The sequence below is a fragment of the Caloenas nicobarica genome, chromosome 16, assembly GCF_036013445.1.
Source record: "Caloenas nicobarica isolate bCalNic1 chromosome 16, bCalNic1.hap1, whole genome shotgun sequence".
NCBI lineage: Eukaryota > Metazoa > Chordata > Aves > Columbiformes > Columbidae > Caloenas > Caloenas nicobarica.
In genome coordinates this window covers 9247434-9471908 of record NC_088260.1, presented here as the reverse complement: position 1 = coordinate 9471908, position 224475 = coordinate 9247434, and the positions used below count along the sequence as shown (strand labels likewise).

General features: G+C 42.9%; 10 protein-coding genes across 16 annotated transcripts in view; 1 reads left to right on the top strand and 9 right to left on the bottom strand.

Annotated features, from left to right (window-relative positions):
* The first annotated feature begins 5204 nt into the window (after nt 1-5204).
* Nucleotides 5205-22372, top strand: CRKL (CRK like proto-oncogene, adaptor protein). Its single transcript, XM_065646465.1, has 3 exons — nt 5205-6048; nt 8495-8957; nt 18408-22372. The coding sequence occupies exons 1-3, from the start codon at nt 5735-5737 to the stop codon at nt 18540-18542; spliced, it is 912 nt and encodes a 303-aa protein (XP_065502537.1). The 5' UTR covers nt 5205-5734; the 3' UTR covers nt 18543-22372.
* Nucleotides 22373-37088: 14716 nt separating this feature from the next.
* Nucleotides 37089-47610, bottom strand: LOC135995376 (T-box-containing protein TBX6L). The gene is made up of 9 exons (XM_065646650.1): nt 47595-47610; nt 43137-43281; nt 42037-42139; nt 41421-41585; nt 40933-41079; nt 40347-40417; nt 39216-39307; nt 38189-38381; nt 37089-37589 (listed from the first exon to the last, which is right to left on the bottom strand). The coding sequence occupies exons 1-9, from the start codon at nt 47608-47610 to the stop codon at nt 37163-37165; spliced, it is 1359 nt and encodes a 452-aa protein (XP_065502722.1). The 3' UTR covers nt 37089-37162.
* Nucleotides 47611-66638: 19028 nt separating this feature from the next.
* On the bottom strand, nt 66639-172061 carry CABIN1 (calcineurin binding protein 1). Of its 6 annotated transcripts, none has more exons than XM_065646143.1 (38): nt 171956-172061; nt 170849-170984; nt 169582-169646; nt 169080-169172; nt 168629-168742; nt 168324-168458; nt 167915-168095; nt 166846-166975; nt 165636-165785; nt 164267-164559; nt 163120-163288; nt 162531-162667; nt 161919-162136; nt 160641-160719; nt 160210-160397; nt 158803-158952; nt 157874-158068; nt 156528-156764; nt 154873-155026; nt 154534-154649; nt 152104-152265; nt 150364-150570; nt 149846-149991; nt 147931-148192; nt 146225-146485; nt 145137-145288; nt 144391-144569; nt 133841-134023; nt 131580-131917; nt 125565-125678; nt 96670-96833; nt 94570-94666; nt 93090-93731; nt 92578-92652; nt 81779-82067; nt 70294-70458; nt 68936-69162; nt 66639-68422 (listed from the first exon to the last, which is right to left on the bottom strand). In XM_065646143.1, exons 3-38 carry the CDS (start codon nt 169582-169584, stop codon nt 68279-68281), a joined length of 6549 nt encoding a protein of 2182 aa, XP_065502215.1. In that variant the 5' UTR covers nt 169585-169646; nt 170849-170984; nt 171956-172061; the 3' UTR covers nt 66639-68278. The 6 variants fall into 6 exon arrangements, with proteins under 6 accessions (XP_065502215.1, XP_065502219.1, XP_065502217.1 ...); XM_065646147.1 differs by having other exon boundaries at nt 144478-144569; XM_065646145.1 differs by having other exon boundaries at nt 164276-164559.
* A 1912-nt stretch (nt 172062-173973) lies between these two features.
* On the bottom strand, nt 173974-176559 carry DDT (D-dopachrome tautomerase). The gene is made up of 3 exons (XM_065646354.1): nt 176335-176559; nt 176086-176261; nt 173974-175328 (listed from the first exon to the last, which is right to left on the bottom strand). Exons 1-3 carry the CDS (start codon nt 176440-176442, stop codon nt 175256-175258), a joined length of 357 nt encoding a protein of 118 aa, XP_065502426.1. The 5' UTR covers nt 176443-176559; the 3' UTR covers nt 173974-175255.
* Nucleotides 176560-177616: 1057 nt separating this feature from the next.
* On the bottom strand, nt 177617-188327 carry LOC135995370 (glutathione S-transferase theta-1). Its single transcript, XM_065646644.1, has 6 exons — nt 188133-188327; nt 187949-188005; nt 184975-185062; nt 183750-183900; nt 181595-181771; nt 177617-180788 (listed from the first exon to the last, which is right to left on the bottom strand). The coding sequence occupies exons 1-6, from the start codon at nt 188308-188310 to the stop codon at nt 180588-180590; spliced, it is 852 nt and encodes a 283-aa protein (XP_065502716.1). The 5' UTR covers nt 188311-188327; the 3' UTR covers nt 177617-180587.
* A 3737-nt stretch (nt 188328-192064) lies between these two features.
* On the bottom strand, nt 192065-197958 carry LOC135995234 (glutathione S-transferase theta-1-like). Of its 2 annotated transcripts, XM_065646377.1 has the most exons (5): nt 197761-197958; nt 195290-195377; nt 194472-194622; nt 193729-193905; nt 192065-193220 (listed from the first exon to the last, which is right to left on the bottom strand). In XM_065646377.1, the coding sequence occupies exons 1-5, from the start codon at nt 197870-197872 to the stop codon at nt 193020-193022; spliced, it is 729 nt and encodes a 242-aa protein (XP_065502449.1). In that variant the 5' UTR covers nt 197873-197958; the 3' UTR covers nt 192065-193019. The 2 variants fall into 2 exon arrangements, with proteins under 2 accessions (XP_065502449.1, XP_065502450.1); XM_065646378.1 differs by lacking the exons at nt 193729-193905; nt 194472-194622 and having other exon boundaries at nt 193012-193220.
* Nucleotides 197959-198839: 881 nt separating this feature from the next.
* DDX51 (DEAD-box helicase 51) lies at nt 198840-208287 on the bottom strand. The gene is made up of 16 exons (XM_065646376.1): nt 208253-208287; nt 207689-208056; nt 207044-207282; nt 206768-206918; nt 205886-206031; nt 205485-205556; nt 205201-205307; nt 204658-204766; nt 203951-204096; nt 203054-203246; nt 202300-202415; nt 202092-202208; nt 201091-201192; nt 200559-200622; nt 200225-200359; nt 198840-199384 (listed from the first exon to the last, which is right to left on the bottom strand). The coding sequence occupies exons 1-16, from the start codon at nt 208273-208275 to the stop codon at nt 199358-199360; spliced, it is 2115 nt and encodes a 704-aa protein (XP_065502448.1). The 5' UTR covers nt 208276-208287; the 3' UTR covers nt 198840-199357.
* Nucleotides 208288-208953: 666 nt separating this feature from the next.
* LOC135995326 (macrophage migration inhibitory factor) lies at nt 208954-211334 on the bottom strand. Its single transcript, XM_065646569.1, has 3 exons — nt 211042-211334; nt 210039-210211; nt 208954-209217 (listed from the first exon to the last, which is right to left on the bottom strand). Exons 1-3 carry the CDS (start codon nt 211147-211149, stop codon nt 209151-209153), a joined length of 348 nt encoding a protein of 115 aa, XP_065502641.1. The 5' UTR covers nt 211150-211334; the 3' UTR covers nt 208954-209150.
* A 3078-nt stretch (nt 211335-214412) lies between these two features.
* Nucleotides 214413-218100, bottom strand: LOC135995430 (macrophage migration inhibitory factor-like). Its single transcript, XM_065646727.1, has 3 exons — nt 217993-218100; nt 214987-215159; nt 214413-214479 (listed from the first exon to the last, which is right to left on the bottom strand). Exons 1-3 carry the CDS (start codon nt 218098-218100, stop codon nt 214413-214415), a joined length of 348 nt encoding a protein of 115 aa, XP_065502799.1.
* Nucleotides 218101-220642: 2542 nt separating this feature from the next.
* Nucleotides 220643-224475, bottom strand: part of LOC135995146 (solute carrier family 2, facilitated glucose transporter member 11-like) — a 7630-nt gene continuing 3797 nt past the window's right edge. The window contains exons 6-12 of the mRNA XM_065646232.1: nt 223782-223930; nt 223053-223240; nt 222795-222905; nt 222214-222315; nt 221982-222057; nt 221186-221313; nt 220643-220849 (exon numbers count right to left, since the gene is read on the bottom strand). Of these exons, the coding sequence (XP_065502304.1) occupies nt 220643-220849; nt 221186-221313; nt 221982-222057; nt 222214-222315; nt 222795-222905; nt 223053-223240; nt 223782-223930 (961 nt within the window). The remainder of the gene's footprint in view (nt 220850-221185; nt 221314-221981; nt 222058-222213; nt 222316-222794; nt 222906-223052; nt 223241-223781; nt 223931-224475) is intronic.

Below are 224475 nucleotides of genomic sequence, written 5' to 3'. Positions count from 1 at the left end.
TGTAGCTGTAACGGGATTGCAGGAAAAGGACAAAACCAGAGTGACAATCAGAATGATATGATACTAGTCAAGTATCATCACATCACGACATACACTGCACATTGACATGCTACTTTAGAGAAATGGAAGAAGTTGGTGGATATCACCATTACATAGGGATATTTTGTTTATGAAAAGGATGATTTCAAAATGGAGCTAGATGACTCTGCATTAGTAAACTGGGCTTCTGGAAAAGATTCAAGAGTATTTGCACGCTTCTTTTAATAAGCCCGACAGATTTTTCTTGGTAAGAGTGGTGTTTGTTAGATTTCTTCCCAGCACTGCCAGCTTTCACCTCAATCCCTGAACCTTTGCCAACTGGCAAATAAGAGACATGGTAACTGCAGGAAACCCCAATTATGAGCTTCTTCAGAAAATCTTTTTTTGATAATAAACTCTGAACTGCATGTGAAGTCTGGAAATACAGACTTTATTACACTGCAATATTGGAGACTGGTGAATATTCCTGTTTTGCATACAGAGTTCCTTTTAATGTGTAGGAATGCAATGTAGCCCTCAGATGTAAGGACAGGTCTCTCTGACCTGGACATCACTAGAACCACTCGGACTGTGAGTGTTGCAGTGGCAATTTGTTTTGTCTGCAAACAACAAGTGATTCAAGACTTCTAGTGGTCCAGGTCACACTCTAGATGCAATTGTTCTAACTAAACCCAGACATCTAACTAAAGCCTAATGCTTGCAGCACATTTTCCATTTCCACTCCTCAACAGACTGGAGATACCCTATGTTTATACAAGAGAAAATGTTATTTGGCCTCTTTCACAATTGAAAAAAAAAAAAAAAGAAAAAAAAGTAGTCATTCATTGTCTGGCTTCTTTTCCTATGTATACCACTAGAGGGTATTACTATTGCAAATAACGAAGCTGATAGGCTAATTCTTAGATTACATAGGAGAATATAAGATATTCACGAGTAATTATTAAGCTAAAGAAACTCTTTGAGAACACTCGTGCGTTTGTTTTTTTTTTCCCCGCTTCTACCCTATCGCTCTTTCTTTGTTTGAATACTGATTTTTAGATAGTCAGGTGATTCGTATTTCCATTTATCAGTATAAGAATTTTGTGATTGCATTATTTATTAAATGTTGCAGCTGTATGCTGTGCACAGCAAATCAATATAAGGCTTAGAATGCAGTTACAAGGAAACTACTTTTCCTTAAAGCAGATCACCTACCTTTTTGGGAGGTTGTTTGTTTGGTTTGTTATTTCTTCTGGTTTGTTGGGGGGTTTTTTGTTACAGTTATAATACCCATAAGTAACATAAACTAAACCTAAGGACAGGTATTATATATTTGGATTTGATAAAAACTTCTGTTGCTTTCACCCCCAAAATTTCATCTGAGCATAATTTGACTGTTGAAAGTTATGGTATGCACTATCTTAGTTGCATGTATTTTGTTCAGGTGAAAAAATACAGTTTATTTTAGCTCAAACCATCCTAATCATTTATCAGTAGCTCATTTTAGTCCAGCACATACCTTTTCAAACTAACCCATAGGCTACACAAAAAAAAAATTGCTTTGCTTTAAAATTGGCAATTTTATCTAACTCAGCAGATATAAAGCACTTTGTTCTTCTTGTTTACCAGTTACCTATATAAAGGAATAGCAGGAGATATTACAGATTGATACACAGAGCTATGATTATCAATCAGTTTTCCTATCAAGAATGATGCTTCAGGAACTTAGCCTTCAAAAGCCCACTTAAACTTCGTGTTATCTCCAGAAAAATATGTACTTATATGGATGATATCATATTTTTAGGCTAATTTTTTTTTATTTATAAATTCTCTAATCTCCTAAATATGTCAGTCTTGTATCTTACAGTAGAAAGCATTAATTTTTTACAGCGAGTCCTCAGAGACAGTATAGCACAAGACATTGTGGACAATGGACAATGAACTAAGAAAGCTTTAAGTTATTTCTGGTCTGCCAGAGAACAGCCAAACAACTCTTCCAGAACTGAGTGATCAAAATACCAACACTTAAACCGCCAATACATTAGGAAGTCCGGAAGAATAATAATTAGGTTTCTTGATGATCTATTTTCCTATTTCCTGCCAGCACAGAGGTAAAGCTGTACAGCCATATTTGCTAGATTTTTAATTAGTGGACTTGTATCCTGAAGTATTTCAGGCTTCCACATTTGGAGAAGTGATTATGATCGCTTCAGGTTTTGTTTCATAACTGCTTTCACTAACGTATTTCTTCTCCAGCTGTCCACCTCCAAATCCAACATATCCTTTCCCATTTCCTCATGGTTTAAATTAGGGTTGTTAATTTTGCATTGGAATTATACCCAGTGCTTGATTTGAAACAAATAAGGATTCTCATTCTATACCCTTGACAGAAATCTACTTCTCCTCACTTAGAGACCAGCCACATGTACAATTTCTTTGGCATTCAGCCCAACTGATGGGGTCAGAAGCTTCTGGCAAAATGAAGAAGGAGCAGCTGGGAATGGGGAAAGAGGGATGGGACCTTCTCAGGGGAATATTCTGCAAACCAAGTTTTTATTTCATCAGCAGCTGATGCACTTTCAGAGCTCCCCACCTCCTCGGTTGTGCTACAACTATCTGGCCATGCTCTGAGGGTGGAAGCTGCCAACAGGTAAGACAAAGAGCATAAATGTATTTATATGTAATAAAAAGACACCATAAATTTATCCATCTTCCTAAACCAAATGCAGTTGTAGGGATGTAGTACACCTGATTTTCTGTAGTCTAGGAAGCTGAAGCCCAGTCTTACCGGATAACATTCATGATCTTGAACAAATCACCTTTTTGTGATATTAAGTAGAACGTTTACCTAGAAGATCTGGTCTAGTTCAACCACAGTTCTTGAAACTGAGGGAGGAATTACTTGAAGGATGCACACAGCCTGTATGAATACAAGTTCTGAACAGCTAATTTTGGCAGCTCCTTCCAAACTGAAAACCTCCCTGTGCCTTAGATGGGAAGGTGGGTGTTCTAGTTCTCCAGCATCAGTCCAGCCCCATGCAATACTGCACAAAAAATAGTTTATAATTAAATACTATTTATTCCTGACATGTTTCAGCTCTTTGGAGATTTTAGTATTATCCATATGAAAGGGAGGCAAAATCACTATGTATTTGGCATACTACATTTGATTTTTATTATAACAAAAATTATAATTCAATAAAATGCAGCAATAGGATTTTTTATTTCCTTTTTGTATACTACGTGTTACTTATTCTGCTGCTAACTTGTGGCTTTCGTAATTATTTTTAAACATTACTTAGCATGTTCTTGCAAGTCCAAGTACTATATTTTAATCTATATTTTGGCCATGGCCAAATAGAAAATGATCCAAACCTGTTCAGATGACAGAAGAAAAGGTAACAACCTTCATGATCTGTTGTAGCCCACGTGTGCTTCAAACTGATTTTCACTGGCAGATACAAGCACTTAAACCAGTAGAAACTGATCAAAGCTATAGCTACTAAGTAGGCTTCCCTAGCAATGGATGAAATATTTTTGCATAGATGTGAATTTTCAGATGGTATTATTCATTTCTGGGTCTACTGTTTTGCTAGTATTGCTGTACATGACTAAACAGCTGTTGTTTTCCACCCAGGAGACGGCTGTATTTCAGCAGCTGGTGAAGTGATACCTCTACTCAGAGCCTACTTTAAGATCATCTTGTGTTAGTGATGTTGAGACTTTCCAGGATGATACTGTCTAAAACATAAGAATGACACTGGATGAGTCTTCCATTTTAGATTATTTGAACTCTGCTAAATGTCTGTGGAGACACAGCCCCTATGTCCCAATCCAAACACCAAGTTGACACCAGTTGCCAATATAGGAAGAAGAACAAAGAGAAAAAAAATGACCATGTTGTGACTGAGCTTTCAGAAAAGGCAGAGCATGAAAGAAGGAAAAGCTGGAATAAGACTCCACAACAGTCCAGTTAGGCACTTCAAGACAGTCATCTTAAATCTATTTCTCCATTTTAAGTGGGTGGGTTTTTTGCTTTCAAGTGCCGCTTCATTTCACATTGCCAGCCCCAAAGCAAAACAAAAACAAAACCAAAAAGCACAAATTAAACAAAGTCATGGGACTGCACTAAAATCACACTATTTGCAAAGGCTTCTAGCACATCTGGGGAATTAGCACGGTTACTTTTTCATGCCCTTGCCCGTTGCAGCCGGACAGACTGACAGCCACCGCCAGCCCTCCTGAACGTGCGTGGGACGGCGCCAAGGCCCGGGCTGAGGTCACTGCGCCAACCTCCCCCTAAAATTCAAACAGCTCACGCTGCACCACGTACCAGGCGCTCGCCCAGGCGCTGCCCGGGAGGCTGCTGAGTCCTTTCCGGGGTTTCCTTCCTCTTCAGCGGCTGCAACACCATCTTTCCTCACGCCTGCACCCTGAGGCAGATGGGGCTTTGACCCCGATATCTGAGAACAAGGCCATAAAAATACAGGAAACTGTCTCGTTAGGTGCCTAGGCAGTTCTGTCGAGATCAGAGGTGATTGCAGCGGTCCATTTTGTTCCTTAAAAATATATATAATCAAACAATAAAACCTCAGGGAAGGTGCCCTCAGCCTCCAAAGTGCCCGCGCTCAGGCTGCCTGTGAGGTGCGGAGCGCGGAGGGAGGCCCGAGGCCGGGCCGGCGGGACCCCGGGGGCAGCGGGGTGTGCCTGGGGAGCCGGGACAACGCGGCAGCGAGGAGACAGGACGGGCTGAGAGACGGATGGGGAGAAGATGGAGGGGGTACATTGGCGGCTCCCCCTCAAGCACCTTCAGCCCAAAGACCAGGCAGGGGTTTTTGGCGGCGACCTGTGGTAAATCTGGCGTCCCTGCAGGACGCCGGGTAGACGGTGTGCGGGGAGGCGGCCCCGCAATCTGAGGGCCTACGGAAGGCGCGGGGGTCTCGCACCCCTACAAACTCAACACGTTCATCCGCGCCACAACCGGGGCCAACCCGCGCGCTGGAGCAGGTCTGGGTGGCTCCAGCCCGGAGGGGCCGGGGAAGGACGCGAGGATGGAGCACCGAGCCACGGAGCCCGCCCCAGGCCGCCGCCTCCCTCAGCGCGGCCGCCCGGTGGCTGAGGCGCGCGCGGCCCGGGCTCACCCCCTCCCGCCGGCGGGAGCCCAGCGCGCGTGCGCGGGGCGGTGTCTCGGGAGAACTCCCACCGCCGGGCGCCGCCGCCATTTTGGTGCTCGGCTCTGAGAGGGGAGGGAACCGATAGGAGAAAGCGGGAGCCCGGCGCTTCTGACTCCCCCGCGTACCCCACGTCTGGCTCCGGCGCTGGGGCACTGTAGCAGGCTACCCTCGCCGCTTTCCCGGGCCGCCTGTCCTTGTCAGCCGCCGCCGCTCTTCGCCACCCGCAGGCCCGAGAGAGAGGCGGGAAGGATGCCCTGCACACCCCGCCGCTGAGGGAGACTCGGGGGCTCTGACCGCCGCGTCTGGCCAGCCCCACCCCAGCCGCCCCTCGGTCCTCCGCCTCCAGAGGCACGGAGCTTCTTTCTCAGCATCTCCCTTTCCCGGAGCTTCCTCCCCGCGGGGCCGGGCGCTCGCCGCTTTCTCCTCTCCCCCAGCCCGCTCCGCCTCCCAGGCCTTCCCTTCCCCGGGTCTCTTCCTCCGCCTGGGCCTTCGGGCTCTTCACCTTCCTTCCCCCTCTCCCTTCCCCTTCCCCGCCCGGAGCCATGTCCTCCGCCGCTCGTTTCGATTCGTCGGACCGCTCCAGCTGGTACGTGGGCCCGGTGTCGCGGGCGGAGGCGCAGACGCGGCTGCAGGGGCAGCGGCACGGCATGTTCCTGGTGCGGGACTCGTCCACCTGCCCGGGGGACTACGTGCTCTCGGTGTCCGAGAACTCCCGGGTTTCCCACTACATCATCAACTCCTTGCCCAACCGCCGCTTTAAGATCGGCGACCAGGAGTTCGAGCATCTGCCCGCCCTGCTGGAGTTCTACAAGATCCACTACCTGGACACCACCACCCTCATCGAGCCCGCGCCCAGGTGAGTGCCACCCCCTCCGCCCCACCCCCTGCCAGCTTTGCAAGGCGGGGGTGCCTAAGTCCAGCCTAGCAGCTCCAGGATCCTCACACTGTTGTAAGGCCATGCTGTGTCCATTTGTTGATGGCCCTTGTTTGAAGCTGTTTCTAACAGCGGGCTGTCTTAGCACTCTGGATCTCAGTGACCATTACAGGTTGCTCTTTGAGTCAAATCATCCATATAACCCATGCAGCCTGGCCTTACAGTGCCTGTAGGCACGTGTAAAGGTACCCTCTGCATCTCTACTACTGGCTATAATTGCCTTTTGAGAGGGTGTGGTCGTGCTTTGTGTCAACCTATTCTTCTGGTATTGTCCTTCTGTTCCTGTGATGGTTGAGAAGCTGGTTCACTGGTCTTCTCAGTGATTGAAGTACAACCTCTGAGCTTAAGTTGCTGTCTGGCCCTGCATCCACACCGATTACAACAGAGCAGGCCTTTGTGTGGTTAGACTGCTTCACACTGTTAAGTCAGCTTTAATACATTCTAGGACAGCATTTCCCAAACTTCTAGAGTGGTGTTTCCACCTCCAAAAAATGTAAAAGTATTTATTTATCACAGTTTGGTTATGTCACCGTTCATCTATATCTGCATACATGACACTGAGAAATGCTATTCTAGGAGGATGGGAAAATGTGAATTGGCTATGAGCTCATTCTTTGTCCTGTTCCCAACATGGGACATACCTGCAACTTGCATCAGTAAGCTGCTTATCAAGAATTCTAGAACATACTCCTTATTAATTTTAAAAATTGCCCAGTATCTTATTTCAAAATATCTGGGCTTCCTGGATAGAATGAAATGAAATAAAAGCTAGAAAAATAGGGACACATTAGAGAAAGAAATTCAAATTGGTTCACTTCTAATTTCTGCAGTTTAAAATCTTATGACGTTTTGCAGATTAGCAAGTTCTTAGGGGGGAAAAAAATTTGAGGTTTATAGTCACAATTTAACCTTGGCATAGGCCGGTTCTTAGTGACAATCAGTAACTTGTCAAAGGTTGACAATAGCTTGTCAAGTTGGAAAACTTAAGTGGTCAAAAAAAGTCTTCCTGTAAAGCTGCCAACTGATGGGAGGGATGTGACAGAAGGCACTAGCTTCGGGAACTCAAAGCTGTTGAGAAGTCTTCTGGGTAGTGATGGTGCTCTGGTTAGAGAGATGGGTAGATGCAAAAAAAACCCCCAAACAAACAAAAAAACCCAAACAACTTTCACCATTGCAGGAACGTTTACATGGAGCTGCACAGTGTTATGTGCATGCTTAAACTTGTGGACAGGTGGGAGGAAAAAAGTCCACGCTGAAGCAATCCTTATGCTCTGTTCTCCTTAGCCTGGATACTGTTGTGCCTTCCTGGCTGTAAAAAACTTAATCATTTATGACAATGACTGACTTGGCTTTCTTGAAACACTTGAAAATGTAGCTCATTCCATTTGCTCACTTGGTATTTGTTAGGAGTCTTGTGTGAAATGTTTTATTAACATTTTAATACTGCCTTATTTTAAAGGTTTTGATTGCATATTGTTCTCTCAGCATACAGAGACAGATGTGATCTAGCCTACTGTGAATTGACAAGCTTTTTTATAAAGCAACAAATGAAATTGACTTGGTGGTTTTCCTTAGCATGATTTTTGCTCTGAACTCTTTTAGAAAAATCAATGGCACAGTTGATAGTTTGAAATTATGTTTGAAAGACTTCCTGTTGCAAGAGGGAGGATGAGGTAGCATTTCCAGATTTGTTTTTAAATTTCTTTTTAGTTAATAGACTAGATTTAGGATAGGGGTGGAAGGTATGTGCTTTAGAACTGTAATTGCTAATTCTTATTTCTCTGGCATTTTCAGGGGAACATCACACTCAGGTGCTTGTGCTTTTCAAGGCTGTTGATTCTTTAAATTTCATGAAGTACAGTATGAAGAGGTGGTTTTTGTGATAGGATTAAGTAGTTTGTTGTACATAGCCATACAACACTTTTACCTCTTGGAGATGATATTTTAAACTTGTAAAACAGTTCATTTTGTGTCTATAATGAGCTCTGACCATCATTGCAGATGTTCCTGAGCTCTTGCTTATGCAGTGACTGCTCTCTAAAGGGTTATTTCCCCCAGCTTTGGCTGCAGCAGGGTGTCTTAAAAAAGCGTATGTCTTTCTGTTTAGGGATTCTGGCATATCTTGCAAAAATCGTAGGGATTTGACTTCTGTCTTATTTTGCAAGCAGTAAAAGAGAATCGAAGTAGGCTAATGACATGCATTCTTGCTATCATAGCTTAGATAATAAGTATCTGCTATGGCCTGTATACGTTAAGATTTCTGACAGCTGCTTTGAATAAAATTCTACAATTTATGATGAAAATAGATTGCTGTGAAAATAGTCTTATTCGATGAAAAATCCAAACATCAAATCTGTGTTAAACTCAGGTATCCAAGTCCACCAATGGGATCTGGATCTGCCCCTGCTTTGTCCACTGCAGAAGAAAATGTGGAGTATGTTCGGACTCTCTATGACTTTCCTGGCAACGATGCTGAGGATCTTCCATTTAAAAAGGGCGAGATACTGGTAATTATAGAGAAGCCAGAAGAACAGTGGTGGAGCGCCAGAAACAAGGATGGTCGGATTGGGATGATTCCCGTTCCTTATGTAGAAAAGCTAGTCAGATCTTCTCATGGGAAGCACGGAAACAGGAATTCCAACAGTTACGGTATTCCGGAACCTGCCCATGCTTATGCTCAGCCTCAAACCGCAAGTCCCCTTCCCACAGTATCCAGTACACCTGGAGCAGTGATCAATCCTCTACCATCAACACAGAATGGACCAGTCTATGCCAAAGCTATCCAAAAGAGAGTACCCTGTGCTTATGACAAGACTGCACTGGCATTAGAGGTAAGTTTTTCCTGTAAAGTGTTATGGTTTTCAATTGTTTTGTAAAATGAGAAACTAAAAATCGTTAGTGGCAAAGACGGTGTGGTTGACTTCATATGGAGTCTGCTTATCTATGTCAGGGGACTGAGAAGAAGTTAGGTTACATTCTGAAGAAAGAACTACAAAAATTGCTTCATCTGAACCACTTCCTTAGAGAAAAGTGACCAAGTTACTTCAGGACCTGTATTTACCCTCTCTTTCTGCCTACTCAACAGTGTAAATATGCTACAAGGGTAGTGGAGTGTATACATCGTGCTGTGGAAGTGCTAGTGAGAGGATGACTTTGCTTCTCCACCTAATCTGGGGGAAGGAAAAAGATGTTTCATTAACCATTGCAGTATTGCAGGTTGAGAGCTGGCAGTAGCATCCTTCAGAGAAAGGTAAGGATTGCTGATTAACATAGTCTTTCTGATCCTCAACTGCAGTATGAGATGCACTTGAGTATCTGGTCCAGAAGTACTCTAGTCTCTTATATTTTGGCTTTCAAAAGTGGAATTTGAGAAACCTTAAGACCTAAATTGGAGGTGAGGGGGTTCAATGAAAGGCTGTAGTGTAGCCTCTAAACTTATGTTGAACTTTTAATAAGTTCCTATGCTTGCCAAAGCATTTTTTATTAGGTATGTCTTTAAGACTTCAGAGCTTTATTCTTGAGATGGTAAAAAATTCCTGTTACAATTCTAGTTTAACCTGCATAAATGATGGATTGGAAGAAGTTTGTAAAGCTACATCCAGAACAATAAGACTTACTTTTACACTTAGATTATACTGAAGGCTGGTTAACCCATAGTCTGAATATGTCTCACCTGGAAAAAGTGCTAGTCTCAAAGATGAAATTTGAACATGCTATAATACTTCAAGGAGCAAATGCAAGGCAACAAGCAAAGGAAGAAACAGCATTTTAGCAAGTAAAATAATAATGGTTTTAAAAATAGCTCTGAACTTTTCCTGTTGCCTTTTCTCAATTACTTTGCAAGTTAAAGCTATTACCTATAGCTGATGCTTTTGACTGAAATTTGAAAGGTTATATTTGTGACTTCCAGTTATTCATAATAGTTTCCCGAAATGTTTTTCCTCCTGTATTTTTAAAACATCTACAGGTTATTACTCTTACAGGGTTAAAAGTTAAATATGTATCACTGGATTTTCTTTGAGCCTTATGAAAACTAGCAGCTTGTTATTTGTGAACAGTGTGTGAAAGTTATTACAGAGCAAAGTGTAAATTCACTGCCAACTGCACTGTACAGAAGATTCCTGCCAAAACTACTCATGCTTCTGAAAACAAAGCAAGGCACGCAATTGATTTTGTTGTGTTATCAATGTGTCATGGAATTACTTCAGGGAACTTGCTTTGCTGCAGGGTAGCAGAACCGCTTGGAAGGATGGCCCTCACAGATAGATTTTTCTGACTTGCTCTTTAGCGACCTAGTTAATGCCATCATTTTAGCTACTGTGGTATACCAGTAGGATTCATTCTCTGACCAACATGTAGGTTTGAATTGTTTTGAACCTTCAAATTTTGTTTGAGAGATGCTTCTCTTCCACTGAATTCTAATCACTTATTGTCTAATGTCTTTGTGTCTTCCACCGTTGGCATATTTTGTCTTCCTGTGTAGTCTGTTTTCTTTGCAAGCGCACCTTAGCCATGCTGTGCCTTTTGAAGAGGCTTCAGAAGGAGAATTCTGGGATCTGATCTACATTTTCATGAAAATCAGTGATTACAGCTTCTCCATATCCATGCATAGGGAACTTTAGCAACCTCATTATAGCAATTTTTTTTTGTCACATATACTACTCTGAAGGAAAAAAATCCAGCTGCTTTTAATGACCTTCCTTCAGATTGCCTAACACCTGCTGGGCCCTGGTGATGTATTTAATCCCAACCTTATCAGGGCTCTACATGTCACTAAATAATCTGGACCATTTCAAGCTTCTGTTTTGTAAGAGCACTGAACTAGCTAGTGGTAGAGAAAGAACACGTTATGGGAATGTTTTGGGGAAGAAAGTTAATGGTGGTCTTTGAAAATAATAGTATTTGACAGCACTCCCCCTTAGTATAGGTGTACTCTAAATGACAGTTCAGCTTGGACAGGTAGGACACTTGTTAGTGTAATTATACAGTGCCTCATTGTGTGATCTCATTTAAACTGATAAAACAATATGAGAACAAAATATCTGTTTGCTGGTTCTAGCTTTGTGTGGTCAGCACACAGACAGTACTTAAAAGGAAGAGAACATCATCTGGAGTAAATAAAGCTATTGCGTAGTAATCTGCTCAACTTCCTTTTAAGTGGAGGGATGTCGTTCTCCTGGGTTCAGCTTGAAAATGGGACAGGCTGTCTGCTTGCAAGTCCAGTTTTTCTGTTGCACACTATTTTTTACAAAAGCTGTCAGTTTTGTTTGAGAAAAGAAAGATTCATAGGCTATACAGAGAAGTTTGGTCTGTAAGGAAGGTATACTTTTTTTTTAAATTTCTCATATGAAAAATGTAACTTGTAAAACAAGTGAATATTCTACTGGAAATCTGAAACAAAATCTGTTTGGTTGAAAAATGATTGTTTAACTTTTAAATAGTATTTAGAGTGTGACAGCTTAAGGGCAACTCCAATGTTGTTCCTTTAAGGATACTAGTTAATGTAGCATTTATTACAATTTGGACTTTGCTTGCCTAAAATTATGTAGCATTCATATTGGTATTATTGAAGTGACCAACATCTAAACATTGGCTTGGTCCGCCTGCATTATATGCTCTACTTTATTCTCTGAAATAAAAAAATAGCAATCTGTAGCCTAAAATAACAGTTTTTTAAGTATAGCTACTATTTCAAAGCATACAGTTGGTATACCTATAACTTTGGGCATCTCCCTGTACCAGTGAACAATTAGTAAAGCCTGTGATAATTAAATGTATTTCTAAGATTTACATATACTGTTGTCAGTTGAGTTAGTTACGTTGGCAGTGCAGATTTAGTGTTGTCTGCAGTTTCTCATCACAACTATCTTTCTACTAATGTATGTAATATTTTCATGGATACTGCATTAAAACAAACAAAAAAACCTCAACAACGAACACCCCAACAACAACTACCGAACCACACACACACACACAAAAAGCAAACCAGAAAAGCCAAACAAAACAAGAACAAAAACCCCAGCCACCCAGATCTGTTTCTTTACTTGTGTGCTTCTAGCCAAGAAGCAATTTCCTTCCTTTCTGGTGCTCTAGAGGAAGGAATATGAAGGACAGGCATACAGTGTCCCGTATTTATTTGGACTAGAACCGTACATTACAGTTTCGTACTGCTGTTCTTCAGTCCTGCTTTTCTTTGGGAAAACTAGGAGAGCAGTCCTGTGTTCAAAGGTTATACAGGATAGCACTTTAAGAAGGTGATTAATTTTGTAAGAGCAGAGATTCTTTGGCACTGTTACTGTGATACAAAGCAGCAAAGTCTAGCCAGCCTGTTAACAATAATATGCTGCTGAAACCTTGTTTTAAACTGGTGTGCTCTAACTATCTTTTGATAATTGGTACTTCTTGTTTCTGTCCAGAGTAGTTGATTGATTGCTAACTTTTACACAACAAAGTTCATTATGTCCAGCATAGTCAGTAGATGAACTAATGGTGGATAATTCCCTTAAAAATTAGCCAACTCTTTGAAGGCTGATTTAGGACATGAACAACAAATTCCAAATTCACTTATAAAATTGAATGAAAGTGTAAGGAACCATAAAATGGGAGACCAGCAGCAGCTACTAGACTTATGGCCGCCATGCGTTTGAAAAATGGTATTTAAATATATTGCAAACACTGTACTAAGTGTCATAGATCATTTTGAAGGCAGTAACAGTAGTCTCAGAGTTCATCTCCAGACTTGACATGACAGTGTTATGGAATCTGAAGATCTTTTTTTAAACAAGAATCATAGAATTGTTTAGGTTGGAAAAGACGTTTAAGACCATCAAGTCCAACCATTAACCTGGTATTGCCAAGCCCACCACTAAACCATGTCCCTGAGCACTGCATCTACACATCTTCTAAACCGTTCCAGGGATGCTGACTCAACCATTGCCCTGGGCAGCCTGTTCCAATGCCTGGCAACCCTTTTGGTGAAGAAATTTCTCCTAATATCCAATCTAAACCTCCCGTGGCACAACTTGAGGACATTTCCTCTTGTCCTGTTGCTTGGTACTTGGGAGAAGAGACTGACCCCCACTCACTCCAACCTCCTTTCAGGCAGTTCAGAGAGCAAGGAGGTCTCCCCTCAGACTCCTGTTCTCCAGGCTGAACCCCCCAGGTCTCTCAGCTGCTCCCATCACACTTGTGCTCCAGCCCCCTCACCAGCTCCGTTCCCTTCTCTGAACTCACTCCAGCACCTCAAGGGCTTTCTTGTCGTGAGGGCCCCAAACTGACCCCAGGTTTGAGGTGTGGCCTCCTCAGTGCCCAATACAGGGGGACGTTCACTGCCCTGGTCCTGCTGGCCACACTATTCCTGATGCAAGAGCTTCACTATATTTTTATAGCAAAGTTTTTATACCAATTATGGCTTTTTCTAGACCTGTGCCAGCATTGTAAGTATTAAGTAGTTTATCTGTTCTTGGTATATCAAACATGTACGTGTATGTTTACTTGTGCAGAGTAAACCTGTCACTGACATGTTTTGGTGAAATAAATATCCATTCACCATAGTTATAACTGACTTACAATATTTCTCTTGGGCTTGTTACAATGAGGTTACAGTTAACTTTTCCTCTTCAAAGGAAAGTTGAGACAAGTAGGCCAAAATGTGCTAGTAGTTGAACTTTCTTAATTAGGAAATTAGGCTACTTCCTTCACTAGACAACAAGCATTGTGCTTTTCTTAAGCCAAGCTGTGTTAAACATTAAAATGCATCTGACCCACAAGCTATAGATTTTAAGCAAAATATTGAGCCTATAATTGTGTGCAGTGTGGATCAGGCAGCTTTAGCTCAGAACTGTTGAATTGAAAGTGACACTGGCAGCAGGATTCCTGTGTCTGTGCTGACGTGCACCAACTTTTCAGTACGCGACCTTTGAAAATACAATGGACAATTACTCTGGATGTTTTGTGTGCAGTCTGAATTTTTATAACTTCCTCCTTTTCCAGTCAAAGTTATTTATGGTTCTCATCATGACAGTGCTCAGTCTCTCACAGTTTAATACACATTCACCCTCAGAACTGTTTGCAGATGAAACTGAAAGCAACATGGATAACCTAGACAAGATCCTGTGCTACACTAAGATTCAGTGTGGCTGAAGAATGATGGTCTGTGGGAGCTTAGAGCTCTCTGAGTTCTGTACAATCATGACAGTGAGCTTCATCAGATGGAGACAGGCTACCATCGTTTAATGAACAGCAGCACTTTGGCTGCAGTGCTGCAACCCCAGCTCTGGCAATTGTCCTAGCTATACTTGACATGCAAACTTGTATTGTTTTGCTCTGTTCCTAGATGAGGCTAGATTAACGGCATCTAGGACTTCAATGTTTCTGTGCTGCCTTTTGACCTGCTTTCCTGTCTCAAGAATGGTTGAAAGTCCTCTGAACTGATTGATTCTCAGGTTTGGGCATCAGCTGTTATTGTTCTGGCACACAGCATCAGAAGTGAAGGACAATTAAGCTGTGCTTTCAGCCTGTTGGTTTCTTGAATCTTCCAATACATAAAGCACCAGCTACTTCAGTGTCACATTGTCCCGTTTGCAGTGTCACTAAACTCTGCCTCTTTTGTGTAGCTCAGCTTTACACCTTTTGGGGACAATGGGATATCAGGTAATTTCTTAGTGTTGAGCCTTGTTTGTTCTCTGGAACAGGCAGCTGCTCTGAACAACTGTTTAGTTTTTGGTACTAATATTAGTGTTACCAAGGAAGGTGAGTTGTGACACTAATTAGGGTAATGACCAAGATTCAACACCCCATAAATTCCAGAAAGCAGTGGGCTAAAATGACGATTTAAAGTTTTAATGCTTTTTTTCTCCTTAAACTTATATTACAGAACTCTATCAGCTATAGAAGTGTTAACATACCATTGTCGGAATATCTGTAAAACATGTTGAATTGGTTGACTGTGTGACTAAAATGGCATGCAGGAAACCTCTTGCAGTGTGTGAATCAGCTTCAAATGGAAGACAGGTATGGAAGAGTCTAGAGTGAGTGAAGTAACCTTTCTGACTGGCATGTTCCATGGCTTCTGTTTCCCCAGGGCTTTGAATTCATGCTGTAACAGGGACATAATGAAAGGATGCCATCTAAAATACATTTTGATTTTTATCATTTGGGTGGAACCAAATGGCTGCATTTCAGGAGTATTACTCATTTCAGCAGTTGATACTTCATCCAGCGATGCTGGCGTGCTTTACAAGGGAATTAACGTATCTGAGAGATGCTGAGACTAAGGAAGCATTATCCTAATTTACAGATAAGGGCCATGAGCTGTCTAGAGTCACACAGGAAGTTTGTGGCAGAGATGAGAATAGAACCAGGTCTCCTGACTCTGTCCTGTGCCTAATCATAAGGCAATCCTTCTGACTGGCTTAAAAAGCTCTCTGAAAAAAATAGTGTATTAAATCATTTTAGTGGGAAATCACAGCTCAGCTGGCCATATTATATATGCTTTTAAAAGCATTTACCAGATATTGCTTTTAGTTAGTACTTTGGGAAAAAAGAATATATGGAGGAACTACTTGACCAGATTCTTCTAGACATTGTCAAAATGGAGGTCTTTAACATAACATCCATTAATTATTTTATCATGACATAAAGGTTCCTTCTCCCAAAACCTTTTTTTCAACATGCTGTTTCATTTAATCTTTTCAGGGGAACTGCATTTAAAAAAAAAATAATATAGCACAAGAGAATATTGAAAAGCTTTCATTTAAGAAAACACTCTTAAAAAATAATATGAAGTTATTGCAAATCAGTTTACTATTCCAGTAGTTCTTGGCATAAGGGTGTATTTTTTGAGTAGGTGTTGTCAGCTAGCGGTCTTTAATAGCAGGAACTGATTTGTAGCAACTTTGCCCACCCAGCTATCTGAAGAACATTTTACATTGTTAATCTATATGGTAGTTTGTTGCAAGGCAATAGACTTGTGTTGTAATTTTTTTTTTTTTTTTTTTTAGTTAGCTGAAGCAAGACTCCCAAACCTATTTATGTGCTAGAAATCATTCAGAGACACATTGAAGGATATCTTTTTCTAGAGCTTCAAAATAACGAATGGATTAATCTCTATGGCACATGAGCAGAATTAAATTGTCAGACTCTCAGAAAATGCAAGACTGTGTCTTTGATCCAGTGTACTAAAGATGGGTTTTTTTCTTCTTCCATGAATGAGATTAAAGTGTTTGGGAGTGGATTGGTTTTAGAGTGCAGTGCAAATGCAGTTTCTTATTACTTTTAACTGTTGTTATGTTGGCTGCATCTTTCTGAATTTGGGTCTAAAACTTGGTACTTGAATCTGTCCTCAAGGGTTATTTAAATCTAGTAATGTAACACTGAGTATTTATAGATGTTATCAGCCTTTTCCTAAAGAGACATTTGTTAGGTTCCTGTTTAGGTCATCTTGTTACTATTTAAAGCTTTCTGTGGGCTTTCTATTCAGTGAAAAATCTGACAAATTGTGCTTGTTAGCAAATACACAATTTTTGAAGCATGCTGCAATAGTCCGTGAAGAGATGAAAACCAGTCAAATTAATGCTATATGTATGTGCCAACCATCATGGGCAGTGTATAACTACTGAATAATATATACTGGCTTCATGTTTGAGTTTAGGAATGGCATAAGAAAATATGTATATTTAAGAAAGTAACATGGTCTCAATTATATCCCAAGAACTTATGGGAATTCAGAGGGTTTTCTCCTCTCTTAAAACCCACCAAATTACAGTTATTCCAAGTGTGACAGTCTCAAATGGGAGGGGGAAGAGGGGCAGGCAGGACACAGACAGTCCTACAAGTAGTGGAGAAAAAAGTGAGGGAGCAGCAACAGATTTTGCTTAAATGCCTAATTTCATTCTAACATGCAACATAAAGCTTAAATCCCTACAAAGAGTTTCAAAGTTTGAAAATTGTTAAGAGATATAACACTGAGTGACTGCCAGGGAGTTTATTATAGTATCTTCGTCTTCACCTAAGGGTTCTTGCTTCTGAGTGATCTTAAAAAAAAATATCTATTAGAGTAATGGTAACTGGTTTAAACAGGCTTACGATCATCTAGTGACACACATGCTATTTTGCAAACTCAAGGTTTCGTTCTTTAATGGAAAATACACAGGTCTTACATGAAAAGTTTTAATCTGAGGCCCTTGACCAGGGTCCTTAAACTATCTACATCAGCTCTAAATTTTAATACTCTTTAGATAACCTAGACAAATTGTTATACACACTGTATCAGGACTAACACCTGTTTTTTCCTTAAATAAGAAGACCAAAGCTTTGGAATTCACAGAAGTGGTTTGGTAAGCTGAGACTCAACTACTAAGAGCTTGGGCCTAGTTTAGGGAGGAAACTTACGAACTGTTGGCCATTAGTCATAGGCTGGTTCTACTTTTTGTGAAGTTCGTTATTTGCTGCTAGTGTCACTTTTCTAATATTTACTATAGTTGCCACAGAGTAAATGAAGTAAACAGGAAGGGAGGTGTAAAGTCAGAGAGCTGGTGCAACAGACCACACGTTCAGCTATTCTGAAGCGTTGAAGGGAGAAATTACTATTTAGCTGATCTTAAACGCTGCTTGTCACATTGGCTATTTTGCTTTGTAAATTATCCAAATTAAGTACAGGCATTGAACAACGGTAAGAATATAACTTAGTATTATTTGGGCTGATGTTTCTTCTTGATCACAGTTTAGCTCTTCTCATCTTTCACTGCCAAATAGGAAGAGACACAATTATGGTAGGAAAGGTCTGACATGTCGTGGTTCCTGTGTCAAATTCATTGGCAAGAAGTAGAGGTGAAAACAACTAATAATGCTAGAATCTGTACATCTAATACTTTAAATAAAATTGAGATTGCTTTTGCCTGTTCCAGAAGTGTACCGTTATTTTAGGAACTACATAAGCTTCTTGCACTGCGGTAATTGGAACTAGAACTTCAAGTAATGGTTTGTGTGCAGTCAATGGCCAAAGGAATCTCTCTTTGAAAAACTAAATTTCCTCTGAAATAAGTCATCTGATGCTAAAACCAGTACGAGCACTGTCCTCTTTCGAATGGATATTGCCACTCTTGCCTTTGTGATGTTCATTTGTATGTAAGCTAAATATATTATGGCATGAAGTTGTAAGCTTTCCTGTAGGAAAAAGTGTAGTTCAGCAATTTGCCTGAATATGTAAATGTACATTTAGTTAAGAGTATCGGAGGTGAGATTTCCGTGTTTGATAACTTTTTTTTTTTTAAATTATGCAGGTTGGAGATATTGTGAAGGTTACAAGGATGAATATAAACGGTCAGTGGGAAGGAGAAGTCAACGGTCGAAAAGGGCTCTTCCCATTCACGCATGTCAAAATATTTGACCCTCAAAACCCCGATGAGAATGAATGATTCCCTCTGCCCGATTTACACTGCTGCTTCATTTTCCTGGCTACAGTTAGCATTGTTTGAGGTGGGATGATGACTTAATGGCACATTGCTAGCATTGCCCGTTTTCCAGCTTGCTGCAGTTTGACGGTTCTTTTAATATACATTTGGAATACATACAACTGAAGTCACTGCCTGACCTTCATACCAGAGTTACATCATCCAGAATTTAATTTCACTTTTAAAACTCTGTTGGGCCTTAAGCTGGAGAAGACTGAACTGGTATATAGCAGAGAAGTATGGGAAGAAAACCTTTTGTGTTGAGACTTCCGTGGACCTTTTCTGGCTTGCTCAGTAGGAAGAGCCCTAATCTTAGATCAAACATGCAACTTGTGCATTACTGTCCAACAAAAAGCAACAACGAAAATGCAATTTTAGGACTGAAGAAGACTTAGTTTTAAGAGAACCTGTCCTAAGGTAGTACATTTAAAATTATGGTCTCTTGAAAGGACAATAATTGGAGCTTATGTATTCTAAGCAGTTGTATTAGAAGCTGCTCTTTTCTGTTAACTCTTAAGCTTGTCGTTGACCTTCCTGAAACAGTGTGTGTTAAATGCAAATAACCATTGATTGAGCTTCATTGAAGCTGAGGCATTTATTTATAAGGAAACTTAGTAAGGGTTGATACTTGTAACCTGTTTTTGACATACTTAACGCATTTCTGTTGATTTTTTTGCAAGCACTAACTGTAGAAAGTTAGCTTTAAAGGGAAACACTTTGGCCTGGTCTACATACAGCTCTTCTGCAGTGTTAAAAGTGTAGTTTTACTAGTATAGACATGCTTGTCATGGAGTTGTTACTTGGTAGACAGATGGATCAGATTGCCACAGTGTGGAAAGGTAGGAGAGGAGTGGGACAGAAGAACTTAGTAAATACTGATAAAATCCTCTTGTTTAAACATAAACCTTTTATACCCATTTCTCTACAGGCTCCCTTATCTCTCCAAAGTTTCCTAGCTATGCCAGCCCCAGCTCGTTGAAAGCTTGTTTTCAAACACAGTTCCTTTTTTCTAGGGTGTCTCCACATTGCTGTACTTATTTTCCAGAGCTGCTTTCATCTTCTTTTTCTTCTCCCCTTGCTTGCATCCCAAGTCCTCTGCATGCTATCTTTATTTTACCCTTCTAACTGAGTTGGCTCTGCTTTATATATGCCCCAGATCCCTCCCCCTCCCAGCATCCTCTAGAAAATGGTTAATTGGAATCAGCTGCCTGGGTTCCCCATGGGAGAAATTAATGCTCAGGCTGGAGGAGGCCACAAAGGTGTCTATTATCAGTATAGCTTCTTTCCCTTTTTCTGTACATAAGCTATACTGCTGTAATTGTACTTAGAGTAGGGAACTATATGGCTGCAGGTAAATGAGTACAATTCATGCCCCACAGGTTAAGTCCTTAGCCTGTATGCAGGATATGAGAACTTAGGTACAGTGATATCCTGTGCCACCTTCTTTAAATGTGTTTTGTAGGTGAACTGGAATGCTCTTTTAAAAATAATTGAACACTGAATTCACGGAACATATGCCCGCAAAGGCTACGACTACAAAACCTCCCTTTTCAGCTAGCCGGGTTAAAGAAAAATGTCTGTTGTGGAAGCTGACTGGAAAACAGCAGCCCCCATTTTTCAACTTTTGAAGGCTGTCAGTTGTAGCAAAATGAGAAACTCCAGATACCTGCACAATCTCACCAGTTCTTATAAATGTCAAACTATATAAAAGTTGTTGTCTGAAGTCCCAGCATGTTTCCTTGTTGATTTGTGTCACTTGATCCTAATAAAAGCACGTTGTTTTTAGCTCATGTGAAAGTGCTACGAGATCCTTAATTGGAAGGCACTGATGAGATGCAAAAATGGTGTTTGCAACAAGACATTCAAAATGCCGGGTTTTTTTTAAAAGAAGTCTCTCTCTGTTCATCTATTAGCTGTTTTCTGTAGTATTGATCAAGTGGCTGACAGTCTAGAAGTTCTTGTAGAGCATTTTACTACCAAATTAACTGTGAAGTAGAGTAGCATTGACTGAAGTGTTTGGTGCTGTAAGAGTAATTCTTGACAATAGGCATTGACATTTTGTCTTGCAAAGAAAAGCTATGCAGCTCTCTCAACTAAAGTAGGTCATGCTTTTTCTGTGCCCCAACTAGATACCCGTAAGTTTACTACATAGATTGTACTACTGAAAGTCATCTTTTGAATACAGAAACTGCACTAAACTCAGTCTGCTGCAGAGAAATCTTATTTCAGACCTGACCTAGTTACAGGCAGCTCTTCAGAAGACTGATTGTGGAATTCTTCCTTTGCATGGTAAATAAATACTGTGAGGTTTGACATCTTGAACATGGCTTTTAACCTGGACTTTTTTTTTTCACTGAAATAAACGTCTTGACTCATGCCCTCATTGAATAAGGTATACACTCTGAACACAAGTGTTGATTTAGGTCTAATTATGTTCTGATACTGCAGGAAAGCAAAATATTTTACCTTCAAAACTATGCAAAATTTGTGTGTAGTGGCATCTGATGCAAAGACAAGAATTCTTAAATTTCTGTGAACCTGGTTTCAGGCCACAGATGAGCAGTGTTTCTCTGAGTCGCAGCGGTGCGGGTCAGGTATGTTAAATGGTTTAAATGTAGCATACGGCCCTGCCGAAGGTGATCGTGACCTTGCTTCAAAGTCTGTCTTTGCTGTTTTACTACGAGACAAGTATTTTCCTACAAAGACTGCATTTGATCAGTTTGCGTTTCTCTCTGAAGGACTCCGGATCCTCAATCGCCTGTTGCTTGCTTACGTGTGTGCTGTCTGTTGCTTTATGGAGCCTCTTAAATTTGAGTGTAAATGTTCCTTGGGCGTGTAAGGTAATACTTAATATGAAGCATGAGAGCCTACAAGTGATGGCTTCAATCTATGCACCATTAAAGTTGTTCTTGCTTTTGAACTAGGAGCTGGTTTAATTACCTGGTACCACAGTAGTTAACTATCCTGAAAGGCTGTTCAACTTCCTTCTGTTGTGTACACATGTATATAGACATCGAAGCCTCTGACCAGTCTGAAAGGTTAAATGAAACCTGTTTTAATCAGTGTCCATCACTGGATAAGCGCTAATTTAATTCATGATTGTTTACAAATTGGGAAAGAATAAACAAAAGGGAATAGTCCTGTTTGGGTTGGGGCTCTGAAGAGCCTGAGCATTATTTTTGTAAAGGGAAAAACAGCATTCTTTGTGCCATTTCATGTGCCTGTAAAGTAACTTTTTATATTGTATTAACATCTGGGGAATGAGTGGGCTGCCTTTGTTTTCTAGTCAAGTTTTCAAGCATTTTCCTCAAAACCTGCATTTGAAAGTGAGACCTGCCTAAAAGACTGCCTTTTGGGACCAGTGAAAGCATTCTTGTATAGTTGTCATTTTCTGTTTACTTGTGTTAAATGAAAGTGTGTTTTGGGACAAGGATACAATTATTGCAGTGGGAAAGGTGGCCTTGTATTTGAGACAGTCTTCACTGTGTAAACTTTAAAACACGATATGTAATTTAAAGACCATGATCTTCAGGCAATAATATTAAGTGTAAGCTTTTAAAGTTTATTTTGGGGGGATTATAGCTTGTTTTATTTTTTGTGCTATAAGATTAACAGTATTAAATGAATTATATTCTTAGAATACATGGAGTGTCTTTTCTTAAGATTAGTGCCTTTTTAATTTCTTACTCCACTTATTTCATAGAACTGGTCCCAACATCAAGCCACTGTTTTGTTTTGGTTTTTTTCCCAGTGCCCTGTTTGTACAGTCTAAATAAAACTTGCCTCAACTTGCAGTATTATTTGTTGTCTTTAGTCTTAAAACCCTGACAATATCAGCAGAGCATTTAAGTCCTTACTCTGTCATGATGCTGCCCTGTTTTGTGGGTGAACGACAGTGCAAATCCAAGTTTTCCAGAATCAAGGGAAAGATTAAGCAAGAGAAAACACCGTTTCCAGGCTGAACCGATACTCTCCTATTCCATCCTCGTGCCTCTTCTCAGACTCTGCTGCTGCGCTCTGGAGTGTCACCTGAAAAAGATGCATCTCTGGTTATACAGATTGTTATCCCTGTCACTTCAGTGTTCTTCCTGTCACCATATTAACACTGCTCCTCTGCCCAGGCTTCTACAGGTCTCTGTAGGAACCACAACCTTTGTTTACTGGGATACCCTTGATGGTGCTTGTGTGAGTGACCAGTTTATGCACATGGTTTGAGTTTAGCTTATCGTTTAAATAAATATGGCACAACCTGTGCAGGTACTGCAGAGCAGGGTGGTTGGCATTCCAGCCACTGCTGGAAGGTGTCAGCATAATGTTTATATCTGCTTTTGCAAGTCAAAAATAGGAGGTTGTCTTTTGCCTTTTTACAGTAAATCCAGATCAGGAATAGCACAAACTAGAACTTCAGTTTCTTCAATATTTAGGATTATTCAGTTAAATCATTAACAATGTGTTGAAAGTTGAGATGATCTTACGTAGGAGAAAAACTGAAAAGAAACGTTGGACACTTGACTGCTGCAAAGGCAAAGTCTAAACAGCTTGTGTTGCTTCTGTGGACTCCTTGTGGGTTTGTTCACAGCCTGTGTTTGTCTTCTTTGGAGTACGGATTTCCCTGCTATGTTAATAAACATTGATAGCCAACTCTGCATAGTGTCTTATCATCAAATAGTCACATTTAGCACATTACATTTCAGAGAAAAGCCGTAGTGTTTCAAATACACAAGCAAGCACTGGGAAGGCACATGCAGCAGGCCTGATAACCCCATTTCAAACTGCTGTGGACGCCGTTAGCTGGAAGTAGGAGCAGGTTACTGCAGCTCCTTCTCCTGACATCTTCAGTAGCTCTTGCTTTACTATTTACGTAGCAAAACCGAGCATCCCCTGCTATACCAGCCGTCTGCTTCCTACATGCTGCACTACAGCCACGGGTGCTGCAGCGGCAGCGCTGTTCCTGCCTGTGCCGAGATGTGTACAATTCAAATGGTGCTGCAGGGGTGGAGCAGGAACAGCAACTGCATCAGACAGGGGCCTGGGCTGGGTTTTGTGCTGGCAACACTCAGAATTCTCTGACACTGAACTGCAGCATCTACAGCCACTTTTATGTAGCAGGAGACAAAGTGCTTTCATAGCCGGGGGGCTTGGGCAAGTTTGAAATGCCTGCGTTCTGCACAGGAAAAACTATCTGTACCTCAAAATGCACCAGGTGTCTTCAAGTATAAATCTGCACCACTTCATATTGAAGTGAGGCCACAACAATCTACATTTCCTTATTTCACGATGTGTTTAGAAATGACTCCTTTACCACTTGCACCAGGAGTGGGTTGCTTTACCACAGCACGTTTCATTTACCAGTAGTGACAAGTACACAGTCCGAGGGGGCTGCAAGGGACTGGGATTTGTCTCTGCATTTTAAAATGCAGCTGCTTTCTGCCTGCCCTCGTGTGATTCCCAGGCAGTGCAGCCCTCCACCACCCACAACTGATTCATCCTCCCTCTCTCCAGCTTCTTACCCCCAACACTGACCTCCCGGGTGATGTTCCAGCTGGGGACAGCAGCTCCCAACGCTCAGCTTCTCCCAGGGCTGGCACAGCCCTCTCGCTGCAGTCAGGACTCGGGTTTTGTACCTAAAGCTCCAGCAACAGCCAAGTTTGCTCAGCAAAAAGTCAAAGGTAACAAGAAACAAGCAGTAACTCAAGCTGGGTTTATTTCTGGCTTACCTGCATGCAGGCTTTCACTAATTTAAATTTGAACTAGTTTAGTTAGGTCAAGTCCAACAACAGGCAGCATAAGCCTTAATTTTTAGGTGCAAGCCAGCTGGGATGGGTGCAAGCTAACTGGGTTTACCAGTTTCTCACTCTCATTTAATTAAAAGGTTTTATTTCTAAACCAGTACAATAACAAACACCCCTTTAGAGTCAACAACATGTATCCCTGCTTGACCTTACACCAGTAGGAAATGTGCCTAAATATGCTCAAATAAAATGGTGTCACAGCAAATGAACATGTTTCCTTGTAATTTTTTATGACAATAGCGTGATTGTGCACGTAGGAAAGCTCCTCAGGTTTGTATCCGCCAGGGATGGCTCACCTTGGAGCAGCTGTAGCACTTTCTGTCCCTTGCTGTCCCCGCTGCTTTTTTCTAGGGGGCAGATCAGCTGCTCTCGTAGCAGCTGTTGAAGCACAAGTCACAGCTCAGCAGGGTAAGGTACAGCAGTTCCAATTTCAGGTTACCTTAATACCCTGAGATGCAAACTCTGGCAGTCACTGAGCAAACAGCTGAGCCCTCCTGCAGCAGGACTGCGAGTCCAAGAGGGACAGGCTGGCAGCAGGGCCAGAAACTATCACAGCTGTCCCAAAGTGAGCCTCCTGCTCCGAAATGTGAGCCCGGAGAGCTCGCCTACAGCCTGAGTTGCACCAATTACTGTAGCTCACTAACACCACTTGTGTGCCCACCTTGGGTCAGGTTATCAGTGCGCTGCTCCAGCAGGACCCCCCACAGCAGCAGCCTGGGAACCCAGCACCCACCCCTGGGACTCAGACCTGTCTCTTCTTCGTGCCAGCCCAAGCTTTGGTAGCTAAAAGCTGAGCTACTGCCCTTGCTCAGCCGTGTGACAGCTGCTCAGGGGGGAACCCGGCAGCCCCTCGTGTGGCACAAGCAGCCTCACCTGTGGGAGATGTCACCCGCGCCGCTTCTGAGGCAGGTGAGGGAGTGAGGGAGGACAGGGAATTAACACAGCCGTCTCCTCAGATAACCTCCCCAGCACCTGCTCGCTTCGTTCCAGGCATTTTGTAACTAGAACCCTCCCTGCACGAGTTATTAGTCTAACCTGCCACTGGCGCATCAGACAATCGGGATCAGAGCTAAATCGGGGGTGTCCGCAGGGAACAGGCTCCTGCTTTGTGCGTCCTGGCTGGTCCAACAAGGGCAGCTGAAAGTCAGCACTGAAAAATCCTCCACTTGTAATCTTGCGTTTGGTCTAGAAATTAAGCAGTACAGCACAAGAGAAGGCGTGGATCCTGTTAATGCCTCTCCGCTGTACTGTGTTTCCCAATCTGCACTAACCAGTGAATTCTCACAGACCCCGGGGCAAGAGCCGCTCTCGCTTGCATGTCACACGGCGCTGGATGAGCTGCTTTGCCATCCCCCGGCTGCCCCAGCACCCCAGATTCAGCCAACTTGGCAGGACCATCAAGTCAGAGGAGAGGACGCTATTTTGAAAAGACAGAAGGGACTGACATAAGTGAACAACAGGAGCCGGTTTGAAACTCTTGGCACCCGGCTCCTGCTCAGCCCACCACCGCTCTGCAGCCAAGCCAGGCAGCGAGACCCCCGGGGATGGTCCTGACAGAACTGACAAAGCCAGCCAGGCCTCAGAGCACACCGTCACTATCCTTGTCATTAAAAGCATAAAAATCAAACTTGTCCATTTTTCATCACGGTGTAGTAAAGGGCTCATGTATTTCCAGACTCTAATCCCATGGTTTTTCAAGCTATTTTATGTTACTTTACTAATTTTATCTGGATTATGAGGTAGTACAGGAACTCTCACTGGGACTTCTACATGCTGAATCCATTTCTGTAATGTTTGACTGTCTCTTTTTTGCCCTCATCTTGTGACCAGTGATATCATTAATCCACTGACCTCAAAGAGAAACAGCTTTTCTCTTTCCAGGTGTCGCAGCTGGTGATCTGGCTCCGAGTCTGCGGTGACAACTGACACACACAGCGCTGGGCTGGCTTCCCGCTGAGCATCCAGCCGAATGCACTGCATGGCACAAAGAACACGTGATTCATCAGATTCAATCTTCTTAACGTAAGAAAGAGCCGTGTCCCTCAAGGACCAAATGCCTCCCACTGCCCCTGATTACCTGGAATAGCTGTGGCTACTCAGCACTTTAGAGACTGGATCTAAAATGAACAAAGATAATTTCCCTGCAACAGCACCTTGGCCTGGATGTGGGACACACTGCGGGGAGTCTGAAACAGAAAGGCTAAAATTGGCTCCAGTTGGGGATTCTGCTAACACAGGTCTGACCAACACATGCAGGATATTGGCACTATTGGAAACCTTAGACTGAAATCACCCCAAACTGCGGGACGTACCCCAGCAGCAACATTAAGGTTACTTCCAGTGGTCAGTAGTGGCTCCTGCCTGTATGGGGCTGAGTGACCCACGTTCGGCATCACTAGTGACCACCTGGCCGAGGCAGAGGCAGGCGATGGGATGGGAACAGCTCTCCAACGGTGCAACGAGGCACTGGGTTTGTGCGGCACAGCAGCGGTCGCCCACAGACCTCCGCAGTGGTGTTTGTGGTATCAACGTTGGCCTAAATTTAAATAGATAAAAATAAAGACGTTGGAGCGCAGCCTAGGAACAGAAAGCGTGCGCAGTCCCTGACAGGGCAGGAAAGGTGCTGGACTTCATTTGTCAAACACGCAGGGCTCACGCCTCCCTCGCCGCAGTGCCCTGATTTCAGCCGCATGTCGCAGTCCCGCGGTCCAGCGGCACCGAAACAGCGACAGAAAACGGGAGCAGAGGGAAGAGCCGATGTACCTGGGGAAGGACAGGCTGGTTTAACACCCCTCCCCACTGCCAAATGCTCCATGGGCTCTGTAGTCATCACCCAAAATAGAGCCATATTCTGTGCCTCCTCCAACACACAGTCCCTGCTGCAGACATGTCCGGGCATTGCTGGGGCAGCAATTTACAGCAAAGGGAGTCACCTCGGGAGCTGCTGACACCGCACCCTGCTGTCCCTGGCTCCTTTCCCTTTCCCCCACCATTCAAGCTGCCTGTTGGCACTTGCTGCAGCCTGGGAACGTGACACAGGGCTCGACCCAGTGGGGAATGCGGGCAGGGTTTGGGCGGAAAGGAGGGAAGGTCCTGCGTTAACCTTGGGGTGCAAGTCAGAAATCCACCACGCGTGGCTGCCATCTAATGCCCAAGACACTCGGACACTCCAGTCCAGCCCCAGCGTGGCCGAGCGGCTCCGAGCCTGGTCTATGTGGGACGGGCCACGCTGCCCCGGAGCCCTCTTGTGCTTCCCCACACAGACACATCCTCCCTGCCGAGAGCAGCCGAGAGCAGCTCCTCCCGGGCACCCACCTCCTCCTCCCCTTGTCTTGCTGCCAGGATCCCTCCTGAAACGGGAGCTGCTCCAGCCCCAACTTGCCGCAGACTCGGCCTCCGTCAGCACCTCGACAAGACCGGTCACGCGAAACCCTCGCTCCAGACGCCACGGGAGCTTCGCCCCTTGTGAGCTACAGTCACGAAGCAGCAACGCGGACAAATTCTTGGGTTCCTCCGTATTCTCTGATACCTCGCTGGGGCTTTCCAGGCCTCAAAACCTTTGCAGCAAACCCAGTGCGGGCTGCCCCAGCTGTCCCCTCGCAGGTCACACGCTGTCACTGGGTGGCACTGTGCCCCTGCCTCTGCAGCCGTCCGGCTCCATCCTCATCCTCCTGCTTCTCGGGGTGTTGGGGAGGAACCCCTGGCTGGGGCCAGGCTCTCCTCACCGAAGCCACCCACGCACGGCAGCCACCCGGCTCGGCCACCGTGGACGCAGCAAAATGCCCGGGGACCCTGGGAGCCCGCAGGGTGGTGACCCCCGTGCCCAAACACGGGCTCCCGCTGCCGCCCTGCCTTTCCCCGCTACGGTTACAGTTTCATTACCGTGGCAAAAGGAGATCAACTGCATCTTTGCAATATTCCCCTCCATAAAACTAATAGGCCAGGCAATTGGGACAGCACCGTGAAGTACTTTATAGTCTGGACGCGAGGAGTTCGTGCCGCAGCTCACAGGCCGTCCCAACCCCAAATCCCAGTGTCATTCTCCCCGCCGTCCCCCATTGTGGGCTGGGAGCAGCGTGAGGATGAGTGTGGTGCCCCGCTGCCCGTCTGCCTTCGCTTCTCTCCCGCCACCCCGAGCCCCACTCGGCTCCAGCTGCACGAGGCCCCTGGGAGCACCCGCAGGGATGAGGATTTCTTCTTTGCAGGGCACTGTGCCACAGCTCTGCCCCGATTCCCAGAGCTTTCACACCGTCAGGGTGAGCTGGGCCGAGAGGCCAGACCCAGCTCTGGGCCAGGGGGTTTCTTTGTAAACACTTTGCCTTTTGCTTCATTTGCAATTGAAAGCCCGAGGCCAGGCTCAGCCTGCGGTGGAGCAGACTGCCCGTCTTGACACCATGATGGCAAAACCCGCTCAGCTCTGTAAAAGTCCCTTTCCTCCACACTGACGTCCCTGTTTGTTTGGGAAGCTGGAGGTGACACATTTGGTGTAACCCAGAGCCCCGTTTCGGAGGGTACCTGGGGGTCTGAGGGATCAGTTTTGCTTTGAACATTGGGGGACCCGACAGACCTCAGCGCTCCAAATGTACCTGAGCCCGAAACCTGCACCAGGGAGCAGCAATGGCTGGATGTACAACCTTGGGGAAAGCCGCAACCAAACGGAGCAGCAGCTGTCCACCTTCCCTCTTCCCAAGGCACAAAAGCAGCCTGAGAAAAGTTTCCTTTAATCGCTCCCCTGACATTAGACCTTCCAGGGAAAACGAGCACACATGCAACATCAGTGGCACCAAGGGAATGGACCCTGAATGACTTGGAAGGGGGTTAATTAGTTGTTGAAATCCTTCTCTCTTTAGTTGCCACCTATAGCTCCAAGACCTGACAAACATTTGGGAAAAAGGATCTCTGCTGAAGATCAATGCTCTTTAGAGGTATGAACTAAAGATCCTCTATGGAGTATAACTGTTGGGAAATAAAGTGGAGGAGACTGTTCCTCTGCCATTAGGGTAGAAGGCAAATGGGAGATGGGAAAGCAAAAGGTTTCCAGGTCTCCATTAAAATCAGAAGGGAGAAAAAGCCCATTTCTCCCCTCTATGGTTTACTGTCCTTAATCTCTCTTTGCCTTAGTGTCCCCACCTACCCCACGGGACAGAGTCACGTTTAGAAGTGCTGAAAAGCTTAACTAGCATCTGAAAAAATGATTCAAGATCCCCAAGCACCAAGTGCCAGAGACATGCAAAGCATTACCGCTCATCCTTTTTGAGCAGATCTGCTCCCCAGCACCGGAGCTACTGGCAGAGGGGCTCTCTGCCCCCCAGACAAGCCGGGCAGGTAACACGTGCGTGCTGGGCTGACGGAGCGATGGCAGAAATCCCAGCAGCCCCTTACAAACAGTTTCATCCTTAATTTCATATTAGATGTGTACGGTCCAGAGAATTTTCTACGACAACTGCCGGTCTCGCTGTAGCTGCCTTAAGTGCCCCATCGCCGGCAAGACTTGGCACTGCCAGCACTTCTGGTCTCTCCACCACCACTGTATCCTTGTAATGGGACAGAAGGGTTAAAACACGACCCTGCAGACGGGTGAGCACCATGGGCAGCACTTTGGGACTAAAATTTCCTCAAGTACCTCATTTTGAAGTTGGGACTAACTTCATTTGGACTCGACATCAGAGCTCTGCACCACCCTGCGGGGCACAGAACGGAGCACAGCTCCAGCTACACAACCAAAAGTCTCCTCCTTTAATCCAAACGAAGATTTCTTTGCTAGGCACATGATGAGCTGCCCACCCTGCCTTCTATACTGCCCGTTGACATTTGTATTTCAAACTAATTGCCACTACATCACCTGATCCTGCCCAGATATCTAAAAGAAACAACATCCTGCATACCACTGGGACCTCTTTCTCGGAGGCTGTGAACTCATCTCCATCCAGCACCACCATGGATGGAACAAACTGAAGTAGTATTTTATTGCTGAAGCATAAAACATGGGAATAAACAAGCACCGAAGTGCTACTGATCATTAAAACCAGATGGGAGCCCATTTACTGCCTCCAGCAGCGAGGTGCCACTGCTGCTCCCCTGAGGCCCCATTGAAATTGGAAACCCCACGCACCATCTGGGAGGTGCTGGGCGGCAGCGGCTGCAGGCAGCCCCTGGAATCCAGGCCTGGATTTATCAGTACTGGCCTCCCACCACCAAACCAGCAATAACCGAAGAGCGCCAGAGCTTTTAGTCCTGGCTCCAGAAGCACAGTCACTCCTGGAAGGTTGTGTCTCCATGGAAATGCCCCGGTGGGGATGAGCAGCCTGTCCAGGGCCAGTCCCACCACCCAGGGGAGGTGGGATGAGGAGATCACAGGCCAAATTGTCCACATGCAGAGCAGGGGCTCAGCTGCATTTCAGCAGTGTTTGTTCAGATGCTTGTTCAGAAAATCACCACAGCTGCTGGTCACCCCTGTCCAGTTCAGCTCCTGGATGGTGGATTATCCAAAGCAATCCAGGTCTGATTTTATTTCCTTGCTGACCAGAGCTGCCCGGCAAAAGAAGCTACATACCACGGTGGGAAGAAGCCAGGGGCTCTTTCCTCCGCTTCCTAATCAACAAACCCACTGCAGATGCAGCGAGAGCATTCCCAAAGCCTGGAGCGCTGCAAACTGGCCCTCAGAAACAGCTCGATCCTGAGCAGCCCGAGCTGCAAGCTGAGCTCAGCCCCTGGCCTAGACTGAAGCTTTGCAATTTGTCTTGGAGTCCCATCTTCCCGTGGCAGGGAGCCCTCTCAGCAGCCCAAACCCCGAGCGCTGCATGGGGCCGGGGAGGATTCCCTGGGCTGCCCCTGCAAGCTGGAGAGGAGATGCAAATGGAGCAAGAGGCTGCTGGAGAAGCAGAGACAGACAGATGCTTTTACACTTCAAAGGAAAAAGGGCCTTGTGAGGTTTTCAGGAATAAGCACAGATCGATAGACGCCTTTTAAACACCGAGCACATTTGCTCAAGTGTGAGGCAATTAGTCCCTGAGGACGGAGGCAGGACAGGGCCATCAACAGACATACGGGCAGGATGAGGCGAGGGATGCGAAACATGCAGCACGGCCCCACGCAACACTGACACTGCCAGCCCAGTCAGATGAGCTGGAAGCCTCATTGTCCCGGCCTAGCGCTCTTATCCGCAATTTTCAAAATGTTCTTGTGTCCCTGGGGGCTCTACAGGGAGCGCATTAGTGTCATCCAGCCCATGTCAGTGCGATGCTCAGCATATCCCTTTGGTGAAGAGGGAGGTTTTGATCATATCCCTTGGCCGCTCAGTTGTTCGCTGCTCTTATTCCTGGAGAATGATGAACGGGGATGCCCAGAAGGACACGGGAAGGCTGACTTACACTCACTGCATCTGCAGTGATTCTCGTTTCCCCCTCACCTGAATACTGGTGGGTGTTGCCTGAGCTGCTCTGGATGGCTCTGTCTCCACAGAGCCCCTTCTAGGCAGTGAAACAGGGTCAAAATCAGCGAGCAGAGGGCTGGCTGCTCAGCGCAAACAGAGCCAGCACAGGACAGACCCCACTGTGTGACAGAAATCGGGCCTGACCCATCCCCTTGTGCTCTGACCAGCATTTCCACAAACCTGCCCTTAACCCAGACTCCCAGGTGCTGGCGCTTCGCGACCCCACAGATGGGAGCTGGAGAGCGACGGTGCCAGCACACAGGAGGTCCCTCCTGTGAACAGCTGCTCTGTTTACATGTACAGTCTTATTTTTCAATGAGAAGCACAGATACCAAAACAGAGTGATGTTTTATACCTGGCTGTGTGACTGATTGTATGTGACAGCTACCTACCCCCATTCTCCTTTACAGAGGCACAAAATTTTCCCTCCTCAGTAAAAATAGGAGAGGAAGAAATAAAAATCTCAGCATGTCCCCAAAGAACTGTAGGAGATGGAAATTAAATCCATCCATTGCACTCACCGAGCAGGGCGTTGTTTGGGCAGGAACACCGTAGTCATACACCTGCACATCCAAAGAAAAAGTGGAGTATTAGAGAAGCGTCAGAGGCAGTTCAGCACCCGACAGCAAAGTACTTCATGCCATAAAACAGACTCACATAACCTGGAAAAACAAAGAAGGAACACCACTAAATCAAGGTGAGCAGCAACATCAGGGCTACAGTACCTCTCCTCACACCTGCATTGAAGAATTGCTTCATTCTTGGTTAAAATTTTGCCTGATGTTGCTGCTCAGGCCCAGGTATCCAGAACACTTCAGTGTTTGTTCTGGGCAGTGCACACCATGGGCTGTGGAGGAGAAACACTTTCCAAACTTGCTTCGCTTTGTCCTGGGAGCCTCCAAGCAAGATTCACTGTAACGTCTAAAAGCCACATTTAAACCTCACTATATTCCTGCAAAGCACAACAGCAAAATCAGCTTACCTGGAGCTGCTGGGAGCCAAGCCAGGAGCCTGCCTGCTCCTCACGGCTGGGGGAACCAAACACCCAGCCCTACAGAAACACGCAGAACCAGGCACCCCCCACGGCACCAAATCCGCAGCAGGGCTGTGCGGCTGAGCCTGCTCTGGGGGGGCTGTGGGGCAGGGATCACCAGGGCAGAGGGGAAAGTGCCACAGACCACCCCCTCCCCATGCTTTGGGGAAAACCTTTTGTCCTCCCTCCACAGCTGACCCTGGACAGTTTTACCCACCCCGCCTCTTTGCTCTTGGCCATTTTCAAAGTAAATGAGGCAGAGGGTGGGGCAGCAGGTAAGCGGAGACACCTGCAGCCCACACATTTGGCAAGTGATGGGGGGGGCTGGCAGCTGCCTGCAGCTCCCGGGCAGGGGGTGTTTGGCTTCATGCTGGTCCAGCCCCACAGGGCGGGCGACAGTGACAGCTGCTGTTTGTTGTTGTCAGCCAAATGCTCCATGCTTCGTATGGCATCTCAAGCTTGGGCTCGTGAATTAAGTGGCTTTTAAGCTCTGCGATAAAAACCACACATTTAACTTGAAGAATGTTGTTATTCCTGGAAGGGAGTTTGCGCTTGGATTCGCTTAAGGTGATCCAGTGTCTATGCTGACCACGGCAATGCGCTGCAGGAGCCTCCTGGGAGGCTCACCAAGGACTGAACGACAGACACCCCCACACTGGGCACTCAGGTCAACCCAGAAGGAAGCAGCGAGTGGCTCAACCCAGCTGTCCAGCTACGAAGCGATTCAAGTGCCCCAGCCTACCTGGGCACAGAAACGCTGCTCCGCAGAGCGTCCCTGTGCCTCTCTGCAGGCAAAGAGCCTCCCCGGGGGGACGCGGACCCTGCCCCACACCAGGACTCGCTGCAAAAGGTGACAGTGAGCAGTGATGCCGCTGGGCTGAGCCGGGCCAGGGCTGCCCATCTGACGGCACCAGACAGCAAATTGGGTTTTCACCAGCTGAGCACATCTCTCTCCCTCCAGCACTTGGAAATCAGAAAAGCTCTTACTGAAACCAGCTGGTCGGTTCCTCTGCAGTGTCAGAAGGTGACCAAGCGGGGACAAGCACAGAGGCCACATCCTGGGCCAGGCGAGAAGGGACCTGCACCCCTAGGAGAACTCACCCCATGTTTTGGGAGGCACAGGGAGGGGTGGGCGCTTCGCTGTACTGCAGGGCAGCAGCGTCACAGGTGCCTCTCCCGAGCCTGCGGCTGCTGGCAGGGCCACGTCTGTCTGTGCAAAAACTGCAGCGTTGGCAAGAAAGCATTTTCTGCCGCTCCCATCTGCATTGAGGCAGAGTCAGGCAGGGCTTAAGGCTGCAAAAGCCAGGAGAAACCAAAATAAATCAGGATCTTTATTTCCCACAGGAAATTTACCTAGATCCCATTTATAGGCCATTTGCCCTCATCCTTATGTAACTCATCTGCAGGAGAGGAGCAGAAAACACAGAGAAAATAAAACAATTTGCTGCAAATAGTACAAGAGCCTGAGTCACATCTAGCGATGCAAGCAGATAACCTGGGGCTCACTGAGCGTGCTGCACAGAACCACAAACGCTGAGATCAGCAGCATGTCGTGCATGTACAAACTGGCCCCAGGTAACACGACTAAAGTGGAGCCACTGGTGTGCTTGAAAGAGATGCACAAAACCCACACTTTAAAGTTTATTTTATTGCTCTTAATGGCCTGCCTTCCGCATGTCTCATTTCCTTTTATTGAAGCTGTCAGAGAGGCATTACATTATCTCATATGCGTGCAAAAACAGCGTTTCAGTCGAGCTCATACAGACTTTTAGATGCCACAGCTGAAGAAAACAAGACGCTGGGAACTGCAAAGGGAGGAGGCGGCAGCAGAGTCCAGAGCACAAACCTACAGGCAAAATCTCCAAAGGCTTCACAAACCAGCCAAGCCGCAGACTCTAACCAGAGACAGGCAGGCAAGGAAAGTAAAGGTACTTTTCTAATAAGCCGGATGATTCACTGAAGAAGGGCGAGGAGTCCTGTTGCAACAGAAGGCTGATGAGTAATTGATGGCTCGTCCCAGGCACAAGGCTGAGCCTTTGACCCTGGTGCAGAGCCGCCTGCCAAACCAGCTCTAGTGACGGGCTCACGGGGCAGCAGCACTCGCAAGGCTATTCCCAAGGTTTGGAAAGAAGAACATTACAATCATATTTGCACAGGGGTTTCCCTGTGCTGCCCAGATCTCCTCAGTTCCTCATACTCACCACAGCGTGGTTGTCATCCTCATTAGCACCCTGTGGCAGAGGGAAATACAACCCAACTTCAAAAATAAAGAAATAGATCTAACCTGTAGCTGTGGGGGTGCACGACATTCTCTTTTGTCATTAGCATGGTGCTGGCAGTGACTGGCGGGGTGGACTGCAAAGACCTGGCACAACACAGCACCCCCAGGGTCCTCGCACACAGGGCTCAAGGCACCAAACGCCCTATCCAGCCTTCTCATCCCATTTCCATGATGTGGAACATCAAATACTAACCATCAGGGACAGAATATTTTTCTCATCCACAGAGGACAGCCTTTCACAACTGATCTGCCGTCATGCAGCTGGCATTTGGACAGCAGGAAATCACAATATTCTGGGGTTAAAAACAATCTCCTCCACATTTTTTTCCCTAACTAGATTTCTTTTTAGTGAGTCACTCGCATCCACATGTGTGTCATGCACAGCAGGTAAAAATGACTACTGGTCAGGGTGCTGCCAGAGAAGAGGCTAACGGTGCTGAGCACATACGCTGTGGGGGAGCCTGACCTTGATTTAAACACTGCACATCTCACACCCGCCCTGCGAAGCCGAGGGGAACTGCTCTGTCCAGATCGTAATTGTGGTACAAAAGCAGTTAGCAGAAACTATTTAAAAAAGGAAGTCGTCCTTGTAGTTGAGTTTCACAAATCTGTAGGGCTCCTTTCCAAAGTCATTTTAACAATAACAAACACGGCTCGACAGCTCTACGCTGTGCACACACAGTGCTGCCCCAGCAGACCCGCGCACAGCCCTTCCCGGTGCCCCTGCACGCCCGACCTGATGCTCCAGTGGTCACAAACCCACCCAGCTCTGCTCATAGACAGCATCTTGCTACACACACAGAGAAAACCATCTGGCACACGCGCTAAATGACACACCTCACTGCCTGCTGATGGCCACAGGCCACACAGCAGTTTATTTGAAGTGTTACAAGAAAACATTCCCTAAATAACACCTAGCAGCCCATCTGTTCTCCCTGAGAAGCAAAGAGCCTGTCTCAAACAAGACCCCATCACCAGGGCCATTCCGCCACTTGGGCAAACGGGGATGCTTCCCCCTTCTAATGTGAAGACAAAAAGAAATCCTCTGTGCAGGGCAGTGCCCGGGCTGCTCCCGGGCCGTACAGCTCCTCCCCTCGATGGACCAGAGGTACAGGAGGTGAAACTGCTCTGGTAACTAACCATGGAAGAAGTTCACAGTGAGAGATTTCCTTTCCCTCAAAAGGAAGAGATCAGAGTGACGCAGCCACTGTTGCTGTTCCTGGCCCTGTTTCTGACACCCACAGGCCTTTGGAAACCCCCAGAGCAGCCCCCACATTCTGTGAACAACCTCCCATCACCACCGGCAGAAAGAAGAGTGTTTCACTAACCTCGAATCTAGGGGTGACAGGAGAGGGATGGGCACAGGGGACATGCAGACCCAACACACAGCCTTGCTGCCGCTTCTCCTGCACGGGACAAACTCTCCCCTGCCTGTGGGACTCACCACTGCACTCCTGGCATGCGGGTGTTGCTGTGTATTTTACTCTCATATGCTCCTGGAAGAAAAGCAAGACTAGCTTTTGTTTGACTAAACTAAGTGAGGTAACTGTCAAGGGGACACTGGGATTGGTGGCTTTACTTGTCTTTGCAGTAATTCTCTACAGCTTCTTGGCCACTTGGACAGCTTACTGAAACTCCTCAGCCTCTGTCTCCTTGCACACAAGCCCCGGAGGAAAGAATTTTGGAAACTGCCAAACGTGAGACGCAAACAGCCTGGGACTGAGAGTTTAGCAGCTGTTTAAATACTGCTCTTGCAGCTCCTGTGGTTTCCTGCTCCTGTTGGAAGAAATACACCCTGCAGAACACATCGGTTCAGCCAGACCCACGCTGAGATGGCTGGAGCAGCCACCAGTTTAGCCATTGCCTGTGAAATACGGCGAAGTTTGCTGTGCAAGGAGACAAGGGAGCGGAGGTGTCCCACACTACCGCTTGCAGCAATGCATCTTTGCCTAGTGTAGACAAGGCTTCAAGATCAACGCTCCCGAGCAAATATCATCTCATTTACAAGTTTCTTTCAGTCTTTTCATTGGGAAGGGTCTTCCCCATTCACCAGCAGGCGTATGGGAACAGTGGGTACTGGCTCCACTCCGCCATGGTCCCGTGGGCATGTCCTGGAGCCCCCTGTGCGTTGTACTCCGTGGAGAAGGCTGAGTAGCTCATTGCCCTGTACTGGCTGTGGGAAGGCACCATCCACTGCCCGAGGCCCTGCTCGCTGCCGTACGGACTGTACACGGGCGCTCGGGCGCCAGCTTTCCCGACAGAGTCTAGAGCCATGTTCACCATCCCCGTGTAGTCCTGGGGAGGAGGCAGGGGCGGGGGGAGCGGAGGCAGGTTGGTGAAGCCCTCTGGGAGCTGTTTGGAGTCGTGCTCAGGCACCGTGGCAAGATCCAAGGGGTGGCACCTTGCCCGGAATTCATTCAAGGTGGCGGCGTCGCGGGTGGGAAGCTGCTGGCTGTCCCCAGCTTCGTGGAACCTGATCCCCGAGGGCAGAGAGAAGAGCGAGTCAGACCTACCACAGCAGAAAACCACTGAAAACCCACACAGATCCCCTGGGGAGAGGCAGGGCAAGCTCTTAGCATGCCCTCTTCCCCTTGCCTACTGCTTCATCTTACGGCTAGTGTGGATTTCAGTTCAAGCCTCACTGTCACTCACACAGAAACAAATAAATGTCAGAGAGGGTAAGCCCAGACTACTCTAGTTCTGGCTCAGTTCTTGTCTGGGCTCATTACAACTCATACCTGAATTTGAAATGATAAGGAGGGGAAAAAAAAAAAAAGTCACTGGAGTTCTGCCATTCCTCCAACACGCTTCCTTCAAAGGACAGGCAATCTCAGCGGTACACAGAGCCAGCTGGGAGAGCATTTCAGGACAGGTAAATAAAGAGCAGAAGGCTTTGTTGTGGAGATATCTCCACGCTAATCTAGCACCTATCACCCAGGCATGCTGATCAATAGCAACACATCCTTCCGCACTCCCACTGGCTGTTCTTCTTCGGAAATACCCAGTAGAGGAGGAGGAATCCCATCAATTAACCAGTGGCTTTGGACATAAGGACCAGGAGGTGGGGCTCACCGGTATGTCTGGTAGGACGGTGTAGGCACTTGCTGCTCTCTGGCCAGAGCCTCCCTCTGGTCAGCTGGCACGGGCGATGCTGCAGGAAAGGCATGGCTGCCGGTCTGCTCCGAGACCCAGAAGGGGAATCCGCTGCTGACCACAACGGGGCTGCTCTCTTCCTTCACATCTACATTCCCATCTTTCTCAAAATCTGACTCACAGCGGGGAAAAGAAAGAAAGAAAACAAATGAGAAGGGGGAAGAGAGAGCCAGAGCTCACAATGGTTGAGTCACCATCCCTGGAGGTGTTTAAAAGGTGTTTAGACGAGGTTCTTAGGGACATGGTTTAGTGCTAGAGTTAGATTAGGGTTGGACTCAATGATCCTGAGGATCTCTTCCAACCAGAATGATTCTATGGTCTATCAGCAGCTGCACTAACGGCAGGATGGTGGAAGGCAACACACCAGCACCCCTCCTGCAGTCACACTGCCTGAAGGGACCAGCCCTTCCCAGCTTTTTTCTGCCCTTACACTGTGGTGTTTGGTCTTGCCCTGTCCTCTCTCCCTAGCTGTGCTGCTGCAAGCAGCACCATGAGCTGGAACAAGGAGTGATCCAGCTTAAAAAATAACCTAACAGAAAGATTTTTTTTTTTTATATTATCAGTTCCAACATCTGCATCACAACCCTGCTGCACAAAGAGCACTGCTGGCACAGCCGCATCGATGAGAACCAAGAAGAAAGCAATGGGTGATACCGCAAGCTCATGTTGCTATTGAAAAGTTATGAAAGCACAGCCTACGATCATACGTGGCCAGCCGGGAGGCTGGTGAGAGGCTGACGAGTAGTCAGTAATGACAAGTGACTCGTGAGCCATCTCCTGTGGAACACTCCCAGAGTCAGAGACTCAAGGCCATGCACAGCACTCTTTAGGACCTCCACCCAGGACACCCTCCCCACAGAGGGGACTATGTTGCTGTTTCTTTTCCTCCCTGTGGCCCAGGCACTGCTTGGAAATGGTTCTCTGGGTTTGTTGTGAGCAACATTACCACGTTCCTCAGCACCAGACTCCTTTTCCTCAGGCAGCTTCCTCTTCTGGCCCTTGGCTGGACTGGGCTTCTGGCATTTGGTTCGTCCTTCCCTGGAAAAGAAACAAGACATGGGGGTAGCTTGTATGTAAGGTTTTTGCCTAGGTAAATATGCAACGGATGCTGGACAAGCCCTGGAAGACAAAAAGATGAGGTGTGCACTTCCAGCGAGAGCCCTCACCCTGCAGGACACTGGGGATACATCGGTAAAGGGGTTTCCTGCCTCGTGTTTGTACAAAGGCACAATCAACGGGGAAACCCAGCACCGGAGGATTCGGCACTGAGTATACATACTATGCACATGGGTACATGTATAGTAGGAAGGGTCTTTAACTTGAAAGTAGCTTTTTCCTAAATGGAAAATGAGTCTAAGCTTAGTCAGAAATGATCCTAGGAGGAGAAGAAAATCCATGACATTTTCAAAGTTTAAGTAAAAAAAGAGTCACTTTTGGCCCTTTTCATCAGGAAATTAGATTTTTTTTCAGGCATAAAATAACACAAACCAGAATCTCAGATATTTTCATAACATTTTCTGCTCGGAAAAAAACATTTTTTCCTTCTCTGTTGCCAATCTATGGTTGCATTTAAGCTTTTCGTTTTCATGTCATGCACTGGCTGCCCTCAGACCAGACAGAAGATCTTGCTGTTATTGGGATCCACCTTCTCTCTTGCAGACAGAAATCTCCTGTTGGAAGAGATGTTTTTCCACACACAGGGAAAAGAGATGAGGGAGCCTCCAAATGTCAGAATCAAGCTGATCTCAAAGAGACACAATGATCTACTGTGGATTCCTGTTATCACTGCTATTCACATGTCAGACTCCAGTCTAGCTCCAACTTGCAAGGGAATGCAGGTCTCCAATTTGTCACAACTCCCACATTTCTGTAGGAAATCCTGTATCTCCTCCCACTCCCCAGGTCCCTTGGGAGGAGGCTGCACCGGGGGACGTCATTCCCAGACACAGGTGAACGCAGTTCGCACAGCGCAGCAGGCTCTGCAGAGCCAGCTGATATCGTTTTGCTGAAAGGCCTTGGGTAAAATTCACAAGTGAACACCAGTTATAATTAAATTAAGATGAAAAAAACAGTTTACCTTCGAGTGTTCTTCCCATGCTCACGGAAACCTTTAGCAAATGGATTGTTATCAATCTTGAGCTTTGTAATCTTAAAATAAAAAGAACAAGATTCAGTATCATGATGACTGGTTGCGTTCTTTACTGTTTCAAGATGTTCACCTGACTATTTATCACAACGGCTTCTCTGAGGGTTTTGGGCATGCCCTTGCCACAGCATCTGAGCTCTCCCAGCAGCTCCTGCTATTGATTAGGAACTGACCTATGGAGAGAAGTGACTCTGTCAGGGTCAGTGGGAATTTGGGTGAGATTCATCTGACTAGAGAAATATACAGGGTCAGTATTTACATCTGGACTTCTGCCCATACTTTTTACTGCATTTGGGGTTCTGTTAATCACTGACAGCGCATTTTATCCAATTAAGGTGCATGATTCATCTCATCCCAGAGCAGATGTTTTTCCATAGGAACCATAATGTGCCTATTTCTGCTCACTCTACAACACAGGCACCCAGGATGAGTAGCTTGGAAGGAAACACCTTCCTCTACAAGTTTTCTAAAGACAGTGTTTAGCAACGTGCCCAAGAGCAGAACTTGCACACTGTACCTGCTCGTTCTGGTAGGCAGTAACAGAAGTGAAGACGGTCTCAGGGAAGCTGAAGACTTGGAAGATGCTCCAGCGGACACTGAAGAGGTCATCTGCCTGCACAATGTGGAAGCGAGGCTTGTAACGGTGCATGGAGTGGAGGATGATCTGGCACAGAGACAGACAAAGGAGAAAGTTTCCATGTGCAACCACTGCCAACACACTGTGCGAAGTCTCCGATGGAGACTCCCAGGACATCCATTTCAAACCAGGGCTGCCTGCCTGGGACTGGTGTCTTCACAACATCTCTATAGGGACAGTACAGACCAAAGCCCTCCCTAGCGGGTGGTTCAGGGGGCACAAAGGCTGGCCTGAGGGAGGAAGAAAGGGCACTAGGGTATGTTTGAATTTCCACACAATCCAATTTCTCACAGATCTCACGTATTTCCCATAACATCCCTCTGCAAGGAATTCCAAGAAGCACAGCACAAAGGGCAGCTACAACCTACATGCCCATGCTGATCCAGTGTGTTGTTGGTGAGCTTCAGCTTCTGGAAAGAGACGGGTTCTTTCATCCAGTGGCTGCCGGGAGCTGGGGAATCGGGGTGGACGTAGGTACGACAGGGCAGCTGGGGCTCTGCTTTTCCAGCAACTTCCCACTGATCTTTATTCCACTGTGAATGGAAAGACAGAAATCTAGAGCTTAAAAAAAACCCCAACCACCCTACTTTCATTATAGGAAAGCCTCAGCAACTTTGCTTCACTGTCAATTTAGTGGGCTCCTCTGAAGCACAAGCAGCAGATTCTCTCTGATGAGCCATGATCATATTACCAAAATAGCTCCAAGTTTAGGCCTCATTTCTCCTCCCTGTCTCACAATGGCTGTCAGAGAAGTCTGACGTTAATCATGATTAAAACTGTACCACTTAAAATGAAAATTAGTTACCTTTCCAGATGCTCCCCAAGCAAAACTGACAACTCCAGAGAGGCATGAAATCCACCAATTATTTCTGAACTTTATCCAAAGACAGTTTATTTATCAGCCTGGCCACTGAAGCATTAAGATCAATCTACTTCAAACAAAGATGGAAGGAGAGCATAGCTTCTATTATTTAAAATACTTACCTTGTACCTGAAGTTGTCCATTGGCACAAAATCTACCAGCATGAGGTACTTGGCATATGGGATTAAGCCAGAGACTTTGATTTTGCATTGTGGAAACATTCGTCTGAAGGAGAAATTAAATAGACAGTGTAAGGATCTCTCTGTAAAGTGGATATTGTCTACGGATGAAGCAGCAGGTCATGTTTACTCACTATTGTACCAAGTTTGGCAGCAGTATTTCTACAGGCCAGCTGTTGAACATTTTTACCATTTTACTGATGTATTGTCTAACCCTGTGGGCTTAGGTGGAATAGGCACCAACAGAGCAGCAGTTGCTGGTGGCCTGACACTGTTACTGCTTTTGTTCCTCTGATTCCTGTAATACAACAGTGGGAAACTTAGAAGAAAATATTTGGAACCTGCACGCAGCTCCTTGCCTTCTGCAGCTATCACAGCCCTGGAGGGTAGATTAGAGCATTTTCTAGCATGGGTAGAAAACGTGCTCTCATCTAAAAGCACATCTAGTTTTTCCATTTCAGTACTCCCTGACACCACTTTCATCTTCTGACTCTGCAAAAAAGCTTTGACACCTACCTCCCTACACAAAGGGATTATTTCAGCTCACAGCAGCTTTGACATAATACATTACAATTTCACAATTTCATATTCTTTCACTGCTAGCTCCACAACACATGACTCATTTAAACTTTAGAGTAGTCTGCACACACAGATCATTACTATTCTACGCAATGTTCTTGCCTGCAAATGCAGACTCAAAACCAGGTATTTACTGCTCAGCTGCTGCCGCCTGTGACCGAGACAAAGGAAGCCCAGGGCACTTTCCAGAGCAACCTCCCAGGGACAGGAAGAACATCAGCGTTAAGTGCTGAGATAAGAGTACAGAAGTTTTCTCAGCACATCAGCACCACAGTGACCTTTTGCACTTCACAGTTTGGATTTCTGCGACATCCTGAAAGTGCAATTCTTCTGCCAGAGGCAGGGAGATGCGCATAATTGGCTAAAAAACTTAGTTTAAGGGCAACCATTCAAAAACGAGCACTGGGAGATTTTGTTAGCAGTTTGGAGGGGTATGGCGTGGGCAGCTGTCCTGCTCCCCTCACCTGCCGGATTTGGTGATGATCATCTCAGTTCCTATCTGATGAAACTTCATCCAGAGATCCATGTCCTCAAGGGTGACCACGATGGAGCTCTGCGGGTAGGGCTCCAGGCTGGGGGAAGGAAGAGCCTCACACGGCGCTTTCACGTCTGCCAGGAGAGAGAGAGAAAATGGTAAGTTCGGACAGGCAGGGGATGGGCCCAAGATGCAGCACCCACAACAGTGCCTCCAGCACCCTCCAGTACAGGGAGCTACCGAATTTCACACGCTGTTGTAATGGACAGCATCTGTACGTCTGCCCACCGCTCCTCCTTTCTGGCCACGCTACATCTCAGCTCCACTCCTCCGCGCAGGGCACAGCGCTGGATCAGCTCAGGGAGCTCAGTGCTGAGATTTCAGCCATGAAGGTCCTGGGTGCTGCCGAGAACTGGGGAGTCTGTGCCACAGCACATCTCTTAAAGAAAATTATTTTCCTTCAAAGGCTTTTTGTTACTCAGTCGGCTCAGAAGGCATAAAGACTTTTCCAACAGGTTTCTTTTCAGCTCTTAAGTTCTTTAGTAGAGATTTATGTGTTGTACGAACTCAACCCAACCTCCTTTGTTCCAAAACTCACAGTGGCTGGTAGCCACGATCCACTTTCATTCCTGTTCCGCTATGATCAGGGTTACGCAAAACACTTTACCAAGAGAATGAAATGAAAGCTGAAAGGATTGGAAAGATTTTGAGTGTACCACTGGGTAGTGGGAGAAAACGACAGGTAGGTGGTAGCAGAGGTGAAAAATCTCTCCAGAGGACACAGAAAGGATAGGCACGAGACCCAAATGTAAGTGGGAAAGGGAAGCGATGGAGCCAAGCCACAGAGTATTCTGAAAACAGGACAGCTGGTCTGAACTGTGCTGGGAGATGGAGACCACCGAGGAGCCTGTGATGGCGGTGGAAGGTGCCTCCTCAGTAACACAGCACGGCACACCGGCTGCCTGCACCTTCCCCTGCACGCAGAGGACTGACTGCGGTCCTGGGGCAGAGGAAAGGGGAACTACTGGAGAAACTGTCTTTGGCGATGGTACCAACCTCCTCTGCAAAGCTGTTTGGATTAAAAACCTCCTATAGGAGCTCCTTCCTATATTGTAACTCACACAAGATTGCTGCTGCCATACTGAAAAGCCCAGGTGAAAAAACCCAGTTCCGTTTTAGGTCAAAATTGCGACCTGGTATAGCTACTGATGGACAGATTCCATACCCAGGACGGCTTTACTAACACCGCCCTGCAGTCTGAAGGGGGTGTTGATAACCCTGCTCGGCTCGGGGACACCCTGAGGACACGGGATGCTGCTGCTGGGGGACGCGCCATCAGCCGTGCACGGCTGTTGGCTTAAATGTGAGATTTTTCTGCCTCTTAATCTGCATCAGATCTTATTCAGAGCATATCAGGAACAGAGGAATTTCCATCTTATTACAGCTTTCCTGAGTAATGTCTTCAAAAGAATAAGCAAGAGAAGTAGACAGCTATTTCCAGAGAAATCAGCTTTTTTCAGAAAGCAACATCTTTCCACAAAAACAACCCCATGTGAATTCAAGGGGTTCTTCCCACAGCATTAGGAAGTGAAAAACTTTTAAATATAATTTTGTCAGTTTATAAAGGTCTTTAGGCATTTTAAAAAAATATATATCCTCTACCCTTTTCTGCTTTGATCCAACATTAATGAACTGGCTAAGAAGTGACACCTAGTTTGCTCACTAAGATTAGCCTGTTAACATCTTCTTACTAAAGCTTCCCCCATATCCTCTTGCAAAGACATGAAAGCTGCCATGAGAGGATGCATTCGGTAGCTCAGTGCAGCACATGTATCAAAAGGAGTTACAATAAAATTGGGCTGATTTCCCACAGGACTCATCCAGTCACAAATACATGCAAACAGATTTTTATTAGCTACACAGATGCTCACTCCTTCCCCACATGAATTTTGCAATTAACATTTTTGTAAGCAAATTCCAATGCCATTAAATGGGACCACAACAAAGCAGATCTCAGGAGTCCTTACTGAGGGGAGACTTCCAACAAAGTCAAGAGGAACTTAAGTGAAAGAAGATCGATGCTGAATTAAAAATAAAAGGCAGGTTTTACAACCTGGTTTTCACCAAAAAGAGTCCACAATGCACCTGTGTAAGGTTGGAAACCAAGACAGGAACAGTTTGCACAGGGATATGGACCCCAGCGACGACGCGATCTTGTGAACGGATCCGCGCAGCGCAGCCTGTGCCTGCGGCGGGTCCATCTGCAGGATCCACTGGAGATGTGCTGTGCGGAGCCCAGGGCTGGCTGCAGGGCGCTTCGGATCCACCCCGAGTTGGTGCCTTTGTGACTAACGACGAGACTCAGACACAATATCCCCCGCACGGACACCTGCGTGTTGGAACTGCGGCACGGAGGGGTTTGTGGCTGGGCGCCCGAGCACGGAGCTAAGCTGGTTAAAGCCGTGTATCTGTTGTGCCTTCTGTGTACTTACACCTCTGTGTAACTTAGTTTTAATTTTAAGTATTATTTGAAAGAGATTTAAATATTTTCCAAGAATTTTATTTCTAATCTATTTTTAAAATAGTAGTATTATCATTGTGGTATAACACCGCACGTGGCACATTTTAAAACACATTCTTTATGCCAAGATGAGGCTGAACAGGAGGATAGCTGCTATGCTAAAGGCACTGAAAATTAAGACATCTTCAATCTATTCCATGCTTGAAAATCAAGTCCTTATACAAATACCAGCAGTTCGTCCTTCAGTTTCTGTATCTAGAATAGGCTATACATATCTTTTTCTTGTCTTGGAAATGGAAAGGAGGGAAAGAGAAATGAGAGTCAACTCAGTAATGCTTGCATTACTGCGCAATTAGATCTCTGGACAGAAGATGCTGGAGTATAATCCACTCACCTAAACGAGTCCCTGAATTATCAGCTACTGAGACAATGTTATGATGCCAGAAGATTTGCTGCAGCCTTCCCAAAATGTATGGGATAGGTTTTGCGATACTGGGAAAACTCCAAGAAGGCAAACAGTATGCTTCTTAGCTTCACTAATATCAGTTATTATTACATTTGTTGCTGTTACCTTCTGAGGGAAGAAGTCCAACACTAACAGCTACCAGTGTCCACAGGGAAGAAATGCATGTCAATATATAAAGCTACCCAATAAATTAATCTCGCCAATAACCAAAAAAACCCCGTGTTCTCTGACCTTATAAATGTCAGTAGAAACATCTCATTTCTCAGAACCACAAAGCTTTCTGGCAGTAACAAAGTACCGTATTTCTATAAGTGCAATGTCTTCACCTCTCAAAAGCACCCAGTCATCACCCAGAATATTTCTGCTGTGTGAGGTCACACACCAGAAACAACCCAATAAGAAAATTAGGTGACTTCTACAATAGTTGTAATCTTTAACACGATAAAATACCTAACACAGCCTGTGATTTTTTTCTCCTGAAGTAGCAGAAATCAGTATGAATCAGATCAACACAGTATGGACTGCTTTACCAAATCCCAAAACAACGGTGAAGGTAGAAATTATCTGAGCCATCGCGCATGTATTTTGCTTATGAATGAAGCAACACATTGCAGAGATAGAGAAAGGAAGCTGAGAATACGCAGGCACCTCTAGCGCTCACGAGAATTGCATACCTGAACTAGGGGAACAGTTGTTTCCTTCCGATTCAGAGTAAAACCCAGGACTAAGTCTGGGTTTCAGTTATCCTCACAAATGCAGGACCTCTGGGCTGGCCCTTACCTGTCATTGTGCCCAATCTGACCATGCCCCATACAGAAGAGGTTAACCACATGTTATAGGAAGGACTGATAAAGAAAAATATAAACAAAACTCTCCAGAAATCAGAAAAAATAGCATGTTTGGGCATGAAAGTTGGTAGAGGTGGGGTCCATCTGCTTGGGCTTCATACTTTTAAAGGGCAGAAAAAAGACGAGGAAAGACAAAACAAGACAGTTTTTATCAGAACTGTTCTTAGCAATATAAAAAAAAATATTTCCAAACCTTCCCCGGCCTTCAACCCAAAGGAACATTGCAGACAATATACGAGTAGCACCTCTATCCTTCCGTGAATGATTGCATTGCACGAGGTGATACATATAAGGGAGTTATGGGCACAATTGTGAGTAAACCTTCGCTACCTTACAAAAGATCTTCCGAGGCTCACAAAGAACAGCCAAACCACAGTTCCTCATCTATTCCTATTAAAAAAACCCCAAACGCACAAAACAAACAAAAAATCCCACAAAACAAAAAAAAACCCCACCAATGTTTTGGAAATCCTCTCCAGCGATATATACACTACAATAAATGCTGGTAACCCTTCAGGAGCACTTCTTCCCTTTCTAAAATGATTGTACGCTCTTGGGGTAAGTCTCGGATCCTTCTGTGCAATAAGGAAAAGGAGGGAGACCTTCACCTACCTGGCAAAGCTTGCATTTTTCCATGTACTGGGGAGTCTGGGAGCTTGCACAGCTGAGAGAGTCACCAGAGTTCTTGTAAGGGGAGCCAAAATAGTCCAGTTCAAAAGCAGGTCTGGTTTCCTGAAGCGAGTAAAAGCTCTTCCTTCTGAGATCCAGTGTCAAGAGTGAGCGGGATGGGGACGGGGCTCCAAGCGCAGCCAGCCAAGGTGAGTCCCTGTTTTATGGAGGCTAATGAGCAGGGAGGAGCTTCTTGCCAGGGCTGTCCCCTTGCAGTCTTTTGATGTCCAAAGGGACAAAGAGAGGAAGGATCTGCAGCAATGGCTGGGGCTAAGGGAAGAAAATCAAAGAGAATTAACATGGCTTTGACATACAGGAAACCCTACAGGGGAAATGCACCTTGATTTACTGCTAACGCACTTTTAAACAACTAGAGGCAAGACCAAAAACATCAGTTGAAGACTTACCTACAAAATAATAATTTAAAAATCCCTTTAACAGCAAGCAGGAAAAATTTCCTTCTGCCTGTTCCAAGATTTTAAAATAATTTTCATCTCCAGAGCACAGAATCATTTTACTCTTGGTTTCTGGTACCAGAATCAGGGCTGACTTGAGCTTGTTCCTTCCCAAGTGGGTGATTAACAGTCTGTGGTAAAGTTTGCTCTCACAACTGGGATGCTTCCCCAACGCATCCATTCACCAGACGTCTTCTCCACCAACAGATACACCTTTGACTATACCCGACCTGTGCACTCGCAGCCTTTGACTCCACAGTTCATTTTCCCACTGCGCTGTTTTTCTGCAGGAGGGTCCTCACTGCTCATCACATCTGTTCTGACGCCCAGAACCAACGCTGCTCCGTGTGCACTATCCTTCAGCTGAGCTGCATGAGCGAAAGCAGCAATTGTTTAATGACACGGCCGTGCTGGCACATCATTTTACCAAACTCCTTCGTCTGACACCTTTCAGGGCTAATGCAAGCCATCCAGGAGTCTCACGGTGGGTCAGGCACTGTTTTTAGGCCTTGTTCAAGGCACCACTCTCACTGAGCGGAAGGCTGAGCAGAAACTGAAGGACTTCAGCATTTTCCCTTAATTAGTTTATTCTGCAAGTGTGACCATTAGCTTTTGTGCTTACAAGTGCTAAGAGGCAGCAATCAAGTCTCATGCTTCAGGGCACAGAACAGCCGCTACACCTTGGTGAAGAAAGGAGTTCTATGCGTTCATGTACAGAAATTGCTATACTAACATTTAAAGGTCAAAGATGTCCAAAAAGGGGAGGTCAAAAGCAGGATATCAGTCTCAACGGGCCACGGTTGGATCCTGCACAGCAAATTTAGGAGCTCTGTTCATTTTACAGAGCATTGCTGTATGGGTGCAGCCAATTCATGGTCTAGTTTTGCTCCTAGTAAAACAAACATCTTTTAAAAAATTTTGTCAGTGATGTTATTGGGACATCTGATTTTCAGTCTGACATGCAAAACATCTTCTGAATTTATTTAGTCAGTTTCTGTAACCAAACAACATCCCTTTAGTTCTGCTTTTCTTGCCTTTTGGAGCAGGCAATATAAGGACATGCAAAGACGACAGAGGAGTTTAAGCAGAGGATGGACAGGCTCTTTTTCAATAGTATATTGAATTTTAGGCATCCCAGTACTAAGCAGAGGGAGGAAGGCCAATGCTTAGTGTGCCAACCAAGAACATTTAAAAGAAAGGGGCTAGAGAGAGTTCAAGAAGTCCTGAGGAGGATTTTTTAGCAGGAGATGGTCCATTGGCTCCCAGCACCATTGAAGAACCACAACCAGCCTTCCCGACATCCCTTTAAAACCACTGGATAATGAGACCACAGGCCCTTCCCCTTCACTATTTGGGGACATCCAGAACTGGGGAGTGTCAGTACCACTGAGGAAAACAGAATGTGCTGGAGCAACTTGTAGCTCAACTGGAGATTATTTATTAGATAAGTGGACTAATGAATCGGAAGGGAAGAGATTGGCTGAAAATGGTATCAAGGTCAAATCTGCCCCCTCATGTCCTGCTTTTCTAATGCTAGTATTTGAATAATAGAAAGGGCAAAAGACAACCATAATCAGAAGACTGAAAAGGAAAAATAGAACAAAAATTGGGTCAGATTCAAGCTAGCAGTGAGGTGGATCAACATCCCACACGGTTAGAAACTGCACAACAGCAGCGGCAGCACTGGGAGTTTCAGACTCTTCACCTGACGGGAGCGTGGGGTGTGGATCGGGACTCGCTGCTCTCCCAGGACAGGGTATGAGATGGTCTCCTGCTGCCACTTCATTTGCACGCTGCGTATCAGCATGTCTGAGAACACACATTTGCTACAAGTACTAAAATCCTTTTGGCTTTTCCCAGCTGATTGATAGGGAAGGTGGAGCCATTAATTACCCATGACTAGTTAACAACTAGCTTTCTCCCAGCCATTCTAGTTGCACTGGAACGGTTTTAAAAGTGGAAAAAAAAAAAAGTGAATTTGCTACTATTGCTGGAAAGTGTGGCTAACAGGAGCAATCCCCATGCAATTCATCACTAGCAAAGGGGGAATTTAGCACATCACCCTCTTGTCTGTCTGTCCGTGGAGTGCCCTCAGGCAGGTTGCTGGGAAGTCAGAGGTGAATGTGCTGGTGTCTAACAATTCACTGGTAAATTGGAGGCTGGCGGGGTGGAAAGGGATGGGAGAGATAGTAGATCTGACATGTGTAAGTCAGTGAGGTACAGAGCTCTGCTCCAAGCTCATTTACAGCAGCAGGTAAAAATCCCGCTGTGCCCAGCTCTAACAGTAGGCTCTCCCTCTGGGCTGAAGTGATGGGAGCTGTGATGACAAAAGCAGAGGCCAAGAGCTTTTGCTTTGCATCTCTTTGAGGAGGTGATTAGAAAGAAACATTCCCCTCTGGATCTCGTAGTAAAGCAAACGTTTTCTGGCACTTCTCCCACCTTAAGTGAAGCTTTAACCCTTAGCACTCAGCAGGACCCTGTAGGGAACTGCTCTGCACACAAACCCTCCTCCATTCCCACCTTCCGAACTGGGAGCTCTCCGAGACGGGGTGATCATCTTGCCATCTCTGGATGGTGTCCAGGGCTCTCAGACTGCAGAAGAACAGATAATGCATGTCAGCTTGCAGGAGGCTTCAGCTATCAGGACCTGAGTCTGGAAGTGGGTGCGCAGGACACAGCACCTCTGTCCAGATAGAACTCCCAGGACAGACAGCATTCTGCCCCTGGAACAAGCTGAAGTACAAGGCATAAAGTTACTACCCAGGAGACTGCTGAAATGCAACAGAATCATCTTTGGAAAGAAACAGACTTGGATTATTGCTCGTGTATCAGCGCTTGGGTGCAGCAGCCAGCCGTCCAACCCCTGCAGGCTTCCCCCTGTGCACACAGTCGTGAGAAAGGGTTGTCGTACCAGCTTTAACAAAACTGGGCTTAAGTGAAGCAGTGCTGTCTGCCTGAGTTTGCACAAGCGAGAAAAAGTACCATTGTGAAATGCAAACCGCATTTAAGAGATATTCCCTTCTGAAACACCAGGACAGCCTTACTGCCATTTAAATGCGACTCATTTAGCAGATTCCCACCTGGCATATGTAGGCGACAGTCCCATAGCATCTAGGGAGCTCTTTCTGAAGGATACTCTGCCATCTGCATGGGATGAACACTGAAAATGTGGAAAGACAGCGTGTCATTAACAGAACCTCAAATAAAATAAATAGGTAGCCCTACACTGATAGCTATGCATTTTCATGCTTAATTAAAAACATGAAGTGGCCTCAGACTTCCCAGACAGCTTCAGAATCCACAAACCTGCCCCTCGAATAGAGGCTCAGCTTGCTGCGGAGCAAACGGGGCCTGATTATGCACACAGGGCCGGGGGAAATGCTGCATTTTTTCAGAGAAAAAGCCTGATGAAACTATTACGGCTGTGCCTGCCTCAAAGCATGCAACTCCTTGCCCTTCTTAGTAACCAATATCTCATACAGAAAAAAAAGGAAATAAGTGCAACTGCTCAGACAGCTCTGAGCTGGGTGCCCGGAGCAGGGAGGGTCAGGACAGAGCAGCCAAGCCCTGACAGTGTGGGCACAGCCTGAATTTGGGCAGCTCTAGGAGCAAGTCTCTGTGGGCAGCCTCAGCAACGGTAGAAGCCTGCAAAGTGTTTTGAGATCCTCTGAAGAAGTAGCACATATAATTTCCTACCATGTGGTAGCATAAGGAACAGTTCCTACCCAGTTCCTATGGCAGCTCATATAATGCAGCATTTTATTCTGATGGTGGGAAGTGGCATCTTCCCCCCCTCAACTTTTTACAATTGAGTTTGACTGTTTTTTCCTGGGAAAAGCTGTCCGGCGTCTCTTCAGGCACGTTACATGTGCATTGCCATGCGAGGCAACCCTACCCTGGGACCCCTGCGAGGGGCCCTGCAGAAGGCAGATCTCTGTGGGGCTGAAAACCCCATGCTGAGCCCCAAAATGTATGACCCCCAATCCTTCCCTGCGCTCTCAGAAAGCAAAAATCACATTTGGCAAAACCAAAACAGTTGGTTGGAGAGGGCCTGTTGGTAACAGCTTCATGCTAATTCACAACAGGCTCTCTGGACCCAGGTGCAGGGGGTGTGGGGACCGGCCCCACGCCTGCATCCAACCTGAAGAAGGCTGGATTTCAGCAGTGACAGCATCTGTTTTGGAAGGGAATGTGCAAAAGAGGCTCACGTAAGTGAAAAGTTGTACATCATAAGTTTAACACAAGGCTTTTTCCTCTTGCGGGTTTGTGGATTGAGGTATGTGGCCACAAAGCTGTGCTCCTGAACTAAAGAAACAGAGGATGCTCCTCTGTCTCCCCTTTATCATATCCGCCCTCTTGGAACAAGCCCCCCCGCACCGTGTCCCAGCAGTTAGTTAGCATTGAGACAAGAAGGGAAATACTTAGCAGCCACTTAACACTGAAGGCTGAGTTTGGCCTCAAAGGCTACAGTCCAGAGTCAAATGCAAAATATTTCTGTCTAGAGCTTTTTCAAGTCTTCACAGACTCCTGATGCTAGGTGCAGGGTTTTCCTGTCAACCCATTGTGTTTCCCAGACACAGCTCAGCACTGTGTCCCACTCAAATCCACAAAAAAGTACATCCTGGAAGGACCTTCCAGCAGCAAGAACGGCTTTGCAAGACAGCACAGGGAAGGGCCACCGAGCAGCAGCAAACACCTCTCCTGCATGGGGAAGGCTCCTCTGCCAGCCCGCAGCCGGGACAGCCCTGCCAGAACCCACCCATCTCCATCAGGAGTCCTAAAGGATCAGCCTTAGGAAACGGGCAAACAGCTCTGGATTAACATTCACACATAAATACTTTTATACAAGTGCACGCACTTAAAAATTGCTGGCAGTTTATTTAACCGTGAATTGAGCCCGGAAAAAAAATCCCGAGCAGAATGGATTTTGCTGAACAGCCCAGCTGACAATGCTGCAGCAATCTTGGTTAAAAAGCTGATCTTTACAGGAAAAAGCAGCAGCCCAAACCCAGAAGCTTGTATCTAAATTTTTGGACTTTTGAGATTGCATATACACTGTCATGCTACTTTGGTTTCTGCAAAAGATTATTTTTGTTGGTGTGCAAGCATTTATAAAGCCATGAAACCAAGAGGTCAAAAGCCAGACTTCCATCATGCAAGTCAGTTTGCAAGTTACTCGGTTTTGCCAAGACAGATTTGTTCTATCAGTTCCATAAGGAAGTTTCCATATTCCATCCATCACAGTCAGGCCCTAGTCAAAACAGGAAATCAAATAAACAGTTTAATTCCTGATCAAAAGAAAATAAACTGTTTAATTCCCGATCAAAACAACTGTTTTCAAAGAGCAAATGAAAACTGTTAAGATTAAAATGTTTTGGAATTTAAAAGTAAAAACTGTTGCGAGCTCTACAGAGCTCAGCAGAGCTCAGTTCCTCCAACATCATTAACAACTCCGGAGAGATTTTTGAGAAAGATAATGAACATTACCAGAAAGCATGAGAGAACAATTAAATCATACACAGTAGATTATGATTCAGAGCATTTTACAGTAAATCATGTTTCATCTTACTAAGATCTTATCACTGGAATTTTTTTCCTTTTACAGTATTATTTGTAATTTTAAAAAACTGTAAAAATTTATATAACCATAGGGTACATACAACTAAACAGACATGTCATGGGAAGAAGAAAACAGAACCCCCAGCATGTCTAACTAACCTGTAGAGTCTGAGCTGAGCTATTTATAGGATTTCTCGTTTAAACAACAAAAAAGCCAAGATAGATTCGTGTCCTGCAAGACAGTTTCTGAAAGCTGACATAGAACATTATGATGGGACATCCATAATCTTTGGAAAGTTCGAAGCCAGTAACCGAGAGCTGGAAATATGTATCCATTTTAAGCAGAAAGACCTTGGATAAACTCTGAGCTGCACTTTTTCTCACCCAACTCATTCATCACCTGGTAACAAATATTCAGGTAAGAATCCTTCAGCATCCCCAATAATGGAAGAAAGCACCCATCAGGTTTCACAGATTCCTCAAATCAGCTGTCATAAACGTACATGAAGTGACATAATCAATCACAGCTACCCCTAATTTGTCTAGATTTTTTCCTCCATTCTTTTCATATTGGCAAATTCCTCCTACTCATTCTTTGTTGCAGTCACGGGCCAGGGTACAAACCGCAGGCAGGATCACAGACCCAGCGCTCCCTCCCCCTACCCAGCAGATTGTGAAATGTTTATGACCTGGCTCTTATGGCTCTGGAGGTGCTGAATGGCCTTTCCCCCTCCCTCCAAGTCTCAGCTCCTGATGAGCAGCTACAGACCAACTTTTAGCCAGTTTGGTCCGTAGTTGTAGCTTTTATTGCCCAGTTTGTCTCTTCAGCTCACATTTGTAAGCTCCAGAGTGGATTTTTCCCTGGGTAACACTCTGCAGCTCAAAGAACTCTTCTTGTTTTTATTACATCCTTAGTGATTAAAGGGATATTTAAACCACACCACACCACGCACCCTGCTGTGAATATAAAAGCCTAACATCATTTTGGATAGATGTGTTTAGAAAAATAAATAAAAAAATAGCCCTACTATAGTGGACAAATGCTTCTAAGTTGTTAAGAATATTGGGCACTCGAATGTTTTAAATACATTGGTTGCAATTCCTTGGGAAACCAAGGGACAATGCATGGCTTTGAGCTATCTGAACAGTTATACAGGCAAGCTCCACTGGGACTGAGGACAACAGAGGTGTGCAGTGACTGCGTTATACTGAAAATACTGGATTTCAGCTACTTAGGCACAAATGACTTCAATTTCTTCTCCTCTCTAACCTCGTGATCACTAACGCACACATAATAGGTACCATTCTTAGAAACACAATCTTTGCTGTTGTGACGGCAAAACTGTTTTTAAATGACCAGCGCTTTACAACCTAAGCTGCACCTGCTGACCAAATGGAGATACAAACAACAATATAATGCAAATTCAATGGAAATATTTTAATTCTGCTAAGAAGAGTGCTGGGGAGTGTGCAGGAGGAAAATGAAGTCATATTTGAGAGCAAGCACTCTTTCTGAGCGCAGATTAGATGGTTATCAACAATGAGGTCACTGGTTTTGCCACCCCTTAATGCTGCAGTTACTGGTTTAAGCTTCCGCAGGGAGCTACTGCCAGGTCAGATTCAGTGGAGTTAAGTCTGCCTGAAACACAGGTTTGGACTCACCACCGAGGAGCCGATGGTACTCCTCTTCCTCCTCGCTGCTGGCTTGCTTTGCTGCTTGGTGCTGCTCAGTTTCTTCCTCCTAATACAAAGTAAAAAACCAAAACAGATTATGACAGGGTGCAAGGAATATTCACACTGTGCATTACTACAGCATGTACCTGGTGGCCCATTGAGCTTTGACTGATGCTCCTTCTCATGACTGAGGCATTTAAAAAGGAGCTTTCTTGTTTGGATTCCCCGTGGTCTACTGTTATGTTTACTCACATTGCAGCCATTGCCTCAGAGCATTCTCAAAAACCCCACACGACCCAACTCATCCGTGCGACTTCTGCACTTCTGCCAAGTTGGGCTGAAACCAGGAAACTGGGTTAAAAAAATTGTTAGAGAGGAAACACCAGCAGCAAGATCATGCAAGTCTTTAGATCTGTTTCACACACACTTGTTAAGTACTGGTTATGACAGGACCACACATGTGACACAGATTCAAGCATGGGGAAATGTCCAGGCTTCTCTTACAAGATGCTGCTGCTTCAGAGCTTTACTGGTGATCTTAATTCTCTGGCAGGAAACTGATTCTTTCTTCCAGTGACTCCTAAGAGCTGGAAATTCTGGATGGAGCATCTGGGGAAAGGGGATCAGCCTTCTCAACAGCTTCTCACTTGTAGTGTGCACTGTCCAAAGGTGCAACGTTCAGGGTTTTCTGCTAGATGTTTAGGTCTCACAGTAAATACATACAACTACTTTATTATAGTCTGAGGTGATAAAATCACGAGCATATTAGGTGACTCAGATGCTGGACCCCCTTCTCCCACCTGGCATTGTCACTGGTGTTATTTGCTGTTGGCCAAAGCTGCAGCTGTCACAAAGCAGGTGCCCATTTTGGCACTTGGTGTTGTGAGCCACCTGCAGACAGGTTTCCTGAAGAACGCTAGAGCAGAAGTGCAGAAAGGCTCCATAACTCCTGTTCTTCAGAAGACGCTGTCTCTTACTTGTTCAGGAGATCCTGCGTACCTGCCAAAAAAAAAAAAAAAAAAGACGATAAAAACTGGGTAGGTGGAGGAAAAAATATACGGAAAAGTGAGGCTAGAAAGAAAGAAAGAAGGGAAAAAAAATGGAAGGTAAGACATAGTGAAGGAAAATAAAAATGTACCAGGCTGTATCTGCTTCTGCCATTGGTATTCTCCTGCTGGGCTCAGGGGTCCTGCCATCAGCTTTTGTACCCAGCTAAGGATTTACAAAAATAAAATCCTAGATTTCCACACATCATAATTCCTCCCACGGGAGGCACGACTGCAATCTAAATGTTGCTGAGTCTGGCAGAGCACTCCTCTTCCCCACTCCTAAGCCCAGGCCAGAGTGATGGCGAAGGTGTCAAGTTATTGAGCCACTGGGTTTCATCTCCCAAGAAGTGCCTTTGGGTGACAGCAGACACACTAAAGCCATCAGCCACTGTGTTAGGGCTGACAAAAGATTGATCCGTACATGAAATAAGCTGTTTCTCTGCAATTCTGAAGCACAAAGTTTACTGGCTGTTCTCTCTGCTTTCAGAGTGCTCCAAACAGCCCTCACAGGAGAAAATAGGACACAAACCAAGTCCACCTGGTTTATTTAACTCATGCACAGTGTTCATGATTCACCAAGCCATTTTCCATGTCCTGACAAACTCCTGCCATGGGCAGCTCCTCCTTCCTTCCATCACAACTTTCTTTTCTATCCCTTGTTATCCAAGAGCAGTTCAGAAACAGAACATTCCCCGCGCTGAAGTCTTCTCCTTCGAGGAATCCAGGCCAGAGCTGTTCTTGCAGCAAACTAGGATGGTCAGTTCCTCCCTGTCTTGTTTCAGCCCTAATGTTCATGAAAGTGCCAGATTCAGCTTTGCAAACCAAAGTCCTTTTCCCCAGAGTGGATTCAGCTCTGGCAGAGGCAGTGGGTACGTCTCATGGATCCCGGAGAGGGATGTTTGTCTTTGCCTGGTGAGGTCAGCCTTGAGATTGACTTCCCACCTTTCGGTACCTGCGTTACGGTCTCTGAGCAGTAGAAATGCAGCAAAACCATTGACTGATTGTTCAAAGGTGACTGCAGAGAAGTAAAACTCACATAACAAGGGGTGTTTAGGAACAGAACTTGTCAGGTTCTGGTTTAACACTTGCTGCCTGAATTCTTTCTTGCCTGAAGACAAATGAAAGGATACTTGCAGAAATACAGTTTCTTTTTCCATTTGCACCCAGGATCAGGAAACTCATAATAAAGGAAATCATCACTGTTACCTGCATGTCCTAACTGACCAGCTCTGGCTTCTGCAGTGCAGCCACTGTCGATGGTTTTGTGGCACAAGGAACTACAAACAGTTTCTGTGCAACATCCACATCAGTTATTTCTCTCTTGCCTTAGGTGAGACAGTGACAATGAGCCCATAGTGGGACTATCACAGTTAAAAAGTTACCTGATTAGCCTGGCCTCACGATTTGTTTGCTATCCTCAAAATTAAAACCAAAACTTGTATCTTACCAATATTTTACTCAGCAACATACCAAAGGTATTTAAAAGCCTCAGTCTATTTCAGAGATAAAAGCCTCAGAGATAGAAGTTGTGTTGATGGCTGAAGCCAGGGCAGGAGACAACTATTCTCAAGCAACCTCTCCCCAGGCTGAGGAATCCTGGGTTTCCTGAAGGCAGTTCTGCCCCAGCTTTTCCAGAAGATCTTCTTCAGAGATGGAATTAGGCCCTTAAGAGAGCTGTCATTTAAATGTACTTACCAATAAGAGGTCATCGTGCTCTCATCCCACGTTTAGCCTAGCAACGTAATACATTTTCTTCAGCAAATAAACCAGAATTCAGCAAAACTAAAAGCAACAAAATCAACCTTTTTTTTTTTTAAACATCATCCTCCTCCACCAGGCAAAATACTAAATATACATCAGTATTTTGGCAGTAGGGAAATATTCTCAAAACAACAGTATCACAGCAGTATTGCCTTCTGCTTTGGAAACGTGTTACCTTGATGTTTATATAGCCACAGGAGACCATTCAACAATGGCAATGTGTTAATTCCATTGACATTATCGCTCAAATTCAGTCACAGGAGTTGGTGAATTCTTTTTTTACGTGGCTCTTTCATCTGAAAGAGAGTAAGGCAGGACATAATGGATGGTTAGTAACATACTGTTAAATGGTTACAAGACAAAGGAAATTTCAACCGAGGAGTGGGAAAAACTGAAAAATCCAAGTCAGTCTTGATTAGAAAAAAATACTTGGTTTTGCTGCACAGAATTATCCCAATTCCTCAGCAATCAGAGCTAAGGACTCTCTAAAAAACTGAGCATGTTCTATACTTGCATGAGCTTGCATACTTATTAGTCTTCTCCAGAATTCTGCTCATGCGAAGCTCTGTTATTCACCATGACAAAAACTCAGGTGAATTTCTGTATCACTCTTGTGTAACTCAACCGTGGGAGCAGTTCCTAGTAGATATTAGTATTCACTCATTCACAATAGAAAAAAAAAAAACCAACATTGCTTAGCCATAGTTTTAACTAAAATGGTGCCGAATATAAAATGATAAGCAATCGAAGATCTACAAAAATGTCCTAGCTTCAAATTCAGTGGACACTTGGTGTTTTTTTTGTTTTCGTGGTTTGGTTTGTTTGGTTCTTTTTTTCCTCTTCCCTTTTTAATATTATTTATTTTCACAAGTAATTTCCATTTATTTGAGACAGAAAATGGAAGATAAATGGTTAATTGCAAAAGTCACCAGCTAGTGGAAAAGCTCTGATGCACAACTCAGTTCTTTTGACCCTTATGACTGAACCAATAAATCAATGGTGTTACTATGAAATAGGTGTGGAAAGGGAATATTGACAAAGCCCAGACAGAGAAGACACTAAGGAGGAGGCAGCTCCTAGTCCATCATATTCAGTAAATTCCACCAGCTCTGCTGCTACTGTTCTGAAAGCCACCAGGATTTCCTTGCTGGAACAATATCAACCACGGAGGACAGGAGAGAAAAGCTGCTAAAGAACATGGTATTCCTAATAAACACCCTGGTCCAGGTGTCACACAAAACCAGGTATCACTAAGCAGAACTTCATTTCATAATCTTCCTTCCTGCAACTTACACAGATAATGTCAGTTGCTCTCCAAAGTTCGTCTATATGCCACAGCCATCGTAATTTTATGGAGAACTACTGGGGGAATTTTGACTTCCTTAGTACTGCTCTCAAATGAATCTAGCACAATTCTAAAACTACAGTTTGTTCCCGTTTACTCCGATTGATTTGTTATCAAAAAGCTCACATTATATCGTCATTTTATGAGCACACCCTACCATACCCAAGTCTGTTCTTCATAGTCACTTTCCTACATATTTCATTTGGGCTGAAATTTTTACTCAGCAGAGATAATTTCACCTTTCTTGGGCCTTTTACATTTTCCATTGGTTAACTGTGAACTTTCGAGTTTGCAAGTGCTAAGGAAGTTGAGTCTATTTATTTTAAAGCACCTGTTTTCGATGGAAATTTCAGTTGTAGAAATACTTTAGGTCACTAAATAAATTGTATACAATTTAAGCCCAAGGTGAAATATAAGCTGCTGATACACTTTGCTATCTTCATTGAAATCAACAGTAGTCATTTATATTTAGGTACTTAGTCGAATCAGGCACATATTTTAGATGAAATATTGTCCTTTTCCTCTCTCCCTCTTCCCCAGCAGACTCTCTGCACTTGGAAATAGCATTTACATATTTTCATATTCTTTGCATTTACTTTTCCATTTGTCCTCGCAGTACTAAACAAGACGACAGTTGCTGCACTTTAGATCTGCGTCGCCATTACTGAAATGTGACCACGCACACAAACTGGGCATTATAATGGTAATGTAAATATTTGAGTTTTGCTGAAATTGCAGGGAGTTAATCTCATTAAAAAAGCAAATGCAGCAGGAGTGCATATAAGCACATGCTATTGACTCACTCTCACATTTAAATTGAATTATCAATTGTCTAAAAGTGGACTCATCAATTCAGACGGTAAGATCCCCAGAGCCGTGATGTGCATCACGTGCAGTTGTCGCAGGACTTGGTGTCTGCCCCTTCCCAGCTGCCAACACCCCTGTCCCACATCCCTCAGACCAGGCCGGGCACCTGCCACCCCCGCTGAACTGGGACAGACTGGTAACCAGCGGGCGGCACTGGAAGACACAGAGGGATTAAAATGCCTCTGAGGCTGCTGGATTTCTAGGAATCCTGCACTGCTTTCTCATTTTTCTTCTTACAGTGAGAAAACCTGCTATAATATAGTAACAACTTCCGAAGTACAGGCCTGGTAAAACTTGCCATTGCGGGAGAATCCTTGCTCAGTTCATGGGAAGATGGATTTTAGAGACGATGAAAAGCATCACGGTGTGTCCAAGAGTGTACCAGTAAATGCACTCGGCTTGTTTGGCTGCTATGGAAAGACCCACATCTGTCTTCTCACAACTAAAATGTGAGCTGGCCGCAGTGCCGAGATACCAATGGCTGGTTCTAACCGCACTGGCAGAATTTAAATGCTTCTTTCTGCAGCAAAGCAAAGGGATCAACAGATCCCAATCATCAACAAGAAACTCCCACGCTTCATTTTGCAGCAGAACTTTACGATGTGCAAACCCAAGCTATTATTATGTTCAAGAAAGCCAAACTAAAAATCATCTTGTACCACTGCTACTTGCTGCGAGACAACACATCAGGCTCTTTGTTTTGCTCCCAAGAAAGCCCATTTACTTATTAAGTATAGGAAGCATTTCCAGCCGTGCCGTCTATTGGGAAAGTGGTAGCAGCACTGTGTTTTATTTGAGCTTGCACTGATTACTTGAGAGCACAGCGTTGCAAATTGATGTTGTAAGCTCAGTAACTTCCACTATGAATTTCTAAACCCTTTTTTTTTTTTTTTCCTAACCCACTCTAACTTAATGGAAATCTAATATACAGTCTAGACATTCCTAAGTGACACATTTCCATATTCAAACTACTGCTTTCTGACATTCATATGGCATGGTGGTTTTATATGTCAGCTCAATTAACAAGTTAAGCTATTCTTTGAGAATACATCTAGTGCCATCTCTTAAGAGGAAAAGAAAATGATCATTGCAATCTTCTTGAAGGAGTTATATTTATATATACCCATGCACTTAAGAAGAGAAAATGTGACTCTTCACACATTTTAGTGTGTAACTTCAGGAAATTATCTCTCTGGTGTGATTTATATTATAAGGAATCAAAGAACACTTCTAACAACATCCTTTACTAATTACTACTGAACAGTAACATGTTCAGTGCTATATTAGATAATAGTTCATGCAATGTGTATTTGCAAATAAAACTCAGTTGCGTATTATTTCTAGCGAACAGCCCTCCGTATCTGTCATATCTCCTCAGAACAATAAAAAGAAAAGAATGTGAATAAGTAAGACAGGTTCTTAAGCTAACTGTAGTTATACATGACAATTAAGAATTCACACAGGAAGAACTGTGTCTAAAATGCCTTTGGCCTGCCAATGGCCTTTCACTTGTAGTTAGAATAATATCCCTCTAATTAAAATTAAATTAATACCAATACATTGTGGTTCTCATATGCTTACACCATATATGAACTTTGTTTTCAACACATTCCATTTATACTGGAATTCACTGTTGTTTGCAGGATCTCTGAAACAGAAGGGAGAGAAAATATAAGCTGAGAAATAAAAACTGAGAGGGGGATATTGTTGTCTAATCTGAAAGCAAATCTACTTTTTACCATATACGATAACTTGGTTTTAGATAGGCAGTTTCCTTCAATAAGACAATGTACTTAGAAAGACATCGCAAAGTGCTCATCCCACTGGGATTTTATAATTGAATGCTTCTGTACCAAGCCATATACACAATCATTTAATTGTGCAGATAAATCTTAAATGCAGGCAGAAGCGGGATTTTACTTTTCCCTTTGGTAGAAGTGACTTTGTTTTTCTGGTTTTGCCACCAGTTCACGGCCTCAGCTCCATCTCACTATCCTGGTCCATGTGCGTTTCCGCAGGACGACACCAGGACTCGATCTTACCTCCCGGCTACTTCAGATAACAGAGGCTGTTATACAAGATTTTTTCCAAGCGTGAAAGCTACATATTTCTCCCATGATTTTCATAAACATTTTTGTCCCCAACTAGAATTTTACTTTAATGAAGCTATCTCAAAACACTTTATAGATCCATGAGTTTTACACTGGTACAAACCTCATGCCACTGCTATGAGCTAGACTGAATTAATCAGGATTTACGCTGACAAACCTGAAAGTGTTATTTGCGTCTCTCTATGTAAGATTAACCGTCAAAAGATACTCTTTCCCTCCCCCATTATAATGTGCTGCACATTAAGAAAACTGAAAACATCCAGTAGGCTTTTTATAGGGGAAAGAAAAAGAAGAAAAAACGTAATTATGAGGCAAACATTTTCATGTAAAAGGCAAGTATACAATGGATGTGTTTTCCTGCTAAGTTGAGATTTCACACCCCCCCGCCCTGCTATGGCCAGGAACATGAGACAGAATCCTGTAAGGAGTGGATAAGGATTCTCATTCCCTCTGCTTGGAATCAAACTATGTAAGTATGAAAAGGACATACGCTACAGTACAACTGCAGAGGGCCCTTAGGTGTAAACGAACTAGAAAGCACCAATGTAATTCAGTCTTCCAGAAGTTTAAAGATAGATCCTGCCCATCCATTTCAGGGGTTGGGGGTTCTGGGTTTTTTTCCTTTTTCTTCTTCTCTGTCCTAGGGCCCCCTCTAGCGCTACCAGAGTAGACAGTGTCACTCTCAAATGACACGGGATGCCCTTTGGGCACAGGGCTACACAGGGATGCACTCAGAGCCTTGACATGGCACCCTGGCCACACCTGCCACATGCCTTGTTCTTATTCATACATGACATTTTACTAGGGATAAACCCATCCATAAGATAGAAAATATTTTGGAGCTAACATACAGAAAAGCCCCCTTGACAACCCCAGCCACTGTGCTGTGAGGTTGCATCTGAGCCTCCTGTGCAAGCACTGAACTCCTTCAAGACATGGTACACAGCTCATGCTTGGCGTAGACGTGTCCAAACGTGCACGTTTCATACACATTCTCTAAGGCCCTCACTCATTTTGAGGGTCAGCTGTGGCCAAAACAAATCCACAGGCAGCAAGATCCCCACGTTACATGAACAAAGCTGCAGAGAGGTCAGGGAGCTCTATGACAGCTTTGAAGACTGCAGAACAGGGGCTCTGGAGTTGCCTAACCAGTGCTTGCTGACAGGGTGTCATCCTCATACACGCACTAGATAAGCAGCAGGAACAAGAGATGCGTGATGAGATTTGCCTGGAGTCTCTAGGTACTAATGCCAAAGAGCCATTCGAGTGAAGCCAAGTTGTGCCCCAGAAGCCAAAACCACCTCAGATGCCCACCTGTTCCCCTTCCCAATGTCACCTGTTGCACTGTGCCCTGCAACAACAGCCCAGAGTCCCACAGGGAAGTTCTCACCGAGGCGGAACGGGGGCTCCTGCAGCCTGTGGTATGGCACCTCAAGGTTGCTCCCAAAATCCTGACACAAGCTTCAAAGCTCAGACGGCAATTAGCACTCAACACCTACGCTGAAGTTCGTACCACCATCTTCAACTGCAAGAACAAAGCTTCTTTATGCCAGCTTTACATGACTAAGAAAGAGATCACAAGATTTGTGCCTGCTGCTTTTTCTTCTGAGCATCCCAACTCATTCACCCTGCCACCTTTTTCCTTAAAAAACACGACAAGCATCTGCGAGAAATGAGTGAGGCTCAGTGTGTGACACTGCACGCACAAGCTACCTACACAGATTTTTTTAGCTTCACTGAAACATCATCATCAGCGCTAAAACCAGACAATTGAATTTAACGGCGCGATCCCACCCTGGAAGGTAAGAGTCAGTCTGTTCTCACCTGGCCCCTGTTTCCAGTAAGTTCATTTTGCCTCCTAGTCAGCTTCAGCTGCCACACCATCTTCATCTTTCCTGGTCCCTTTCTCCCTGAACATACGGTGTTTATTTTGGTTGCAGAAGACATTAATTTCATTTTTCATGAAGAAATCTCATTCTAATTAAAAACAAGACAAAAAACAAGCAAGAGACAACAACTGACAAGCCCTAGTATGATAAAATTAAGGAAGATACTTGGTATCTTCCTTGATTCAATATTTTGGTTGTGGAATGAAATATGATTAGCTTTTGAAGAATGGTATTTCTGAGACAGTGGGCAGAAGCCACCAGTGACAGCTGTGCCCCAAAAAATTAGTTCTTAGTAAGCCTTAGAGAAACAAATTCTTGATGGGCTTAACTATACATAGATTATATAATCCTTGTGCTAGGAAATGAAACTGCATTAAACACAACCAAATCCCACTACTATATACCTTAACAATGCTTATCAGCAAAAGAGATATCCTACCACGTTTTAAAATAATGCCCAATAACAGCACAGAAAGCATTTTAACTATCTACAGTTACTCTCAACATCCAATTAAAATAATTTTTCCGTTTGCTTTGGAACAAAAATGTTTTTGTTATTTGCCTTGAAGTCTTTAACAGTTTGGCTTTGTAATCAATTACTGGCAGGGAAAAACAAACAAGTCAAAGGCTCCACCTCTCCTTAGGCACCAGACATTCCTGTCCCTAGAACTTCACAGCGAAAAACCAAACCAAATACAAAAGCAAAATACTTCAGTAGCTGCCATTTATTTGTCTGGCACGTTAGAAAAACATCTGGGAACATCAAGATTTCAGAAACAACAGTTAGCTGGTAAATCCTGAAGACAGATGATGTGTTGACATTTGTTTACATTACTCACCTGGTAAGCTGGAACTTACCTATACTTGGATTTCAAGTTATAACAACTAGGATCAGACTGAAATCAAAGAAACTACTTCAAATAAACTCATAACTAACTGTAGTTTTACCATGTGTTTGTGTGTGTTTGGTTTGGGTTTTGGGTTGTTTGTTTGGGTTTTTTAAAAATTTATTTCACAAAATTACATTGCCAGGCTTCAGAAGATGCCATATAAAGTGAATACTTCTGTTTGTAAGGATTCGAAGTTCTTGCTCCAAGTACCTTCAGGGATGGTGCTTCAGACAAACATTGTCTGTAAGTGCATCCAGTGACCCTGGCATCTTCACTAGAATTCCACAATTTGGTTCCTTGAACAGAAGAACCATGCGAGCTGTACTTACAGGGATGGTGTCACGTCTGGATAAGCAGAACGGCTCCTTCAGTGCGCAGGAGCAGCAGCACCTGTTGGGGAAGACGGCCCAGAGCTGAGCAAGACACCGTTTAGTGATGAGCAGAAGGGCAGGATTTGAAGGAGGTGGCCTCTGTAGTTCAGTCTCAGGAACTTCTTGACAAAGAATCCTTGAGCTACTCGACAGCACAATGTGAATGAAAGATCATAGACAAAAAAAACCCCCAAAACCACAACAAACGACAGGTAAGAGTTTTGAATACAGGCTAAAAGAACTTGTACAGCTTGAAGATTAAAATGACTTCAGAGCAGATCAGCAAAGTTCAGTTCTCTTTGCTGACAGGAACCGTTTCAACTGACTATTCTAACTTTCCTTAACCAGCAAGAAATTAAATATTTCTCAAAAAGCAGGACTAGAAGTCAGAAGAAAGCTCAAGATCAGGCATTTTAGCAAGCTCTGGAGGGAAAAAAAAAAAGGGGGGGGAGGGGGCAGAAAGTGTAATGTCAAGGAATCCTAAAGAAAAATAAATGAAAACGACCATTTTCAGTGACCAAACTCAATGCTCTCTGTCTTCATACACCAAATGCATGCTAGAGCGTGCACCGAAGGATTTAAATGTTAGATATTCATTTAAGAATATACGTAATACACATCAGCCAAAAGCCCAGGTAGTCTACTTTATTTGGGTGAAAGAGCCCTATTAAGAACAACTCCCAAGCCATGTCCCATTTCTCACTTTTTTCCTGTGCTATCTGCTAAAAAATAAAGATCATGCCTGACTATGTAAGCTACCCGAGCCTATTACCTGTGATATACACTACATTCATAACCTGCACCAAAGGAAATACCCATTTGCTTTTACCAGTTACCTGATCTTTTCCACGTCAGTTGCATCCAGCTTGCCTATCACTTGTAAATTAACAAGTTACACAAACAGTTGTTAATAAGCCCAAGATGGATATGCTCACTTGCTTACAAATTACATTTTGTTCAAAACAAATAACTCAAAATATGAGAATAAGCTTGTAATACAAAGTTTGATGCTACTTCTTTTTATTCAGGGTCCATTCACCATTCGTATGGTGAATGAGAGCGATCACCATAAGAGTGCATTAAATGCTAATTTGTACAGCCAAATATTCTATGTGATCCTGTTTACTACATATTGTCTTACCCCTTACGTTGTTCGTGAGCACACAGACACACTCAGACAGGTGAGAAAGAGTTCAGAGCACATCTCCGTGGGGAAGTGAACCCCTTGCAGGCCATCCTGGCAACACTGGGGTTCTGGGTCACACAAAACCAAATCCATTTGAAGAGCTCTGGCAGCCTTCAGAAAAGGAAGAGGCTTCGCCACCCGCTTCCTCCACCACCTTCTTATCCAAGAAATAAAAGGAAGGGAGGAGCAGTATTTTTTCCAGAACCTTGCCCTCTCAGATGAACAGAGACAACAGTACATTTCAACTTTATTAGAAAAAACCAGAAGTTTATACAAAGCTCTGCATTTTACAGAAAACCACCTCTCCCAAACAAAAAAATCTGACATTGCAAGCTGTATGCATTTTTTTCATATACAAACATATATATATGTACATATACATATATATATGTGTGGGCACACGCGTGTGTATATATAGTGTGTGACATGTATTTTTTTGCATGATTTGCATTCATTATTTTACGAAGTTAACATTCAGTAGAAAAAAAAAGGATCTTTGTCACCATTATTTTCTCATATAAATAACTGTGAGCAGTCCCTCTACGGATAGATAAAAAACACCTTTTCGTGTCATTCTGTAAAAAACAGACATTACTGGAATGGTATTGAAATCTTTCAAGCTTTTTCAATACCACCATAAAAATATCATCTAGCCCCCAATTCAAAATGCTTGTCCAAGGCATTAGAAGAGAAAGGACTGTAAGACAATTCTGGAAAGATCAGTTCTTTAAGCCAACATTCAGGTAGATAATTTTTGCTGGACCTCGTACGTTGGTGTGAAATGAGCAGAAACAGGAGGCCAACCTCTCTGTCTGCCTGGAAACGCTGGTTCTTTGCCTGTTGTCACCCAGTCACATTCCAGCAAAGCACCCAGCAGTGCCAAGGAGCCGACTCACACAGCTCACCCTTCCCACCCCACAACAAAGCCACAGACTTTCTGGATGCAATTAAGACCTCTAACAGCTCAGCGAAATTTTCCTACTCCATTCACCTTAATAGGAGCTGTTCGACTAATTGTGGCATGGCTGGGCAGACATTAGGTTGCTGAATTATTGGGAGAAAAACTTAAACAGTGCAGAAAATACACAAGGACAACTAAAAGAAAGAAAATGTTGTAGAAAAAGAGCTACTCCCAAGGCTCCGGTTTGAAGAAGCAGGAACAGTAGAGAGATGTGAGTCACAGCTCGAAACATCCTTGCATCTACTGGAGTCGAAGGTGGCGGCATGGTCCAAATTAATTAACTGCCTGGTAAACGATCATTCTTTCCGTCAAGCACCATGATGGGGAGAATGGCGTAGACTTTGAAGGCAATACGAGTGGTAGTGGTGATAACAAAGGTAATGAAAGTGCAGAATAGGATGATGCCGATTAAATGGAGAGTAATGTCAACAAAGGTGTTTTGACCGCCAGAGATGCTGGCAACAAGAAGAATGGTTAAATGATTGGTGTTGGTGATGGCCAGAATTCATTCATATGTCCATGTAGTCATCATCTTCATCAGTATCACTTTCCAGTGAGGACTCCTGGCTTGAGGTCTCTAAGATTTCCAAAGCTGGCTGACAAAGGGTCTCCTTCTTTACATTCGCTGCAGACTGAGCAGACAAAATAGCAGACTGATCCCCAAAAGAGAGAGAGAGAATATACTGCTAAGTAGTCAGGATAAACCCATGATAACAGGTATAAAAGCCAATTGGTTGCTATTCTTTCACATTCAGTAGCTCTCCTACCTCTATAAAATATACAGCATCCTAATGTGAATAAACATTTACCAGTAGGCTTCTCCACAGCTAGTATTCTTGTAGTTTCCACTAACCTAAGAAATGCAATGGCTGCACCAGCTTCCTCACCCATTTTTGTAATTCTTTCGAATTCCCTAAGAAAAGGGGTAAGGACCAGAATAGCTATGATATCTCCTGTGGCAAATATTTCACCAGTCCTTTAAATCCGGCTTCTGCTGGTAACACAGAATAACACAGATAACAGCCATCATCTTCTTCCACTACTTATTCTACCTCTAGTTATGAACTGAGATAGCAACTACTGCTCCTTTCATACAAGTATTTTATTGAGGGGACAATTAAGACAAAAACAATAATCTAAAAAAATTACTGTTTCCCTTTTATTACCTTTAATTTTTGCTTGGTCTCTTCTGAAATGCTGCCCTTTGGAGAAAGGAGGGTGGGAGTGGGTGGAGTGACAGTGATCTCAGGTGGAAATTTGGTGACAGATGAAGGTATGAAAAGCTTTGGCATGTTGGGCAGAATGCGAGTTTTTACTCGGGTGCCATCTGTCTTGTTCTGCTGACTTCCCAAAGTCTGTGAACTGGAGCTGAGTTCAGGCTTAGAACTGGAGGCTAAACAGAAAATAATACGAAAAAAACATGTTAGGAAGCTAATCAAGGATTTCAGATGTCAAAGAAGAGGGAACAGTTCGTTGTTAGACATATGACTGGCTTCAAAGTGCCTCAAGATTACATAATGGCAATTGGAAATAAGTAATAATTAAAAAAAAAAAATCTTACTGGGCAGCAGAAACTCAGTCTGACCAAGTATGAGAAGTGGCAGTGTAGCACTGACCCATCTCTATCTAGTTAGAAAGCTACTACAAACACCATTTTCCCACTTGTTGTTTCAGGTGCAATCATCTTATCTTCGCATTCTCTGCCTCTCCATTCTGTAAGGCAACAAGTAAAGCTGCTTAGCTTTACTTTTGAGTCTTAATTTCCTCCACCATAGCATTGCCTCTTTAATTACTGACATAGCAACTCCTCAACAATTTAAAGAAAAATACCTGGCAACACCAATCAAAATTTCCTCATTACTCTCTTCAAATCCTGCCATAAAAACCTCATTTCCACATACTTCCAAGTGTCTCAGCCTGTGGTCTTTACAGTGTGTACGTGCTCAGACAGGGCTCATCTCTCAAAGTAAAGATGGATCCAGCCCTTCCTATACCAAGTTTAACATTTTTTCAATTAAAACACCAACTCCTACTTCTCTTGGGAAGGAGGCAGAGGAGGGATAGAAAGCATTAACTGCTGTAATGATGTTTTTTATGTTTACTGAGACTGAGTCAGGTTTTGTGAAAAATTGTTTCCTTCTGCTAAATATTCCAGTGGTGCAATCCAAGGTGTTGTCATATTGCCCTGTATAAGATTTCAATTAAAAGAAAAATTCTGCTTTAAAGGATGCACAAACTACATGGCTCGATAGCCTGGTACTGGGAGGGTTTTTATTTGGCTTTGCTGCCGTGGTATTTAGCATGGAAGTCATGCAGCAAAAAGAATAACCATTAAGGGAAGACCAGGCACTTTCCTGGGGAGCTGGGACATTGCCAGAAATGCTGCTGAACTCTAGAATACTCGACTGGAAGGCAGAGAAACTGAGGAATACACATCACAACTATTCAACTGATCGATCCCTGCAGACTGATCTGCAGCTAACCACCCACTCCCAGAAATCTTTCAAGCACAGAAAGCTCCTACCTTGGGTACAAACATGTCCTGAATTTGCACTGGTCACCGATTCCACTTGCCAGCAAACAGGCTCTGGCGTTGGTGCAACAGTGGCCATTTTCATCTGCTGACAAAGCCGGGACTCCTGTTGCTGAAATCCAAGCCCCTCCAAAGGCACTTCAAGCTCTTCTTCCTCTTTATTAATGAAATATAATTCACAGATTAAGAGACATCCTGGTCTCTCTCCTAAGCCTCGGTCCTTTTGCCGTCTAACCAACTGGTAGAAATTTGTCTTTAACCCTTGCTCTATTTCTAAACTGTAACATGGCTGAGTGAAATTAAATACTGGCAAGCTAAGATGGCAATACCAACTTTTTCATGCTCAGTGCCATCAATTCAAACTCTTAACAAAAAATAAGCATCATTTAAAAAGTGAAAGAAAAAATTATTGATTATGACATTTTATTAGTTCTGCACATCTGCAAGAGAAACACATGCAACTGACCATTCTCCTTCGGAGATGTGGGGGTTGAAACACCTGCCAGACCTGCAGAGCAAAATCCATCACCCGTAACCATGCGCCAGCTGTGACCGACGGGCCTGCTCTGATCTGCAGCCACAGGTACCTGCTGCTCTGCAGGGCAGGTGACACTAATTACTGTGAACATCCTATGACAGGGCCAAGTCTGGGGTTTATGAAACCAATACCAAGCTATACTAAATGCCCAGTTTTCACTGATGTGTCTACTGTACCTACATTAGTCTGAAATTCTGAACTTCTCCTGTTCCAGAACTTGGGGTGTTTAAAACTCAGAATCCTTATATGTGTGTGTGCAATCTCCTTATTATGTACCAGCTCTATCTGCTTTTAAATTAATGCAGTATTAAACAAGTTTTCTTACACACTGAGCTGCATATTGTACATAACAAGAGCAATTTTCACTGAACTACTGAGAGCTAGAGATGCCCTTTCTGGGAAGAGCAGATTGAAACAGCAGCCAGGCTTTCAAGGCTACGGACACACAAGCTCTTATTCTCTGGTAAAAATGAAGATATCCTTCAAAAACAAAGGGCTGCCTAGTCTAATTTGAATCACCTTATATTTACAGAGGCTAAGGTGTGCACAGGCATCTCCCACAGACCAGCAGATGCAATGCCTATTCACAGTCTAACTTGCTCTAAAATTCTTCATATGTTCATGCACTAATTTAGGATTTTGACAGTATGACGTCTTAAAAAAGAATATATATATCTATATCTATATATCAACCTTTCCTCATTGGAAAAATACTCCCACCCCCTCAAGTGTTGAAAACACTTCCCCATCTTCATCAACGTAGATAAGAACTTGGAATTTACCATGGTAATATACTCCTGTGCAAGAGCTCCCCTTGCAGAAAATGCTTGAGACAACACTATAGCTTAACAGCTTGGTCAAAGCCAGATCAATGCAGTCTAAAAGACACAACTTTTAAAACAGATTTTCTAGTGTTCTTGAATAATTTGTACCCAAAAAGGCTTACGAAAGCAGGCTGTAAATTCCTGCATCCACCAATTTTCATTGGTAAAGAAAAGAACCCACTGTCTGAACTCATAGCTCATAGCATAGCCAATATAAGCCTCAGGGTAAATGAGTTTGCTGGTAGGGAATTCTCCAACAGCTCCCAAAAAGGAAAGGTCACACAGCACAAATCACAGGCAGATTCTGTTCTGTGATCCACTCGCTATCAAGCACAAAATGGAAAGGTCTAATGCAGAAGAATGTAGTTCTCATTCTCAGCACTCTCTTGCACATTTCTCTATGGATACTTCAAAGTACAGCACTGCAAGTAGGAAAATCATAGTTGCATCTATACATATGTTGTATTAATAGGCCAAATCAGCTTAAAAACACCACAGAAGGAAGTATTTAACTACAGGAATCTTGACCAGGAAAATCACAATTCATCATTTCCTGGTTTAAGCAGCAGAGGACGGCTGAAGGATCACATTGTGTATTTGCCTGCCCTTTACACCAGATCCACATAAGATTTAACCTCCTGCTGACAAAGTACAAGAGGCCACACGAAGAAGGATCAGCCCTGACATGGCCCAAAGCCAACACACACATATCCCATTACACTGCCAGCGCCTGGCGATGAGCTGCAGTCTAAACCCAGCAGACTCCCACACTGAAATGGCTACAAGACACTCCATCAAAAGATAGAAAGAAACATTACATCAGCATTTGAAGAAAAGCAGGACGAAAAGGATGATTTTGGAAGATTACCCTATGAGCGAGCTAAGAAGTCAACTCCTTTTTAATTTACTCTTAAGACCCCAAATTCAGTCTTAAGCATCTAGGGTAAGTACCTACATCATCTTTCTTATCCACTTATTAATTACTGGTTAATACAGCAAATACAATACTGTATACAAACAAACTCCAAATTCAACAGCCTCAACTATACTGCTAACCACAAACAGTTTTGTATGTACTCAACTGCTAAATTACATTAGGGACTTATTGGTTCACCATTCAGAATAAGAGCCCTGATTTGCATTATTGTTTAATGACAAAACTCTAACTCTTATGCTGATTATAATATTTGTTTAATTATAAGATATATCATTGCTTAAGCTGATTTGCTGTGCTTTAACTGAACTATGCCCCACTGACAAAGGCTCTTTTGAGCAGCCTGTTCCTAGGAAGATGCTACAAGACTCTGTGAGCGTACTCATGAGCATCTCCATCTTCCATGTCAGGTTTGGTTTTATAGTGTAGTAAAAAGAGATTTAATTTGAATAAAAATACATGCCAGCCCTTTCTTATGTAGAAATAAGTGGAAATGAAAGGGCAGAAGTCTGGCACACTAAGTGTGTATCTCTATCCCTGCACTTCTGGAAACAACACTTGTTAATATTCTATTAGGCTGCATCTTTCAGTACATGAGAAATCAAGAACCACTGTCTGTTAATCAATCCCTTGCTGTTAGAAGTGTTAAATACACACTGACTGAATTCTGTCCCCTGATTGGGTCATATACTTTATTGTTTTAGAACTGTGCCATTTTAATTTTTTTGGTAATAGTCACTTGATCAGTATTATTTCTAAGTTAATGAACAAAATACTCCTTTTAAAATCCTGAAAAGGACAAGAATTGGTTGTTTCAGGTGTATATATCATAATTTATACTATTGATACTTTAACATAGTGCACAGATATTTACTACATCTTTTTTCATTACAGACAAAAAGAGCAAAAGGATAATGAAGAAGAAACACAGAGCTGGATTTCTTGTTATTTGTCTAAAGCAGATTTCTGAAGAGAATACCTTGATATTTGTCTTGTGGAAGAGTGTGTTATAGCCCTGAACATAATGTCCTAGTTTTTCTAATAAAAACTTTCCCCAGGGAGGTAAAGACTCCACTAACTCATGAGCCACAATATTCTGCACAAGTCCAAGAGCACAAGAATATAAGCACATTCTGAAGGTTTTCAGAAGCTCAGATTTAGTATCAGTTAACAAATCTTCGGGTAATACCCCGTGCTTGTACTGCCCTGGCAGGTTTTCAAACATTAGCTCTACAAACCCAGTTTAAAATAAAATCAGTTTCTGAAGACGTAATATGCAACAGCCACTTGTCTCCATGCTGAAGATGGGACAGGTCCTGTTCTCTGGAGATCGATTTAGCACTCTCACCTTACAGCACAACACACAAAAATTAAGCACACAGAAAAAACGCACAGATTTGCAATGCATATGATTATTTCTATTGAAAAGTTCGTCTCCAATCGAGCTGAATTACAAGTATTTTATTTCAGCCTTCCCTTTCCCAAAAACTGTCTGAATACATACAAAAGAGTACACACATAGAAAGAGGGACATCATACCTTTCAACATCTCCCTGCTTTACTGAGGAAGAAACAAGCTGAAAACAATTCAATGCAACAACCTACTCCAGCTTTCCTCTCCAACCTCTTTCCACTTGTTGCCAGGGTAACCAGTGTTTGCAGATGCCTATAGCGGGCGCCTGGGTTCATGACTTCATCACAGTTAATATTCTGTCTCTCTCTCTTTATACAGAGAATACACTATATACATTTACCCACAGACTATAAACATAGATTACACAACTGCTGCAACCGTTTTTATAGTGAGACAATTTACTTCGCTATTCTGGTGTATATAAATTGGGGGAAAAAAAAAAAGGCAAAAACATTCACTTGGCAATTTGCAGATGTGGAGAAAGTTTAAAAGCGACTATAGACCTGTAACCAGTAAACATCTGCTCTGGTCTCTCTGCACTGCCCTGTACACTTAATCACTTGGTTTAATCATGCTGTCAGGTATGAGAGACATTAACATCACAGCCTTATAAAACATTTTATGTGGAATTTTAAAAAAATCCTTTAGTCATGCACTAAACCTATTACATGACAACTGAAAGACAAGCCCAGAAAATGTGACTAGCACCTGGAAAAAATGTTTTACAGTTTCTGAACGAAGCAGTTTGAAGTATTATAGCACAGCTATGTTAAAGAATACAAGCAACTCACAGTGCATGCACAAAACCATTTCTTTATAGGAAAAAGGTAGGAGCTGAGCCTTGAACTCCAGGACAGAATACTAATGTGATTTCAAAGGCAAATGTTTGGAGAAACAAACAGATAACAGCTTCAACTGCTTAACTAAAGCACTTGCACCACTTGTATTCACCCCTCTACAGAACACCTTCCCCAGCAGTTCTGTGTGTCAAGACAAAAAACTTGAAAATACATTACTATGATTTAGCAAATCTGTACTGCCTTGCCTTCCAACCACTTCAAAAGAGTAAGGACTGAATTCCACGTGCCTGCAGACACTAGGAAATACCTTACTAGTCCCAGTAACAGCTGATTTACTTTCTATTTTAATGGCCACTCACAGTACATGCAATTGTTCACAGAACCGGCTGTTACTTATTCACCATACAAGGTAGATATTATCTGCCAGCACCATGGAAAAAAGTGGGATATGGGCCTGATCCTTTGCTCCCAGACACAGTGGAGTCAACATCTTACCACATTTCCAAAGAACAGTACTAATGTGAAAAAAATTAATTTTCTGTATTCCATCTGCCTCACTCTCCAGAGTGCTGGGAATTAATACAGCTTTTTTCCTCATACAGCAGTTGCAAAGTCCACGGAAAGCTTGAACTGAAGGAGCTCAGAGTTTCCTCATACGCTGTGCCACTAAGTCAATGGAAAGACTGCACTGGACACAAGTCGGTTCAGCTGAACAGAGAGTGGTTAAGGATGCTGACGTACAGAAATAATGGGGGCATCAGCCCTCAACCTGTATCTGCCATGAGGTACCACAGCAGGCAGGGAGAACACTTGGTTCAGATGCTGCAGGTATACTTGGTAGCCTTTCCTTACACATTTCCCTTCTCCAAGCTCATTCCAAATATCCTGCCATGAAATTTATTTCTAAAAAACAACTACTAAGTCATAGCTGTACAAATAAGTATTTCACTTGAAATGCTAAATTCAGGAAATTACATTCAAAGCTGACACACACAACCATGTGTTAAAGACTGGGCATCAGAGTAATTTTGGACGCGAAAAGTTGCAGAATGCAAGTTCGATTGCCCCCTGAAATGGAAGAAATTCAAGCAGTTTGGTGAACAGAAGTTGGCACTGTAATAATATGGCATTCGGCTGTATTTATTGCTAGGGTCCTGAACAGAGAGTCTACTGTACAATTATATGAGACATACCCCAAACTGCTTCCTAATGCTGAGGTCAGCTGTCACAGAACAACATTAATGCAAAGAAAACCTAAAGCAGGTGAAAGTCCTTCCTGGAAATAGTCCCTGGCGCATACAAATTCTCAAGTTACCAGGTCCCTGTAACAGCCACGCTGGGACCAGCCTAACAGCAAAGAAAATGAAGTTCCTGAGTCCAAAAACATCTCCTGCCACTACCAAGTTTCCCAGAGGTGCAGAAAGCTGCTATACATGGTGGTAAAGAAAAGCCCTGAAGTTCAATACTAACCTTCTCTCTCTTTTTAGAACAAAATAAAATTTCAGTCTAAAAAAAAAAAAAAAAGTATGGGACTGGATCAAAAAGACAAGAGTTTGATATTCAACTACATGAACTTTCATATGGCACTTATAAAAATACGGTAACTGCTATCTGTGTTTTAATATCTGGATCAGCAAGCACACTTGGAGAGCACCACAGAGTAACACCTGTGGATAGTAAGCATCACTCACTGGTGGTCTACTGCTTCTGAATTTTATGTACTAGTTATCTAATGAAAGCCCTAAGACCTTTCCTTCTCTGTCGGTATTTCATCCTTCTTTGGCCAGACAGCCAGCGAAACACAGCAAAACCAGCTGTTCGAAAAATCTCAGAAGATTGTGAGGTGTCACTATGTTATTTTTAAATAAATTTGTAAGTAACGTAACACCTGTGCAGTAGGCTTACAACTACATCTCTCTTCAGCCTTCACTTGTGCAGGAATATATGTAAATTTTATGCGGCTGGCAGTAATCTAAAACTAGTGAAACTAAAACATGTTGTAACGATATAGCATCATTAGCACGTTCTTTTACAAAAGGTCTCCAGAAAACATGTTCCATTAGTGTAAGATACTCACAGGCCAGTGACTCCCCTGGATTTTCAGGGGGCTTAAAGGGTGCACGGGGCAACAGGGCCTCCGGGACCATGAACCTGCCCAGCCTGCAAAGCCCTGGCTCTGTACCATCACCTCAGGCCACAGCTGGGAAACTGCCATTCCTGTCCTATTTTTCTTACTGATCTAACATGTATATTTAAGAATGAGTTTTAATTCCAAAGGATTTTCTGCACAGTGCTGGGTTGAATACATAAAACTTCAGAAATCTGAAGGGTAAAGATCAGAAATAGCCATTAAGTGTACTGAAAACCTCTTCTGGAATGAATTGCGATAGCAAGGCAAATCAGCGTACTTCCAAAGGGAGGAGAGGACACGGCTGACTGGTGCTGTCTGAGCACCAGGCAAAAAGGAATTAAGAAGTCATTCACAACAGGAAACCCCCCGCTGACATTCAGCAGGGAAATTGTTTTCAGAATGCATCCATTGTGAAAAATAAAGAGCTTCATGAAAAGCAGGGATCAGACAAGGGGAGGCGAGAACACCAGTGCCAAGGAGACTGGAGCAGCAAAGATCAGAGAGAGCAACGTCTGTGAGTGAGCTGCAGTCACCCCAGGGTGGTACCAATGGCCTGGGGTTCCAAGGGTTTATGGAAGAGTTTTGAAAGCCTTGGAGGAATTCAGCCTTTGGGAACGGAGGAAAACAGCTGCCGAAAACCAGGATAAGTCAACATGGGAAATGAAGGAGAAAGTAATGAAAGTAAGTTGCATACAAGTGACACAAGAAAACAGAGTAGAGGAACATGCGCATTTAAGGGAGAACCTTCATGCCAGGTAACTGTGATATGAAGAAAGCTCATATGAGGTCTTATGTCCTTGGCCAGCCTCACCTTTTACATGTTTCAGGGTTTTTTTGAGCCATCCATTGAGAATAACTCTGTGCTCTAAAGCGGGATTTTGCATTCAGCAGAAAAAATAAGGTAAGACAATGACTGCAATTAAAGAGTGTTGAACGTTTCCACATCCAGTTATTTTAAAAGTATCTGAAAGTTCGAATTGAAATCCATAGCTAAAATAAGGCATGACCAATAGGATGAAATACTTTGGGCACTTTGTGTAAAAAGAAAGCTTTCAGTAAACTGAATTACAGGCTCTTAAAATCCATGTTTTGCCTTTAGAAATTGATGACAAGCAAACTCAGAAGACACCGAGATCAGCGTGTGGCCGAACTCAACTAAAGACGAGAACCTACAATCTGCATTATTTCACTCGGACAGAAACAGGAACTGTGCATGTCCACTGATGTCTGGATATCTAGAAACCGTGAGGAATCAAGGTGAACCCTTGTGCCATGTGCTGTTTTAATACAATGACAGATGCTGTCAATGCAAAATCAGAGTCGATACTTTCTGCGGTATTTCCCTCTCCCTTACACAAATAGCCTCAGTCTCCTGAGAACTTAGTATCAACCTAAGGTCATGTATCAGTTGTTAAAATAAACTAAGCCACAGACTTCTGTGAAAAGATGCTCTTTACACATAAAAGTACTGTTATGACTCTGATGCCCAGTTAAAAGCCTACAGGATGAACTGCCATATTGTAACATCATTACTGAATTCTTAGGACTTATCACTTCAAATCCCTCTTTATTTTGGACCTGTGTCTTTCAGGGAGTCTGCTGCTGCCTACATACACTTAAACAATTTAGCTTCATTGCTCACTATTACAACTGTGCTACATACCTGTCCACACCACTGTCCTCACTTGCATTTATTTCTTGTGCTTCTGTCTAAAAGTTCTACAGGTTGAAACACATTTACATCTCTGCTTGCCCTGTTGTACCTAGATAACAAACATTTGAAATTATAGCAGGATATTCACATGGCTTATAGAGTGCGACTTCCCTGCACAATACAGAAAGAATTGTCTTCCTTAGCTGAGAATTGCCAAGTTTGGACAGCTATATCATGACCTTGTTTTTATATTGAAATGCTTAGGCCTTAAATGGAAAAAAAATTAACCGGGGGGAAATGTATTAACTCTTCTCCTCTGATTTTATATTCCAATTTGGTAAATAGCTGGCTATAAGCAAAACACATAACTTTAAATGATTCTAAGTATAAAAACCTTCTCTTGGTAACAAAACTCAGATGTGAATGTTTTCCTGTTCATTCCTTATAAGAATCATTATTAAAGTAAGGACAGTGAAGCAGAAGAAAATGTCGAGATTTTTCAGCAATTTAGAAGAGCAAAATACTGGAGCAGCGTGACAGGCCAGAGAGGGTTTATCTTAATTATCCTATTCTAGATTCCCCAGAGGAAATTTTAGGCTGAACCACAAAGGCTAATAGTCTCATGTACGTTAGTGCCTAACCGCAGGAAGCTCCCATGCTGAACCTGCCACTGTCATCGCTTCACTGCTGGACTTCACCATGTTGCATGTTCTGTACCACTTAGTCATGTACTAGACACAATCTCACTAAAATATTTACATAAGAAATGAGTGGCACAGCATCAACATTGCTTGGAAAGCCACTCCTTTTTCTGGGTGAAGTCACAGAAAATGATAGCAGCTCAGGTTCTCTGATGTGGAATACTTTCACATGAACAAATAGATACAGGAGGAGGTGACAAAAAGCAAAAAAGATGAAAACAGATTACTCTCGAAGTAGGAGGAGTTTTTACAGAAACAGAGCTAATGGAAGGCAGATGAAAAAGGGCTGTAACAGAATTATAAATAATTCTTTTTGGAGGAGATGGATGCAGAGGCAGGAGAATTAAAAAGAAAAGACATAGCAGTAATTGGTGTCTCTCTCAGCTAGAGAAATGACCTGTCAGGCAGGTCTGAGAGACAGAAAGCCAGATACAACACAGGCTTTCAGCACTGGAATGAGAGCTCTGCAGAGAGCACCTCTTCATCTTCAGACACAGTTTCAGGGGCGTAATTCTAGCAGCTAACACTTCCACCCCCCTCAACCAAGATGATGTATAGAAAGCATGAAAGAAGAAAGAACAATATGTAACTTTACAACCCTAACAAAGCCTGGGAAGTCAAAAGATTAAAATAAACATTCCAATCACTGCAATGTGGCCTGGGAAATTGCAGAGAGGATGCTCGTAAGTTTTGTTTGAAAACCTAAAGAATGCCCAAGCTCTTATCTGCATTGTCATTCCTACCAGTCTCCTTAGCAAGGGTACATCAACTTCAGAGGATTCATTTTTTCTCTCCCCTGTTGTCTAGGCACAACCCAAATTACTCCCTGGTGAACAAGACTGCCAAGATATCTTATGACACCGTGCAACTCCATTCTTCAGCTTCATAAGGACAATAACAAACGTGGTTTACGCATTGACTAATCCATTCCTTCCTTATCGTTCCCTTTTCCTTTCTTCCTGTCCCAAGACAATCTCTCCCTGGATTTGTGAAAAAGGAAAATTAGACGATTACAATGCAACTTCTAGTATTGGATGTTAAATTTCAATTTTGTCCTGTACTCAGAAATAAGCAAATTGGGAAAACTGATTTCTCCCTAATTTTCTCTTTGTTGCTGACAAATTCAGAAGATTATGTGCATTCAGATGCCAAGGCTGATGACATATGGAAAGAGTTGAAATACCAGAAGTATACAGATCAAAATTTCAGAAAGTAACAATACCAGATTAACAAAATATCTAGACTAGATCAGAATCTCTTCATTAGTAATTAATATTATGAACTGTTAAGTAAAAAATCTGTGCACTATTTCCACTGTATCCCCATTTGCCACTTTTCACAATACCTGTATGTTTATCATTCATTCATAGCTTTATCTCGGCTCCTACAAATTTGCCTACGGCACTTTGTGAGCAGCGTTAGGGCCCAAGCTCATGAACAGATGGTGGGATCAAAAGCAGCAGCAGATGCTTTTCCACACAGTGCTGCTGATGAGGCTGCAAGAAAGTCCAGGCTACAGCAGGTGCTCTGCCACCTTAGCACATGCAGTGTCCCACAAAGCAGCACATCCACCTCTTTTGGGCACCCAAGACAAGGCTGAAATTGGGTCTCACCTTACTTTATTCCCTAAAGTTGATCAGTACAGCCTTGCACAGGGATTTTGTGTACTGCTAACACGCCAGCCTGCCATGACAGCAGTAAAGACAGCATTCTCATTTAATTCTTTCCTCGTCTAGACAAACTGTACACAATCAAGTACATAACGCAGTCCTAAACAAATCACATGATCCTGCTACAGAATAAGTAACGTTTGTTCTGTTTTTTCAATCCTTTTCTGCACTCTAACCTTGCATATAACCATACTAGGGCTATAAATAATATATTCCTAACATTCCAGTCCCACCAGATGCTTCTTTTCTCATATGTGAAAAGTAACAGTGATGATGCATGAACTTTATGAACCATGTAGAAGCTTGGAATTTTCAGAGTGTTCTGTATCTCCACACGCATATACATGGCAGTGATAGCTATGCATCTAATTATGTTAATCAGGCACCTATAAGTCAGATGTAGGCTGTCCACCAGTTTATTTCAACTGCAATAACTTTTAACTTTTTTTAAAGATTTAAGGTATTTTAAAGAACCAGATCCTTACCTCTTTGAAGAAAATACAACAAATGCCTTTATGCTACTAGTAGACGTAAATTCTCTATTTAAAACATATGACTATTTTTAGGCTGCTATTCCATGATTTCACATGCAAGAAACATATACAGAGGTCACTCTATCATAGTAATTAAAATATATATTAATCATTTAGATGTGCCCAATTCAGGACCAAGACAAAACCTCTGTTTGTGTAGCCTTTTGAGTGTGGTCTAGTGATCAGAAAACGGGTCAGAATCAGAGCACTGACTCACCACGTGGCCTTGGCAAACTGATCAGACAGGGCCAAAACATCCTGTGTCCCCAAGACTCACCCCGTGCGAGGTCACTCGTGCTGGGAGCAGTCTCTGCATTTTGAGTCCGGAGATGCTCAGCGTCCCTGTGTGACTCCTGGGATGGAGGTACTGAAGATGCGGAGGACGAGGACGAAGAGGAAGAGGCTGGTTTGGATTTGGAATGCAGATCATTCAGTCTCAGGAGATTTTCAGGAGTCACAACGTCTGGATTCACTGGGGTAGGATGCAGCGTGGCTGGTGCTACTGGGAAGAAGGTCTCTCTGTTGTCCTTGGTGTGCTTTGGGGTTGTGGGTGCCTCTCCAGTGGACTACATGACACAAGAAAGGACAGGCAGAGAGAGTGAGAAAATACATGCCAGTAATTCTGCATATACTACCTGCTTCAGTGACAACTGCAGGCCGTACAACTTTTTGCAGACAGAAATCACTCCTCTGAAGTAAATATAAAACCCAATTGCTATTATAAAGAAATCTTTCCCCTTTACAGATTATTTTTCTGTTCTTTATCATCTGTTTATCAAATTAGCGCTTGAACATTTATTCATATTCACATTTACAAGGCTTTATTTATTACAAATCCCTACAACATTTTCCTGAACTCCAGTATTAATCATGAATTACAAACTCTCGTGAACAGACACATTTCTCTCATTCAAAATTACGTTGACAAACCCTTGACCTGAACAAACAGATCTGTCGTGCTTTAAGAGAATTTGCAAATTATTGAAAGAAATTTTTCTAAGTGAATGATATGAGAAGGGAGAAGGCAGAAAAATGCAGTTGCTTGCAAAATAAGTGATCAGCCTAACCCCAAATTGTAAGTTTCCAATAACTGCAGAACTGAGCAACATCAGAGTCCAACTCAGAACAATGCCCTGGAAGACCTGTCGCCTTTGCAGAAGTAACAGTGGCACCGAGAGCACCACTCTTCTCCAAAGCCAGAGCTGAGAATTTAACACAGTGTCATTAATTACGTAGACAGACTAGAAGGGTGACATAAATTCACCAAACGAGGGAACAAAAGTACCTATAAAACAAGTTTATTGTCTATAATTTTTACCAGCAATCACGTAAAGTATGTGAGGCCACAGGATGCATTTATTTCATGCTCTTTACAGTCTTGATTTAATGGAGACTTATTGGACCATATAAGATGTGGATGAATGGAATCCTCAACTGTTTAACTGTCTCATACCTTGACCTCTCATACCTCTACCATGAAGAAAAGCTCATTTTAGCCATGGTGATAGAGTACGAGTGTTTGAAATAGAAATAAGAGTTCTGCTGTCAAATGTAAAATCGAATTGGACCCAAATGTCCTAGATAACCAAAGATTTATTACGCCAGAAAAGTCAGCAGAATTTCACTCAGAGGACAGAGTAAGTTTCAGATGGAGAAATCACATATTTAAAATTCATAGGTGGAAAGCATACAAGTACATTTTAAAAAAATAATTGGTGGAATGTATTTTTAAAGTTCCTGAACTTGATTAATCCATCTCTAAAAAGCAAACAATTAAAACCTGCCAGATTTTATGTGCACACAAAAAATAAAGTATGGCAGCTATATTCACAATTACCATACCGGATCAGAAAAGGTCTATCCTGCTTCTGAAAGCAGCAAGTTTCTGATGTTTAAGGCATCAGCTGCAAAACTAAAGGTCTCAAGATGCACAAATGGGATCACACAATCCTGAAGGAAATTAAACTGCAGAAAAGCGCCTTAAGCCAGAAGTGAGATCACCAGAGGAAACGTTTTCAGCTGTGATTTAGACAGAAAACCCTTCACACCCATGCACTTCATTAACTAATATAATACACTATATGTAGAACTTGAAATTTCTGTGCTTGTATTGTATTCAAATCTTTTTCAGCAGAAATATATGAAGGTCCCACTAGTTAGGTACATGTTTGTTAAAAATATATCTGCACATCAAACTGTATTGCTATAAAAATGCACAACTATTTCCATAAACAGAAAGAGGACATTTGAAAAGTAACTCAGCAATATTTGGATGGTACTCAGAAGAAAAATGATAAGTGAGAGAAGGACCACAACACTGCGGAGTAATTCCTGTTGGAAGGGACCTCGGGAGATCTCTGGTCCAAGTTTCTGCTCAAAGCAGAGCTGACTTCAAAGTTAGGTCAGCTTATTGTGGGCTGTGTCCAGCCCAGTTCCAAGTATTGCCAAGGACGGAGATTCCACAGCCTCTCTGGGCCCCTGTTCTAGTGCTTTATCACCTTCACAGTGAATATTTTTTTCCTGTCGCTTCATCCAAATTTCTCTTGCTGCAACTTTAAATGGTATCTCTCATCTGGCTCCTTCCTCTTCGGTGAAGAGAGCAATTCCAGACCCTCACCCTCTGTTAGCCGTAAGAAAAGGAACTGCATATGTTTTACTGGACCCAGAAACAGAAGAAAGCCCAAAAGCCATAAGCAGAAAGCTAAGAGGAGCACTACAGTAAGGCATCTGTTCTTTCCTCCAAAACATTCAGTTTTTAGAGTAAGAATCGCAGCACCTCTGACTAGTAAGTGATGCTATTCACAAAACCCAGGTCAGGGCAACGCTCAAGACTTACAGGGTCACATTTCGCCATCCTGCAGGCAACTGCCTCCAGGAAACCACGACTTTGTAACACTGCATTTGAGAGAGAAACTCAGAAAAAACACATTACAGGAAGTCTTGAATTTGCCAGAAGCACTTTGTGTTCATCTTTTTCTACTGCTACACCAGCACTGAGGCACAATAAAGACTGTCATCTACAAACGTGTAGTAGGAAACTGAGAAGCAGTGACAATCCTTTGCCAATGTTTTATGTGGTTTCTCATTAGGAGATTCTTTTTAGTTTTCACTTTGTTGTGGCGCAAAGTCAAAACTACAGAAACCGTCCTTCCTCCCTCTCCAATCCACCCCAGCATGCTGAGCATCTCTATTAGCACCACTACATATTACAAAGCAGCTTTAGTCACCAAGAGGAAATGAATCTTTTCTTACACTGGTGAGGATGCTACTCATAGCACAAGTGCATGTAACTGAAGTAAGATGGAGACTCATTTATCTGCCTTCTTCATGTCTTTCTTTGTAATCGCATGTTCATCTAGTCAAGACTGGACTTCCTTCTGGACTTTTAAAAACAAAATGAAGCACTGAAGAGCGCGCAGTACTACTTTCATCTTGACTACCATGCTGTCAAAGTGGATGGAAGAAACATTTAAGACTTATTAATATCCAAACAACATGCCACAGACTGTGAGAAAAATAGTCCATTAGTTCCATAAATATCCACTACCTTATGTGCTCTTCTTTAAAATACTTATTAAATGTGTTTTTTATGAACTCTGTATAAAGCCAAAATTTAAAGGAATAATTAGCACGCATGTTTGTCTGAAATGTGACTATTTCTGACCTATACAGAGGTCCAAATCAGCCTCCCTATCTGCTAAAACCCTGAATATTTTCAGCATTCCCCTCAAAGAGATCATTCAGCTTCACAGAGGCTATAAACGAACCCTTCCTATGTTGAAATCTGATTAAAAGAAAAAAAAAAAAAAAAATGCAGGAAAGCCAGCAGTGGGACAGCCTTCCACCAAGAAAAGTAGGGGCAAAAGCACAGGAGTTTTTCACAGATGTTAGTGGAAAATATAGCTCCCTATAATTTCCCAGTGAGGCATTTCAAGTAGCAAAACAGCAGCAGCAAAAAGAAACTGAACATTAAGACAAAATGAGAGAATTTTACTTCTGCGATTTACTATCTGCGAAGTCATAAGCCAGACAACCTGACCAAGTTTATTTCTACCTTATTTATTGTTGTTTTCAAAACACATTTGAAAAACAAAGAAATCCTACAGGAACCTTACTGATGCTACTTCTGGAACAGGTCACTGCTCTGGGGCAGAGGGAAAAAGCAACAATCAACTGTTCCATTGAAAGGGCAAGTGATGGTCTTCCCAGCAGAAGTTTCCGAGTGGAAGATGCTGGCGCTGCAGCCATTACATAACATTTTCTTGTTGATTTTTTAAATTATTGCCGTGTCTGAGTTTAGCACCCTGGTGCTCTGAACCCACCCAGAACAAGAGAAGTGCATTTCTAAGAGAACACCAGCGCATCAGCACAGACCTGGAACCTGCCACACAAACTGGCTGAACGACACGCCAGCCACGTTCCACAATGTTAACGCTCCAACTTCTGTTCAATATTGGTTTTAATTAAACTATGCTTATTCATATTTTTGTCTTTCCATCTCTCTGCAGCAATACTTGAAAAAAAATCTCCTCTGAAAGCCTTCTTCAAGGTACATTAGAACTAGCAAAAATATCCATGATCCAGATTCTAAAGAACCTTGTATTTGTCAGGATTACAATTTTACATACAGAAAATAATGAAGGTTTATATACATATGATTGAACTGCACTCTAGCCTAACAAAATCCTCCATTTACAAAATACATAGAGGGGCCTAATGTCCTGCTCTACACAAGCAGATGTTAACCAGCAATGCTTCAATGTACAAAACCAATATAGTTGGGCCAAGAGAGAGAAGGAGGTAGGATGAAAAACACTGATGGACAAAGTAAAAGATAAAAACTGACTTTTTCTTTCCTTCATGTTCACTTAATGATTGCTTTCTGCAGGAGACAGAGGGAGGAGAGCTGTTAATTATATCAAGAATACACCTCCAGTATAGAGCGAGAGGGGGATGCCATGGCAACTGGCAAATGCAACTGGGAACAAAACGGTCACCCTTTGGTAGGAGTGAGACCAGGAGAGAGCTCGTCCTTTTGTCCCCTCCATCCCCATTCCTCCTTCCTTGGCATCTTTGCTACATTAATAAAGCATACAGACAACTCAGGAAAAACAACTTTCCCTGTAAGCAGCCTCTGACGTCTTGATATGCAGGAAAAGACGAAAATTAGTAGCATGTGGGTGGAACAAAAAGGGGGAAAACACATGAGGTAGAACTAGAGGATTATCTTCTAATTATTTAATATTTTACTTATCCTTTCTTGCAGAAGGCTTTTAGCTGTTTTTTTGGTTAGTTTTTTTTTTTTTTAAGAGAACAGTTTGGTAGTTTATTTTGTTGTTGTTTGTTTGTTTAAAGTGAGAATTCAAGAAGAAAATGTTCTAGACATCCAAGGCAGTCCAAACAAGTCAGTCTCAAGTTTTCTCCTTGAGGAAAAAAGCCTAAAAGACCATGTCACCACAGTGCTCACTGCATTCCCCAGCAGAAGGGGAAAAAGAATTCACTGAAATGCCCTCTAGCTTCACTCACAGAAGACAATTTTCCCTGTTCCAAATAAAACATCATATTCAACATAAGGTCCAGCATAGAGATTATAACATCACTAGAATGATGCTCCAGAGTCAATCTGAGCAGTGCTGAGGTTGTGCGGCTCCAGCTGCAGACCCCGCGCAGCAAACCCATCACTTATGAGACCCTAAAATTCTTCAGCACGAGGCTGCGGTTTAAGACTACTCATCATCAGCACCAGGAAGAGTTAAACACTGGTGGACAGAGAAAACAAGACCTCAGTTACCTGTTCTCGAACGAGAGAAGAGCAGGAACAGCAGCATAAAACACTGCTTTTCCTCAACAAAACCTGCTTTTCTATTACCAAAGCAAGAAAACTTTAAAAAATCAGGGCTGACGCTGGCAGCCCACCAGGAGCCTGAACGGCTGATTTGCATAACCTGATTGTGCCTTTGTGTTCGTAATAAAATTTACTTGTTTTGATTCTGGTGGCAGCTTCTTCATGAAACATCGTGTTTAATTAGATCTGACACCGAAAGCTGGTGAAGGGTTTTGACGGCAGGTTTAGAAAAGGAAAGGAGAGCACCTGGAGTTTGGCATCGCCAGCAGAAGGTGGTCAGGGATGTGCTGCTTTGGAGGAGGCGAGCGAAGCTGCGGGTGAAAGGGAGGATTTGATCAGTCTCAACGGCGCAGGGAGAGCTCAAGGTCTGGCAGCCGGAGCAGGAAAGGGCAGCTGAAATTTTCTTTTCTCTCCCTCACTCTTCAGGGATGGAGTTGGTCCCAGAGCACGGATATTTTTTTTTTTGGCTAAGGCAGCAGTGAATCTTAAATAACTCAGCAATGTTGAAATAGTCCCTTCTCACGACATTTAGATGATATACTATAGTGTGAGGAGCCAACAGACATTTCAGCTGCTACCAACACTACCCATTACTAGGACTTTCTACATACAGTTCTGTACTCTCAAGGGTCACAACACTGGACTTAGAGACATTTTGGAAATGTGCCTTTAAACACTGTTGTATTTTTAGAGATGTTAAATCCAGTCCTGTGTGCAATTTCCATGTCTGCAATGTTTTAAACTATCTATTACATATAAATCCAGTTCTCAGGATCGGCAATACACAGTATACACTAACGCACGACCACAAAGTTTTACCTGTCCTCTTTAGGCTACCTGTCGTGACAGTTTCAACACTGCTGAAAGCTGTGATTTTAGTACTAAGGTATTCAATATTAAGCCCATAGTAATAAAAATACCTTTTCAAATTGCAAGAAAAAGACAGGCGTGTTCTTAGACTGAAGTATCGCCACATGCATTAATAGATACTCTGTGCACTACAAAGCTTCATCCTAGCTTGTGCTGCAATATCCCTCCCATGCTGACATGTCCTTAACAGTATCCCAGACATTATCATTATATATAAAATGAAGAATTTAATATGACCAATTTTAGGCAGTCAGTGGAAAGGCTTATTAGAAATTCTCTAATTATCTAGAAGCCTCACAACTGCTTTCTGTCAGCACGTCCCCTCCCTGGTCCTTAGGATCGCAGACTTAAGCATAATGCTACGGCAAGGTCAAACTAGTCTGCCTCCTAATCTTTCATTCTCCCTCAACAAGGCCTCCGTGGTATTCCATTTCCAGGGACCATTAATTTCATACGAAAATCATAGTTGGCAAGACTAAAAATATATCTTCTAACACAGAGCAATAGCTGACTGCTTTCAAGATCTCTGCAAATCTTTTGGATAACATTCTCAGACTGAGGAAAAAAAAAAAGAACAAGCATCCTTCAAAATGCTGCTTGACCACAAAGTGAATTAATCTCTAGTGTAACTTAACTACTAATGAGACAGAGTGAACACTACTGGATGGCAATTTCAGCCCATTTGTTAAGTGTACATCAAAAATCTTGCTCACAACTAAGAACTTAAAAGGACAAAAAGAGGAGGAATGACTTCCAGCTGCACAGCCACACAAACACTTGTGCCAGCACAGAGGAACATGCACCACAGCCCAGGAAGGAGCAGCCATCAAGGAAGGAGCAGCCATCAAGGAAGGAGGTTTACTACTTCTAGCAGCAGTTCTCACTTGAAAGTGCTGGTTAACTATGCTCTGTTCTGCTAAGACTCACTGCCATGTTTTCTAGAGGATGTTACTTTAAAGAAAAATCAAAAAAACAAAAAAAACCCAAAAAACCCCAGACAACTCCAACACTATCACAATTTGTATGTTGAAGCAGAACTACTTACTTTCTTCCCTCTGTTACAAAAAGCCCACCAGATGAGACGGGCTACCGCTCTCCTACCTAACCCAGTTGCAGGACGACTCACTTCATGACTTTAGATACTGGCGTAAGCAGTTAAATCTCTCTGGAATCACGATCCCACTCCTGATGGGTCATTACCGGTGGTCATACACACTTTGGAAGCCGCCATAGTCTGAACTAAACTGAAGTCGTCTCTGGAACTTCAGTCTCTCATTTTAAAAAATAGTGCAATAGGCTAAAGGGTCAATAGGCAATACCAGAAAATGGGAATATTTGAGACCATACTTTGTTAAATCCTCAACATACATTAGTTTAGTCATATGATCAGCTCAGCAACTTGTACGAGAGCAGTTAAACATGCAACAAGCAGCAAAACAAAATTCTCTGAAGAGCTGATGATTATACTGTTCTAAAAGATAAAATGGTATTTATTTTCAAAGCGTTTGCTGGGCAATCTTCTGGAACATTGAAAACTGATCACTGTTGCTTTTGTCCTCTTAACTCTGACAATAAACGACAGCATTAATATCAGTGTTTAAGGATGTTGCATCACCACTCTTTAGATTTTGAACCAAAGTGTGCTGAAGTTGACGAATACATCACTTTTAAAAGTTATTATCATAATCTCGAAATACTGAAATCTCCCAGCAACTAACATCGAATACATTTTTATATCAATTACTGGAATCTCATCTGTTTATGTTACTCTGTTCCCACACACCATAAAGGGTTTCCCGTTTTGTTAAAAATAAATCACCGTGCATTTTAGTCTTCCCCCTCCCATTTCACTTTCACATTAGATGTTACAAGCTCAGATTTTACTTCACCATTACAGTGTAACAGTGAATACTTATTACAGTAACACTGAACCCAGCCTAATACAAACACAGCACAAATTATTCATAGAGTTAAAATCTCCTCTGCCCAGAATATGATAATATACATAGATTAACTTATGCTGTATTTACTAGCAGCTTTTTCAAATTCACGAGTCTCTTTCATGGCCTCTTTGAATGACTGTTTCAGGTCTTCAGCTGCTGCTGCATTAGACAGTAAAAACTCAAAGCCCCCATTAGCAGGATTTGGTAAAGCAAAATTGTGTTTGCTACAGGAAAACATCAGTTACTCCTAAAAGTAAGAGTTGGATCCAATTACATTTGAGAAGATGTTTAATTGATAAGATGATGCTCAACTGATTTTGCTTAACCAGTAAGGCTCCTCGCCACACTAGGGCTCTGATACTACAGCATTTTATCCAGGTCTGGACGGAATACAAACAGGTACCCATTTCTGTTAAAGATATTACAGTCCAAGGACCAGCACACTGCTGGGCATCCTGTGAAGACATTAAAGCTTTATGAACTATGAACAGCAGCCACACGTATAAAGGATCCCTTTCTGAAACACAATCTCCCGTCCCTGGCACCAGCACGGTTTGTCGCCATCCTATGCAAGATCTCATGACAGCATATCAACATTAATTTCTTCAGTAAGTCGCATATTTCAATAAAGAATAATTCAATTTCAACAGCTCTCCAGGAGCGCGGGAGCGTATTGTGGTGAGGTTTTGTACTACCATCCTTTTCTGCTTCCTTCAAAGCTGGGAGCCGACCTTTCTAAGCCACTTTCCCGTGTGTTTAGCTGACTTTGTAGAGGAAGATGATAGAGTCTCATTGGCTCAATACACATTAACATTGCATCAGTCATGAGGATTACAGCGGATTTCTGAAATCAACTGAAAGGGTCACAGTATCGCCAAGCTATTAAAGAGATTAGATCTCATCACAAAAGTGTAACAACCCGCTTTGTCAAATTCAGTTTACTGATTGTCGTATTGTTTCCTGCTTATGCCCAAAGAGGCATGTAAAAAGATTTCAATGGAGTTGTTAAATATTTAGGTTAAAAACTCTGGCTGGTCTGGAAGAAAGCTGAAAAGCCGTAATTCAAATAACTCCTAATTTTAGTAGCAAGTGAGAACTTCCATAAAGAAACCATATATTGCCTGGAACTGTAAAATACAAGAGCCAGCAGAGAAAGACATACATCAAGGTGAGGTTTGTGTTCACTTTTTTTTTTGGACTGTCAATTTTGTGGGATAAGTGACTGAAGAACCCCAGGCCCTGTAAACCTACTCAAACTATCCAGTAACAAAGCGCTCCCCTGGGCTGCAGCAGCTCTATACATGACATCATTTGTTTACAGAAGGCAAATACTTGCCAATTTTAAATAAAACAGGATTGAGTCTGTTGAAAGCAGACAGATGTCTACAAGAGCATCTATTCCTGTGTCTCCACAGTAATTCAGAGTGTTATACTAGCAGTAGGGCAGCTTCACATGGCATACAGGATCCTGCCAGAAATGGAGGAAAATGAAACTGTGGAATGTGATAATCTCGGTAGCTGGGACCACTTCATAAAAGCGAACGTTACAAGCTTCAAAGTGCCTCACGTTAAGAGGTATGTTGTATTTCAAGTGATTTAACAGGAAACCTCATCACTTCCAGTGCAGTTACGCACTAGCTCACCTATTTTATCTACTTTCCAGATCAGATTGTGTGAAGGTTTTTCACCATTCTGATGTTTTGCCACATGCCTGAGTAACTGTTGACTTTGCTGGAAGAGCTGGCACAGCAACCACATACCCAGAAACTTCAGGAAAGCCCAGCAAGGAACTTAGCTGATGCATGCCAGTTTGTTGAGTAGCTTTTGAAGCAGTGAATACGTCCAAAAAGCAAACTGTAAGGTTACCTCTTAAAGATTTCACATTAACAACTGACAGAAAACCACCCCTTAAAGGTCTAAAATTGTTTGCTAAATAAACCAGAAACTACAAGCTAAAAACAAACTGAGTATTGAAATCAGATTCTCAGCCATGCAAGTTGAGAGAAAAGATATTTAGTACTTGTAGAGCAGAGTGCAATGTTAGCAAGGGAAGAGCTGCTGAGGCTATTAGTCCTTAGCGGTCAGAGAGAAGTCAATATCATCCATGAAATGCTCAGGAATGATGTAGATGTTAAGAAAATTGTAGTGTGCCATAAATATTTCAGTTTGAAGACTGTATGGGGTTTCCCCAAAAGCTTTTGGGCATGCAAACTGTCCTTCAAGCCTGACATAAACAGTAACAATGACTCTAACAAAAGGGATGAGCTCCCTGCACTAATGCGACTTCACTTATCTTAGATGACAACACCACAAGGAAAGCAGATACTTCTAATTGCTGCAAACACTCGGTGACAGACTTGATTCTACAGACTCAATAACAAAAGCATGTTACAAGCAGCCAGGGACTTCAGAGCTTACCTGTTTCTGTGCTGATGCTCCCATATGCACCTGGCAAAACTTGACTGCCTGTTCAAGTGCTACTTCTTCATCCACCTGAACACAAAATCACAACTAATGAAGTCATAATTACTTAGCTCATCTATAAATGAAATTCAGTTCAGATGAAACAGGGATGTAGAGCATATGAGTAAGGAGGAGAAGCAGCACTTCTACAGCAGAACAGTGATCCTAAGTTATTCAGGAGTGTATATTCCAACTGACATGTAGCATGAACAAACCCCACATAATTGGTATTACAGCTCTTAACTGACTTAAGAAATTTAGTTCCAAAACATGGAGGGTCCTACTTCCCCATCCACTCCCAAGCAGCGGTCCCGTCGAGAGAGTGGTTCTTCAGGAGATACTTATCTCCCCGACTTTTGAACAGGTATAGGGCAAATATTATACTGTTTGGTTTGCAAATTATTGTTATTCTATAATCATGTCTAAGGTCACATAGAGAAATTACAATTAACGATAAAACACTTTACCTGTTTAATCAGCATGTATGTTTCAGACATGATCTTCTCAATTTTACCCAGGTCATAGGCCATAACTTTCTGACCTTGCTGCCACACTCGATAAGCATCGAGCAGAAGTGTTTTCCCAGACTCGACGTCCTCCAGTAATTTCCTCTTCCTGCTTGATCTCTGGACAGGTTCTTCCATAGGTACTGTGTGAACTATTCCTTTAGCTGCCTGCTGCTGATGTTTTGAGCTGATACTTAGCTCTTCCAAAGAAAGTTCTGTAGTCCGGCTTTCTGGAGCTCTCTCCTTTGAGGTCCTGCCAGACTGAAGACGCTCTGATTCACTGCGTTTACATGAAGAATCAATTTTTTCAGGGTCATTAGAATAACCATCGAGATCCATAGGCTCAACTGAACCAGGCCTAGGGAGCTCTTTACTTTCCTTGTCATTCTTGTCCTCTTGTTCCAATATGTCCATAGGATTGGGAATTTGTCCCTGGGTCACATCCTTTACTCCATTTTCAGTACTATGTACTACTCCATCTGATAAAACTGGCTTTTTGGGAAGGACATCTTTCCCCTCTTCAGCACTAGTTTTATTAGAGACGTCTGTTGTCATCCTTCCTGAAGCAAGGCTACAAGACTTGGAACTCTGATCTTCTGAGACCTTAATAAAAGAAGTAATTCTTCTCTGTTACTGAAATCGGAAAGCATTTCAGCACAGCTATGGCTACCATGAATATTGACAATTAGTACCTTAACATTACTGCTGAAGAAAATGCATTTACTCCATGTTCATTCTTCTTTATTCCTGAGTATTAATTAATCCAAGCAACAAGTCTTACAATTAAAGTATTTCAATAAGTGAATACACAGAGTACATACACAGAGTTCCAGTGTTCTTCAGGATGTTTTCATTTACTTTGTTATGCCTATACTCGGTAAACTTGGAAAACCCTTAGAACAAGTACTCCTTGAATGTGTTTACCAATTAAACTTCCAATTTCCTCTTATCTTAACCTGAAAACCGATTAGTTTCTAAGTGACTTTTTAAAACTAAATCTAAGTTACAATTAAATGTAATAGCAGGTGTGGTGCTGTCCGGGACCAGCACTAAAAACTGGTGAGGCATGCAACATCTAGCTGTCTGGTTTTGTTTTGCAAGAGGAAACTCAGTTCATTCCAAAAGGAAGCTCCCAATAAACTCCACCTGAAAATGTAGTTGTTCTTATACTCCATGTAATGACCATCATTTGAAATTTAAGGGACAGTCAACCCAAACTTACTGCAATCCATCCTCAACAACTGTATTTGTCACTGGATTTCAAAAATGGAAAATAATGCTGGAAGAATGTTTTCTATGCAGTTGCATATAAACAAAAGGTATTAGAAATAAGTGATAACAACCTAGCCCTTCAGCCTCAGGAGATCTAAGAAATGAGTAAACTGAACCTAGAAAAATCTAATTGCTAAATCAATGACCATTAAACACACTGCTGCCTTACCTGCGTCAGGTCGTTGAGTGTGTCCTCCAAGACTTTCACTGTGAGCACAAAGGCTTGTTGGGCCAGAACCTGGCGATCTGCATCACGCAAGTACTTCCTGTGCCGTAGTGAGATAACATAAATTAAGCTAACTGCTGGAAGCTTATGGGCCTTTAAAAGCAAGAACCAGGACATTTAAAAAAACCCAAACCAAACAAAACACAACACCACAACAAATTTTAAACAAGTTAGAAGAAAGCAAACAAAACATACACAGTTACATACTGATATATATACCAGTAGCTCTGTTTCCCTGTAACTCTGCCCTCCCCACAATCATCAAAAGACGAAATGCATGAAGCAAAAGGTAGCACTACCTACAAACAGATGGAATGGGAAAAATTAAGACCCCCCTCCCCCCCAACAAACAAACCCAGCATCACAAAAAAAACCAACCACCAAACCCAGAGCAAACTAGACAACCAGAATTACAGTTCTCTTAGGCCAAGCCTCCTGTGCCCCCCAAATAATAGCTTTATCAAACCGTTTCTTGAAGAAGAGTATTAGTCACACAAAGCTATCTTGAACTGTAGGTGATTTTCATGTTCTGGATAAACCATGTGTGTGAGATTAAGGACATCAGCAAATCCTTTCTCGTTGGTCATATCAGTTGCCTTTGAATCTAGGGGTTTTAGAGCTAAAACACTCATGTGCTAATACCTTATTTCCTATTTAGTATTATGAAAAAATAATATTGCATGTGTAAAACTTATTCACTCTATAGCTTAATTTAATTTACTAGAGGATTGTAACTTCAGTGTATTGTGACACAATGCTTTAGTCCACTTTCAAGGAAAAATATTTCCAGCCATCAATCCCACCTGAGTTCAATGGAAAACTGAATTTCTAATTCAGAACTGGCTAAAAATCAAGCAAATAATTTTGAAAGGTACTATTTTAGTCAAAAAGCCAACATTTTTAATAAACATATTTTCTCTCTACGGTATTACATTAATTTGGTAATTTAATAGTTTTTTTCAGACAAAAGATACAGAAACTTGACTCCTCATGAGTTCAGTAATAACTGAAGTTCAGCTAAACCCCCCGTTTTTAAAAATAGGGTTGTTACAGGCATATACCAGACGTGCCCAGAACATTTGCATTTATAAATTCCTGCAACAATTGCAGTTCACCATGGCGGGCACTGGCTGATCCAACATGTCAAATTACTTGTTTGTTAAATTCAGTCTAGACTTATAAATAACATAATATTTTTAGTACAACTGTGGGCTTGCTTAGGACAGAATTTAAACCTTCTGTGGTCCAGTACTTCTGATATGCTAAAAGTCAAAGCATTTTTGTCTTTGACTTTGCTGAACATGTGGTGACATATTTCCAGACATACAAGCTATGCAAATTCACATGCGCTCACACTGAAACACACGTGAAGAAACCTTCAATGTCTCCAACTTACTGCCCTTAATCTTTCAGTTCAACTTCTTAAGCATTTGCCAGAGACTAATTTCAACATTTCCCACTCAGTAAGCTACTAGAATTTTACCTCAATGTTTTCCTTAGATGTTTATTTTGGTCTTCCCATTGATATGAATCTGTATATAGCTCACGTTAAATGGCTTTTTTCTTAAATAAGGTTAATGCAATTAAAATTAGATCACCCCTGAACAGGATAAGCTTTTTAAATAGCATCAGCTGCCGAGAGGCACATAACCATTGTTCAGCCCGTGGGGGATTACAGCAGGATGCCTGGGCCACGACCTCCCTTACTGGACAACGCTCTTACGCAAGACGCTGACCGAGGGGTGCAGGTCACGATGCTCTGTTCCACCGGCGAATCTCTTCACGTGACAGAAAACCTCTGCAAGTCTGTCAAGGCAGCTGTGTGCCTGCTCCGAGTATCAAGAGAAACGCAGAGGAATTCTAGACTCTATTACGGTATCGCAATCCCGAGAAAACTTAACCATCATTCGACTACTTTCCCAAGGAAATCTGCCTGAAGACTTCTTTCCTAAACTAATAACATCTTTAAATAAAATAGTCACACAGTGAACAAACTATATTCAATGCTTTATGAAGTAATGGATTAAAAGAAACATCTCATACTTTCCCTGATCAGGGGTCCTCTGCAGCATAGATGAGACTTTCAGCAAGGTGTTGTAATCCTTCAGCTGTGACAGCACATTGAGCAGCAGGACAATAGAGCGGTTCATATGAGATGCAAAACTGCCCGGGCGGTCGATCTCATCCACGGGGATGCGCCAGATTCCCTGCAGAGACAGCAAAAGAGGAAACTCCTAAAGAGGGACCCAACTGAAAAGAGCAGAGATCTTATAATACAAGTTGGATTCCGCAGCAGACTGAATTTCACTGAGGGTCAGGGGAACAATGGACAGAAAAATGCTGTGGTCCTTCAGACAGGGAGAGCTGGATTTAAAGTCAACAGATTCCTGCCAGTAGCAAACAAGGGAGGATTGCAGAAGCCACAGCACACCTTCTAAATGTGCTTGTGAACTATGGCCAGAAAAAAGTAGAGCAAAGCCTCAACTATATTGTGTGTTTTTCTTAAACATCTGTGAACCCGCCTTTCTAAGCCAAAGCTCAACTACCATAAAAAACAAGGAGTAACTTGTTTGTAAGTTTTCCTGGCCTGAAAGCTGCCGCTCTTATGCAGCCACAGCAAGATTCTATCTTCGAATAATCTGTAACTAAATGTCTTAGGGACTCGGTTACTGCCTTGATATCACCAGTGTTCACCATTGCACTGACCAGATAGAATCAGATTCCTCAGCAGCATCTATTTTCCAGTGGCAGATTCAAATACCTGTGCACACATCCTGAGCCTTCCATTAATAATTAAATTTCTGGGACAAAGGAATCTTTGAGGAGCAATGCTGGAGACTGACAGAAAATATAATTATTATTAGTCAGCTCAGATTTTGCAAAGTCTCATACGGAAATTTTTTTAGGTGTTTAACGTGGATGCTGTCAGCACGCTAGTCAACAATATTTTAAAAATGCAATGCAAACACTACTACACTTGCATGTTAGTATTTCCATTCACAAAAGCTGTTGTTACACCAGTGCAAACCCTTCCCTTGTGCTTTATTCAGTTCTGAAACTTCTCCTGTAGCAGCTCTTTACGATGGAAATCCTCTGGTCATTGATACCATTTTGTGACAATGCAGGAAAGAACAGTCTCACTGATAGGAGTACCTGACTAAAAATGAATTTTGCTTTCCAAACCTGTTCAGAGAGCAGGATATACAAATATTTACTCTTTTATCCTTGTTTAAAGGTCTTGCTTTGATATTTTTAGCGTTATTTTCAGTGTGAGCAAAATTCCTCGTAACTTAATGCAAGGCGGAAGCAAAGAAAATGACTACCGCAACCACAAATGACACCTGACCTACAGCGGACCCTCGCCCTGCACATCATCAGGGAATCTGCAGCTCTACTCCATAGGATGTGTAGCAAGTTGGGAAAAAACAACACACAATATCAGAGTTTTTAAATAGGAAAGAATGATTTCAGCTACACATAATGCACAGATTATTCTGCCAAATTTTCTTACTCTTGCTCTCTACTCTTACTCTCTAGTGATTACAGCAAAAGCCATTTTTCCTCTTTGCTCCCTGAAGCTTTCTTTCAAACCCTTTTTTTGCAGCTTCCCTTTCCCAGAAAGTACCTAAAACCATCCCATGGGTGACGCCCCAGGCACAACCGCTGCTTCCTCCTGTCCCCAGCTACCAATTTCCACAAGTACCTTCTGCGGCTCGGTGGTAAAGGTCTCGCCTGCTCAGGAGCTCTCAAGCATGTACAGATCTTGCAGATAACAGTTCCTTAGAACAGCACAAACTTTATTCAAATAGAGAAGCTTTTTCTTCCCCCAAACTATACAATGACTTTCAGGCTACAGATGAAACGCACATTATGGAGCTGATATTTTTTCCTTCTCTGCACGTATGTAAACTGGGTTTCTGCCAAATCCCAAATCAAACACATGTCTCATGGTAGCACCACATTGCAACAACCTACTTCCCAATTTAACTATACAAAACAATTTATGGTCAAGGGAGATGCAGGCTGTAGGAATGGAAGACAGCCAACGAGGAGGTTCCTGGTCTTTTTCAGCATTATCTCATCCTTCATTTGAATGAGGCATATCACTTGGAGGGAGCTTTCGGATACCGTATCTGAAATCAGCTGAAAATAATTTTATGGCTCCTTCTCACACATCCCATGTATACATTTTAATGCTACCCCGGAAATGGCAATAATGCAGTAAAACCATTTGCAATGACAGAATATGGTAACTGCAGCGAGAAAGCCACAAGTGACAAAGTCCATCTGACAGCTGCACAGCTGTGTGTTTTGGGGAATGCTGCTCTTCTGCCTTTCTACCTTGGAAGAGTTTAAACTAAAACTCACATTAGAGGTGTTTAAGTTTACTTTATCATTGCAATTACAAAAGAAAGCTGACTTAAAAGGAAAGTCACTAACTTTTCAAGTGCTAACTTGCAGTTTTACAAATGTAAACCAGCAACAAACAAGATTACTGGCCCATGTTACATACCTGCCTGTTTCACATGCAGCCTCAAGCCAAAAGCAGAAACCAACCTGCCATCAGGAGTCAGAACAATCTTCATTCCACCCACTGTGATTTTCTTAAGCAATATGCAAACCACTGATGTTAAAGTGAGGTTATCAGAATTTATTTCACAAGCAATGTTGAATTCTTTCTAAGGCTGGAGACAGAGAATAAAGAAACTGTCTCATTCAAACCTCTTCCAAAAAGATTAACTAAGCCCATCAGGCATGAATTTTTCCTTTCTAAGCATCCATAACCTTGAGGAAGAATATTTCTGAGTTCAGATCACATACTGCAACTTTTTTTAAAAAACAGTTTTTTTAAACAAAACTTAAGAACTATATAGATGTAAGGCTTATAATGAAATAACTGCAGAGGAGACTGAAAAAAAGTTATTTACTTTGACTAAAATTGAAGTTTTCCTACCATCATTTGAAAATTCAGATTTGTTAGTAAAGTACCTCCCTTGAAAGTACAAACGCAGATGGGTGCAGATCCTTGTGACAACCATTTGCAGTTCTTTGAAGCATTTTGTTACTGATCATCACCACTCGGGCCACTTGACAAAATGTCTCCGGCTCTGGCCACCAAAAGGATTTTGCATCCAAGGCCCCACTCCTGTTTGCAGCTCAAAGGTTCCCTCTTCCCTTCTGCAACAGCCAGCGATGCTGTTTACACGAAACCAGAGGAAGGAGTGAGACGCTTCCAACAACTCCAAAATGCCTCTCAAGATCCAAAACATCAAGCTGCCTTCCTGGCTACACAAACACTGAGAGCTGGGGGCAGGGGAATCGAGCCTGAGATGCGCTGCTAGGAAAAAATAAACCTACGAGTGTGAGAAAATTCTGTGGGTAACTGAATACTGAGCTTTACGATAAATATGAAACTGAATAATGAAGTCAGTATACCACATTCCTGGTGACACTTCTCAAGTATTTTTCAGCATGAAACTCACTGCACAGCCTCCCGCTGCAGAACCGAAGGCTCGGGGAGGGTGAGGAGGACGGTGCTGCGCGGGGCTCTGTGAGCACAGCCACAGACCTGGTGACTTCCGAGCTCAGTCACTGAAAATAGAAAGGAAGGAAGCGCTTATTATTCCTCCACGTTGCTCACTCCAGAACGTTACGGGAGAGGATTCCCTGGGGTTTAGGAATGCCTCTCCGAGGAGGAAGGGCTGGTGGTTCTCAGCAAAACCAAAACTTCTCAGGGGCTGGTGCTGCTGACGCTGCAGAGCTCCCCGTAAGCCATTTTCTAAGCAGAGATCAAACTTTACTCTCTCAGTGCTCCATGGTTTCTCTTCAGAACGAAATGGAGAAATGCTACTCATGCTTCTTCAGATGATCCGATTCACATATAACAAGCAAACACATAAAACAACTACTGCTACAAATAAAGACCTACAATTAATTATTCAATTCCTCTTTTCTTTTTTTTTTTTTTTTCCCCCAAGGGGTCCCAGAAGTGCAAATTGCACCACATAAAACAAACAATTCCACTGCTGCCTTCAAGTGATCAAAGCAAAAACAAACACTTTGTCATTTGGCAGTCTCAGTAACATCCTACTAAAAGCCTTTAGTAAAAACAAATCTAATTTCAATATTATTTTAAGATTGTCAGAAAATATGACAAACTAACAAACCAACTAACAAAGTGGAGCAGGGAAGCCACCAATTAATAATGCAACAACCTACACAACATTTTAAAACCAGAAGTTGCACTAAGCACAATTGCATAATCCTTGGAAAGCTCACACTTTCCTAATGGTTGTTAAGTCTCTGCCTTAATACGGAGTTAAGCACAACATACTGAAGTACTCCTGGCTTTACTCGGGTCCTTTCTCCACACTACTTAGGCCAACGTGGCCTCTTGCCAGTTCCAGTGTCAGCAGTAAAACCGCTGCCCCCTTCCCCACGCAGTCAATTACCAAACCACCTTTCCACATCCAACGTTAACATGCTCCCGTATCTCTTGCTATTTTACTCCGTCACCTGATTTCGGCTTTTCTTCTTTTCTACAGACTATTCTATTCTTTTTCTTCCTCAATTCCTCATTTTATCCATGCTGCTATTCAGTATGCAGGGGAACAATTCCACCTCTGTGAACAGGAATGTGAGCGGGGACAAAAGTATTAAGAAATGAAAGCAGTTGTATCCAAAATATTAAAATTATTAGCTGCAGGGACTTGCGTCACCAAGGAAAAAAAAAGCAGCCCCTGTTTTCTGTAACTTGGCCGATTTCAGAAAAATCTTACCACCTTTCAGAGTATTTAAGCAGCATCCCTTACCTACTGTTAGTCTTGTTTGCACAGTACAGTAGCAAAATATAATAAATTAGCATGATAACAAATAAATGACATTTCATCAGCCTGGAAAAGGAAACCAAAACAAGGCAAAACTGCAGCAGCTTCCTTTTGATAAGTCAGAACCAAGCAGGATTACAATTCCCAGTCTACGAGGTAAACATTGTCCATTTCTTTTTTTCTTCTTTTTAAATACACACCCACTTGGAAGTGAACAAACAGCATGTGTGCGTCCTGGAAGAACTGTGGAATTCTGCAGCATTATTCTACCAAGAGAGCAGCAGGAAAAATATTGACAAATTAAAATGCTCCACATGCTCCATTTTTCATATGCTGATAAAGAAACATAATGAACAATTTTCACTCCTTATTTCTCTCTTCAAAATACAACATATTTTCAGAGATTTAAATTTAAAATATTTAAATTTCTAGAACAATAATTTTACAGTTGACGTGACATTAAATTGGTTTTAACCCTACGAAAAGAACACCCAAGCCATACGCACTTGGAGAGACTATTATGTGTGAGCGTGAGTCAGGGACACACACAAGAGGAAGGGAAAGGGAGTCACGTCCTTGCCGCATAAGCAATTACATAAAGCCAGAAATGCCTCGTTAAGATGATGAGTTACAAGTTCAGGTGGAATTAGTGAAACAGAAACCAAGGTCTACAGATAGCCCTTGCAAAACACTGGGTTTGGCCCTTTGCCAGGCACAATCTGGAGGGTTTTGTTGACTCGTCAGGAGGCTTGAGGAGTTTTCACTCAGATGGTTCCCATGTACCATGTGATTCCACAACGATGTGAACAAAAAGTCACATAATCTCTTTTTAAAGGGAAATGGCTACCTAATATATATATATATATATAAAAAGAATCCACTCTACTCCATATCTACAATGGAAAGACAGAAGAAAGCGAGGAGTGACGAGCTGTTCTCTTCAAACCAGTTTTGAAGGTGCAGTCCTGCTCAGGCGATGCCAGCACCGCGTCCCCTCCGCAGCTCCATGCTGGGTGCCTCAGGCAGACACCCCGCTCGAAACACAGGGCGCAGGGGCAAGCACCGCGCACCATCCTGGGCTGAAGACGACAATTGCTCCCACGCTGCCTTTTCCAGGTTAACATCAACAGCACTGGTGGAACATCCTTCCCCAGAGCACTCCAAAAAACAGTCCTTAGATTCCCTCTTCTCTAGTCCCCCATTTCTCTACTCTGCAAATCCAGGGTGCTAAAACAAAGGTGCATTTGAAGATACAGCTGTGGAACACTGATTTTTTAATTTCCCCCCCTGTTGCCAACAAGAAAAAAAGTTCGTTTTTGGATAGCTGGACAACAACTCAAGATGGAAGGTCAGATATTGATAAAAAGACTTTTGGACTAATTACTTAAATACATTTATTGCCTTTCCTCCAGAAGTTGTTCCCTTTTACCAGCTGCATTTTAGGAAAGAAGAAGGGACTGGTTAGAAAGGGAATTAAATTATCAGCAGTACGTTTCATTCACCGTGTCTTGCAGCCAACACAAGGTTTAAAAAGGAGAGAAAGAGGCTTGCCAAAGGGATGCAGAACAGGAATCATCTAGTGATTTAGTCAGGTACTTCTATCTACTCAAATGAAAACACCAAGAAAGGTATCTGCCCACCCATGCTGGAATTTCTGATTGTGCATTTGTTACTTCAGTGTCTTTTTTTGGGGTACATTTTGGGTTATGTCCTGTCCCTGTCTGAAAGAGCCTGGAATTCTTTCTTTGGAAGGCTATAAAGCACAGAAGTCTAAAGAATACAAAATGCTTCTAGATCTTCTAATGAGCAAATAACATGAGGCAGAAACCTAATGAAAGAACGTGAAACCCTCATCAGGAAAACTCTACCAGGATTTTGCATTTCTTTAGGCATTCTCAGGGGCCAGACGCAGGAAGATTTCTTTGGCACCAAAATAAATGATTAGCAGGGCACATCTAGAGCCTGACAGGGGTTCTGGTTTTGCCTAACAGACAGTCTTCTGTTGTTTCAAGGGGATTCTTCTACTTAGATCTTTTCTGTGTATCTGCTACAACCAGACTGCGTGGCATCAGATGCAAATGGTACCCAAAGCTCATGAAATAAGCTTGGCACAGTCCATCCCTTTGCCTGGAATTGGGCAGGCTCCTGCATCAGCCCCCTGCAGACATCAGCAAACTCTCTTTTTTTTGACAACACGTGGGATTCATTTAATTTAACGCCACATGTCTATGACACGGACACACACGTTTAATGGTATCACCTCAAAACCTTTTACAGAGAGACAAAGGCGTTTAGGGGATGTGGCTCACCTGAGCTATCATAGGTTCTACTTTAGGCCTTCAAAATGTACGTACATAGGGGTTTTTGCAGCTTATTTAGGAACAAATCGAGATTACAGAGAAAGATGGTACATTTCACTGAACAGGCTGTGAAGTTATTTACAAAAATTAAGAGAGCTGCACACTGGAAAGTAATGAAGAACTGTCAATATTTTTAATGGCACAACTATAAAGAAGTACTACAGACCAGGAAAAAATATAAAGTGACATACATACCAGAAACGGTACTAAACAAGTTATACTCAACTGTGAGCTATTAGCCATCAAATTCTAAAAGCCTTTTGGAAAGCAGCAAGAATGGCATGTTCCATCACTGGCTGGTATTTCAGTATGTGCAGGCAATCTGGAAGCACAGAGAAATACTTGCATCTTTTTTCAATGCTGAGAAAAACAAAAGCAATGGAGAGCTGAACTGGACAAAAATTTAAAGTCCTCTAGTGTTCCGACAGAGGTAAAATGACAGCAGGAGCCAGTGAAAAAGCTTTTTAATCTCAGATCGGAAATTCCGTAAGATCTAACTAGGGTTCCTTATTCCTTTTTTTATAATGCCAGCTTTATAAAGATATGTGTTGGCAAATACATGACTTGGTTCATATTTGAAGGTCACAGTTCTGTCTGAGGTTTCATGCTGGCTTAGGAATGACAGAAGTACACATCCTGGATGTCAAACTGTTTGTCAGCCAAAGTTGAGGGCAGGAAGCAGCTTATTTAAAACAGGTAGTAAGAAACAAATATCCCATTTAAGTGCTTATGAACCAGAAAAAAAACATGCAGTAGTAAAAAGGAGTCAAGCCTCGGAGAAGACATACTCCTCTCAAACAACTAAAGCTCTACATGAGTTTGCACATTTCATCCTCGCCAATTAAGATCTCTGAATTAAGTTACTAGGAGCTGATCTCTTCTCCCCCTGCTACAGCAGCGTCCATAGAACACTTCCCTTCTCTGTCCAACAAGTGGAGGCCCTGGATGAGTCCTGACTGCTATAAAAGGCAAAAAAATCTCTTACCGTTATGCACCCCTTAGCTAACCTCAGCACATCTTTTCTCCTCTGATACAGAAAATTCATGCAACAAAAAAGAATTTCATTAACTCTGTTATTAAAGTATTTTACCCTCTTTTTTTTGGGAGGGAGGGGGATGTGTATTAAAGCTAATGCTGTCTTGCTTTAGAGATTCCCAAGGCTTCCTCAGCAATACAGGGTTTAAAACCAAACAAAAGCAGTTCTTTATCAAATTATAAGTTAGTGATAATGTCTAATTCAAGTAAATATTTAGGCAGCAGTGTGCCCAGCACCCCAACTAAAGTTGACTGATCGTTGATAACACCAGAGGAACAAGACATTGCAGAGAAGCTATAATTCAATTACCCTATTTACAGTAATGTAAATCACAGTATACACAGGAGATCTTCAATATTCAACCAGCAGCAATACTACAACAGCTTAATCTAGCACAAGGCACAGCAGTGACTCAGTGAGCTCGTCAGAAGACAGGGTACAGTCTGATGGTGTTTGATTTCAGGGATATTGAGAGAGAGGAATTGTTTGAGAACAACCAGAGTCATTACTGAGGGGGAGGAGGAGTGAGGAAGGCCTCAACATTTACAGTATTTCATACTCCAATAAAGATGCTAAAAACACACAAAAGTCCTATTACTGAAAACAATCAGAACAATATCTGGGTATTCAAGATGTCAACCTGAATAGGCTCCAATTAAAAAAAAAGACAATTCTTGCAGCTCCCTGGGTAATAAAACCCCCCACAACATATGCTTTAATTCCTAGAGCTTCTAGATTTGCTTCATGCAAAATACCCACAGCACACACAGAAATCTGCCGTTGCACAAATAAACACATGCTGCAGTAAATTGAAAAAATAGAAACATGAAGCTGCCACAGCCAATGCCGCAAACAGCACGTGGCACTTGCTTTATGCACAACACCAGAATTTACTGCAATTAAGACATACGTTCTAAAATTATAAACATGTGACCAGACAAAGCTGACTGTTTTTAACAAACTGCTAATTAAATTGGAATCCTCTTATCCTCCCTCTCTCTCTTTAGCTCAATGAACCAGCAACTGCTACAGCATAGTAGCTCATGCAAAACAGATACTGAACAACAGGCTCTTCTGTTAGGTCACTGTTAAGAAGGGGAATCTCCAGCATGAGCCTGGCTGTCGTAGGCAGAACAGCAGAGTGCACACCAGAGATCACAGCTGGGCTGCTCTGTGCCAGACATGATTTTTACAGACCTACCGTCTCTTTTTTTCTTCTAGACATGAAAGCCTGCCCTTGCAAGCTTTAGGGCTGAATTGAAAACGAGGGTGCTAAATAATTCATCCCAGTGAGGAGGTGGAGGAAGGAGACCAAGAAATCCCAAACAATGCAGACAGAAGAAAACAAAAATCCCTCACCCTTTCGTGCCCCCTTCCAAACTTCTCTCGGCTCCTCCGTCTCCCATTGCTCTCAGGATTTTCCTCTGTGCAGCAAAGCACATCTGTCACAGCCTCTAACCAAAGGCGAACCGAACTAATTAAATAAGTATTTCCCAACCACGACAGCGAATGTCATCAGAGCCCATCTCCCGCCTGCGCTGCCTGCCCGGCGCTGCGGGTGAGCCCTGGGGGCGCCCGGAGCCGCCCAGCGCCGCCGGGGGAAGAGACGGGATTCCCCTCGGTACCGACCAGCTGCGCGGGGAAGGGTTTGAACACCCGCGGCCAAGCTGGGAAGGGGCAAAGGCACGCCGCGCCGAGAAACGCCCTGCAATTTGGGGAAGCCGGCAGCTATTTGTGGCAGAGAGAAAGCAAACTTACTACAACAGCGCGTCTGGCCCCGCCGGAGCTCCAGGGAGGGCCCCGCGCCGCGCCCCCGCCAGCAGCCGGTTCTCCCCGGGGCATCCCCCCGCAGCCCCGGCACGTTTGCTCTGCCCAGCAAGAGGCGCGTTTCGCTCCGGCCCACCGGCCCGGGCCTCCCCGCGGGGCGCTGGTGGCGGGGGGCGAAGTTCCCCTCGAGCCTCCCCCGCCCGCCCCGCGCGGGGCGGCCGCTTCCCCGGGCCGCGGGGCCGCCCCCCGCACTCACCATTCCCGAGCGGCGGGCTGGCTCAGCCCCAGTTCCCCGGCGGCCCGCGGAGCCGGAGCGCGCCCGCCCCCGCCCGGGCCCCCGCCCCGCGCCGCCCCCGCGCCCCCACCTGACCGCGCACCGAGCCCGCTGCTGCCTGCGCCCCCGCCCCGCCTCACACTTCCTCTCGCACCGGAGTTCGCCCGACCTCTGGGAACCGCATACCTTAGATTTCCTGCCGCCGCTCTTTTTTTTTCTCTCTCTCCCCTTTTTCTTTGCAACTGGGGGCGGCGTGCAGGGCTGGAGCTGTTTGCTCGGCTCTTGTTTGACATAGGATGTTGGTCCCAGTTACCGCCGAGCCTGGCTCGGAGCCATCCCACTTAGGGCAAGTGAGTAAACAGCTGCTCCTGTCGGTTTGCGAGCATTAATAAAAAAAACAGTTATCTGCTCCCACCTGTCCGCCGAACCTGCCCAAAATACTCCGTGACCCAGTTTAACCCTGCTGCTGCCGCTTCAGTGCCCTTCACCGGAGGCCCATTCGTGACCTATTTTTCCCAAGCCTGGCCGGTTCCCCGCTCTCCCCGCGGGGCCCGCCTGGATGCTCGGAGCGCAGGAGGGAGGCGGCGGCCTCCGGGCGGCGGCAGCAGCTGCAGCCATGGCTGCGCGGGGGCTGGGGGGGCTGCGCTGAGCCCGCGGGGGCTGCGCGGAGCCTGCGCGGCCGCCGCCGCACGCAGCCGGCACAGGCGGGTGTTTGGCCCCCGCAAGGCGCTACACTACAGTTCCCCTTCGTGCCACCGAACAACCTTTCACTCGACAGCAGGGCAATCCTCCACCACCGTTTCCTTGTATTTGTGCTGTCAGATCGTCTCCTCCCCCCTCCCCAGGGTTTTTTAACTGAGCTCCAGCTTCTGCAATACCGGGAGGGGCTGGTGGCACATTTATTTCACCAGTCTTTTGCCTCCTCCTTCATTACATCCTTCTCCCTTTCTCAGACTGTTGGAAGGGGAAAACAAAGGTCTACCCTCGTCCTTTACCCCCATACTTCCCTCTATTCAATCAGTCCCATACTAAGAGACCCAAACCACATGCCAGTCCACTGCCAACCTCAGAGCAGCCAATCCTGCCTCACAACTGGCTGAATATTGTTCTCAACCTGAGCTAAACTTACCTTCTTTGCCCAGCCACTCATTCAGGCTCTACTCCCAATTACCTTCATCACAAAAGTTTAAACACTTTATCTGTAGCTGTTCCTTTCTCTCACTTCTGCAGGCAGAGTAATTGCTTTGACTTCCTCCTTGCCTTCCTGAGCATTGCAGGGGCTTGGTTGTTTCCCTTCTGATGGCTAGGATTATTCTGAAGTGCTCAAAATCTATCCTGTTTACTAACACCTCAGGCTTAATAGCCTGCTCCACAACTGCAATAATCCCCACACACTATGCAGAAGTCAGTTGCTAAAATTATCTTTCTTTCCCATCATCTTAGCCACTTTCTACCCATTTTTTCATTTCTTCATGTTCCTCTTTTCTTACCACATCAATTTTAGGCTTCTCACACTGAAAGCCCCACATATGTTGCGACTTCCTCCTTATTTCTCTACTTTATGTATATACATTTATGCTTAACAGCATCTTTAAAAAAAAGCTAAATAATAATTTAGCTATTCTATTTATCTTTTATAAAATTACATTAATCAACACCACCCTGTGTCTGTCCCTCCACTTAAACTGTAAGAGTCAGCTTTTTCTGTTTTAAAGCTAAGATTCCACTATGGGCATCACCACTTTCTAAAATAACCTGTGTCTTCATTCCCTCTTACAACTTGCTACCAAAGGCAATAACCCATTAACAATGCAGTTTGGGCACTACCACTTCAAAAATCCATTAACCTTTACTCTTTTTGACTGCATAACATGGATTTATGTTTTAAATACAGAACTGAAATGAATACTTACTTTCTATGTGTTAATGCAAATAGGCTGCTTTTGACTTGCTCTTTCTCAGCTGCTCATTTAGTCCCTATTAACGGCAGAGCTCCTATCTCCTCTATTCCACTGCAGTTTTTTTCCTATGTATTGCCATTTATTTATGCAAATTAAATAGTTGTTGTACCTAGAATTAAATACATCATAAAATGATTTAAGTTAATAGCTGGAGGACTGGATGTTCACTAGATTGGAAATTATGTCATATAAAAGTTCTGCACAACTAAATACCTTTAAGCCATAAGCATGTAAGGATTTTGTTCTCTAAATAATACCTCTTATTTGTTACAATGAACAGTCATGGTACCAGAAAAAGCAGCAAGAACAGACATCTTTAAATGATAATAAAGGGTAAACCAGAATTATACTACTTCTTAGTTCCTAGATTTCAAACTGCTTTACAAACAAGCAAATTTTTAAAATATCGCTAATTGGAATATTTACTACATCTGATTCATTATTGCTTTAGTATAGAAACATTTGGTAAAGGCCCATTACCAACTTAAACTAAGGAAACAAATTTGTCTCTTTAGAGTTTAAAAGGATATGGCTTTCCCACAGCTTATCTTAGATTCTGTCCAATTCCAAAAGTTTCTTATGTTCTCTCTCAGTCTGCAATTTATTAACCACCACCACATTTCCCAGGTTTGCATTGCAGCCTCCTACACAACACATTATTCGGTTGTCTCAACCATCACAAGCAGAACGAATTTTGCACTATTTGCACAGGTAGGTGTTCGTAGCTTATGGTGCCACTGAACAAGACAATTCCAATTAATTACCTAAAGGTAAAAAATGCAGAGGCTCAGTGAAGTGTACGTGGCGTTCCTGCAGGAACCAGCAACACATCACGGGACTCCCACATTCTGGATCCAGGAGACCCCTTACAGAGACACCCTGAATTCAGTACTGTTGTGACAAAAAGTGGATAGAACTATTTACTTAGTGTTCACAAAAATCTTCGGCGCTGATATCAGAAATAACCTGGAGCCATTCGGGTGCAGATCAGAGCTCCCCAGCGCCCGGGTTCTTGGTTCAGACATGACACTGTGTCACACCAAAGGCCTTTTCATCCATCTTTTTTACACAATGCACTATTTGGGACTCCCTATTCAAGTCTTCTGCCTGATTAGGGGTAAATGATGATACAGTATTTTCTTAGTTGTTTAATTACTTGCAGACACTGTGCAAATGAGCACTGTATAAAGCTCACATCTGCTTTTTAAGCTTAATTTGGGCGATACAGGAACAAAACAATGCAACTTTATGCATTTAGGCAAGGAAGGATGGATGGGGAAAAAAGACTGACATGGTAATTACAGGGAACTTGAAAAATACCCAGAGTCAACAAGATGACCTAACATTTGTCCTTTTAAAAATAAATACTCATAATGAACACTTTCAGTTCAGCAAATCATTTCTGAGACAGAAGAACAGTTATCCTAGGTGCAATGGTTAATTCTCAAAGACCACGTCCTATACTTGTCTTTTAGTTATTTCTGATGGGAAAGGAGGAGGGTAAAGCACTATTCCAGACCTTTAAAAAGTGGTCAAGTTCATATTTCACTCCATGTTTCATTCTGTAAGAGTCTCATTTCATGAGGTGCTTTGGTTTTTGTTTTGTCTTGTGTTGGTGATTTCGCCCGCACCAGGGAGGGTTGGTTGGTTAGGTTGGTTTTGGTTTGTTTTTCCTTAAGTCTTCCATATCTTTACATCGATACCAACCAGAGAACGCCTGAGGAACGTCTCACTCAGAGTCACCTACAGGATTGAGCTCTAGCACATGCTCTCCAGTGCTGCAATACCAGGAGCCAGATGGAAGTGATTTTACACTTTTAAGCATTTTAAACTTTTGCACACTGGGATTTCTTGATGAAATGTTCTGCGGTGAATACTGAATGTTGAGGAAGATTCCAGAGCTCTCTGCGCTGCTGAGATAAGGGTGCTAGCTCTCCTTGCAAACACAGCACATGAGTTTGTTAAGCTCCACATATCTGAAATTCTGTTCCATTTTCAAATAATTTTCTTCAGAGGATATGCATTGTAAATCCTACCATGACTTCTATTTCCACTGAGGAAGAGTCCATTTCATTCTCTGTTTTTAAGGAAGTAGGATATTGTTTTCACTTAGAGATTGCCTTTTTTTTTTTGTTGTAGAGATAAAAGTAATCTCAAGTTTCCAGTGCAATGGAAGTCCTACAGGAACAAGAAATTATTCTTCCCTCAGCAGCAGTATTTGCTTCCTTTAACTCAGATTATTTTTAATCTTCCTGCAAAGAGTCAGATAACAATAGCTACCAGGTCAGAATATCTGCCTAGAAAAGCCAGTCTAATCCAGACTAGCAAATTTTTGGTCTTACATAAGTATTTCCCAGGTGAATTCCTCTGTTCCGCCAGTGCTGGAACTACTGTAAAGAGACCACGAATGCTGAGCAGCAGAACTGGCTGTTCCCACCAAACCAACAACAGACCTGCACTGAAGTGAAACCCACGCAGCGGTCAGTAGGTAACAGAAAGAGCCTAAGGAGAATAAATGGGGGGACCAGAAAAATATATTTTATATATTCACCAATGTTGTTACCCAAAGTTGATATCCTGCTCATATACAGGTTTCTATCTCTTGTTTATTCAGAGGTAATTTTAGTCCCTTCAAATTTCAAAGAGAAACATAAACCAGCAAGTGCCAAATCTGGACCTTCAGAGGACTTGGATCTTTTCCCAAACCTGTCTCTTTTCAATATTGAACAAGTAAGGGTAATTCAGTTCTTTCTGACAATTACTATTTTGCGTCAAAACCACAACTTTGATTGTAAAATAATATTTTAACCAATTCAATATCATTTTATACCTGACAAACTTACTCAAAACCAGGAATTTCTATGGACAAAGCTATTATTTTGGGAATTTCCTATGGACCATATGCTGCTTTGTCTAGAGACAAACAAATGTAAAATAATACCTAATTATTTGTGCACACTCTACATTTAAACTGCTGTTCTTAAAAGGGCAAATGGAAGAAGAAAGAATAAATGCAAATGGAAAAATCGGAGAGGAACATGTCAAAAGGTAGCAACAGGAATAAGATGAACTGAAAGGAGAGTTGGAACAGCAATCTGTGGTATATCGTCTTGCTGTCTTCACCTTGCTGCCCACATACTTAAAAGACTTCAGATTCAGACTCATCTCCTGGTGGGCCTTTCATTTTGTCAGCTGCAGTCTGCCACTGGAGACAGCTCTCAGACAGAAGTTTTCAGGAAGAAAGACACTTTGCTTTGCTTTACCTTATCGATTTGAGAACATACAGAGGCAGGAAATTTTATTCTGGCTCAATTATTCACAAAAAGCAAGCAAAGACTTGTCAGATTTTGAAGGGAGAGAAGTGACATATTGAAAAGACAGTGACAAAATAACCCAGAAAATAGGCCTACATGTGAATGGTTTACCTGCCTACATTGTCAGAGTAACGCTGTGCCCAGAATACACTGTCTACGATTTCTAGCTAAGATATCAGGAAGAGAGCAATACTTATGGATTCCTGATTTACAAAGAACCACCCCCTCCCCTTCTGCTTAAAATTATTCTCCCCTTTTCTCTCACACTTCGTCAGCAGGGTCACATCGACTGATTGTGCAAACCCTTGGCTGAGAACTCTCTGGGCATGATGTGCAAGGCAGTTAAGTCCCATCTGTCTGTCTGTCTCTTCCTTTCTTCCCTAACTCAAATCTTTTTGCTTCCTAAACGCCTGGGTGCCAGGTGGCACAAGCTGAAGTTATAACTTCCACGACATGGTAGTTGATATTTCTGAATTTCAGCACGGGAATGGACTTTCCAAAATTTCTCATCCAGATACCGATGATCTCCAAAGCAGCCAAGACTGGGTTTTTTTGTAATTTCTTCCCTTGGAAATTCTGTAGGGCAGCCCAGCAATGCTGAGAACCCAAGCATGTTCCCTGATCGAGAGCCACTACAGCTCAAACACCCTCACTGCGCCGTCCCTCATCAGTGAAGTGCAGCGAACGCATCTTGAAGATCATTTCCACTCCTCCTTGTGACTGGAAATCGCTGCCACTGGACTCAGAAGTATTATTTCATGTTTTTAGCTTTCGTACTTCTATAAGACATTTGAATAACAACGCATTTGAAGAAAGTGCATTAGGATCTCATGTTACTTCTCAACAAAATCTCAGTTTTGGAATTCAGTCAGTCATAGGAGTAGGACCAAGTCCTCTAGCCAGTTAGCTACTGTTAAAGATAACATTTCTTTCCTATTAAGATTAGTTTTTGTTGCTTAATATATTTCAAAATAATAGTTCTTTCATTTTCTCCCTGCCTTAAAAAGTCTTTGTTCTTCAACGTTATAACTGTTCTTTCTCCTAAAAGACACATAAACACACATGCACGCACACAGACCAAAACTCAAAAAGCCCTTTTACTGTTGCTCATGTTTAATCCCTGCAAGACCAGAACGCGCTGCCTGCAGAACCCGTTTTACTGACAACAAAGCATTCCGGATGCATTTTCTGATGTGTTCCCTTCCTCAACAGGGAAAACAGTATTTCCTTTCTGGGATACATACATGGATCCGCTGCACTTCAAGGACTGCAGACCAGCTATGAAATGGTGAAAAAATTCTTGTTTCTTTCTATACTATTGTTTTAGGGCGTTACTGTCACAAGGTTAAGATGAAAAACAAAACAAAAAATAAAACCCCACAACCTTCATGCAATAATGGTCACAAGAGCTACAGGGACAAAGTCTGCAGTGTAACTCCTCCTGTATATGGCACTAACTGGTGGATTCTCATTTACTTAAAGTGAAAAAAATTATTCACAAACACTTTTCCTCGCTTTGCTGTTCTTGCAAAGCAGCAAGAACATCTCATTATAAAAGATACGGAGGAGACGCAGTATGTTTACTTTAAGATTTGTGGAAAGGAAGAATAATGAATAAATGTGCCAATCAAACACTATTTGTTTGGGTTTGCATTCCCATCATCTCTGACAGAGAAAACAAGACCAGCTATTGTTAATTTCAATTTTCATCAGTTTCTAATACTTTTATACCATAGTGTTTTATTTACAAACTATATGGAATATTGCTTATTCGCAGTTGCTATTTAAATATTACTTTTAAAGGTTTCTTTTGTTTTTGGTTTTTAAACATTTGGTAAAAGTTGAAGCTTCCAAAATCTCAGTCTTCGTTTTGAATTACCTTAACTTTCAAAAAATTCATCCGTATACATAGTTGCATGTTTTACTTGAAATGCTAAGAAAAGTAAAGTATTAATTATTTTGGTCCTGAAAACTACATTCACGTTAGTATAACTAATTCAGAAAAATACTTCTGCTTTCTTGCTTATTGGAAAGAAAACGACAATGAGAATATTCTGACCTAAAACCTGCTGGAAAGTAATTTGCAGTAAGACCTTTAGTATAGAGCTGTCAGACTAAGGGCAAACAAAGCCAGATGTTTTTCTTTTGAGCCTGCTGGAAAAACTACTTCATTACAGCATGAAAACATCACCTTTATGAGTCACCCAATATAATTTTTTAAAGATTAAGTTTATCCCATTGTCAGTAGTTCAGGTTACAAAGTAATTGGAATGTGCATTTTATTTCAATGCTTACATTCCTCTTATGAGTATTTTCTCTTACGGTACAAACAAAACGCTTTTGAAGCCACTGCACTGCATTCACATCAAAAGTCTCACCTTCATTATACTACTATTCTGGCCTGTAATCCCCACTTCTTTTTAAAATCTGACTTATGATTCTATTAAAGTTTTTAACACTGAATCTGCCACTAGCTGTGATACACACATGTATTATAAACATAAAATCAGTCGTGATAGAAGACAGAGTTAAAGCGTCGCAGAGTTCGGGCTGGTTACACACTTCTCCACGGATGAGCTACATAGACATAAAAGCCTGGTCTGTCTCCAGGTTTGTCCACATTTTTCCCCACTGGAAATACCTGAGCCACCTCAGAGTCAGTATCACTGGAAAAAGTGGAGCTCAATGACCCTGAAATTCTGTAACTGATAGTTATACCATTAATTAAGAAACAACAAGCAACAAACCTCAACACATACTCTTAACCCCTTAGTGCTGTCTGTCAGGAGGAACAAACCAGGGATGTGTGAACAGGAATAATTTTAGCTGTTACACCAAGCTCACTAAATTATCGCAAACATCTGAATACTTAAGAAAACACCATTATTTTATATGAATGACTCACACTAGTTCCAGCCTACTAAGCAGGAGATCACAGTGTAAGTGCTGATACACTTTGAGTATGCACACAGGGAGCAGCTCTGAAGAGATAAAGATTTAAATAGAAAATGACCTGGTAGGAGTACTCAATTCTGGTTTTTATTCTGTGTCAGCAAACCAAATAGCCAGCAAAATTCTTAACTCAGTCTGACTGTCAGGAAGTGCTTCAAGGGAAAGGTCTGTGTTTCTTTTGATTTTGCTTCCTCTAACCTATGGAAAACTTAAACAACTTGATAAAACCCAAATTTGTGAACCTGTTTGTTGACAGGAGGTAAGCAAACCTGCAGAGATTAAATGCAAGCAACTGAAAAGAACAAAGGTCATAAACCTCCTGGAAATAAGCCATTTTTCACTCAAGCTCTTCTAGGATCTTCCCTTGTTGGATCACAGTAATCCATTTGAGGGTTCAGAGGAACACACTAAAATACTGACCACTACAGAGTCCATTACTTTCGCTCACTCACGCAATCATATTTTGTTTTAATTCCTTTCATGAGACCGAAAAAGTCACCCTGTGTAAGTGGTCAACCCTTGCTGTTTCACATAGTAGCTATCACATAAACTCCCAAAGTGTTCATATTATGCCAGGAAATCCTACCTCCTCCACAGGAGCCAAACAGTCTGGAACTATATACTATACAATATTCAACATTTTTACTCCTCTAACTTTAGGAATTTTGCCAAAGATGGAGTACTATTACTCAGACAACTCCTGCTTCAATACCTTCATCCAAGCTCCGCACAGCGATGCTGCAGTCCGCTAACAAACCACGCTTCATACACCAGCTACCACCTAACAAAATATGTTCTTACCAGTCAGCATCTGCCATCTTCTCCATCTTAACCTTTTTAGTTGGGCCACTTATATCCTGCTGTAGCCATTAAATTAAAATATTTATCTATCTATAAATACTATCCACTTGCACAGATGTACACACAGACTTGTATCACACTGCTGTCATCCCACATTCTCCTGTTTTCATTTTTATACTTAAGGCAATGTATATCCACAAAAAATACTTAGATCCTTCTGCTGCGAACTGTAATTCCAGGAATATTTCTCATTACACGTGCCATTTTAATAAAGTATATTTCACTATTAATTTAACTATTAATTTTCTTCTTTCTATAAGGATGAAAATTATACTTAATCACCATAATGCCAGGTAGATTAAAACCACCACAGGTGCAGAATGAAATTGTCGCAGGGTTTCAGAACGGCAGTACAATGGCTTTGTCTGCTGGTCGCTGGGTTTGTATTCACTTACTGCCATTCAGCTCATTTAACCTTCCGAGTGAGATTGGTATTATTACACAGACAAGATACAGGAATGAAAAATTCTGTCATTACCTGGAAAATGGAACAAACAAGTGCTGTACTGAGCAAGATCAGATACAGGCTGATACCTACCCTCAAAGCAGCCCTGGAAATACTGACATAATTAAATATATAGAAGAGGAAACTGCCTTGATTTATGTCACAGAATCCTCTTAACATACAACTGGTAGAAACAGCTAATCAAGAAAAAACATACTTCATCTTGGTTATATCACACACAGCTTCACCTAAGAAAGAAGCATTGAAGAAAATTTTTCTGAGTAGGTCTTGATTCTGGCTATACATCCATTAAATGGATGCTCTTCAGAGTAATGCTATCAGTTTTAGAACAAAAGGAGAGGGTATTTAAGAACAATGAGGTACAACTTCAGACACACATACACTACTTGCCTGTTCACCACTCTTACGTTGAACTCCACACATTGATAGTAAAAGGAGTTATTTCAAAGCTTTCAGACAGGGGCTGTAGGAATTTGTAGGGGAAAGGGAAATGCCAATACCAGCTAATTAAAAAGATTCTACTTTATGTCTTAGATTTGCTCCCAAGATTCCAAATTTACTCTTTTCTGGTTTTGTTTGGTTTGGTTATGCAGCAGTCCGCGCTGACGGAACTGTTCTTGCCATTTATTTCTATGATAAAACTGGGATAAATAACTCAAAGTAACAAGCTGCAAAAACCAGTCTGATAACTGGATAGCAGACCTATAATAAGAAAACATGTATTTTAAAGACATTTTATGGAACATCACCTTTAAAACTCTGCTCTCCTACTGTATTTAGAAATCTGTTTAGCTTTATAAAAACGCCATCTAGATTTTTTTAAAAGGAAAGACACTAACCTAAGTTTAAAACTAACCCCATGATGCCTCTAAAGGTAGCTCTCCCATCCATATCTGATATGCAGCTGGCAGATGGAAAAATCAAATTATGGATTTATTCATTGCACATTTGTAAAAGGACACTCATCACAGAGTATTCCAGCCAGCCTGCACCCTTCAAATACTGTTTCGAGTGGGTGAAACAGTTGCTGTTCAACTCATAAGATCCAGTTTTAAAACTGCTTTATGTCCTGTAATGCACTACAGCCTCCGTGACAGTCTCTCTTCTACAAAGCCGTATCTTCACTTATTTCAGGGTTATTTGTTCCCTAGCTTACCTTTGTCTAGAAATTCATCTACTCAACAGAAGAAACTTTTCCTAGGGAAACGGAATGGAAAAAAGTAGCTGTTTATTATCCACTGGCACAAATGACAGTTCAAAACCCCGTGCTTGTATCTCCAGGGATTTAGATTTATTGGCATCTTTACTAGCTGGGTCTCGGAAGCCTGCAAAGTTAGCCAGAAAGAACAGCGTGTATATATTGAGACAGAAAACTCTGTGAACGACGGACATTTTTCACTGATGAGTTCTGTTTTTCCAAGAGGATGGAGTGAAGAACTGTAAATAACATGTTGGGCAGAGGTTGAAAAAGTTATCTAGCTTTTTATAGGCAACTTTAAGACTTCATTGCTTAGTGTGTTTCTGGTCCTAATCCAATCACTATGAAAGTTTCACTTGCAGAGTTAACTCCTTGCTTACCTTTGTTTTCAGAGGTGGTATTAAGATTATACAGAGAGTGAGCACACAGGAGTGAGAGAATGAGAGAACAAACTCTTGTGTATCCTCCAGAAGCATTCTGCCAATTAAAATGATAGAAAATCTGGGCAAGAGATGTATGAGCAGAATTGCATTAACTTTACAAGTGAAAAAACAGGGCAAAAAAGGAAAACAGCCTGTTACTGGCAAAGAACAACTGTCAAGGGTAAAGCAGAAAAGAAATCATGAAATCTTAATTCTCATTATATAGGGGCAACTAGTATCACAATTTCCCTCTTCCCCTTCTCTCAGTGGAAGCCGTTTGCCACGCTAGACAAGAAAAACAATGGAAATTAATAAGCTTACCTGACTAAAATATATGGCTTCTCGAAAAGCTGTCTTTTTCCACATAGAAAATGTCTGCCTGCTTCAAATATAGGCATTGATATTAGCAAATTTAATGGAGTCAGAGGAAACAGCAATTCTCTTCTATATCTCCACTTTAATAAAATTTACTTTCAGCCATGGTCTGAGAGAAAGGCCAGGCCATCACATCCTTATGTATTTTAATGAACCAAATTATCCAAAATCTAAGTGTTCATTAAAAAACCAAGTTCCTAGACTTAATGCCAAAACAACCTCATAAATACAAATTTGTTTTAACCAACACAAACATGCCTTCCTGAATCTGCAGGCAAGTGGGACGACGATTTTTTGTATGAGTTCTTCTACCCTGTGGCTCAATGGCTCAGTGGTGGGTGCTGGGAGCACCGTGCCTGTGACACAGCGTTGCTCCGCAGAAGATAAAGGGAAGAGAAATTCAGAAAATTATCAAGGACCAAAAAGGAAGAAAAACAAGGAGCAGAGGATGGGAAGACACCGATTTGGTTTCCCTCTTTGATCTTCCCAACTTTAGCTTATACTGTGACCATAAAAATAGCTGTCATTTGTACATCTGACTATATTTACAAACTAAGGCGCAGGATTATACAATCATTTGGCTCAGAAGGGACTCCCATAGGGATTTTTATTTATTCCACAGCAGCTTTCCAACACAAGTGTCTCTTCACCACACCAGAAATGGTTTCCTCACACAGATGAAGAACAATAGCTTTATAATGACATTATTCAGGAATGCAGGAAAAGTGATGAAACGCTTGTTAAAATCACTAAGGAAGCAAGCCAGGCAGGCAGTACGTTAGCTCAAACTTCTCCCCAGTGCAGAACAGCAAGGTCTCCGTTATCTCTTCTGAAGGAGAGGTCTGGGATGACCTGCCCGGCCTTGACTCACGCCAGCACCGCTGCAGCAAGGACTCCCCGCAGCACGGTGCCTCCCGACAGCTCTAAACTGACAAACCATCCCATTAAGTCGCTTGCTCTTCCTAGCACACGAAGAAAATACACAGCAGGGAGATGTCTTTTACTCATGGTCAGTGGAAAGCTGGCAGTAAGAATCTGCATTTACTGAGCGGCACTTTTACAGAGCAGAAAGTTTGTTCTTTCAGGGCCTATTTCCTGCACAGTGAAATCACAGATATTTCATGGCCATCTCCTGAAACGATTAAAGACAACTCTATCCTTTAAAGTAGGTAGGGATTTAACCAACCTCTAACCTATCTGCCTACCATAAGCATAAAAAAGAAAAAAAGCAGCATAAAGATATTAGGTTATTAACGTGTTGTCATTATTTGTATCATTATTTTGTTTTATGCAACAGCACAGAAGGTCAGTGTTAATGATGGAGGTCACCTTTCTAGACACTTTTTTTGTATACCACCTATTAAATGGTACCAAGCCTAATAACTTGTTTCAAGCATTATCTAGTTGCTGGAATCAAAAAGGGCTTTTTTAAAAAATGATTCTTCTATGGTTTCTGCTCCCTTGTGGTTGCACAAAAACAGCGCCCAAAACACTCAGAAGCAAGATGGGCAAAATTGAATAAACCCTTGTGATTTCTGGGATGAAACTTGTGATTTCTTTTAATTTTTGCTTGCTTGCTTGTTTTTTTAACTTGAGTTGGCATCCTCTTATCCTCATTTTCACATAAAGTGTTGGAAGCCCTAATGAGACCAACATTTATTTCAAAAAGTTGCATTCAATCACGATCAAGCTAAAAACATAACCCTTAATTCTCTTAGAGGCCCCATACCTGATTAAACTCCAACTCTCACCATGCTGAGACACAGTCTCAACTCACATGGATGCACAGTCGCTTTCTCCAAGTTCTTTCCCTTTGCCCCCAATCTGATTCAAATGGCACTGATTTTCTCAGAAGACTCATGTTCCACACAGCAGATGCCTCAGAGCTGGAAACACATTTGCCAACTGAAAAGACACCAACTATGAGCAGGAGGAGAGTAACCCAGATTTATCAGCAGCCAGGGACAGGAAAGAAAGCAGAGCAGTAAAAGTTCTAGGAAAGTGATTTTAGTCTGTTATTGCCTCCAGTTTCAGGTTTTTCCAGTACATGGTAGGAAACAGTAAATGTGAGGCTTCAGTCAAGTTGGCACAATCAGCCTTGAGGAGCTGCCCTGGACCCTCTGTGGTATTTGGAGGTTCTTCAGGTCAAAATTAGTAGCGAGCTCAGACCAGGCAGAACAAACTTCTAGGATAGGTTCAGACCACCCTAATCGACTTCCCTCTTCCCTTAGATGATATATAACCAGTTATCTCTAACAGAGACATTAAATTCTGTAATGAACGTTTCATTTTAATTCAAGTCGTGGGAATCATTAATGCTGAGGTTACACTTCAGGAACTGGGAGGGAAACAAAAGAAGGCTGTATCAGATAAAAGAAAATCCCATACACGCACTCAGTGCCATGTTTCTGACAGTGACCAGTAATGTATGTATGAGGGAAAACAAAAAAATAATTCTGGCATTTAATGAAACTTCCTTAATATAACTGCCCAGCTTCCAAGAAAGCTGGGGCATGTTGCCTTTTTTTCTCCTCAATAGTCCCCTATATTAGGGACTTCACAACAGCCTTCTTTCCTGCATCTCAAATTCACCTGTGTGGCTCCTGTTGTAGAGAATCCCAAAACAGAGCCAGCCCTTGCACCTCGCTCTCCTTTTCAGAATCAACTTTACTCTGGTAGGACAAAGAGACAACTCTCAATCTGAAACAAAACTAGGGAAAGAATCTGTTATACAGGGAGAATAACAGAGAAAGTGCCTACTGGTTATCAAAATTCTGTAATAAGAACTACCTCTAGAAACTTGCAGCACCAAACCTGGACGTTACTCTTCAATTGCTCAGTGTCCAGAGCTGCCGTTCTGCACAGCAGAGCCCTCCAGCCAGTGCCCAGTCACACCTGCTATGAACAATGACAAATTAAACTGAAATCACTACAATCTCTCAGCTCCTGGCTCCCAGTAGATGCTGCTACCTCAGTTTGACCCAGCTTGCTCAGACCATAGAATGAAGAGCTTCAGGGATACAGCAGAGAATAAACATGCTGTGTTTTGGAACTAAAAATAGAACAATTATCCTTAACAGTTTGCAGCAAGATTTTATGCACATGAATGTCTGCATTACAGTGTATTGTGTGCATGCACAGCTTTTGTACATGGGGAACAGTTACCAAAGATGGACATCAAGATCTTTATTACAACAGATTATTATTACCACAGAAGATGTGCCAGAAAAATACAAAACCTGCATATTAAACCATATGGAGAAGCTACTGGTACCCTGAGCTGAACCATCAAAACGCTTCTTCCACAATCACCACCCACCCACAGACTGATGAATCCCCATCATCTGTGCACAAAGTCTAACTTTGTTTTATGGATAGTGGCATGAAATCCGAACATATTAAAAAAGCGCCCTACTATATAAAGCAATGTTTTAGGTAGAGTTTTGGGTTTTTTTGTTTTGTGTTGGTTTTGTTGGGTTTTTTTTCCTCCTGGTGAATTAACTTCTAATTTAGTTACTATAGAAACCATCCCGAAGCCCTCTTGCGGGGCAGGGGGGGAAATAAAAGTCTATATATTTACACATAAAGCCAGATAAAGAAAAGCTAGAGTGTACCTGTATATGCAGGTTATACAGAAATGTGTAACTGGCCAAACAAAAAAGACCTCGTATTCATTTATAGAAACACAGCTAAAACTCCTGTAAGTTTAACTGCAATAATCATTCATACAGTGATTGTCATCACTAGAAGGGCCGTGAACATGCAAAAACCTCTGGTCTAGAAAATCAAGGCCATTCTTTTCTGTTTGGTAAGCAAATACTTACAATAATGCAGTAAGCATTTTTTTCCTTAGAACTGAAAAAGGGAAGTCCTGTGCATCCTAGTGTTTTTCTAATATGTCAAATAAGAAGAAATCAGGGCTAAGTGAACACGCCTTTTTTGTTCATTCTGATGACATTAAAAAATAGATTCAAAGCCATTTCAGTCGCAGCTGAACGACAGTTAACAAATTAGACAACAGATCGTGACACACGGATCCAGACCAGCAGTTCTGCAGTAAAATTTAACAGGAGGCAGCTTTACCCACCTTTCTTTTCATACAGGGCTGTCATAAACATTTAATAAATAATGCTACTAGGAGTATGCATGATTTATAAAGTGTCTGGGAGGAGCAGGCTGGCAGAGTCCCTACTTGTCTTTGACCTGCTGGCTTTCTCACTGTTGTTTGTACTTGTAAAAATTGAGTCAGCTATAATTTCAACAACCCTGAATCTTCTGTACCAGATTATGAAAAACACTAGTGCTACTTGCTCCAGAAGAAAAAGGTATTTCAATAGCAAAGTACCTACAGAAAGCCACTTAGACATTCATTTAACTCTTCTGTATCATGAAGGCCAAAGAGTTCTCAGAACCAAATACATTACATGGAAGCAAATAAACACTTCAAGCTAAGTGCTACTGTTGAAAATAACCCCAGAGAACATTAATAAGCTTGGAAAACCTTAAGGCTGGCCATTTAATTTCTAAGATTAGATGCAGCTACTTACTTTTGCAGAGCTCCATAATTTCTGTTTTATCACCCGGCTCTGTGTATGAAGACTGTAGCTGGGACAGCGGCTGTAACACCATCTGCACACGAGGGGTGACACACAAGTCTGTGCTGAGCGCTGTCCCAGATGGTGCAGAACATTCACTCACCCACTGCCTGCCCAGGAGCTTCGCAGGAGAACAAACCAGTTGAGGTTTATCGCAGACAAGGCCAGCGTAATGCTGAGAGACTTTTTTTCCAAGTTGTTCAGAGATTCAGGTTTGTCCAACTCTGGAATGTCAGATGACACTAACAGCTTGTTTTCATGGGCACTTGTAGCCCTTTCTCTCTCGGATCTGGATTTCCTCACTGTGCTGTAGCTGTGTCAACTCTACTGGATCACTGCCACATGTTCCACACAGAGTGTTACTTGAAGAGGATTTTGAAAATATAGCCAAGTAGAAAATGAGACCACCAAAATATTTTATCAAGCTACATGATCATCATAATGTACACTGTACCTGTCAACAGGTGACTAACCTACAGCAGGAACAAGCTAGGATATGAGCACGGATTCACAAAGGCCTCAACAACGCATTTTGCTGTCTGAGACACTCCATGTGCCAGTCAGACTGTCACCCGAGCTGAGACACACTGGACTTGAGTTGCCAAACTCAAATTTCTCAAGCGTGGAGGCAGCAGTCTACATGGAAGACTCCAGACTAACATTGTTTGTTGGCAGACCTAAGTTCAAGCTAAGAATGTAATTTTCACACATCTTCTCTCTTTTGTAATAGTATTGCTGATACATTTCACTGGGCTAGCATATACCTTTTGTTGAAGGTTATCTTTTATTTCAAAGTGTATTTAAGTTCTTATTAAAGCAAATTAATAATATTAAATTATGGGAATTTCTTGTTGATTTACAAAATAGAATTATTGTACAGCTGTCTAGCATCTATACTAGCACTTTTCGTCCTTCAGAGTATAAAAATATCAATATGCAGAATAAGAAATTATCTTTTTAAAAATAATGCCGGAAACGTCCACCTAGGGATACAATGGAATATATCTTTAAATTAAATTATCTAGCATTAGCATTCAAAAAGTAGACATGACTCACGTCAACCACTGATCTTTCTTAATGTGGTAATTAACATTTTCAAGTAGAAACACTCCCTTATACACACTGCTCAGTTCCCTACCGCTCATCTTCCTCATACACAAAACCACAGGATACTCTTGACACCTAACCCTGCAATGATGAACAAGTTAGTCTTGATCAAAGTTCATACTTCACTTGAAGCATGTTGAGTAATCTCATTAACTTCTATGAGAATACTTGTGTTATCTGATCTGAGCCAAAGTATTCACCAGTTAATCAAGCTGCAGGATTCTTGTATGGAAAGCAGGCAGATATTGCAGGGAAATAACCAGAACAAAGCCATGTAGTCAAATCAGGTCACAGCTGTTTGGTCTATACTCCATCAGATAGACTGACAGTATTTGTTAATCCAAACTTCTACCCAGAAAGACAAAATGACATAGAAGCTATTTTTGCAAACTGATCCATGATACAATTTTGAACTACTGTCAGTATTCCTCAGTTGTTCAACCCAGCTGAGGGATTTTAATCAAAGAGCACTTACCTTCTGCTTAACAGAAGTTTGCACAGAGGTGCTAATTAACACAACGTACAGCAAAAATAAAGATCGATGTTAAGAGATAAAATGGACAAAAAATTCACAATTAAAATACTAAAACAGAAGCACTGGATGGGAAAGCAGAGACATAGAATTTTGTCACTTCAGTCACAGGCATCTATATAACAGATACGTAGTCCACGAAAGACAAATGGAACATCTCCAGCTTCGTGCCACACATTGCAAGCTGCAACAGCTACAGAATCCTATCACAACAGAGCAGAAGGCACAAAAACCTAGAAAACACCACACCACAGAAAAGCCAGAGATACTGAAGACAACAGCAAAGTGTTAAGTCACAGTCACAGCAGGGAATTTGATAGATAAATGCTCATGTAAGTCTCAGAAGTATCATGTGTCCCATGTCACTGAGAGGCTGGACAGTCTATATGACAGTGCTGCTACTACACGTGGCCTTGGAAATATTCTTTCTGCTGAGCCACACTACAAAAGCTGACTACAAAAAAGTTCCTTCCAACTCAGGAGATTTCTTAGAGCAACTAGCCCTATTTTTTTGTCATGAGAAGTGCAAGCCTATAGTTGAGAAACGGTAAACAAGAGAACAATTAGATGAACAGAATTAGAATTTTTATAGATGGCTCAGTCATCAAGTATACGGTAAATGATGCATAACTGAGAAATGTCAGTGCTTCTCTCCCCATGTTTTCAAGCCAGAAATAATCCCTGTAATGTAGTTCCCTTCAAGAGAGGAAAATTCCAGCAAATATCTCTATAATGCAATTCTGCTTTTCCTTCATCCACTCACGTGGCTTATTTAATGCACTTCTGCTGAATTTCACACTACCTTCCCTTTGCAAACCTTTCAAATGAGAAACAGGTGTTAAAATGATGGCTGAGAAAGTACAGGTGTGTTTCTTGGCTGTACAAACTTACGTTGAAGAAATTCGTCTTGTTCCTCTCGCAGAAGAGGCCCTGCGCAGGCATGTGCTTCAGCGGCTGCCAGGGGACCCCGCTGCCCAGCAGCACGTCCCGGGCCCACTGCAGGTTCTGTGGACAAAACGGGGCAGGTGAGTTGCGGGGAGGAGACGGAAATGCCACCACAGGTAGATGTACAAAGCCCGCGTGCTTTTATTTATTAACCTGCAACATCATTTCTCATTTTCCAGGTAGCTGCTGTTCTGACAGTGTATGTAGAGGCATGTGATCTGCAGAAGACATCCGTCAGGAGATCACACCAGCTTGCTCTCAGAGCCCGGTCAACCCCAGCAGAGGGGTTGGTCACTCCCCTCCAGCTGCTGAATCCAGCCTAACGTCATCAAGTTTTGCTTTCTTGTCCTTTTTTTTTTTTTTTGGTTTTTATAACCTGTCATCATTTCATTGAGATCCAACCTCCACCTCCTATTATCTACAGAAGCCTGAACCATAGGTATATTTAAAACACTTTAATTTTTTTGTTAAAAGCTGAATTTTAATGGTCAATATAAGATCGTTTATATATAAAAAGATAAAGTATCTCAGCAAACAGTGGAACTTGCTGTCCTGGGTATCCTGCAGCCTTCCTCCACACACCAGGCCCACACCGTCCTCCAGTCTCTCCAGTTCCCCCCATACTCTGGAAGCTGCCCCTCAGCTCATCCCAGGCTTAAGAGAAAACACAACATTTAGGCTTAAACTGCAGCCTTGTTTTTGTGGGGTGCGGAATTCACACCTTTTACCTCTACCCAGCCACTGCCCTTCATGTAATTTTACTTAATTTCCCTGTAAAAGTCCATGCCTGTCATGAAATTTGGTTAATAGCCCTCAGTAAGTTAAGTTGAAAGTATCAGTAGGAAATTAAATAATAGACAACAATTAAAAATTCATCACAGCACTTGCCCCTCCAAGTTCAGTGCATGAACATCTCTTGCGCGGTTGAGAACTGGGGACAGCTGTTGGCTTCAGGCAAAACATTACTAACAGATGGGACAATTATTAATTGTAAGGTTGCACTGACAGAAATTTTACTTTTCTTCATTTTTTAATTTCAGTATTAGAAAGTAGCATTCAAGTCACATTATGCTGGCTTTTTAGAGACAACTTCACTATAGAGCAGATAAAAGAATGAGGAAGATGTTTGGTTCACAGAGACAAATGAGAATGTTGAATTCCGATTTGTGTTCTGTGGGCTGGAAATATGCTTCTCTGAATCATAAATTTGATTAAATCATGGCCATCCAAGAAGTATATTCCAGCTATAATAGCTTTTTTTCCTTACTTTTGGGGGTAATGTGGGGTGGTGGTGCTGCTATTAGCAAAGTTCTTAGCCTGTCTCCAGATTATTTTCTTTACAAGACTCTGGTGAAACAGTAAAAAGCCCTGCTCAATCTGAAGTGCTTTTGTCCTAATGACAGTAATTATGCAGAAATCTCCAATGTCTTACCAGAACTGGAGCGTCCCTCCTAGCAAAATGCTGATTACAGATTCATGTTCAAGAGAGCTGAACATTGGAAATATTAAACAGATATTTACGAATGTCAAAAATCCTTCATTCAGAGAGCTGATATAGGTACTTACACAAGACCCTCATGATTATAGCGTAGAGTCAAGGGGATTTGGATAACTTTGTTTTGGTCTGGGACAAATACATGTTCACTCATAAATATCACAAGGTACTTTCTGGCTAGTCAGGGGAAGCTGTAAATTTATTATCACTGAGTGCCAAATTTAATTAAGATTAACGCAAGCCAAGTATGTAAACTTAACTGTATACTAACGTTTCCCTACAGTACTTTTTTTGTAATATGTATTTCTGTAATCTTTATTAACCTAAGCCTGCAAAATACTTTGAAATACATACAGAAGAAAACACAACATAGAAAAGAACCTACAAAAATCTGGTCTCCCACGAAAGTCATCCTGTTTTGAATAAAATCAGAATCCAGCAAAAATAAGCCTATCGTAAAGCCCAAGATCCAGGCAAATAAATGCTTTATTTTATGCCAATCATAGTAATCAGAAGCATAAGTAAACTCCAAGTGTGAAAATGAAGTAAAAATTTGCCTAATGTGTGGCAATCTGAATCTTACAGTTAAAACTATCACGTAAAAACTGAAGGAAAACAAAACCCTCAGGAAAGCCACCACCACAAAGCTTAAATATAACATCCCAGTCTAAACAAATTTTAGCTATGGATGTTTCCCTGAATCTAAGTTTCACAATGAAATCGTTAAGAGATCACTAAGTGTAGCGTCATGCTCTGGTGCTCTGCTATGCACGTTATACTGACCATCCACTGGCAGGTATTTGATACATATAATTCATAGGCTTTTATTGAACAAGATGATGACAGTAACCTGGGCAGGAGGGAAAAAGATCATTCAGACAAATGGGGCAATTATACGGTAACTTCACACAATCAAAACTAATAGGAATAAAAGATGTAGTTACAGATTTTCCACTACCCTTCTCCCTAAATCAGCATGATCAATTATTCCCAGTAAATATGCCTGAGCAGGTCTCAACTCATTAGATTTCACAGAGTCTGCTCTGCTTAGGTTTTAGCTGATGAAGTTATTAGGAATGGGTGAAGGGATCCAGGACACAGCAAAAGGGATTTATTCCTCTTGGCACACTGCTCGCCAATCTGAAATGCTGGATTTAGCTCTCTGACTCAGGGCAATTATGAAATACTCTTTCCAGTTCAGCTGTTGCCTCCCACATCTTCATCACCCCAAGATTCAAAGACAAGATGACTGACAGGGTACAATAACTTGCAGAAATTTCTACCGGCATCGTTAAAGTAGAAAGGGAAAATCTCTTATGGTTAACCAAGTGGAAACCTGAGTCACACGAGATGGATACCCCTTAACTCAGTGGTGCCAGGAGCCACCTTTCCCTAACTTGGAAACTCCATGAAGTGTTGCTGAGACATGTACGAAACATCCTACTACACCTCAATCCTTCCCTCTGTTTTCTTTTACAGTCTATTAGAATCCTTTGTCTGGAAAAAACCCCTAGTGCTACTATATCAAATAGAAGCAAAATAAAAAAGACTGTTGCCAGTGAAGGGCAGCCTTTTGGATGAACTATTATTACCAAACTGTTGCTACTTGAAATGCTTATCTCTATTATGGTTTCGCATTATGCCTGCCTCTAAGTATATATTAAATTTACATATATATAATATTGTCATTTTTACACGTATTATGCCTAGTTTGGCCAAACTGTCATGACACTGACATTACGTTATACCTGACAATAATTTCTACATTAAGGGCTCTGTTAATAATGCACATAATAGCAGATACAAACTTAAAAATCCTCAGACATACAAACAATATCTGTGAGCAGAATCCTCTAGGGTTTACAAAGTATTTTTTATTTTAAAGTAACAAAGCATGTAAGTAAATATTTTTATTTCCTGACAATCTACTGCTTGCAGAGTATCAAACCAGTTCTACATACTGACTCGTAAGGACCATAAGGCAAATACTTTTCTACAAAACTTTTTAGTTACACTGATGAACAGGCTGAAGATTTACTTCAAGACAGGGACAAGGTGAATGGGAAACTAAAACTGCTGCCCAAACTGGCAACAAAACTTCCGAAAATTCATCCCGACTTTCCTGCACATTTATTCCAACAAAAAACAGCTACATACAAATTTGCTCTGATAACAGAATAAAACAGAATAAAACGAAGAGAAACAGCCTCCAAACAGTAAGCAGGATTTTGCAGGGGGTAATCCAGAACACGAAGCCAAACAAAATGTTGAAAGATTTCGAAAAGGATGTTAAAAAAAGCATTCAACAACTATTTTTATTGATCTCTTAACAGCAAAACCAGTAATACTGTAAAATAGGAGAAAACAGATTGCATATGGAAAACTTGTTTTTCTGTGCACGATGGAGATCTGCCAATCCTCTCCTTTCCCAGCCAACCATGAATTTTGGCCATCAGTCTAAATTCTTCACACAAATTCCTGGCACTGGTACATAAATGCTGAATTTTCCAAGATGCTTATATGCATTTTAAAATTAATTTTAGCTTTCTAAAATTTACCAGTAATCTACTCTGCCCGCACAGCAACTCAACCTGATGCAATTTCTCACTTTTTCTTTTTCTTTTTCTTTTTTTTTTTTTTTAAATCAGGCCTATCATCAGTATATCTAAGCATACTTCTTACTCCAGTTATTGCTGAAAATGTATAGATTTATTTTGTGTTTTAAGTTGGTTCAGGAGTATAACTCCCACTAAAGACATATTAGTGTGCCATTAAAACCCAGACATTTAGATTGCTCTACAAAAGAACCTCAATGAATCAAAGAAAGAAAATTACAACCTCATGAAAGTATGTAGTATACATATATCAAAATTAAGATTTTTTTTTTTTTCAGTGTTAAGTAGTTGTTTTTTATGCAAAGAAGTAATAAAAAAGGACAGTGAGCATCAACAATGCTGGTTGAAGCCACTGGTACCTACTCGGCTCAAACAGGCAGGAATCAATTCTTCTGAGTTCCAAGAGCAGACCAATTTAGAAAACAATGTGTATTTCATACAGAAAAATTACAAATCGCTAAGCTGATATTTATATAGGGAGACAGATACAAAAAGCAAAAGAGAAGGCTTCATCAGGAAAAAAATAAAAGAAAATATTTTGCAAGCAGTTCCTCAGGCTAGGACATGCTATTTGAACCAATAAATTGAAAACAGGCAGCCTTTTTTTGTTGAATGTTGATACAAAATCATCTGTCAGCAACAGTAATGACAGATTGCAGGAATCTACGGCTCTTACTAATGATTAGCTCCATGGAAAAATTAACAACTGTCACATACAAATAGCATAAGAACGTTTTCGCAACAAGCTATCTTTAAAAAAGCATAATATTTTTCTGGATAATCACCGTACAGTCAAATGGAATATTCATCACCTTTCAGTAGGTTGCTAAGCCATGCCACTGCTCAATTCACAGCACCACTGGTAATATGTTTTCTGCTGTGATTTGTTTCCATTCCCCTTTTCTATTATTCACACCAGCTTCAGCGCTGGTGGGAAAAAGAATTCAGGAAGCCACGCAGTGCAGCGTTTGACATAACACAGGACTTCCAAATACAGAACCCCTGAGTTCAAACCTTGATTGTGACAATCAGTGAACTCTGATAATTTCAACCAACTGTTCATGCACATTTGACTAACGGATACTTCAGAAAGACAAAGGGCTATAAATACAGAAGCATACAGAAGTAAAATAATGAAGTAATGTGAAAACCAAAACAATCATAACTCACAGAAGGCTTTTGAAATTAATGATGAAGAATATGCAAGGCTCATGCTGGATGAATCAAGTTATTTTGCCCTCACCTCAAGTAGGAACTAATACTGTTACAGTCACCAAGACATCATTATTCCTGCTTAATCCAAAGTCACCAGCTCGTGAGCAGTAGGATCTCTCAATCTCACTCAGTTATTTCTAAACAGCAAATAATTTTGGCTTACTCAAGATGACCTCTATGCTCTCACAATAGGAAAACTTTCATTCTACAAATACCCAAGATACCCAGAAAGTCTGTGTCACATGACCTGTTTACACCAATACTGATGAATTTCTGCTTCCCAGTCACTTTTCTGTCCACTCATTCAGTAAAATAAATAATTGCTGTAATGAGAACATCTGAATTTATGGGACAAATCTAAAAGGTAGTTCTCTGCTGAATGACAAAAAATTACTTAGCTCAGTAATAAAAAAAAAAAAATTCTCTACTCATCTGACCTCACACACATGAATGAGACAATCTAGGAGCTGAAGACTTCCCAAAGCACAGTTCCAATCCAACCTGCATTAAACAAACTTACCTGCCATATTTTAACACCGAGACTGCTGAATTAGGATAAAAAAAAAATGACACTATGGTTTGTTTACTCAGGCAATAAACACAGCTTATCAGCTGCTGTGTCAGAGGTCTGCTCACCTTGTGCGTCTTGCTGTATGTGTACAGATAGGCCAGGCGGTAGAGGCTCTTGTAGTGCTGGGGGAAGCGGCTGAGGCACAGGCAGAAAGCGGCGATGCACTGCTCCGTCAGGAACTGCCGCTGCTCCTCCAGGTCCACTGGAAGACCGGGAGGAAATTCAGCTGCATCTCCACAAGGCTCAGCTTTCTTTTTGCAGTCCCACTGCAAGGGTGGGGGAACGGCAGCTTTGCTGAGATTGCCAGAACCAGGCTGAGGATCCACAAGGATTTTTTGGCCAGCAGGCTCAGCAGGATGGTAAGATTCTGAGCTCTCCAGCAGCTCTTCCGACTTTCCTGTGACTACAACATTAAGACAAAAATGACAATGAAAATTACAAAGTGGCAAATGACATGTAGAAAATGACAAAATTTAAATAACACAAACAATAATCTTTTCTTCATGAAAGCACAAAATTGAGTGGTTCCTGAAAATTATGACAATTTCTGATGTTTAATAAGTAAGTAATCTTTAGCTCATTAAAAAACAGAGCCACATACTGATCTCTCCATTGTCTTTATCTGGGTTTTTCCCTGAGCAATAGTAAGAAATCAGCTCACCATACACAATGTAGGATTTTATATACTGTTGGAAGATGGGGATGGGGTGGACACGACAAAAGTGTAAATTCAGTAAAATTCTATTGCAAAGAACAGAAGAAGGAATAGATGAAACCATCCTGCCAAGTGTAATGTACTATTCTTAACAATCTGCCTACAAGAACAGAATTGCAGAATGCAGTTTAGGATTGGACAGAATGATTAGCAGCAGCTAACCCAGCCTTCTGGATAACATAAGACCTACAGTTCCATCCAAATATTTTTGCAATTAACTTGCTAACTCATAGTTTGATTGACCCATCTTTTCTTGAAGGACACCAAAATCTTACTTCAGAAAACATCGGTGACAATGGGAGCTTCCACGTTTCCTGTGAGCTAGTCATTGTTGCTGAAAACATGCATGCCACATGCAGATTAATTTTTTTAATTTTGATTTTCAGTCATGGAAGTTTACTGTGTCTTCGTCTTTGCTAGGATAAAGAACCTCTTACATTAGATCTTATCTCCTCGAAGGCTACAGATATACTAAAGTATACTTCATCCTCAAGTATCAATCTGCTCCTTAACTTTTTCTCCGATAAGGCTGAACTCTGAGTGAAACATATTTTGCAGAACAGGAATTTTTAAACATTTACTTGAACAATCTAGGTATCCATTGTAATTTTACTCTACAGATAGCTTTAGGGAGAAATACAATATGTGTTCTGATAAATGTCAGTAATGTAAGAATGCATTTGACACAGTTTTTCTGACCGACTACTTATGACAATAACATAACTCACTAAAAGCCTGGAAGAGACATGTACCCAAAAGATTACTGGATTTAGTAAGTACAATTTTACAAAACTAGAAACCATATTTCACCATATTGATGCAAACATCACCACAGACTTCCCTCGCTTAAGCAAGACTGAAGTAAAATATTCTTAAAAACAAGAAAACCAGCTAATTTGAGTCTGCAAACAAGGAAATGACTGGTCGGCAGTTGTTCCTAGTGACGTGAACCAGGGCTATCCATATACCATGGCTTCTTCATCTGTGAAACTGGAAAAAACTGAAGTATGGCGTGAACCAGCAAAAAAGACTTGACATCCCACAAAAGGCCACAACCTAGAAAGGTGGGCAAAATTTATACATTGGTCTCATTTGTCTTTTCCCTGCTGAAGTCCGGCCTCCCTATCTACTGCCACATCCAACTGTACGAACATGAGACAAAGGGAAATTCCAGCTAATGGATTTTGAAACCATTTTTCCAGTGGAATACCGAACATTTAGTACTATTATATACGGAAAAATTTGGTGGAGAGCAATTCCACTTCTCCACTGAAATAAAGTATCCAACGGAACAAAACATCTAATTCCATTACTTGTGCTCTTCTACATACTGAATATCAAGCCGCTCCTAGGCCATAACAAGAAGGACATCTATACTTGGGAAAAAGAGAACACGTTTTGTTTGAGATTGTCTTCAAATAACGACTCCTTAAATTATTTAGAGACTTGAAACATTGAAGAAAGCGTAAATAATAGCTTAAAAGAAGCCAAGCCGGTCAAAGGGCCACCACAGACCGCAGTTTATCATTATTCTTTCAGTGCTTCTGCATGCCAGAAGAAACATTGTAATGAGAATATACCAGCTGCCATTATCTATTAAATCGGACATACTCTTTTCCTCTGCAGATCCCAGGGTCTCTTTGCCAGGCACCAGTGGATCGGCACAGGTGGTAGAAATCCTCTTCTCTGGGTAAGTTTTCCTCAGGCTGTCTTGAGAACTGGCAGGCTCGTTAAACATATCCTGTGTGGAACTGGAGTCAGACAGCACCGCTGCAGTGCTATCCTGACTCCGCTCTGCAAAACAGATAGAGAAGGAATGCACCATTTTCATACTCATCAAGCTGCTACTTGCATCTTGGTAACAGCAACATAAAACTGCAGCCAGTCTGCAAACTTCTTTCAAGCACAGCACAGCATCCTTAACAAGCACCAATTCTGTCTGTCTGTTCTAAATTATGTACCTCAGCTTATCACCTTCATCTCACCCCTTTGTACTAAGGAATTAAAACCCCAGTCTTCTTTCACTAGGTATTATTTAACACTAATGTAACAGAGCGCTCCCTCCCCCACCACATTTCTTCCTAGAATATAATCCCAGAATTTGATTCAAAAGCAATAATGCTCAACTTTGAAAAGTTAGGCTAAGGACACAATATTTCAACTAGTACAGTCCTATAAAATTTCCTGGATTTTACTGTGCAATTTACCTTGAAAAGCATCCAGTATAAGTTTAACACAAGCAAAGCTCAGTTGACAAGAGAAAACCATGAACACCACTACTGGTAAAAATTACTCGTGAAGGACAGAAAAATCAGCACTGTTAGAGGGCTAAGACTTACAGGAGTGATCACACCGATGCCATCTATCCTGCAGGTGTTAGATGCTGTTCACCAGATGTTCTGAAAGGTGATTTGATACGGCAAGTAAACAATTCTAAGGACCTAGTCTAAGGACTAAGTCTAAGAGAGACAGGAAGATTCTTGGACTTCAAGGCAGTAGGCAGAAGAAGAGAACTAACTTTGTAGTGCAGGCTGGCTGCTGACTGCAGCACAGTCACAACCGAGCTGTTAATCTGCTGACAGCTGTTACAGCACAACAAAAATTGTACAGGATCGTGAATTTATCATGGGGGATAAAATTCACACCTCAGAACAACCGGGCAAGTGAAAACCTTCCACTCATGTCTGACACCTGCCTGATATAAGCCACGTTCTTCTACATGAAGGGTTATCGGAGGCAGCCCTGCCTAAAAACCACAGCTCAGTATCTCCAGCAGAAAGATGCAGGCATATTCCCACCCCGATGGGAAACTGGCATTTTTCTGTAATAATGTGCAAACATAATTCAGTATCCAATGCAAAATTCCAAGAGGCAGTTCCCTCTCAATCTGCAGCCCAAAAGATTAATTTCCAGTTTCTGCTTTAAGGTACAGGAATAGCTTAGGCAAGAGGCATCCATTGTCTAGGTAGCTCCACTGCATACTTATTCGTTAATTTTCCTGATAAGATCGAGGAAGAAAATTTAAAAAGCAAAAGCTCATTCTTTGAGATGAGCTGATAATTTAATTAAGTTTCTTCTGTTCCATCCGAATTGCAGTTGTTCAGGAGAGAGCTAAGGGCCTCCTATTAATTTATTTTATCAAGATAAATCCCTCTGCAGACCTTCAGCTTGCAGATCAGGTTCTGCTTATTAGAATTCCAACACATTTAAACCAAATTTCATGCACTCCTTAGGCTTTTCACTATGACACAAAGAAAACCTTCCCTTTCAGCGAACAGATCTTAATAAAAGTGGATCTTGAAAAAGAATGGGAGAACAGTATTAGCTTCCTAATTGGAACTTATATAGTTGGTTAATGATGACAAGTTTTATACAGAAAGAATATAATTATAAAGAATGGGAAGAAAAGGATTCTGAAGAGAGGTCAGTCAAGCTTTAAATGACTCATTTATAAAGATTTAATAACCTTCTGTGGTACAAATGGATACTATTGAACTCCCAGTTGGCATCAGGAAAAACATTTACAGTAGCTGCCTTGATATTTTTTTAAAAGGAAGTTTCTGCATCTGTGGCAAAGAGGCTGAATTACTCATCTAGGGGAAAAAAAAAAAAAAACAAAACGAATTGCAAATTTCCAACTGTTGCCATAAGCCTGGAGGTCAGTTCTGATGTGTGGGTTATGACAAATGAAGCATTAGAATGTAAATGAAGAACTGCGAGACCAATATGCGAGAGCGAGATCAGAGCACTAGGAAATTAGACTAACTTCTCAGCATGCAAAGATAGACAGCGATTTAGCGTGTTATATTTCAAATGTATGCATGACATGGAAGCTTTTTCCTATGGGGAACAACTGTAAATACCTCCTTACAATTAGCTAGCTATTTTGATTTGAAGTTTCTACTAAAGTGAGAGTAGGTCTAGGTATGTATATTCATTCTCCTTTTCTTTCAATACATTATTTTAAAAAGTCCTAATGATATTAACATTGGGCTCCTTAATCACTGAAAATGAGAGGAAGACTACTATAGAGACAACTATTTTAGACACTTCTTGAATGCAGTAGGTGCTTTCAAACTAAGTGGGTCTGATGAAAAACCCTGGAGTATTTCAGAAATTAGGAGCAGCCACCAGTTATTAGTATTAATTTCTCTGAAGTCACAGAGGATGGGTAAAGTTCCAGGGAATGAAAAATGAAGTGCAGTACCTATCTTAAAAGGTCAAAGTTGTTAGCCAGCCAGCCTTCATTTTCAACAGAATTATTTGAGCATAAATAAATAAAACCAACTATAAGCACCTAAAAGATCAGTGTTAGTTAATGTGTGTGTATCCAAGTGCACATATTCACAGGTGCTTGTAAAGAATTACTGATTCTCAAACTAGAAATGGCCAAAATGTCATGCTATTGTAGAAGCAATTCAGCAAACTATCACACTTGAATGTTTAATCAGTAACTTCACAGAAAAAAATATGTAAGACTCTTCCTGTTCTACTGAGCACTAATGAAAATTAAGCTTAATTATGGTGTCTGTATTTGGGATCCGCATTTTAAAAGAACATACTGAATAACTAGAATGAATTCAGAGGAGAGGAGAAAAAATGATGAGACATTAATGAGATGGTATATAAGAAAAACACGGGGAGAATTGGACTTATTTATCTTCAAAAAGATGAGGGAGAATTTCCAAATACGCACAATTAACCAAAACAAAAATACAATAATTGCTCTTCATATTCACTAAGTACAGAGCAAGAGGCAATAGGTTTTAATTGCAGCAAGAAAATTGCCTTTCCTCCTAATCTCCAGCTTAACTGTTACATACAGTTAAAAAACTGCAGAGAGAACCTACAGAATCACTGGACATTTTCAAAGATAGGTAGACAAATAAATATCATCTGTTAGGTTACCTGAGATGTACCTTAATATAATAAAAAACTCTGTCAATACATAAATGCTGCAGTATGTAATGCAGAACTCACGGCAACTGCACCAAGTCACATCCTAACTCTGCTTTTTAAAAAAGTCTGTGTATTTTTCATACATGAAAGTACTACGCTCTTCTAGCCTAACTCACAAATGTATCTTATATATATACTAGACAGATGCACAGCATGTATTCTTACATTCATTGTGTCCTAAAGCTTTTCCTTCACCTGACAGGAGCTGACTGTAGCTGACAGAGTCATTAGTGCTGCTCAACCTACGTGCCAAAGCCCAGTGCAGACATAAGAACCTATTCCAAATTCCCAACTGCTACTGATACCTGTCCTTTTGAAAAATGCAAATTCAAGGAGAACATCAGCACTTTAAAATAATTTCTGCTATAATGAAAGACAACTGAATGCAACTCAGCATAATTCAAAAGTGAAAAAATTACTGGTTTTAATATTTCATTTACCTAAGGTATTTTCTCAGTTCCCCCATCTGGCGACAGCAATAAGACAAGATTTTCCAAATGCTAAAGTGATCTCTCTGTTATAAGCAAATGATAAATCAAGGACTAAATATTCTTTTGAGGTCCCTTCCTGTAAAGTTTCCTATTACTTCAAAAGCTAAGATAAAAATACAACTGGGTATTAATGGCCCAAAATCATTATCTGTAGTGGAAATGAAGATAATAGGGAAAAAGGTCTACTAAATGGTGCAAAAACAACTGAAAAAAAATCCTATTAAAAATACATCCTGATACCAGATTATCTCCTTGATATAGTTTGTTTCATTACTTTGTTGCATCACTCCATAGTTTTAGGAAGATTTCAAACAACTTGATGAACTGAAATCTCCATTTGATGTAAAGTTAAGTATTTCATGTTTATTTCTAAAGATTAAGGAAATGGCACTTAAGAGAAAAAAATGTATTTTTTTAACTTATTCCTCGTAATCTATTCAACTTGTGATATTTCAGTGATTTCTACGTCAGATGATATCACCTACTCTGTCAACAGGTAAAAAAGAGCAGCTCTGGACAGAAGATACGAAAAGGTCAAAAGGAAGAATCTTGTTAACTTTTCAAGAGATTAGTAAAAAATATTGTTACTGGGAAGATGTCATTGGGAAAAAAAGAATTTGCATGTTCATCTGTACTGCCAAGAGTTTTATTGTATCACAGCAAGATCCTGCCAGTCACTTGGATCACTAAATAGCTGTCAGTACTGAAACATATCTGTTCTAGACATTAGAAAAATATCTGTAGCCTGTTTGACTTAATTCTATGCTTAAGAGCATTTTAAGGTTAATCTTACCCTCAATGACAGTTTTACTGGGTTGACTCCTACACTTCCCCGTTCCACGCTATTCCTCCACACCTTTGTCACTTTGCTCCATTAGCATTCAGGCACAACACCTGCATCCCTACCAATTCACAGTAAAAAGCTGTGTTACACTTTGGGGAACCTAAATGGGTATTTAATTTTAAAATGCAACAGGAAAAAAAAGGCTCAATACTTTACTAGCCATGGCCCTGTGCCAGCATTCTCCCACATACACCATAAGCCCTGAGGCCATAAGTCGTATTACCCAAACTATGTCCACTCCCAGGGCTGAAGGAGGGAAGGGAAGAGACAGGGATGTGCTAAAGTCACCTGGACAAGCAGACGGACAATCCTAATGACAGAGCTCTGACTGCTACGTGTGCTGATCAGGTACCTGGATCTGCTCGGGGTACAAGTTTACATGATTTATTCTCGAGGACCTGAAGTACAGCTTCACAATGCCAATATGAATGAGGTATTCGGCCTTTGTCCATTAATTACTATGCAGCTCCACAATCGTGTTCTCTGCCCTCCATCTCTTGAAAATTTTTGGAAATTAAAGGGAGGAAGGAGAAGACTTCTGAAACACCTGCGTGTGGGGGTAGGGAACAGGCTGAGAAAGCCAATAAGGTATAATTCACTTTTTCTGAACAAGATCTTTTTCTGTCTAAATAGCTGCAAGAAAATGTACGCTCAGTTATTGCAAGAAGGTATCCAAGATGCAATAAACAATCAGCAACAAGTCAAAAGTCAGAAACAAGTGGCACAGAAAGCTCATCTGAAGAGCTATATACAGATGCTAACTCAAATTACAGTAAAGAAAAATCCTGCTGCACAGTTCAGAAGTATGAATAACTATATATTATTATAATCTTGTCTCATGTACAGTTCAGGGGTATGAATAACAAACTATATATTATTTTAAAAAATCTTATACAATAAAGGTGGGTTGGCCACAAGCTATGGATGTACTGACTCTCTCTCTCTCTCTGTCCTGCCTGCCTGGCACCACATCTCCCCTCTTCTCTTTACTTATCTGTATGAGCATTTCGGTCTGCAGTCAGAAACACAATGTATCACACAATTCCCATTCTTGAAACAGATTTCACCCATAACAGAAGACAACATTCAGCTCTGTATCAAAAGGCACTTGCACATTATTAAAAACAAAAGAATTGCAGAGATTTGCATGGGAGCAGGTTAATCTCTTGAGGACAGCAAGTCCTCTTAATGTGTAAAGGGAGTTCTCCTGTAACATGAGGCAAAGATGGGAGTCTATGTTTCGTCCAGCTGCACTGAACACTGAGTGTGTTTCGGTAACTCGCAGTCCTGTATTGCTTTTCTGTCTTCAAGTGCAGAGCAAGAGAGTATCTCAATGTTCCACTTAGTCAAATCCTTTCTACACAATCTCAAACTAAATGTCAGTGTGATACTTTTACTCATCAGAGGTTAAATTGGGGACAGGTAAAAATGGAGCATACTGCAATACGCTGGATCTGATTCATTATTCATGTAGTCTAGTGTACTGTCCCCATGAACATCCAGTACCATGTGCCAAAAAGGATATGTACTGCAGACCTAAAGATTTCATTTTAAACTGTTGGAGAAAGAGAATTTTGAAAGGTAGGATTTTAATGTTCCAAAGTGCAAGGTGGACATTCTTTTTATCCACAGAAATATCCACTCCATCTTAGGAGCTTATTTAGTTTGACATGAGTGACAACCTGGTGCAAAAAGTTTCTCAGAGATCACCTTTGTCTCATCAGGATGTTGAGAACCCCCATTTACAAACAACTGTGCATCTTCATAACATTTGCAGAATTACAGATCAACAAACTTTGAAGTGAGACTTCTCCCACAGCACGAAGCAAGGAGCCTTTCCCAGTGAGTTATCATGCAGGTTTTGCCAATTATTAAAAGCAAGCCGTGACAGGTAAAAGCAGGAAGATAATGCCTGGGGAACAGAGATTTTTATAAAGGTTAGAGGCAGCACGGGCAATATTGGTTGCAAAAGCAATCCAGGCAAAGACAAACACAACAAAGGACAATTACAGTTAACTACACATAACATCCTACATGACATGGATGGAGACTTAAATGATGAGACATTTTAACAGTGCCATAGCAATGGATGCCGAACACATCATCTGCATACCACCACAGTAATATGGAATTGATAATTAACACAACAAAGGCATACTACAGCAAAAGAGATCTCACAACAATCTCCCAGTCCACTTTTTGGGAAACAGATTTCACATTCAGATTTAAAAAAAAAAAATTCAATACTTTTAGTGCTTTCTGAACTAACTTTAACGCTTAGCACAAAATTTAGGTAAATTTAAACTGCTTGAAGTCTGTACTGCAATCTTTCTTTAACACCTACATACACCCAGCCTGTATAAAGGAGGACACTGAGTGTGTCTGTTCTGGTATATAAAACACTGGTCATTTAGCTGTGTAAATAAGGTGACATCCTAGGTAATTAATGTCTTGGTCCCTGCTGAGTTCCTGTTTTTTCTTGTTTCCTGCTTTGCTCCTGGAAAATAAGAGAGTCTAAACCTCAGGCTTCTACTATCAAATGGAAGTTTTCATTTTGGAGGGTTATAAAACAGCAATAGGCAGGAGTGATGACAGGACAGGCAGGATTAGCAGAAGGAAGGAAAAGAAGTTGCTGAATGGAAGAACAAGAGAAAGGAAAGTGCCATTTCTACACACATGACAGCAGCTCGTCAGCCAGCAAGTAACAGCTGCCACTCAGCAACACTTCTGTCTCCTTGAAGGACACATATGCCAGCAGCTGCCATGAGCAAAAGGAAGTTTAGTCACTTTACAAGCTGTATTTACTGGTTCCATTCTTCCATTTTCATTAAACATATGACTTAAAACTAGTATCACTAGCATTCACTGGTCATAAAGGTTATACAGCCTTTCAAGCTCTCAGTTTTAACAGCGATTTCTGCCTATCCTGGTCTTTTTTCACCAGCAAAACATTCAGGAGAGCTACAGAACTACAATGACACATTTAAATATAATGTACCCAAAATAAGTTGGCCCTCACAATTTCACCTATCTACAGAAGAGTGCTTGGAGATCAGAGTCTCGATATTTTTAAGAAAAGGTGTCTGACTGTACAGTAACTCTCCTGCTTGTCATAAGATAATTTGCAGCACTAGAAGGCACATTGTTGGATATCTTGTTAAAAAAACAAAACAAAAACCAAACAAACCCAAAACCCCACACGCAATGTAGAATTACTAGAAAAAACAGGGCTCAGAAGGAACGGCAAGAGTTCATCTAATCCGTTCCTTTTTCCATCAGGATAAATTCCATCTCCATCATTCCTGGCAGATGCTGTATCACCACTTTTTAAAGACTTCCAGCGCTGCAGTACTATACTATCCCCAGGAACATATTCTAGTGCTGCACTTTACTTTTTTTTTTGCTAAATAATATTTCCTAATACTACTCCAACACTATTTTCTAATGTCCAGATTGAAATTGCAATTTAAGGCTAATACCTCCTGTTCTGTGTCCCATAGACACGGAAATCATGGGGTTTTTTTGCCTCTAACTCTTTGCACAGCCTTCAACACTATTTAGCTCACACTGCTGTCGTGTCTCCCCTTAGTCTTCTCATTCCCATCTCATTCCTTCTCTCTTTCCTCTCGCGTTATATTTTCTTGAAGTGTAGCACCCAAAAATGGTCAAAAGCAGTCTCACAAGTCAGCAATGACAGGGATCCCAACTAGCATGTCTGCTTGCGGTAACGCAGGAAGAGAACTTTGTAGGTAAGACTCTGTATAATGCTCTAATTTTGCTTCTATCATATATGATCAACGGGCCTCAGAAAGAAAAATATCTAGGCTGAATTTAGGCCAAATTATTCATTCTGTGAACAACAATATAGACAGTTTTGTTTGCTGTTAGAACGGTTAAAAAAAATCATCTAAAGAGTAGTCAAATGATGGATATTTTCTTGCTATTTTTAGGAACAGTACAATGGAAATGCAGACACCAGTTTTCCTCAGTGCTGTGATTACATGTAAGATGTCAAGAGCATTTTACTTCACAAGTATGTGTTTTAATACCAGTAAAATGTAAATGCATGCAGAGGAGCACAGTATACATAATAATATAAAAGTGGAAGACTTCTGAGCATTGCTCAGCCTGTTCGCTCTCCTTCCACATGTAACAGCCCCAAGGCAAATATTTCCATTTCCTGGCGCTCTTCACTATGCCATATCCAGAGCTTAGTTGTGCCAGTGACTTACACAATATTATGAACGATGCAGTACTTTGCAATTCTACTTGTCACGATTACACACATCCTTCCTACAGATCGCCCTAACTCTGCTGCTTTCAGCAGCTGACATTCTGAATTGCTTTGAGAGCAGCAAAGCTTAGCCCAAGAACTGCTACTCCAGCCCTGGCAGATGTAGCCCTTCCTTAACTTGCACCTCAGGCTTTGCTAAGCTGCCAACTTTGCTCCCACTGGGCAATTAGCACGCCACAGTCCGTAATATCTTACTCTGAGTGAAGGTACTAACGACACATATTGGAATATTTTTCTAACTTACGTATCTCCTGGGAACATTTCAACAGTCTTCAGGATCTAAGCAGATGATGTTTTAGGCAAAACTGCTTCTCACAGGGAATATTATTTAGGAAATATTTAAATATTTGCTCTCTTCTGTGTTTGCTATGTCAAAAGACATCAAAAGGCCATTCACAATAACACACTACGTAAGATACCAAAACAGTCCAATGAATTACTCCTGATTGAAACGTAAGCATGAGTAAAATGAACATTTCTCTACTCAATTTAGTGCAAGAGATGAAGGATCTTCTGTCAGTTTCACCAGGATTTGTTGGGAAAAAGGAAAAAATTCACCTTGCAGAGTTTCCAGGCGTGTGGACATTTGTTTCAAAACTGTGTCAAAGTTATTTACAAACTCCCTTTCTTCAGAAAATGACAATAGGAAGCAGCCCACCCTCCAGAAATAAATTTGTATCAAGAGAAGATTTCTGATTTCTAAGGGGCCTGCCACATTCTACCAACACTAAGCTATACATTGCAGATACTTTGCTCCTTGAGTGCTGATACTCACAAATCCAGATGCATAAACAAACGGCCAGAAGGGTAGAATCAGAATAAAATTCTTAGACAAATAATAATGTCAGGTTGCTTATATAGTAACTTAATTTCTACTATATATGTGTACTTCAAAATCTTCACTGTGGTACCACTCTACCTTCTGCATTTATCAGCTAATTATATCACTTTATATTCTATAAAGATGAGCTGCTAACCAGTCATTGTAAATGATAAAGAAAAATTAAAAGATGAAGTCTACTGGACTGTCATGCAAATCACTTCGTGCTGATACACAATATATTCAAAACAGTTGCCACCTGCCTCCTTCAAAAAAGGATAATACTGTTTTGGTTTGCCTTTTTAACTATTTGTCTTGTTTCAGCCACAGTGCAAATTTTCACCTGGTCATTTCACACAGGCACTGAAAGAACATCCAGTCTTCTAAAGACTGAACTCACATCTTTGGTACTAAGCTCAGACAGACATTTAGCTCTGGAGAAAAAAACAATTAAAAAAAAAAAATACTGACAGTTCAATCAGCTGCATACTCCTCCTGCTGACATTCCCATTTATACAAAATGACAGGTGCCAATGGTGGCAGGTGACAACTTTGAATTTTGTATTTAAAGCTCTGACTATACATTGATTCTATTTAAAGCACTGAATTTATAAAGGTAATCAGCTTCAATATTGCCCGTGTTACCACAGACCCATCACCCTCCTTGAAATGAGCAGTTTGATCATTCCTGGTCAAACCCCCCATGATTAGAGCACCTCCCTGTGCTGCCAGTATTGAGAACAGGGACTGTACCGTCCGGCGTTGCCTGCTGACGGGGTTTTTTACATTTGACGTAATCGTGGTCAACTGGAGTGGCTGTGTAAGGTGGGGATGTCAGACCTGGACCGGAGGATGAGGGGAGGGAAGTCCCAGGGCCTGGCACTGTTCCGGCTGAAGAGTGAGAGTCTTCATCAATCATGCAAGCTTTTTCCCTGGGACAGGGAAGGAGGAAAAAAAGAAAAAAGAAAAAAAAAAAGTGTAACATCCTGGGGACATATACAGAGAACAAAAGGAGACTACATGTTCTTACAACAGGAATCAAATCTTACTAACAAATTCTAAACAACAGATATTTTAGCACAGGTTATATTCCTGACTTGCCACTGGTCAATAGTAAAACATTTCTTTATTTTGTAGTTGTTAATGAGAAAAATTATGAGGACTAAAGTCTCTTATCCTTTAAAATAAAGGCCATTTGCTTTTGCATTTGTTAATAGTTGATTAAAAAAATTAATTTTAATAAATAAAAAATGGCTTCCAAATGGAGGACAATATCAAAATTGTTCTATTTTGTTCCCTTCCAGTCTACACTGTGCCAATTATTGATAAGATCTCAGAGCTGCATATAATCTAACTGCTTATGATACCTGAAAACTGCAAACATCAGAATGAATTCTAATCACTTTGGTTCATATTTCATTCAGCTTCTTTTTAATAGCTTTTCATACAGTAGTTTATAAGTATTCTTTCAGAGGATACTCCTGGAAATTAGCACTCACTTTTCTGCAACTTTTGGGGTGTTCTTCTCCTCACCCCTGGCAAATGGTCCCTCAGAAGCTTCTTTCATGAAGCTAACTAATATCTCTGCATCTACTCCAGAGTCTGGTTTCCCCACAAGTTTCAAAATAGAAGCATGAAGTCGAAAGTATACCTAGAAAACACCAAAGTCCACTCGGTCAGTAGAATTCATAGCTCTGCAACCTGTACAAATAATCTGTTCTCTGTAGAAACTGCAGGAGCTAATAAAGACAGTCATCCATTATGTAAACTTACCTGAATAGGACTTTTCCTGCCTTTGAAAGTTGCTTGTAAATTACAAGATCTGAAACCTGTAAAAATTTTATAATTGCAATCTATGGAGTACAACAATGAAAGCAGACCTGGTCTTCCTGGAAGCAACTCACCACTGGCTATGTTCTACATCCACTATTTTTACCAGACGACACAGTGAAAGCAAAAGTGTTATGACTACTATTCCAACTCATGCATGAACTTTATGCTTTCATGGGTATGAGATGCAGGTGAAATCCTAAAGGGGACTGACAAGAAAGCTGGAGAGAGACTTTTTACAAGGGCATATAGTGACGGGACAAGGGATATTGGCTTTAAACTGAGAGTAGATTCAGAATATATATAAAGAAGAAATTCTTCACTATGGGGGTGGTGAGGGCCTGGGACAGGCTGCCTAGAGAAGCTGTGGACGACCCATCCCTGGAGTGTTCCAGGCTGGGCGAGATGGGGCTTTGAGCAGCCTGGGCTGGTGGAAGGTGTCCCTGCCCATGGCAGGGAGATGGAACTAGATGATCATTAAGGTCTCTTCCAATCCAAACCATTCTAAGATTCTATGAACTGTGTGCAGCAAAATCCAGCAGTAGAAATTCTGCTGGTCTGTCCCATATGGAGACTCTTTAAAGTAAAAGCAGCCTGAATAACAGGGTCTAGTTTATTCCCCAAATTAGTCTTGTAAATGTTGCCAGATGCAGAGCACCACGTATGTATGCCTAATAACACAAACTAATAAGAGCTGGTGTTCCATTATCTGTAGAGAACAAGGTTTTCAAGCTTAATGTATTTAACTTTCTTTTACCTCCAACGCTTCCATGGCAAGTTCTGGTGGATTATGGTAGTGAATCTTCTTTGGATACCGGGCAGCCTCCTCATGCAAGTAATGAGCTGCCTGTTTGTAGTGAAGCAGATAGACAACAGGAGGCTGTTTCTGCTTCTCTGCGATCTTTCCCAGCATGTAGTGAATAAGCCACTCCTCTTCATCGCCGTCTCCCTCACAGCGAGATGCTGACGTAAAACACAATTTGGCTGTCTCCAACATACTGTCTCGACGCTCTTCCATCTGCGATCGAACAAAGTGTTGAGAATACATGAATTCACTGTGGATGGGATGTAAAATTCTAAAAATACACTCCTGCATATGAAGGTGTATAAACAGGGTACACCATTTAAAATATTTTCAACTTAAAGACGCAGCACATATCCAAGTGATTGAATACATCCTCACGACCCACATAATGTGTTTATGGATAAGTTTTTGTTCATTCCAGTAACTGCTGACACAGGTAATCAGAACAAAACAGTAAGCCAGAAGTGTAAGAATATGCATATGAACACAAATCTAAAAAATAACAAACCAATGTACATGTCTGCAAAAAGTAATTTTACCACTTTTTCAAAGCCGTAATTATCTTAACTCTTCAAAGAAAAAAGATTACTTGTTTTGTTCTGCAACTAAAGCCTGCTAGAGCCACCATGGACCACTATCATTTGTGAAGAAATGTAGTTCATCTTGCTTGCAATGCATCTAATTTTGAGCTGAATATGGCAAGAATACTTTTTTTTTCCCCAAAGAAATTAAAACCAGCAGCATAAATTAAGGTTAGCTGCCAATAAAGTCACATAAAAATAGGTCAAAAGATGCATTAACGTCATTTTCTCTCTTTGAAAAAGAAGTTTATAAATTCAAATTGTTGAGCTATAACAGTATCCTAAGCACTTGTTGCACTTCAGGAACTATACAACAACCTTTCCTTTCCTAAATATTTTGTAAGGAGAGGAGAATAATAAGGTTTTTATGTATGAGAAGCACATTCCTGAAGAGATATATCCCTGGAAGGGAGATTATATTGTTCTGATTTATCTTTTATTATAATAGAGCTTCTCAGTATATTATGCCTTTTTAACATATTCACTTGAAAAAGGGAAAATTCAAGTAGTCAGAAATAAACATGCTAATTTAATCCACATAATAACTTTTTCATCACCATCATGCATAAAGAGGTAATGAATCTATAACAAGTTTTTCTATGAAAATTCTATCAAGCTCCTCATTTTGACCTATTGTTTGAGTAAATAGCCCAATAACATAAAAAAGGAGGAGGATGTCTTTAGATACAAGAGATGACATATGGACACAGATATCAGAGTAATTCCTGATCTTTTCACTATTTAAATATGCCTACTTTTCACCTTTTCCTGGAAGCACTGTATGACATTTACAGAAAGGTAAGGTAAATATAATTCCCCTTTCCAGAAGGTCACAAGATAATTCAAAGATCAGGCTCAAGCTAATTTTATACAGAAAAAGAAATAAAAAAACCCTTTAAATGCTGCTTGACACCAGCAGCTTATATGAATTAATATTAGCATTTCCAATATTATTTACTAACCACACAGTCTAATATGTGGTATACAGCACGTAAATACTTAATTTTAAAAGTTATTATGTCGGAAAACATAATTTAAAATATTTAAAATTTCACACTGCTCTCAGACAGATCCCACCTGCTGCACAACTTCAGGGGGGAGTTCTGATTTCCACTGCTTGAGCTGTCGCGATGCAAAAGAATGTAGGGCATAGGAAATGGTGCCGTACTCTATCCACAGCGAGAGGTTGGAGCTGTCGATCTCCAGGGCTCGCTTGAAGCAGTTCAGGACAGGAGTGGAGTGCTTCCAGATCGGGCCGTCGCTTTTCAGTTCGTTAGAGTTCAACTTGTCCTGAATACGACTTGCTCGAGCCAGAGCCATGCCAGCCCACGAATCAAACCTGTGCAGGCAGGGACAAAACACAGGAACAATTTCCCCCCTAAACATCACACTGAATAGCACAGATAACATTAATTTTGATATATCCGCAACTTTCTCTTCCTTTCATCGTATGCTTTCTCAAAACATACTTCTGCATCTCCTCCTCCCCTCCTTGTGGAACAGAGACTGTATAGCCTGAATCATACTGATTTTATCAAAAAAATGTCGCAGAGTGGTTTCCTAATAAAGCACTGTCCCCAGTAATTGTCACGCATGAAAAGTGGATGAAACAACAAGGTTTATTTGCCATGCAAAAATAGCATATCTGTACTTCTAATGGCAGCACTCCCATCAATCTCTTTTCTCAGTAACCACACTGTCCTGCTCAGACATCGTCACCCTGTATTTCTGCAGGCCAGCAGACAACCATTCTGACATTCTGGACTGTTGGACTGGACTGCGAATGGTCTTTAGCATCATTTTCCAACATAATATCACAAAAACCAAAATGCATTCACGTAGGAAAATTCTGATGAACAACAGATTGGTTCCTGAGGGGACTGTTCAGGATCTAGTCCTTTGTTTATTAGATCATTGGCAATACAGTCTGAAGAGCAGCTTCCACGTTCCATAATCCTAAATTAACATTGGGGGTCAATGGCTCTGGAAATTTTCAGTTTTACCATGATTCTGACACTAAAGGAATAATCATAATGTTCTCACATTTTTTGCTTGTAATTTCTTGCTGATTTCAATTGAAAACCCATTTCTGGGTCAAGTGACCTCAACAGTCAGATTCCTGAGGGGAATGGAAGGGAAACTGTAACACAGACATTTGAAGTAGTAACATCTCATAAGACTGGGCTAAAAATACTATGCTACCACATAAAGCATCTTCTGAGCAACCAAATGTCATACGTAAAAGTAAGAATGCATTCCGCTGTCATTTATTTATGAATTTAGGTTTTAAAGTATCAAAACTACAAAAAAATTGGTTGTTGGGGTTTTTTTGGTAATTTATCAGGCTTCAAACAAATTCTTAGCAATCTGCTAATCAACAGTTCCCCAACTAGAAGATTCAATAAGATTAAACTACAGCTATTTCTCTGTAGATTTCACATGTAAAATTGCTCTGTGCCTTCATGTTCCCTAGTCTCTGTTACGTGACTGGTTTTAGAAATAGTTTTCTTGTCTCAAGTCTATCAACCAGGGTTTTTGTCACTGACTCTGATTTATCAACCTTAAGGATAATTAAAATGATAGCTTACATCTAATACATAAAGTCTATATTTAAGCAGTACATTTAGAGATTATTTAATTTTATTTTAGAAGACTTATTCAAAACATGCTTTATTTTTAAGATGAGAGCTTAATCTTGGTGGTATTCCAGTAAGTTGTAAATTAACAAGAAACAAGGTGGTTTAGTTCAAATATCACTAAGATATTTTACTTGAGCTTGCATTCTCTGAGTAGTTCTCTAGCAGCCCTTCCCAGTTATTCGTAATTTTAAGACAGACATCCCCCACTTTCATTTTTTTGTTTTAATTTCAAAACAATCAAATATTCAGCACTAGGTTGTGGGTTTTCTTTTGTTTGTTGGGTTGTTTTACTTTTCAGTACCGAAAGAAGTGAAAAGAATGAATGATATGCAGCTGGATTCAATAATACTGACCTGTTTGGACAAATACAAATGTCATGCATGTAAAATTTAATGGCCTTAGACTGTTCTTTATTCTTGAAATGATAGTCTGCCAGAAGATAGTACAACTCAGTCACTACTGGTGGAGAATAGTCTGCACCATCCGGGAGAGAGGGTGCCTGAAAATAAAGGTTCATATTAAATAAGCTGCACACTTGCTTCTTCCTTGTGGTGAAAGTAGCCTTTTCATCACAGAATATGAAGGCATAAAATACAAAGACAGTGAAAGCATTCCACAGATACACAGAGCACTTACAAACATTAATGAACATCTCATACTGACTCCATATTAATTAATATTACATCTTGTCATTCCAAGACTAAAAGCTTTGGTGGTGTCATTCTTATTTCATTTAAATGCAGTTACCTGAGGAGATGCAAGGTAATGGAATAAATCATTCCCCTAACTATCTCAAAGTCAACAGAAAAATAACAACAGGAATTTTTACTCCTTTCAATTTTATTTTTTTTTTTAAAGCAATTAATTGTACCTTGCTGCACGTTCCTTCAATATAGGCAGATACAGTATCCAGGCTCAGCATAGGCTTGTCTGTTCGAGGAACAATAGTAGCAGTCTTCTTCAAAAGGTTGGCCAAATCAGCAGACACAGTACTGGTTTTGTAACTATCAAATTCCGGAAGGGTTTTAGGCTTAAAATATTCAAACATGAACAAAGCATCTTCCCACGTTAGATCAACCTGAAGAGGGAGGTAGATGAGAGGGGAAAAAAAATCATCTCAAATTCGAAAGTCTACTATTGATGAGTTTCTATGGCTTTTCTAGTTCATGAGAAAATATATATTACTCTAGCAGGAAACAAACCTCCCAATAACAGAACAACTAAAGGTTTCATTAATTTATGCTGCTCATAAATATAGCATACTGCTCATCAATTTAGAAGACTAAGGTATTTGGCTGTAACTTAGGGTCACTGAAAAATAAAGTCATTCTACTTGCTTAGAATAGTTGCTCAGAAATGTTGTTTATAAGCAAGAACCAACTGCAAGCATCCTGAATGACACTGAGATCATGGGTAAGATATGGAGGAGAAAAGCTCTACACTTCCCATTTCAAATGCAATTAAGAAAAATACACTAAATGAGGCAAAATTCTGAGACTCAAAGGTACTTTCAGAATTTCTTCATTTTCCCGTCACTTTCTTTCTTGAAAACAGTAAAAAAAAATTTACAGTTCTCTTCTGCTAGACTAAGTTTTTCTCCTCTTATTGTTCATCATACTCCTTACAGTAAATTTTGCTTCTATACTGAAAACACGGAAGTTGCATTACTAAAAATCAATCTGTCAATGATTGTAAGAAAAGTAAGAACTTTTTCATCCAGAATTGGGGAGGGGAGGGGGCGGGCAGCAGAGTGCAATCTTCTTATACTTCCTTTTTTCTTACTTATTCTCATTTTCCTATTATGTTAATTTTCTAATAGGTAAGTTTAAGAGACAGAATTCACAAATATTCAATGAGTAGTAACATAATATTTGTGTATTTAAAAAGGTCTGTTCAAAGGAGCCAGACAATTGTTTGCTTTTGAAACCGTTTTTCACTTATAATTCTCTGATCACTTCTATTGGGTAAATGCTAAAATCATCTGAGGTTTTTTTTAACAAAATCAATGACGTTTCAAGGCATAGGATTGCTGACCTGTTTTTCAGTCCCTTCCTTAGTACTACAACCCTCTTCCCAAGGCACTCTGTAGTAGTTCTTCTCCCAAATTAAACTGAATTTCACACATTTCTTACAAAGAGCTCCAAAATATTCACCATCACAGATTTCAAAATACGCTATAATATAATTTACTTGCATAATTTTTAACAGTGCCATTTTTCACATTCATAAACTGCAAGGTTGGCTGCTAAAGATTTCTTCTCTCAAGCTGACTTTTTTCCTCTCTACTTTTCCTCAACCTCGAACTTCTTCTCTGCTGAAAACAGGAAAGTCATGGCTCAATAAAATGGATTTGGCAATAGTTCAAAATGGCAAACAACTGCGAATAAGACTATACTACCATTTCATTTCAAATATCTGACCCTCTACATTCATAAAGGCTTCCATATTTTTAAAATGAGTTTATTTTCTACAACATGTAAAATACATAAGTTTTACAAGGAAAGAGAAGTAATCTTTCTCCAAAATATATTAAGGTACATTAAAACTAAGCAAGGTTGTATTTTTCATCACTTCAGGATATTCCACTGACATTCAAGAATATATATCTTACCTGCTGTACTGAATGTTCTTCTAGGTACCTTGCTTTGCTTTTCTTGCTAGGGAAACCATATAAACAATAAAAACACTGTTCCAAGGCTGTTTCCAGCTCTTCCTTGTATGGATGAGTGTCTTCAGAAGTGGATGCTGCAAGTTCTTTTTGTAGTACCTGAACCTACAAGACCACAAATATCAATGAAAAAATCATCTGCAAGCTGAAGATTGTGTCACGTTACCTCGTTGTCTGAAGGCAGGTAACGAAAAGCTACATTAAGGAACTAGGCGCGTTTTTCCCCAATTACAACCAAATATTACACATTTTCTGTAAACTAGTCTGACACAAGTAATTTTAATGGCACTGTAACTGCAACGAATCACTTTTTTTCCTCTGTTAATTTATGAACTCTTTATTCAGTGAGATTCGATATCAGCTTAATGTTACACACTTAAGATCATTCAGAGTTTTCCACCACACGCAAAGTTGCTTCTGTGAATATAAACACTGCAGTTTGTCAGCCCAACCCTGAGAATAAGGGAGAGGCACAGAGGAACTTCTGCCCTAATACACACACATCAGTTTCCTTTGCATGGAAAAAGGTAGATGGAGAAGACTTTGTGGGAAAAGAATGGATGGCTACTGAAAATCTGGCTAAAAGGGACAGAGAATTGAATAGTAAGAATAGTATTCTACAGATGGCTACACACCAAGGAAAGTGGCTGGACTGATCCCAAATGACTGCACACTGTAGCAAGCTGCTATTTTAAATTCAACATTACAAGGAAAAGTACCCATCAGTAACGTATTTTGGAAGATGCTATTGGCTTTCCTGACACTACAGACACTGCACATCATCACAAGGCAAAATTCTCTTGTTCTACATGTAAGAAGCTCATCTGTAAGTGCTGGGACTAAATATAAGATGTTAATTCTCTTCTGTTTAAAAGAACTGTGCTAAGAACAAGGTTCCATTTATTAAGAGCCGAAACCCTTAAAAATAACAGTAAAGACAATTCTTTTAATGAAATTTTGAGTCACAGCTTTTAAATTCTTTGCAGTAACCCAGAATTGTTCTTAATGATTCAGACTGACTATTGCTAAAGGACTTAACTGCATATCAACATCTCTTGCACACCACCTTCAGCCACAAGCAGTATAACGTACTTGAGCAGACAGTTCATCCACAGAATGTGATCATTTAATACTAGTCTATAAAACACACTTTTTGTTTAACATTCTGGAAGCTGCCTTTCTCTTGAAATAATTCATCCCATTTTATCTTTGTCTTTCCTTACCCTTCCAACATCCTCTTGTCTCTGAAAACTAAATCCTTGTGCTCTACAATACTATATTACATTTTAGTTTAAGAAGCAGGCAATTCTGTGACTGAAAATTGAAGATTTTGTTCAAAGCACCTGATGACATTTGCAAAGATCTAGCAGTAAGTACATTCCTAGCTCTCAATTACCTGTGGTTTATCCAGGCTCACAGGCCACACCACCAGACTCCTCAGGCTGTGGGTACATGCACACTATACAGACACAGTTCAGATTTGTCACTCGGGAGCATTGCATTTGAGGGCAAGCTGGACTCTGGAACCAGGCTCTGTTTCCACGAAGCACAGTGCCTCAGCTAATAAGCCCTCTCAAGCCGAGGCAGATCCATGCAGCTACAGCTCAGGTGTATCAGCATTATGCTCCTAACATCAGGGAGACCGAAAAGAGCAGGATGCGGAGATAATCTAATAGTCCTGCACTGAATCGGACTCGGTTCAAACACTGTTCATTAGCTCCAGCCCTGCCGGGGTGAGCCGACTCCTGCAGAAGCCCTCAGGCTCTCCAAGCCATCCTTCCCAGCCATCTAAGTCACTGTCCTGAACACGCCGCTGCTCAGACACAGGTGGATGCGGTCTGGCACTGAGCCGTGGCTAATAAGCTCCAGGGAGTGCTAAGAAGGGGAATTAAGAGATTCCTGAGTACATCTGTGCAGAACTAATCACGGTTTTCTCTTGGCTGAAGGTAATAAACCTCAATGAAGTCAAGCTGAATCTGTAAAGTGCCACTGAAATATCCCTGCAGAGCACTGCCCAGTGAATGCCACACTGCTCTATTATCTGGGTTTTGCCAACAGCCAGGCTACCCCAGACCGCCAGCACAATTTTACTTCATATGAATTTAAACCACTTCAAGCTTCATCTGAAAGCAACAATTATAGTATTTTTGGTTAAAAAAATAAAAAAATTTAATGTACTGAGTTGCTCAGCATTGCTGCCAGCTATCCACATTCCTACTACCAACTATCCATATCTCTGCTGCATCCATTTTTATATTTAACATCTTTGACAACATGATAAAGTATGTCAAGGCTAATCACTCTGTGCCTTTCAGCCAGATGACTTTCAGAGGTTCCTTCCAACCTGAATTATTCTACAAAGCCAACACTTACATAGAACTTGAGCAGAGCACCATCTGAATTGCAACACCAGGATCTTCTTCCCAAATACTCATGAGCAGTGTTCAGCAGCATGAGCGAAGAAGGCAACATAGGGGTATCAGGACTCACTGGAATAAAGAAGTTGGTAAATATTTAAGAGTTAAATCCAACTCATCAATGCTTCATCTGGCAAAAAGAAGTTTCCTTGGTGATAAGAAAGCGATGTTTGCATACCCCTCTACTCTCTTCAGCCATTAAAATAAGATGACAAACAAGTATTTTGTTACTTGTACTTCAGAGCAAGATGGTAAGGAGTTCGGCTCCACACATAGAAGTGAATAATTAACTCACCTTCTTCTCCCTGGTTCTGCTGCTGCTGGCAGCAAAGAGATCGAAAAGCATCTTCCTCATGTTGGATGATCCTGTGCAGGATTATCCATGGAAGTACTGAGGAAACATAGGGTTCTTTTGGTTCTTCCTGGACTGCCATGCTGCAGTCTATGATCTAATAAAGAAACACATATTACACAGACAAAGTGATAGGAAACAAAAGTCAGGTGTGAATCCTTTCCAAACAACCCAAAGTTAGTAATGGGTTTTATCCTAAGGAAATAACCTAAAGTTGAGCCTCAGCTTCTCACAATGAGAGGCAGTAAAAGTCCTACAAAAAAAGATCAGCTGGTATGCAGAAGGATAGAAGATCCCTGCCTTGACATTCCCCTTGCATTGTCATTCTCCAACTACCTATTTCTCTGTTAATACTATGTATAAACAATCCAGAGTAAGCAAATGCACAGCATGAATTCTTAGTGTTAGTAGGCCTCATTACTGTAGAAGAAATTTATCGACAACCTACCAAGGAAGAACAACTTAATTAAAAGAATTCCTGAATTCTTTACCAGATTTTACAAGTCTTAAAGACCAACAAGAATGATTAACAGATGCTAAATAAACGATGTAACTGAATAAATTCTGAGCAACACGATGCTGTGTCATGGAACAGTTGTCCTATCATTCCTCACAGACAACTGCCCATTTTATTGCCACAGTGCCAGAAATTTCTGAAGTTCTACACTTTTCTCACATTCTTTCACACATACAACAGTTTTTCTATCAGTCTTTATGTAAATAAAGAATTGTACTTATTATTACTACAGAAAACATTTAGGATATTACAAGGAATACTCTGTTCTCCAGAATTCCATTACATTCCATAACACAGTGACACACATAAAACTTCACAGAATGAGGGTAAGATTTTGTGAGCAGTGAAGGTCCTGAGCTTTTACTGAAGTAAATGGAGATTTGAGAGCTGTGAGCACATCGAATTTGACATTAACTAGACTAGCTTCTTAACAACTGAAAAGTCTACCACTTGTTAGCTGGATGGGAAAATACTCATTCAGTAGTTTCAAGGTTTGAAAGTACCTAATTTAAAAGGCTAAAACTAGCTGTATTTGTAATGCTAGGAGCAGTCTGCACATCACTTTTTTTTTTTCCCTGCCCTCTTCTCATTACCTTCGCTATTTTACTGGAAAAACCCTTAGTTTGGCCAGCACTTGCAAGCAACTCTTACCATGTTCCCAAGACTTATGGGATCTTGTCTTCTAGCCCAAAGCATACACAGCCAAGATCAGTGCCATAGCTTACAAAGTGCACTCAGCCAGCTGAATCCGTGTTCGCTTTAGCACCATTTCAAACAGCATAATAAAATAGGGCTGTTCCTTGCGTTAGCTCACTACCATTCTTTCATTATTTTAGGCAGCTTGGTGTTTGAAGGTACCTGCTGTTACTGATTCTACAACAGGTATTCTCAGTGTCTCTCATGTACTGAAATGAAAATGAAGACCATGAAGGCAATGCTCATCTTCCCCTGACCTTCCCTCAACAAAAATGTACCCCAAAATGTCACTGCGAGTGGGTGGCAATTCAGTCACAGCACCTGTATCACGTCTGAAGGTCTGGAGCACAAAACAGCTCTTTCCTAGTGTAAGTGAACAGGTTACCTGAATCAGGTTGTTTGTTAATCGAATGAGGCTTGGTGTTACAGAAGAGTCTTTCAGGATGCTGCTGACTGATGATAATGAAGTATCTATTCCTGTGAGCAGTTGTGTTACCGTAGCAACCCACTCTTCTTTAGCAGAGGCTGCTGTCATATTAATCATCTGCTGAATTGCTTCATTCAAGGCAACTTCTGAGCATTCAAAGCATTGCTTGTAATCTTTCAGTTTGAGCAGGGAGTCCTAGGGAATGTAAATACAAAAAAATCTATTGTAAGGATGAAAGGTTTATTTTAAACCATGAATACACAGCAGGGCAAAGCAATATACTATATACGGTTAATGTAGTTACTTTAATGAAATGATAACAGACTACCTGTAAATATGACACTAAAAAAGAACAGTAGGAGGTGCATGGGCCCTGCACAAGAAATATACAAGTAGGATCTAAATTTCAAAAAAAATCATGCACTGAATCTTTCCGCTTTTATAAGAGATGCAAGGGAAAAAATACTGAGGAAAGGGATGACTGTAGATCTAAAATTCTAACAATATGCAGTTGAATAGAGGCCCCACAGAAACTGCATTTGGATCTTTACGGTCTTGTGCTACCATTTTATTACTTCATAAATAACAAAAAAGCAACTATAAGGCTAGCAGTATAGGAACATTCTCCTGCTTCTTTCTACTTTGCCAAGTTTGGGTCACCAGATGGCATGGAGGCTGCAGGATCTGGTTCAAGCCAGTTAAAAGAGCACCAGCCTTTTTTTGTGCAACTTTTTTTTTTTCCCTGGAGAACTGATAGGTTCAAATTGTTCCAATAGCTGAGCTCATTTGTACACTTATTTTCATGGTGTCAAATGGACTAAATCTATACCAATTATACTGGATGTATCTATCAACAGCCTTTCATTCATGCAGGACAGATACACTAGATCATAAACCATTCACATGCTAGATCACTTTTAAGTTTCAGAATGGTTGTAAAATCACCATATAGTCAATATCGGCAAAAGCAGGAAGTATTCAGAGCAGATGCAGACAGCATGAATCCATCCACAGAATGTCTCTGCAAATGATTTCGGTTTATTTGAATTAATAATTTTTCTGGCCATTTCAGGTAGGCCTCAGACACCTGGTATCTTTAGCCACATCCTCAGTCAGCAAAAGTCGGCATATTGCTGTTGATGTCGATAAAGCTACACTGCTCACACCATTTCTAGATTTGGTTCCGCGTTTTGCTTTGTAGTAAGACTTATTAACCATTAACACCCACTGTAGAAAGCCTTTCATCCTGTTTTCAGAAGTCTTAATCTCTTACTAAAACAGTTATTTTAAGAAACAAAACAAACCTGTAGGAGAAGCAGCTGTGCTGGTCTCTCTGGTATGGATGTTACAAACTCCAGATGTTTCACTCTGCCATAACCATTAAAGCATAACGTTGGACGAAGCAGATGCACGACTGCATTATAATCCCCAGCCTCATGCAGTCGCTGGATCTCTTCCAAAGACTGGCATCTCTCCAGAGATTTTAGGTTCTTTTCAATCTGCAAACATCACAGATGACACAATCCAACTCTCATTTTGTCTTCACATGCATTTGCCAATGACATTTCACCTAACAGCTTAGCGTGAACTCTAAAGCTACACCCAAGAATACAGACTAGGAAGGAAACACCTGCTATGTAACACCTCACCCGTTCCACAGATTTTTCATTATTATATAGTATATTACTTTAGTACTACAAAAATTTTAAGCCTTTTTGCCTCAAATCCCAAAATCACGCATTTCTACACTGCAAGAACACATCCACCAGATGGACTTCAAAGTGAAGACAGCATCTCCTGTGTTGGAGTTCACTCTCCAAAACAGCAATAGACAGCACCCAGCAATCCCTTTGTTGAAAACTGTATGCAAACTGTTATGTGGTAAACAGACTGCTGAAATAAAGAGCTCATTTAAGCAATGGTGAAATTTATGTTTAAGAACAGAAAATAGGACACTAGTCTAATAATCTACTGTTCTACATGCAGATACTCTAATATTTTTATTTTGCATAAAAGCAATCTTAATCTGTACAGGACCAACAGATCAAAAAGATGTCTTTTTGAAAAGATGATGGCCTTGACATCATCATTAAACTATGAACCTGTCCTTTCACTCTTAGAAAAATTCTAGGACAGATACGGTAAAGTTCCATCACAAAAGAGATAATTTATAGATGACCTTGAAACCGGGACGGATGGAGCAGGGAGAATACACCTGCGAATGAATACTTACCTCTTCTAAAGAAACAACAGAATCAACATGTAGATTAGGTAACCGTATCACAATGCTGCCTTCATTGCCAGCTTTAGCTTGCATTGTACTGGAGCTCTGTAGCATTTCAGTGCATATATCATAGTTTTCGAGTGCCTGTTCCATGTCTCCCTACAGAAACAGTACAGAAGAAAACAAATAAACAAAAACCCCTAGAGTTCTGCCTGTGGCAACAGTTTTTAAAGCATGTAGAAAAAGTTTAAATTCAGTACAAGCGCTGCCAGTATGATTACTGTACATCCTCCCAAATAAAAAATAAATCAAATTGACACTCTCCAATTAAAAACAACAAAAAAAGGAAAAAACAAAAGGCAGTATATCTTGCCAGTGACTTTAATAACAGGTAAAACAAATCAGAGAAATAGAATTCAGCTTGCATAAATTTGAAAGATTAAATTGGATTGCTAAAATCTCTTTCCTTATAAAAACGGAAGAGTAAAACAGTAGAAATAACTCTTCCATTTGTGCAAATAAAAACACTGAGTCAAGAAACATTCTTATATTCTGCAAAGTGAATGCATTCTACTTGTTCTGCCCAGCTGAAGTAGATACTGAAGTTGAATGGCCAGGAGAGAAATGCAAGCTGTGCAGACAAAACAGAATTCTGTACAGCTGGAGATGGCAGTAGCCATAGAGGAATTCTCATTTTTCATCAAGTAAGTTTATTGGAAAGGAATCCTTAGATGCAAAAACTAAAATGGAGAAACTGGTTAGATAGTTCACAACTGACTCACATCATTAGTTGACAATTGACTTAAACATCATTGATGCACAAACTCTTTGATGTCCTGAGGAAGCAATGCTTGGAGAAAAAAAAAAAAAGACTGGGATCAAATAATATTTCTTTCAAATTATTCCCTTAGTGATAGGTCTAAAGCCCTCTGCGTCAAAATCTGCATATTAAATTAAACTTCTCCAAAAGAAGAATCGTGTTACCTTGAAAACGCAGAGAGGAGAGTAATTAAACATACAGTTTGCTTCAGCTGAAAGCTGCATTTTGGACTGTCTGGGACTTCAATAGTATCCACTAGCACAGGTCTCAAAAAGTCCATGTTTTGCAGCTACACATTACTACTTCAAATAACTTTGGTCCAAATATATTTTAAGCAGAACACAATTTAAACAGAGACTTACATATTAACCATATCTGAATATTAGCTTAGCATGTGAGACCTCCTACTTAATTTCCACCTCTACCCTTAGGCATAGTTAATTATTCAAAAAATAAAACGCAATCACTATGTTCTGAGCTCATTTTATCTGCACACGTAAGTGAGCTGACATTCCCAAATCAGCTGCAGCATCTCTGAACAACGTTGATTTTAATCTGGGAAAAGTTTTATTTGTTAAGTCAAAAGCAAAACAAACCTGCAGCGCTAGAAAGCGAGCTTTCAGCCAATACACCCGAGTGACAAACTCCATCCAGCCTTCCTCAAATAAATCTCGCTGTGAGGATGCAAACGACAGCTGCAACAGGTCTCCCAAGAAATGAGTTCCTGGGAAGTCAGGACCAAACTTCCCATTCACAGAGGCAGCAGGGCAATTTCGTGGAGAAACTGCAAATCAATTAATTGTATTTTATCATCAAGTTACTAGCACCCAAGAAAAGAGTCCTACATACTAGTATTTTTAAAGTCCTGATCTACTTTAAGGCAAACAACTGATAGACCAATAAAATGCAGATCTGAATAATATTCATTAAGAAAAAATAGCTCCAAGATCCAATGAATTCCTGGAAACACTTCTTCATAAACCTTGAGTGTTTTTACAGTCTGAAGAAAGTAACATCCAGTTCTCACCTGTAGAGCTCTTCCCTTTCGTCAGGAGCCACTGATCTAATTGCAGTTCCATGCAAGAAAGGCTCATCAACATCATATCCTTCACAAAAAGTATGGAGGTATCGAAAAGGAAGAAATACATTAAAAGAATTTTTTAAAAACCCACTAAATTTGCAATTTACTTCAAAGAAAACCTTCAACATGTCCTCTAGGGATTTCTATTCCCAAGCTATAACTACTTCTTCCTCTCTTTAAAGGTATACAATAGCATTTACAAATCAACAGGCATAAAACAATATTTAGAAGAAGGATAAAAAAAAAAATCCCCACTCGTGAAAGAAGGTAGTCACAACAGCTTTGCCTGATGTCAAAAAAAGTGACAACCTTATTTTTGTATCTGGCTGAAATAAAATTATGTTGACTTGCTAAATCATGCTTAAAGTATGTTTCCAGAATATAGTAAAAGTACTGATATTTGAGAAATAAAAAGTGTATAACATCCTATCATTTTTTCAGTAATTATTTCCATGAGACCGAGTATGTACTATAGTCTTACCAGCTTATTACTGCTTGCTGGATAAAGCTCAGGAGTATATTAAAAATCACCATGGATCTCTGCCAGGTAGTTTTGTGCAGTGAAGAACATACTATATTCTGATTAAATTCATAGGAAACAAGGCTACAGGTCCAGCTGTAAAAACCAGGTGCTTGTGCAAATGTTCAAAAGCCCATACACATTACCAGAATAGCCCCTCGCAATCTTCAAAACCCAAATTTATTACACTCAGGATACATTGCAAATGAAGTATAAAATAAATTTAAGGATGAAAAAAATAGACAAGCACGAGGACAGTGACTCATAACGAGAACAAAGGGAATACATTTATATTTGTTTAAAAAAGGGTATGTATATATGAATACAGAAATACAAAAAGAAAAACCATCTGCTACGTAGTGATACTTTTGTTTGTTTGTTTTGTAAACTAAGTCAATTGAACATAGTTTTCAGAATTCATTTTTCATTTGCTAAAAAGGAAAAACACTGTTGATCTGAAAAAAAAAAAATATATAGGGTACACTTGCATTTAGCATCACCCAGATATGTTCAGGAGCTCAAGAACAGTTACGTGAGCTGCAGAGAGGGCACTTTATGAAAGATGCACCAGCTGGACAAGCAGCTCTGCAGACAGAGCTCAGGAAAACCTGCATTGAACTGCTGGATTTCAGTCAGTACTTGTGGCACACAGGGAGCAACACAGTGGCAAAGAAACAGAAATATAAGCAAAAGTTTTTCATTACCTTGATATGCTGATTACTCGAGTCCCTCAGTAAGGGATTGGGAAGACTGCTGCTGTGCTTCCTCCAGCTGTTGTAGATACTGAGGACCACCTCGCACAAGCCAGGAGGCCACTTCACCAGGAACTTTTGGCTGATGACTTTTAGGTATCTCATCATCAGCTCCAAGATCCCACCATTGTTCAGGTTATCCAGCAGGAATTCATGAACATCCTGTTTTTCTACAAGGCAGATAAAGTCAAAGCCATTCAGGTATAAGGTCAAGGCAGACCAAAACTACAAATAAGTTTCAACAGTGTTTTATGCACTAATCCTGCAGCAGTTCTCCCGCGCTGCATACAGGCGCAATTAAGTTCTTGTATTCCAATCTGTTCAAATGGGAAACTCCACACAACAGAGCTCTAGCACACAGTAATTATGTAGTCCTCAAGACTTTAAAAAAAAAAAACCACACACCTGTTCCCAAATGAGATATTTCTATGCCATAAAATTATACTTTTAAAAATCATGCATACTTTTGTGTCTTCTAGGTAAAAAATAGGAAAACACAGAAAATAAAGCTTACAATATGGAAGAAACACCAGAGGAACAGTGGAAGTTCTGATGATATCTTACCAGATTCCATAAATGTTGTAGAATCAAACGACATTCGATGTGGTCCAACGTGCTGGAAATTCTCTTCTTTGATCTCGGACTGCACCTCATAGTTATTGAAAGGGTCCTCCTCCTCCTCTGGATCTAATTTCCTTAATCTGTGTGGAAAAAAACACCACCACATTATCAACAAAATCATCACTAGTCAGTGAAACCTAAACATAGCATGTTGTGCGTATTTTAACAGCAGAAGTACATTAACTGAAGCACATCCAGAGATTTACATCCAGTTCTGAAATTTTGTAACCCAAATTTTGTCCAAACCAAGACTACCTTGTTTGTTGACCTTCTCCAATTTGACATCTGCATTGTCCTCTAATTCAGTTCCACATTAATAAAAGCATTCTTATTTTTAAATTGTTTTTTAGCAATTTTCACTAAAAACAGTTTCAGTAAATTTATGAGAAGACAATGAATTACATCTGCTTCAAAAAAATATATGGGTCTAGTAGTTTTAAGGTTGGGGATATATCAATTAAACAAAACCTCAAACAGATTCCTCTGCTTAGCTCTTGATATTCTCATAAGGAAAGTTGCTGCTGTACCGCACCTGGATGGAAGGAATTTGACCAACAGCTCTTGAAAGTCAACCTTCTCCTCTTTCTTACACTTGGTGTTCCGGACTCTAGCAGATCTCCTTTTTGCTGTTTCACCACTATCTTCTGTAATTCTCCTTCGTTTCACCCCTTTCTTAGATTTATCACCTGCAGCTATGTCACCTAAAAACAGAATGAAAAAAAAGAACAAACCACAACAACACCAAAGCTTAAACTGCCTAACAAAAAGTAGATGATAATTTTTATTTTTAAAAAGTTATTTGTGGTTGACACTTTGTTTTATTCTAGAGCAACACCTGAGATTCATTCTTTTCCTTCTGAAGATAGTGCCAAAAATTTTTTTAAAATCAATTAATATAAACTGGCCATGGCATTTTGCATAAAAACGCTGGTCTGAGGCAAGAACTTCCCGAAAATTCTGCATTATTAATTATTTTAGCCTTCAGTAAGTTTCTGAAATGGGAATCAGAAGAGTCTGCCTTGAAGTCCAGCAACACCTGTAAATTCCCATGAATATCAACAAAATACTGGTAACTCCTTGACAGTTTTAGATATGTAAATACATATACAGTTACAGTATAAAATATTCAAACTTCTTGCTACAGATTTCAATTAACTATAGCTGACAGTTTGGTTCTCTTGGATTCTTAAAGTTACACGAGCAGAAGAATAAAGACTCTTCACAACATTAGAAGTTCGACATGCACCACTGCTGGAATGGAGTCATGCTTCTTCTGATCTTATAGACTGAAAAACGGAAATATGAATCAACAGCATAAAACCAGAAGAGGTTCGATACTCCTGCACTGGATTAGCAATTGAAAACAACAAATCAACCTGATTCTCAGTTCCACTAGACAGGAAAGTAAGTCCACTGTCCTGAGCACTGGTCCTATGTCTTAGTCAGGAATCAATGACTTCCAGGCAGTTGAAGTAGCCTTCCTTTTTCAATGTGAATGGCTAACAGAATTTAATTTTATAAACCCCGACTTCACTTTTTCTACCAGATGTTATGTATATGCTGAAAAGGTTCTGGATCCACCAACAGGCACTTTGAAGACAGCATTTCCCAATGAATTCTGCAGTGCTTTTAATACCCAGGTAAGTAGGAAAAATATCTTTAGTCTTAGACTGAAGTACCTTGCTCACCTACAGCAGCTCCTGGTTCCAATGAATTCTGACCGTGACTTGGAAAGTTGGGTGTTGTCGGAGTATAAGGTAATACAGGATCTGGCATTGTCACCACTGGGTTGGTGCTGACAGGAGTTGGCTGAATAACACTGACAGGAGTAGAGGTGGGAGAAAGAATCAAGTGCTGAACTGGGTCTCGGTATTCTGAGAGATCGATTCTCTTTCCCAGACTGGGCCGAGGAGGATCACATGTTGTCAGGTGGTGATACATGGCAAGTAAAGCTTCTCCTAAGCACTTCCACCTGCATGTGGAAACACAATGGCATCACAGCTTCCTTAATTCTTGTCACATTATTTTCTAAATTATATTTTAAAACCAAAGAGCATTCAACATTTTCTCCAACAGCTTAGAGGTAAAAAGAGCAGCTTTTCAGTGGGAGAGGATACCCATCTGAGTGTCAAAACCTGGGCCACTACTAGGAAAGCTGGAGAATATCTTTCTGTATTTCCTGTCATATGGACCACTGACAACTTCGGGCCTGGAACAGAGGTCCTTAGGAGTTTTTCCTTCTAGAATACACAACTCAGGAAAAAAAAAAAAAACCCACAAGAATAAAACGTGGCAGCAGGCAAAAGTTTTCAGAGGAAACTGGTGACCTGCTTGCAGTAGGAAGGAACTGGGAGGCAATACTGTGCCTCATTTCAAAAAAGGTCTCTAACAAAAAGGTCTATACAGTGGGTGCTGAGGAAATGAATCTACACTGAACGCTTAAAAAGTAGTGTCAAGGAACCATTTTCAGATTCTGCATTCAATCGGCAATAAAAAAAATCTCACCCTTAACCACAAGTAGAAACAACTTCTCTGCAACAGGACCTATGTGCAGAGTCCATTAATATTACAGAAAAATAAGTGCAATAAAAAACCCAAACCAAACACCAATCCTTTATGCCTTAATAAAGACATACAATAACCTACTAGTATCTGATCTTGCTGCAAATAAAGAACTGTAATTTATTTTCCAGTTTCCACTACTCAAATAGTAAAACACATTTTTAAAAAGCTAAACTTACTTTGAAGTTCTTATACAAACACATCATATATGAAAAATCCAATAATACAGCTGGAATGGCTGCCAAATCATTCTTTGTGAGGTTTTTGTTTTCTTGTTTTGTTCTTTTCTTTGGTTTTAATGCAAAGGTTGAAAACTGATAGATATGGGGTTTATGCTAAAATTGTAAGCAGACCAAAATGACCTGGATGTCTCGTTTGTTTTCACATGAAAAAAAATGTGTTTTGAAGAAATACAAAGTGCAACACAGTTGTCAACATAAATCGCTTCAGAGAAACCTTTTCAAAACAGGAAATATAAAGACGTACGTGAAAAAGGGAATTGGCTGGACCAGTTTGAGGTCTGGCTCTCTGTCACGCACTAGCAAAGCCTGTCTTTTCTTACGGAGCTCCAGGGCTTCATCTATGATTCTTCCTGTTTCAGCTGCACTCACATTTACATTATGGATAGACATGTCACTAAGAAATAATAAGAAATGAAGATGAGTTTAAGTTTTGGGGGTTTGGTTGGTTTTTTGTTTTTCTAAAAGCCTGAGGAGATTCATTTGATATTTTCCTATAACTTAACATAAACAGTGTTAAAAAAAGCATTCAAAGAGCATTATTTTACAAACCATCCAACATCTTTGTTCCACCTTAACAATTGAAAGATAAAGGGAGATGATCCTATTCTGTTTTCCAGACACTGAGAAATGAAAGGAAAGCAGGAGGTTTTGTTCTCTTTCTTGGACAGAAGGTTTTGGTTCAGAAAAACATTGTACGGCTGAGAAATTCCTTTCATTCCAAAGTGCTATTTTGAGGAATTCATGTCATCACCAATAAAATTTGGAGATGAAAATTGCCTTGTTATTATCTGAGTCTACGAATTAATTTTTGAAAGGGAAGAATAATCCACACTTTCAGAGATATCACAATCCAGAAATTAAAAAAATAAAATAAGTGGCTAGAAACCCTGGCTTAATTCAGCATCTAACTCATTTTAAGAGCCATACCTAGGGCAGCTTAATAAATCAGGGTCTCTAGAACTACTGAAACATACAAAGTTTTCTGATTGTCCTCATTTGTCAATAAGAATCAGGAGGACTCCCTGAAACCTACTGATATGAGAATATCGTATCAAGTCCCAAATTTGTAACTGCTTGGTAAAGTGGTAAAGTGTGTGGTTGGGTTTTTTTATTTTTTTGTTTCCAATGAGGAAAAGAAAACTCCTAAAATAAATGCTGCAGCTATCAGCTGCAAATAAATGAATATATGAAAGGAATATGGATTACAAGATATCTAGGTAAGAAAATCAGTCAGCAACAGCAAATGGATTTTCTGCCTCTACCTCTCTCCAAAGGTAATTACTGAAGAACATTTTGACAGCAGCACCAACATCTAAAATTGATTTATTATTCAGAAGACAGGTCAGCAAGATATTGTTGTAGCTTAAAACACTGTATCTCAACGGCTTTTCTGAACTACCCCAAACCCAAAATTTACTCCCCAAAAGCAATCTATACTATAAGATGACATTCACCATTTGAGGAACATCCTTAAGGAATCTTTCCGGAGGCAAGGCTGCTCCTCAAAGATCTTCTCCTTCAGAACCAATCCTTTGCTATACAGACAGTCTTTTTCCAGAGCTTTGCAGATAAAGTACAAACATGCTGACAGAGAAATAGAAATAGAATGGTCAGTTGCCGCTTTGGCTAATTCAAAAGCTCCCATTTCTGGCCCACATTTACACCACTGAATTCCAACTAAGCATAACATTTACATAGACCAATAGCTTTGTAATATGTCAAATAATTACATGCATATGGTTAAAATAACCTATTATATCTTCCAAGTATCGTATCCAGAAAAATAATACCATTAATTTTGTTTAAACAATGTTTGCAGTACATCTTTTATTTACCTTTAAGACTCCACTCCTGCACAAAAGCAATTAGAATCATAAAGCAGAATCACAATCATTTACCATTTCCGTGTTATCAAATGTCTTAACTGCACATTCCATTAGTGTAACACGCAATGAACCCACCAGGTTGTTGCTCACATGGGCAGTAACGTGAAGAAAATTAGGCCCATTCCAGTGGGAAAAGACAAGGGATCAGATTCAGCACTCCTGCCATCTTGCAACTTGCTTCCTAAACTTCATTTCAATCACTTCATCTACTGATATCGCTCAAACATAAAGCCTTAGGGTCAGTTGTATCAACTGCTGTAACTACAATTAACCATACTAAGCTATGAACTATAAATAGACTGTAGTTTTATACTCAAACCCTGTAACTATGTAGCTGGAAATGACAAGACAAAAATCAACATACACTGAAAGGCAAGAGAATAGTCTACAGGGAAGCTTCTTGCAGAGGCTCTGATCTAAGAGACAACAGGCATTTATTTTTAGGGTAACCAGAATTGATAGAAATGATCATGCTTTATCAAGAAAAGAATCTGTATCATAAAGTCAAAATCTCCATTATATCTAAGGTAATTCTTATGCAAGATACACTTTCTCTTATATGACTGCTTGTTACAATTTTTATTGATATGTCAAATTACATATTTCTTGAGACTTTTTTTTTGTGTACGGTACTTACTTGTGTAGTCACCAAGTGTGTACAAGATCGTGATAAGGTTATCTAAGCAAGGCCAGTGATCAGGATTACACCTGAGACCTTCTTCAAAAGCATGACGAGCCAAAGGTAGGCGGATTAGTTTTATTGCCACACGACCAATTTTATACCACAGGCTGACATCAGTAGAGTCCAGCATTACAGCCTAGAAAGCACAACAAACAACATTATTCACATTTCTGACATGCACGTTTCCAACAGAGACACCATTGTTTTGGGAACTGAATGGTGGAGCAGTTATATCACAAAATACAGCAGAGAGTATACAGAATTCAGACATGCATACAAATCTATGCTGAAAGGTACACACCTCCATTTTAGCAAGTTTTTGCAAATATTGAGGCTCTTGTGTTTTATTTCAACTGTACTGTACCTCCAAATAAAATTCCATGGCTGTCTCTAAGTCATCCCGTTGTGCTGCTAACTGTGCTAGGTTTTTATAGGTGGAATACTTTAACATCAGGCCTGGATGTTTCAGCCCTTCTTTCTCATCGCCAGAAAGAACTGCCTAGAAATGATAAAACAAATGCAACACAGGCATTAGGAATCAGACAAATAAAAAAGCAGCAAACAACTTGCCAATTGATAATGCTGACACTTCTAATTAGCCAGTAAGAAATTAAGTAACACAAAATATAAAAATAGTTTGTGGAGTTCCATTCTCTAAAGGTCACTGACCTCTCGCAGAAGACGAATCTCGAGCAGCTCATGATAAGCTTTAGCAGACTCTTCAAATCGATCATGTTTCTGAAGGTCCAAAGCTTTGTGGTACAATGCAAAAGCTTCAGCTTCCTGTGGTTTAAAAAAATCAGAACCCATTTCATAGGGCAACTTTATTAAATATAACCTCATATTTACATTTATTGCAAATATCAGTGGTTTCATACTTTTAATACTTTCTGCTGTATACGAGTCCACATCCAGAGTGTATAGCAGAACATTAGCCTCACTGACCTGATATAACTAATTTAAGTGAAGTTTTAGCTTGCTAAAGGAGGATTCAAGAGGGAAGATAGTAACACAACTTTCTTAAAAACAAAACATTATGGTTAAACAATTGCTGCAACAAGAGAGGACAAAACTCCCATTGAGACAAAACTCCCGTTAAGGAAACTGTGGGTTTACTTACTTGAGCTTCCTTTGTCTGTGTCTTATGGCTTTTGAAGGTCCCTTCGTAGTCATCCTCAATTGTGGAGCTCGCGTTCAAGGCTGCAATTCGAATCTAGAACAATAGTTGAGATGCGACAAATGTTACATCTACACATGTCCCAGTTTCCCTTGCAAACTGGATTTTTCTCATTTTTTTACTTTACTTGGTAAACGAACTACGTAAAGTTACAAGAGCTGCAGTGAATATAGTTATCACTATTTGCAAATAATAATAAGTCAAAACAATCCCCCCCCCCAAAGTGGCTGATAAAACAAAATTTCAAGTGTCTCACAAGAAACATTTTCCCTAGAACGGACATGTGAATTACAGTGATTTTTTTCAAATTCTTATTCACCAGTAACTACAATCACTCTGAAAACAATGTTCTCATTATGCAAATTTATTCTTAGTCCTGTGGAGAGAAAATTTTCTATTTTATTTCTACCAAAGCACCTCAAAAACCATCTCAATAAGCCCTTACCATGTTCACAGATATTCACACCTTCTTTCTCCAGGATTAGGAGGAAGGGCCTAACACAAACAGGTCTGGAAAGCAAATAGGATTAGAATATTTATTCTGTCCATAAAGAAAGCATTCAGAAGTAAAAGACAGGCTGGAGATACTTTAATCAATAACCAATTAACTGTCCTATGTCACCGCAAGCCCATGCGAAGACATAAACTGCTGTACCACATAGGAATGATAACATTCAAGTGAATTTTAACCAGAGGCAGAGAATAAAATACAAGGTTAAGCACATTCATTACTTCAGGATGGCTTTCAAGAATCTAGTCCTGGTGGCGAGGAGGGACTGGAAATACTGGCAATGTAGTTACAGCTATAAGGTTATTCAGCTACTGTATAATATTTAATTACCAACTTCTACAGACCATCTCTAAGGGAAAAACAACTTATAGCGACTGCATATGCACTCAGATCTAGTAGATTTATCCAAACAAAAGAAACCAAACTTTTCCTAGCTAGTATTTCTTCATTCTGAAGGGAGGATACTAATATTTCCAGTCTTTTTACCACTGACAAAAAGTTTAAAGGGGCAAATCCATATTTATAATCTGTAAGTCATTTTTCCTCAATTAAACCCATAATTTATATTCTATTAACTGCCTGAAATATTATGTTAGTAAAGGGGGGGGGGGGGCGGGGAAAAAAGACTTCCCTGCTGCTTTTTTAGAAACACTTCACTGCTACATGATAAAACCTTCCCATCAGCTCAGACAAAAAGATGACACATGCAAGACAGGCTAAACCCAGTCCTTAATATTGGAGACCACATTAATAGAACAGTAAGTCCAGAATTAACCACAGCAGGAAGCAGTGGGAGTTAGCTGAATTAACTCATACATCCTCCTGATTACTTCTGCATGTAGAGAAAATAATGCTTTGACATGAATTTCATTCATTCAGCAATGATCTTTTGCTTGCCTATGCACCATGTACTTTCCTCACTTGCAGCTAAATCAGACTGACAAATGCACAGCAACAAAGCATTTTTCTCTTTAACTCACTAAATAAACATCAATAAAATCTCAAATCTCTTTCAAGACAAGGCTTCCTTGTATGCTTTGTATATGGAGAAAATACATGCAGAGAAATTAAAGGTTCTCTCTCAGAAATACTGAATGCCACAGGTTTTGACAGAAAGTGCAGATGCTTTTGACATCAAAATAAGGCTGTATGATCCCAAATTAATTACATATTTAAAATGAATGTTTTTGTGTTCACTTACAAATCTGCCTATCTTCAGAAATATGCTCAAGTCTTCTGCCAGACCCACATAACCTTGCTCAAGGCAGTAGAGGAATTCAACAGGAGACTACAGCCAAGAGTTTCCTTCCATGGCTGGACTGCCAATGAAACTGCAACTACAGAAACAGTGGGGAAACAATTTTAACTCTACTTTTTATTTATAGAGAAAATATACAGCAAATATTTAGCCCCTCTATTCTCTGTAGATCAGAAGCTGACAGAGCCTAACTGCACAGAACACTGTAATGCTTTCGAAAAACAGGGTAAAGATATGGCCTCTGCACAGCTTTTATATTGGTGGGTTGGCCAGGTGGGGAGTTTCATTTTTGCAAACCAGGCACTGTTGATGGTTGCAAACCAAACTGTGGACTGAGATACAACAGTGTTGTAACATGTAGGAATTTAGTATGTCATTACTGGCACTTTTAATGAGACCCTGCTATATCAATTAGCTGGGGAAAAAATAACTAGTCTTTATAATAAAAGTATTACAAACCAGTTGGAAATTGTTCAGTCACAAGAGTGTCTCAGCTATAAATCTGTGGCTCTGACAGGTGAGCACATCCTCAAAAAGCAATAATACCTCTTTAAAGTCTTTTGCCTTCAAAATCTTCTCTCCTTTTACCTTAGTAGTTTAAAACTTCGGTAAAAATTTCAAATGTCAGCTCTTGTTCCCAGAGCTTGTGTGAATCTCAGCTTCAAAATAAGAAACAAAGGGAGTGACCTGGGCGCCCCGGCTTTTGCTGTTGCCACACCTGGGATCCATACACCGCAAATACACACTTGTTTAAAAAAAGAACACTTGATTTTTGTTTGGTTTTAACATTTAAAAGATCTCTCTCCGCCGCATTTTAGCAAAAGCTGCTTTTACCGAGGCACAGTCACTTTCCGCAAAGGGGCGCGGGGACACCCCTCACACAAAGGGAAAGAGGGAGCCCGGCTTGCCTCCGCCAGGGTTTCCGCGGAGGGCAGCGGGCGAGGCCCCGCCGCGTCAGGCCGGGCTCCCGCAGCCCTCACCGGCGGGCCGCGCACGGCCACGGCCCCGGCAGCCTGCCGGCCCCTCCACGGGGGCGCACGGGACACTCACCTCGCAGGGCCGCCCCCGGGATGCCGGCGCTGCTCCGGGCCGGCGGGGCGCGGCCGCCGCGGGGCTCCCAGAGCGGCACCCGGAGCGGCTCCCTCAGGCGAGCGGCGACTCCCCACAGCCGCGGCCGCCCCGGCGGGATCAGCGCCCTCCGCCGAACCCCCGAACCCAGCGCGCCAACAAACGGGCTGCTCATTGGCCGAGCAGCCATTCCTTAATCAGCCAATCGGAGAGCTGGAGAGAGGGTGGCGAGGAAGGGCGGGAGGGGGCGCAGTTGGGGCTGAGAAGAGCCGTCGTGTGGGCTGTGCGTGCCAAAGCTGAAATAAACTTCAGATACCTTTCCCAATGGGTTTGGAAATCATGCCAGAATTACTGGTTTTGCCTCAAACTTGCCGTGGTGGTAGATGGAGAGGGGAACGTGCTTTTATGCCCGTGTTGGGGGGAGGTGTTTCTGTGTGGTGGCAGCAGGACAGCGTGAGGCAGCGACTCAGGCCGATTGCGGCAGATCCCGGTGGAAATGATTGTGTTTAAATGTAAGGTCATATTGCAGCAAGTCTTGAAGAAAAGACGTGCCATCTGCAGCGCTGTGCCAGCCCTCTCGGTGCAGGCGCCATGTCAGGAAGGCGCTGAGCAGACAGGACTGACAGGGCACGCCTGGCCTTGCAGCAGTTGCAGGATATTGCCACATATTCAATCCACCTCTTGTTACAACGGTCCCATCACAATGATGAACGTAAGCTTGTGCTCAAGTATTTAACTAAATCAGCATTTAGCATCATAAGGAAGGGTCCTCTTGCTCCTGAATGTACGAACTCTGGGGTCCCATTTGTAGGAGAAAATAATGCCCATCTTTCCATCATGACAAACCAAGAACAGGGTTGCCATGAACAGCAGCATCACACTGTTGTGCTTGGAGGACAACTTCCAAAGCCATCGTGACTCTATAACACTCTCCTGTCAGTAGTGCCCTTCAGCGTGCTCAGGGCCTCACTGGTCCTCTCTTGGGTGAACACACAGCAAGATTGTCCCCACTTCAAAGGTTTGAAGCTAGGAAATGGTTACACCGTGTTCAGAATCTGGTTGTTACCTTTGAATTTGCAAACATGCCTACACAGAGTTCTCAAACAAACCGACAGAGGCCATTTCTGGGAGCAGAAGTATTAGTCAACCTTAGGCAGTTAAACCTGGGAAGTTACAGTCAGTATGATGGTAAAAAGATCTACCATGGCTAGGAGATATTAAATCCAGATGTCAGGCAGGCTCCATCCACGGAAGAGGGACAATCTGCACACAGCATTCAAGGATTTTATAACATTATTGCCGAGCCCTAGACCAGGGGGAAATATCTGAGTTTCTCCAAGTAGGACGCATAAGCAAGAGATGTGAGAACATGTTTCCTGCTCGTATTGATTCCTGTGTTTGTGCTCCAGAATGGGTTTCAGGGGGCTGCACAGCCCCTTTGCAGGGTGTCTTTCTCAAGCCCTAACATATTGTACAAACCTGCTCTAACATTAGCTTAGTGGAAGAAAAAGAGCCCATCTCTTCAGATCAGCACAAATATAAAAAGTACATTCAGCAGCAGCAGTTTATGAAGGAAAACAGTCACTAGCTCTTACAACTCCCAGAATCTTATTCTGTGCAGACACCAGCACCAAAACAGTATCAATTGGCTCAGACCAAGGCACAAACACTTCATAACCAAATGACCCTGTGATTAATATTTTAACTGCTTTTGTAAGAAAAACTCAGAGTCCATGAACCATAAAATTCTCAAGATGGTCCTTGACTTTTGCTATGATTTTGCATTATTCTAGGAGGTTTTATCAGAGAACGCCCAAACGCAGACACAACATGGAAAAAGGTGGAAAAGTCACACTGAGGACCCCTTTTATTCAGATATCTTGTTTTAGTTGAAGAGACCTCCTGAGAAAGTGCACAGCCCTGGGCAGCCATGAGACCTGCCTCCAGGTGCTAAGACCTACAAAACCCCAATGCTCTAAGTCAATAAACTGACACCAAACGAGGATTTCATAAATTTTATTAACAAGATAAGGTGTAGCCTTGCTAGCCTGATACTCAAATTTGTGTTTGTTATGCATAAGGAGCAACCAACATCGAATGGCAATTAGAAGGAACATTTTCAACTATCTTGAAACCTCAACTCATAAACAAACAGAACTCCAGTCAGAATGTCAAAGGAGCACAGCCTTGCGTTCCCATGGACGCCATGTCCCAGGGGCACGTTCTCAATTCCTGAGCTCCCTGTCTGCGACCTGGACCTGACCAAGTCACAAAGTGGAAACTGATAAATGTTGATTATCTGTGTAAGGCAGAGATAACAAAATTAAAAGTACCATGCTTTTGTTTTAATAAAATGCCATCTGTATTCCAGTTACAAAGTCAGGGAGCATATGGGTCCTAAAAACCCAAAACACTTCCCCATGGGGACAGCGAGCTGAAAACACCAGCCACAGAGCACAGTGAGATGCCGTATAGTCCTGAAACTCCCTGTAAAAACAGACTGAAGAAAAGTATTTTGAACAACTGGGTGAATAACAGGAATTAAAGCTGGCAGCAGCAGAACCTTCCAAATATTTTCCTGTGGCACAGTGCAATTCTCTACAGGTGACTCCCTCCTCTACATGCTGCCATCAGCACACAAACATTCAGCTGTGAAAATGTGGTGGACAAATAACATTTTGTAGGAGCAGCCACCAGAAGCAGCAATGGTAAAGCACAAGAGCACGAGATCTGACACAAGCCCTAAACAAAAAACTATATAAATGCACTAACTTCCAATAACCACCCCTCTTTCCACAAAGGGCTTTTGGGGAGCCTGAAAAGAGAAGAATTTGACTCCCAGGTGTCAGCCAGCCTGGGACTCTTCTGCTGCCACAGAGAAACAGAAAGAAGGATCCTTCTGCCTTGCAAAGTATGAGGACATCTGGATGATCCCAGGAACCTCTCTGGTCCTCGATAAAGCCAAACGTGTTCTGGAATTATACTTTCAGCTGTTACAACAGAGCTTTTTATAGGCCCACATATGGACATCACCAGACTGCAACAGCTTAGCCACAGGCATGGGGAGAGCTTTTGGGCTACGAGAGAGGCTTGAGACAAAAACCTTGAACTATTTTAGTAAAACCAATACAGCTGGTTGCCCCACTGTTCAGCTTTGTGTGAATCACACAGGTGAAGGTGCGGAGCTACACAGATTTGATCACAACAGGAAACAAGTAGACGGAACCGGTCATCTCTGGGTTGTCTTCACCATTGCTTTGTTTCAACAGGCGGCTTGAGGGATCACAGGAATGTCATGACTGTTCTGTTCTTGCCGATCTGCCAGGGCTCCAGTGGGAAAAAGCGGATGACAATCCTTTTTGGGTATAAGAGCAAAAATAGAGTGGACAGGAAACATTATTTTATGATTAAATATTATCCCTGCCCAATTTGCAACACGATAGAAAATCTACACTGAGCTCTTGCGGGCTCACACTTCACGGTGTTAATTTGACAGAGGCAAAGATGAGCTGTGTACGGGCAGGGCACAAACAGGTGCCAGGCTTCATCCGCACAAACCACGAAGCAGACTGAATTTCAGCACTGTTTATGGCAGATACTCATCCATTTCAGAAGGACCCAAGCAGCTCATAATCTTGTCAGGTATTTACCCTGAGAGCACGGAAATGCTGTTATTCTCCCTGGGGAGACGGGAAAGGGGGGCAGAGAGGGACACGGCTTACCTTCAGGAACAGCCTTGCTCCAGCACTTGGCATGGCGACCCCACTGCGAAACTCTTTGCACCAATTACACCAACTAGAACTACTCATCTTCAGAGAACGATATTTCCCAGATGGCTCAACAAGTGTGAACCAGTCCACGGTTTTATCTGGACCTAACTGGGCGTCTGGGATGCAGCATCCAAGAGCATTTACTGCTTGCAATCGAGTCTGGGATCTTTATTAGACCTTAACTCATCATCACCATCACTTGGACCACCTGTACTTTTGTTTGCCGTGTTGCACACACCGCAGAACCCTGACAGGTGCCCCCCTCCCCGCCCCGAGGAGCAGACGCGGTGTCCGAGCCCGTCCCGGAGCCGCGGCGGAGCCCCCGGGCCGGGCCGCACTCACCGCTCGGGGCCGAGGCCCAGCTGCGCCGTCAGGAAGTCGAAGAGGCGGGCGCTGTGCTGCCGGTTCTGCTCCGCCGAGCCCACCACGCCGACGGAGGACACCAGCAGCTGGGCGCAGGGCTCGGCCGAGCCCGACAACACCATGGGCAGCCCGCTCCGCACCGTCACGTTCACCCGCTGCGGCACAGACACCGTGAGCACTGACACCGCCACCCGCCGCCCCGCCCCGCCGCCCCGGCCCCGCGCTCACCTCCGCCGGTTTGCCCAAGATTTCGGCGCCGGCGGCGCAGAGCTCCTGAGCCAGCCCGGGCGGCAGCCGGTTGGCGGGCAGGCTGGTGTCCAGCTCCAGGAACGGCATGGCGGCCGCGGCCTGCCCGCTCAGCTCGCCGCGCACCGCGGGGCCCGGCCGTCGCTCCGCCCCGAGCGGCCGGCGCGGCGCAGCCCCAGGGCGGCGGGAGCTGCAGGCGGGTCTGGCACCGTCCCCGCAGCTCCCAGCGCGGTGGGGACCTTGCCCTGCCCGCCCCTCGCCCTGTGCCAGCCCCAGGCAGGGCTTTGGCTTTTCTCTTACGGAATCATAGAATCATTTCAGTTGGAAGAGACCCTCAGGATCATAACCTACCCTAACTCTAGCGCTAAACCATGTCCCTGAGAACCTCGTCTAAACGTCTTTTAAACGCCTCCAGGGATGGCGACGCCACCACTGCCCTGGGCAGCCTGTTCCAACGCCTGACAGCCCTTTCCGTGAAGAATTTTTTGTTTTACCCAATCGCATCAGCTGGCTTTCGGCTTTCTGCTTTTTACCTTATGTATCGCTGGGATATGTATTAGCGTGTGAGAGCAAAAAATCACATCTCGCTGGCGGAAGGGTAAGATTGTAGGAAACAATCATCTTGCCAGTATAATAGGCTCAGGCAGGATATCTCAGCAAAGCATATTTTATTAACGATTTTGCAAAAACGAGTGTCCTACCTAATGGTAAGCACACGGAATAGGGTAAAAAGCCCCTGCTTATATCACTCAAATCCCAGCTGCAAATTCCGTTCCCTGTTCCCCATTGGTTGGTACTGCAGGGTTTACAGACTACTCGATGCTTGCCTCAGTTTACCTATCTCATTCATCTAATCCTAACAACCCCCTCCCCTTATTGATTTATTTAAAATATGGATTCCTGGCTCTTTGGCTACCCTTCCCCCTAGTTTAACTTTTTAAATACAGGAATCAGTGTGCATTCCAGGATTAGTTCAAAGAGACTTTGTTTTACATTAAAGATTCATAGTCAGATGCCTCTCAGTCCTCCCCCCACTGGGGTGAGATGCCCGATCAGTTGTAAAAAAAAAAACAAACAAAACCCAAAACTAAACAAAAACATTCGTCCTTCAATGGCTCCTTACAAGATGAGTTTTGTGATGGTCCTTACTGCTGGTGGGAAGTCATTTCTGGTCACCACCATGGACCCCTCTGTACCTGTCTGTGCTGGGAAGGTTAAAAATGGAAGACCAGTGATTTCTCAGAGCAACCAGCACTACAAGAAATTAAAAGGCAAGCAGAGAGGTTTATTGTTTCATCCAACATATATAATTACCAAAGTAGCTTCTGCAATGCGGATTTTGAGCTCCGAAGTTGATAAAAGTGACCCTGGCAGGCTGCCTCACAGGGACAATCTAATCTAGAGATCAGAGGTTTCCCAGAAGCTGAGCTACTGTCTAGTGAGGGTTACATGTGCTCGTTTACAGCAAAAGGTTATAAACCAGCTAAATTAGAACGTCATCTTGTTTAAGGCACAGCAGTGTTGTGAAAATTGTCCCTGCATAATGTGACTTTTTGGTTTTCCACAGTTTGAGACAATCCTAATGAAAAACAACGGAATTGCTCTTTTTTTTTTTTTTTTTTTTTCTGGGGGAATTGCTTGCCCTTCACTGCTGCTGCTGAAGACAATACTGGCTCAAGGAGCAGTGGGCATAAACCAGCCAGCATTGAGGCTGGAAACAGATTTCTGGGAGAGTGATTGTGAAGAGAGAGGCTGTTAGATTCTAAGGTAAATGTACAGAAAGATATAATCTTGTAAACACAGGAGATGATCCTGAGTCTGTCACCAAAACAAAGGCAGTGGGAGTATTCAGTCACCTCGCAAACCCCGGGTGCAAGCCCACCACGGCCTGATTGCTGGGACTCCTTGTCTCCAGGGAAGATGCCATTTAGGATCCATTTTTCTACTTCTTTCTCATTCCTTCAAATACTAAAAATCTCTTCTAATTCCAAGGCCAAAAAAACACCCCACATGGCAAGAAACCAGCATATCAGAGGGTCTCCAAAAGGAAAAGAGAAGATTCAAGTGTCAGATGTCAGCAATTACAACAGGACATGGGGCTGTCACAAACACCTTTAATTTTGCATTGTCCTTCACTCTTCATAGTTCACCATGTGAATGACAGCTTGTTCATGGCGTCCCAGAGTTTCTGTTAAACTAAAGACATTTGTTTTATTGTTTCTGTCTTGGAGTGGGCAATAAAAATGCTTGTAGGGGGATAAATATACAATCAAGAGAGGACAGCACAGCAGCACATCATCTCAGACATGCTCAGCCTTTGGAAAACCATGGTAATTTTTTCCCTCCTGCAGACGTTTGCACATGTCATCATCCACTTAGCAATTCCACTCTCAAAATTATCAGAAAAAAAATCAGCCACTTCCCATATGAAATTTAACTCAGTTGTAGACACTACTTTGTGAATAAGACATGAATAAAAACATATTGTTTGGGAAGAAAAGGTAGGAATAGATGTGTGTCTGTTTCTAATATTTTTGGTTCATGAAAAGAGGGCACCTTCAGTCAGGTCTCTATAAAGACAAGAGAACATAATCCAACCCCAAAACTTCCTGCGAATGCAAGATGAAGTATATGATGGAGTTCTCTTTCCAGACAGAGAATTTAAAGATCTCTCTAGGCTCTGGACTGAATCAGTATCATCTAGGACTGAAACCTTGGTGAAAAACATCACCAGAAGGCGTCAGGTTTTATAAAACTTACCAGCAGCAATGTCACTAGCCAAGACATAGTAGTACTGGAAAGAAGAGAAGCTATTTGATTAGCGAGAGAAGCAATTCCTGAATTATTTACACATTTCGTCTTATTCCTTACAGGAAAAGTTCTTGGGCAAGGATTTCAGGGTAATGTTCAAGGGCAAGAACTACTCATGAATGGAAATATGTAGAGATTTATATTCCACCAGTTTCTGCATCCTTTATGATCTGCTTTTTTCAACTGAAGAAACTTGAAATAGTTGGATTCTATTAGTTTTACCTCATAAATCATGCTGCAGTACAAAAGAGTTTTGTATTTGAGCTACAGCTAACCAGAAGTAAACACAGCCAAGAAAAAGAGCCCCAAAGCTCCAAAGCAACACTCTGCCCTTGTGCTGCGTTTGTCGCTCAACGCCACAAAATCTCTCCTATTACTTCAGCTGCACAGGTTGACTTCCTTGGTGAACTTCCATCCAAAACAGTCTCAGAAGGTCATGTCTAGATTTATTGCCCCTCTGCATTTTCTACTAGAAATGTGGATTGCTTTTACAATATTACGACAGAAAAAACCAATTCCTTTGCTATTATATTCACCTTCAGTCGATCACTGTGAAGGCATTCTTTCAGTGTATTCCCTATATAATATCAACAGAGTATTTTAGATAGGCAATTATTTGAAGGCTGTGGCCACCCTCAGCTTTTTTAAGTGGCTTGGCCTTTACTACACACATCTCCAAGAACAGCTGCTGCCACATGTGTACTGGCAAACCGAGCACCACCGAAACACGGGCTTTCAAAAATGAAGAGTAGTGATTAACCTGAAGAATTATGAAGATTCACCATTGTAGATGAATATGAAGAAACTTCTCACAGGAACCTAAAGGTAAATAGAAGAAGCGACAAATGTACAGGAGCAGCCAAGCAAGATGCCTCAGCAATAAGAAACTAAAAAAAAAATTCCATGACTTTTTTCACTATTGTGGCTGCCTGTAGTTTGCTCTGTACTGGTCTGTGCAGACACACGCACAGATCCTCATGGAAGGTGAGGATCGGGCATGCTTTGCAGTGCTTGCCACTTGAGAAGGAGCCGCAAATGTTAAAACCACATAAAAACAACAATCCTCATCCTGCACAGTTCTCTAATGATTCCAGTTTGCAGGCTGGCTCAAACTTTGTCAAGAAATACTGTTCACATCTCCATCACCTCTGAGAAGACTGACACTGAAATAAAAAAACCAAAATGACCCGGATGCACATGTTAAATGACGCGTAGGGCCTCAGCCTGTTGTATAAATTTAGTGTTTCACATCTTAAAACTTCCCCAGCTTCCACCTCCAGAGACAAAGGAAAAGTTTGGGGAGGGGAGAGACACCCTGCAATTTCTGTGTTAGAATTATGGTGCTTTTTCCAGTTGCATGTAGAATTAGAGGTCAAAGAAGTTAAAAAACAAAGGGCAGGAAAAAATCGTTAAGATAGGTTAATTCATTTCAACATCTTCATCAGTACAGGTGTTAGATGCTCTTTCAGCTGTGGATCGATCTGAATGTTGCTCAGTTCTTTGATATTGAGGAGCATCTCGTGGGCTTGGAAGAAAAGCTCTTTCCCCACAGCATCCTCCACCCGCCTGCGCCACTCCATCAGCCTGGGTCTGTCCTCAAAGATGTCGCAACCAACTCCGACAGGCTGCAGAAAGGGGAGAGAGGAACAGTGAGGTATTGGGCAGGCACTTCTTCACCAAGACAGTGGGTACCAAAAGTGCATCGGCAAGTACAGGCAGGAGAAAAAAAAATGAAGAAGAGCGCAAAGAGGAGCACTAGGAAGGAGGGAAATGTCCTCTGGTCAGGTGTATCCATCTGGGAGGGCACAGCCAATATTTTAAAGGGCATTTACAAGTCAGTTCCTGAGTGCCGGAACAGCTATTCTGAGCAGCAGAGATGATGACCACTTAGTGTGAGTGATTTTCAGCTACAGCATTGAAGACGTGGTGGCCTGACAGTTCCAGGGATAACTGCACAATCCACAGTATGAAATGCTATTAATATATTATATAGCAAAACCACAGCACAAAACACTAAACGTTTAATTGAACTGATGTCTTAGTTAACATAATCTACCCCCCTTCTGCTTTCTGCCTGTGCCACTCTCAGGCACACAATGCTGCAGAGAAGCTGAACTGCTATTTTTCAGTCTCTGCAATACGGAACTGGGAGAAAGAATCACTTCTGGGCTGCTGTTAGAGAAGAGAAACAAGAGAAATCTGTTGCAGCCAGCTTTTTTCTTTTTAAAACTGGTTTTCTGAACCCACTCCCATGTTCTCCTCATTGTTTTAGGCCAGCTCTGCTGAGATATGCCCTCACTCCCTCCTCTTTCCAGAGAAGTGTCACCACACGCTGCACCCCTCCCTGCCCAGCAGCATCTGTTTGCCCTGGCGCTGAGATTTTCTTACCCCACGTGTGCTGAGATTTTCTTACCCCATGCCAAGCACTCACTTGCATCAGCTCCACGATGGCCACAAGATCTGCCAGAGAGATCTCACTCCCAATGATAAAAGCCTTGTCCTGCAGAAACCTCTCCTCAAATTGCTTCAGGGAAGCGAACAGCCCCTCCATAACCTCCTGGAGCTTCTCGTCGCGCAGGGGCTGCCCTGTGATGAGGGGAATCAGCACCTGAGGAGAGAAGGGACTAGAGAGTACAACTGGCCATCTTCTCATGGATCTGGCGGTAGTCATTTAAGTTGCACCCAGTGGTTTACTTATTATCATTAGTGATCCAGCAGCAAAGCTGCAGGAGCTTCATGGACTGCTGCAGTTCTGAGTAGTTCATGGACAGAGAGCGCACAAGATGCGACAGTGGCCTCCAGCTCACAGGCAGCCATGTGCAGAACGAAGCCAAGGATTCAGCTCATTTTGTGCCTGCCAGTTCTGCTCCTCGGCTCCACCATGGTGGGTTACGAAAGAAGATGGGCAACAGCTCCAGGGAAGACAAATCTCTGCATCAGCACTGGCCGGAGAGGCAGGATTTGGCTTCCTCTGTGTGACAGCAGCCAGCCAGGCTGGGAGTGGGTCAGCACCACTTTTACACCAGCCTTGCTGTGGCCTCTCAAGCATCATTCTTTGCTCCACTAGAAATGTTTCCAGAGCAATCACATAAGTGCGGTCCTTGTCTCCACGGACTTGCTGGCACACAGGGGAGCTGCCTTTCTGTGAGATTTGTCATTCACAGAGGTGTATGCACTGTCAGAGCCCACAGCATTCCACAAATATGCTGCCTCCACCTACCACAGCTAAAGAAATATCGTTTCTTTAGAAGTATAGTTTCTTTAGAGAAGCAAAACTAAAGATTCAAATTTCCATCGGTAGGAGTGGACTGGATTTCTCCTTACTGCTAGTATATTCAACAATTCAAGTTGGGATTGCTTAATCCAAGCCAGGGTTATTGCCAAATACATGTGGAATCCATTTCATCACGAAATTCATGGCCAGTTCTCTCCCCAAGCGGTTCCAGTTATGCATGATGGGATCTCTGGGTATAATCACTTGAAACAGCATCTCCTTCCTTTTCTGTATCCCGGGGCAGTCTATCTTCTCCAATGTCTAGCTAATGTGCCTTCTGTTACGTGGTGGATTTATACATTTTCCTATTTTCAATTATCCTGAGGACCTTTTCTCTATCTGGGTTATCTAATCATCAGCAGCAATGAGTTGGATTTCTTCCCCTTGGGGCACTGCAATAGCAGCCTGCAGAGACTGGAAGAAACTGCTTCTTGTATGAATGTGACTCATATTTGAATTGCTTCTCTGTGCTCTCTAGCCAAAAAATTCAAATGTCAATTAATCAAAAAGCTAAATGATATGCTTTGTTAGGCAAAAACAAGGGCAAATTTTACATAGGAGGAGTGAATTTCTTACCTGTTTATTGGCAACCCTGATTTCATCTGGAATTCCACACCACAGCTGTATTTGCAGGGCTATATTTGCATCTGGGTCTCTCCAAGGAGAGTTGCACTAACAGACTGGTGAGTTGGCTGGAAATAGATGTCCAGCAAAATCATCTGATGCTACATGATCTTCTGCCTCTTTGCGACTCTGTTAATTTTGCCTAAATGCAAATTGATCTGACCACACTGAATATCGAAATTCTGCCACTCACTCGGTGTCTCTGTTCTGTCTGTCCCTGAGCCCATTTCAGAGCAGTACCTAAGTGGGCTGGAAGCAGAAGGCTCCTTCTGGATTTCCACCCTGATGGGGCTGCAGGGACTTGTTGTATGAAGAATGTGAGGCTCTCTGCTTCCAGCAACAAAGCACACGCCAAAGCAGCAAAACTTCTGTCTCTGTGCACACTCGGCACAGCTGTGCGGTGAGGGGGAGGCCCTCGGAGGCAAGACCAAATCTGTTACATATCCCTTCACAAATCCAGGCAATGGAAGTCTACTGGGTTTTGAGACCTTCTGTACCAGACCTACTTTGATGAAAAAGAAAAAAGACTGAAGCTGCTTTTGCCAGATCCTGATGTTGAACAATTAGGAAGAGCTCCCGCTCTGACAGCTCCTCCCAGCCAGGAAAGGCCTAGGTTTGTTAATTCAGCGTGACAAACTCTCTCCAAATTGGGGCTGTTCAAATGCATTTTAATATTTATTCTCCTTACCTTGATCCACATAGTCTTAGGAGCATTAGCCCGGATGTTAGCATGATGCCATGAGAGGTATTCATCTACCCGGGCCCGTTTTTGTATGTCTGACGGGTACCAGTGGTCGGGAGTGTTGTACTTTCGGCTCAGGTACAGCAGAATGGCCGTGCTGCTCCGGCAGTAATGGGAGACAAGAAAGGGAGCAGGGCGTTACAGTGCAGAATATTTTCGCCTAATTTCCCTCTCTTGCCCCTTCTGAACTTGCTGCTTCTACTAAAAAGCATTCAGATCAGGATTTGCGAGGGAGTCTAGGGACCACATATAGGCATTTAATTCATGTGACATCAGAGATGGCACTTAGTCACCTTAGTTCTCATGAAAAGTTTAACCTGCTGGAAAAATCACAGCACTGTTCTGTGGTGCAGAGCACTGGGGTGAACAAACAAACCTCCACAATCGTCTATCAGCAACGTTAACCCCACTTGTTCCTCGAATGTTCTGACCCACCTCTTTGAGAGTGTTTATGCGCTTGTGTACTAAATTAAACTCTTTAATGGGTTATGTTGCCTTTTGAGCAAATCTGTCTCTAGCCCACAGCTTGCTTCCATTTAAGTCAGTGCAAGTCCCAACAAGGAGAGTCTACAGAATCTTTTTGTGTTTGTCCAGAAGTTTATACTTTCATTGATTGGCAGAAGTCAGATGGAAAAACATATTAGTCATCTGCAACAATATGTAGGCTGTTACTGCAAAAAGAGATGCCACCGAAAATCCTGTGCTGACAAAACAGAAGAAAATGCAGACCCTCCTACTATCCTAATACTACTATAGTTCAATTATTTCAATATTATGACACCATAAAGCAGTCTCCATATTATTCTTATAATGTAAAACCTAAATTTTACCTCTGTAGGTGTTCACTTGTCCTTTATGACTAATTCAGATAAACATAGTTCTTTCATAAGAGAGATTTTTATAAGCTTTAAACATTTCCTAGAAATGTTTATAATCCCATTTATAATCCCATTTTGAGGTAACTGCATTCAGGGGAAGATCAAGAAGTTAAATCAGCTGATTTGTTTACATGCTGAAAGATAATTCAAACAGAAAAGGGAAACAGAGCAAATGAGGTTGTATTATGACATATAACCAACATGTTCATAAATTCTGAGATTCTTAATCACTCATCTCTGAAATGCTGCACAGATCACTGTTAACCAAGGACGCCTAAGGACCGAGTTCTTACCATTCTGCTAGGGTGAAGTCTCCGTCCTTTAGGGCTGGTACTTTCTTCAGGAGGCTGACTTTGCCAGCTCCGTCACTGTTTGATGGCCCTGCAAACATGAACAGACGAGTCTGAGGTTAGAAGTGCATCTGCCAGTGGATGACAAATGAAACATCTGTAGCCAACTGGACAATCAGTGAACTGTGTTAGGTTTTCCCTATATGGTCATATTTCACAATTAGAAGGTAATGAGGTTGAGGAATCAGTGTAACCACCATCTGCAGAGGGCGGTCGGCTCAGGCCGGGCACGTGGCATGGAGCAGTTCACGTTTCTATACAGGAATTCTGTCGCTTGACTCAGGTCAAGTAATACTTGAAAAACTTACTGAAAAATTACTTCATAGGAGGCATTTAGATGCCATGTTGAAGGTGCTGGTATTGAAAACACTATTGCAGATAACCAGGAGCAGCTGACTTGACTTGAGAACAGTGTGTCCTATGGCTTTAGAGACAGCAGGAAAAAAGAAGTTAGGATGAAGACAACTGAGCAGCTAAAATATACTTAATATTTACCAAGGAAGTGGGATCTGGAAAAGTCAAGTTTGTGTGCAGAGCATCCCAATGAGGGCAGATGGTTGGTACTCCTGCTCCTGCTCCCACAGGCAACACCAAAACAAAGTAATTTTCCTGCAGTTTGTAAATGTGGCTGACTCTAGCTGGGATGGAGACACGATGGAAAGCAAGTGCAAAGCCTTTTGCCCACAGAGATCACCACAGTGGGTAATTAATCAGTGAACCCAGCTGTCTTACAGACACATGGAGCAAAATCTTTTTCTTGTTGTTTGTCTCTGAAGAGCAGAGGGAATTGAACATTTACAAAGAACGCAAATGCTGTCAACGGAGCTGATTGCTCAGGAGAGACGCAGCTGAAGATGTTTTCAGAGTTTTTGCTGGGATGGGAAAAACGTGAAAGTCAGCAATACCACAGTAGGCTCATGAAATAATTTATTCCACCACAGTGGATATTTGCTAGGGACAGGGAAGCTCAAACACCTCTGCCCTGCGTCACTCCTGGCTCTGTGTGCGAACCTTCCTCTGCCAGGAAAACGCAGGAGAAGACACCATTCCATAAGAGAGTTTAAACTCTGCTGTCCCTTGGAGTTTGGAGGCATTAACAGCTGACTATCTAATCAGGTTTTCAGTTTCCCACTTCAGGCACTGAACTTGCAGTTAAATGCCAGGGAATTGTAAAAAAAGTCCAGAAATACCTACTTAAGAAAAGGTGTAAGGAGTTTGTTTTGCTTGGTTTAAGTGTTCTTTAGGAGGAGACATGACATTCCGGGGTGCAAATCCTGATCAAATCAGCATGACCAGCAGGAGGTCTTGTACAAAAATCCCTTTGTTAAAAAAAAAAAAAAGAAGTTAACTAACAGGCAGTGATTTATAGCCCATCATTCCTGTGATGTTGACTTGACTTATGGTGCTGTTTAACATCAGTTGCATCTGGTGTAATTAGTTCTTGATGTCCCCTAAGGATATATATACACACTGTGTGTGTTGCTGGGCTTCGAGGAATGACTTTAATGAGCAGAGTATACCCTGTAAAAAAGCAGGGCAAGCTGCACATAGGAAGAATCATTAAGTGTAAGTCATAGTGCAGGGAAGGAGATTGACTGGTGGGTAAAAAAGAGCAGTGGACAAGATTTTACCAAAGTAGAAAGGAAAAAAAAGCCAGTCTATTTGCCAGTCATGTCCCTGTCTGATCACCTCCTCAGCCAAGGATTTCCATGCTTTGCCTTAGGCAAAAAAGTAACAATTTAGTAGGAAAATGCAATATGTAAATAGGCCATAGTCACCTCGCACAGTTGGACAAGTCTGAACAGCTGAGTGTTTCTGCTAAGTACAGGGCTCCCAGAGCACTCCTCGGCTGTCACTCTGACTAATTTGCTAGAAACGGCTGGAGGAGCATTCCTTGGGGACCCACAAAAATAGATGTACCACAGCTATGAGACCGCTCTGGGAATAAGAGCTGCACAGTCAAACCATTGTATTCAGGCTCTTCAGCAGAGCATGGATTTCAAACCACTCAGGTTACCCAAGGAGCAGCTGGTCCTTCCCTCCCAACGGGCCAAGCGGAGCTTCCAGGGGCTGGGAGCAGATTCAGCTCTCGAGTGCAACCCTGAGTAGGACTGACCTGTTTCACCCTCCCCAGGCAGGATAGGACCCTCTCTTGAGAGGACCACAGCTCAACCTCTGAGCTCTGCATCCCTCTCATAAACGAGCCATCTCTTGCTTCCACTACCTCCAGCACTTTGCTAACGCCCAGAGTTCAAGCGTTTCCTCCTTTGGCTGAGACTGAGCTTCACCAAACACGGGCTGACGTTGACTCAGCAGGTAGAGGATCCTTGCATCGCTATTGATCTGGAACGGACTGAAGTGACGTTCCCTACGGGAACGGTCCGAACGGGCTCAACAGCGCGTCAGTTCCCAGCGCAGGAGCAGCGCAGGAGCGGAGCGGGGTTGCTCCGCAGGGAGCCCCGCTGCAGGGCCACGGCTGGGCAGCAGGACCCGCTCCTGCTCCTCTCTCGGGAGGCGAAGGGGCTCTTTTGGGGGCCGTGACCGCAAAACCCCCTCGCGGGATGCGCGATCCGTGAGCGGAGCGATCGGCCCCGCTGCCCAAAGGTCGCGACCGGGATCCAGCGCGGTGCTCGGCCCCGCCAGCGCAAGGCGGGGGTCAGCCCGGTCCCGGTCCCGGCCCCTCCAGCCCCCGCCCGGGGATCGCGTTACAGCCCCGGAGCGCGGCCTGACCCGTCCCTGCCCGCGGGGCCGCCGCCAGGCACCCAGCGCCGCCCGAGAACGGGCCCGGGCTGACAGCACGGACACCCGGGGGGGACGGTGCCCGCTGCGGGGGGACGGTGCCCGCTGCGGGGGGACGGTGCCCGCTGCGGGGGGACGGTGCCCGCTGCGGGGGAACCGTGCCCGCTGACCCCCTCACCTGCGCGGGGCTGCTCCGCGCCGCTCCCCGCCGCCGGCTTCTTCCCCAGCACCGAGTCTGCCAAGAGCCAAGAGAGGGGCGCTGAGCCCGCGGCACCCGACGGGCTGCGGCCCGACCCGGCCCCGCCGCCCACCACCGCCCCCGGGGCAGCTCGGCGGCGGGCGGGCGGCCGTGCCCGTCCCACCTTTGAAGAGCTCCACCTGCTTGAACTCGAAGGGGATGTTGTTGCTCCGGGCGAAGATGTAGATGGAGCGGCAGGGCTGCGAGAGCAGGTCCAGGTACAGCTCCAGCCCCATCCTGCGCCGCCCGGCCCGGCCCGCGGGGAGGCTGACGCGGCTCTGCCGCCCGGGGCCGCCCCGCATGGGCAGGCGGGGGCCGAGCCGTGCGCGGGCGGGTGGGGCCGCCCCCGGGCGGAGGACGCGGCCTCGGCGGGCGGGGAGCGGGACGGGGACGGGGACGGGGACGGGGCTCCGGCCGCCCCCGGGCGAGGGGCAGGCGGGGGTAGCAGGGTCCGCGCCTTGGGGGAGCCCCGGGGCAAAGTCTCCTGCGGGGCGAGGACGGGAAAATGCCGGAGGAGCCCGGGAGACCCTTCCCCGACAGCCAGAGTCTGGGGGGGCACAGGGGTCCCCATCCCACGAGGTGAGGCAGCCGCGGTGGGGCTGGCATTGTGCCTGTAAGGCAGCTTCGGGAAAAGAGGGTAATACACGAGCAACGGTAACATACAGTAACAGTAAAGTACTAACCTCAACAGAGAGGCTGGTTCTAGGCACCGGGGGAGCCAGGGCTGTCGTTCCGCTCCACAGCCTGCGCTGACACTGCAGGGGCTCGGCAGCCCACTCTAACCCACAGCATCCACTGCGGCTCTCACAAGGTGTTTTTGTAACACGTCCCTGCAGGGTTGGGCCGCGCTGCGAACAGGGCCCTTGCGTGACATCTCTAAGCCAACATTAATCTTGCACCACTAGATCTCAGTATGGTTTTCAGTTCAGAAGATAATTTTTTGGTCATGTAGCCCCTGCCAAGCACTGTGAGGTGATGCTCTGAATGGCAGTGAGGTATGGAGGACTTCTCTGCAGGCGTTACCTCTGCATAGTCGCAGCCAAGAGACTTTCCACTCTCCCTGGTATTTGTCATTTCAGATTTCCACACAGGCAGAAGAGCTAAAGCAGCTCAGACTGAATTCAAGGCCTTGCACGGAGCACACAGTGTTTCCAGCTGCGTGGTTTGGGGAAGGTGACGTGCTGGTTGAGTACAGGGAGTTCTGGGACTCGGGAAGACAGAGTGGCTGAACTGTTCAGAGCAAAGTCACCCCCAGTCAAACCCACCCCAGCTCAGCTGACACCTTTTTATCTGTGCCGTGCCAGAGAGCTCATATGTCACACACAAATCCTTGGAAAGAGCTAACCTCAGGAATAAGGTCCTCGGAACCTCAGGGGTGGGGAACTGGAGGAGCAGTTGCTCTATTACTTGTGTGAAGGATCGTTAGAAATGGTGGTGAAAAGGTTTGGATACTGAGCAGGGAGCTTGTTAGCTGCATAAATTACAAACTGGAACACGTTCAGGTGCTTAATTTTCTACCACTTTGCCAAGACTTCTGCTCTGAGAACTCCTTAGGAATGGAGATTATTTTTAGACTGGTCAGTCTGCCAGAGTCTGGTGAACAAGCTGCATCTCAACGTGAAATATTGAGTCTGCTGCACCATACACCTATTTTCAGAGTCATTATTCAGATTTAGAACTGTGCAATAAGATTTTTTCAGTTTATTGGCCAGAATAGGGGTAGGAGCTGTGTACAGCCCTCAGTTCCCTGCCATACAGTTCACTCTCCAGAGCACCTGCACGTACCACCAACATGCTGGAGATCAAGGCTCACAGAATATTGGGGCAGGTGCTTGAGTTCATGTCAAACTCCTTCTGTGCAAAAAAATCTGAAATGTTGAGGGAGTGGGGAAAAGGAGCGTGAATGGGGCTTCGCACAGGTAATGGTCTGTGAAGTCTTAGTGCTTCCAAATGGTTCCATGTCCCTGCTCTGAGGTATCACAGAGAAGAGTTCATTGATCTCAGTGGTGGGCAGCAAGATCAGCAGAATGGGTTCACTTTGTGCCTTTATTTATGGTTTAATCGATCTGTTGGTCCTATCTGAACTTCAAAGATCTTTCATGTGCCTCCTAGAATGTTCCTTCCTTAAGTTTCTCTCCAATTTGCTGACTGCACCGCAGAGCCCACACAACCAAAGAGATTTTTTTTTAATCTGGTCGTGACATGTGGCATTTGATTGCATTATTCTTGGCTCTAGGCTAGTGCTTCTAGCACTGTATTTTTATTGGGCTCCCTCACCTCAAAGGCTGTTTTTTCTCCCTATACTTGTCAGCTTTTTGGAAACAGGAAGAACACAGAAAAAATGCAGGAGCTTTTGCAGTTTATTTCTTAATCATGTAGAAAAGGTCTCAGCCCCTGTGTCTTGTTTAAACCTTCCAGCCATTCTGTGTATCCCAGCTTCATTTTATTCTAGAAATCACAAGCTCTGACCTATTTCCAAATAGCCCCTGTCAGGAACTGAGGAAATTGGATCAGAACAGCACATTGAAGTGTCACTGGAGGTGTAACCCCTTTCCATACTCAGGTGACAGAGGAGCGGACACTGAACAGACCTTGCACTGAGGCAGACGAAACTCTTGCACAACCCGTTGGGTTTTGGCAGGCAGCTCTTGGGGCTCCCAATCCAGGAGCTGGAGCCAGCCAAGGTCAAATGACACAAATGGACAAATTGGGGGAGGTGGAGGGACAACAGAAGTCAAAGTACAAGGAAAGATGCCTCATCTCCACGATTTAGAGTGAAAAAACCAGCAAGGCGGATTCGTCTGTTGTGCAGCTCTGTTGCCATCTGAGGAGCTCCTCTGGGAGGTGCTTTGTCCTGTGTGCACAGAAGGGCCCAAAATGCCACTGGTGACGGCACGCACAGCTTTACTAGGTGAGTGAACCTGCTTAGAGCAGATGGAGACTATGGGAATAGCAATGTAAAATCTGGTCCTGTCACCATGACTGTGCAGGAACGAGGCCGTAGCCGAGCTGTGTGTTTACCCTTTGTAACACTGGCAGCGGAGGAGCACCCAACAACGAGCTCTGGACATAGTTCCAACTTGCTTTTGAAGGCAGCTGTCCTTGCAAGAGCACACAATGGGTGACGTTTAAGGAACTTGTGCCTTGTTCAAACAAAGAGAATATTGGCTCAAGACTCTCTTACATGGAGCTCTTGTGCTGCAAGTATCATAAATAAGAAAAAAGAGACTTTATTTGCTTTGGCTCATGCAACGGTTTTGCATGCACAGCAGCCCTATATTGAGGTTTTGCAGGGAGATGAGTATCAAGGAGGGGGCTCTGCTAGCAAGAGTTGCAGTGTGGCGTCTGCAGGTGTTGCTGCTTGGGCACCAACCCTGCGAGCACGCTCAGGGCCAGAAGAAAGCTGCTGTCACCAGTTTTGCTGGCTGGAGTGCAATAGACCACCCTCAACAGACTTAACAGTTAAAATCAGGTAAGAACACAAATATCTGCTGCCTGTGTCAGCACTGAAACTGCAAGAGTTTTGAGGCAAATGTGTTCTTTCACTGATGACGTTTAGGATTTCCTGCAGGTTGGAAAGGCGGAAAGTAAAAGGGAACAGTCTGCTTGAGCTCAGCCTGCAGGGACATGTGTTGCAAGCTGTGGTTCATGGTGTCCTTTGGAACTGAAGGGCAGGTTTATTCAGGAAACAAATGCAGAAGAGGCAGCTGGCTCATTCCCCAAAACCAGTAGGTCCAGCTGAAAGGACATCCAAGACCGAGACATGTCACACCCAGCACTAAGCAGCCAGCTCTGGGGATGGTGTCACCAGCCAGCAGAGGCAAACAGACTTCCAGGTACAACCAGAGCCTTACAAGGAGGAAAAACCAGTTCTGCAAACTGGAACCCTCCTCATGGCTCGTACCTGGAAATGGGAGGTCACAGCGACAGGAAGGGAAGGCAGGAGGGGGACAAGGACAGAAGGGTGTGAAGGGCACTGCGCAGGTATGGAAGAAGAATCCATGGCTGCATCCTTCCAAAACCTGATTACAAACCCAGACAAAGCTGCAACAAGTGGTAAGTGTAATCATTAACTTTACTGGAGAATCAGATGGGACAGGACAACAGTGGGACATTGACTGCGTTTGGGACATCACACAGCTCCCTCTGCCCTAGCGCTGGCCCAGCCATGGCAGCTCTTGTCAAGCCTGGCTTGAAGGGCTTCCATCGGCTGACAAAGCTGCTCACGAACAGGCCAAGAGCACCGATCTGGTTTGCAGAGGGAGATCGTGTGGTTGGCAGCAGCTTCACCTGGAAAAGCAGCTTTTCTCAGTTGCCCAGGCTGTTCTTTGTAAAGTATGGCATGAGTCTATGGCTGAGGATCTTTATTCACAGGACTAATCCCATTCTTCCCAGAAGCTGGAGGTCTCACGTGGGTACTTGCACAGCCCCCTGCTCCACGGTGCTGTGTCCCTTTGCTCGCACAGCTGAGGCAGCAGCCGGCAGTGGCCAAGTGCTCCCAGCGCCCTGGCAGTGTCCTCACCAAGGGCTGGGTCACCACCTGTCCCTCTGCTGAAAAAGCAAGAATCTTCCAGCTGAGCTTGTTGCAAAGTAAAAGCCATTTTCAATGATTTTTCTTGTTTCAGACAAATCTGCTCTGCCATACCCTAAGTTTCCCCTTCTTATAGTACTGTGACCTGGAAAACTCAAAACAGGGATGGAAAGGGCAGTTCTGACTAGCCCCAGTTCACATATGGAGCGAATCACCTCTGTCCTCAAGCAGATCTAGTGATGTTGGAGCAAGAAAGAAAAGCCTATAGGGCTGCAGCTCACAAACCTGGAGTGGCCAAGGGGGGAAAGCAGCTCACTGCAGTCTAAGATGTAGGTTTTTTCCCTTCTGAGTTGTCAAAAGGCTGTGATTGAAGTGCATTTTGTGAAGTGGTGCTTCTGTATGATTTTTAGAAGAAATGCTGAAATACTGCAAAAAGCCTACACGAAATCATCCATTTTACTTGAGTATAACCCCCTAATTCTAGCTGGCCTGCTTTAGGAGCCCCTGCTTTATATACTCCCGCATTTCGGGTGCGATCTGATCAGCGGTCAAGTTCTTGACATTCAAGATCTGTTGATGGGCTTCCTGGAAGAGCTGCTTCCCCACCGCTTCTTCCACCCGCTTCTGCCACGCTGCCAACTTGGGCCTTCCCTGAAAGAGGTCATGGCCAGCACCCACGGGCTGCGGAGAGAGCAAGAGAACCTGGGAGTGAGTCAAACAACACATTGGCCTGTGATGGGAGGAGGCTGAAGCACGGGTATGCGTTTGGTGGAGTTCATCTCCGGTTCTTAGCCCGTAGGAAGCAAGTGGTGTCACCCTCAGCAGCTGCTGGCCCTGGGGACATGCAGCGAAAGAGCTCTGCCATGGCTAACCCAAGAACTGCCTAAAGCAGAACACAGAGGTCTGTGCACACCAGCACATCTCTTCCAAATATCTGTACTTTCTCTGCCTAGTTTGTACTTTATCTTTTTTTCTGAGGGCTTTTGTCCACGCTGTCTCACCGAAGTAGGTGTTCCCCAGCAACCTCAATTATGGTCAAACTCAAAAAGGAACAAAAGTTAACTCTGCTAAAGAGTTAAGTGCAGGGACAAAGACCTGCCGCGAAAGGTTGGTGGTGCAGCAGTCACCGCTGCACCTGGTCTGCCCCCAGCCCAGCGTCCACATCCCACAGGCTGGGGTTGATGCTCACCTGCATGAGCTCCACCACTGCTAGGAGATCTGCCAGGGAGACCTCGCTGCCTGCGATGAAGGGCTTGTCCTGCAAGAACTTCTCCTCAAACTGCTTCAGGACAACGTTCAGCTCTTCAATAGCACCTTGCAGTTTCTCTGGAGGGAGTGGCTGGCCGGTGGCAAGAGGCAGAAACACCTGGCAGGGAGAAGGAAAAGGTTGCTTTTTACATGTTTCCCTCCAGAATTAGTCTGTTCCCTCTCACTGCCGCCCTCTGAGGATCCCTCACCAGCCGTGCCCGAGAACAACTGGTGCTGCTAATCTGCGTTGGCAGGTTAACGTTAATATCAGTCTTCTTCCTGCCTGCCCTTGTCTCCTCCCTAGAAAGTCTGAAATTTCAGCCACGAGAGTCTCCTCTCGAGGGAAGGCTGCCCCATCAGCAAGCGAATGCATTTTGTTTTCCAGTGGGAGGTTCATTTTTTCCATGAAGCTGGGCAGAAGGCAGCGAGCTGTGTCTGGTGTTGGCTGCTCAGCCGGGGCAAATCTGCTCTGGCTCGCAGTGCATGCAGAGCTGTGGCTGCAGCATGAGGTACTCAGGACGCTTCATTTAGGCTTGGCTGAGCAGCCAAGTCAGTTCCAGATCTAGTTTCGTTCCTGTCTGTCACTTGGCTTGTACATGTGTGCCCTGCACACACAAGAGGTCCTTCCTGGGCCATTGCGCTCACAGCTCTTAGCACTTAGTTTTTGGTATATGACGCTCTTACCTTCAGTAAGAACAGGTTGCTCCCCTTCTCACGAATGCTTTGATGCTGCCAGGACAGGTATTCATCAACTCTGGCCCTTCGCTGCAGGTCAGATGGGTACCAGTGATCAGGAGTCTTGAATTTCCGCGCCAGGTACAGGAGGATTGCGATGCTGCCCAGAGAGCAAGGCAGACTGCTGAGCTGATCATCTGAGATTGAAGCACCTCATCCTTCCTTCTTCCCCTGGATTTTGCACTGCTGGACCAGCAGCAGCACAAACCTGATCTGAGTTGTGCAGAAGTGCAGGGGACATGACTGCAGCGAGGCACATGAGAGAGTTCGTGCTGGCTTGACCAGCGGCTTGTGGACAGCATTACCTGATATTAATACATCAGTCCAGCGAGACAGACATGGGCTGCTGGTACAGTTATTCCATCAACATTTTTGAGCAACTATGAGCCACAGGCTGAGTTTGTACCAAATCTGAGCCCGGCCATCCAGCAGGTTTACTGCACTGAACTCTGGCCTCTAGCTGCAGTCAGAGAGCAGGAGGACACCTGGACAGGTATTTTGGCTTAGAAACGTCGCTTACATGCAAGCTAGCTCCAAGCAGCAGCTCGCAGATTTTTCCATGATCAATGCTGCTTGAGTGGCTTACATGGAAAGCTGCTCTTGAAACACAGGTCTATGTTATGCACAAGTGGAGCAGATAAGAAGGAGTCAAATATTAATCACTACCAGGGCTGGAGTCCCAGCAGAGAGCAAACAGCTCACTGGCAGAATCCGAGCGTTAGGAAAAACAACATTGCAGTAGGGGTTGGAGCTTATCTGAGCCTCACCTCTCTGCTAAGGTGAAAGAACCGTCCCTTAACGCAGGCACCATCATCAGGAGATTCACCTTCTGGAACTCCTCTGACTTGTGCTGCCCTGAGGAGCAATATGAGACGTTGTGCTTGGCAGTGATGCTCAGGACCTGTCTGCAAACACCTGAAGAGTCTGTGGGGACCACCTGGACTCAAGTTCCTGGTTTTGATTGTACAAATACAGTCTTGTTGAAGTCTATTAGCAATCAAAAAGTGCTGCAGGGTGAATACAGGGTTTGCTCTACGATGTTGCTTACTTGCTTATTGCCTGCATACCAGAACTGCCTCTCAACAGAGGTCAGAATGGTGAAAAGTCCTTTCATACCAATAGCACTTGTCAACTCAGGGCTCTATCAGCAATAAGTTTGTGCCTGGAGGTACCTGTCTGGTACACACACAGAACACCGAGCTCCTTGGAGGAAAGGGATCTTGGTATTGGAAACGTGAACCACAAGGACCAGGAGAAAGCAAGGGATATTTGTTTTTTTTTGCTGGGACAGAATGTAACTTATATTCAACTCTTTTTTTAGTCCTCAGATGATTTTAGTGATTCCATATAAAGCCATGTGTACTTTATTATAGATCTATCAATCAGCTCTTTATGCAAGTTTTGCATATCCTTTATCACAGCAAATACAGATTTGAGTTTGCTTTTAGGCTGTCTTCCAGCACTTGGCAATGTGATTTGTGACTCTTCCCCTGTCCCTTGGCTCACAGCCCATCTCCCCCACCCCTTTCAGAAAGAGACTGGGATTCCCTGCACACGGTGTGCAGATTCCAGGTCCTTGGGGGTGTCCCTGTGATTTCCATCCATTCTCACTCTTTCCACCCATTTCCTGGAGACTTACCCTACCAGTAGCCCAAGAGCTTTTCTGGAGGGGACACATTTAACTCGCCAGCTCAGATCCAAGTATATTTTCCCTCACCTGGTCCTTACACGCCATGCAGCGACGGGTCCTCAGGCCATATCCACGAGTGTGTGCTCATTTGGGGGCGGCGTGCCCGTACCCACCTGCTGAGCAGCTGGATGCCGAGCTGGCCCAGCTGCAGGAACCAGGAGTGTGTCCCCACGGCAGGGTGAGCACACGCTGCAGGAATGCACCTCTACCATTCCCATGAGCCAAATTACACACCTTAATTCCGCTGACCAAAAGCAAGCACTGATACCACGCGACACAGACCCCTGGGAAACTGTGATTTAATTCACTTTCCTTCCTCTCAGTTCCCTGATACTATTATTTCAGTTGTTCCATTCTGCTTGATGCCCTCATTGCTTGCCTGCTGGTCTCCTCTCTTTGCACCAGTCTCACCACAAGTGTTTATTTATTGGGGAAGAAGGGGGAGGACACTAGACAAGCCTGCCCCCAGCTACAAACAGTAGCAAAATTTTTTCCTACCAAGACAAGTCATATGAAAGCCACGGTAAGGTGCAACAATACACAGCTATGGTGTGCAGGGGAACACCCAGAGACTGAACCACAACACGCCTGAGGTTTCTTTGGGTCGCAGGCTGGAGCCTTTTTCATTCCCTTACCAGTTTTAGCCCCAGGAGCCTTCTCATCTTTCGTTAAGTATTATGTACTGAGGTGTTTCTGTGCCCAGTTCATTGCCTTGATTTCAAATCCAGCAGAGCTCTGGAAAGGCTGAAGGATAACTTTTACCAGCTTCAGTTACACAGAAAGAAGATATAGATCTTTGGACATCCTTTGGTGAAAACACACAATTCCTCTCGGGCAGGCTCCTACTAATTAGCAGTTGGTTTTAATACAAACCAAACCACCTTCACTTCTTAGCGTTCGGATCCCTGTCGTCCCTGTTAATCCCTGCTAAGAGGAGAAAAGCTGCTCTGCAGCAAGCGCTGCTGCTTACCGGAGTGCGAAGTTTTCTAAGGAAGTTGAATTAGAGAGCACAAACTGCACAGCTCTGCTGTCCTTACCCAGACCTGAACGTCCCACCTCTGCTGCTTTTTGTCTCCCATGTAAACAGGGAATAGCCTCAGATCTAGCCCATCCCGATTGCTTCTCTGAAAAGTGGTCCTTTTTTTGGAGACCCTTTTTCCACTGGGGTAGGGCTGATATAAAAGTCATTGCAAACCTTTGAAGAGTCACATTTGTTGCAGAGGACTTTGTCTCACGTTTTTCTCAGAGCACTGAGACTGCTACCCAAAAAAATCAGGGTTTCCTTAGAAAATTAGGTCCTGTTTTCACCTTAACATCAAGAGCTACAGCTACAGCTGCAGGGCCACCCCATCCTCTTGCAGTATTTCACACCCATGGGGCCGATCGAGTCACCCGCTCCCACCTGCGGCTCTGCGAGGGGGTGGCGAGGGGAGCCCAGGCTCCCCGAGGGTCTGCGCACAGCGACGAGGGGAGCAGCTGGGGATCCTCGGGGCACAGAGAACCTCCCAGCCCCACCAGCAGCCCCCGCCACCCCCCGGCCCCACTCACCCTTCATCAGGTCCACCAGCTTGAACTCGAAGGGGATGTTGTTGCTGCGGGCGAAGATGTAGAGCGCCCGGCAAGGCTGCGAGAGCAGGTCCAGGAACAGCTCCACCCCCATCCTGCTCCTGCTGCCGCCGCCGCTTGCACCGCTCCGGTCCCGGTCCCGGTCCGGACACCGGCCCCGCGCTCTTGTAGCAGCACCGGCCCCTCCCGCGGGGCGGAGCCGCCGCGCTCCCGGCCCCGGGGCTGCCCCGCCGCGCTCCCGGCCCGGCCCCAGCGCGGGTCTTCGCCCCGGGAGCGGGAGGGCTCTGGCCGGAGGGGCGGGCAGGGCTGTGCCCCGTGGTTTCAAAGGACGGGGGCAATGCGGGTTCAAAGTTCCGTTAGTGTTTGAACTTGGGCTTGGCTTAACAGCTGCCCAAAGAGCTTAATGATAAGCAAAGTCAGGCTAAAGCGAGAGATGCATGCGAGGTAGATCTGTGCTTTGTTCATGGAGGTTCACAGCTCCTGCGCAAGAGAACCTTCGGTTGCTGCTACTCTGGCACCTGCCCAGGACACACAAAAACTGCCCCAGAGGGGTCACACAATGGGCAGACACATGCTGCCTCACTGCTGTAAAACCCCACGTTACTCCTGTCTTTACATGACAGAACCATCCTCCCTGACACCCATCCCTCCAACTTTCCCAGATCTTCATTTTGCTCAGATAATGTATTGCTAATGCTGGTGTATGTTTATTTTGTTTTACTAAATATTAAGCCAGAGCTGGGCTGATTCCTGCTGAAGATCTTGGAGGTTAGTTGCAGGCTCCAGCTATGCTGTAGCTTTAAGCATTCTGCCAGGGCAGCTAAAAATAGTCAGTGGTGTGTGTCAAATACAGATTTTTGGCTTGCAGTGGTACCAGCCAAGTCCAGTATATTCACCTTCAACATCAGACATTTTAGTCTGCATTAACACTAATCTAACACTTAATAATACCTGCTGGTACTGAAAGTTGAAACAAAATAGGCAAGAAAATACCAAGAAAAGCACAAAACTATACAAGTGAAAAATCCTTTCAACAGTATCTCCATCCTTGTACCCAGGAATCTTTATTAAATAGACGTTGGTTTAAAAAAATATATATAATTTATTTAAAAGTTGCAATCACTCCAGCCTAGAGTAGCTCGTCAAACAACTCTGCTGTAGGCACCATGCAGGTGTTTATGCATTTGCAGGTAGAGCTGCTTGTGCAGTCAGACAGAACCATGAGTTGTCCCACAGCCAGCACCTCTGGAGAGCAGCAGTTCCATCAGGCCCCTGCTCAAGAGCTTTCTAACGGCTCTTCTCTTCACCGGTGGTGGTTTTACATGTGCCAGTAGATGATGCAAGGTCCTCTTTGAGGTAACTGTATCTTTTTTTTTTTTTTTAAGCCAGTTACTGAACTCTGTTCACATTGTCCTTGAAAGGGGAGCAAGATGTGTAATAGCTGACTTCAGATATGATAAGGTTGAGGAATTGACCATTCAGGGGCCATGTCTCTTTGCCATGCTGGGTAGCAGTCCATGACCAATCCTGCTCAGCTGCTTCAGTGCCAAAAAGCATGACCTCCTCAGCTTCCATTCATTCAGGCTCGTTTCTGTGCTCGCTCGTTCTGTTCAAAATTAAAGTTGAGAAGGTGACTGAAGATGCCCTTGTCTCAGAGTCACACAGAAGGGACTTTGGGGAAGCAATGGGACAATTTAATAATCCTTTCTGCTCCAGTCCTCAAACACTGCTAGTCTGCAACTCGAAATCATAATTTTTCAAGTACAGATATTTATCGGGAATCCTTCAACTGGAGAACAGAACACCTGACAAATCATACAGCACGAACAGTCTATTATGGATCCCTAGTCCATCCATTTAGCAAGTTAAATGCTGCCCCTGCTTTTGTCTGAAAGCTCCCAGCCTTCCCACTCATGTATAAAGGAGGGCCAGCAAAAAATGCTTTCCTGGCTTGGAATACCCAACTTCTAGTCAGCATGAACTCTGTAACAAAAAGTTTCATTTCTGCATTTTGTTTGCCTACCTCTGGGTAGCTGCCAAAATCCCAGCTCCAAAGGTAATGAAAAAGGCAGAATAGAAAAGGAAACACCACGAATCATAGAACAGAATCATAGAATCATTTAGCTTGGAAAAGACCCTCAAGATTGAGTCCAACTGTAAATCCAGCACTGCTAAGTCCACCACCAAACCATGTCCTTAAGTGCCACGTTTACAAATCTTTTAAATACCTCCAGGGATGCTGCCTGTCTTTCTTTTAACAAAAAAGATCTTTCTCCCCTCCCCACCCTTTCTGAGTAATGATGCACCCAAAACCACTGCGCACATACTGAAATTTAAATGTCTCAGTAAAAGGATCCTGGACAGTAATACTTGTGCTAGTCATGAGCTGCAATAAACTGCAAGCTGTAGTTTGATTTTTTTTTATCTTCACCCCCATTTCGATTACCTTGACTGTCTTCTCAAGCTTACGCAGAGCTTCCTCATATTGCTGCACCAATGGCTTTAATGAGTTGCCCTTCACCGGGTGCTTCTTTATGTCTCGGATGCCGGCATCCTTCAACATGCGCAGAAACCTACGTTCCTGCGAAACAGAACCGACACGGGAGATGAGACACCCCACTGTCTATCAGCTAGAAAACGAGCATGTTTTGGAATGTGCTGCCTAGCTGGGAAATAACTGAAGTCTCCTCAGCTGGGAAAGGTGGGAAGCAGTATGAACCTTATCTTCCTTACACTCCTCCACGCAGCCTTATCAAACAAATCCCCCACCAACGACGTACCTGAATTCTAAGGACCAAGCTGAAAGCGACACCCGCTTCGCCTGCACGAGCTGTTCTTCCAACTCTGAAAACACAAAAAGTAGCATCAGGTCAGTTTAGCCATTCAGTCACTGCCGTTATCGCCTCCAAGAGTTCAATTCTGAAATTCTCCAGAGTTAAGAAAGTCCGAGTTTTTTAAGGTTAGCACAGCAGGATTGGCCATGCGTCACACAGGATGAACATTTCCAGGGCTCATTTATAGCTGCTGAGCCGCTGCAGTTTTCTGATCATCTAGAAACCTAGCACGTGATTCTGTCCAGGACAGTATTTCTAGCTCCTGTAAAATACATTTTCTAAAATAGGGTGCTAGTTCTCCATTTCAATACTGCATTATGCTGGTGATGCTACGGGCTTAATTTTTATTAGAAAGCTATTTGCATATTAAAGTAAAAAAATGCAAAGCTAGAAACCCTTTTAAATGCATGTCACTTTTGCTAAATATTTCAAAGTAAACCAAGCTCAAACATCTTCCTGTTGTTCCCAGTTGTCTTACCGGTGAATATATGTCCTGATGAACTGTGGCGCATCATAGTTTATTACATAATTCACTCCTTTAATGTCGATCCCTCGTGCAGTGGCATCTGTGCTGATTAACCTGGTTTTAAACATATATATAGTCATACTCAGGTAACATCTCTTGTACTATACACACGCAAGTGAACACAGCAGAACTCTTGCTAATCTCCCTGTGACCCCCGGACATGGCAGCGGCACTGTAAGCCACTCCTTGCTGTCCCTGGCATCATTAGCTGCCCGCAGACCTCTGAGCATCACTAGTCTTGTCACCTACTGTTGTGCATGAGAAGCTACTGTTTCCAGGTTCTCTACACACTTGACACTGAGCCAAACAGTTCCCACCACACTGGACGTTACACACCTGTAGTTATATGAACATTCCATAAGGGCACTGAATACAGACAGAGAGGTGTGAAATTCCAGTAGTCAAGGAGGAAATAAACACAGGGTTTGCATTAAAAAAAAAATCCAGAAGAAAATAAATATTGACCTTCTTCTCAGATACAGTTCCACACAGCTACCAAAATCACAAAGCAAGTCAAACACAGGGATAAAAGTAAATCTGGATGCCAGTCTGATCAGGGATTTCTTTGGCAGGAAGCACTAATACTATATATAGTTCCAGCACCAACATCCATTTTCTTCCAATACGTGCCAGACCCCAAGCACACACATTAAACTTGAGATTTACAGAACTGTATGTGTTTTGGACAACTATATGAGCAAGAAGTTATATTTACTGCTTGTTATAAAATAACAAACAGAAATTCAGATTACGGCTAGATTAGAAAACGCCAGATTACATGCAGGGTCAACAATTCAAAAGTCCCAAATCTCGCAGGCATTCTCTAAACGGCTTCCTGCGTGCTCTGTTTTACAGGGGACCCCAATTAACTGTGTTCTTGGTTCTACCTAGTTTTTCACACTGGAAATATCCCATGTTGGACAACATACAGGAAACTAATTTAAGATGCTCACAGTTGTATTTTGCCTTGCTCAAATTCCTTCATGGCTCTCTGTCTCTCATTTGGAGATAACCGAGAAGAAAATTCAGCCACAGTGACTCCACCGAAGGCTTGAACCAGCAGGAACAATCTGCAGGTAAGTGAGATAGAAACAGTCACTTCATTACTCTGTAACATTACTTGACAGGTACCTACTAGAGTGATCTCATTCTTATACTCACCTGTGAGAAGCTTCCCTGGAGTTGGTAAAGCACAACACGCGGCTAAATTTCATTGTCAGCATGAAATGCAAGAGGAGCAAAGGCTTGGAATTCAGGTCACAAGGCACATAACATTGCTGCAGTCGACAGGGAAGAAGTTCAGAGACAAAAGTTACCTCTTGCAAAAGCTGTCTACTCTGAAACCCACTAGGTTTCCGTAACCCACATAGGCTCGGATGTTTTACAACTAATAGCAGCAACAGCAGAGCCCACAACACCACTCCCTTTAGAACAAGTCACGGAGGATACAGCACAAGGTGGAGACAGGAGACCTGGGCTTTTCTGTTCGCGCGTCTCCATGGCAAGTAACAACACACGCTGCATTCTTGTCTGCAGAGTGCATTCTTGTCTGCAGAGTGACCTGTAGCTACGTGCCTTGAAATGCACGTTATACATAGGGACACCTGGTAAGTGCTACTGTGTTACTTCATACTTCCCCTCCCCATTGCTGGTGAACTTAATTCTGCATGAAGAAAGTTTTAATTAAAAATAACAATCCAGTCTTAACCAAATGTACACTAAGTAATGAAAATAGATGTGCAAAAGTAGAGCTCTCTGGATAATAAATACTCCCAAAGCCACTTTCACCCAGCACCTCTGTAACGCAAGGAATCATAGGAAAGGCATATTTGTTTATAGGGTAAAACCAGAACTAGATAATCCAGAGTTAAACAAATCTTCAAGTATAATTTATACAGGAGAATTAATGTCATACCGATAGCTCCTCGGGTAGTGTGTATTTAGTGTCTTGTTCAGTCTCTGTTCCCTCTCTGAGTGTTTTCTTCTCAGAATAGACAGACGTGAAGAGGCGAGGCTGGAATAAATTCATCTGCTGCAGTTTCTCTGGGTCCTGGGTGAGTGTGGCTGAAAACAGGAGTTTCTGTAAGGGTATCTGAGGATAGCAGGAGCTGAAATAAACAGCACATGGAAACTGAGCTTTGAGGATGTGGCAAAGGAGTTCCCCCACAAGTGCCTTCAGATGATATTATGAGGGAAGCAATTAACTCTTTTTGATGCTCTTATCCTGCTCTGGGCCTTTCCTGCAGGTTCTTTTCACCCCTATTTTATGGTGGAGTTCACAGGCAGAACTGATTAGCATTCTCAACCAACTGCAGAACTGACAGCCATTACCCCTGCACGCATCCTCACATCCTAGTTACCCCTGTCCTCATTCCAGTTGCTTCCTTGGTCGCTGAACTCAGTTTCTGACACATCTCTACCGTGCTGTATGAAAACAGCAGCTGCAGATAGATCATTCCAACAGTTTTCCTTCACATCCATTACTCAGCTTGCCAGAGGGCATTACTAGAGTCACTGTGCAAGTGAATCACAGACTTGCAATACCTGTGCCTTCTTTTGATGCTCCTTTAACCTACTTAAGGAAAGCCTGGAGAATACAATACTTAGGCTTCAGACTAGAAGACATCCTCTAGTATCAGCTATTCACTGTCTTTCTCAAGCTTTGAAAAAGCAGCTGCCTGGCTTTGGCAGACATTTCTCAGAGTGAGCAAGCTTTGGGAGTGCCAGTGAGGGAGTACCGTGAAGCAGAGCAGTGGCATCTACGTGCTGGTGTCCGTGCTACCAGTCCAAAGAAACACATTTGGCAACTTACCTGGCTGCTGTTATAGGCCCTGGTTTGGTCCTCTGAAAAAGTATGTTGGAGACAGAGCCATTTTCTACTTGGAACGCAGCTTTCACAATTTGATTCAGACAGTTCTGGTGCATGTCATCAATCATACGGTCAGCTTCATCCACGATCTGATACACAAGGACAAAAACCACTACTTGTTAAACACTGCCTGGCATTAGGCAGCTTTTATTTTCCTTTTGTAACATTATCATTATCAAATGAAGGCAGAAGTTTCTACCTCAAAACTGAACTTTGCTTTTATTTCAGTGACTCGGTAGCCAGCCTGACATTCAAACTACACACAAGTTCATCTGCACATGAACCCAATCCATGTCTCCAAATAAGAGATACAAATCTCCATATCCTAAATAAGATTGCAACTATGTCTCTGCACAGACTCTTATATGGTGGAAACTACTACAGTCTGATAATTTAACCCGATCTTGACCAACAGGGCTTTGAGTTTGTGTTTGCAAGAGGCTAAGAGAGAAGGGGAAGTGGGCAGATGGGTGGGTGTCACGAGTTGGAACAAAACATCTTGAGACTGTTGCCTGAGGAATCTGGAGTGGAAACCAGGCCTATACAACAGTACCAGCAGAGATTATTTATCTACCATGCAAGAATAAAAGCAGGAATTAGAGCTGTAATGGATCTCACGCTAAGATGGGAGATCTGTGGAGTTGACTCACCAAGAAGCGAAGCTGCGTCAGGCTGAACCCCGGGGTCTGGTTGATGTGATCTGTGAGCCGCCCTGGCGTAGCCACAATAATATCAGCCAGGCTGCAGTAGCCTGTCACTCTGAAAGAACAACCAGCCCATCATTAAGTTTCTCCCTACACCATAAAGGATGTAACAGAGATCCTTGGTCAGCAGACCTTCAGATTTTCCTACTATTTACTTAACTGAGAAGTAATATAATTCAAATATGTGCTTTACTTTGGGAAGCACGCAAAAGCAGTGCTGGACACTAACCCCTCATTTTACACAAAAAACGTAATTCTTCAGTGCTCTTAAAAAAAAAAGCTTAGTTGCAGCAAAACCCCTTAACACTCCTTTGTACCTGTGGGTATAAAAGGTAAACATTTGCATTCTACTCAGCTGGTCAAGAACCCCAAAATCTAGTAATTATTGCATGATGGCATGATACAACTGCCTGTATCTTGACCTTCTGCTTACTGAGATTAAATATTTTACGATAGCTTTAAACTTTATCAAAAGACTTTTCAACCTACTTTTTCTGGACAAGCATTTCCTGCTCCTTTGCAAAAGATTTCTGGCCAGTAATCAGAACGACCTTCAGACCTGTCCCGTCAGCATAAATGTTGAACACTTTACTCACCTGCAAAGAGATGCACTTGGTTAGCCAGAACAAAAATTGGTTAAAGTAATACATACCATTCCACTAACATCAAACCCACTGATGGGTCTTCAACCTGCCTCACAGAACAGCCAAGTCTGGACTGCACCAGCCTCTCCCTCGGCCCAGTTCTGCTCAGGGAGGTGAAGAGCCACATACCTGCTGTGCCAGTTCTTTGGTGGGCAGAACCACCAGAGCTCGTACTTGGCAAACAACACGATCTAGCAGAACCTGCCAAAACAAAGGCCAAATAAGTCCCTGAAAGCAGTGGGGAGAGAAGAGGGTTCTGGTATCTAACCTAGTGAGAAGAGACACATCCTCACGGAGTTTTATGTTTCCATTTTACCCTCCCAACTCCTCATGCTAAGCTTGTCTGAGAAACGGAGTGGGATGCTGAGATGAAGGGGACTCATAAAGCTCCCTCAGCTCTGAGATAAAAACCTGCTGCTTTGCAGCCACAAATTCCTTGGCTTTTTGACCTACTTCTAAGTTCAGGTTTTGCTTCAACAAAAGCAACCCCAGCACTTTCCCGACAGGTATTTCACTGGGGATGAACTCACCTGGACTATAGGTATGACAAAAGACAGGGTTTTACCACTGCCAGTGGGTGCTGAGACGCAGATGTCTTTGGGGCGATATCCTCCCCGCCCCATCAAATACCCATTGGATGCACTCTGGAGAATGGCAGGAATCACCTCTGCCTGCACTGAACAAACATGGAAACAAACATTAACTACAGAATTAACTGGACTAAACCCAGTGCATCCAGACAAGCAGTTATACACAATGAATCTGTTTTCACATCTGTGCTGCTGTTGCTATAGACATGAGAGAAAGAGAGAAATGAGAGAAAGAAATCAAAACCAGTTGTTAAAACAGACACTGTTTTTGCCTGGCTCTTGTACACTCACAGGAGCTCAGCACTGAATATAGAGATTTCCCTCTCCATGAATTCAGCTACTTCTCACACTCAGCTAGGATGTTATTCTGTTAAATATTGTTTTCAACTCATACCTGTCTCCTTGTTCTCACATTAGGATGGCACTGGACAGATTTAAAACTTATGAATATTTGTCTGTAAGCATTGTTTCTTTGAAGTACAAACTACTCTTTCATCAACACAGAATACGCAACACAGCAATGCAGCTTTATCTGCCAAGGAGTAAAATGCACAACACCTATAGGCGCTGGAGTAAGTCAAGCTGTTACCTCAAGCCACCATATTTTGTGGAGCTACATTTATGACTAGATAATCGACTTTAATTACTCAGCCTAGAGATAAAGCTTTGAAACTGAAGGGTTAAAACTGGTACAATCACTTCGATGCATTAAACTTGTTTTTGTTTCATGTTTTACTTCACTAACTACATAAGACACACAACGAGAGACTGCAGGAACTATGTAAGTCAGTTTAGAAAGACACAAAAGCACAATCAAGGTACCTGGAAAAAAGGACTCTATCCCATTCACCTGCAGCCTTTTCAACAGCCTGGGATGAATTCCCGGGACATGTCCGACTGGAACTAGATTATCTTTGATACGTTTTTGCACTAGTTTGGGCTGAGCAAGCCACTGCGGTAAGAAGGGCTGAACCTGAGGTGAAGGAAAGCAGAATAACAAAGTGTTCCTGCCATCAAACAGACAATGCCATATATAAATATGCTGTCAAGATGCATGTTCCTTCCTGGTCACCATCAAAATTCAGTCAAGCTAGTTACCTTCTGCACTGACTTTTTGTCATAGTCTCCAAGAACCACCAAACTGGAGGGGGGAGGTTTTGCCTCTTCTCCTGAGGCTGCTACAGATGGCTCGTCCTTTGTGCTTTGATTTCCTTCAGCTCTTTCACTGTCCCCTTTCTTCCTTTCTTCAGCTGCCTCTGTTTCCTCATCCCTCTCCTTCCTTTTAGAAGACTTAAAGTTGCTTCTGTTTTCCTGTTGTTTGGTGTCTTCTTCAGAATCTGGAATTTGGATAACAGGAATATAAAGTGACAGGTCAGAACGTACTATAGAAAAGGGATGCAGGCAATACTTTACAATGTAGGACTTAAAAAATAACTTCCAAGCTCCTCTTTCTTCCTAAATCCAAGTGCAAATGCCAAACATTTCTTTGTTGGTATGGATGCAACTGAAGACTGAGGTGACACGCTTCCCTCCTTCCCTTACACTAAACTGATCCTCGAAGTTTACAATATGGGGCTTTCATCTAAAAAAGGAATTACTTTGGGGACATAACAAGCACAGGAAAGCAGAAATTATCACCATGCAAATTTGACAAGTTACTCAAAGGGCAAACTGTGTCTACTTCTCTGTTGAGAACTGTCGACCACAACAAAGTGAAATCCTACAGCCTCAGTTTATCATTACCTGTTCCAGTTCCCTCTTGCGGCACTTGGGATTTTCTTCTGTTTTCTTTTTTCCTCTTGGAGGGAGTGCTGCCACCTGCTGCCACCCCGCTGTCCGCCCTTTCCTCGGAAGAGCTGCGGGGCTGTTGTTTCTTCTCCAGCTTCCCCCGGCCCTGCGCACGGGGCCGCTCCTCGCTCTCCCGGCTCCTCTTTCTCTTTCGCCGCCCCGGCTCAGCCCCGGCCCGTTCGCCTCCATCCCCCTCGGGCTGCGCCTCCTCCCGCTTCTTCAGCTGCCGGGCCCTCGCCTGCTGCCGCAGCCTCTCCAGCAGCACCCGAGCCCGGTTCTCCGCCTCGGCCCCGTCCTCCCGCTGCTCCTCATCCCCGCCGTACCTGGAACAGCGCAAACTTCCTCAGGCACCCGCCGCCCGCACCAGGCCCGGCCGGCCCAGCACCCCCCGCCCGGGCCCGTGGTGCGAAGGGACGCCGGGGAGCTGCTCCCGCAGCCAGACCCGACCCTGCCCCGAGCCCCGGGCTGGGCCCGAGCCCTGACCCGGGCCTGAGTCCCGGGCTGAGCTCAACGCTGTACCTGTTGATGCAGAACAGCGCCATGGCCGCGCCGCCCGGGCGCACGGAGATGACGTCACGGAGGCCGCGTGGCGCGGCGGAAGGCTCCGGAAGGCGGGAGGGGCGGCGCCGCGCGCACGCTGAGGTGAGGAGGGAGCGCGGGAAGAGGGACAGCGCGGGGTGACGAAAGTGTCCTGGTCGCGGCTCCTGCAGCCCCGGAACAGCTCAGCATCACCCCGGGGACAGGCGGGCAGAGGACAGCACAGGCCGCGGCCCAGCAGGCCGCACCCGGTGCCTGAGGGACGCGGCCTCAGCAACGCGGCCAGCAGCGTTTGGACTCGGGAAGGAACAGCACTCCTTGTGTGCTTGCTTGGCCCCACAAGGGTGGCACGCTCCTAGAGGGAAGCCTCCCCAAAGCAGCACGCACAGGGCTGGCCCAAGGACTGCTTCTGCTGTGGCCTTGGAGGGGACAGAAAACAAACCCAAACCTCTGAGCAGCAAGAAACCCTGAAGGCATCTACAGCCCCTGGGGCCCAGCGAGGTACAAGTCACCCTGCAGTGCTGTGAGGCACCCGCCACTCGGTCTGACCACGCTGTGAAATACCCTGTCTGAGGAACAGAAGCAAACCCGAAGTGTTCCTTTTGTTTGCTTCAGCAGAGCGCAACATATGTTGCTGACGGCACAGCACCATCCCCAACCTGCCAAAGCCTACACCAGACAGCTTACTTCTAAATCTTTATTTGTTTTCTACACAGAGAAAACAGAGGAATGTCAAAGCAGCAATATTTAAACACACTAGCACGGAGCTATCAATATGTGAGTGTACAAAATGCAACATGGGGCCATTTGTGCGGTGGTCTCTGCTAAAGGGCCGGATGGGGGTAGGTCCGGGAGCAGCCTCTTCACAGACAAGAGAGCTCTACGCAAAGGTGGAGCCATTCCAGCCCACGTTGGCAGCATTCATGTCAAAGTAGTTGACGTACACCCTGCCAAAGAGACACAGAAGCACACAATAAGTATTTATTATGTACTCTATATAAAGTAATGAGACAAGACAACATGATTGTGGGGTAGTGCTTCCTGTTCCTCAGAAGAAATGTCAAGCTTTGTTTTTATGGAAATCTAGCTGACTTCTCTGGCAGAGCCTCCAACAGGCAATATTCTTTAGAGTCCCTGGAACTGTACTTCTGCCTTTTTTAAAATACCAACTCTTCTTCAGTCAGGGTCTGCTCAGGCACCAGACAGCGTTTGGTCAGCAGCTTGTCAGCAGAATTTTCAGAGATCAAAACCTTTTGTTCCCGAGCGCTGCAGTTCCTCACACAGGTCAAACAGGCAGCCTTACAAAAGCCAAGCAGGTCCTCAGGGCTGGCTCTGCACTTCTCACTTCCAGACCCAGCACATCAGTGGCAGCAGGTTCTTGCTGTCTCACTGCTGCACAGACACTCTCCCAAGGCCCCATGGCCTGTGAGGGAGCTGGTCACAGCCTGCTGGTTTCTACTTTGCCCATCAGCTCCAGCCTGTTACTGCTCCCACCTTGTGCCTCCAGCCTCCCATCACTGAAGGACATCACACCTCAGCAGCAAAAAAGCACCCTGTACAACTTGTTGGTCCTCTGGAGTACTCAGAGAATAGGAAGCCATTTAACAGAGGGCTCTCAAGGGAAAGATCAAACTCTTAAGTGAAAACACTACAAATTATCACTTTGTATTTTCTCAATCACATGGACTTATTCCTGCCTTTTTCTATTTTTAAAGGAACTTAAAGCGGTTTCAGAGACCCACTTAACAACATCATGTCCCAGCCTTACCTGTCTGCAGATACATGCAAGTGCTTAGAGATGAGATCACACAGGAGCTTGGTGTAGGTCTTGTTCTGCTGCCCTCCGATTTTGCCAATGCTATACAGGCTGCAGAGTGCGCAGGGGTCAGTGGAGCCCCCAAAGGACATTATCTGATCAGGTATGATGTGCACAGCGATGTACTGCAGGAAGAGAGCAAACATTAACAGCGTATTTCACCTTCCCTCTCCCGATGCAAACTTGCTTTAGGTACCAACTTTGAGCAGTGCGGTTGCGTGCTGTACGTGCCCAGGCCCATGGCAGCGCACGCTGCAGGGATCCCCCAGCCTGGCTCTCAGCTTTAGGAACAAGGGTTGTGCTCGTGTAAAGCCGCAGGCAGGACGGGAGCTCCTGCCCACCACAGCACGGCTGCTGCGCAGGGCAAAGTGCACACAGCTGGGGAAAAAGGCCTTCAAACGGTGTGTGTGTCACACCCTCAAATCACTGACAAGACACCCAGCCTGTCTGCAGTTCAGCCTTATCGGGCTTTGGTTTCTCAGGCTGCGGCAGCCTGGCCTGAGAGCCGCCGTACCTGACCCGGGATAACCTGGAGTAGCCCGGAGCAGAGCTCCCCGAGCTGTTCCCGGCTCTGCCAGAGCCTCGCTGGCCTGGCAGACACCAGCCCCGTCCCCCATCGTGCCGCTGGCACAGCTCCGCGGCTGAAATCCCATCTCCCGGGCACAAGCACAGGCAAGTCTCCGCCCTTGTAGCTGTTGGAGCACCGAGATTCCTGCAGGTCAGACTGCTGCTCCGGGAGCCGCCCGGGCTGGGGCCGCAGGGCAACCCAGCCGGGGGAGCGGACACCAGCGCTTCCTCCCGGGCCGCACAGAGCGGGCGCAGCCCCGCGGCCGCCCCGCCGGCTCTCCCCTCCTTGCCGGGCGCCACGCACGCGTTCGCCCCGCTTCCAGCCCACCCCCGGGCCCGGGGCTTCCCCCGCGGCCCTTCCAGCTCCGGTAGCGCCGGCCGCCCTCACCTGCGCGGGCTTGCCGGTGGCCTTGGCCAGCTGCTGGGTGAGCTCGCCCAGCAGGCTGTCGGGCACGGCGTCCTTGCAGACGTTGGTCTGGATGGTGAACATGGGCATGGTGGCGGCGGCGGGGGGGCCGATGGCGGGAGCGGAGAGGCGGAAACGGCGAGACCGGTGGCGGCAGAATGGAGCGAGGAGGCGGCGGCGGCGCTTTTAGTGCGCGGGGCCGCGCCGGCCTTAAAGGGACCGCGGCCGGCGGGGCGGGGAGAGGAAGGGGGAGACGGGACTGGCCCCTCCGGCTGCTGCCCTTGCTGCGGGTTAGGGCCTCCCTCCCGCCGCAGCGTTCCGGGCACAACTCCCCCCGCTTTCCGCCGTTATTCGCGTGCTTTGTTACTACCACCGAGCATTTTTTGAAGTTCTGTTGTAGTGCTCCTGCCTGGCACTGCGCCCTGCTGCGCTGGGCAGTTCGTACATAACCTGGTATCCACGCATGTGGTGCTACCGCTGTAGGTTTTGCAGGATCAGGGCCAAAAGGGGCTACAGGCCCTAGCTTGGCAGTTGGAAAAAGGGATCTTTGCCCTGGCTCCGAAGGGAATTTTTTCCTTTTGCAAAATAAAAGCACATTTGTACGTTTTTTGTTTTAACTGTGTGTATAGCTTTAACACAATGTAGGCAGAAACGTCTGACTTGCTGGCATGTTAATTATTCTTTAAGGTTTTTCAATCAAATTGAAAGTGATCTATTACTCCGGGACAGCATCCTTATTTTCACATTGTATTTCTCTACTCGAAAAAGGCAGAAGTGATCTCTTTTTTTTTCGTAGAAACGAAATGGTGCATGTCTATTCGGAGGTGAGATGCAGGCTGGGAGATGAGCCTTACACTGGGCTGTGTGATGCGATGCACGTAGGCTGCAGAGGGCTTGACTCCCCACCCTACCTCGTATGCTGCCGTGACTTGCAATGACTCAGGGTAGGCTGAAGAGAATCAGGCCCAGACCTCTCCATGCAGATATTTTATACACAGGAATTGAGCATGTGTTAATTTTTAACAAAGTCCAAGCACTGCTGCTGCTAGAAATCTTGACGATGTGTATGTGTTACACGTGTGAACACGCATAGCTCTGAACAAAGAGTAAGGGATAGTATTGTATGGGGGGGCTTTGGAGTGGCACAGGCTATAACACTGAGGACTGGCAGGACTGGAGCATTTATTTTTTTTAGCGACTGACAGTGCTATTAAGAACTAATATTGTCGGTTCCCTGCTGTTGTGTAGTGCCACTTATTCCTCCCACCTTCCTGCCTCCCAGAGTTGTTGCATGGAGGTGGGGTGGGGATTCTGGCACCACCGCTGTGCTTGCTCTGTGGGCGGCCTGGCCAAAAGTAGCAAAGCGTGGGCATTGCTGCCACAGAGTGGCGAGACATCTGCAATTTTATTCTCCTTTGGCTCCTTGACTAAGGAAAATGCAGTGCATACATTTTCATAGCTTCTAAAAATGCATTTTTAGAAGTTAACTGAATACCAACGTACTTCTGCATACCCCTCAAGCAATTGCACCACACTTATGCATTCATGATACATTTTCTGGATGTACAGCATCTGTTTTAAAATGGAATTGCCTGTGATTAAAATAAGAACAATGAAGAAATGTGTCTAAGACAAAAAACTGAGAGGTAAAATGTTTTACAGAAATATACCAAAGAGCATTCTGATGATGTACCAGAGACAGAAGCAAAGGCAGCTTTTACGTTCCCTGTTAGAGAGTATACTTGTTAGCAAGTGGAGGTGGTCTTAATTGTACTTGTGCCATGAGGTACCTTAGGAACACACATTTCAGGGTCTGGATGCTCTGAGATTAACTCTGAAAGCATCTTGCATAGAAAGGCTTCAGAAGACCTGTGGGGCAGGCTGAAGCTTTCCTGGAGTGTGACTGCAAATAGCTGAGCCGGGGCATTCACAGGTTGCAGTTGTATTAGTACATACCCAGCTACATCCCAGTCAAAACCAGAGCACCTGGAGCAGGGAGGAGGAACTGGGAGAGCAGCAGAGAATGCTGGTGCTGTGGCTCCAAGAACAGGCAGAGGCAGCATTCTCTGAGCGAGTGGCTCTATGAAAGCAGATTGATTTCTGGAGAAGGAAACTGCCTTCTCACAGAAGGTCCTGCTGTGTTTAGGGCCTTTGTAGCCATTCTGCCAAAAGAATACATACCTCATGGCATGTCTCAATGGGCAACTTGGCAAGGCTTTAAGTGAACAGTATTTAATACAATATACTGTATTTAGATACTAAGTAGCACATTGCTTTATTGACTGTGCTGCCTTGATTCACCCAAGCAGCTTTAATTTGTTACCCCAACAAAGCATTTTTTGCAGGTTGAGGTGCAGGCTTGTATTTAAAGACTGTGGTTGCAAAGCAAAGCTGTGATAGGGGCAAAATGGGATGTTCACAATAGAGCTCAAACAGGGGTGAGATGGGGTTGGTTCTTCTAGAAAAAAAAAAGAAGTCACAATACACCCAACTTTAGAGATTCAGGGAACATATCTGTACTCCATCTTTTTATTTTACTTTGGAAAAAAATGATCTTATCTGATGCAAGGCTTGAATAATAAATATTTATATGTAAATCTTCCTTTCATAATTAATTCACCGCTTTGGCCTCTGGGAATGTCTCACTGTGCCTCTGCCTCATTTTGAGCTGTGCTCTAATCTTCACTGTCACTGCAAATTGTTCAGTGGATGAAAATGGGAGGGCAGAACAGTGAATGGTGGGTTTTTCCACTTAGTCCCTCTGCCTATGCTGTGCCCCGAGGGATGCACAGCACAAGTGTTTCTGCTGAGCAGCTGTATGTCCATGTAGTATTAGATCTAAGGAGGACCTGGTCTGCAATCCGTCCCTTTTAAATAACAGGCAATCATGTCTTTCCTCCTTTTGAAGGGAGGTCTGTGTGCCACATTGATAGCCACATCTATTGAATTAAATATATTTTGAAATCAGGTCAGGATAATTCTATTTAAATTTGTTCAGGCTGTTGAGCGTGAACAGGGCAAAGGCATATCCAAATGGAGTGTTCATCTTCACACAAAAGACTAAACTGTTTGTAAAAAAGAAAAGCTTCTCTTAAGAATATTTTGAGCAGACACCTTCCATCTCAACCACAGGCCTTTCCAGAGTTAACAAGACATTCTCAGTCATAGGGCTCCTGCTAGAATTTTACTTTTATTTAAGCAGCAGACAAGATGTTAAAACAGCAGTGGGTGGCAGCAACTAAGGTACTGCTGCCTTTTGTGCTTGTGCCAGATACAGATAACATGACTAGAGCTGCAGGGCTCAAAAACTGCGATGAGTGTTCAGGAAGAAGCTGTTACCACCGGAGGGCACCTCAAGCAAAGGTGGTGTTGTTCCAGCCCACATTGCCAGCACTGATGTCGAAGAAGCTGACATAAATTCTGAAAGGGAAGACAGACACATGAGCTGCAGGGTGCTGCGGGCTGGCCAGGGTATTCCTGCAACAGGCCACACACAGCCAGGCTGTAGACTGTCCCCTGTGGCTTTACACTTATCAGGCCCTGCAGTCCCTTCCCCTGTCTGCGTTTAATGTCTTGCCTACTTGCATCCTGGGGTTCCTAGTGTTTTTCTGCTTCTCGTTTTAAAGAGATCTCAGGATGCAATTCTTATGCCTGTACATGGGCTTTTGCACATGTGAGATCTGTGGGTTCACGCAGTGCCTGAACCTCTGTTATTTCAACTAAGAAATGCTATGCCTTCTGGGCATTTGCATTGCAACTCAAACAATTGCTCCTTTCCTCTTTTAGACCGGAGAGTTGCTCTATTCACTTGGCGTTTAGCCTCTTCAAGCAGCATGTTAATAGAAGAACACCAAAGGCCAAGTTTGGGATTAACAGTTTTAATAATCTGTGTAAAGTCTTGTCAGAAACGTTGCGGTATAAGCTCACCTGTCAGATGGTATTTTCAGCTGTTTGTTTAGCAGGTCACAAAGCAATTTGGAGTAGACCTTGTTCTCCTGCTCCCCTATCTTGCCAACGCTGTAGAGAAAGCACATAGCACAGGGGCCTGTGGAGCCACCAAAGGACATCACCTGATCAGGAGAGATCTGTATTGCTATATACTGTTGGAAGAAGACGAAAAGGAATATTATTTTCTTTTGGCGTATTGGAAAGGTTTGGGAACGTGTTTGTGTCCCTGAACTGTGGTAAAAATAGGTGCATGCCTATCAGTTATGCTTTTCAAATTTTCCTGCATGTACTTCATTGCACTTTTAGGCTTCCTAAGTATTTTCCTGCAAGTCACAAAGATGAGAAGGTATGAAATACAACCATATTCCTGTGATGTACCATTTGGGAACAGGCACTGCCATCATAATTCTTTCATCTGTTGCAGAATGGCTATATTCTTAACTAAAAGCTCTAGCAGCACATAAAACAAAACATCCCAGGCACTCAGAGATGCTTTTCACTAAAATGCAAATAGTTTCACTCTTGTTCTTATTAAGTTACCCTCCAGCACAGATCCTTCCCTGCCTGCTCTCTTCTCCTTGAAGACTTGCTGCCATACCTTGCTTGCCGCTTGCGAGACTTTCATGTGCTGATGTCCTACTGTACATATTTGTGTTCTGTTGTAAGATGTTCACTGCTGTGTCAAGGGCCAGTATGAAGACGTCACACTATTTAGGCTCGAGAGTCTTGGTTCCTAATAGTTGCTCTGGCTGGGTAAGGACAGTTGCAGGGGAAACAACTGCACTTTGTGTGCTGGGCTGCCCACCTCCAGGCTTGAGCGACTGCCTCCGGCAGCAGGTCCTCTGTTTTTGTACCCAAACACGTGTGAAGCCTAGGGCAAGAGTGGCTGGGTGGTCTGCAGTCCACCACATAAGCAGATTCTGCTGAAACTCTCAAAATCAGCCAAGAGTCATGCATGGGGATTGCTCTAGAGGAGGGAATCACAGAAATGCTCTGTGTCTGACAACTGCTGCTGGTCTTGTGGTGAACACCATGCACTGCTGAGAGATGGGTTCTGGATGCTCAGCCCATGTACACTGTTGGAAAGGAGGACCCAGCAGTAACATTTTTACTGACTTTGAATTTTGGGTAGAAAGTTGAGGTGCTCCAAGAGCTCAGTGACCTGCAATACCTCCCGAATCTCCTCTGAGCCACCGGGCTCTCCCTGCCTGTGCAGGAAGGTTGGGTGCAAGCGGGGGTGTGCGATTGCATCGCTGCTGCCCCGCGTTCCAGAGAGATTTCGCACCTCACTGGCTCCTGCTGCAGTCTGCCCTGCTGAGGTAAATGTGAACTGACACAGCGGAGGTCTAAATCAACATCCCGCTCATTAAACAAAATACAGCCTAATCCTACTTTTGTTCTTGATAGTAGGAAAAATAGAAGAAAGTATCTATGTTAATATTAATGACCAGGCTGCAATTTTCCCTGCTGCTAATACACAGTGTCAGATCCACACACTGGGGAATCCAGGGATCAGTTCCTTTGGCATCCCTCTGGCTTCTGTTCTGTTCTTACCCACGTTTATTAGCAGCGCATCATTGGAACTCAGCAGCAATTAACCCTCTTGGTAAAACAAGCTAGCCTGAGTACCAGGAGTTGTCTGGGTAATTAGTCTTGGCCGTCATTTCCAGCTTGTTTGGGTGCAAAGTGCATCAGACCACAGCCGTACAGGATAAGCCATGGAGATCCTGCTGAGATATCACCTGCTTGAACCTGTTCTCCCCTGGCTGGACACCCTGTGCTCTCAACTTTATGCCAAATGGAGGTACCTATATGACTTCAACATCTGCCCCAAAAAGCAGATGATTAAAAAAAAAATATGCTGAAGTGTTAATCAGTATTATTTTCTTCTTAGATCAGTTTGAAAATGTTTGAAACAGTATTTCCAATAGAAAAAAAACCTACTTGGTGAAAAATAAAAATCAAGATTTTTTTGAAATGGTACCATTTCCTGCGAGAGGAAAGCTCTGCATTCCAGCCCACCCTAATCCTTTCCTTTCTGTGTTATAACCAAGAGACTCTCGCTTTCCTATTGCCTCCTTTGTCACGAAGAGCTTGCATGTCCTCTTCAAAAAAAAAAAATCTCTTTGTTGTTCCCTGTATATTTCTAAGTTCCCTTGCATATCCCTTCCACACGGCTGCACAAACCTGTTCCAGCTGCATCCCAGCCCTGGCCTCTGGCTTTATATTCAGGAGCTGTTATGCAAGAACCACCAGCTGACACACCCCCACTCCCTCCAATAGCAAATACTTTTTTGCTAGACTGATTTAAAAAATTATTTTTTGAGGAAAGATAAAACACATCAGTTTTACATAAGAATTTCATTATATTACTGCATGTGCTGGGGAAAAAAAAAAAAAGTCTTGCTCTCATTTACAGTTAAGCCTGCTTTCTGTGGAGACAAGGCTTATACAAGCCTAGAACATACTTCTGACTATTCCCTGAGAGAACTAACTCTGGTCAAATTTGGCAGAGATTGATTTCCTACATTTAATGAGACCAATTGATTGCACAGAGCTCTGTTACTGTCCCTAGAAACAGAGGGGCCCCTTTGTCAGACAGTCAAAATGCCTGGAAGAGACACAGTAGATCCAGGCTTCTCCAGGTCGATTGACTTTTTATCTGGACACCGAATCAACTTGATGAGAACAGCCAACCACATACAACTGTCTTTTAAAGTCTGTAGCCACACATAGCCTACATGTAAATACATAGCCTACATGGAATACCATCATATACAAAGCTAGTTTAAATACTTTAAGTATTTTAAGACCTGAGCAGAGCTAAGTTACAGCAAACAAGTATTTGACATTTGTACAGAGAGAAGACTCTAAATACTAGTGAGTCATAAGGTATATTAGTTTATAGAGGCTATTGCTGAGAAACAGCTCACTGCATATGCACAGCTGATTAAATAAAGAAAACATTTGAGCATCTGGACTTACCTGTGCTGGTTTGCCCATTGCTTTTGATAACTGCTGGGTGAGCTCCCCTGTGAAAGACTCTGGAACTTTATCTTTGCTTATGTTTGTGTTAACAATGAATTTAGGCATCTTTATATTTCAAGAGGGTTTTCTTTCCACTCACTTCGATCACAGCTTTATTTCTAACTCGCCTGCAGGATGACTTACCTCACTGTGCTGGTAAGCACCTCAGGAGCCTTTAAATAGCCAGTGTTACCTTCTGCAGATGCCCCTGGAGGGGTGGGAGTGCCTGGGGAGGGACCAGGCTGCGTGTGCCATCTGCTAATGCGGGTACTCAATGTACAGCTTTTCTAGGGGGGAAAGCTGCTTTTCGTGGTCTGGAAATGAAAGCATCCAAAATGACACTTCATATTTGGATATTTGGTCGTGGAAACCAGTGTTTTCACACAAGCGTTGCAGAGACTGAGAGTGGGAGAGTTATAATGTGTCTCTTTATAAAAGTCTCATAATTATTTAAAAAAATTAGGTGGGCACCTCAGTTGTGAGGTCTGGAACTCTTTCTGTGGAATGGACCATAACAGGAAAACCCCAGTATCACATGTTGTGGAGACTTTCCCTCAACTATGACTAAGTCATAGATACCTTAAAATTGGGGTCTTGATTTTCCACTGTGGTGAGTACTGGATTCTACCTACTTAGGAGAGGTTTGTTTTTGACTTGGTCCTTTGTTGTGCGAATAGTCCCGTAACTGTCAACAGGATCTCCTGAGAGACAGGAAATCCACAGGCTTTCCAAAATGAGAGGGTTTATCCAGAGCGGAGTATGTGGCAGAGCTGAGACCAGTTCTATTTGCTGCCCAGTACAGTCTTACGTGATTCATAAGGGATCAGATGGTGTTTGGTAGGGGGTGTTCACAGTGAGATGTGTTTGGGAAAGCGGATTGAAAATGCTGATGGGGATAAAAGAAATGGTTTGTTGATCTCTCCATGTTAAAGGTCTGGGTGTCTTTATGCCCAGTAGTTTCTGTGACTTAGGGGCTTTTCTACTCCCTCCATTCCCCAACCTGTGGAAAAGAGGGAGAAGTTTCTATACCTTGCACTAAATGCTTGTACTGCAACAGTGTAATTTAAACAAATACTTTACAAATGGTGAAAACCTCAATATGAACATGCTTAAGTTGATTGTATGGTGTATGCTGAGTTTGTCAGTTCCTTCACTGTAGCACCCTCGCTGTGAAAAGCCAGCAAATGAAACATCAAGAGATGGTGTCCATCTACAGCCCATGTTAGTGGATTGCATTCCTTGTATCAGAAGCATTCTGAAAATAATGAAAATCCTGAAAAAAATTTCCAGAAATAAAAACTGTTTGTACAGACTTTTCAGGGCATGTTTCCTGTGTCAAAGCATTAAAAAGAAACTCAAGTGATAGCTCCATTTGTAAGGTGAGGAACTGCTTTTTGTAATATTGATGAATCTTTTCTGCAGTGATTAGTTGAAAGCAGGTGGCAAGATCCGAAGCATTTAGTCAGAAATCATACTATACTTGTTTGTGGTCACTTGGAAAAACTTAGACTTCCAATGAATTTCATAAACTATTTTTTCTGCTGGTTACAATAATCACTCTTTATTCTCAGCTTGCTTACATAACAAGAAAAACATTTCCAAAACAAACTCTTTCTTCTCTGAAAACATCTGATGTAATTCCCAGAAGCTGATGTACCAGGTTGGAAATCAGATCCTTAGACACCACAGATGCTCTTGGGAATGTGCTTTATTTTATAGGAGCCATTTTACTTCTTTCACGTACAATAATAACTCTGGCAGGTCCTTCTCTGTGCTTAGAGTTACTAGGATATTCTCCACTGAGATTTTCATTACATCTCCAGAAAGGTTTTTGCACAGTACGATTTCACCTTCAATTTTTTTTTTTCCTGTTACCATGGCCAGAACCTTTTTTCCTAACGTACTCTGCCAAGTTTTGAACCCATATCTGTTTGAGTCACCCTGCATTACATATCCAGCCTTCCCTCTGTCAGCCTGCTAGTCAAATATTTCAGACTTCTGTGTTTCCCCAGACTCGTGACTGATGATCACGTAGACTTCTTAATCCTTCCTTCCCCTGGTTTCTCTTAAATTATTTTACTTGGTCCTTCACGTTTCTAATACTCCTCTCTGAAATATTTGTCAGCAGCTTCCTGATTCTGAGGGCATCCGAGCTGGTGAGGTCTCATTTAGGAAAGCGCAATAACAAACTGTTCAGGTACCTGTGGCACTGGGCAGACTCCCGGCAACCAGGGAGACCAACGGAGGCCCAGGGCTGTGAGCAGAGCCTGTATGGATGATCTTGTTGCAGGATTTGGGCCCTACAGACTGTTAACAAAATGTTTTAAAGCTTTGTAAGGTAGACTATCATAAAAGGGTTTTTTAATAGAAAAAAAATCTTTATATTCAGTAGATCTCAAAAGGGAGTGGTGAAATTTCCTGTGAAAACGTTAAGCTATCAGCAAGAAATAAAATTCTAGGACAATAAAATTCGTATCTATATTTTTAAAAAGAAAAAAGAAAAAAGACACAGAAGAGCTTGCAGTCTGTTTTTAATGTTTCCTGTTTAGTTCTATTGCAACATTGTTTCCTGTCTTTTCTAAGAGATGCAAATTTCTCCTCTGAACCTTCAGAGTTTGGTGCAGAACAACTGTTCCTTAGGAAAGTTGTTTCCAGTGGCTGAGGTTTCTTTTTTCCCAAAATTCAGCTTGTTGAACTCTGCTTTTATCTCCATGATTGACTTTCCCTTGGTCTCGGGGAGATACAGGTAGATGAAAATTGCCGATAGAGCAAGGATTCCCAAAAAGATGAGGAAGCAGAAGGGTCCGAGGTTATCCTGCAGGCAGAAATGGGAGACACTGTAAGGAAGATAAGAATCTCATTTCTATTTCCCTGCCCTTGGGTGCAAGTCCGTGTCTTAGTAATTGAAATTCAAAGATGTGCTCAATACACAAACCAGGACAGGTATCAAACCAAGAGTTTCCGCTGGCCAGTTTGACCTGAGTCCAATTGCTGCTCCTCTGACAGGCCTGGGCGATTCCTGAGCAGGTTTGGTACTTGGAGAGAGCTCTAAGCTTTGCCTTTTGTTGCAATATACTGCTATTATTTTGCTGTCTGTCAGCATTCAGAAATGGATTAACCTAGAGGGAGGGATCCAGTTAGAGTAACTTACAACAATGACTGGAAAAATCATCCCAAGTACAAACAGTCCCATCCAGTTGATGCAGCCAATGATCAAGAAGGCCGATGGTCTGAATGACTGACTGAAGATTTCAACCATGATAGTTATACTGGTTCCAGCTGAAAAAGGAAAGCAAAACACAAACCAGATGTAATTTTTTCCACAGTTCCTCAGTGCATCTTGCTCCGGCCGAAGATCCTCACGATGGCAGTGGTAGAAAACAGCAAACAGGCAGAATAGGTGCCTGCTGGCAGGTGGCCTCTGCTGTGAGGGTGAAAGACCTTGGTTCCAGAAAGGGACTACAGCTGCTAATTTAGATTTCTGTCATACATTCTGGAATTCTTCTTCTGGTGCCAGTGGATCTGTGCAGTTCCATATTGCACTGGTAGCCATTATTAGCATAGTAAATAAAACCGGTTCCACTTTTGGGTTCTGTGGTCAGTTCCACCTGAAGCATATTGGTAGGCATAAAGCTTAACTCACTGAGTTAATGAATAATATACCTGGCAATGCCTAGAATCCTGGTTTTAGCTGAATATTTTAAAAATGTCTGAAATGTCTGTCTCAAACCCTCTGGAGACGATGATACTGTATTTTAAGTCGTTTAGATTCTGTGATCAGCAATAAAATTTGAAGCATCTATATCCTTTTCCTGTCTCCCACTTGTACATATCTGCCCTTCCCTCCTTAATTTCCACAACTTTACCATGGGTCTAGCCTGTTCTTCCTCTGCCAGTTGTGTCACCAACCAATATGATACCAAATTTCCTCCCATTGATGTACTCACATGGTCCAGTTCCATAGAAGATAACGAACAGGAAGATCAAGATAACACTGAAGTAATGCATCCAGAAAAACTGATGCTAAAAGCGAGAAACCAGTGATATCGAACCATTAGATACATGACAGAATAGCAGAACTCTGTATTTTCTGCCACTGACTCAAGTTTTGTTCCCGTCATGTGAGGCAAGAGCAGCAAGGGCTGGTGCTGAGCAGCCAGCGAGCTGCTGCCTCTTTACCTGCAGCGACAGGGTCATGGTCAGGAGTGCCAGCACAGAGCCCATCAGCATGTACCCTCCACACAGCAGCACCCTCCTCCCAAATCGGTCTATGAGGGTGCTCTGAAAAACAGAAAGTCAAATAGTACTTCCCTTCTCCATATGTTCTTCGCAGAAGACTTATCTGAATAACAGCCAGAAATCAATGTCATTTGAGGGTCTCTTAATTCCTAATGACTTTAATTTGCTCCTTTAAAGCTAACTCATTAATTAAGCTGCATCTATTAGTCAACCCTAGGCTGTTGTTAGACAGTTCTCTTTCTTGTGTGCTGGTATATATAAAATTGTGCACACATACATTTACACAACTAATCCAGAATATCAGAAAATGATTTTACAGAGTAGAAATCAGTCTATAGATGTACAGTCATACCAATAATTTGGGAAAAGAGCTGCTTTCTATCCTGCATGTGGTTTTGCAGAAGCAGGAAGATGTGTCTTAGGTTATGCAAATCTTCCCTGAGCCCAGTTATAAGTAAGGTAAAGTACAATTGTTGACCGCATGAAATTTTTCCTTCAAAGTCAAGTCTGAAAAGACTTACACACAGTATAGAGGATAAGCATTCACACAACCCAACTCCGAGGGACACGTATGGGATAAGGTGTTCTTCAAACCTGGCTGTGTGGAATACCTTGAAAGAATAGAAGTATATCTGAAAAACGGAGAGAGGAAATGCACCTATGAAAAAAGTGTTGCAATCGGGATGCAATTCTTAGCTGGTCTAACAACATTAACTTAGAGGGGTTTGTAACGCTGCTTAGAGCTGTCTCTTGTTCTGGGGATAAAGAGAGCACTCAACTGCATTGATTCCACAGAGCTGCAGGGTGGTCATGACAGTCACCGAAGTGTAAAGTTGCCAGCGCAAAGATCGCTCTTTTATTACTTCGAGGACGCGCAAGGTTTTTGTGCTCTTCATTGCAACCTTCTCCTTCATAATGTCTTCAATTTCTGCTTGGTGGTCTCCTTCCCCCCAGAGCTTCCTGATGGCTGTTGGGGGCAAAGCGGGGAGTGGATTATTCTACCAGTACAGCTCCATCACGAGTGGTTACGTTAAACCCCTTAGTCTGCCTGTCCGTTGGCGTAGGGGGTTGTTCCGGTGCTGTCTGGTTCTGTTGTCTGGTTGGGTCTGGGTCCAGAATTTTGACTCACTGGTTGTCAGTATAGCATATCTTTCTAACATTGAGTTGACTAAATTGTAAACAAAGTGAACATTTAACTACATTTTATTTAATAAAAAATGAACTACCTAAACCATTTCCTCTAAAGAAATAAAACAGTGCCCACCAAAGTGGGAAAGCTTAGACATGTTAATAAAATCTTTCTTAACCAAATAAATTAAAGCAGATGAGGCCCCAGGTTAATAAAGCTGTATTGCTGTAGGTACCTCAGCTGTTTTATTGAGAATTGCCTCTGCTATTACTCCATGGCACTCGTGCTGCACAGCTCTGCCCTGCTTGCTTGTCTTCTACACAGGCTGTCACTAAAATATCAAATGAAGCAAAGTAAGTGAGGAAAGCAAGCACTCTACCTTTCCTGCAGGCTTCCTCATTACCCTTCTGTATCAGGAGGTAGGATGGTGAATCAGGGAAAAATGGGAGGGTAACCAGTTGAACCAATGCGGGAAGTCCACTAGATGCTAACAACCATGGCCACAAATCTTCGCTTCCTAAAATCTCCCTGGAAAGTGTATGTGAAACAAAATTATGCTGAGATAGTGGAATGAATGTTCAGAAAGTTTTTCTGAGTGATGAGGATTGCTCAAATTCCATTCAAGGGTGCAGTGGAGCAAAAACCTGAATTGATAATTGGCAAATTTCACAAATTTGGCTATTTTTATTTCTGACAATTTTAAAGGAATTATTTGGCATTTTGGAAAACTTTCTAAATATCATTAGGATCCAATATAATGTCTAGAGAGCTAATGAGACTCATTTGACTACTGTTTGACCACAGGATCAAAACATTGTGCTAAGACTTTTCATGTAATTACAGTAAATTTTTAAGGGGAAGGCCCCTAGTAGAAAGGGTGTGGAAATAAGAAGAAACCAGATTACGAATAGTTAATTTTCTGTTTCCTGTATTTAAAACTGTATGTTTGCCTCAATTATGATCAAAACTTTTTTTTCTGCCATAAGCTAAGACCTATTTTGGGGAAGATGAGTTGCTTTGTCAGTCACTGACTAGGTGAGGGGATAAGGTTACAGAAAGATTTCTGTTACTTT

Coding starts and splice junctions, on each gene's coding strand:
- LOC135995370 (XM_065646644.1), bottom strand. CDS start 188,310: ATGCGGGGCGGCCCCGGGCGGCAGAGCCGCGTCAGCCTCCCCGCGGGC. Junction 188,006..188,132: donor GCAGGTGGAGCTCTTCAAAG/GTGGGACGGGCA, acceptor GGCTCTTGGCAG/ACTCGGTGCTGGGGAAGAAG. Junction 181,772..183,749: donor CTAAGACTATGTGGATCAAG/GTAAGGAGAATA, acceptor TTCTCTCCTCAG/GTGCTGATTCCCCTCATCAC.
- LOC135995326 (XM_065646569.1), bottom strand. CDS start 211,149: ATGCCCATGTTCACCATCCAGACCAACGTCTGCAAGGACGCCGTGCCC. Junction 210,212..211,041: donor CCACCGGCAAGCCCGCGCAG/GTGAGGGCGGCC, acceptor CTCTTCCTGCAG/TACATCGCTGTGCACATCAT. Junction 209,218..210,038: donor TTGCATGTATCTGCAGACAG/GTAAGGCTGGGA, acceptor TCTCTTTGGCAG/GGTGTACGTCAACTACTTTG.
- LOC135995430 (XM_065646727.1), bottom strand. CDS start 218,100: ATGCCTAAATTCATTGTTAACACAAACATAAGCAAAGATAAAGTTCCA. Junction 215,160..217,992: donor CAATGGGCAAACCAGCACAG/GTAAGTCCAGAT, acceptor TTCTTCCAACAG/TATATAGCAATACAGATCTC. Junction 214,480..214,986: donor CTGAAAATACCATCTGACAG/GTGAGCTTATAC, acceptor CTTCCCTTTCAG/AATTTATGTCAGCTTCTTCG.
- DDX51 (XM_065646376.1), bottom strand. CDS start 208,275: ATGGCGCTGTTCTGCATCAACAG. Junction 204,097..204,657: donor TGACGCAGCTTCGCTTCTTG/GTGAGTCAACTC, acceptor CTTGTGTATCAG/ATCGTGGATGAAGCTGACCG. Junction 203,247..203,950: donor GGGCCTATAACAGCAGCCAG/GTAAGTTGCCAA, acceptor TGTTTATTTCAG/CTCCTGCTATCCTCAGATAC.
- CRKL (XM_065646465.1), top strand. CDS start 5,735: ATGTCCTCCGCCGCTCGTTTCGATTCGTCGGACCGCTCCAGCTGGTAC. Junction 6,049..8,494: donor CTCATCGAGCCCGCGCCCAG/GTGAGTGCCACC, acceptor TGTTAAACTCAG/GTATCCAAGTCCACCAATGG. Junction 8,958..18,407: donor AGACTGCACTGGCATTAGAG/GTAAGTTTTTCC, acceptor TAAATTATGCAG/GTTGGAGATATTGTGAAGGT.
- LOC135995234 (XM_065646377.1), bottom strand. CDS start 197,872: ATGGGGGTGGAGCTGTTCCTGGACCTGCTCTCGCAGCCTTGCCGGGCG. Junction 195,378..197,760: donor GCTGGTGGACCTGATGAAGG/GTGAGTGGGGCC, acceptor ATTGCTCCTCAG/GGCAGCACAAGTCAGAGGAG. Junction 194,623..195,289: donor TCTTTCACCTTAGCAGAGAG/GTGAGGCTCAGA, acceptor CTCTCTGGGCAG/CATCGCAATCCTCCTGTACC.
- LOC135995376 (XM_065646650.1), bottom strand. Junction 41,586..42,036: donor TGGACAACTTCAGGTACAAG/GTAAGTATTTTA, acceptor TTCCATTCACAG/TGGAATAAAGATCAGTGGGA. Junction 40,418..40,932: donor CTGCCTACCAGAACGAGCAG/GTACAGTGTGCA, acceptor TTTTATTTTAAG/ATTACAAAGCTCAAGATTGA.
- CABIN1 (XM_065646143.1), bottom strand. Junction 163,289..164,266: donor AGCTGCTGTAGGTGAGCAAG/GTACTTCAGTCT, acceptor TTCTGTTTTTAG/GTGACATAGCTGCAGGTGAT. Junction 134,024..144,390: donor TCAGCAGGCAACGCCGGACG/GTACAGTCCCTG, acceptor TCTGTTTTGCAG/AGCGGAGTCAGGATAGCACT.
- DDT (XM_065646354.1), bottom strand. CDS start 176,442: ATGCCGTTCCTGGAGCTGGACACCAGCCTGCCCGCCAACCGGCTGCCG. Junction 176,262..176,334: donor TCTTGGGCAAACCGGCGGAG/GTGAGCGCGGGG, acceptor TCTGTGCCGCAG/CGGGTGAACGTGACGGTGCG. Junction 175,329..176,085: donor CTGGGCCTCGGCCCCGAGCG/GTGAGTGCGGCC, acceptor ATACCCAAAAAG/GATTGTCATCCGCTTTTTCC.